The sequence below is a fragment of the Anser cygnoides genome, chromosome 4, assembly GCF_040182565.1.
Source record: "Anser cygnoides isolate HZ-2024a breed goose chromosome 4, Taihu_goose_T2T_genome, whole genome shotgun sequence".
In the NCBI taxonomy this organism is placed as follows: domain Eukaryota; kingdom Metazoa; phylum Chordata; class Aves; order Anseriformes; family Anatidae; genus Anser; species Anser cygnoides.
In genome coordinates, this window is record NC_089876.1 from 35,519,204 (window position 1) to 35,807,561 (window position 288,358).

The 288,358-nt window shown below is 39.5% G+C and overlaps 1 protein-coding gene and 3 long non-coding RNA genes across 7 annotated transcripts; 3 read left to right on the top strand and 1 right to left on the bottom strand.

Annotated features, from left to right (window-relative positions):
* Positions 1-25,417: 25,417 nt before the first annotated feature.
* On the top strand, positions 25,418-168,389 carry FAT4 (FAT atypical cadherin 4). Its single transcript, XM_048078120.2, has 17 exons — positions 25,418-31,077; positions 98,358-98,489; positions 101,272-101,533; positions 104,137-104,487; positions 108,781-109,703; positions 110,462-110,636; positions 127,368-127,548; positions 131,180-131,430; positions 134,311-138,660; positions 147,138-147,242; positions 148,430-148,737; positions 152,072-152,157; positions 153,547-153,726; positions 154,609-154,733; positions 155,861-156,078; positions 160,539-160,800; positions 164,943-168,389. The coding sequence occupies exons 1-17, from the start codon at positions 25,795-25,797 to the stop codon at positions 166,811-166,813; spliced, it is 15,063 nt and encodes a 5,020-aa protein (XP_047934077.2). The 5' UTR covers positions 25,418-25,794; the 3' UTR covers positions 166,814-168,389.
* LOC125184554 (uncharacterized) lies at positions 125,416-127,417 on the bottom strand. 2 transcript variants are annotated; one of them, XR_010831086.1, is made up of 3 exons: positions 127,225-127,417; positions 125,651-125,779; positions 125,416-125,543 (listed from the first exon to the last, which is right to left on the bottom strand). It is a non-coding gene; the product is annotated as an uncharacterized lncRNA (long non-coding RNA). The 2 variants fall into 2 exon arrangements; XR_007168725.2 differs by having other exon boundaries at positions 127,309-127,389.
* A 22,271-nt stretch (positions 168,390-190,660) lies between the features above and the next one.
* Positions 190,661-215,118, top strand: LOC106042463 (uncharacterized). 3 transcript variants are annotated; one of them, XR_010831087.1, is made up of 7 exons: positions 190,661-191,155; positions 193,552-193,590; positions 194,149-194,269; positions 194,450-194,521; positions 204,091-204,277; positions 213,249-213,479; positions 214,523-215,118. It is a non-coding gene; the product is annotated as an uncharacterized lncRNA (long non-coding RNA). The 3 variants fall into 3 exon arrangements; XR_001211138.3 differs by lacking the exons at positions 213,249-213,479; positions 214,523-215,118 and adding an exon at positions 207,064-209,460 and having other exon boundaries at positions 190,676-191,155; XR_001211141.3 differs by lacking the exons at positions 194,149-194,269; positions 213,249-213,479; positions 214,523-215,118 and adding an exon at positions 207,064-209,460 and having other exon boundaries at positions 190,681-191,155.
* A 14,949-nt stretch (positions 215,119-230,067) lies between these two features.
* On the top strand, positions 230,068-258,194 carry LOC106042416 (uncharacterized). Its single transcript, XR_001211090.3, has 3 exons — positions 230,068-230,472; positions 232,412-232,477; positions 257,531-258,194. It is a non-coding gene; the product is annotated as an uncharacterized lncRNA (long non-coding RNA).
* Positions 258,195-288,358: the final 30,164 nt, after the last annotated feature.

Here is a 288,358-nt window from a genome sequence, read left to right on the forward strand (position 1 = left end):
CATCTAAAAACAAAGAAGAGAAGTAAACTAGAAAGAAGCTGTCCAATGGCTTCCCAGACTTCATTTTTTAAATCAGCTCCTTGCAACTGGGTGACAAATAATTTATTGTCTGACTGGATTATGCAGATGTTGAAAATACCGTGAGTTTTTTTTTTTTTTTGGTTCCACGGAGTCCTGAGAGGCTGCTTGGGCTCGCCTCCACAGTACTGGGATTTGGCCAGCCTGGCTTTCTTGGCCTCTTTGATGTTCATATGCTCTGCTGGGCTTCCTGGGATTTGCTCCTTCCTGATTAGAACAACTAAGTACTTTCCCAAGCCCATCAATTCCTGGCAGTACTCTGCGCCGTGAGTCACAGGAGGCTAATTGAATCAGTGGTGTTCAATTCCCTCCATCCCAGGAGCTACCCCCAGCCCCGGCAGCCAGCACTGACATCAGGGAATTGCGGCTGAGAGCTGCTGATGGACCGGATATGTAAAGGGGGGGAAAAAAAACAACAACAAAAAAGGATGTTGTGTAAGGAGTGAAACAGTGACAGGTAGGGGACATATGAGCAAAAGTTTACTGCAGAGGATGGAATAACACACATTCATAGAGATGTTCTTTGGGATGTTTTTTTCAGGCTAAGGCAGATTTCCCACCTCCCTGTTCATACTTCTAGATATTCTTTGCTAGCTATGCCTGAGCTTGCTGTATCTCCTGCACCTTGTCCTGTCTCTCCTTGATTCGAACTAGACAGAAGGTTCCACTAGACGTGCCTCTCAGCAGTGACCCCTAGCTAACACTCCCAAGAGAGAGGAGCTCTGGCACTGTGCTGGCCACTTTTCCCAGCTCCTGTGGTAGCTGTTACACATCTCAAAGGAAAATAGAAAGCTCCCTGGCCTGGAAACTAAACTGTGCTGAGTCCTCGAGACAGGGATCAGACCACATGTCTCCACCTGCCAGGCAGTGCAGCAACCACAAGGGCAGGAGGTCGTGTTCCTGCTTGCAGGCTCCCCTTTCAGAAGGGAAGTACATCTTGCAACACCTTTGATTGCAGTTTCTGAAGTTTACGGAGGAGCCAAAACATACAAATGTTATAAAACAACAAGAGGAGCTGAACCGTAAGGTTTAGCGTGAGGTTTGCATGGGAGTCGTGTGTCTGGAAAGCAAACAACTTCTGAAGTGTTTTGCAGGGGCGTAAACTTTTAGCACATCTCCTCTTTCTTCTAGAAGGCCTGATTGCAGTGTGCAGGTAGTGGCACAGTTTCTTTGTACCAAAAAGTGCAGAGGAGGAAAAATATGCCAGCTGCGACTGTACGAAGAAAAGCCCTATTGATTTACTTGCAAACACAGCTGTCACTTGCCGGCTGTAGCCAGTAAAGCCAAGCAACAGGACGCGGTACTAAAACACTGCAGGGCGCTTGCACTTTTCTGTGCTTGCAAAGCACTTCACCCTGCTACAGGCCCATAGGGATAAAACAGGACTGTAGGAAAAAGCACACCCCTGTGCCCTCCCCTTATCCATCCACGCTTGCTGGAGATGCAGGGACTCCATCTGCTGCATGAGAAGGGGGCACCCCACTACAGGCACAGCATGGAGAACTGGGTGGTATGGTGGGATCTGACATGGAAAGAAGTGGAAAAAAAGCACCACTAAGTGCAGGCTGTGCTTTAGCAAGCTCCTGCTGATGAGGGATGAGGCTCAGGCTCCCAAAGGTGTGGGAAACGATGGGTGTCCCCACCTGGCTGCACTTTGGGTGTGATGTAGGTAATCCAGCTCGCACACCCCAGCTCAGCGACGGCCCAGCAGAAAGCTCATGGAATAGCTGAATGAATATTGTGTTAAACTGCTGCTATGCTGCCTTCTTGTATTTAACTTGGGATGGCATACTTGATTTTTATGTGTAATTCTGGGGGTTCCCAAGCCCACTGACTCAGCTTGGGATGTGGAGTAACACGTACCAACGATAAAAGGGAATGTTTCCTGAGTGCTAGTTTTCAGTTCTGTACAAAACAAACACTTCTTTCTTTACTATTTCTCTCAACTCCATTTCTGAAGTTTATTTAGATCTCCCTCCTTTTTTGCTCCAGTTTCAGTCTGTTGGCCACGTTCCTCGCCAAGCCAGCCTAATGCCCACATGAGCCCCATTAAGCTGCATGCTTCTGTGTAGGCAGAAGTACATGTTTTTCTGGGCTGAGTTTTGTTTGCCAAATCTGGGCCTGTTTTCACAGATAATGACCTCATTTTTTTGTCTCTTTCCCATTCTGTGTCCTTTTCCTCCACTCGTGGTCTTTTCAAAATGTAATGTGACCCTCATAGATCATTTTTAACAGCCTTATAAACCTAGTATAGTATGGTTGTATGTAAATTCATGCATTTAGAGGCAGTAAGAATAAAAAAATCTTTCAGTTTTCTCTCAGGAACTGAGGATACCTCTGTGTCATTCAGAGTCAAGGCGTTTTTATTTATTTATTTTCTATCTGAAGCTATTAGTTTCAGCAGTGATATATTTAGGGTAAAAAATAGAAATGTCTTCTTTTCAAGATGTCATCATTCATGCCTGCATTTTTTGAAAGGCAAGATTCTGACATTCTCTCACTTTTCATTTGGAAGTGTATTTGTATGCGGTGTTATAAAACACATGAAATCAAAATATAAAAAAGATTGATGAAATTAAACTTTGTTATCATTTTATTTCACAAAGTACATGGAAGTTCTAGTCTGTTCTTCTCACTAGTAATGAAAAATATTCTGGAGAAATGCAGAAAGTATACTTTCAGAGTAGTGTTCACCATACTCATATTTGCAGCCTTGTGTCTGCATGCTAGATAGAGAATTGTTGCCAATGAGGTCTTGGTAAACTGCCCTTGGCCATTGAATCAGCACACAGCTTTGCAGCAGTAGCCAGCAAGGGTTTACATTTGGAAATGAATTTTGTAAGAAGGGCGTTAGTTTAGTTAAGGGCCCCCTCAGAAGGATGGGGAAGGGTCCCCTGCTGCTGGCAGCACTACAGTGCTGTGCAATGGGGACGTTCAGGTCTAAGTGCCACAAAGCACCCACGGTGCACATGGGGCTATGAGGTTTCAGTTGGTTATGTTATACTCCTGTCTATTGATACTCGCTGATAACATCTGGGATTTCTGAGCACTACAGGGACTTTTGTAAATGAAGTCGCCTCAACAATGTTTGTCCTAGACTGAGTGCGCTGGGGCAGACAACTGATAAGGGACCTACAAGCTTGACATCAATATACAGTCGCTCCGCCATAACAATACAACAGCTACCTCAGCCTCTAGGTTACAACTTCTCAGAAATAAGGAATGCTCATTAATGTGGAAGATAATTGGAAGTGGTTTCCTAGAAAGGAAAGCTACCGCAGGCAGCTGCAATGTAGAGGGCGGGCGTTTACAATGGTGGCTTTGTTTAGAAGCCAGTGACGTCTGCAAACAAAAATCTATTTAACTCCAAGAGAAAAACATTACAAATGCCTTGTCCTTCTGCTCCAAACTGAGTTGACAGAGATTCAGCAACTGTACCTTCCTCTGTACATAAAACAGGTTTATGTTTCTAAAGACATTAATGTGAATAACATGGGTTTCTTTCTACATATTTTCTCCTCCTCCAATAGATGTGTGCTAAAATATCTTGGCAAATATCAGACGTCAGTCACGGCCAGGGCAGTAGAAATATTTTTCAGCAATGGCTGTGTTGCAGAATGCCATGGTATCTTTTCACTTTAAAATAATTCTATTTAGGATTAAATGGAAATGTTTATTTGAAATCTCATTTTCATCATATGTCTCTCCGATCCTTAAAATTTTTTAGGCACAAAATGAAGGCATTTATTTAAAGAACATCTACCCAGCACTGAATAAGAACTGACTGACATATAGACAAGTATATGTAATATACAGACACAGATAGGTAATCCTTACTCAAGAGCTCTTCATTTTAAATCTAAAAACAGTCTGAAAAACCTGCAAGCTAAACAAAAATACCTCAGAGATATCAGTTTTATTAATAATTATTCTTTCCAATGCAACAGCGGAGATCACAGCCATGTTCTTTGGGCCATATCCTGCACTTGCTGAATAGCTAACGTAATTCTTCCTGTGGACTTTCACACCACTGACTTTTTCAATGACATAACTTAGGTAATATGTCACCTGTGAGCACACACAGCAAGGCAGCCCCTTCACCACAAATTTCGTTTCCTCCATTGTTCTTGCTGATTTAGTAGGGCAATCTTCTTCCCTTATTTCTCACTTCTTGCCTATGAAGTTTCCATCAACGTCAGAAATTGCCTGTGATATTTGTATGAATGCTACATGAAATTCCATGCTGAGAAATATCAAGGGAAACAAAATCTCTTCACATGCAGATGAGCCCAATTGTTATTAGAGCTAGAGTTATAACATCAGTATATCTAACTGTACAATATATAGTTAGTATATATTATACATATATATGTATATATATATATACATATACACATATATACAGGGTGCACATTTATGTATGTCTGCTTCATGTTCTTTTAGTTAAGGTGAAGCTGAATTTTCTTATCAAATGAAAAAAAAATAAAAAATATGAGTTTTAAATAGATCCAATGATATTCATAATAGTTCTGTTTTTCCCCTTTTTCTCTCTCCTTCCCTTTCTCTCACTCTCAAGAGTTCCCTTCCCTTCTCCCTCCCTCTCTCTGTAACTCACATGTATATTATGAATGAAAATGAAAGGACAGAAGTAAAAGAAAACTGCTGAATATTTCAAATTGCAAAGTGAAGACAAGTTAGTGCTATTGTGGAACCAACATAATTTTTAGTTTTAAAATTATGTTTTTTTTTTAGGTAAACCCATGTTTCCCTGTCATCAAGAAATGATATAGAGAAGAAAATTTTTTGATAGCCAGTGTTTGCGTGTCAGTAATTCCGGTATGCTTAACACTTGATGACCAGAGAGGTAGAATTAAGGTGTATGTTTTTTTGTTTTTATGCAAGAGCTATAAATAAGTGCAAATAGGAAAAGAAAATATATTATATTATATGTTTTGTCCCTGAGGATTTTTCAATGACTGTTCTGAAATGAGAAACAAAACAAACGAACAAACAAATAAATAAAGACAGAAAATGAAAGAAAAAAGAAAACACAACAGGGAATTATTTTATTCCATCCTTTACTTTTAATGTAATCCTTGTGACACAGAATAAATTATTTAAAGAAGAAGTTTGTATCTGAGATGGCACTTTTCAGTTCTTGGTTGGAGAGTTGTGCTGTCTGTGCTGAACAGGGGCGACGTTTTCCTCTGCAGTTGTTGGAGCATGTGCCATGTCACTTCCTTACAAAGCCAGCCTGAACAGTGAAATTTAATTCGGGGATGGCTAGATCTTTCCAGATGCCTTGGGAAAAAAAAATAAAAATGTATTCTTTCAGCTTCCTTTCTGTTAATTATGGAATTTATGGACTGCTGTAGACAATTAAACTCCCCTTTATGAAATAAAAAGCAAACAGAGGGAAAAGTAGGTACTCTCCCCCACTGATTGCCCAGATGAATCCATTGGAAAGGTCACTGTGTGGTGCCATCTCAGGTGGCAGGCTGGGGAAGGATAGCTTGCACAGGCTCTTACCAGCTGAGTGGTGGGTACGGGGCTTCCCCCAGCTGCTGAGCCTCACCTATCTGCCACCTCGAGCAAGACATTTCACTGTGAGACTACCCCATAGAACACAAGAAAAAATTGAGCTGTAAAAACAATGACATGAAAGTGACTCTTTCCACCGTTTTCAGTCCCTTGGTAAGTATTGCAATGCCAATGGGAGTCAAAAGCTCAAGAAGCTGCGCAAACTCATAGCTGATAATGTAGAAGTTAAAATGTAAGACTGATTGATTCCTCAGTCTTCTTTCAACTCTCCCATGAAAACTTTAGATTTTATCTTATTTTTTCCTTCTCTGCGGCTGTTGATGGGTACAAAAAGGAATGATTATTGTGATGGCAAGGCTGCACTGGGAAATCCTGACATCATGAGTTTCTCAGCAAATCTGGATATTAAAGCACCTCCTATCCCTGCTGTTTCATACTCTTTTACCCTGATAGCTGAGATGGTCATCTCCCCTGCCAGATTTACAACATACACCTCATCTGACCATACATTATTGAAGAGCTCACTGGATAAACACAAGCTACTGCAGTACAATAGACATTACAGAGCTGAAAGTGTTGTGACAGCAGCCAACTCCTTTCATTTCAATTTCTGCCCCCTGTCTGGATCCAAAGGAAACTGTAAATTTTGATAGGGTTAATCTAGTGTCCAGGAGTGTAACCATGCAGTATTTCCCATCTTTGTTGATGGCTTTTACCCATCCTCACTGGTCATAAATAAATCTAATCTTGACCATACAATATTCTTGCACTTTTAAATGAGAACAGATAATTTCTTAAATCACTTTTAGTCACAAGAAAGGAGGTGAGGACATGCAGCCCAGTAACTTGTATGGTATCTGTGGCAGAAGGAGATGATAGGAGGAGTTCTTTAGATAGCCCACTCTTCAGCTTCAAAGTTTGACTCGTTAGACTTGGTGACTGAACGTAATCACTGCATTTTGTTTGGCTTTTGGACAAACGTCAACAAGGCTTTGGAACTGGAGAAATCAAGGTATCTGAGTGCCCGTAACAGAAAGAATCTGCAATATCAGAATCTCTTAAGGAAAACACACATTAGATACAGCAGGCTCTCCTACAAGAACCATGAGAAGAAATAAGAGAATAAATCCAAATAAGCTTGTACCAGTGTCTGTCTGCAGGACTGATAAAAATGGCTGAATTTTATTATTATCTATCACTAACTCATCATGGACAGTGCGGGAAAACATTGCAGGAGAAACATAGATGAAGGTGTTAGTTGAAACGAACAACTTAAGAGTGAGGGCAACTAACAAGAGCTTGATCTCATCCAAAGATAAATATTTCATTCAATCCCCCTACTCAGGAGGCAGAGCAGTACACATTGCTTTCTGTACTCGAGGTTGCATCTCTCTTCTCTGTATGACCTATGAGCTAAAGTACAGCAAATTTTGTCTAGTATTTGCTTCAGAGTAAAGCATGATGCTTTTTTTTTTTTTTTTTATGACCTGTCATACAAATTTAATATGGAGTGGTCTACTGGTTTACAAATACACTTTGGTAATTACAAGAACCTATTGGACACACGCACAAGGTGAAATCCTGGGATTTTTTTCCATTAATTTAAATACAGACAAGATTGCCCTTGATTTGGAAGAAAGAACATAAACCTTTTATCTTCTTAGTCATTTCTCTACCTTTTGAAACCTTTCCTCTAACTTGTAGAATTTCACATATGAATAAATACAAAATTTTATGGTAAGCCCTTGGCTTGTTTAATCATATACACATCTTTTAATTTTCAATAACTAGACTTATGGAAGTGCTTGGAAATTGATGAATTTGCCTAAGTTCAGTGCTGCTTCAAATTATCTTCACTTAAGAAAGGGTGGTATAGATGTTTCATGTTTAAATCCATGTTTAAATCATATCTGGTATTCTGTTACATTAAAAAATGTGATACTATTGTTCCTCTCTACTCACAGTACAGACTGATTTCATGTTATCCTTACAGCCTTTATTACCAAATATAATTTGTTTTTCAGATTCTGAAGCCAGATGCTATTATCTTGAAAAGCGTTTGATGTACATAAGTGTAACAGCCAATTCTATAAAACACTTCATGGGTTCCTGTGTTCCAGGGCAGCATTGACAAGATTTTGCTAATTAAGAAAATTAGTTTTGCCCAAGGAGGGAGAAAAGGTCATCAATATTAATAATAGCATGATCTTCCTCTCATAATCTGAATCATACTTTTCATAATAAGAATCATAAAATGATATTCTTTGGAAGACAGAAAAAAAAAATTCAGTTTTGCCAGGCATCCACTGAGCAAAGATAGATTGGTATACTGCAGGCTATACTGAGCAAAGTATTTGTTGTCTATGCTGTGCATATGGCAGCACAAGCTTTCAAATATAATTTTAGGCTACAAGAGGAATGATCAGGAAACTCTGCTCTAAAATACCTGTTAACGTGTAGCTAGAAGTGAGCATAACAGGGCTTTTCATTTCTGCGATGCAGCATTTCCAAGAATATTAGAATTCGAGATGAAATTTGGCTCAACAGGATTAACTCTAAATGAAAATGAAGGGAAGACGCCAATGTCCAATTAGCAGACCTGCAGAGGAGATAGCTGCATAAAAGAATAAAAATGCGGCTGTTCCACTGGCACCAAAGCTGTCTGCAAGACATACTGGCAGGGTGCTGCAGGTCTGACGTGCACAAAGCAGTGTCCACGGGGTGTTCGACAATCACTGGCTTCATTTTTTCTAAAAAAACAAACAAACAAACAGGGTTTTTACATGGTACTAGCAGGGCTCTAAGGAAATACACCTGCTTAGAAAAAAAATACAGGAATCAAAATGTAGCGAGGGCACCAAACACTGTCTTTAAAATATAATAGGAAAGGAATGAGTAGCACGGTTGGTTGATAAACAAGAGGAACCCCAGTAGAAGCAATTCTTACAGTGTTTGCTTACTTTGAAATATATAGCAACCCCTTTGATAACTGAATCAGGATCAATTTTATTACCTTGAGACTTCTTTGCCTGGAAACAAAAGAAGGCCAGAGTGGTACCTGGACCTGCAGCTGCCTCCGCTGGGGACCAGCCACAAACACAAGCCACCGTGATGGAACCACTGCTGCCTGCTTCGGTGGCAGAGGGGGCAGCCACCAGCACAAGCCAACCTGCAGCAACCACCACGCAGCAAAACACTGTTTGGCTTTGCAGCATATCCCGTATATGTCACAAATTTATTTTACAAGGAAGCAAAGCACGCAGGTTAAATCTGCACTTCCTAGGGAAAAAAAAAAAAAAGAAAGAAAACAAAAAAGAATCAAAGCATTATAATCCAAAGATAACAGGAGGATCTTAAACAAGAATTGTAAACTATTGTTCCAGTAATCAGTTACAAATTTTTGTTTTTTTCTTTTACATTTAGTCATCACTTCATATATATTATGTTTCTTCCAGAACGTTGCATTTAATGGTGGTGAGAAAGCTGGTGTGCATGGATTGTGCTTGCTGCAGGATTTAATTGTGCCTTATGGGGATTCCCTTCTGCCAGTGATTAGTCGGATATTGATCCATGTAACTAGAGGACCTTTTTATTTTGTACTTATTTATTTATTTATTTATAATTGATCTATAAACAGATATTTGAAAGAAAAGACACTAGGAAAGGAACACTTTCATCTTTCCAAATTCAGCTATTAGAAAGCCTGCTAACAATCTGTAGATACCTTGGACCATGTCTTTTACTCACGGGCAAAACAGAATATTATTTCAGGGAATGAACTGGAGCCAGAGTCATAATTTCCCTTGCAGCTAAGGTACTTGCACAGCACATGGTGCAGAAATCAGCAGCTGGTGGGGACTGGCCGTCGGAGCAGAGGAGACAGCCCTCAGCTGTGGGACAGAAACTGCTCTCAGCTGTATTCACATAGCAAATCCACCTGCGCGATATTTGGACACATCATTTAAATGTCAGGTGATACAGGGCTTTTGGGTGCAAGTCAAACACAGCTTTTCTGTGTGAGCAGGGGATATGGAGAACCTCCATTTATGTGGTGGCCAGGGAACGTGCTGAGGTGCCATGGTGGCCACCAGGTTTTTCCAACCACCGCCTGAAATCACACCACTCATTGAGCTCACTAAAACAAAGAGCTTCATCAGTTGTTTCTTTTTTCACAATACATCCCATTATTTTTGTGGGGTACAACAGGTGCAGGGGAGATTATTCAGCCTAGGGCAGAAAGGCCTAATCATAGGGCTGCAGTTTAGACGGCACAACCTTGATTATCCAAATGTCATGGGGACAGTGAATATGTTTGCATAATTAAGGCCTTGGCTAATGGTAGTGCTTCTAAATGTAATTAATAGCTTTCTGGGGATATGATTATTTAGAAAAACAGGGAGATTGTGGTAAGTGAAGTTCAGAAAACAGTGGTACAACTCACAAGATCTAACATGGAATTAGTGGGGGATTATGTGAAATAACAATTAATGAAGAAATATGAAGTTATCATTCATTTTTGAGGGTGTTACTCAGGTGTATTAGAAGAAGACTTGCAGCCACATTATGTCTTAAATTTAACAGAAACTATAAATAGAAAATCATGTTGACAAAACTGAAAAAAAAAAGTAAATGCCGTATTAGCTTTATGAAGGCAGCTGCCAAATGTATTTCATCATTTAATAATATCTTTCTTCCTTTTTTATTTGTGTGGAAGCCATTCTCATTTTGTTCAAGGCTCCTTCCCATGAGCATAGCAGAAGTAGGATACTTTCTTCCTAACAGTATAACTTGCATTTTTAAAATGAGATACAGGCACATGGTCATGACTCTAATGAGAATTTATTGCCTTTTTTTTTTTTTTTTTAATGTCAGGCAGACTTAAGAGTGACTATGCAAGACACATCCGCACCAGATCCAAGTGGGTCCCAGCCCTGTTCCCTTTCTCCTCTGGCAAGTGGGAGGGTGCGGACAGCCCCACCATGACGGCCAGGCTGGGGGCAGCATCCCCCCTGCACTGCTCTGCAGGGGAATGCAGAAAGATGGCTTTGTGTCCAGCATGGATTGGAAATAGAGTCCAGCTTTTCAGATGCCTGGATCTGGGCAGACAGCTCAAAGGAACTCACATAGATGCTCCAAGAAAATACTAAGGGTATTAGTTTTTGCAAAATCTTTAACTTTTTTTCCCCCCTTTCTTAGAAAATAACAGAGAGCTACTGTACCCTGCTGAGACCAACATCTGTGCAGACAATTAGACCCTTTTAGACCCTGAGCAAGGGAAACTCAGAGGAACTGGCCCTTTTCTACTACATCCTCTGAAGGATTCCAGATAAATAAAAGATTTTGCAAATAGCCGGGCACATACATAATTACAAAGAGGTCCTGCTGATTTGTTTTTAAATAAATTTGGTTAACAATGAAGATTTATTTTCTGAAAAATACTTACTGATATTGGCACTTGGGTCTGAAATGCAGCCCTGACATCTTTGTTGTGTACCTCCTTTGGAAGGGAGCCAGATCTAAGGTGACAGAATAAGCAGTTGAACAAATCCTTGAGTTTTGATCTCCACGTTTCACAGGAAATAATTTCTCGAAACTTGCTTCACAATGATATGACACCACAAGCTCAGGATTCTGTTATCTCCTCAAAATGTCTTTCATTTTCTTTAACCTCTTCAATCATTTAGCTAGGGTAGGGCAAATGGCACAGAATATTTCTGCAATTTAAATTTATACCTGAGATTATAGTATGAAGGGGTCTCCAAACAAGGACAGGTGCCAGTGTGTTGTGGATAATTTAAAGGTAAATTCAGTCCTTGCTCTGAAGGGCTTAAAGCCTAAATAAGCAAGGTAAGTGAGGAAACTCAAATGAAGAGCTCTGCAAAAGGAAGAGGACTGAAAAAGACACAGTCACAGATACCATTTTAATGTCACTTTCTGAGGGAAAATGCTTCTGTTGAAATTATTCTGACCCAGGGCTGTGTATTAACAGTGTTAATCACTGTACTTTTCCCAGTGCACAAACCATTCTGTAGAAACACAAGCTCATACGTTTAACAAGCTACATTAAGTTCTGGGAAATCACCACCAGCAATTTCAGGTTCCTAAGAGAACAGACAGGTTAGCTGGGGTTCTCCCTCCTTGCGTCCACCTGCCAGCCTGCACCCCTGGACATGGCACAGGAGGGAACTCCACCGCCTCTGGGGACAAATAGCAGGTGGGTGCTTTTCACACAGTGATTTTGGGAGTGTTTTGGTTCACCCTGATAGATGGAGGTAGCGATAAAAGTACACCATGGGAAATATGCACTCCTTCAACTTGGGATGAAAGCATGTGATGGATGGAGCTCCTATCACAGAAAGGATGCCTGAAAAATTCTGAACCCTTGGAATATCTACAGTGTAAGAGGAAAATGTCACCTCTTATGACATATCTTTTTTTTTATTTAAAAAAAGTAAATCCCTGTACTCATGGCACTATATCAGGAAACAAGTGTTCTGCTGTTTCTAATTTGTCAAAACCAGTGCAATTCTCTGTACACAAGCCCATCGGGGAAGTTATATATAAAGTAAATTTGAAGGTAGAAGATAAGGTTATTAATGTTTGGGTATGCCCACCATGCAGGACAGAGTATGCTCTGTAGTATGGTTGTGCTCAATGCCTGCAAACATGACCTGGGCAGGTGGGAGCACCCACAAAGAGAGCAAAAGCCTGGTTAGGAAGAAGATTGTGCTTATAAACAAGGAGACCAACCTTCCTTCCTGAAACTGGGATTCTGCTTCCTATTTAAACATAAACCCCGAATCCAACCTGATGCACAATGGTATCATGATATAAACAGTGTTGTTTTCAGGAGGCACCAAAACTGCAGTGACGGAAATATATATTTTAGTGTGAAAATATAAGCTTCTCTAACATTTAGTGCGTATCTAACTATTGGTTTCAAAATATGGCTGAGATTATAAAGGAAAACGACTTACATGTTTTCAGAAAAAAATAATAGTTTAATTAAGTTTGCACACCAGGTTAGCTTCATAATAACATTTGAAGAACATATAATTATAAGCGTTTTTCTAATAAATGATCATGAAATGAAAGAACACCCCTGCCGAATCAGAAACAGTCAAACTTTGATACCCAGAGTGCCTCCCCATGGTTAAGCATGTGCTGTTCATGCTCTGGGAGAAGACTCCACTGACTGCAACCCTCTGCTTTTGGGTACACTCTGTATGAAATAAATGGCCTGCACACAGGCTTCTGCTGGCTTTTGCCAGTGCTCAGCAGGACATGGAGACAGCCTTCGTCTTCTCTGTCTGACCTGAGTGCAGTGAGCTCTGTGTCACAGTTCCTACGGGTTCCTGAAGCTGGTGTATTCAGGAAGCATAATGGGGAGCAAAGGAAAAAATAAGAATAACAGAAACAGCAAGTTACACTATAAGTGGGAATTTTCATTCTCATTACCTCAAAATTAAATTGAAGCAGCCAACTGTAAAACAGGGGATGGATCAAATGTAATGGAAAGTGTCTCTTCCATATGGATAATGAGTCCTTGAGAAATAGAAACAGCTTAGCCTCAAATACAACTTGCAAACAAAAAATTAACAAAAAAAAAAACAACAAAAAAAACCACTTTACTAATATAAGTGATCCTGTAAAATTGCAAATGATTCAAGACAGCATTTCTTCTGGAATAATGCAAAGAATGTATACTGCAGTATGTAAGCAAAATATTTCCTAAGGGTAATCGAAGGCGAAATATCAGTAATTACCACTACAAGAGCATTTCAAATGAAGAGGGGCAAAAGAATTACTTGCTGTGCTCACTCTCCCTCTTCTGGTTTTCTGTTTCTGTTGCTACTTCATTCTTTGGCAGAAACCACCCAACCTCAGCTTCTGTGTTTTGGTTGCTCCAATGGGAGAAACCTCAGCTCACACTTCAAGAAATAGGAAATGTTCAAAAAACACAATTAACACACAGAAGTGATGTGAGCCCACATCGAAACACTGCAGTTTCACTGTCACTGATTGCCAAAGGCAATGCTGACTAGCCTGGGGAAAAAAAAAATAAAAATAAAGACATGCATATATGTATCAGCCCACGTATTGTTTGGTTGTGCTTGATGGTAGCGGGGATGAGCGGTGAGTCCCAGCTCCCTTGGTCACTAGCTGGGTGCTGGGGCCACTGCCCTGGATTCAGTTCTGAAATCCTTGGAGGATTTCAAGACTCAGCTAGTGGCTTTTCCTCGGTGTTAATGACTTAGTCTGAATGCTTGTCACTGGAAGCAAAATTGCTGGATCCAGCAACACTCACAGGGGGGCAAATTAGCCACATCCACCTGAATTTTGCATTCAGTATCAGTCAAGAATTTATTTCCTGTTTTAAAAATTACATGACAATAGAGTGTGACAATAGAGCTGATCTAGTATCAACACTATTGACTGCTATGCTGGAGAAGCCTTTATTTCGCAGGAAATTCAAATCTAACTGTGGGAAGCAGAAGCTGCTTCAGTAGATGATGATCTACCCTATACTTAGCAGACAACACACTGACAATCAATACTTTTTAGCTGATGTGGCTCTTCCAGCAGTACGGCAATATTTGTGAAAATAGGGGACTTGTTATGTCTGACATTTCTTTACTTCTTTATGATGTTTCAATGGCAAAGATTATATTAAAACCCAATGTTTTGAAGGAAAGCCTTGTTTGCAACAAATACTGCTCTTGAACCTAGTGACCAGCTAGCCATGCTTCTGAGTGACTAACCATAAAATGGGGCAAAATATACCTTTATGAATTAATTTGAGAGCAAGGATGCACCCCCAGACTGCTATTATTCCTGTAGCTCAAGTAGTATCACAGATGTACTGGGCCAAAGCAAAGTCAGGGTGCTCCTTCCATCTACACCACTGCATAATCATGGTACTAATTTGGCCCAGTATCTTTGTGAGACCAAATGGATTGCTTTAAAGCTTTGTTGGATGTATTCAGCTCCTGTAAACTTTCAAAACAATGCAGATAGGAAACTTTCTTTTTCATCCTAGCAAAGAGATCCCAGAAAAAAAAAATGAGCAGGAGAAAACAAATCCGAAAATAATATTCATGGAAAAAAATGTGAAACAAGTAGATGAAGGTTGTACATAAATAAAGTTTTAGTGTAAAAAAAAAAAAATGGTATCAGTGCCTCTATATTATTGGGCTTAATTTCTAATGTTTTAGACCTACCATAACTCATGTAATCTATTTTTATCTTACATTCATGTAAAAAAAAAAAAAGATATACATTTCCAAACCACAAAAGATGTTAGCAATTTTATAGAATTTGGGAGGAAAAAAGAAGTATTTTATAATCAGTTTTGTAGTTACCAACAACGTCTAGATATTTTTTCTCTAAGAAGTACTATCTGCAGATTTTACATATGACTGTTTGCTAAAGCTTTCTCTCTTCCTGTAGTTCACTAACCTCACTATGAAATACATTTCTGCTTCATAGTCTATTTTATAACATTGTGCATCCAAATGGTGTGGCATAAAGCTCTTGTGAGGCTTAGTTAATCAGGTCAAAGTCAACTAAGTAAAAATATCCTAAGTGTATTGGACAGGCTTTACATGCCCCAGATACTACTCACTATGAAGGAGGGGTAAGCAGTTTCTAATGTATATATATATATTTGCATAACTGTGTCTCTACACCCAAATAGATGTGACTTATTGAAAAGTAACTTTTCTGTTTGAGGTCTTAAAGTTAAGGCAAGAGTAGCCTATCTGCATTAAGTAATGGTAAGTAACTTCAATTCCATTAAGTTCACGTTATATTGTGTGTACTGAAGTGCTCATATGCATTTGCAGACATGTATATGAACATCTTGAACACATTTCAGGACAAAGTTCTTGTTTCACCCAACATCGAATTAACCCATCACCTTGGTGTCGTCAAATTCTGCTTGTGCTGCAGAGAGCAGTCCTGTATGGTGAGGTTAGAGCAATGCTTTGCTGTTTCTTTCTCTGCAGACACCTGTTCTCTGGAGCTGCCTGCAGCCCTGCAGGGAGGCGAGGGACCTGGTGTACCAAGGGATGTGTGGCCACTGCGCTCTTGGCAGCATCACTGGTGCTTGCCTCCCTGGTCTGCATCACTGCCCTGTCCACGGGGAGCAAAGCTCACAGGGTGCACCCACGCAGCTGCTTCTCAAGTGATAAGTAACCATTCCTCATTCATTGTCAACTTATGTAAGTTCCCAACACCCACTTTCAATCTCCATTTAGCACTTAGTTTGTTGTATTTTACCTTAGTGTAATACACATGTACTTTAGGATGAGATTAAGCAGTGATATAAAGTAGCTGTGCCTTATCCTAACATTCATAATACGTTAGAATATTAATATTACTGTGTTTGGTTTTTTTTGCTAAAAATAAAATTCCACCTTAATCAATAAAATATGAAATGAATGAATTACGATAGACCACAACATATTTCACCTTCTGTACAGCCTGAAGGCTCCAGTTTTACCTTTTAGGAAAGAAAAGAAAAGAAAAGAAAAGAAAAGAAAAGAAAAGAAAAGAAAAGAAAAGAAAAGAAAAGAAAAGAAAAGAAAAGAAAAGAAAAGAAAAGAAAAGAAAAGAAAAGAAAAGAAAAGAAAAGAAAAGAAAAGAAAAGAAAAGAAAAGAAAAGAAAAGAAAAGAAAAGAAAAGAAAAGAAAAGAAAAGAAAAGAAAAGAAAAGAAAAGAAAAGAAAAGAAAAGAAAAAAAAAAAAACATTCATAGTAAATCTCCATGTCATTCTAGAAGCAAAGACATAAATATCTTGTTCCATGTTATTTTGAGCCTGGTTTAATTCTGAGATCTTTATTTTTTATTGAGTGTGAAATAGAATCATTTGCTTTAAGGAGATGTAAGGTAAAGCCTATGCAACACTTACATCTCATACAACTCAGTACAGAGCCTGCATGCTGTTTTGCACCCTTGAACACATCACAGGTTTTTTAAGGTGTTTAAAATAATAATGATGAAGGATGTCTGCTTTTTTTTTTTTTTTCCCTATAGACTGTATGCATTTTTGAATGTTATGCCGATTCTCTTTCTTACATAAATTTACCCCCTGCTGTTTCTTCAAAGATTATTACCTATTAGCAACTTGGGTTGGGCAGATAACAACAAAGTATTCCAATGATGAGTCTAAGAATTTAATTAGCATGGACTGAGCCTTGTACAGCTGTTATCAGTCACTGTATCGATAGCTTAATAGAAGCTCATTTATTCAGGTTTATAAGCAGCTGCAAGAGAAGCCCTGAAGAGAGGGCTCAGAGGCTCAGACTGCTCTAGGACTTCAGTGCCTGACTGGGAGATTGCAGGGTGGTGGGAACTGGGAGCTGCTTTTTGGACACTGCTATCAGCTCTGCAGATCAGCAATACAATGGCCAGTGGAGATAGCTCTTGAAAATGTATAAATTACAGTAACGTATGTGAAAAACCTTTATTTTTTTACTGCTCCTCTCCCCCCCCCTTTTTTTCTTTATTCTCTAATTACATCCATACTGAAAGAGCTGCCGTTCGTTATACACCCAATTTATAACATTTTTTTTCTTCTTCTGAACTCCAAGTCAATTTTAGATGAATGGATTTGTTGTTTCAAACACTGCATTTGAAACATGGGTATATTACTCCTCTTCCTTGAACAAATGGCTTCATGAGAAGAGTCAGTAAAGCACCACATGTCATCAGGAAGACTATCAGTAAAGCTGCTGGACTCCAAAGGACAGATTTAACTTTCAGATTTGTTGATTTGCACAGCTGTTGTACTGGATGATAGGCTGTATTTCTGATTTAAAGGCAGCTTTTTCTTATGAAGACAGAGTAAAAGCCCAGCAGCTTCACAGTAATTGATACACTAAACCGTATTACAGATTACAGGTTTGCTGGATTCAAGACAAATAGTTGGTTTTCTCAATGTCTGACTGTCAGTAGTTCCTAAACAGATCGGACAAGAGAACCGTATCCAAACAGTGTGGTATACAGATGTCTGAAGGAGTAACAAGATGCTCTCATTCTCTTTCTTTAAAATAGATAACAAGGCTAAACAAGCAATGAAAAGTTCTCCAAAAGTTCAAACAAATTATGAAAAAAAAAGTTGAAATTGAGCTTCTGGGATATTATCAAAATTAATTATTAATTATTTAATTAGTTAGCAATAGTATCTGTTCATGGCATAGGCAACAGTAACTCGGAGAAGATTATGCTACTTCACAGCTGAACTATACCATCTGGTGGGTACCCAGGAAATTACAGTTTCAGTATCAAAATCATTAGTAAATTTTTCAGTCTAAAATTGATGAGAGCATTGCCATTTCTTATAAGCAGCATACTATGAATAGAACACTACTAAAGCTTTTCTGTAATTTGTGCTTTCCATTTGTGACGTTCTGAGACCCAATGATGCATCCACATCCCACATATTCCAGTATCTTCCCGTTCTCTTTCAAACTTCTAACTTGATCTGTGGAAGTTTTACAGTGAAAACAGAAAAAGAGATTGATACAAACCTTCAGCTGCTATTTAGGCTTTTAAAATGGTGTGTCAAGGAAATCAGAACAATAAAACTTAAAAGAAAGGAAAACAACAAAAACAAAAACAGTAAAGAAACATTAGTAATACCCTGGATAATTCCTTTCTGTCTCCTGGCCAAATCAGATGTCCTTAGGAAGTGCCAGTGTCCTGTCTGGGAAGCAGAGGATTTCTATTCGTTTGGGGCTTTTCTATGGTTTTTATTTTGCTTTGTGTTTTGTTTTCCTGGTCAGAAGGTACAATTGATGGGAATGTGGCTTTGAGAGGAATAGTGTTGAATTCTGCATCTGAATTGTAAGAATCTCTTTAAAAACCTTTAAAAATGGGGCAGCTGCTGACTTCAGTAAGATTTCACCAACAACCAGGCCATGAGCTATTAAAAAAGAAGACATAATTTTGAAACAACAGTGCCACAGCCACCATATACAGTTAAGAACACTGCTGAGCACTCTGGCTGTTAAAAGAAAAAGAAAACATACTGTTGCAGACAGATGTTGTGAAATAAATCTACTGGGTTCAAACCAGTATATTCCTAGGCTATAAAACATGGCTGGAAAAACATTTTAATGTTTTTTTCCAAACACTGTCGGTCTATTAAGTGCTAAATATCAAAAAGGCCAATTCACCTCTCATTAGTGTGACTGGGAAGGCAACCGAGAATTGAATCAGACTCAAAAGAGCTGATCCTGCCGTCCCTACCAAAGATGACATGATCCTCAGAAACACATTACGAACTATGCCAGCCTAAAATTTTCAGTGTCAGAGCAAGGAGAACTTGAGTTTTGTGGAGACTAAACGGGGGCATCAATAACAAGGCTCCATGATGAATTATCTATTTCCCTTTATTTATTTATTTATTATTTTTTTTTAAGGACATACTGCTTACAGTGTCAAGTGAGCCATTGCAAACTCCCCTACAGCCTTGGTAGGACACAAGTGCCATTCTTCCCTTTTTTGTAAGGCAGAGAAGACAGCAGTGGCTGGGTAAGGGGATGAAGGAAAAGCAGACTTCCGTCAGCTGTTTTTGTAACCAGTGAAAAGCGCGTGTGCATGTCAAGAATAATAACCTTGCCCACGACTGAAGATAGGGTTTCCCATATTTCCTACATTGCGTCAGTTTCCAGAAAGATTTTCTGCATTGAGGTCATAGCTTTAAGCCCCATGAAAGTGTTTACAAAAGGGTCTGAGTGGAGCTGATTGTGCCAATCTAAGTCCCCAGGAGCCAAGGGTTTTCTAGGCATAATAGTAATCACATATACTCACATCCATGGATTTTAATTAATTCTTTCAACCGACAATGAGTGGACCTCAGGAGATCCATGAATGCCATCTGAAAGTCCTTATGAAAGGCAAGGGAAGAGAAACAACCCTCTTGTCAGGAGGTTTAAATTATCTACAATGACACCTCTGCCTCACTTGCTCGTGTCTACGGGCTGGCTTGTGCTAATTCTACCTAGATTGTTGTCCACATTTGATCATTTGTGTGCAGACCTTTGACTCCTCCTGTTTTTTGGCAAAATGGTAATAATGAGAAGGTTGTAATCAATAGCAGTTGATTTAAATCAATATTGTTCTGCCTCAGTTAGTGATAAACTTCTTCCTGTGGAAAACATTATGTCACAACCAAAAGCAAAGGAGCAAAGATGTTTTCCCCTGTATCTGCCCCTGACTGAAATACAAAAGGGTATTTCAATTTCTCATGCAGTTAGTCAAAGGAAGCAAAAGAAAAAGCTCAGCAAAACTGAAGAAGATTAGATTTACCCATTCATCAACAGATGCTTCACCATCTTAAGAAAAAGGTGTCAAGGTTTCAGATAAAAAGGTAGGAAATCATGAAACTAAACAAGAAGTGGGTGAGAGAATGTGGGAAACCGTCCTTTGCAACTGTGTATTAAAATAATAACAACAACAGCAACAAAAATCCCTACACAGTTAATAGAACCCAGCTTTGCCATCAAGTTCTGTAGTGGGAAATTCACAATTTTATTATAAGACCTAGAATTTCCTGTCACCATGCTGGTCTTGGGCCTGAAATAACACTGTGAGGGGGAGAAACAGATTCCAAAATGTGCCTGTGATAAAACTGTCTGAAAACTGATCTCTTGGGCTCCTTTGAGGATGCTCCCAATTCTCAAGCAACCTGGTTGTCATAGCACCTCCCATAAAGCTCTGCCAGAACATCGAAATATCACCTCTGAGGGAGGGGTTTTATGGGATAATAAAACCAGCTGTCTTGGGCTGTCATTAAGACGTGGAACATAGGCTTCAACAACAACAACAACAAATTATCAAATGTTGGTTTATGTGAGTAATGGCAAGGCTGGTCCTGTGGTAAAAGCTTCTGGAAAAACACACTCTGGAACACTGATGAAGAAAACATTTGTTTGCTTCAAACACAGAAAAAAAAGAGAGACACACAACAAAAACAATATTTACAGTACAAGTCAAGAACTGTAAGCTTGGCTTCTGCAGAATGCTTGACAAAGCATACGAAACTCTAGTGAGTTACAACTGGAAATCTACCCTTCACTGCCTGAAAACTTTCCCTCCCACAACATGACAAAATGAAAATTAAATTAATTCTTGCAGGGAGTGGTCATTGTTATGGAAAGCCTGCAGACTTCTTCACTGGCCAGGCCAAATTGCCAGCATGATGCAAGGATGGTGCTCGGTGGCCATGTGTGGTGGTGCCAGGGCAAGGTGCCACCACCACCACCACTGCGTCAGGTGAACGGTGGCTGAGGCTGTGCTCCCTTGGTCCATCCCCAGCATAAACAGAGCTTAGGCAATCGATCTCAAATGTGGACCGGCAAATGCAGCTTGAATCTTAACCCCCACATCCAGTGCTAGTTTAGAAGCCTATACCATATTTCAAGGTCATAAAATTAAGCTTATTGAATTCCTACATAGCACTAAGCCTGTAGGACAGCATGGCTTGGAGAAATGACTGATACCTACTGAGAAAAAAAAATAAAAATCTTTTTGCTAACTGCTTTCAATGGTCTGAAAGATAGTGTCCATTCCTGGCAGCTGCTGTACACTCAATATATATATAAATTGTCTCTTTTCCTGGCATCTTATGACTAGGAACACAAATGTCAGTAAAGCTGCGGTAAAAAAAAAAAAAAAGTGAAAAAAATATTAGAATAATTCTTGGCATGCAGGACCTGGACTGCTCATTTTAAAGAAGTCCTTGAACATATCTGTAAAATACTAAGAGACAGTTAAAGAGTTAATAATGTACATTCAGACAGGCTGGAAAGGACAAGCTGGTTAGTCTGTTGTCTGTCATAGTCATGGAAGGCTCTTGTGCTGGGCAAGGGCAGAATCTGAGCAATGAATGCCAAGCTGCTTTGTGACACATTTTGAAATAGACTTTATCTAAGGAAAAAACAAACAAACAAAATCACATAAAAATTTAGTGTGATACTAGTTTTGTGAGTAGTGATACTAGCGTTCTTTACAGCATTTAACTCAATCCCATATGACTCCTGATAAAATAGCTCTGCTCAGAGAGCAGACTGTGTTCAATAGGCTGACTTAAGTAGACTGATAGGATAGGAGAAAAAAAAAAGAAAAAAAGAAAGAGGTATCCTTGTTCTACTAGGGTGTTTGTGGCAGCTCTGTCAGGAACCATCTAGTCTTGGTCAAATGCTATTCTAGATCTTTATGAATGGTCTGCGAGAAAATGGAATTAATTTTGACAAAAATGTCAGAAAAATATGTGGTATAGCCAAATGGTAAGTCAGTTATGTCAGTTATTCCGATGAATCTGGAATGTTTTTTTGACTGAGATATAGCCTACATCATATGGAAATATAAAAGGAGTGGTAGCGTCCCCACATGAGCTGCTTTATCGGTTATGCTTACTGACTGGGGAGCTGAACTCAGAGCAGCATGCGTTTCAGTGTGGTGCAACTCTGTACGTATAGGGACAGGGAGCGTCGATCACGCCGGCAGGACAGCCGTGGGTGCATCGCTGGGACACACTACGGCTGGAGAAGATATCGGCCTCACTTCCTGACTACAAAGGTCCCCGGTGCAGGGCTGATGATAAGAAAATGGATTCAGTTGCTGTATGTAGGAGTACAGGAATACCCTCCCGGAGCCGTGAGGTGAAATTTCCTTTATATATCATACTAGTGAAACTAGTGAAACTAGAAACTGCTTCCTGGGAAGACCCAGGCCGTCCTCTGAACAGCTTCCAGCTCTGCCACCCACCCTCGCAGGAATGCCATTAGGCAGGCACGAAGATCGAGTCCTTCCGAAAAGATCTCTGACACCTCCTGTCATAAATGAAGCCGCGGCATGCAGAGGATGGAAATGTGGGGGGATTCCAGCTGCCTGCAAGGAATAGGGGAAATGCCCAGTGCTGAGTCCCCTGTTACTGAGGAGTACAGTGCATCAAACAGGCAGACCTTTTGTGGTCTTGCCTTCAGCATGGCAAGTGCAAAACACAGAGACAGATCCACCAGATCGGCTGAGTTCATAGCTTGTTTCTACTCTGCCTGCACGATAAAATTGTCTTTATTGTAATATCTGATCATAAGCCTGAGGCCTCTTAGGACTGTGTGTGATAAGAGGTGCAGATCCAATTTGCATTTAGCTTACACAGGAAGGAAACATGCTTTATTTTCTTAATTTGATTTTATTTTTTCTTTTCCGTATAATGTGTTGCTCCAAAATATGAGTGCTTTTTATTTCATTCATCAGCTTCTGTGCTTTCGGTGCCTCCTTGCACAATGTTTCAGCAGTATCACCGGCCACTTTCAGGAGCACAGTGTTGGCAACACATGAAACATGACAGCCAGATGTGCTGATCTGTTGACACTGGACTCTGTGAGGGCACTATTAAGGTTTTGCAGGGGAGTGTGAGCAGGATGGTGTGGGGATTAGATTGCTTTTCTGTATCTGGAGGTGAAACCCTGATGAAGTGTTGGGCTGTGTTATCAACAGGATTGTAGGCAACATGAAAAGTGCAAAATGACCTTTTCTTCACTTTATTTCTGTATTTACAAGGTTATGAGTGGTGAAACACTTCCTAGTATAGCCTTAACGGGTCTAAAATTATTTTTTTTTAATCTAAAAGGGGTCAATGCTTGCACTGGGCTTCAGGGAAGGTTTTTTTTATTATTATTATTTTTTGCTGAGATTTAAGACCCTTTTTTGTTTTCCTCTCTCCAACTTTATTCAAGTTAAGCAAAAAACTTTCTTGAAGTGCTCAGAACTGCAGAGTTGGTTGAAGTAGCTCAGGTAGAACAGAAGATGGTCGTGATTTCCACGAGCTTCAGTTACTTAGCACCTTTCGTATGCCAACAAAATCATAGGTTTGTTTTAGTTTCAGACTCAATAACAGGGACAAAAGCTACCAGGGGCAATAAATGATTTCTCTCCTGCTATATTGCTTCCTACCTTGGCGAGTTCCTCATAGCCACTCTTTCTCAAGGCAAGCTGGGGGGTCCTCAGTGCTGTCGGGACTGTTGTCATCCGAGCTGCTCGGCATGACCTGCATTCAGGGGAGGTGCTGGCTGTGATCCTGCGGCTGGCAAACGAGCTTTTCTCACCGGCTTTTCCCTTCTGTCACAGGCTGTCTTTTCTACCGATGGCATGTAGAAGTAACAGCGTGTGTGTAACATTCACATCCGAGTCTTCGTATAAACAAATTGTTCATTTTTCAGGAGGCAAAATTAGGGGTAGTGACAGAGGAGAGAACTGAGCCAAAGGAATTTATTGCGCTGGTCCATTAACTCCTTTAAAACACATCCTGCTGACAGTACCAGTGGCAGCACAGAAAGTTTTGTTTTGTTTTATATCTAGCATAGCTGCTCCGGTTTCAACAGTTCTTTTTTTTTTTTCCTATCCCTTAAAATAACTTTTTGCTAAAACTAAAAAAAAAAGTAAATAATAATAGTAATTGCCCTTAAACCATTTCAAATCTTTGGATACATAAACTATTCCTAAAAATCTAATACAGCTGTTGTAAGAACTTTATCAACATTTTCTGCCTGAAGTTGTTTTGGTAATTAAAACTCAGCTGCAGAATTTAATCCAATTTTTCTGTAAGCATTTTGATTGCAAAAACACTTTCTGAATCCTGTGAAATTTAGATGTGCTGAAATGCTTTAAGAATTTTTTTTTTTAATGGTTGTGGGTGGCTTGTATCTAGAGATACATCAAGGATAGTTTTACATCCACAGGCACAAAAGGCTTAAGCAAATTCCGTTTCTGAAACAACGTGCTGATATTTAAAGTCATCATGTGAGATCGGCAACATAACTGCAACTATTAAATTGCATGGCCTGTAATACTGCGTGGATATTGTTTAGTTTAATATCGTGCATAATTACAGCATCTTGCATTTATTGTTTGTGCTTATGCGATGAAAGAGGCACCTTCCATTACTGCAGCACCTAGCATTGACGGGCATTATTTGCAAGAGTGTGGAATAGCATAGACCTGGTGCTTTGAACTAGCTCCCCGTATATTCTCTTCCCTTCTCCTTTCCTTTCCCCTTGCTTCGGGCAGGGGCGGCCGGCGGGCAGCAGAGGGCGCTCGGGGAACGCGGTTGTGCGGGGCCCCCGCGCTGCCCCCCCGCTCCGCCGCGACGGGACGGGACCGGGCTGGGACGGGGAAGGAGGGAAAGGGAAGGGAAGGGAAGGGAAGGGAAGGGAAGGGAAGGGAAGGGAAGGGAAGGGAAGGGAAGGGAAGGGAAGGGAAGGGAAGGGAAGGGAAGGGAAGGGAAGGGAAGGGAAGGGAAGGGAAGGGAAGGGAAGGGAAGGGAAGGGAAGGGAAGGGAAGGGAAGGGAAGGGAAGGGAAGGGAAGGGAAGGGAAGGGAAGGGAAGGGAAGGGAAGGGAAGGGAAGGGAAGGGAAGGGAAGGGAAGGGAAATAATAATAATAAAAACAATAATATCAAGAAAAAATAACAATAAAAAATAAAATAAAGTAAAATAAAATAAGATAAAACCAAACAAAATAAAACCAAACAAAGCAAAACAAAGTTAAGTGACCCCCGAGCAGCCCCGGAGCGCTTCCGGCCGCCCCGCCACCCGTGTCCCGGGGTCCCCCCGTTCCCCATCCCGTCGGGTCACCCCGGTCCGTGCCGTGCCCCCCCCCGCCGGTGCCCGCCTGCCCCAGGTGCCGTGCGGTGGGCGGGCGGCGGGCGGGCGGCGGGCGGGGATGGAGGCGTTGCTCGGCGCCTGGCGGCCAATGGGCGGCCGGGGGGGAGCGGTCCCGGGCGTCAAGAGGGAAGGGGTCCATGAACGCGCCGCAAAGTTGGGGCCGGGCGGCGGCAGCGGGAGGCGCGGCCGCGGGTTGCGGAGCCGGCGGGGGGCGGCGGCGGGGGCTCGGCAGCGTCTCCCGGGCCGCCGCTGGGCGCCCGGGCCGGGCATGGAGGAGGCGGCGGCGGCGGCGGGGCGGCCGCTGCTGAGGAGCTTCGGCGGCCGCTGCTGAGCGGCGATGCGGAGCGCAGCCCCCGGCCGGCCCCCGGCCCCCGAGCGGCGGCGGCGGGCGCAGGAGGAGCGGCGCGGCCCCTGAGCGCGGCGCCGGGCGGGCAGGGCGAGCGGAGCCTCGCGGGGAGGGAGCGAGGGAAGGGGCCCCGAGCGGCGCCCCCCCGGTCGCTATGGGCCGCCCCGCCGCCGGCCGCGGGGCCCCGCCGCTGCTGCTGCCGCTGCTGCTGCCGCTGCTGCCGCTGGGCGCCGCCGCCGAGCCCCGGCAGGTCTTCCAGGTGCTGGAGGAGCAGCCGGCGGGCACCTGGGTGGGCACTATCGCCACCCGGCCCGGCTTCACCTACCGGCTGAGCGAGCGCCATGCCCTCTTCGCCATCAACGCCACGTCGGGCGCCCTGCACACCCGCGCCACCATCGACCGCGAGAGCCTGGCCAGCGCCGTGGTGGACCTGGTGGTGCTCTCCAGCCAGCCCACCTACCCCAGCGAGGTGCGCGTGCTGGTGCTCGACCTCAACGACAACGCGCCCGTCTTCCCCGACCCCTCCATCGTGGTGACGTTCAAGGAGGACACGGGCAGCGGGCGGCAGCTCATCCTTGACACGGCCACCGATGCCGACAGCGGCACCAACGGCGTGGACCACAGCTCCTACCGCATCGTGGCCGGCAACGAGGAGGGACGGTTCCGGCTCAACGTCACCCTCAACCCCAGCGGTGAAGGAGCTTTCTTGCACCTGGTTTCCAGGGGTGGGCTGGACCGCGAGGCCACCCCCACCTACCAGCTGCTGGTGCAGGTGGAGGACAAGGGCGAGCCCCGGCGCCGCGGGTACCTGCAGGTCAACGTCACCGTCCAGGACATCAATGACAACCCACCCATCTTCAGCCAGACCCTTTACCAGGCACGTGTTCCTGAGGATGCACCAGTGGGGGCCAGCGTTCTCCAGGTGGCAGCAACTGATGCTGATGAAGGCACCAACGCTGACATCCGCTACCGCCTGGAAGGAGGTGATGGCGGTGGTGGTGGTGGGGAGGGGGCTGGCAGCCTCCCGTTCGAAGTGGACCCTGAGAGCGGGGTAATCCGCATCCGGGAGCGCCTGGATTACGAGACGCGCCAGCAGTACTCACTGACGGTGCAGGCCACGGACCGGGGGGTGCCCGCGCTGAGCGGCCGTGCCGAGGCCCTCATCCGCCTGCTGGACGTTAATGACAACGAGCCCCGGGTGAAGTTCCGCTACTTCCCGGCCACCTCCCGCTTTGCTTCCGTGGATGAGAACGCAGCCCCCGGCACTGTGGTGGCCCTGTTGACGGTGAGCGACGCTGACTCTCCTGCCGCCAATGGGAACATCTCTGTGTCTATCCTGGCGGGCAACGAGCAGCGGCACTTTGAGGTGCACAGCAGCAAGGTACCCAACCTCAGCCTTATCAAGGTAGCAGCCGCGCTGGACCGGGAGCGCATCCCTGCCTATAACCTGACGGTGGCGGTGGCTGATAACTACGGGGCCCCGCCGCCACCCCCGGGGTCCCCCACTTCTTCCCTTTCCTCCGATGGGGTGGTGGCAGCTCCTGTGAGCCGCTCGTCGGTGGCGAGCCTGGTGATCTTTGTGAATGACATTAATGACCACCCCCCCGTCTTCGGGCAGTCGGTGTACAGGGTGAACATCAGTGAGGAGGTGCCGCTGGGCAGCTACGTGCGGGGCCTGAGCGCCACAGACCGCGACTCAGGCCTCAACGCCAACCTCAAGTACAGCATCGTCTCGGGCAACGAGCTCGGCTGGTTCCGCATCAGCGAGCACAGCGGGCTGGTCACCACAGCCGGCCCCGAGGGTGGCACCGCTGGGCACGCTGCAGGTGTGTCCCCCTCCGTTGGGCTGGACCGAGAGACTGCTTCTGAGGTGGTGCTCAACATCAGCGCGCGTGACCAGGGGGTGCAGCCCAAGTTCTCCTACGCGCAGCTGGTGGTGACCATCCTGGATGTCAATGACAACAAGCCTCGCTTCAGCCAGCCTGAGGGCTACCAGGTGTCCCTGGCTGAAAACTCCCCGTCAGGAACTGAGCTGCTGGTCCTGAGCGCCACAGACGGGGACCTGGGGGACAACGGGACTGTCCGCTTCTCCCTGCAGGAAGCTGAGCCAGCAGTGGCAGCGGTTGGCCCGCCCCTGGTGTCCCCTCGCAGGATCTTTCGCTTGGACCCGGTGTCAGGCAAGCTCAGCACCATCTCACAGCTGGACAGGGAGGAGCAGGCTCACTTTTCCCTGCAGGTCCTGGCTACTGATTTGGGTTCTCCTCCCCTTTCTTCAGTAGCTCGGGTTAACGTGAGCCTCCTGGATGTGAATGACAACAGCCCTGTGTTTTATCCTGTCCAGTATTTTGCCCATATCCAGGAAAATGAGCCAGCTGGAACCTATGTAACCACAGTGTCTGCCACTGACCCTGATCTGGGACCCAACGGGACTGTCAAGTACAGTATCTCAGCTGGAGATACTTCCAGGTTTCAGGTCCATGGCCAGACAGGGGTCATCACAACTAAAATAGCTCTTGACAGGGAGGAGAAAACTGCGTACCAGTTGCAGATTGTGGCCACTGATGGTGGTCATCTGCAGTCACAGAACCAGGCCATTGTCACCATCACTGTGTTGGACACTCAGGACAATCCACCTGTTTTCAGCCAGGGCATGTACAGTTTTGTTGTATTTGAAAATGTTGCCCTGGGTTACCACGTAGGTACTGTTTTTGCTTCCACCATGGACCTCAACACCAATATCAGTTACCTTATTACAACAGGTGACCAAAGGGGCATGTTCACCATCAACAGAGTGACGGGGCAGATCACCACAGCCAGTATTATTGATAGAGAAGAGCAAGCGTTTTACCAGCTGAAAGTGGTGGCTAGTGGCGGGGCGATTACTGGAGACACCGTGGTTAATATAACAGTCAAAGATTTAAATGACAATTCTCCGCACTTCATTCACGCGGTGGAAAGTGTAAACGTGGTTGAAAACTGGAAAGCTGGGCATACCATATTCCAGGCTAAAGCTCTTGATCCCGATGAAGGTGTTAATGGCATGGTTCTTTACAGCCTTAAGCAAAACCCAAAGGGCTTGTTTTCAATCAATGAACAAACAGGTGCCATAAGCTTAATAGGACCACTGGACATAAATGCTGGGTCTTACCAGGTTGAAATCCTGGCCTCGGATATGGGAGTGCCACAGCTGTCCTCCAACTTTATCCTGACTGTCTCTGTCCATGATGTGAATGATAACCCTCCTGTGTTTGACCAGCTTTCCTATGAAATTACTATTCTGGAGTCAGAGCCTGTGAATTCCCGGTTTTTCAAGGTGCAGGCTTCTGACAAAGACTCAGGAGTGAATGGTGAGATAGCTTATAGTATAATTGAAGGAAATACGGGGGATGCCTTTGGCATTTTCCCAGATGGACAGCTGTACATAAAGAGTGAACTGGACCGTGAGCTTCAGGAAAGATACGTGTTACTGGTTGTTGCCTCTGATAGGGCGGTAGAACCGCTCAATGCTACTGTGAATGTTACGGTAATTCTGGAGGATGTAAATGATAACAGGCCATTGTTCAACAGTACCAACTATGTGTTTTACTTTGAAGAGGAGCAGAGAGGTGGTTCATATGTGGGTAAAATAAATGCTGTAGACAAAGACTTTGGGCCAAATGGTGAAGTCAGGTATTCATTTGAGCATATGCAACCAGATTTTGAGCTGAACACAGTAACTGGAGAAATAAGAAGCACTCACCAGTTTGACAGGGAAGCTCTTATGAGACAGCGGGGAGCTGCGGTATTTAGTCTTACAGTAATAGCAACAGATCAGGGGTTGCCAAAGCCTCTAAAGGATCAGGCAACTGTACAAATCTACATGAAAGATATCAATGATAATGCCCCCAAATTTTTGAAAGATCTCTACCAAGCTACTATATCAGAACTGGCAGCAAATCTAACACAGGTTCTGAGGGTTTCTGCCTCAGATGTTGATGAAGGGAATAATGGATTGATTCACTATTCTGTAATCAAGGGAAATGAAGAAAAACAGTTTGCAATAGATAGTAGCACAGGCCAGGTGACCTTAGTAGGCAAGCTAGATCATGAAGCTACTGCATCGTATTCTCTCATCATCCAAGCAGTAGACTCTGGAGCAGTTTCCCTAAGTTCAACTTGCACGTTGAGCATTGATGTATTGGATGAGAATGACAACAGTCCTTCCTTCCCTAAATCAACTTTGTTAGTGGATGTCTTGGAAAACATGAGAGTTGGTGAACTTGTTTCCTCTGTCACTGCCACTGACTCTGATTCTGGTGACAATGCTGACCTCCATTATAGCATTACAGGGACAAACAATCACGGGACCTTTAGTATCAGTCCCAACACTGGTAGTATTTTTCTTGCAAAGAAATTGGACTTTGAGACGCAGTCATTGTATAAGCTAAATATAACAGCAAAAGACCACGGAAGGCCACCACGGTCATCTACGATGTCAGTGGTAATACATGTTAGGGATTTTAACGACAACCCTCCTAATTTTCCTCCAGGGGACATTTTTAAATCTATTATTGAGAACATTCCTATTGGTAGCTCTGTCATTTCTGTGACTGCTCATGACCCAGATGCGGATATTAATGGGCAGTTGACATATGCAATCATTCAACAGATGCCAAGAGGTAATCATTTTCGTATAGATGAAGTCAGAGGGACGATATTTACCAATGCTGAAATAGATCGGGAGTTTGCTAATCTCTTTGAATTAACAGTCAAAGCCACTGATCAGGCTGTTCCTGTGGAGTCCAGACGATTTGCCTTGAAGAACGTGACCATTTTAGTGACGGATCAAAATGACAATGTTCCTGTGTTCATATCTCAAAACGCTCTTGCGGCCGACCCTTCGGTTGTGATCGGTTCAATCCTAACGACAATTATTGCTGCAGATCCTGATGAGGGCGCCAATGGAGAGGTGGAATATGAAATAATCAATGGAGATACCGAAACCTTCATCGTGGATCGCTATAGCGGAGACCTAAGAGTAGCATCAGCTTTGGTGCCCTCTCAGCTCATATACAATCTCATAGTTTCTGCCACGGATCTTGGCCCCGAAAGGAGGAAATCTACCACTGAAATGACTATAATTCTGCAAGGGGTTGATGGGCCTATTTTCACACAGCCGAAATACATAACTATCTTAAAAGAAGGCGAGCCTATTGGGACAAACGTGATATCTATAGAAGCGGCTAGTCCGCGGGGTTCTGAAGCTCAGGTGGAATATTACATCGTGTCCGTCCGGTGTGAAGATAAGAGCCTGGGGCGCCTCTTCACCATCGGGCGCCATACAGGTGTCATCCAGACTGCTGCCATTTTGGACAGGGAGCAAGGAGCACGTCTCTACTTGGTGGATGTTTATGCCATTGAAAAATCGTCTGTTTTGCCCCGCACGCAGCGAGCAGAGGTATAGCTTCTATTCAGTAATTATTTACGTGTTTCCTTTCTAAATAAGCTGTTTAATGTATTTCGTTTTAAATGAGTATTTTATGAATATTAGTACACAGCAGAACACCTGAATGCTAAGTCTGCTGATTCATTAAGTAGAAAGAACCTTTCAGCCTGTATACTTCAAACTTTATTGTTTGTTTTTTTTTTCCTCGAAGCTGCTTCTCTAGGAATTTCAGAGAGGATTGGCCACAGTGCTCAAGTTTGGCTACTATAGGCACAGCAATGGCCAAATACATTTTGGGTACTGAATGCTTTGGGTCCTGAAAGCTTTAATTGCAGGCATATTGTGAGTTTTGCACGCCTTCTCATTTTAGCAATCATTAATTATTCTAAGTCTTTCTATTCCTATGTGAGTTACAACCGAAATACTGACATGATTACAGTAATGAAAGATGTTGAGGATTGGCCAGGAGGGGATTGCTCTCTGAACAGTTCATTTAGTGTCTTCAGCCTGGATGTGCTTATTCTCCCCCTGCCTTGTGGTTTTCCTGGTGAAGCCCCTCAGACAGATCTCCACATGCATCTCTAATCTACCGTTACTTCTTTACCTGCACAGATGAGCATGAAAATGCTCTTGTTTCTCTTCTCTGGTGTGACAGACTGAAAAGTGTAACAGTTTAGCAGGCACCTTTCCTTATCAGAAAGCAATTTGCTTTGGCCTTGACTGGAGGGTCTTTAGATGTGCTCTATATCACTAGCTTGAGCAGCAAACGGGTTTGAGACATCAGCAGTGAAGTACAAGTATTTTAATTGCCACGGAGTATGGCAGTTGGGTCACAGAGCTGAAATTTTACACCATTCTTGCCGTCTTGCACATGAAGACTGGGAGGCCTGTTGTGAAAGGGAGCCTTGTGTTTGGTTTAGCTTGCACCACATTATGGAGATGCCTTCTGTGCTTTGTTATGAGTCATTTAACTTGCACTCGCTGGAAGTTTGGGTCTGGCACCACTGAGTGTGTCAGCCAGCGGGGGATGCTGGAAATACGGTGGTTCAACCATTTCCCCCGCCAACTAAGCCCATTACCTCAGTATTGCATAGCCTCGTGTGTCCCAGGTGTTACCCCCATCTATATTTCCACTTCAGAATTATGTCTTTGTCTTGAGCCACCAAGGTGTTTTTTTCTCTTTGATTTTAGCAGATGGGATATTTCTAATTTTTGCTTGACATCTGTAGCTTTTTATCTTAATTGTCACTTTGTTGTTGTTTTTACTGCACTATAGGTATGGTCTGTATAGGTGCGTAACCTGATTTTCCTGTCCTGACAGTGATTGATGCTCTGTAAAGCACTGTTGTCAGACAGGGAATCTGAGCAGAACTCATTTCTCAGTGTGTATGAGCGAGTTTATCTCAGCAGCATGTGTGCTGTTTGCTGTTGATTATTGTTTTGAAGTGTATCTGAACATGACCTGTGTGACTGCTGCTGCTGGTTTATATAGTATGTTGTTTTTGTGGGAAGATTCCTGTCACACCGGTGCCTGCATCCCTGCTAGCAATTTGTAAAAGATAAAAGCAAAAATCGATAAAAATTGAGTTATTAGTAAGTTATATTTTGTCTTGATGGACGGTTATTTTAAGGGTTAAGCCTTTGTCAGTGAGCATTTGGATCACGATCCTGCAGCTTGGAGTCTGCCCACATGACTAAAGAGTTTCTTGACTGAAGGGGGACTCACAGGAGACCCTATGGTTGCAATAGGCTCACACATTGTAAAAGTATTTAATATGAATATTTGGTGAGCAGCGAAAAGAACAACTATTGAAACTTTAAACAAATTTTACATTGTTGAATACAAACCACTCCTGAAATCAAAAACAAATGTTTTATTCTGTAAAGAATATTGAAAGCAATGGTTGGGAGCTAGGATTTCATATTATTACTTACATGTTTATAGCTTCTTAAATGCGTCTTTTCCCAAACATAATTAGCGTACAGTGCTTCTTTAGAAATATATTATAAATTATAATCAGCTATCAACCTTAAAAAGCATAACCATATGCAGTATTTCTCTTGACTGATTTTATTTCTCTGCAGTGGCTTTTGCTGTCCTGCACTTGAACAAGCACTACTACAGTAAAATTCCTTGCATAAGCTGCCTATCAGTGGGTGCTGAATAAACAACGCAGCTTTTTTCCATGTTGCTTATGGATGTTAATTTTTTTGCTCACTGGAACAGTGGTTTGATGAAATGGGTGTGCTCGATACAGTCTTAGAGTTTAGTGCCAGTCTTTTATAAGAAACAGCTGATACCCAAGTACATGACCAGTATCTTTTACCTTTAAAAACCCACCTTAAAATGCACTCATGCTATAGTCTTTATGGATCAGTTCTATAATCCAGAAGCTTTAATGTTTTCCTTCAGTTCTGATTTTTATGGTGATGGCTCACAGAACACAGATGAGGGATAATGAACGTGCATGAACCTGTAGAAGTTATAAAGCCACAAAACCTAAGTGTTCTTTCACACATAATGTCTTCAACTTTTTTGACATTTACATGACAAAATGAGGACTGACCAATTTTGGATTCCCCTGTGAGAAGCAGGTTATAAAGCATTTTTCTACACATATAGACAAAGCATAATAGGTCTGGCTGGTATCACAATACCTGACAGTCTTTAAGCAGATAGCTGTTATGAGAAAAACCTTGAGTGCTGTGGATTATCTTCCTTCTCTTACAGCATGTTGTTTTGCTGCTGGATCTGGTTAAGAAGGAGGGAAGGAGCAGCAATAGGTTATGCTCAACAACTTCCCATTCTTCCTGCCTGTGGCACCTTTTGCCCCAATGCCAGACATCATTCTGATTAGAGTGTGGCATCTGAGTGAACCAGAGAGCACTTGGAGCTGCTCAGTGTTGACCGTCCCTGTTGAGATCTGGGAAGAAAGCAGCAGCAGCAAGTTGTTATTCAGTCTTTTTTCTAACTTCGGCTTTAGGAATGGTTTTGGGTGGCAGACACCTGGTGTGAAATAGAAATTTTTGCAGCTTCAAAGCAGTGACTAGGTATCGTCTAAGAAGAGCAGGCTTGCATGAAACTGCTTATTTTATAAGTGAATCCTTGTCCTTGGGAAATGGTATGGTTTTTTTTTTTTTAGGTTCTATCATTAAACTCTTTCTTTTTTTGTAGTATCAACTATATTGAAATTATCTACCCAGTGCTCCAGCTGAAAAAGTCTCTCCCACCTTTCACATCCATCCCCGGGGCTTTCCCTATAGGATCTCACTATAGAGCCATTCATTGCATAGCTATCCGGTTTGTACTCTACCCCTTTCTGAAGAGAGGGTTCAAGGTAAGAGCTATGCATTGGCTGAATCCCCTTCTGAACACAAAGCAGCTGAAAGTGTAGACTTGCATTCTTTTCAGTAAACCAGTTAAAAAAAATCTAAGAACTGTTTATCTCAGTTTCTTTTCTGAGGTGACAGGACATACGACAATGGTGTCAAACTGTACAAGGGGAGGTTTAGATTGGATATTGAGAAGAATTTTTTCACGGGGGGTTGGTCAGGCATTGGAACGGGCTGCCCAGGGAGGTGGTGGAGTCACCATCTCTGAAGGTATTTAAGAGCCATGTGGACGTGGCGCTTAGGAACGTGGTTTAGTGGTGGACTTGGTTGTGCTAGCTGATGGCTGGACTTGATGATCTTAAGGGTCTTTTTCAACCTGTATGATTCTATGATTTGCGGTTTGTGGATTTTTTAGCACTTAGGTTTCATATTTGTGTATAATTCTGTGCTCGTTATTGCCATATGGAGAGAGAAGTGTGAGTTTTTTGGAAAATGCAGGTCATGAGGTAACATTTATGTTCAAAGTACTAAATAGTTTGAGATTTTCAAGGAAAACAAATGCTCATTCCATTGTATTTTACAGCCAATTTGTGTAATTTTGGATAGTTGTTAAATTTGAAAGCTGCTTTATTATTTTGACTTAGCCTATTTCTGTGTAATCTACAGTGACAAGCCAGATTATTTGACATTGTGTGAAAGTGTTCTGTGATCAATCTTATTTTTTGCCCCACCTGTATTAGTTATTAAGTGTTACATTGCTCTTCTCTAAGAGAAAAATAACGTAGGTGTCCTGAAGGGAGCCCTTCTGTTTGCTATTTTATGTCTTATAACATACTCATGCTGGAAAAACAAAGAAACAAAAAAAACCAATTGCTTAGCTCCTTTCTCCTGGCTTTCCAACATAAAATCTCTTTTAACCTCTTCCAGCGGTGATGAGGGTTTCACCATCATGATCCTATATATGTTACAGAGTGACTAATGCGTATGGGTATCACTGGAAAAGCACGTGATTATATTCAGTCTTGCCTTCCAAAGCAGTTGTGTGGTGTATGTTAGGAACCTATGGACAATACTGTTATCTGTGCCATGTTACTCAGGATTAAGCAGAATTAAACAGAATCTTAGTTTGCATGGTTAACCCTTAAGTGGGCAGTTTCCTTGAGAGGAGCAATGAGCTGGCTAGGGACCAGTGGTGCTAACGTGTCTGTCATGTGTTACAAGTGAGAGGGTAACAGTTGGGGTGTTGGACTAGTTCAGTCCGTTTATCAGGCAAGATATGGGGATTTCAGACAAGGCAGACTGCTGGCATGGTAAAGGTCTGGAAACTAATGGAGGCAGGCAGAATGCGTAGCCATCTCCCCCTGGAAAGAAAATCATAGCACATTTTACCATGACTCTGAACTGCAGCTACAGCCATAAAACCCTAGCTGCGTAGTGTAATTAGTTTGTGCAGCTTTTGACTCGGCCCAGACTAGGTGCTGTGGCTTAGCTAGCTCTGGGTCACTGCAGCACCACGTGGGTCCTTGCTCGAGTGAGATGGACGGCTTCAAAAGCGTCTCCTCTGTTTCATGCATCTTGTGCAGAGCACCAGAAACCCAGTGGAAAGGAAAGTGATGCTAAGCAGGAATGGCAGGATACATTGGAGAAGATGCAGGCAGAGCCATAGGAACTTTCTTGTCTCCATCCTGCTTGGACTGGGGGCTGCTTCAGAGATGTGTAGGAACTGCCAGGGTTGCATGTGGCCTAGGCCTAATCTCTCTTCCAGGCAGGGAAAAGTGTGAATTGGTAGGGCAAGCAAAACATTGAAGGTGTTACTTCTATAACCGAGCTGGCCAAGGATGGAGGGCTTTAAATTTAGAGAATTTGAACCATTTTACGTAAGTCTTATCTGGCATGTCTCTGTAGTTACCAGTGCAAATGGGAACAATGGAGTACTCCTTGTATTCATACTATTTATAAGTCATTTTATTCTTTAATGATACGTGGCACGTTAATTGTAGCTTGACAAAGGAAACTACTTATGAAACATTTGAGTAAACAATGAAAATCTGCCTTCTTGTCCAAGTTCCAACCCCCCCCCCCCTTTTTTTTTCCCTAGTGCTGGTATTACTGATGCTGAGAAATCTGTAACTAAAGGTATTGCTGTCACTTGCAGTGATCTTAAAAAAGGGATCTATAAGTTCTCCTTGAACTAGTGTGAGATGGATGTGACTTATGTTGAAAACTGTTCCAAACCAATTAGTGGGTTTCAGTTCAAAGCTTTTAATCTTCTCTCATTTCTTTAATGATTCTGCCTTTCTACATTTTCTTAATATCTAGAGTTTCTAATTTCTTTGCTATTTTTGCAGCTTTGGGGCGTTTTTGCATGTGAGGTCACTTCATAATTTTTATGTTAAAAATCACTAGACTTTAAAAACAACATTCTTTATTATGGAAAATATTTTTCATGTGTCTCTAATGCAAACATTAGAAATAATGGCTCACAACCAGTGTGAAACGTTCGTGTGCTTATTTTTGCTAAGTGTTAAATTCTTCATACAAATCTCTGAATGATTCTTAGGTTCTAGTGATGGTAATTAGCAAGTCCTTTTCCATGTAAAATGATACCCCCCCAGCCTGATGGAGTGCAGGTTTCTTTCTATATGCTAGTGTTACGTGAAACGATCGGTGGCTGTTCATTTTGGAGAACTTCAGAATGTAGGCACCTCAGCATGCATGCCCTCTTGGTGTCTCCAGCTCTCATCCCCAGCTTTGCTGCAGTAAGAGTACGTTGTTGTTGGCTCCTTAGATCTTTGTTACTGTCTCTGCCTGTTTCCTGAGTCCATCTTGAACTTTGAAGCAGCAGCAAGTGCCGCACCTCATCAGAGGATGGTTTTTACCCTTTTGACTGGTGGAAAGAGGCTTCAGACGTTTTTGTGGTCTCTTTTTTTAAGGTCGGGGCTGAATGTTGTTAAAACACCACTCCAAGGGCTATTCTTTCCCTCCCCATAACAAAGTGCCTGTTTTGTGTATATCAAAGCAACCCTGGAGCATGACATAGTTATACTAGTATAGTTTGTTTTAGCTGTGTCTAGACTAGGGAGTAGCATTACTGTTAACTCCGTTTGGTTTGTTACCCATGTAATTATGTCTGTGCAAAACCTGTGTGTGGACAAGCCCTAATACTCTAGGGTTCTAATTAGAAACAAAATTTACTGCGAAGAAAATTGAAGTAAAACAAAGACTTTTCTTAACATTTAGTCAGGAAAAGTGATGCCAGATCAGTATGGTACATCGTATGATTTGTTTCAGTAAATTTATAGCCTTACTTCACTTTGCCAAGAATAATACTAGATATGTTGGGAAACTGTGTCTTTGTTTTACTATGATGTTTCTCTCTATTCTAATAAATCTTGTATTTAATTAGATCACTTAGTCTAGACTGTCACCCAGGTTTGTTTTTGTAGTGATCTATTTTTGTTTACCTCCTCAGAGCAATAGCATACCAAAAGGACAGTAGAACAGATGGAAACTGATAGCTCTGATTATACTGTAAAAATACATATAGTTACATTAGTTAATGCAAAGGAATTTCAAAGAGTCTGTTATGAAGTGGTAATTTATGTGCCAACAGCTATGCAAAAAGTATTGAGAACAAGCATTTGCCTTAGTATTTCATATTCTGCAATCTTCATGTGTGTACACACTGTTAGTAGGCTATTTATTGTTTGTATTGACATAACGATCTTGAATTGGTATACCATGGTTCTACTGTGTCTACTGCAGACATCCAGCTCTACAAACAGGTTACTGTGCTTGTGTTATCTGTTGCAAACATTCAGCAGTCTATCTCCTTGTCTATCTCCTTGTGGGTGGTGTGTTTAGCATCCTTTTATAAAGATAAAACCTGAAAGGATTTTTCTCACGGATCTGTATTGAGTAAACAAATGAGAATAATTTGAGATGTGCCATATGACCAGTAAGTGAAGTATCATCAGCATTAACACAAAACTAACATCCTTGACTTCAGATATCCACATTTTCCAGTCTCTTAGCTAACTATACTCCCCTATAAATATGCATGTACATGCATGTGTCAAAATAATTCTCTCATCAGCTGCTCAGTTGGAGGTGCTTAGAAAACAACTAAACTGGCTCAAGCAACACTGTAGTCTTCTCTGTATCATCCACCTGTACTGTTTTCAGACCTCTGTCAAGCAAGAGTCAAGCCCCAAGTTGCCATCACAAATACAGAAGTGTCTAATAGGCAAGGGGAACATGGCAGTGCAACTTGGTTATATTCCAGTTTCTCATCTTTGTATTACTAACCTTCTGAATTTCCTAAAAATCGAGGACACATTTTTCAGTCATAGTACCTCTGGTACAAGATACACAACGAAGGTTCAGACCAACGTTGTCGTATGTTGTCTTTGGTGAGGCATGTGTAGGCCTGCGTTGCAGTGCAGTACGTTCCCAGAAGCCTGAACTCAGATAGTTTTTGATAAATAGAAGGCATGAGAGAGAACAGTGAAGCTCCTGCTTCAAGGGTTGATGTTGGTAGGTGTCTTTCTGGGCCTTTGGGGCCTACTGCTCCAGCATGGCCGGAGGTCAAGTGCTCCTTGTGTGGAAGCTGTACTAGAGTGCACAGCCTGCTGGGTCCTGTATCTTCTTGCTGCTCTACCGTTTTTCTGAAAAGCTTCTATGCAGTTTAATACTGCACATCTGTAATCTTTCTCTTTCACTGCTATGTTATATTTAACTTTTGAGGATTAAGGATGCCATCTACTTCTTGCTTGATTCTATTTAGCATTGAGGAAACCGATAAGCTGAAAACTTTGTCTTACAAGTGACTTTTCACTCATTTCCAGATTCTTAGGTGGATATCTATGCTTTATGGGACAGCTTATTAGTACAGAGAGTAACAATCGCCCTCACTAATGGGAAGGAAGAGTGGTTCGTTCCTGACCCTACTTTGGGAGAGCAGAGCAGGACCAGAGCTGGGCATGGCAGTACTCTGGCACACCTCCTGCCCTCGGGAGCTGGGTCAGGAATCATGCCAAGGGTCTTCTGCCAGGTGTCGGGGGGGAAGCTGCTCCAAACTGGTGCACAGCTCTGCTTTGATACGTCTGCTCATGTGCTTTTAATGTCTACTGTGAAGCAAGGAATGAACAAAGGATAATTCTCGTTTAGTGAGTTGTGCTAATGAGTGGTAATTTTAGTTTTAAAATCATTTCAGGCTTTTCCCTTAAGGATTCATTTGCAGGTATATTGATTTTTAAAGCCTTTGAAGCATTTTCAAGATGTGTTTTTGTCTAAAATATGCACAGGTAAAATATTAATTTACAATGTTGAATAATTTACAATTTTAAGCAAACATATCTACTCATCTTTGGGTTTTTAACTGAACAGTATACAAGTTTGGGTTTTGGTAGTTACAACATTTCTTGAAATATAATTCAGGAGAAAGCTGTTAATTCAAAGAATGCAAACATGATGTTTCACCTACCCAAATCTGTAGTCTCCTTTTTAACCTGTACACAGAGTTGATAACCTGGTTATGCCAAATTAATTTATATAGCATCCAGATCTACATAGTGCTAAACTTAACTCAGCTATAGCAATTGGTTATCAAAACAATAATTTGATGTGTAGCATCCAATAGCACGTGGAGAAAGAAAATACCAAGTTCATATCATAGGACATAAGAAAAAAAAAAGTTTACTACTTGGAATTTCAAGCTAGAGGTGTAGGTTTGCAACAAGCACTGTATATGGGGAAATATGTGATTATGTTTCCCTTACAACGTACCAGGAGATAAATTGTTCCTTGGAGAACTAGAGAGAAAACTGAGGTGAAGGCTTTTCATGTCAACTCCCTTTTGGATCGTTTTTGATAAATTAAGAGAATTCTGCTGAAATAGTTTGGAGGAATAAATAAAATGCCTGAACGATGGCACATGTCTGCAGTGTATGCGCTTAAAGCTTGTATTTTCCATAGGGGTTTTCTTGTATCATATTACACTCTGGGATTCCTGGGGCTTTTCCCCATTCCGCATTCTTTATTCTTTTCAATACAACAAATCTTTTTAATCCATCAAAATGTCACACTGTCTGAAATATGGAGACATGTTGCAATTACAAGGCTGTTTAGAAACAGAAGACAAACTCAGTAGTTTACTGCACTCCTATTCTTCAGAGACCTGCATTTTTGTTTGTGCATTTATTTAAATGACTTTTTTTGTGAGCATGTTTCTATTCCCTTTGAAAGGTGCTAAATAAAGTTTTTATGTCTGTCTGGTTTGAGAAAAGAATTTGAGCCTTTATGATTTCAGTGAACAAATTAATGAAAATCCAGATTTTAACCCCAGCAGGGTCATGTCAGATTGTCTGGAAACTAATTTATGGTAGCGATGATCTTAAAAGAAGTAGAGGTTTTCTTTCCATGTTTTTTTTTTTTTTTTTCCTCTCTAACAACCCTCTTAACTCACATACTTCTAGCTTTCCAGGAGTCAGCTTTTATTTAATTTTTACATATACATTTCTTCACACCAAATAAGTCCTATGATCAGCGCCGTAAGTTGCAGTTTTTTATCATCTACTTCTCTACGTTGTGTTATTGAGTGGGGTTGCAGTTACTCAGAATATGGCTAAATGATCGTGTTCAGATCGTACTTAATTAAACGTAAGCAACGGTGCCTTCTCATTTCAAGTCCTGCAATCGACAGATTTAGACGGCTGCTTGAGCTGTGCACTGGTGGAAAGAGGAGGAAGTGGGAGTGAACATTTTCTTTGCAGGGCAGGATGATATTGGGTAGGAGAAAGCTGCACACATGCCTGCCAAAATACTTGGATCAGACTAAAGGAACACAGATGGCTGAGGCTGATAAAGGTGTCTCTTATTGTTTTTTCTGCTCAGTACTGTTTTGAGTTTGTGTGAGAGAAAGAGGTAAGAGGGGAGGAAGAAGACTACATGAATATGTTTATTTTAATACATTTTACAGCATAGAGAAGAAGTTGCATAAATTCAATAATCCTGTATGTCTGTGCTCAGTAGGATGCCGTATGCTGGAGCTAAGCCTTCCTTTTAGGTTTCGGTAACAAATGAACAATAACGAGCCCTTAGGGATTTGCGCTGCAGTTCTACCAAGTCCTGCTGTCTGACCTTTGGTTCTTATCTCCTCATAGGAAAATTACAATGCAGTGCTGGAAGCAGCTCCTAAGAACTGAACTGAATGCGTTGGCCGCCCTGGCCTGCTCGTAACCAGCCCGAATGCTAGTGCTCCTCTTGTGTGGACCCTCCATGTTGCTCAGACCACTCATTATCACAATCATTTATTGTATGCAATCTGTATGTTTGTATGCGTATGTGTGAGTGTATAAATAATATCTTGCCTGCAAGAAGGTAATGCATAAGTCTGCCTGCAGTTTGGCACAGGAGGAAGACGATCTACTGCAGCACAGGGATGCGTAGAGGAGCTTGTAAGGGAAGAGTGAGCCGCACACACTGCTCATCTGAGCAAAGTTCAGGTTTTTTAACATTTCTGCTTTTTATTGTTGTAGAAATCAATCAGCCGCCATTATCTAGGTAGTACTTTGTTTGAACTTTAAAGTTGCTTGCAGAAATGAGTCATTTTCACCAGACATAGTGGTTGTTCCAAGTCATCGGATCCGTTACACCCTTAAGCAACAACATCCATCAGTGCAGAGCTGAGGAGGAGGGACTAGAAACAAGGCCTTTTTTTTCCCTCCGTATATTTAAAGCAGTCTTGAACAAGCATCTTCAGTAAGAGGCCTTAAGAAAATTCTTGTTTCGTAAGTGTAATGTTTTCCTGCTCATGACAGCTGGAAAGCCACAGGATGTTCCTACTGGTGAGCATGAAAGTAAGACTTCATGCTAGAGCAACTTAATTTCATTTTGAATGTCTTTATCAGTTGCTATCAATAAATTGACATTGCAGTTTTTTTCAGAGGAAAAGGCCAAACTTGTCCAAACCATCTTTGTTTTTGTCTGTTGTCTTCAAAATGCTCTCTCTACTTCTTTGATCACCCCCTATACCTGTATTTTTAAAACAATGAAATACATTTTTTGGTGGTGTAACACCGTCCAAAACTGCTGGAGGGAGACAGTGTTTCATTCTAAGATTTGCTGCTATAAAATGAATGAGCTTTTATGATTCCTTGAGGTCTCACATGTGCAAACAGTCTCTTCTATAAATACAGGATAATATTATGAATATTAATTATGGCTACTACTATACAAATAGAAAAATAAATGCAGCCCAGATACATTCTTCCTGGGAGGAAAAAAAAAAGGCCATATGTTGTGAGCATTAAAAGGCTGCTTTTTTTCCATGAAAATGTATTATTGTTCTTACAGCTTTGGCTCTCTGAAGGACTTATGAGCATAGGAATCTGGAATTTATAAAAGGAATCCTTAAAAAAAAAAAAGTGAACTGGCTTTTCTTTCATTTCGTTATGTTAATTTTCCATCACTATAATTATATTTTTATTTAATTAAATTCCTCTTCATTTACATTGGTACAACCAAGGAGAAAATGAGGCGCTGAGTAAATCTGAAAGACCTATTTGTGTAATTTAAAATATATTTTGAAAGTGACACAGGATAAACACCAAACAACTAGGAAAATCTTGCCTTTGCCAAAGAAATAAGGGAAACAAGACATTCTGCAATCTGTAATTAGTCACTTTACGTGGATGTAACGTAGTAAAGAGGAGTATAAGACAATGCTATTAACACATTGCTCCCGTGAAAAGAACTACCAATCAGTTATAGTATGAAGAAGGTTACAGGACAACTGAGTGGAGCACAGTTCTGTAGAAACTGTCAAGAACACAAACTCTAGAAATTTTTAGATATTTAGACATTTTTAAATTTAGATTGACATTTTTAGACACGTGTCTTGGTCATTGTTCATATAATTTTAAAAATAAAATTGAGCTTTATCTAGTATTAGAGTGCTTTCTGTTGTGGCGTAGTTTTTAAAAAGACAAAAAATACCTTCCCTGACCTAAGTTCGAATTTTGGTATGGGATATCTACATAGGCTGGTAAAAAGAATGGAAAGTCTAAAGTAGTTTGGTAGGGGACTGTTGGCAGCCTAAAAATTGTATTACCAACACACGTATCAGATCTATTCCAGCCAGGGTTAAAGGGAGAAAAAATAGCTTTCTTATGAAAGGGGAAAGATTCAGATTTTAAAAATGTAGTTATTGAGAAACTTTATGCATGTACACACTCAAGACCCAACTATAAAATCCTGTTCTCTTCACTCCTCTTGAAGACTAGGACTACTAGTGTAGGGCTAGCAGCTTGACCTTCTGGTAGTGCCAAGACATAGGCTATCTCCTAATTTACAGAACAGTATTTCCTATGTTAAATAAAATGGGCTGCTTACTAAAATGGGAATTCCTTGAGTAATGATCATCTGTTCGCTGCAGAGAATGTCTTCACTAAAGAAACCTTGAATTGAGCTGTTTTCCTCTTTTACTGCAATTGGGACCAGCAGTCCTTTTGGTTCAGGAGATGGTGGGCTTTGGGGTCACCTGCAAGCTCTTGCACCCTGTAAGTTTTCTCTCTCAGTCTTTGCTTACCAGGGGAACCATAACATCGTGGTTTAGGTATCTCATTGTTTGGCTCCCCAGTTGCATCTAGGATTTGTAATAATATCACTAATAAGCCATTTGTTGAGGCTTCCAGTATCTCCTCAGCAAAGTGAGAGGCAATGAAGAGAGTGAATGCACCCACCTATCATGACTGGGAGACTCCTTCCAAAGTGTCCATCCTGTGTGGCCGGGACCTGCATGCCTTGCTTGAACTAGGCCACTGCATTCAAGGTGGCTAAATTTGGGTAGCGAGTCCTGTCGCAGGTGCAGGTTTCTGTTCACATGGGGAACAGCAACCAGCAAATACTTATAGCATGTTTGAGAAGAGGTTGGTGGTAGCAGTTCTTCCTTCTTCCACACCTCCTGTGGCCCTCATGTTCAACTGCAAATGGAAATGTGTGAAATGGGCAGTGTGTTCAATTGCTCAAAAATGTTTAATAAAGTTTACATGGCAATCTTGTCTTTAGAAGAAGCTCAGTTCATTAATAGTTTGTGGTGGTGGTGTGTTTTGTTTTTTTTTAATTTTCAGCCAAGAAAGTTGTATTGGAAAGAAAGAACTGCATTAGTAGGCTGAAAGATACTATCTTTCTCCACTATTCCAAAGCATATTTTAATATGATTATACAGTGTAGCTTTGTACTTCTCCATTAAAAAAAAAAAAGTCTAGGGTTTAGAATAAAGGGCTCTGAAACAGGGAAACATTGCCTTAAGATTTCCTCCGTGACACCAACAGATGATTAATTGGGACAGTCAGTGTGGCTTTCTCTTAAAAAGAAAAAGCTTAATGATTAACTAAGTTCTTTTTCTGTCCCTCCCACTGAGCATATAAAATGCTTATAAAAGAATGTAGAAATGAGGCACTTAGTTGTTTTTGTTGTGCACAATAGAAACACAGCTGAATATTTCATAATATATTTTATATAACCAGAAACATGAATTTCCATGTGATAGTTGTCAAGTTCTGAATATAATAATGTATGCTCCGAGTCACTGAATATTTTCTGGAGAGAACAAAGCTGACCTTCTCCCTGGGGTCTAGATAAAGTAACACCAATATTGAACAATTTATGCACTGTAGTCTCTACGTGTGTTGCAAAATTGCGATTGAAAATGGCAATTTGGTAAATTATTACCAATCCGAAACCCAATGACATTGCTCTGGCTTGATGTTTCTAAATACCTAGTGAAAGGTAATGAGACTTGAAATGTGCCTGCTGTGAACGTGTAAATTTTTTCTTTGGTGTCATCTGGGGAAAAAAGGCATTTGTTCTACAAACAAGGGGATCGTAATGCAAATGGCAATGACTGTCATCTTCCACTTGAAATTCCAGGTGGTTGGCGACTGCCAGACATGATGGTAGCATGCCGAAACATAGAATTAAGCATCTCTTGAATGATGTCTACATAATATTCAGCGTTCTTTTACTTGCATCAAATTCAACTCGCTTGTAATTACATTTTCAAACAAATGTATTAGATCTGTGCATGTCCTTTTGCAAAATATATTATTTATATTTGTTATTTTGAAATATTTCCTTTCTTATTTGACTCTCTGAACTGGCATTTGGCATTATTTTAGGGATACATTAGAATAGTGAGAGGGCAGCTGAGATTCTGTCATGTTTTTGGAAATAGTTTGCTTTTACGTTGTACAAATCTTCTTCCAAATTACATATGAATAGCTCCTTCATGTAACAGGGCTGTTAGAATAGAGGTGCACTCAGGAGGCAATGGGACAGTGAGAGGTACAAAGGATCTTGTACAAATTGGATTCAGCCTAAAGTATGTAATAGATGTGAAGCTTTTTCAGATGCCGTGTTACATAGGGCACCGCAGTTTTATCTCCTGTTCAGTGAAATCAGTTGCATTTCTTTGTTCTTAATCTTTGTCAAGACCCCAGACTTACTGGGAAGTAGTCTGCTCTTCTGGGGAGGAATTTTCTTTGTATTAGCTGAAAGCACTTCGTAAATGGTAGTTTTTATTTGTTCTTTTCCTAGTCACGTGGAGAATAATTGTAGTATTGAGCTATATGATTCACCACAATCATTAAAATACAAAAGTTTATGTAATGTTTTGGTAATCTAACATGTTATGTATAGATCGAAGGGAAAATTACAGCAGGGTAGTTTCAATGTAGTTACTTTAATTTATATATTTTTTAAGTTACATCCTTCATAAAACTACCTTATAAACGTGGCATTGTGGATTTACATTAGAGATGTCTGTCAGTAGCTTGCAGCTAAATATCCTTACTTTATGAGCCCCCTAAAAGTCATTTTCCCTCTAATAGTCAATCAGTGGTTGTTTCATAGGTGCTAGCTTTCACACACCTAAGCATCTGAAATTCAGTTTTACCTTTATGGATGCTGGATTTAGGCCTCTTATGGCATGTGAATTGTGCCGTCAGAAAAATTTACAACTTCCAGTCCAAGCCTAATATATATACTTTTGAGGGAGTGCTGTTTGCGTTACAGGCTGGTAAGTTTTGCCTGGCTCCGCTTGCTGTCTAAAAGATGGGTGGGATTGTGGCACACTGGTGCGATGGTCGGCTGGTCTCATCTCAACGATTTAATTTCTTTTGAGGGACATAAATTCTGGTCCAGGCTCGTTTGTTTTTATCACGACGGTGGCATTCTTTTCTGAAAGTGGCCTTCACTGCATTTTTAAGGGTCCTTTGAAAAGAGCCTGCATGTTGCTCTCCAGAGAGGCAGTTTGAGGAGGTATCTGGTGGGGGCTGCGTGGTCACTACCCTGGCTCACCTCCTGCCCCCAGCTGCTCAGTGCTGCCTTTGCTCTCTGCCTTGGCACCAACAGCTGTTCTCAGCACGCTGTAAAGAGACTTAGGAAACTGATCCAGCTGAAAAATAGCCCCAGAATAATTATTTTTCAGCCAGGTCAATTTTCCTAACCCATTTTACAGCCTAGTGATGCAAGAGCCGGTGCTGGCTGACAGTAAGGGGCAGTGAGGGACTGGGGATGAAAGGCTAGCAATAGAGCAGAGGGATTAGCAGTGGCTTAAGCCAGGATAGTTTCCAAAAATATTATCATATAGGCTATTTTTTCCCCTCACAGAATATTTTGATACTGCTGAAAGTTTCATGTCTAAGTCCTGACATCCAGGCATTTAATAGGTTTGGAGCATTTGGGGTTCTGGAGCATCTCCTGGGACTTGGTTCCTATATCTTGTGTGCCTCTGCTGGATGGGATAGGGTGCGTTGAATAGACTTGAGATAACTGGAGCCTTAGAAGAGAACATCATTTTCTCCAGAATCTTCTCTGTTCTAAGTCTTCAGTTCATTTTCTTTTTTGTTGTTTTCTATAAAATCCTATTTTCTGTCCTTATATATATATATGTATATATTTAATTGAGGCTTATCTTTTTTTCTGGCTTTAGCAAATAGACAAGTTTTTAAAAATAAAGCAGAACATAGTTAGCTTTTGGATTTGATTGCTATTATTTTGAAGCTGAAAATGCTGTAGAAGTCAGGTTTTAACGATGGCTTACAACAAGTCTGCCAAAGAAAATAACAAAGCTATCTAAGGATTTAGTTAGTAGTACAACTGTTTCCTCATCTCAAATGCAGGCAGTCCTGGGTGAATAATGGCATACAGGAATGAGTGGAATGAAGGAATGCAGCTGGATGCTGCAGCCCCAGGAGAAGTCACAGAATCGTGGAATCAATCATCTAGGTTGGAAAAGAGTTCCAAGATCTTCTAGCCCAGCCTTTAAGTCGAGGTCATCCAAAGCCAGGGCTTCAGTGGTCAATGAGGAGAAGCATGTAACAAATTGCAAAATGATCTTCCCTAGGCACAGAGGGTTCCTGGTTATTGAGCCTCTGGCAGGGGAAGATGAGTGCACGTGTCCCTCTTTCAGAGTACAGAACCTTTGCAGTATCAGGCAGGAGAGCTGCAGAGAGGTGGTCATGGCATGGTGTTAGAAAATGTGTTGATGTATTGCGCACATCACCTTCCCAAGGGGAATAGGTGAAGTTTAGCCCCTTCTCCAAATAACCATCATTGCAGCCTCTATTTTTTTTTTGCCACCTTCTTTGCCCTGCTCCAAGTCGTGTAGTCCAAATCTCCAAAGCATAATCTTTGGAGGTAAGGCAGGCAGGCACTGGACTCGCTGCATGTGTGTGCAATGATGCTGTGGTGTGATGGAGGCTTGTCCCACGGACTCCCATGTTGCCTGCCTCACTCTTTTGGTCTTGTGAACTTTTTACTTGAGCGCTTGCCCAAAGTGAACTCATTGTAAGGTAATTCCTACTGTAGGAATCCAGGCTTTGTCTCAAGAGGATCACTGAAAAATACGAAGACAAACCTTCAGTTTAGAAGAAAGATGCATTTTTTTCTTGCTATTGTACTCTAGTTTTCTGTCATTTTCTGCACCCACGGGTGCTTTCCTCTTCTGTTAATTTCCAAATGTAAATTTCATACATATGTTTACATATATATATGTGTGTGTGTTTATTTTAGTGTGTAGTCATTTGTATTTATTGTTTTTATTTAACACGTCTTCCTGCTCTGTTACTGGCAGCAGTATTTGATTTATGTCTGTGATTAATTCTTATCCCTTTTAAATCCACAGAGCTTTTTTAAAAGAAGAAAGAAATCTTAACAATAATAGTAGCATTCAAGCTCCTTTATCTTCATTTTGTTCCAGTGCAGTGGTGGATATTCCAAATTCTCCATGGTAATAGAGAAGTATTTCAGAAGCAAATATCTTGCCAGATCTTTGCATTTTCATTACAATTATTGCTAAGGAGAAAGAGTACTTTATCAGCCATAGGCTTTGTAGCACTAGAACATAGATGTTTAAAGCTGATGCAAATTAGTGTTCTCTTTTCATTGTGAGTATACTGCTGAAGTAGTGCAATTTTTTTAAGAACCAAAGATCTTTTCTTAGAAAGACTTCACTGGCATCTCTTTGGTACGCAAGCAGTGCAATGCATCCCTGCGGTTTCTTACAGGCCGAACAGAAAGATCTCCCTTACTCTGCCTATTTTGTTACTTGCGGATTATGTGCATTAGCTGTTATCCCATTATATGGTACATTCATAACTGCTCTGTTCAAGTTCTGAAATAACCAGGTTGGGACAGCGTATAGTCCTGCTAACGTGAAAAGAGTACAGTCAGGAAAAAAAAAGCGTGTTTGGCTACTGGGAGGACAAATAATGAACCAAAGATTTCTCTTTAAATTTGTTCAACATTTTTCTTGTTTTCTGTCTGGGAGATGTCTGCCTGACTTCTGTCCTTAGGCAGACATCTCCCCTCTTTCATTTTGCCTGTCATATCTGACCTAACCCAACCAGGGAATAATTTTTGCTCCTGAAAGCTCTGCCTGATCTTACAGTAGTTTTTCTGTGCTGCAAATGTGATGAAAACAAGGGTTAGAAACGGTGGAGTTTCTCTAAGGTTATCAAAGAAGCAGATCCAGCTCTGTTTTGTGAAAAGAAGTCATTTCCTAGAGTGAGCCCAAGGAGCCTGGCTACAGCGGTGAGTGGGTTGAAGCCTTGCAATACCGGTGCAGAGCTCTGCTGGGGCTGCTCGGAGGGTGGGTGGTGAGCACGGTCAAGTTGCAATAACAGCTACACTTCTTTTCCTACAATATGTTGTATTTTTATTTTGTTTCATTTTCCTAAATTAATCCCACTGTTGAGGTTCTACTTAGGACTGAATTTAGAATTAGCATTATAGCGTTAAACAGTTTTAGTATCTAGTTTTTCTACGTGGACAATTTATGGGACAAAAATACTACCTTTTCAAAAGAAATATTTAAATGTAAGCCTTCCTAGATCAAAATAGTTCATACTGAGTAAAGGTTAATAATGAATGCAGTACTGTCCTTGTCTGGACTAATTACTGAATGTTTCAAATTAAGGATATTCATCAAGTCAAACCAGGAAGAAAGTGATCTAATAAAAAAATCGTGTTCAAAGGGCTTTCATCTCCATTGAGATTACATACACGAGTCAGTTTGAAAAAACTCACCTTTGTTCACTGACATTTAAGAAATTAAGTAGCTTGGAGCTACTCATTATGTTGCAGTTACTTAAGACTTGCTTAATTAGTGGCGGATACATCTCTAATACATCAGATTAATTCTGGAGAAGTTACATATGATAGCTGTTTTGATATTCGAGACCTAGTTAATTGCATAGCTAAATGGTTATTAACAGAAAGTTTAAAAAATGGAGTCATACTTCACATAGTAAAACCATATAATTTCCCTATATAATACGGTATAATATTTTGTTAAAAATTTGTCCACCTACCAAATTTTACCTGCAAGGCATTGGAGGTTTGTGAGAATTGTGTAGAATACTGATCCAGTCACTCAGTTAAGGGATGACAAGTGTAATAAAGCAAGGCGAAGTGCATGGAATTGTTTGTGTTTGGATTAATTCCTTATGTGCAACATTTTATTAGACTTCTTTCTTCACCATGGTTTGGTGTGCATTCCTAGCAACATAAGAACATGCATGTGTGGCAAGAAGAAAATATTAAACCGTACTGTGTAATTGTAAGGGTTGAACCTAGATCAGAACATTGCAGCTGGGTCTGTTGTGTCCCTGTATCAGCTAAACATACGCCATAATACATAAGTAAAGGGAAAGGAATTATTTCTTTGCTTGTGGGCTTCATGCATTTATGAATTTTCATACTGATGGATTTTTGAGACATTCTTTTTTTGTAGATATGTTGAAAATTTCAACCCTAATAGTAATGTCAACTGCTGAATGTCTTAGGCATAGCAGCATGCAGTACTATTATGTAGATGATAGGCAAGGTACGGAAGTAATGCTCTTAGAAGGTCATTTGACTTTTGGGGGTTGTTCACTTTGTTAGCCCAAACACTAAAACCTTGTGTTCTTGGGTTCTGATTAGTGACACTTTAATAAAGTCATTTGAAGTTCTGTAGACTGAATTTTCCACCTTTTCTAATGTTTCTATGGTCACAGGGAAGCGACCTGTATTCAATCTTTTAAATGCAAATCTTTGAAAAGTTACTGTGCAATTTTGTATACCGGACTTCTTCATGGGTTACAAAAAGTGCCTTTTTAAAACAGCTACAGCAATGTCTTTTCTCTTTCTTTTCTGTTTTCCTCCTCTCTTTCTTTCTTCTGATGTGACAGCAATTGACTAAACTTGGGTCTTTTAGGGTAACAAAGGATTGAGAAAAATCTTAAAGGTTTTTATTGCTGCACTTTTTTGGCTGGGCCAGGACAGACAAAGGCCTTTCCACTTGATTAGATAATAAGGCTAACGTAGGCTTTGAGTGAAAAATATCTTTGCATTCTCCTCTTCTCTTTCTTCCAACCCCCCCAAAAAAAAGAGAAGGGGGAAAAAAGAAAAAAAGAGAACTATGCCTAATCAGCCACAATTAAATCTTTCATGGCGGACTCACTTTGGAGGAATTAATGCATTTTGTATTGCCTAACAACTCGAGTGAACATTTACAACACGTGAGAACTGAGGGGAAGAAAAATTATGGTCGTCTCTTTGGTTCACAAGAACCAGGGAAGGCAGGTCATTGACTTGATTTTCATGGGAAGATTGACTCTGGAGCGCTCGCAGATTCAGAAGCGGAGCGAGCTGGTATTGACAGCTGCAGCTTGGGGAGGGGATCATTGATTGTGCCATGGCTTGTTGGGGAAAAACAAGGGAAGATGTAAAACAAAGCGCAGAAAGGGAACAGTGGTTGCAGTGTCCCAGGGCTGATGAGCAGCTTCTTGTCAGTGCTGGCTAAGAGTTGCTCTTTGACTCGAGAAGCTGGGGTAGAGAAATATTAGTATTAACTAAAGAGGCTGTCCTTAAGTGAGGAAGAGCTTGCTCTTAATTAAGCTGAAGAAGTTGTACCATGTTCCTCCACTGTATACAATGAGAGACTGCATGGGATGCTCCTTCAGTCCTGTTGTCTTCATTGCTGAAGAATAGCTCATGCAAAAGACACTGGAAATCCAGGTAGTATCCCAAGATAGCCTGTAATACATATTAAGAAAAGAGTAATATCTGAAGCGGTTTTTAATTATTATTTTAAAGATTGCTTTTCTGGCACCTGTTTTGTGACTAGACTGTGTTTAAAATTTATCTGGACACTGAGGTGTGCTCACATAGATTGGTCCAGTTATTTCAGGTCATCATTTGTCTCCTTTTACCCAATTAATCTCTTGCTTTCTCATCTCTCCCTCTACCTCTTAATCCGTCATTTCCCACTCTCACGGAGTGCCAGCGGCTCTACCTCCAGCCAAGTTTCCTTCTAACGCAGAGGGTTTTCCAACTTCCTCCCCAGGAAGGTTTTGGTCCCTTTTGAGTGTTACATGCAGGATACACAATTGTTATTCAAAGTAAATATTTTTTTTTCTGATAGGAGGCCCACTCTTACAGTGAAGGTGCACTTAGGACAAAATATATCACAGCCTAATCTCACGAACTAGTAAAATAGCTTAAACCAAACAAATATGCAGATTGTATGTGATTTTGCAGGTAGAGGAAACATGGCAAGAGCCAAATCAAACAAGTCTTACACTTAAGAGCTGCCTGGGAGGCTTTTGCTATTTTTCAGGCGTTTACCTTGGTGCTTCAGCCCAAGGGAGCCAGTTAGTACTGAGCCCAGGCTGCCATCTGGGCTCCGCAAGATGGATGCCCCTTGTAGCAGCCAAACTGACCCCTTGCCCTGCCCAGGGTCCCAGGCCTGCTCGTGGAGCCCAGTCCAGAAGGTTTCACCACTGTGTGTGGAAAAATCACCTCCCAAAAGTTCAAAACCAAAATACTGATGAAATTGTGAGAGAATGGGGTCTACTTGTTTTTGGGCTTCTGGAGTGCAGGGTGGCCAGAAACACAGAGGTGGTGGCTGACATTTTCCTTCCCATCTCAGGCCAGAGGGAAGGGGACCAGGTAGCTAGGTCAATGCTATCAACTTTTGTCTGACTTGTAAGTGAATAACTGGATTTTTATATATTTCTCTGTATTCATCAGACCCTTTCTCTGTGTGCCTTGCGGGATCACCATGCTGTCAGTGGCTGCAACTTCATAGGTGACAGCAGTTAAGGACACCTTAGCCAAATTTTCATGACTTCTTTTGAATCCCACATAGAGGGCTTATGTATATGCATCGAGATATGAAAACATATGGAATTTATTTGTTAATTAAGGTGTATATATGATGTTTCCATAAACTGTGACTTTGTTTAAGAAGTTATTCCATCTGGAATGTGCTGCCTCATTTTTCTCTCACTGCCACACTTACTGCTGTTTCATTATTTTATCTGTTTTTCCATGAATTACTAGCTGGTCTTGTACAACTATTTTTTTATTTAAAAAAAAAAAAAAACTTTTCTAAAATTCAGTAACTGAATTTTCCTTTTAAAAAAGCTGGAAGTACTGTTTACACATGTAACTAAAACAATTTACATAGTTACTCTGGTTTGAGCTGTTCTTTGCAATGGAATATATCAATTATCCAAAGTAAAGTCCTCAGTTTCTGATGCTGACTGAAAGCAAACCAACCCACGCTCCCCCGCCTCCAAAAAACCCTGGGGTTAGTGCTGCACAAAGATCACCATAGGAAGTGGCTGGGTTTTTTTACCACTGGCTTTTATCTGAATCCCTGCTTTGCTTGAGCTTTAGAAGTCAAATGAGCAGAAGAAATGCAGCAGATAATTTGAGATGTGTGTGGGAAGAATGGAAGCTGAAAGATGGGCTTTCTTAAGGCTTCACTCAGTTCCTGCCTTCCCAAAGAGAAAGCAGGGAGATTATTCTTCCTGGCTGTATTCCTACAGCAAAATAATTGCCTTGAGGATGCCTGTGTGGAAAGATACTTATTTCAGATTATCTTTGTGTTAAGTGGTTGGGGGGAAAGCAGAGGTAGGCAATTGGTTTGGATAAGTTAAAGTGCTTTATTTTTTAACCACGAATGGCTGTCCTCAGTTTAGACCTGCCATGCCTTAATCCGTTTGTCCTGCAAAGCACTTCCAACTGTAATTGGTCTGATCTGGGGTCTTACACCTTGCCTGGGAGATGATCCGTTTTTAGCTGATTTGTGGGCCAGCAACTGGCACATCCCAGCAAACCCGTGCTGTCAGGTCACTGCTGCCTGCAGCACTTCTGTAGCTGCTTTTTTCCTGCCTGGAAAAGCTTTGTGCCCCTCTAAACCAGGGGAAAGAATGGACTGCAAAAGGAACATCAGGTCGTGAGAAGGTGGTGTGTGAGGGTTCAGGGAGAGCTACATATTATTGCTATGCGTTCAAGCAAAAAAATCTGCTTTCATTGAATTCAGAGCTGATGTATTAACATGTCAACTCATGGTGCAGTATGTTGCAGATGAACAAATGTGGTGTAGCAATATTGCATTAAAATACAGCAATATCTGTATAGAACTAAAGGCACAATAAAAGGAAAAAAATCATTCTTGCTAAGTGACAGGTGCCTGCAGAAATACCATTTTAATTCCAAAGCTGCTCTATAGCTGCTACTTAGTGCATTTCTTGTATTATAGCATATTCATTTCTGTACAAATACAAAAAAAGCAAGCACAAAAGCATTTTCATTACCAACCCCTAGGCTTCAGACTTTACTGGTGGCCTTTCCGCACCCCAAACTTTCTATTTAGAAAGGCTGAGAATTTCATATCTCAATCCCTTTCTAACCTCTTGCCCACTGACAGGGTGCAATCTCTGATTTATCACTTCCATTGTTTGCGTTAATCTAGCCCTGAGTAGATCTATTGTCTGTCTTCAGCTTTTCTTAATGATAGTTTTCCCAAGTTGTTTGGCACTTCAAGCAGTTGCATGATTGGATATTGCAGACGATGTAACTTGATGTGGTCCTAACTTTAGTGTCTCGTTGCCATTAGTCGGACTAGGAATTCATCATCTTGAAGAGGAGGCTGATTCACTAAGCAGTTTCTTATTTTTTTTGTGTGCATTAGTTAGAATAATGGCACATTTATACTTGCAATGTGGGATAGACAATTTAGATGGTGTAGTTCTTGTAAGTTAGCTTTTATTTAAAATGCATGTAACTGATTAAGTGGCTTGGCAGCCAGTCAGAGTGATTACTTAAGTACTACAACTTCACAGCAATTTTAAAATGGAAAAACAGCCAGTAATTTAGTGATATCATTGAGAAACATAACATTCTTTCAAAACAAGCAAAGACTTTGTTCACAAGGGATAGACGTCACCCCTTCTTTTGGCCACTGCTGTTTCATACATTCCTATATGCTGCTTTGTTCCATGTTAAGCAAAAATGAATGTCAAGTGTTTCCTTTAATCTAGTGCAAACTTTACTTTTGCTAAAGCCATATAAAACGTTAGAGTTCATCCACCCTAAAACTGCAAACTCGTGTTTTGTGCTTTGTTAGTTGGATTAAGTGGTTGCTGTTATCTCTTCAAGAAGAAAAAACAAGCTCTCTGGGTATTTTAATATGGAAGAGCTCGTTTACATTTGCTTTGTCTTGGTCATCAGGAAGCTAACTGGCAACTTTGGCTTGCCAGTGTTGATATTTCTCTCTACCTGTCAAAAACAGTGCAGACCGTCATCCAGGAAGCCCTACCATTCAGGTAGAGCAGACTGTAGACAAGATAAGCAGTAACATGGGAAGATACAGGCACAGAGAAGTGAGTCTTCCGAGTCTCGCTCCTCTGCTGTCACTTAGATTTTGTTGTTTTGTATTTAGGCTAATTTTTTACTAAAGACACAGTGCAGACCTATGGCACAGTGTAGTCCAGTATTAGTTGGAGAATTCCTGTTCTAGGTTAAAAAAAAAAATCACCTTGCAGTTAGGCTGTACTCTTCCGGTTGCTTACTGTTCATTTTCAAGACTAAAATGAGTCACTGTCAGGCTTGCACATAATTCTATGTTTGGTCCTGATGCAGTAACTGCAGAGTTTGCCTGTAAGCTGCACACAAATCTATATCATAGGGAATTTGTTTTCTTGAAAATGGATAAGGGGAAGCTAACAAACTATGGGTTGTCCTAGTTTTCTTCACAGAAAAGCTGAGCAAGTCATGTAACTCATCTCTTAGATGCTACTATCTGGAGGCATGCATCAGCATGCAACAGTCTAAAGATTTGCGTGCTTTAAATAAGTGTATGAGCTTACTTTAAAGTGTATACAACTTTTAAAAACAAAACAAAAAAAAACAAGCATAGCTGCTGGTGTGGCAGTGGCTGTGCCACCAGCATTTGTAGTGGTTGGCCTGGTCTTTACCCTCGCCAGGTAGGCTGGGCTAGTCCATAACGGCAGGCTATAGCTTTCCTTAGGAATTAAATTAGGTTTTAGATTTTGCACAACATGATTTTTGGGTCTTGTTATTCCTGCAAAGGTAAACTTGTATAAAATTGGCAGAGGCATGCAGGTATCAGTTGGGCTGCTTTTGTAAAGAGCTGCCTGGATCCCAGCTGCATCCTGTGATTGACACTGCTGCATCCGGATGGCAGCAGTCGTGCTGTTTTCGACATGCTGGGTTTTCTGTCCCCAGCAGGTCCCTGTGTGCTCTCCTTGGCGGGCACTGAGCGGTGAGCTGATTAAAAGCCTCCTTGCTGCTGTGTCTGGCTTTGGGCGATTGCAAAGCTTTGCTGAATGCCGCTCAGTGTGGTTTTGGTCTGTGTGATTTGGTGTGTGCTGCCTTAAATTCTTGTGTCGAGGGCATTGAGAAGACACTTCTATTTCTCCCCATAAACGAAAGTGTTCCTGAGAGCATGCAAAAAAAAATAATAATGATTGTTTGATAGGAAGCATTTATGATGTAGAAATTACAGCTTTGAGCATTTAATGCTTGTAAAGAACAGATTGTTGTAATGAAAATTTCTTAATAGTATATGCTGTTGAGCTGCTCACAGAAAAGTCCTCAAATCAAATCAGGAAAAAAACACCGAAATCATGTAGCTAGAAGACAATTTAGGCAACAATCAGTTTCTTGAGCCCAGTTCTTCCAGCGAATGGTTTGCCTGCGGTCAGGGATATCCTCAGACAACATCCTGAGACCTGAAGCTCCAAGGAAGCTGGCTTCCACAGTATGGTAGAAGTATTGTATCTGCAGTATTGTGTATCACAGTATTGTATCTGCAGACTGCACTGCTGATTTTATCTGTGATTAACAGAGCTGCAAGGTAATTTGTCCAGAAGGAAATCTACCATATGACTGAGACAGAAATAGGGGGAAAAAGCTAGTTTAAAGAATGACTTTTTATCCTCCAGCTCACAGGCCGAAAGTACTAACAGACTAATTGACTAAACATGGAAGAAAAAGTTTTTTTATAGTCACATTGCAGCAAAAAAAAAAAAAACATATGATCATACAATATTTTTATTGTTCAAAAAACAAAACAAAACAAAAACAACAAAAAAACAACCACTTGCAATACTGAGCAGCATTGCAGCACTACTGTCATTCTTCTTCCCATCAGTAAAATGAAATGCTGAGACCGTTCCCCCATCTAATGTTATTCCTCACATGGTGACATTCAAAAACCCATTGACAAGCTGCAAATGATGTGTGAAGCAAACTCCAGGATTAAGTTTTATAACCTTCCCCAGGGGGAAAGAATTTGGAGACAGGAATGAACTCAGGATAGTAAAACAAAAGGGCACAAGTGAGATGGATCAGGAGAACTCATATTCATATTTACCTAAATGAGAAATACCAGCCAGTCTTAGTTTATGTGGTGTCCTGGGGGTTTTACACACAGGTATGTAGGACATTATTTTATAGCTCCTTCTCACAGGTTTTACTGCTCTCACTAATGAGAAACTACATCTCTCTCTCTCTCTCCAGCTTTGCAGCTGGGATTTGAAGGTGCGATAAATAAAATATAAACGGTAGAAGACCGAGGGCTTATGTCCTGTGGATATGTTTGCATCTTGGGTTTCGAAAGGCATATACCTTCCTCCTGGGGGGGCTGTCATTTACTACCGAGTTTGTTGTCGGATGGGTGTGAATATGCTTTGGGGGCCTTTAGACACAGTTAAATTGCACATGTTAATGAAGTGGTGGGGCTAGGGACCTCCTTCCCTGCAGTAATCAAAGAAACACTTAGTCCCCTTGAATATCTGTAAGATTATTTCCTTTCATCTGCTAGCATTAGCTTCTTTTGAAGTCATTTAGGCTGTGACTCAGCAGAGAGAATACTTGGTTTTTAAGTTCGAAGCACACCCTCTGGGGTTAAAGTGAAGTTCAGCCGTGCCTACAAAGCACACCGAGCACGTTAAGTCCTATTGGGGGGATGATGGTTTGATGAGAGACAGCTTTCCTACGCCAGTCTGCGTGCAGGCGTCGCTGAGCAAGGCTTGATGCTTGGGTTTGTTTCCAGGAAGTGTACTTAAAAAAAATGAAAAATCATGATGTCTTCATAACGGTTGCCAAAAATGCAGAGACCTCCTGTGTAAAGCTGAGCTTTGTCAGCAGGACAATACCACGGGACGAGTTCCTGTTGCCAAATTAAGATCTGTGTCAGGAATGAGAGGTCGGGACCTGACGTCGTTACTCTGTCTGATGCTGCGTTTTCACCAGTAGGATAAGTTACTGTCCTCTTCATAGTTCGCAGTGGAGTGGCAGTGCTGTCCCTTCTAGATTTCTGAGCCATGTGTCATGTTTTGTGTGTGGTCATTTTTAAGTTAATTAGCGCTTTTTTCTCTTTGGATTGCTGCAGCTTTTATGCATCTGCTCCCTTCAGTACAGGTCATTTTTTAAGGAGGGACCAAAGTTTGGAAAGACCAGAAACGTGTGCTTTCAGGAATTCGAGACAGAAAATATTCAGCAAGGTTCTTCATTAGATACCCTTTGGAAATATGCTAAGTCAAGAAAAAGTACAAGGAAGTAAGTTCAGCATGAGGAAAAAGTTTTAGTAATAGCTAAACAGCCTTGTGTGTATACGAATGAAATCACGTCGTTTTTAATCACAAAGCATGACTCCTTGCTTGCTTTTCCAGCCCTTCTCTCAGTTCGGGTCCCAAGCATTCCTTCTGCCCGGGGTGCAGGAGGAGGCAACAAACGCTTGTCAGAAACTAGCCAACCGAATTATGGAAAAATAAGCATTGTCTTCTGCTGTTCCCCCGAGTACAGCAGAGTTCCTTACAACCCTAACAAAGCAAGGACTTAGTGTGGTCCCTGCAGACCCCAACCCACACGGCCCCTTCGGGGAAGTGTAGGGCTGAGCGTGGCTGTGACCATCAGAGGCTCTGTGGTGGAAAGGCTCGGGGTGACATTTTACAGTCGTTTACTTAGCTAGATTTGTGTAAACAACTTTACTTGCTGCATTTCAGAGAAAGGAGCTTGTATCCGAGTATCTGCTCTCATGAGTGTTATTTCCTGAAAAGAAACTGAGTTATTGCTGAGCCTGATGGGTTTTTCCTCCTAAAAGAAAGGAGGCAAAACGTACATGTGCAGTCTTTGGACAGCTTATTGTATTTGAAAATGTGGTTTTGATTTCTTTCGTTCTTTTTTTTTTTTTAATGTTTCGCTATGCTTTGTGAGCAGTACATTCATCACGGCTGGTTTTATTTTTTTTTTTTTAATTAAAATACCCCTAGTGATTGTGGGTGATCCAGCATCTGCCCTTCTTGGCCCTTGATGCTGTGTGGGCACAAGCCCAGGTGTGGCACAGCTGTCCCCCGTCCCCAGCTGTCAGGGGTGTTCCCAGTGACCTGACACCTGGCAAGTGTCTCCAGGTTGTAACCTGAAGGTGGAAGGTTGTGCCCCCCCAGCCCCAGCAGCCAGCAGCGTCCTGTCCTCTGGCAGGGATGTTTCAGCGGGGAAAGAGTGGTGACAACAGGTGACATTTTACAGATCTAAAGTAAAACAGCAGGAGAGAAATTACCCTGCAGTGGGATACCCCTAGCAGGAAAATAGCTAAAGACTGTGTTTTTCTTTAGCAGTGCTTAGCACTCTGCAGCAAGTGGGGTCCTACAGCCCAGATATTTTTCCTGTGGTCAGTATCAGACCCTGAACATGATATTTTGGTTGCTTGACGAAGATCACAGATAAGAAGTCTTGTTCCTATTGAGTAATGCCTTTGTGTCAAAGGAGGTCTTCCCAGAATAAGATGCTGCTTGGTGCAAATAACACAATTTTCTTCTAGATGAGGCAAATTCATCCACGAATTAACCAGGAATGGTATACTGGTGTTGGTGAGCAACATGGACCTTCATATGGTAAATAGTGCCTTTCAGGGTGGCTGGAACTTCATTAACTCAGCTGCTCATTAATTGCATTTAATTCCTGTTATTGTTCACGTTTTTGTTTTTACGTATTGCTGTGTTGGAATGCAGTGTGTCATCCTGTGGCTTTGACCTGTAATACTCATTAAGTGCTTCCCTATGATTGCCTAAATCCTACAGGCAGATTCCTTAGGCTGTTCCGCTCAGGTCTCGCTATTGTTGCACCTGTTGCTATTGTCTAAGCCAGAAGATGAAGATGGTGAAAGCAGATGGAAATCACAGCCTTCCAGAGACGTTGCAGCGACCCGCTGTGAGAGTCCCTCAGGCTTGAACGAGGAGCTTGTGCTTGTGTGTTTGGCCTTCTTGTGGTCAAACAGGCTTTGTTTTTCTTTGCTGGGTATTGTGGTCCTGTCTGATAGGTAGCCACTAGAAATAGGAGCAGGGAAGTGGAGACTTTTGTGCACATTTCCTTTGGAGGTCATCTCAGATGGTTTTCAGATGATCACAGAAGCGGAGCGTGCCAAAAAGTTGAATCACTGCTACTGTGTCATAGTGGAGACTTGACTTTTCCAGAACACTTTTGTGTCGCAAGTAATGCCCACAGCTTGGGTGCTGAGCTCTGAAATGTCTCATCGGTGATCCTGCGGTGCTTTGATGAGGAAAAAGTCTTTTAGAATTGCAGGGATCGGCTGGCTGTCTCTTAGAAAAATAAATTCCGAGTGGCCTTTGTTAACCACTAAATTACAGGTTATTGTGGCATAAAATAGAAGTGCATTTAGACTGCACATTTTTGTTCTGAAATCGGCAGGAGGAGGAAATGCTGATATGGGTGTATACATAGGAGGAAGATTTATCAAAGAAGCATACGTTCACACACCCACTTTTTTTAAAGCTATGGTCAGTAAATGATAGGCTTCCTTCCCTTGTTTTTGAATGTCAAGTAGATTTCTAACGAAATTATTTATATACACATCCCTTTTAAAAATATAAAGCACCACCAGGTCAGTGCGAGGCCTCAGTGTCCAGTTTGAAGTGGGTGATGAGGGAACTTCAGACTCAACCTCCAGGCTTTCCTGCCAGCACAGTTTCTCGACGGGATGGGAAGGAGCAGAATATGAATTAAACATTTCATTATTGATAGCTTGTGCGTCTTGCTGCTTATTTTAATGTGTGTTGAGTCCTACAAACACTCTTTCCAAATACAAATTATGCAGATAGCTTAGAGTTACTTTTTTTTTTTTTAATACAAACAAATACAGAAAAAGGGAAATTGCATAACCTGCAGTCCTAAAACTCTGGATAGTGAGTAAACTATTTTCCCCAGACCAAGCAAAACTATACACATAAAGAGTTCACACTTCATTGCTAGACCTACTAGACACACGCTATTTATAATTTTGAACTTGCCAAGACAGTCAGGATGTAGGTTTCAAAGCAAATAAATGTGTATATATGCTTGCATAGCCTTCCTTCTTCAGGGACATTCTTCCTGTTTCCTTTTCAGTGTTTCTCCTAAAATTAGTTTCTTTCTTGCAGTAAACACAATCGGGTACTTCTAAATATTATATAGGGGGGAAATGTTACTGGTTTCAGTCGTCTTGCTGTGGGTCTGAGTGATGCTGGTAGCAATTAATTAATACCACTTGTTTTACTTGGTGCTGTTTAAGCTGTAGAAACCAAGGGCGTGCTTAACCATAAATGACCAAACCATCTCCTGAAGGGCTTTGTTTATAGCTGCATTGGATGATCCGTAATTCCAAAGAAATGTTTCTTTCTTTAGACTTTGTTACTGATTCTTACAATTTAATGGACAACCATAATTAGTTTTATTGTTCCCGTTAGTCTAAAGATTTTAAACAACTCTTCCCCTCCCATCTGCCCCACTGCTTGCTGGGCTCCCCATCACTGCCCCAGCGGGACCGTGCCTGTGGACGGCTGAGGAGCATCAGCAGCACGAGGAGGATAAGCAGTGGGTGTTTGCGTGTGCAGGTCCCTCGTGCATCCTCCCACTGGCTCTGCCTTGTCCCAGGAAGGGGACACTCACACCCTGGTGCTCGCCCTCCTCCCCTGTCCGCCCTCCCGTGGGGCCAGAAGTACTTTGGGGTCTCCAGCTGCTGAGGCTTCCACTTGGAGCTGCTTAAAATTCAGTTGAAATCCTTCATGTTTGCATACTTCATTACACTTTTTAAAAACGTACTCCTTGTAATAGAAGGGAAAAAAAATGTTGAAACAAAGTAATTGGAAGGAAACCCAGTGATCTTTAGGTTTGAGCACGCTATAGTTTGCTATACTGCAGCAGGAGCAGCAGAGGGAGCACAAGTTAACGCATGATTTCTTTACCAAGAGCTCTGCTGTCATCACTGATGACATTTTGCTTAATGGTTAAAAATGAGAAACAAAAAAGACCCAATCTAGTGAGTTTTCCAGAGGAAAGGAGAATAACGTCCCCGGCATTAAAGCTGCAGGGGCAGCAAAGGCAGGCTTACCCTTATGTCAGGCGGTGATGTGGGTTGCAGGAGGGCAGCATGGTTTTGTGCCAGGCTGTGGCCAGTGGCAGATTCACGCTCTGTGGTTTCGGAGCGCCGTGGTGCCTGCCCTCCTGCCTCTCGGTATTTTCCTGCTGGACCTGAAGCAGCAAATTAGTAATTGTAGGTATTGAAAAGGAAAATGATGACGGCAAGCAACTGGCCAAGTTCATCTTTGGTGGGTGAGATCAGAGCCACGAGCTGCTGAAACACGAAGCAGCCTGGCCTGGCCTCCAGATAACATTTAAAGCACAGCCTCATCTGCAATCACATACAAAAATATTTTTTCCTTGGAGTTTGCTCTGGCCTTTCAGCCCTGGGAAACGTGGGCTCCCTTCATCCGCACAGCCCTTGCCACCCATTGCGGCATGCACGTGGGGCAGGCTGCTGTGACCAGTGTCACTGCGTGGCATTTGTCATCATCTCTGCCCTTAGGCCAGCAATTTCACTGCCTGTTTTCCATATGAGCAGAACTTCGGACAGAGCTGAATCTCCAACTTTCTGTCCCTAAAGCAAAGTCCCCAGTAAGGTCAAAGAGGAGAGATTCCGCCCCTGGAGTTTTAAGAAAATGCAGGCTCTAGGTTTTCCCTTCAAATTAGAGGTTGCCAATAGCAAATCTTTGTTGAATTATTAAGCAGAAGTAAAGGCTGTTGAAACATGCAGACTGATGGCTGGAGACCCAGAGCTATAACTTTAAAAAGCACTGGGGGCAGCAACCATTTTTGGTCTCAGAGAATAGAAAAAATAGACATTTCTTTGTGCGGAAAAAATAAACCGCTCGTTTCACTAATTCACCCTTTCCACCTTGCTGTTTTATGCAATGGTCAACTTTGTTTCTGAGGGCACTGCTGACTGTGTGTAACGGAGATAGGCACAGGCTGCTAAGAAATAAAAGGTTATCTGGGCAGGTCAGGCGGCGAATTCATTGTTTTCCAGGAACACTTTTTAAACATTGAATTGTGTAATGCTCAGAGCTGTGGCACAGAAGTTCGATGCACAGATGGTAGCCTTTATTATTCACCACCTATAAAATTAATTACCAACTCCATAGATTTTTAATGTAATTTACTTGATAGCTGCTTTGAAACAACTTCTGGAAGCAGCTATTTATTCTCCTTGGTGTTGCGGCTCGTGTTTCTGAGAAGCTTCCCCAGTGTATCTTATTCAGAGTTTTCCCTTGAATTTTTCCAAGCATCAGCTGGACTCCGAGCATGTACCCATGCTTCCCAAACCTCTGCAGGGTCGGAGTGTCAGAGCTCTGGTCTCCTGCTCCCATGGCCTCTGAGAGGAGATTAGTCGATGAAGCTTGAAGCTTGAGGCTTCAACACCAAAGAGACCACTGTGATGCCTAGCCTGATCCCTGGCATTTACAGGGTTCTTCTACAGATGCTTATTCAAATATATCTCCCAAAGATATCTAATCTTTTCTATAATGCTGTAACTCCAGCATAAATAGAAATACTTTGCCGATTTTTACTCCTTTCAGTGTTTTTCTTTTTTTTTTTTTAATGTAGAGTCTCATAGGAAATTGTCGAAAGGTGAGATGCAGTTACTGACTCATGAAGAATCTGATGATAAAAAAAGGCTAGTGTCTAATGATGTGAGGCCTTTGACGCCAAGTATCTGATACAAAACGTGGTTGCCTATTGTAGTGTGTCTTTAAAATAACTCTTCTTTGTCAGAAGCAGGAAAACAGAGATCAGAAGCCACAAACAAGGATCAGCATGGCCACCCCAGTTACTAACGGCAGATGAAAAGCTGGCTTTATGCAGTGCTGGTACTTTCACATTTTAAGAGCATTAAATGGTTATAGTTTTAAGGAAAACCTCTAGATGCTAATTCTGGAGAGGTAGATTTTTTCCTTATAATGATGTTGGCTATATTTCTGCCATGGATATGAATATAATTTATCACATGCTTTGGTTAAGCTTCAGCCAGCTGTTTTTTATTGAAGAGCTGATCTTGTTTCACTAGCAGGAGAGCTCAGAGGTGATATAAGTAGCACCCAAAGTGCAACCAAATATAAAGTCTAGTGTCATTTGTATATGTCCAGCTCTGGCTGTTATCACTTCTAACTTTTCCTGTTTGTTTAAAATAAAAGTTGGATATTGATCTGTGGCATTTTTGTGTGAGAGCTGTGAAAGTAGTTCTCTTCATGTATGCCTCTGTCTTACCAATATCCTGTGTGGGGAGAGAAAAATGTACATTCGTAATGGAAAACTAAAATCATTGTAATTTGTGAATAAGTGTGGGTTTTTTTTCTGAGGTAGGCAGTAAAAAAAAAAAAAGGGATATGAGCATATCTGTCTGTGCAGATGTACAAAAATTCAGAGCTTTGGGGCTGGATTTGCACAGATGTCTGTGCAATTGAAAGCTCTGTCTACAAATTATGAGGCAAACACAATCACGTTTGTCACACTTCATTGCTTTTTGTCCTCCCCACCATGAGGAGCCAGGTTTGCCCTCCAGACCTCTGATTAATGGTCAGTGTGAGCAACGTCCACCTTGTGCTGCTCCACTCATGCTAAATTTGGGTAGGTTTGTGTCTTTGTCAAGTTCCTGTCAGAAAGTGGGTAGTTAGCTATTGCAAGAAATAAGAAATGAACAGTCACACACCTAGCAGATCCATTCTTCTTAGACCCAGAGAGTGTCTTGCTTTCTCCTAATCCAGTATTGAGTTGGCAAACTGTCTGTGAAGGTACTGATCCCGTTTCCAAAATCATTTTCCTGGGTCTTGAGACTCAGGACAAGACAGGCGTAGGCCTACTTGGTTAGTCAAAACAGTGCTTGCAACAGCACGTTATTATTATCTGGGGTAAAAGAAAAAAAAAAAAAGTGGTGTAAGGAGCTGGCATCTTGCTTCATCTCTGAAAGACGTAGGAGGAGGTAGTTCTCTGCACAACTGATGGAGCTACACAACAGAGCTCCCCCCAAAAAAGCACCGTGCATCTAACAGTTGACATGGGTTCAAGGGGAGATTGGACAATATATAGAAACCACATCCTGCTCGAGAAGTGCTTGGACTGAAGCTGCCTGAAAGCTGAAGAGGTGTGAAGGCAATTATTCTTATATGTAAGCCCGTGCTTTTTTTATTTTCTTGGTTTTAGACTTGCTTTTTCAGCCCCAAATTATGGAGTAAAAAAAATCCAACCAACCAACCAAAAAAAACCCAAAACAACAAAAACAGCAATTAAATGCTTTTTACTAAAGAAATGTTTTATACATGCTTTTCATAAATCATATATTTCAAAAATAGTATCTGTATGGAATTGAATCTGGGCTCTTGCTTACAGCACTGTTGGAGGCCTGAGCTGGCGAACCTTTGGCCTGACCCAGTATGATTACTCTCTGATTATTCTCCAGGCTGAAGAGCTTTTGATCGTTGCAGCTATTTAAAATAAGAGCCACATCAGTGCTTCTCAAATATGATGTTCAGATTTGCTGGGCTGTTTGCGTTGTAACAGAAATGACTTTCACACGTGTTAGTGGAGAGGAGACCATTTCTGTGCTCATCACCTAAATGATGAAGAAGGGAAGACAGAAGGAAGATGTGCCAGCCCTTGGAAACACGGGTGGTTCCTGCAGCTCCATCGCTTTATTGGACAACAAAATAAGTGGCTATCGGCTTACCACACCAGGGGAGGGATCACTTACTCACTAGGACAGCTTTTTAATAGCAAAGTTAGTACTGCCTTGTAAGGGCATGTCCAGGGAGTTCTGTAAAATGTTTTTTAGTATGCATTTCTTAGAGTGGTTACAGAAGTGTCTGTCTGGAATACCACAGGTACAGTTGATCCTCTCTTTGGGCATGGGGATGAACTAGCTAGTTGTTTTCCAGATTTTTCCAGCCTTATTTTTTTGCATTTATAACATGGGACAGAAGAACTTGGCACTGTTTTTAGAACTGCTAATCCTAGCATGGTTGGATAACTCAGATGTACCAAAATTTTAGGCCAAGCCAAAATACAGTGAAATTAATAAGTAACAATTCAAACAGCAGTGCCCCAAAATAGGACAAATGTATTCTGAAGTGGCAAATGCATTAAGGAGCTTATATTGCTCTCAGTGGTAGGAAGGTTTTATACAGCTTCTTACCTTTTCTATCTATTAATCCTGTAAAGTTTTCCGGTATGTTTAAGGGGGAGCAGTTGGAAGATTTTTTTTTTCCCCTTTCCTTTTCTTGACTGGATTTGACAAGAAACAATCCCTCGCTTTCAACCATTTGTCTTTCTCCAGCAAAAACTCACCCAAGATGTTCTGGTGGTCTCCCAAGAAGCGTGACTTCTCAGCAGAGCAGGGCATTGCATTGTTCTGGTAAGAACAAGGGCTGCCAGAAACAATACTGTGCTGAGTTTTCAGATTCATTTCTTATCCACAGTTGCCTTCTTGTTGTGCATCCCATTTTCAACTAAGAGGATGTGTTTCACAGTGTCAGGAAGGGCAGTGTTTTTCCGGCGCCTCTGTTCTGAATCTTTTTTTTTGTCAGAATTTTTGTTAATGATGAAAGCTTCGCACAAATAAATATTTCGGTGTTCATTTGCAATTCTTCAGCTGCTGCTGAGTGTCAATGAAAAAAGGGGTTGTGATTTGTGGTGCTCTGTGGGGCTATAGCCAAAGGGCACCATTTCAGAAAAGTGGGCAGAAGCCAGCTAGCTGGCTGCCTTTCTCAGGTCATCTCCTTCAATGTAAATACACACCCAGGGCTGCTAAAATATTGATGTACTGGAGTAACTCTAGGAAGGAGGGCACGTCATCTGAAGAGGTCAAAGTGAGGATAAATAAATGACAGACACCCAGAAGCAGTAGCCGTTAAGTAAAGGTTGAGAGAACCACAGACTTCCTTCAGCTAACACGAAGTTGCTTGTAAAATCTGTAGAGTCCGGGGTGGGAGATCTCTGTTCTTTTGGTGTCAGGGTTTGGTCAGCATTACTTGGCATTATACAAATGCATAGATTAACATTTTTACTGTGTAGTCTTAATACTTGCTACTCAAGCATATGAGTTTTTGGAATATGTACAGGTATATGTACATATACTAGGTAAAAACATTAAATAGGTTTAAACACCTCAAAAAATCACTGAGAATAGGTTTTAATTTTTTTTTATTTGTATTTTAATATTTGTTTCTTTGATTAGAAGTGGAAAAAGCTATATTCCTTCATAGGCTTTGTCATCTAAAATAGTTTTAATAGTTTTGTTCTTTTGTAATATGGAAGGTTTGTATTTTTTTTGACTGCTTTGTCATGGATGTAACTCCTTAGGATTTCAAGCTTACTGATTTTTATTTTTTTTAATGTCCTTTACAGGTGGCATGCCAAAATAGATAAATACTATTATCTGAACTTTACAGATGATAATCTGTCTACCAGGGACAGATTTCATGAGAAAAGTGATGGGGGTAATCAGAATGAAGGACAGACTTACAGAAATGGGAGAGATTTGTTACTAAGAGCCCCATAAAAATATTTCCTTCTGTAAACACAGCTGCTGTATGAAATGTTATTTTAAAATATATTGTGAACGTCATATAAACGTCTAATTGACAGCTGAGATATTGCAGAATGTAATCTGTGTGTGTAGGTCAGGAAAAGAAAGTGATAATTCAGGGACAAGTGTTTTTGACACAAGTCACAAATCCAAATTTTATGGATGCTTTTTGCTCACAAATTTAGATAATACGTGCCTTTTCTTATGGGACTTAAATCTTCCTGCCCTGTAACAGCAGTTTCAGCTTCATCAAAAGCCTGTTTCAAGGCTGCTGTTTGATGGCCAGGCCTGGCACAGAAGCCTTCAGTTGGCCATGTGTAGATGGCAGCATTTACCTACCGGACTTTCTTCTTAAATTACTTCAGGCAACAGGGATGATTAGTTTCTCAGTGCTGAAATAAATCACGTCTCAAAAAAACAATAGGGGTAAAAATAATTTTGTCCAAACCCTGCTCGTTTTTCATAAGTCAGCAGAATGACTAAAATAAATAGGGTAGATGAGGGGGGTGAAGGAACATGTAAACGCTTTTGAAGGCCTCTTTCTGTGTTGGCCAGAAAGACAACAATCCTGCCCTGTGGGGATGGTATTTTATCTACAGGGTAAGAGCTGAAAGTGGTGGCTGCCTTTGAGGGTTTGGTTATTTGGGCTAGAAAAGGGCACTGTTGAGTGTTCGTGGGCCCTGATAAGAAGCTTTGCCCTGGGACCTCTCCTCTCAGCCATCCTGTCCAGCCTGGTGGCTTGCCTTTCCCAGAACCACTGCTGGTTTATATCTCAGCTATGCCTCTGTTGTTGTTCACAGAAAGGGAAAAAAAGAATAATAATAATATGGGTGCTCTCCAAGATGTTTTCATGTATTTGAGGTTGGAGTTTTTTTTATTAAATGGCTTATTTCTCAAAAGCTTTGAACTTTAACATGAATAACAAATGTGAATAATATAGGAATTCTTACAGATCTGTCTGTAGGATTTTTCTTATTTATTTAAAAGCATTTTAAGTAATTGTGTACAGAAGGATTAGGAGGGAAAAAAAAATCTTTCCACAAAGTCCAGTTTCTGGACAAATAAGATACAGTTTTGAAAAGTAAACAACATATGGCACAGAATTAGAAGAGCTGGAAAGCACCATACAATGCAACCCTCTTCATTTAGCAGCACTGGGAAAACGTTTAAAGGAAAGCTTTTAAATTGTGATGCTATTTGCTCTTGAGCTATTTTTTTTCCCCTTGACTTTGTAATGTGGTTATAATTTGTTAAAGTACTGCTGTTATTACTCCCATCACCTTATGCTAAACAAAATGCAGGCAGCTCACAAGCAGATTGGGTGGTGCTGAGCAGACAGAGGCAACTGGCTGGTACGTGTAGGGTGCTGTGGGAAGTGCCCTGTGTTGGTTGTAGGGACACCTGGTGACTCGGGTAGGCTGTAGGGTCAGCCTTAGCTGAAATGATGAAACCTGTTTGGTGTGTGCTAGCTAAAATCACAATTCAGCATTGTACTTTTTTTTCTGCAAACTGAGATTAAGAACACACAATACAGGCTGCCTCTGCTCCACAGAGTTTGCAGTATAAATAAGATCATCAGAGTGTACTGGGGAAAGCAAAAAGGAAATACCTACGATTGGGGGAAAAAAATCTTTAAATTATTATTGTTGACTCATATTTCTGGCTATTCTATTAAATATGAAATGAGATGAGAACAAAAACAATACCTGGAAACCCCACAGTGTCCAAAAGTAGGAGGAATCTTACTGTACAGGGCTCTACTATTATAAGATTTTATAAGAGTCCATGACTTTGCAAGTTCTGTTGCCATAAGGATTGGCAGTGAAGCACAGTAAAGTAATAAAAGGGCAAGGCGTGGAGCCAAATACTTCTGTTTGTAATTGTGGTGGTGATGTGCAGAGCAGCAGGAAGAGCAAATCAAATGCAGATGTTTTTTTGTATGAAGTCTTGACTTTTATTGGTGATAGTGCTCAAGGTAGTGTTGACACTGAAACAGCGCTAAATAAAGACTCGTGTTTATAGCATTTAGAAGGGATGTAGACGAAGATCCTGCCCATCACGGGTAGTGCCATGCAGCAGTGCAGAGCTTCATTTCCATTCAAAATCCCTCAGTTTTCTCACTCCGGTCGCCACCAGGATGGTCTTATCAACCGTTTGTAACAACCCTTCAACTAAACTGTTCCCTGAGCTGTTAGGGTGTCGCAGGAGAAAGGCCTGGGAGGAGCCGTGAGGGGGAGCATGCATGTTTTCCAGCACGGAGGCAGGCCCTGGTGTACCTTTGTTGTTCCTGGCAGAGGTTTGTCCTGCGACGTTCGGTCTTCCCAGCCTCTCCCTCCCAGCACTGCAGCATTTCCTCCAGTTTCTAACCAAAATTCCTTTTATTACTATTTAAGTCCTCTGTTTTTCAGACTTGCAGAACAGTTTATTCTTTCTCTTCATGCTCTGAGGCTATTTCCATATCATTTCCCCCAATCTTCTTTTTCTTTTTCTAGACTAAATCTCAGTTCTTTCAGTTCCATGCGGTTTGTGGGTCATATTTAATGACTATATTCATTGGTGCTCCCCTTTTCTGAGCTCTTTCCTTTGGATCCACACCACTATTGAATCTCAGATCCACATCACTATTGAACCGAGCTTGGATCAGAGTGTTCTAGCTAAGATGAGTCTCTGACTAGCAGAGTGGAAGGACCATTTCCCATGCCACATGCCCAGCATTCCTGTTTTTGTGTCTTGGTATGTTGTTTGCCTTTTCTACAGCTGAGGCACGTTATTGGCTTATGTTCGGATGTGAAAAAAGAAGTGACATCTGTGGCTTTTCCTCAGTATGGATGGTCTGTTGTTCCAGCACTGCAGGAAATGAGGTCTGACACAGTTGGCTTTCTGCTCTTTATCTCCATGTCTTTTAGGTGGCTACCAACCCTTTCTTTGGTTGATTAGCTGTCATCTCTCCTTTTGCTTTCCTCTAGAAAAAAAAGTCGTCTTTGTAAAATGTTACGCCAGTGGCTTGGGCAGGTAATCCTTCCTTCTTCCTCCCCCAGTTCTTCTCCAGGAGTGCTCAGTCATGACATGGAAACAATGCCGAAATAACTGCTCTCAGGAAGGGACCTCCTGTGTCGGAGTCCTGTGTTGAAAGGTCACCTGTAAATTATATTGACTGGGCAGAGCTTTCACGTGGCTTTGCCCACAATATCGTCTGCTGTATTGGTCCTGCTAGCTCATGAAGGATGTTAAAGCATGTGAAGAAGAGCAATGAAAATTACGAAAAGATTGCAGGTAGAGAACAAGGCCAGTGAAGAAAGCCTAAGGGAGCTAGTTAATTTTTTAATGGTTAGAAGGCAGATGCGCTAGTATTTAATCAGCCTTTTTCCATACAGAGACAGACATACCTATTAATGGCATTGAAATAAATAAAAGTGGTGAGGCTAGGAAGGGGCAGTGCCTTGATTCAATAGAAGGAAATAGGCAGGTAGATTTTTGGAAGAATGTACCATCTGTGACACCACCAGTGCCTGTAGCATCTAGGAGAGCAGAGGTTGAATCATGGATGAGTTTGGAAGCGATGGTTTGGGTGATCACTTCTTTTCTCTTCCCTGAGGAAGCAGTAGGCCCTGCAGATCCCACATTCCAGTGTGGAAGTACGTGGATGCTCAGCTGAGGAAAGCAGTATTAGACTGACCCACAGTCACGTTAACCCGTTTATCAACTGTGCTGCCGCATTTTGAGCAAGGTACAAATAACAGAAGAGCTCTCACGGCATTTTTGAAAAAAAAAAAAAAAGGGTTAGGTTAGCAAGTAGCAGTTACCCCTGCTTCAGTAGGATGAGGACACAGATGGTACGAATTGCACGTCTACCAAAATATTTGAACCTCCTCCACTTGGTTCACGTGTTCTTGGCAAAGCCAAGACTTAAACTGAGATAAAAGCTCTCATTTGCCAGCCCTGAAATAAATCTCAGTAGTGGGCACCCAGAGGGGAGCAGCAACTCTCGCAGGATACTGCTCTGTGTGAAGCTGGCAACAGGGAATAAACATGCGGTCTCTCTTAAATACTGAACGTATTTTACCCTCTTTGACATGATCTTGCTGAGAGTTTTTGTTAGGCTTTGAGGACTTTCTGTAGCTTTCAGCTTTGAGGTATATCAATTTTCACTACTCCCACTGAAATGACTCAGGTGTCCATCCCTCCTACTGACATCCCCTGCAGCTAGTCAACGTTCGCCCTGAACCAAGTGTCAATTTTACACCCTCTGAAACCTTCTTCCCTAAAATGCTGGAGAGGGTTAATGCTAGCAGCTCTGTTAGGTTTAAAGTCTGTGGCTTTTCTTTTCCTGAGCATAACATTTTTGTTTTGAGCAGACTTCTTGCTAAAGTATGTTTAACTGAACATTTTTATTAAGGTCTTCATTTGTAAAACAGCATTACTAGCCAATGAATATTTCTTATGAAGCTCTCCAATGAAGATTTTCTTTTGATAGTAAGTTCCTGGATGATGGCCCTGCTGGTTGCACACAAATCTTTTTGTCTTTGAAAACATAAAGCCCAGTTTTACTACCCAAATCTTTTTTTTTTTTTGAGCTGCACTTTTATCTAGTGGATTGGTAGCTTAGCCCATGCATTGGATTCATACCCACCACATGAACTTAATAATGATTGTTTTTTTTTTCACTTGACTTGAGCAAGTTGTGAGATCCCTATCTTCAAGGTTGTTGCTGAGCAGGTATGTACAAGTGCATGCACAGGTTTAACTGCAGATACCATGATCAGAGTTACAGGTGTAATTTGTTCTTGGTTTCAATACACACATTGATAAATTGTTGGCAATTGTTTTTTCCTTTTATTATTATTTTTTAAGTGTACGTTTGCAAATGCAAGCATTTTCCAACAGTGTCTGCTGTGACAGTGGGTCTCTCTGAAGCACTTTCCTGAATCAACTGGATTTTAAGGCTGTATTTGCTGGCCAATGCAGTAACAACATATTTTTCTCTTGTGCATCAGCCCTGTAAAAGTTATTTAGGTTACTGGAGCATTTGGCACTTGGCAAGCATTATCTGGCAGTATGTCAAAAGATACACACAAATTTTGTTGCTGTGGAGTGTGAGTTGTTCGTATAAGAAGGTTTTTTGCCGACAGGAAAAAATACATCGACTGAAATTCTTAGTCACCTTTTTGGAATCATATTTTAGAGAAACAAGATTGTATCGTAGCTATTGTACAGAGTTACACAATTCAAATGGGCCTGTAGTAACAGTAAAATAAATCTTTTCAGTTGGCCTTATTTTGTTAGATGGTTGCTGTTTTCTGTTTTGTAGCAGATGACTAACGTAATGGCCACTTTCTGGCCTAGCTATTGGAGGCAAGAGCATTTAACACCAGAAGGAATTTTGGTATAATTTAATTATGATTTCAATACCAGGAAATAAGCTCAAGTTTGGAAAAAATATTAAAGTGCTGCTCTGTTTCTCTGTTGCCTGTTAATATTATTTGTGAAAATGATTATCAAATTTGCGGTGTTAACAGAGTTGCTCTTAATAAGATGCACACATAAATGTACCAACAAAGCAGAGGATCTGAGTTGACTTTGTACATAAATTAGCAAATTTGATAAGCTAGTATGGATACAGGATGTGTGGTACAGAAAGCTTAATTATGCAGTACCAGTGAGGTCAATGACGGTACAGTATAAAAAATAGGGCAGAATTTGATATGATTTCTCTGATGATTTCATTAGTTCCGAAATGTATTTGTAATGTTGTAGCTGTATCTTGTACTGAGTTAAATAGCTTTAAGTACTGGAAATTGTGTTTTCCAGTATACCTTCTGAATCTACAAATTACTAATTTATTGAAATAACACTATATGCTAAGCACAAGAACAAAAAGTTGAAAGTTCATCCAACTCTTAGTGAAATCCGGTAGATATGTGTAATTTTGAAGCTAATTCCATATTCTTACAGATTTTTTTCATGCAAAGTAAGTTACAATAACATGCTTCATAAGTGGTATTTTACCAGGGACTAATATGAAAAAAGAAAAAAAAAATCCTGTTTTCTAACACTGACAGGAAAAAAAAAGTCTTTACATTTTTCAGACTAGTTTAGATAACTTTCTATCAGTAGAAAAATGATTTAGAATTCCTGTCTGCATCTTCTTTGTGTGTTACAAGTACATGTCCATCTGCCTGAAAAAGAAGACATGAGGAGGTGTTGGGGCAGCAGCTATGGATTTACCAGAGATGCTAAAGGGGCTTTCAAGCCCCAGCTGTGTAGATCCCGTGCTCTGCACATGGGTATATCTGCCTGCCACCGCAAAATGCTGCCCAAATGGTTGTTTGAGCAGTTGGACCTACAGTGAGCTGGACCCCAAGAGAGGGGACTCTAGTCGTGGTCCCCTGTCCTGTGCGTGGCTGCCCACCACTGAAGTTGCCTGCTGTCCTTGTGCTGCTGGGCCCGGCGAGAAGTCATGTCCCGTTGGAAGGCTTGTTCCACTCTGTGAGGTTTTGTTTGGTCTGAAGGACGTTTTTTTTCCCCCTTTTTTTTTTTTCCCCTGTTCCCTTGTTTTACTCTTTGTAGTGGTTAAGGGCCAAGATGGGAAAAACTTTAAAACTAACGTAGGGTGTAATTATCATAGGTCTCAATTGTGGCTTTGCCACGGCTCTACATGAAAGGTAGTGCTCTCTGAAGTCTGCAGATCGTGGGGTAAATAAGTTTACTTTGCTGTGGGTCAGACCTACTCTGCAGGGCCAAGGAAGGGGTCATTTTCTTGCAGCTGGGCCTTTTTGGCCTGGATGGGGTCAGGAAGATGAAAGCAGCTTTGTGGCTATGCCACCTGCATGAGATGGCAGCTTGGAGCCACCCTCCCATCCGAGGGCAATGTCAGTATCCAGCACGGAGAAATACAAGGATTCCCTATGCTTTTGTGGCCCTGTGCAGCAGCATAGCAGAGCAGGCTCAGAAACATAATGTTTTCTGCCATACATTAAGCAGAGTGCTCACAGAGGTGTTGTGGCATCACTTCAATACAATACATACAGAAAAGCTGGTTGGAAACCACCTTCCTTGCTGTGATTTGAAATTCTTGCACAAAATCAGCAAGATTAATGTCACCAGTGGTTACCAAGAAGGGCAAGAATGAAAATGTCAGCTAAAAGTAACTGGACAGAATGAATACTGAAAAAATAGTAAAGCTCCTACTTCTTACCCATCTTTAACAATTTTAGATGGGAATAAAAGTTAATTTCATTGGGTATTCAACTCCCCAAAATAAGTAAGGACAGAAAGTCATTGTTCTGAATTCATAAAACCTATTGTGATTACTATGAATTTACTTCATAATGCTTAACAAAGCACGTACTCCTGATATTACACAAATTACTGAAGTGGGTGGGTGGACACTATGTGAATTGCTTAAAGCATAAGCTATTAAACAAAAGCATATTCCAAGTATTTATTGGTTTAAATTCATCTCAAGAAAGCAAACAGTTTACAAAACTTTTTCTTGTTTGCCTCTCTATAATGTCAGCTTCCATGTAGCTCTAATAGTTTAGGTTGCAATGTGCTCTCTTGTCTGCAAATGCGGCTATTTTGGTGATGATTAGGTAGCGAGATAGATTTGCTCCTAATCTTTTCCACATTTATCCAGCAGTAATTCGACAGACTTTGAGACTTATTATGACTGTTCGTAAGCCAGATTTACTTCTTGTTTAGTTTCATTTATATATTGTTTGCGCAAAATATGGTTCTTCGGGTATTTTTTTTTCAGTCTCACCCAAGGCATCCAAGATTCAGCAGTTTCTCATTAACTCAGTAGATGCACGTTTTCCTTTTTTTCTACAAATTTTCCCTGAAATGGAGAGAGCAGAAGAGGCCACATTTAGCTATACTTTTCAGTGTTTATTACCTCATTTAACTAATTATGACCAGATGTTTTTCTGCATGACTTGTTTCTAGGTCCTGCATGTATCCTTCTTTCAAAGTTAGCTACAGTAGCTAAATTTTTTTCTCTAATAAATAACCCAAGTGCACGTATGCCAATTACAGGGGTATTAAGCAGCTTTTAATCTGCAAAAACCTTTTGCCATAGCCCTTCCCAGGAAGTCGTCTTCATAAATTGGAGGAGAAAGCTAAAGTTTCCTTCCCCAAGAGAAAACAAACAAACAAAAGTAGCACGGAGTATTTCTCTGTGCAGATGGAAAAATCTTGACTAAACATGCAGCTTTTCCCGTGGAGTTTGGCTTTTAACTGTCCAGATTCCAGTCCTGAATCTTTACGGTACCATGGGCTCTAGAAAGGCAGCTGTTAAATTTGGGAAGTGTAGCGCTGGCTCAATTTGGAGAGGCTGGCTACATTGACTACAGGCTGCAAGAAGCTGGTGTATCTTGTTAATTGACTTGTGTTCATGTTGTGCATGAGGAGATGGCTGTCATAGGAGATGGGAGAGGTGGTAGTGTGAAAAAGAAGGATAATTAATAGTCCAGATTTAATTCCTAGGGAATTTGAACTCTCGCTGGATGAAGCAGAAGCTGCCTTACATCGTGGCTCTAAGTGTGAAGTAGATACGTGTTCATACGTGTCGTAGGTGGCTGGTTCTTCTCAATTCAATTCACTTTGCCATTTTCAGTATATAAAATAGGCTGGAAAATTCACGACACTGAACATTTGTGTGATTAAAATTGGATTGTCACCCCAATGTATCAGCGAGTGGCATCTCATTTTGAGCGGTGGAGGAAGCTGGCAGAACAGTAACTTGTCATGAAAACCTCCTGTGGAAACCACATTTCTCAGCCTGGCTGTCAGTAGGAAATGCCAGAGAAGAGTACCAAACTCTTTCAGCAGAGAGTTTAAGCAAGTTTAAATATGGTATGAGTGGGGATATTTTTCTGGTTCTGAAATTTCTTGATCATCAACATAGGAGATTAGAGTAACACAACTTCTGAGCCAAGCCTTCATTTCTTACAAACATATTGTGAAAAGTGCAGCTGCCTACATGAGCGTTGTTATCTGAGGGTGCTTGCCAACTCCTCAGTAGACTAAAGATGCAGGAGGTCAGAGGGTTACATTCTTGTGACCCAAATGGTGGAAAATTGTTCATGTACTGTCTGCCTGCTGCCTGCTCTGTGAGCTGGAGCAGCCTCCATGTCAGCTGGCTTTTCCTGGCAGCTGGAAAGGCCAAGAGGCAAGGCGACATCCACGTGCAGTCGGCTCGGGTAAATCTGCAGTGTATGGTAGTGGATATCTTGTGTTTGCTCAGAGGTGCGCAGCTGAAGCGACCCCCAGAGGAACAAATGGCTTTCTTAAAGCCGCCTCCTGGAAATGGAGGCCTCGGGCCTGACTGACAGAAAGGGCCCTAAGAGGACTGAGCTTCGTAGGGAACAAGACTGCACCACTTAGCTGTAATTTCTCAAGTTAGCACATTCTTTCCTTACTGTGAGAACTTTTTCCATGGATTCATTGTTTTGAAATGAATACCCGTGACTGTTTGCTAGCAAACAGAAGGGTATGGCTGGATGAAGTTGCCCAGCGTCTCTGCCCAGCTTTTGAATGTGAGCACGAGGTTGTGTTGCCTATTTGCGGGCTGGGCCCCAATTGGGATGTTCATTGCTCTTCTGTGCATACTTCTGTGCAAAGCAGTTAACAAGTTTGGAGTTCTGCTGTGGCCTAAAGGATGTCATTTAGCAAAGATCATTGAAATGGTGGTAGACTGCATTGTTAAATGAAGTCCTCGCTGTTGCATTAGAAAAAGCAAGACTGTGAAATACAAATACCATAGCTAGGAGAAGGGAAGGTATTCTCTATAGCATGTATTGACATGAGGCAGGCAGTTGGTTCTGGCAGGGTAGACAGGAGAGCTGCAGTGATTCTTCTTGCCCTTCTCATTAGCTTTGACAGATTTGAGGGGTTTGGATTTATGCACAAACAGGTTTCAGTTAACCCTTTTAACTGTCCTGTGTTGTAGGCTCGCTTTAATTAATTCAGCAGCATTTAGCAAGTACATGAGTCTGCACAACATGAGAAAAGAAAGGCATTCACTTTGCTGGAGTCTCTCTGGGTTTGTTTTGGGGTAACTGAAAACATGAATCCAGTCATCAGTTAGCATTGCTACAAACATTTTCTCTTCATTTCTTTTTACTGTTATTCCTTTGGCCTGAATTACTTTATGCATAATCTGTAACTTTCTCCCTGACACACGCTATGAATACTGGCTGCGTTTTGCAGATGGGCATAATGTATGACACTGGGGAGTTACCAAGCCTAGTTGGAGAGCATTCATGAAATACTGGACTTCCAGAAGCAAGAAAGCTGTTGTTTGCCATTTGGTGATGCCTATGTAAGAGAGATGTTTGAAAAAAAAAAAAAAAAAAAGAATAAATGCAGAGGTAATAGACATCACAAAGATGTTCTGAATATATCAGCAATCCATTAAGTAATCACTTTAAGAAATGTCTTCTTATTTTGAGAAAAAAAAATCAGCAAATGGCACACAGCAAGGCATGTCATTGATTCATGCAACATAAAGGCTATTTTTCCTTAGAGTGAATCACAGCTCACCTTGATAGCCAGAGGATGGGGTTAGTCTGATTAGGAATCTTGTGAGATGTGGCTTGGGACAGGGGAAAGAAATACGATGGAAATGTTTTGTTCCTCATAAAACTTAATTTTAGATACCTTTTCATTGAATTTGAGCACAGAGTACTTTATTATGTAGTGGGAAATGTGTTTGTGTGTTGTTTTGGTAAGTCATCTCACCATCAAACACTGATGCCTTTGAAAAGGCATTTGGATAATATGCTGAAACCTCTGAGAATAAGCAGCTAGAAGCCACAAAGCAAGATAATGTATCTGAAGTTGAGAAATGTGCATTATGTTTAATATTTTTAAGCCTAGATGGCAACACAAATGCATTTTTGATGTTAAAAGCACCACCCTCAGCAGATACATGAAAACAACTTTTAAGTATTTGCTTCTGTTGCAGAAAATAATTTCCTGGCTATTTTTAATTTCTCCATCATTAAGTCTCATTCTAATGAGTTTCTAGTCAATTGCACATTAAGCCTATCCCAAAGCTAATGATGAGAGGGATCAAGATCAGACTACATATGGCAAATTTACCACATGTATTCCAGTTTCAAAGCCTTCCATTTCTTGCCTGCTTAACAGTCAGCTAGCATTTACTGCATGCTAGCAAATGTAATAGATGTTCATATTTCTACAGTACTTCAGGAAGAGAGCAGCATTTCTTAGCTCCATTATCTGTAGCTATTGAAAAATCCCCAGGGCAAGTTATTTTAAGTCAAATTGACCTGGAAGATAAAGACATTAACAGTTATGAATATAACTATAATATAGTGGGGATGAGGCACAGTTTTTCCCCAGCTGGGCATATACTTAACTTTTGCCACACTATATTTGCAGAGATATTTACAATTTTGGATTTTCATCGTGCCCATTAGGTTTGAGCAAATTACTGTACCTCTCCTAAGGACTGCAACTGACCCTATCGTATCTCAAGTAGAAATACTGGTGACTCAGTCAAATTTAGGAATGTTCACGATATCTGAGATAAGCAGCAGACAAAATTATGCTAAAAGGTTGTCCAGGATGTGGTGAGTTCACAAACATGATGATTTTTGTCAGAACTCTCCTGGAGTATCTAAGATAAGATGCAGTTTGATTATTAAAAGCCAAACTGAAATAAAATTCTGCTGTCTGATTTTGCTTGTTTTTCTACTATTTTAAGACAACATCTAAAGTTGCTCAGAAGTCTGTGATAAGCAACAAAAATGAGACTTTTCCAGTATTAGCAGATTGTGAAATAGTTGCTGGATACACTTTTTCTTCTGAATTTATTATTCAATAACTTGAAATAAAAATCAAATGCATTTTAATTCAATATCATATAACTTGTCTTTTAGGCTTTGAATTTATTTGATTTTTTTTTTGAAGAAAGCAAATCCAGCACTGACTGTATAAGTTAAAATTTCAAATTACATCTTGCTACACAGGACTAATCCTTCTACTGATTTCAAGGCTTTTATTATTTTTGATATCTATAATTCAGGATTTATGGGTTTAAATGTCAGTTAGATATCCAAGAATAAATGAAAGGCAACAGATGCTCTGCTTTTTCCTTTGCTTATTGAAGAGTTTATTTCATTCAAATGCTTCAGGCCTTAATTCATCTGTTTTTGATAGCTAGGCTTGCAACACAGGTCATGTTATACACCAGTGGTTGTAATGCACTTAATGCTGAATTCAGAAGGAATTTTCAAAAACATTAATTATCTTCTCCACTTTGTTTTTCTTCCATAATGCAGTTGCAATGGGTAGAACTAGTGGTATCTGTTTTTAATGATAGCTATAAAATAGAATGATTCAGATCCGTTATGAGTAGGGGTATACTGGTTTAAGCCAACTGTTATTCGCTTGGTGGTAGGATTTGTTAAGATGCTGGATGTTGTTCAGGAAAGTACAAATAGCTTTGCTAGTGGATTAACTGAGCCAGTTCTCAGTGAGTTCTTGCCTTGACTTATTAACATTGACTTCAAATGACATTTGACCACATAAGAACCGAACAAATAATGGAGAAGCTCTGCAAAACGTTTAGTCTATTAGAGGTTGTGCATGCCTGTATGATACATATTTGTTTAATAAATGGCACATAAGTTTAATATACAGATATTACATATACAAGTAGAATAATATTTTTCCCTATGAATAGAAAATCATGACAAAATGCTGTCTGTTCAGTTTTATGTATACTTGAGGAGTGGAAGACCTATAAGCTTATTTCACTGTGATGGTCATCAGTGTAGCAATAGGCAATGAATAAACTTTGAGCATGTGGCAGTACATTTCCATGGTAGTTTTACAGATCTAGTTATTGAGTGCTTATTAAAGAATAATGATTATTTTCTCATCTTTCTGCTGATGGCAAACCTTTTTTTTTTTTAAATTTGTGGCATGTCTTTTTTTCAGTGGTTTACCTTAAGAATCCAAAATAGGGATACAGTTCAGCTCACCATCCTTTGAAGTATTTTCTGTATTACTATTTTCAGGGCTGCAACTGATTTGACACATCCATTCTGTTAAGCATTAAAGTCCTGAGAAAAATCATGCTTTTTCTTCATTTGATTTAGGATCTTAAACTATCAATCAGAATAGAACTGACCTTCAGTCATAAATACAATAACTACACTACAGGAGGTGCTACTACTGTCAGAACGCAGTCAGCTATATCAGTTCTGGTTAGAGTGCAGTAAAAATGGAGTAAGAAAAGAAAAATGAAATATTATACTTAGAGTGGCATTGCATCTTTAGCTCTTTCCGGAGCCTTATCAGGAGCTGCTTTAGCCAGTTAACTTCATCCTCGTTGGGCTGTTTCCATCCCCTGCTATGGTCTTCTATTTTCATTCATCTTCAATAGCAATGTTTGCACTGACACTAATGGCCACAACATCTGGCCTTTGAGTTACACTAATTAATTCCTGTGCCCATGTCTGGAATGAAGCATGGTGTATAATTTTATTTCACAATAAAAAAAAAAATCCTGGAGACTTCTAATCAGTCATTGTTGCATTTTTCTCCCTATGTGAATGCAGATTGTTATGTGGAGGGCTAATGGAGCTGGCTTGTGTTAGCAATGGTGAAATGGGATTTGGCCTGCGAAATTCTTCATAAGAGCTTGTTATAGGAGTTAAGAAGAAAGTACATTTCATACACATAGTGATTTCTTTTTCCCAAACAGGAGACTGAGAAGTTTGCAATAAATTTTGTACTCCAGGAAGAGTGCATCCTGAGCCAGCCCCGCTCCCTGGGTGCCCCTCACCAGGGCAGTGCCACCTGCATGGTGAGGAGCATCCTGCAGCCATGCCCACCTTGTTACCCACTGCCCTGGTGGCAACTGCAAAGGAGCTTCTGCTTCTCTGAGCTGTAACTCAGTCACGGGCACCACAGGAGGAATGGCTGCATTACACACATGCTTTTGGGGCAGCTTAGAACAGGACAGACTTCTTGCGAGAGGCTTCCTTCCTCTGTTTGTGGTCAGTGTCCATACAGCTTTTGGATAATGTCACATTCTGACTGTGAAAATGAAGAATGATTAGGGCTTAGGCCAGCAGCCAGATCTGCCATAAACTGCATAATACTGATCATATCACCTTATTTCTCTGTTCCTAATGTTTTCTTCCTGCAAGACAAATACTACAATAATAATCTTACTGTTACAGATGCCTTTAATCATGTTTGAGAAATCTGCTGAAAGTCTGTGGTAGATGGCTATTGATAAACTCAAAAATTGATGTTAACCATTTATGAATGCTAATATTGTTTTTCAAGCAGTATGTTCCTAATTATATATTTATATTTTTAGCTATAGAATATTTTAAAACAGAGTATCCCCGTCTCTACCTCCCATGTATTTGCTTGTAGGAAGAGAAATAAATCCCTATAAAACACACTAGGATGTCTTTGAGGCATGATGCTTTCCCAGTTTCCCTCTCAGCAAATGTTCATTATGAAGTTACACTGGTAATTATGCTGTTGTCACCATTAACTGTGTAAGCTAGCCGAGGCTTTGAGTCACTGCCATCGTTTAATTATTCAGAACTCTTTGCTTGCCTTGTTTTCTTTCTCTCCACTGATTGATGACTTTCTCAGAAATTTTTAAGGGTTATTACATTTGTAGCTGGAAAGTGATTTTCACATAAAAGTTTAGCTCTGGCATTCTTCTACATTATGCTGAGAAAAAATAAGCAATGTCATACAAATTAAGCTGGGCTGAGACTTGGGATTTTTGGTGATGGGGAAAGAATGCAAAAAGGGGGAGTAATGCAGCGTTATTTGTTAGACCTCTTCACGATGCCCAGGTTCATTGTAATTTTCCTACTAAGAGTCAATGTATGACTTTCTTTGGTTTCATTTATTAATTTTGGTCACATTCTCTCTGTTCTCCTACCCTTTAATATAAGGCAGTCATTTAACTGTAAGTCATTCCATTTTTTGTTCTCAAAATACTTTTTTTTCTTATTGTTTGTAAAACTATTGAAATGCTCCAATTGTAGAAGTACAATGAATGATCATTCTCTAATCTGTTCCACATGGATAGTGGGCAAGTTTGTACATCCAGAGCGCAGAACTTCTTTATTCAGTTAGAAACCACCAAGACTGATGCTGTTGCAGTTTAACCTACAAGTTCACTTAGAAAAAACTAAAATGAATGCATTTTTAAAAACTTATAGTATACCACAGCATAAACAGCTTATTAAAGACATGACATTTATTGTCAGTAATGGCAAAACAAAACAAAGGATAAACACAAATAAATTGAGCTTAGGTTAAATCTTTCACAGAATTATATTTTTTTAGTCATGTATTCATAAGGGTGCTTAAATATACCATATACCATAGTTATACTTGAACATCCATTCTGACTTTTTTTTCTGAATATATTGGAGGATCTGTTGTGTCCTAAGAAGGGAATTGCTGTTTCTCAGTACCACTAAAATTCTTCCCATACATTGTGTTAAAAACCTGGAGGCTTGTAGTAATGACCAGTGGTGGGGAACTTTCGGAGGATCAAAGATTTGGCACAGTCAAGATAACAATTGAAAAACCAGAGTGCTATAATGCAAGGAATAGTTGAGTTGCTGTAGTTGGGACATCCGACTGGAACCTGAGCAAGAAAAGCCTCTTTGGTTTGACTTGTGCTGCAAATACCATGAGAACAGTTCTTTTGTGGTATTTCTGCTTCCTGCCACACTAAAATTAAGATATGCAGAAATACCAGTATATTTCTTTATTTATGTTTTTCTCCTTTAAAGCATACTAAGATTATCAAACTTCAAAGTTAGTTTTGACTTGATTGAAGGGAGGCTTTGATTTGGTCATTCTTTGTCTGGAGTAGCCTGACTAGCCCTCCTAGCAGCTGTGTTTGATGCATAATTGTTAAGTGCTGATGATATTTCTGACTCAGTAATCAGGGCTTGCTTAGAACTGTGCCACAATAAAAGCACGTTCTTGTAACATCCTTTGGGAGCAAGTGGTTGTGCAGCATCCCCAGGTTACTCATGGAGTGTCCCACAGGAGGGCTGCAGGGCAGCACGTAACTTCAACCTGTCATCTCCACACGCAACCTGTCATCTCCACCCAAACAGCACAGAATTGTGCTACGCTGAAGCTAGAAAACAGAAATACATGTCAATCAACCCTTTGAGAGGGGAATTAACCACAAAAACTGTTGAATAAGTTCATTCTATTCTTGTGTTGTATATACATATGCCTACAGTTTCTCTTTCTGTAAGTTGTCACCTTTGAAAGTGTTGAAGTCAATAAGAGGTGCAAACTTATTGGTACTGGGAGAGAAAGCTGTAATATAGCACTTGAATATTGGTATAGGATGTGGACTATTAAACATTCCCAATATTGACTCTGGAGGCCACAGAGTGTAACTTCATAGGTTAAAGTAGTTTCTACCTATAAGGAAAGATGTAGCAGACCTACAGAAACCAATAAAAGTCAAATCTCTGAATTTATGCTTGCACAAAACACTTCGTATTCTTTATTGAGGTGACTGTAAGAATCACACACAAACACACTTTTCCAGCTATTTCTGTGAATGCCTGTTTTCTTTTGCTTTATTTTTCTTCAGCGTGTAAGCTTATATATGTGTATTTCCAGGGATACTGAAACTGGTTCTTAATGATTGGTTTTCTAATTTTTTCCATATCAAATCTGAACTCAAAAGTGAGTAAGAAAATTCAAAAGATCAGAATAGGAAATAAAATTCGTAATTGACCTGAAAAAAAAAATATAGTGAGTTTCAGCCACCTTCTGCATTGTCGGGACAAAAATCTGTCATTAAGCTGTTTTGAACAATTCTGGAGATCAGAATGTGCAATTACATAAACTTGAATCTTCACAGTTTGCTAAAGATCCAAAACAGTTGTCTTTATTCAGCTTCAGGAAGGCTCTTATCACAAAACCTCATCACTAAAACCAGCAAATTCTTAAGGAGAGATAATGTAGATGAGTTGAATGTTATTGTGCAGAAAAACAAAGCTGAGGCATACAGGACTTTGCTTTTTTTTTCTTTTATTTGTTGTCCCAGTACATCTAATATGTGCTGCAGTGGTTTGCTGTTAGCAAGGACTTAGAAATAGAGGTCATGATTGACCAAGAAGATAACTGGGACAAGATTTGCATGAAGATACAGCTGTTTAAACAAATATACTGATATATGGGAGAAAAGTGAATAAGGAGGGCTGATGTGTCCAAAAGATTGAAGTTCCTGGCTGTTTCATTCAATTCTGATGAGGTCAGCCAGGGAAAACAGCCTAACTGTATGCTTTTAAGGTGCAGATTTGGAAACAAAGATTTGGAAACAAGGACATACTGCTGCAAAGATAGTTTCCCCAAATCTGCAGCCCCAGGGGTTAGCCTTTTTCATCATTTGCAAGCCCTTGATGAGCCCGGCAGACCTCCAGGGGGCAAGGGGCAAGATGAGCAAGGGGCAAGGAATGGCAGTGGAGTCCAAGGGCTTACCTTCATGAGCACTTATCCTGTGGATTTGCATTTTGATGTCCTTTTCCCAAGATGACAGTGTTCACGGACCTGTTGTTTCGTATGGGAGGAGAAGGGGACCTTTCCAACCAGTGCTCAGCTGCCTGACCGCATGGTGGAGTGATGCTCACGTTGTTTGTGGTGACTCGGGACACGGCCCTGTTGCACCACACTGAAAGCAGCCAGGGGACCCTGGTTGAGTGCATGTGTTCCCATTTTGGAAGAGTCGAACAGCTCTGGTTTACTTGCTGTCATAGCTGTTGTAAAGCTCCCCATCACAGATGGTTGGAGACGGTTGTCTTGGTCCCACAAATAAAAAACACATGTTTCTAAACTTCTCCTAATCTGATTAGGCTGATGCCTTGTCTCTCTCCTTGGCAAATTTCCTTGAGACTAGGGATGAAGCTGGATGAATCTAAGATGAATCTGTTTTAGCCTTCCCAGGACGAGAGTTTGCCCCCAAAATGTTCCAGAGAACAAATAGTACCATAAATGTAAGCGAAATAACTGTCTGCTTTTTTCCTTTTTAATAATGCCCAAGTTTTAATTGAGTTTAAGTCAGAAGTGTCCCTTAAGAGTCCGATTCACATGGACAGGTGATCTGAGATTAAGGATGCATTTGTATGTGATGTATGTTTGTTTGAGAAGACCAGCAGTGGCTGTTGCAGCCCTGCAGAAGAGAGGAAAGGCAGGGACATACCGACTTGCAGGGTCAAGCAAGGAGGTGCAGTTTTCTCGTCCCATCCAAACAGCATTCTTTGGGATCCTTTGAACACCTGGGAACTTGCCCTGCTGGCACAGTCGTCCCTTGATGGTCAGCTGGATCTGCTGAGGGCAGCCACAGGGAGAAGGTTCATCTGCGGCCACATAACGAGGCCTTCCCGGCCACAAGCGGCCCATGGCCGTGGCGAGGGAACGTCCCAGGCACAGTGGGAGCAGATGCTGAGCTGCTTCAGAAAACTGCAGTCTGCAAACAAGGAGTGAGGTGAGGAGAGCATTTCCCTGAAACTCGTAGAGTGTATCTACGTGGAGAACGTGAAAGTATTTGGAGTCTCTAGCCCTGCAGTTGCTTATTAGCAGCCTCTTGATGTTGTGGTTGAAAAGCTTTTAGGCCTTTCTGAAAAACGGCCCTGTTCTTCTGAATGTGAAGCCACCAAGTAGCACTTCAGACTTGCATTTTATTTACCAAAATCTATTTAGACTTCTGTAGTGTTTCTTCTCTGAAAAGTGTCACTATTAAACTCTGGTAACTCTGCATGACATCAGTCAGCATTCAGTCCTATAGCTTTAATTCCTTTGCACTCTCAAAAAAAAAATATCCCACCATCAAACTGTGGTTTCTTAAGTGACTACAGCAATGCTTTTTCTACCATTGCCCTTGGTAGGGAGCTTTTCTTCTACTGTTTCGGCAACCTTCAGTGATGGGGTGGATTTATCCTATTGTCCTAATGATTGAATGTGTCTCATTATTATCAAATGTCACACCTGTAAGTTTAATTAGGTAATTTGTTTAATTTAGAGGTGTGACATTCCCATCCTTGAATTGCTAATGCTTGCTTTTTCTATCTTTATGTTGTTGGTTTTTTTTTTTTTTTTTTTTTTTTTTTTTTTTCTGGCATGGACTGAAATGTTCTTACCAATTCAATCCATTTATTATTAAATGGCAGTAGACCTCATTTAATTAAATGCAAAGTTATAAACTAAATGGTTCCCAAATGTATAATGTTTTGAGAATTTAAGAAAAAAAAAAAAAAGCTCACTAGAAAGTGTTTGCCAAGTGTTTGTATTGGTTTGGCAGGTATTTGGAATGGGTTTTGTAACCAGAGGCAGTGCTAGATGCAAAAGAATTAATGTCTTTACGAGAAAATCACCAGTTTTACCTGGGGAAATGACATGGGACCACATATGTGTGTGCGTCCCAGCACCGGTGGGTAGACAGTGAAAGGATGGGTGCAGGAGCTTCTCCCCTGCCTCTATGCTCGGAGGGATGGAGTGGCTCTGCCCTCACTGCCCTCCTCCCCATGCACCGTGCCCCAGAGCAGTCGCACCTCTCAACATACTTTGTAGCCAACTGCTCTTTCTTACACACTGAGCAGTCCCTGAGGTGAAAACCCCTGTGATGCTCCCCAGGGCTGGGCCTTCCCATGGTGAGCAGATTGCAAGCTGTGCCCTGTGCACGCCAGGACTCTCAGTTCAACAGATATATATGGTGTCTACATATACATACATACATACACTCGTGCTTATGGTCCTCAGTGCCAGCCCAGCTATCTGTTGTCCCAGCATCTTGCCATTTCTGGGCAGACCCAGGGGTCCTAGTGTATTTGCTAATCCTATTGAAATGTTCAAAAAAATGTTTTTTGAACAATCAATTTTTTTTTTTTTTAAACTATAGGAATATTAACTGAGTTACACATGTTACTCATTTAGCAGTACTGACAAAATAACCTGTATTTCATTATGGCCTTGGTGGTGAAGGGGGAAAAAAACATGGCTGCTTGTGGCATTCCTTATCGTTTTTATTCCTTGTACCACTTTGATGTTTATCTCTCATTTATTGTGAAGTTGGATTATTTCGATTTTCCATGTATACAATTATGTGTGTTTTGATGCGTGTTTTAAAATCAGCGTGCTGTTGCTTTCTGAAATTAGCCAAGGTTTGAGTATTGCATTCTTTAGCCTAGTCTTAATTCCCTCTGCTACATGCAAGACTGTGCCTCTTTTTGGAGAGCAGTAAATTATGCAGCACTTAAACAATTACTTAAACAATATTGATTTCAGGGGGAGCGGGAACGGCAACACAGCTTGCTTTGCCTTTAGCAAAACATTTTTTCTGTTCCAGCTTTTCAGACAGCAGAGTCAGCCCCCAAAGCCCTGCTCTTCAGTGTGACCCCCCTGCACTCGGCGAGGCATTTTGGGGAGGGGAGCGGAGGCACTCGTGTCCTGTCCTCGCTCGTGGCTGTTCCCGTGGGTCTGTCGTGGCCCACTGACTGCTGAGGATGTCATGTGGCACAAGGTTGATGGGAGTAGTAGCTTTTGCTTGAGGAATAACATCAGTCATGGTTGCGTGCATACAGCACGCCCAAGCAATAAATAATTGAATCATAGCCTTAACTGTTTGCTTTACTTGCCCTTTCCAAAGTAAAGCTGCAGTGATGCTTAGATTTGAGTATATAACTTTCTTTCCCTGTGCCTTGGGCTGCTTAACACATCATGACAAATCTTTGCCTGGACTGACCTGGCAGGGTATCCAAACACGAGTGGCTTGGTTGAGGTTGAGGCAGCAAGTTTGGGCAGCACAGAATGCATCTTTGTTTGCAGTTTCTGAGTAGGAAGCCAGTGTTGTCGCTGAGCGACTGGGACGAGTGCCTGGATCCAGTGTTTATTTCATTAACTGGAGTATCAGAATACCATTTGTCTCGTCCTCAGTGATTTATGGTATGCACGCTAGGATTAAGTGCTACAAATAATAGTTTCTGAAGTTAATTTCTGTATACTGCCTTAGTGTTTATTCATCTGTTTCCGTGAACTTGTGGAGGGATACAATTTATCAGCCACATATGTTTACTCATGGGCTAATAACACAGTTTCCCATGTCTCTGGTTTTAATGAATGCCCTGACCAGGTACCGGCAGACCCCTAGCATGAACAGATAAATTACAGAATGGTCAGGGTGGAAGGGACCTTGAAGGTCACCCAGTTCCAACTCCCCTGCCATGGGCAGGGACACCTCCCACCAGACCAGGTTGCCCAGGGCCCCATGCAGCCTGGCTTTGAACACCTCCAGGGATGGGGCATCCACAGCTTCTCTGGGCAACCTGTGCCTCTGCCTCACCACCCTCTGAGTGAAGAACTTCCTCCTAACATCTAATCTAACTCTCCCCTCGTTAAGTTTAAAACCATTCCCCCTTGTACTATCATTATCTACCTGAGTAAAAAGTCGCTCTCCATCTTTTTTGTAAGCCCCCTCTAGGTACTGGAAGGCCACAATGAGGTCACCCCGGAGCCTTCACTTCTCCAGGCTGAACATCCCCAGCTTTCTCAGCCTGTCTTCATAGGAGAGGTGCCCTCTGATCATCCTTGTGGCCTCCTCTAGACCCACTCCAACAGCTCCACGTCCTCCTTGTGCTGTGAGCCCCAGAGCTGTGTGCAGGACTCCAAGTGGGGCCTCACGAGGGCAGAGCAGAGGGGGACGGTCACCTCCCTTGCCCTGCTGGCCTCACCTCTGTTGATGCAGTCCAGGATGTGGCTGGCTTTCTGGGCTGCAGTCATACTGCATGTCTGCTAAAGGCAGTATTTGCAGCTCTCTCACAAGAATGAGCCACTTCTTTTCAGCGGTGGTACCATCTGGGCTTTGTAGATGTAACCACAGCAGGTAACGCGCTTCCAGACAATGCCTTATTGTCTGCATAGGCAGCCACATGCTGGAGTCGGAGACCTTGCATACCTACTTAGAATCAAGATTAAATTACCAACCTTTTTGGCATTTTTATGTAAAATGTTCTTTATTATGGTCTTCTCATAGCTAAAGTATGAGTCACTTGCAAGCCGTAATAGATTTTGGCTATGCAGCATGATGAAGTGTTCTGGATGCAGTGAAACATTTAATCAAGACTCCAGGCAGAGCAACTCCCAGTGGTCACCTTAAAAAAAAAAAAAAAAAAAAAAAAGAGAGAGAGAAGAAACGAATTATGGCACCTTTTCTTTGCAGCATTAAGGTTAGTGTTTGTTAGGGACATCACAAGAAGGTGACTTTTTTAGCTTTAAATAATAATGTAAGCAGATTTATGCCTAATTTTTCCAACAGTGTCAGTTAAATCATTGGGTTTGTGAAAGCACTCTGATCTCCCAGTGTTTTTCAGAAGATATTGACGCTTTATAAAAATGAGTTAGTTGTAAACCTTCAAATTGCCTTACTAAACTGTACTTTACAGTATGATTTCACCTCCAGGAAAGTTATGCAATGTTAATATACTGGAATTGCAGCCCATGGATTAAAATTACCTGGGAAATTACAGCATTGCTTATAAATCCTATTCATCATGTTTATGTGCACATTTATTTAAAGGAGAATATGAAATGTTGATAAAATGTGTTGAGACCTATGTTTCCAAATGATTCCAAGGCTGATAATCAATAGTAACTCCTAATTTTGTGAGGGAGGAGAAAATCCTGATAGAGATGGGCTCAAAATGTTGTCTTTTGCTGGGTCCATGTTTGATTTCCACACTCTGCATTGGGGTGATTGGAATGGGTGATCGCATACCCTGTGACTGCTTTCACATCCTCTCTTTCCTTAAGGTACTCTTTGAAAATGGACCTTTGGGCTTTGACATCTAAATTAAGTCTTGTGCCTTGGTATCCTTCTGAGGAGATCCCAAGTATATGGCTTGACACATCCATTTATTGCATGAGTCACCATCACCTAAAATCAGGGACTTTGCCTGAAATTTACTAGGAGGAGTTTAGATTACATTCAGTACACCAATTTTTTTTTTTTTCAGAGATGCTACCCCAAGACTGAAAAATCAAGTGGTTGCTGCTGCCGCCCCCTGGACGTTTTAACTTGTCTTTTTTCCAGCACTGCCTGTTTAGTTTGATTTTTTTTTCTTTTAATTTATTTCCAGCCACAATCTTCCCACCGTTAATAGTGGGATTCTTAACAACTTTGTATTTCTATATAACAGGTTTGCTGGCCTGCAGTACAATAGCCTAATGTGATTTTTATTGTACTAGCATGTACTGGGATTGTTTGCCTCCTGGAAAATGGAATATTCAGATGCTTCATTCATCCTCTGTCTAAGCAAAAGCTATCATCTTGTCCCAGGGCATTTCTTTAGAAGTAGGCTTTCCATCCTGTTGTGGAAATTGTAAATATACAGGGTCTGTGGTTCAGGTTTCCCACCTTCCTGAGCTTTGGTATCGGTGGTTATTCAAGTAAATTTAAAATATGTTTATTTTTGTCCCCCAGGCTTACTGTTTCCCAGTATTTTCCCTCTCTGCAGGCTCTAGCGTGGCTCCTGCAGAGGTGAGTTATGTGCCACCTCTCTGTGATTCCTATCTGGATGTAACATCTGTATTAGTAAGAGCTCCACTCATCCACCGTCACCTTTAATTAGAGCAAGCTGGGATACTGGTTCACTACAGCCAATGGGTTTTTATTATTCTTAGAGCCATTTTTTTCCTTTTTTTTTAGAGATTACCTAGGAACATTGGGTTGTGGGCTTTTTAGAAATTTTTTTAGAAAATTACTCTTTCTCCTTTTCTCTCTGGAAACCCATTTTTGCTTGCTAGTACTCTGATTCTTAATCCGTTCCTTTGCCTTCACAGTTTGGAGGAAGCAAATGCACTGCTCCTGCAAACACTTAGTACAGCCTTAACTTCACTGATGTGACTAGCCAATAAGATTACTCATGTCAATAAAAAAAATAATGAATGTACACATACATGTGTTGTTCAGGATTAGTGAACCATTGCTTGCTGGATGAACAACAGGGCTAAAGTCATGGAGACAGGAGAAAAATAACTAGTGTTGGCCATGTTCTTGTGTTAGCTGCATGTATGTGATAAATTAATAGTTGAATTTATCTTTTTTATTATTTAGAAGAATATTATTTAGAATATTTGACAGGAGATTGGGAACAGAATCCTTTCACTTTTGTTCTGCTAAAATTATTTATGATAATGCACTACCACAGTCTCCAGCAAAGAAGAACAAGCTCCTTATGTTTTTTAATATGAAGGATCATATAATGGCTTAAGCATAAACACAAGCCTTCAGGCAGTGTGTGCCAATACTGCCGTTAGATTAGATGGTATCTCTCGAGAGATGCAGTGTATATCAGGGCAGCAAGCAAAGGAAAGAATGACTCAATATATAAATTGAAAGAAAAGCTGTTGCCTTTCCACTCTGTTTGATCTTTAATCAAATAGCTGTAACATTTGAAGGAGTATTGGACGTGTGAGACATCTGGGACTTCCTTTCTTCTTAGATCATCTTCTAGAGAGATCTCTGATGAAGCGTGGAACACAGACAGGGTGGCTGCAAGCAGGAACGACTGCACGTGGTTTTGGGCTACCAGTGAAACTTGCTGCTGCCACATGAGCTAATTCAAGTTTTCTGTGGCATCTTTTTTCCCTCATTTTTGTTGATTAGATGGAAGAACTTTAGAAAAAAAAATATTCTGTCTATAAACCCTACTCACCTTGAAATAAAAGGAAAACAAATGTTAATACATGCAATAAAACAGAGGGATAGATTCTGGCCAAATGAGTCCATTGGTTTATAGAAGGCGTTACAACCAGATAGAATTTGGCACGTTGCCTTCCAGTGCAATGTTTTATTTTACATACCTTTGTAGCTCATAAACCCAGCAAGTTTGGTCACTAGAATAATTTCTTGTTCCAAAATAAAACTCTAATATTAAGCTTTTTATGTTGAGTATGGAATTTGTCTAGCCTGTTCAGTAGTAATTCTCTGGGGTACTAGTATTTTTGAAGTGGATTGGGTCTTTTGGTCTAAGAAATTAAACTTGGTCTTCTAGTAACTGTTTCTTAATTCAACACATTATTTTGAGTGTCAGAATAGACTATTCAAATGCAAACTCTATTTATAGCACCCAGACAGTCATTTTGGTTAACAAAAAAATATTTTTTGTTGTTTTCCATCATAACTGAGTTTCTTCTTGGGCCCAGTATTATTTCTCGATCTGTGCACAAAGCGTGAAGACTACACTGCATTATCACTCTTTGTAGTCTCATTCACATAGACTCTTCATAAACACCCTCAATTAATTCAAAGAGTGTGTTACCTACTTTATTCAAAGTAAAGACCACCTTTGAAACAACAAAATCAATGAGTTTCCTACTACTTCCTTGTGTTCAAGTTCATGCCTTAAATGCTTAAATACAGTGTGTTTTATGAATTGAGGTCCTTGTTTGATTCTTTACATGTATTAACACCTGAGGTTTGTCTGAATGGAGAAAACAACTCTTACTATTCTTATATCTAAGTTTAAATAAGTAAATTTATTAAAATCTATTTGAGGTGAATGCTGCCTGATCTCGTACTGACAAAAACTTACTGCTGCACACTCCCACAAGGCACAATTTGTTCTGCATTTGTTTATTTAGAAAAAAAAAACACAAAAGCACCAATTTGAGCAGCAAATAAGAATCCGAACAAGATTAAGGTAATTAATACTTCCTCTGCTTTGAAAATGAGACAGCAGGCTGCAGCAATCAGGATGTCACAGATGAGGATGGGTTGGCCATCTGTAATAGTGGCAGGGGCACTGTACTGTTGCAAGGACTTACTGCTTCTGCTAATCTCTGTGGTTTATTTTATGTCTGTGTTTTTGCATTTTAGATTAAAACACAAACAAAACCCAAAGGTAGTTTGCATAGAATTTGATATATAAAATTATTATGTTTATTTTACAATGCACCTTTGCAATAGTTTGCAAATAAGCAACCTATTTATTTTACTAAATAAACCGAGGGAAAGCTGTAATTTTCAGGCTTTTCTCTAGATGCATTAAATGTGTGAGGGGAAGCATTACACTAGAATTTATAGAAAAGCAGAGTAATTTTCTGGAGATTTACACACATATATGTGGATAGAACAAAGCTTGTCTGATTTTTCCACTTCCCCCCGAACAAATAAAGCAAGGCAATATTTTGAATCCGTTCATCAGTTTTCCATCACATTCATGAACAATTTAGAAGTCACTGCGACTAAATAGTCACAGTGATCCCATGGCTTCAGCAGAAATTAAAGGCTGTTTAGAAGAGCAAAACCTGCATCAACAGGAGAAGCCATTTAGAGAGCTGAAAGGTCCAAGCAAACAGGCTTCACTCCTTTTGCTGCTGCTGTATTTTATTATATTTGAGTCCTTATTTTATCTGAGACAGTAAGAAACTTTGGTTCCTATACTAAATGTACTGTAGGTATAAATGGAAATGAAGGATTTGTCAGAAGGATGGGAAGTTGCAAGAGTTGTTTGGTCAGAGACTGTCCAGAGTACACTACTTTGAGAAGTCCAAGGGCTGCTCTCAGGTGACTGTTTGGTGCCTGGCTTGCGTCCTCAGAGGCATTGATTTATGGGTGTGAGGTCATGCAGAAACATTCCCTGTGTTGGATAGATTTGGAGGAGGAGAGAAGGAGGGGGGTGCTGATCACTTTCCATGTAGCCTGGGCACGTCACTTCCTACAGTCTTTCACAGCGTGTTTCCTTCCTGTTTCAGGGGCCAAGAGCTGGACAAATCCCTTGAGCTCCCTGTCTTTCTTCCTGTGGCATATTTCAGTGTTTGAGGCCTTTGGTCTTCTGAAGTGGATATTTATTCTTGCACTTGGCTGTTCTCACTGGAGGGTGTTCTGCCGTGGGTGCAAGATGAGAGCACAGCATGCATTCTGTAGACCTTTCTGAACATGACGCCTGCAGTACAGATGGTACAGATGACCTTCTTGTCTTGCCTTGATTAAGTCTGACGTAGATTAATAACTGCACACGGTTATTAATTGGTAGCATATGATATTAATCAAAAAATGTATTTCAAGAGTCAGAGTGATGCACGCTAGTATCTTTATGCAAATGTAATGTGGGACTAGAAAGATAGAGGCATTTGGCTACAGAGAGATGGCTTGGGTGTTTGTTTAAAGCTTTTTGGATTTTTTAATTCTTCCCTGGCAAACATGTGGTAAGATGTACTGAAACCTTCCAGTGTCCTCTGGCACTGAAAGACTTTGTGGTCATGGTTGTCCTATGTGCTTCTACCAGGGGTCTGAATTTTTGAAATAATTTTAAAGTGAAATTAATATCTGATCTCCTGAGTGGAAGACTGCCCTTTAATCTTGCACCCTTAAATTAGGCTTTAGACCTAAACTTTCTTAAATAAGGCCTTGGGCCTACAATGCAGCAATTCACTCTTTTATCTTGTGGAGACTGTGAAGATTTTTCTCAAGTCTTTCTAAGAAACCTATTATTTACATGAAATTTCTGTAAATGGTCACATCCTAGGATTTTATTCTTTAGTTTTGCCAGTGCCACGTGTAAACTGAAGTGATAAGCCATGGAAGAAGTAAAAAAGAAGTTTTACACAGGGTTGGTGATGAGACCTAGCCAACAGTGAATTATGAAGCAATATGTATTATCAAAGCCCTGTGAATAAGCAGCAATCGTGGTGTAAGCCCTCTTAAAAATAGTGGTCTCTGTCTAAAAATTTATCTCCTTATATGAGAATTTTTTGTTTCTGACATTTAAAGCATGTCTTTAATATAAAATAGTGTCTTTGTTTACTTGCCAGGTGATTTTCCGGGATAAAACTACTTCTATAAAATCAATCATTTTTACTTTTTACTTACAGTCCTCCAGAATCTGACTTTATAATTAATTCATTTATCTCACAAACCATACCTAGCCATCTGTATCCTTGGATTCTTATTATTTCACATTATGCAAGCTGTAGGCAATGCAGAGCTCCTAACCCCAAACCCCAGCAGTTCTCATACATTTTTTGTATGTTTTTTACAAAGAGCAATCTCTCATTGTGAAATTGGGTTCCGGTGGTGATATATCACCAGTAGCTGTAACATTGTAGTTGTGCATGACATACAGTGGTATTAATAAATAAATTGCAGAGCTGTGCAGCTGCTTTAGCTTGAAACTGTACCTGGTGGAATGCAATACTTTCACCAAGGAGTGTGGTTTGCTGTGCCAGTTCAGGGGGAGGACCTCCTTGGCAGGTGACAAAATCCTTCATCTGTCACTTCTGCTGTGTTTCTCCCCTTTCAGTGATTAATCGTCACCCTGGTGCAGCAGTCACTATGAAAACCATCAGTACTCTCTGAAAATTTGTGTCTGGTTATTCGATTGTTTGAATCATTGTTCGTGATGCTCTGGTTAGCACTTCTTGTACTTCTGTTGTCACAGGTGTGAATTTCACAATAAAACGTCTGGGTTAATTTTTCTCAGTCTATGAAGCACAGTACCATTTGTGAATGATGAAAAGAATTATATATGGTGTAAATAAATAATGGCCTCCTATAAAAGGCCATTTAAGGCATGTAGGCCTGTTGTTTTGTCTGCACTTTCAGCAGATTTCTCTAATATTCATTTAATATATCCTCTTTTTTTTTAAGATGTGTCAGTTCTCTTTAATGCTGTGGCAGGCTGTATGCCTAAACCTTCTTTAGAAACTGCCTCAGAGAAGCAAGGTGAGATCCCTGGCTTGGGAAGCCCTCAGAGGATCGATGGCTTTGGGCTGCAGCCACTGGGATCTCGGGGAGAGATGCTGCCAGCAAGCCTGGCTGACTCGGTTGTTCTGCAGACAACCGAGCCTCTGTCACTAACACTTATTTTTGGGATCGTCCCGGTGATTGTCAGCATGGTTTGGCAATTACTGGTCTGCTTGAAAACAGAATGGGGAAAACAACTATGGCAGATGACTAGAAGTAGTAAAAATCATACACTCCATATCACCAGGGGTATCTGCATTGATCATATCCAGAGCAGGCCTGTATGTTTTCAACCAAGTACAAGGAAAACCTTGTGGTTTGGACAATGGCATGGCAACTACATGCAAGTACAAAATAATATTTGGCCTGTCAACCTAGGTATCTTCTTTAAGTCATCCTTGTCTTTGCCACCCTTCCTGTGCCATGGCCCTGTCTGCCTTTCTTTATTCCTTGATGAACAATTGGGAGACAAATTGGCTTCCTTCAGCTACTCAATTTTCTCTTTAGAGGTTCTTCAGAGTTTGGTGGCCCTTTAATATTTTGAGTCCAATACTAGCCCCTCCCCCCCCCCCCAAAAAAAAAAAAGCCAAATATTCCAATAAAATATTTGGAATATTGCATGTCATACCCAGCAATCAAGGAAAATCAAGCTCTACAGCTTTTTGAATTGCCATCAGCAGAGCTATGAGAATCCAACAATCCTGCTTATGAAAAAACTATGAATAAATAACACAATCTTTCAGAAAGCATTGTTACTACTTGGGAAGGCATACACATACAGCGTATGAAAACAGTATGTTTAGGTGTACATAAGAGAGTGGATGCTAGTGGCTGCTCCTAAAGTAACATTTGTGTTTGCAATTAGAGGAGAGGTTTGAGAGAGGGAAAAACATATATATATATATATTTTAATATAAAGTACAAGGGTGTTTTTTCCTCCCTCAGAACTGAGAGATGCCAGTACATAAACATTTCAGAGAGAATTTTACACCACCTCATCTTTATGTCAAGCAGCATTTAATGGTTGAATGATCCCCTGCCCCGGGACTTGGCAGCTATCCTCCAGGGGCCGACTTTGGGGATTACAATGACAGTCTATCAGTGGATCTTTTCCAATACAAACTAGGCTAGGACCATTTAAAATCAGTCGCTATCAACAAGTCAAATTATCTTTATTTATGTTAGAGGCTTTCCTATGAGTATTTTCTAACAATGTGGAATTTTAATATCCAGAGGGGCTGTTCCTGTTGTCAGTGTTATTTGGGAATGTTCTAATTCATGTGATTAGGCACAATTTACCTGATTTCTTTCAAAATTATGTGATTTGTAACATTCAGGTCTAATCAACATCTAACTTGCAGTGCTCACACAACTTTTTCTGATTCTTCCTCTTTATAGGTGGAAATAACGCTTCAGGATATCAATGACAACCCACCAGTTTTCCCCACAGATATGCTTGATCTGACTGTAGAGGAGAATATAGGAGATGGTTCTAAGATAATGCAGCTGACAGCCATGGATGCTGATGAGGTAGGAGCATGGTTTCGTATCTGAAGAACTGTACTAAAAATGCAATTCTGGAAATGCATTTCTTTGAGGACACTGCAACTAAGGAGCTGTTAAGAAACCAGCAAAAACCTGCTGAGCTACTGATACTAAATAGCCAGTCAGCTTAGTGTGGGATATTTTAGTTTCTTGTATGTGTCAGGCGGGTATATCCAAATATAATTTAATGTATTCATTACTTTTGGAAAGTAAGTTATGAGAAAGTTAATCATATTGTTTCTTTCACTTGAACTGATTTTCTTTACACTGGGGAAAGACCTAAAAAGTCAGTATGAGCATGCAAAGAAGCTTGTGTTGTCATTAAAATATAGTGTTACACTTAACAGCAACAAGTAATTCTTGCATTCAAATAATAACGTAATTCAACCCCCTCAGGAGAATTTTATTTCTTTTTTTTTTTTTTGTGTGTTAGCTTGGTTATTCCTTCTGTGATTGTTAATTGATGTACTGAATCTTGCTTCTGCGTAGGGATGCACTAAACCACACCTGGGAATGGTATGAATGATAAGAATTCTTCTTTCCTTTGTTTTCTGGGAGCAGTCTGATGTACAGACAGAAAGCAGGATTTTGGAAAGGTGCACAACCATAACAAAAGTTGTAACAGTATATATCTTAAGGTTAGGAAGAAGTAAATCTTAAATGGCCAATTTCTGCTGAGATACAGCAAACTGATATCTAAGATATTAGCAATGTATTATGCTCAAGCCTCTTTTGTGACCATTCCTGCTGTGTTATGCATTTCTGTCTTCTTTTTTCACATGTGCAACCCATATATGTAGCTCAGTAAATTGTGGGTGCCTGAGCATGCTGCCTTTACTACATGCACAGCTGCTTTCAGAATCAAAGGTTTAACTTTAAAAGGGTGACAGAATGCTTAAAAATTATGGTTGAATGGTGTACACAAATCCCTCATAACTATTTTTCAATGATAGTATTAAGGCAGCAAATTTCAGCCCCTTGTCGGTTATAATAAAGTCTTTGTAGAGATCTGAGAGAAGATGTAAAGACAGATTCTAGCTGATAGATGTTACTAAAGGCTTTAACAATTACAACAGCTTCTAGTGCTTTGCAAATTCGTTTCAGACAGTTGTTGATGGGAAGTTTCTATACAGCTTTGTAATAGGTTTCACAAATCTTTTATTTTGCTTTGCTTCTCACCTAATTGATGTAAAGTTACTAATTTGATTAGGCCAGCATCACATGTAGCTGCTGTTTTAGCTGTGCTCTGTTAGGAGAAGGCTGCCTAGTAAAACAAATGGTGGAGAAACTTGGTCACTTCTGAAATCTTAAATTATTATCAGCTGTTTTTGTTAAGCCACACAATAACAGGAAAACGTATTACATACCCCAGGTACACCTGAGCACACAGAGTCTGTGTACACTGAAGCTCTGCGTGCAGCTGTTGGAGGCTGGGCACCTGGAGGAGGGTGTTTTCTTTTGAAATTTCATTTTATCAGTTAGCTCAATCCGGCTCTTTGAAACAAAACTCCAGAGAAAAGGTTTGGCACAAGGTGCTATCATAAGGCCAGATAACTAATGCTTTTCTCTCAACTCACAGGTACAAGTGAGTATTTATCTCCGTTAATTTGCTTTTTTTAGGCAAGCACGTTTGAAAGAGCTGTAATTTCTTTTTCCCTGATCTCTTTGATTGGGGTGATATGTGGTGCTCAAACAGAAGGCATGGGGGAAACGGCCAGCTGCAGCATTCGTTGCTCACCAAAACACACTGCTGGGCATCACCAGCACGTGGAGCATAAGTGTGCCATTCTGGAGGCTGCCAAACTTTCAGTGCCCATTTGTGATGGGGCAGGGCTAAGGCAAAACACATTGTGTCACTATTTGAGTTAGAGTTGTTTTTTTTTCCCCAAAGTTTTAATTTCAACCCTTAAGGAAAAAGAAAAAAAATATTTTTCTGTGTAAAATTACTTTTCCTTCATTTTCTTTTTAACCAAAATGCTCAAAGTGCACATGTATCCCTTTTTTTTCCCCCTTTATTTTGTTTATTTTTTTTTTCCACACGGTCAAATGAGATATTTTGTTCAACCCCCAAAGCAAATGTTTTTGACTTCCAGGGACTGGCAGCACTACCCGAGAGATCAGAACTGTGATTTCAGTGACACATGACTTGTCACTTCGGGGCTGCTTATTCATGGGGATGAATGCATTTCCTTGAATAAATTGACCTTTTGGGGGCTGCTGTATGACACCTGTGCAGTCGTTGCTCCCATGAGTTTCTCCTGACCAGGAGCTGCTGGAGCTGGTGCTTGGCTCCCTCTTTGCATGCCTCCCTGTCTTCCTCCTTCCACCCCACCTCCTGTGACAGAGGGAGGGCAGAGCTGTGCCCACGGGCAGCAGGCTCATTTAATTTCACCTTCCAATTTAAAAGAAGAATAAACGTTAATCACTGGTAGAGGGAAGGTGTTGCATTGCCTGGTGATGCTGGCTTGAGATTAAAACAGGTATTAGGGCTTTGTGGTCTTGGTTGGATGCAACCCTTTTATGAACAGTGGAGCAAAAACTATCTGAACAATCTCGTCATTTCATGTCTCATAAATAAAAACTGTGTGTGTAGGCATCGGTATTGGGGGACTGACGCTGAGACTGGGCAGGAAGGCTGTTTATTAAAGGAAACCGTTCTGAAAATTTTCGCCAAGTGCAGTTACTGGAACGGTTCTTGCCTTACTGAAAGTTACGATGTGGTTTTCCTGGCAAATAACTTGATTTGACCACTTCTGTTTTTGCTTAGGGAGCCAATGCCCTTGTCACATACACTATTATCAGCGGTGCGGATGATAGCTTCCACATTGACCCTGAGTCAGGAGACCTGATAGCCACCAAGCGCCTGGACCGAGAGCGCCGCTCCAAGTACTCCTTGCTGGTTCGTGCTGATGATGGCCTGCAGTCCTCAGACATGAGAATAAACATCACTGTCAGTGACGTTAATGACCATATCCCCAAGTTCTCCAAACCAGTGTATTCCTTCGACATCCCGGAAGATACCACGCCAGGTAAATAGGAAATGACCCTAAAACTGACTGAAATTTTCTTTTTGTCAATCCAGAGGGATTTGAGGAGGAGAGAGAAAACCTCTTTCACTTGTCCAGAAGGCAGCAGTGGTCAAAGGCATCTCTCAGGTGGGATGGAGAGACAGGGGGAATCACATCATGCTGAAAGTCTGCTTGCTAGCAAATCAGTATCACTGGTGCAGTACAATAGGGTAACATTTCTTTTTGGGAAAGAGAAAAATAGTTGCCACTCAAAAAACAAAACAAAAACACAAAAACAAACCTTAGTTCCTAGATGCAGAATAGGAATTATGCCTGTATCAGAATGGAAACCTCTGAGTGCTACTATTAAAACAAACAAACAGAAATAAATAAATAAATAAAAACAGGAAAGTAATAGAAGGAAAAACTTACAGAATGGAAACACTATACTCTTATGGAAAAGATGCAGCGGTGATGCTAGTCATCTTCAGTGAATATGACTTATAGTACTTAATGCATTGAGGGTAGGATCACAAAATTGGTTACCATTGAGCTGCTGATAATTTATACATTGATTTCTTAATAGTATTTCAGACACACACTCAGTTACTAACCCTAACATCATATTTTCATAATATCATCTTTGACTTCTAGTTTTGACAACTTTTTGTACAAAATTTAACCTTTAGGTAATTAATTCTTAGATTCCTTGAATTAATTGCAAACCTTTTGAGTTGCTCTTTTCCTCTTTTAAAACTTGTTTCATTTGTAATAGTGGTTTGATGTTTACAAGTTAGGTTTTAAGCTAGAAACTATTTAGACCAACTAACCAAACAACAACAAAAACTTTTCAAAATTGTGCTATATATTGTGGCTCAAGATGAGAAATTAATATTTCTCTCAATAAATGGTTTCCAGTATTTTATACAAAGTGATTGCATAAAAGCAGTATCTGCTTTATTAGTAACTGAAGCATCTTAGAAACTTTTTCTAAAACATAAACAAACAAAGGAGATGTAAATGACATAGTGATAGCTTTGAAGCTTTTATTAGGGCTTAGACTCATGAGCGTGGGAGGCTCAGCTTGGGACAACGGAGATTACCCCCATGCCTTCAGCTTCTGCGCTCTGTCCCACAGTGACAGTTCCAAAATTCAGTGGTGTTTTGTGTTAAAGCAGTATACTGCAGTCAGCTGTGCTTCAGGAATTTGGAAGTAATGGAGACAAGACATCTGTGTACCATTGGGCAGTTCGGTTGCTGATCCCCAGCTATGCTATTCTCTCTTGCCATTCCTAGTCCTGAGGCTCAGTTTGTTTTAGCAGGAATAACCCTGTAAATGGTGAGCATAGTCCCCTCCCTGCTGAGACAAGGCTTCTCTCCTTAATTGCGTATGGGGTATGGATTTGTGCCTTATACCAGGCTCAGTGGTGGCAGATGCAGAAGGAAGAAACAGGCCAGCTTTGTATTAGAAGTGATGCAGAAGGAAGAAACAGTGTGAGATTTCCCCTCTGAGGGTCTGCTTTCTGTCCCAGAGGGTATGCACACTGAGTATCCCCCTTCCCCTTGCAGCCCAGCAGCTGTGGTTGCAAGTTGCACCTTCCCAGGGCTTCGGAGAAGCTCCTTGCTGCATTACCCTACCCCTGCATGCTGCACAGAGGTCAGCACCGCTCTGATCCTTCTTTGCTGCAGGCTCGCGGGAGGGTGATCCGATCCAGCTTTGGAACAGCCCTTTTTGCCAATTAGCATGCAATCAGAAAAGTATTAGGTAATCAAATGTATGGAAAAGATACCAGAATATTCAGCTGGATTAAACAGAGTTGTAGCACTATTCTTCATCCTGATGATAAGCAATTTTTGTTGTCACATTGCTCGAAAATAATTAACTGTGCTAGAGCAAATGTAATTCATCTGGTTCCAGGAAAAATAAGTTAAATGATTAACTTTCTTGGAAATGAGCTGATCTTAATTATAATTAGTATTCAATATACTAAAAACTGACACTGAATTTCCAAACTTTATTAAGATAGGTCAGTCATGTGAATGCAGCTATGCAGAAACGAAAACAATGGCACAAATTCATAAGGAGTTGAATTTCAAAAAACATTGAAGAATGAACCCCTATAAGGTTTCTGGCTTTCTAACCGCGGTTACCCTGCTAAGGCACTTTTTTTCAAAAAGTAGAGATGGGATTTTTAGTGTGAGTACTGACATTTCAGTTTCTGCATTTAATAAGAAGTATATAGAAGGTTTCAGAACTTGTATTTTTCTGTGGAGAGAAAAAGGTCCTTTGAATAGCAGAAAGAAAATACAGAAAAGGAGAACAGCTATTTTTGCCCCAGCTGGTATCTGGAAATGCTCCTATTTAAAGATGAAACCAAATATTGCTGACCATTTCTTGGTGTATTTTTTTCAGTTGCCATTGAAAATAAACATCATACTGAATATTGTTCCTCTCAGCTTTGAAAAAGTTGTCAAAAAATTTAGGCATACAATTCTGAGGCTTGAATGTTTACCAGCCAACACCTTTTGTTCTACAGAGATGCTTGTTAATGAGCACCGTCTGACCACATCGGTGATGTGCCTTTTGTGAGTGACTTGTTTTGCACTCTTCTTATGCTGTGCAGGTTCATTAGTGGCAGCCATCCTAGCCACAGATGATGACTCTGGTATAAATGGAGAAATCACCTACACCGTGAGCGAAGATGATGAAGAGGGTACATTCTTCCTGAACCCCGTTACTGGAGTCTTCAACCTGACCCGCGCATTGGACTACGAAGCACAGCAGTATTATATTCTGACCGTCCGTGCAGAAGATGGAGGAGGCCAATCTACTACCATCAGAGTGTACTTCAACATATTGGACATAAATGATAACCCACCAGTATTCAGCATGGCTTCATACAGCACGTCTTTGATGGAGAACCTGTCTCCAGGATCCGCTATTCTCAACTTCAGCGTCACAGATGCAGATGATGGTAGGCTTTTCCTTATATTCTGATGATAAATGCATATTTCACATTAACAGTGTATTAGAAGATCATGTGGAAAGGGCAAATTAGGGCTATCCTTAGGATGCCATTGTGTGCTTACAATTACTGCATGCTGTGTAAGTAGAGGTAATTTTTCTCGTATTCACATTAGGTTTAGGAGGGTGGCTTCATATTGCTGTTGTGGCAATGAATTGCAGAGGAGCTGCATTTTATCTAGAGCTAGTTTCAAGAGTTAAGCACCAGCAGACAAATCATGGTGTTCAGGTTGCACATTTAAATTAGACCTAAACATACTTTCAGGTTTGTTTTTTCTTTAATTTTATGATATATTCTCAGGAAGGTTCTGCTATAAGATATTTAATCTGCAATTATTACAGCATGTATCCTGAACTGTACCGTAACTTCTAAGTATATCATTAAGAGGATTGTGATCTACAGGGTATGGATAGCAGAGTTAAAAAAACTGACTAAAAGAGATCATGGGAAATTTTCTCTTTAAAATGAGCTTTAATCTTGGGATTATTTATGACATCTAGAAGGTGTTAATGTGTTGGAGTGCTAAAGATATGATCTTTATAGCTTGCTTAAGCATTTTGCCATATAATTTATGTCCAAACAAGAATAATTGCAGAATATGGTCATAAAATACATAAAAATGATTCCGTAGCATACTGCACATTAAGTGTCCACAGACATTACTCAGGGTGACTTAATACAAAATTATTTATAGCACTCACACTGACTTTACAGGTGAGGGATATTTTGTGACAAATTAAGCAAAATTCTCTCAACTGGAGGCTCAGGAAAGCCCATAATGTGTTACACTGAAATGTGGGCTTCAAGCACAAAGCACCTATGTGCTTCAAGGAACCCCAGGTCATGCATGTATAACAACAGAGCTCATCAAGATTGTTCAGTGAAACATTTTTTTCCCTCAGGAAATGCTTTGTTCAAACTCATTTTTGTGGGAACATTCAAGTGCTGATGGATAGTGCTTTCAGTGATAAAGGATTGTACAACTATTTTTGAGATCAAACTGAGAAAGTGAGAGAGAAAAGTTTCCATAAGATAAGCCAACAAGCTAGAAATTAGACCTTCATGATATTGGTTGTTCTTGTATGGATCTCTTCTTCACCACTCTTGTCAAAGATTTATTTTTATGTAAGCTAACTATATATTGAAGGAGGAATTTGTGCTTGCATCTACATATCCAGGGAAGTGATTGCTCCTTCAGGCATGTAGAGAAATGGGTTTGTGTCTCATCTATCCCCTCTTATAGTTTGTCTTTTCCTGTCCAAATAATTTTGGTTTCATCACAATATAAAGTGGGTAGAAAATGAAGAAGGAAAAAAACCTGCAAACCTAACAACCAAACAAGGGGGAAAAAAAAGTTTTAAAAAATTAGGATTATGATGCTTGGCTTCAAACATTTTTGACAGTTAATTTCACTTAGCCATTATGGGTCTGTTTTCCTTTTTTCTTGCACCTCATACATTAATTTCCATCTGCATGCAATGTATGTGATCTGTCATAGCACTGACGTATCATTTTACATTCATCATGCACTCAATTAGGAAGGAAGCAAATGAGCATTTGAGGAGCAATGCCATGAAAAGTAAGATATCTATCTTGCTTCTTATATTGTCTGTCACACTGACTTTTCTAACAGGCTGGATTTAAAATTTAATAGAGCAGAAATTTCATTCCAAGAACATGCCAGGCTGAGTTCCCCAACAGATCTGCAACTTCAGCAAATATGGTCATCTATTTATATTTTTGTTTGAAGCCCCAAACCTTTTATCCTGTGTTTTCTTGAATTTATCTGGAGTACAGAAATAACTAGTACTATACTGCACTGCATGTGATTCAGACAATGCGCACAAATATAATTTAATTGATTGCTTACGTTACATGATCCCCAAATTTGAAATAGCTCTGAAAAGACATTGTTTTCTAATGAGGTATACTTGTTGCTTTAGGATAAACACTGATAAAGAACAAATTCACTGTGATTGTGAAACAGCTCCCACTGTCATTTTCTTGTTTGATGCACCCCTGGGATTTATGTCAGCTTGAACCATACAAATCCATAGTAAACATCAGCTCATCTACAGAACAATAAATGACTCAGTTTCCTTAAATACATTCATTTTGATATTCATATATATATATACATATATATATTTACATATCTAATTAACAGAAAAATAAATGCTTTTTCTTGGGACAAAGTAAACATATGTCAATTTGTTAAAATTTTCCTGATGGCAAAAGCCTGCCAAATTTCCCTGTTAGACTAGGAAGTTAGACTCTATAGCATACCTATAGACTGTAGGTATTTTTATTTATGGAAAAGAAAAAAAAGAGTAGGATTTTTTTTTTTGTCTCAGTAAATAAAGAAAAATAGAAGCGAGATCTTTAAAAGACCATCATGGAAACCGGTGGCTTCATATCTGAGCTGTTACTCAGAGTTTTACTGTATTAACACTGGAATGAAATAAGCCCAAACCTAAGCAAAGAGGATGCCCCTACATTCACCATAAGAAAAACCCAGCCCCTAACCTGGAGAGAGAGGGTGGATGAGGTACATAATTCCAGATTTGTGTGCTGTTTGAAACAGAATAGTTCATTAAGTGGCAGTCCCAGCTCCAGTGATATTTAGGAAAATCTCCTTCTGCTTCAGGAGAACCACAATTTAATCTATATAAACATTACCAATGTTAAGACCTATGAGAATACAGGACAAGGAATGAGAAGTTACATGGAGGTGAGATAAAGAACAAGTAGTAAATTTAATTGTATTTAAAAATAATAAAAAAAAATTTTCTTCTGTAAGATCTAATTCCTACCCATTTCCAAAGTCAATCGCCAAAATCTTGAATTGCCAGAAAGTACTTTACTGAAATCAAAGACTTCTACCTGTATAATTAATCATTTTAAAGTACAGCCGAACAAAAAATAGAATAGTACTACATTTTCACAGTAATTCACTTGGTCAAAGTAACATAGAAACACTAATATCTGGTGTACAAATGTATTTTTTTTTAAATTGCGTTAAAATATTTTGTCTTTCATGTTTGGTTCTATTTACTTTTTAATTAAGTTTCTACAAGAGAAGAAGAGAAAGAGAAAGAGTAGCCACTGGGGAAAAGGCAAGTAGGACTAGAGTTCCCAAGTCTGAGCTTAATAAACATCATTGATTAATAAATCGAATACAGGGATAATTTTGATACCAAAACAGTTCAGCTGGAGGGAAAAGAGCTCCTGAGTAAAAATGACTAAATGCACAATGAAGTAATCAGCTGCTTAATCAGGCGGCTTGGTTTCTTTGCGTGAAAATGTGAGTTTGAGGGGTAAATGAGTAGTGAACACTTTGTTAATCCGCTAGTCATAAATCACATTCTTCATGACCCAAAACAAGAAGAAAAAATCAAAAATAATTAAAATATTAATAATATGAATGTATACTATATTTAAAAGTGTGTATATATGTAATATTTTATTTTTTTTTGCTGTATGGCGTATTTAGGGACATTTTGTAGCCTTGTCAAGACTCACAATGCATTTCCCTCACCAAAATTATAAATCACTCCCTGACCATAATTGCTAGTTATGTTTCAGTCATAAGATGAAGGCTGTTCATCTCGTATTTTTGAACACTATTCCATGTATGGTAAGCATACCTCTCCACTGTATTCACTCTTGGCCTGCTCCATCTAGGCATGGCAGTTTCTGTTTTTTTTGTTTGTTTTTAATTGGGTGGAAGAATTCATAAAATAATTAAATCAATGATAACTTTGTAGCCTAGAAATGGGAAGAAAGGAGCAAAAAAGCTGTTCTGTAAGAAGCAGAACTTTTGAGGTTTGGTTTCTGAAAGAAAACGCTTTAAATCTTTTGTCCGTAACCATCATAGATGGAACAAATTACACGTGTTCTCACTGTGAGGCTCCTGCTGAAAGAAGAGACAAGCTCTGATGGCCGTTCCCTCAGTGGGCACTAGTAGGGCACTAATTAGTGCCCTAATTAGTTCCCTCTAATTAGCAACATCCTTCCCTGTCTCTCTTCAACTCATGTCAGAATTTAATTATTTCAAAGGCTTCTGTTCCACCATGAAACTCGCCTGAAATTAGCTGATGGATTCAAAAATGATGATGGGGAAGCTGAACAGGCAGCATGATCATATAATCCTCATTTTGATAGGAAATGAGGCTAGAAACATTTATATCTAGGTCAGTGAGATTAAGTCATGCTCTTTTCTTTTTTCTCCTGCCCGACCAGGCCCCAACTCGCAGCTGTCCTTCAGCATCACCTCTGGGGACAGTGCAGGACACTTTGGCATCGACAGCAGCGGGGTGCTGAGCATCCAACAGCCTTTGGATCGGGAAAGCCAATCTTTCTACAGCCTCGTTGTGCAAGTCCACGACATGGCCCCTCTCCCGGCCTCCAGGTACACAAGCACAGCCCAAGTTTCAATCATTCTGCTGGACGTGAACGACAGCCCTCCCAGCTTTATCTCTCCGAAGCTGACCTACATCCCAGAGAACACGCCGATAGATACGGTTGTGTTCAAAGCACAGGCAACTGACCCCGACAGCGGTCCGAACAGCTACATCGAGTACAGTCTGCTTAGGCCTCTGGGAAACAAATTCAGCATCGGCACTATCGATGGGGAAGTCAGGCTAACCGGGGAGCTCGACAGAGAAGCTGTGTCCAACTACACGTTGACCGTGGTGGCTACCGACAAGGGTCAGCCATCTCTTTCTTCATCTACAGATGTGGTAGTTATAGTCCTCGACATTAATGATAATAACCCCCTTTTTGCACAAAAGCTTTATAAAGTAGAGGTGGGAGAAAATACATTAACGGGGACAGATTTAATCCAGGTACTTGCTACCGATGGAGATGAGGGTACAAACGGGCAAGTCCGCTATGCCATCGTGAGTGGAGATACCAATAATGAGTTTCGCATCGACTCTGTGACGGGGGTGATAACAGTTGCTAAGCCTTTGGACAGAGAGAAGAAGCCCTCCTATACATTGACAGTTCAGTCCTCCGATCGTGGAAGCAGCCCAAGGACTGACACCACGGCAGTCAATATTATTCTGAAGGATGTCAATGATTATGTTCCCACATTTGAGCTTTCTCCATACTCCGTGAATGTCCCTGAGAATTTAGAGATGCTTCCCAAGGTCATTCTTCAGGTGAGTACGTTCAGCAAATAAATATGTATTTGCTACAACTATTAGTGTGCCTGTATGTTCTTAATATGTAGTGTCTTTCCTCCACAATTAAAAAAAAAAAAAAGACAAAATTGAAAAGTTCTCTTTTGGCTGTAATCTAATATGCATTGGTTGTTGTTTTGTTTTCCTATTTGTTTTTTTTAGTTGTTTTTTACCAAAATTTTATATTAGGCTTTGAAGGGTCTTTTTTTTTGTCATTGTTTTCACCTGACCTATCTTCCTACGCACACTGGGACTTTAAGAGTTTGGTCTATTCTCTCAGGTCAGTCTCAACTTCGATGCAACAAATCTCTCAATCTGATCATTGCCTACGTAGGATGAGGCTCTGATCCAAATGTTGAAAGAGCACTAAATGGATTCAGGCGGCAGGACGTGCAGTGCTTTCTTTGATACTCAGCTCAGCTTATACCAAGTCATCTGCAGTTTTCACTACATCCCAATGCAGTCTTTACTATGTTTATGCTTGAGAAAAATAAGTAATTAACTATTTAAAAATTTTCAAAATTTTCAAACAATGCTTTTGAGTCCATCACCACTGTGTTAAGTCTTTGTACAATTACAGATAGTTTATAATAGCCCTTAAGGCACTGGGTTTAATTCAATCCATTAATTTGGATTAATGTCATAGAGAATATTTTTTCCTTCCCAATAAAATTGTGCAGACCGTGCACTTACCAGATACTGATATTTCTCCCCATATCTTTGTGTTGCTTTTGTAGGTTGTAGCAAGGGACGATGATCAAGGCCTAAACAGCAAGCTTACATATGTTCTCGTGGGTGGAAATGAAGAAGGAGCCTTTATTCTTTCAGCCAGTGGAGAGCTCCGCTTGGTGCAGAGCCTGGACCGAGAGACAAAGGAGCAGTATGTTTTACTCATCACCGCTGCTGATTCAGGTAAAATGCACAACCTCTTCTGGTTAAATCTTGTATCACTTGAAAACATTGTATTCTGGGTGTAAAAGAAATACTTTTATGATGGTCTGAAATTGTGCTGCATGGAGATTTGTACCCAAGTTTCAGTTTAGATCTCTGGGGTGAAATCTGGGCTCACGTGATGTCAAAGGGAGTTCAGTTTCTGGAAATCAGGATTTTATCCTTATGTCTAGTTGTGCGATATTAGGACTCACTACAGCTTTAGGCGGGTTGGTTTATTTTCCCCCATAGTAGTAAGTGATCCTACCTGGGTCATGACAGCCTCATGAACAGCAATGAAAAACTGTATAATGTTGTCATTGGAAATGTGCAGACAGGTCAAATCAATGGCCAGAAAGCAGCTATGGACTACTCAATTAATCTTACTGAAATGTTACCCCTGAAAAGTAATGACAATTTATATTTCAGCATTTTAATTTTCTGCTTTGCTCAGCATCCAGTCTTACATTTGCTCCAAAATCCCGAATGTATTCTAAGTTCCCTCAGTTTAAAACACAGACATGAATTCTTGTTATGAAGATTAATCACATTTTTACTTTAGGTGTCTGAGCATAAAATTTGGTTGCAGATTTGGGTATGAATATTAGTAACAAAGACATTCTTCATCATATTCTGGACTGATCTCCAGTCCCCCAGAGTCTGATGGGATGTAATTTATTGCAGAATTTGTTCTTACTTTCTAATAATAAAAATAGAAGCAATCCCAACTTGTTGACAAGTTGATGCAATTTTGTTTTCTGCCATATTGTGTGCAGGATCTTATGTCAGTGACAATATCCATGGCTTATATTTTCCTATTGCAGCAGTGCTCAGGTATTTCACAGTCTGGGCACAGCTGAAGTTGTGAAACAGTTTTAGGACTTGACGTATCATTTGTCTTGTACTTTGGCTAGATATACTATATTGCATTGTATTTTTTTACACTGGCTTTCCACGGTAAAGTATAGCTGCAAAGTGTTCACATGTGACTTGGATGTGCTTGGGCTTGAATATCCTTATGCTCCTTCAGAAGCTGAGGCTGGATATAAGAGAAAGCAGATCCTTGAAGCCTGTTTACTGTCCCAATCCAAGTTAGCAGGACTGGGCATCAATTAGGACCCTATAGAACATAGCCCTACACAAAAAATACACGATGTCTGAACTGGTAAGGGATGTGTCAAGTGGAAAACAATTATTACTCTTCCCAGAAAAAGGAGCAAGAAATCTGTTTCACCCTATGTCTAGCACCATGTATAAGCCAAAAGTTTGACAATAGCATAATCTTTTCCTAAACTCTGGTTCCTAAAAAATATGAAATCCCCCCCAAAATTAACCCAACCATAGCAAAGGAAAATATTTATTTGTGTTGGGAGACTTCTGACTTTCAACTAGTCCAGAGGAAATTTTAGTTCATGAAGTGTGCATGGGGCCTTTGCCTTAAGTAGCTGACAAGAATAGCAGCATATTTCATTAGTTCCTATGTTTAAAAACACAGATATTGTGCTGATTAAGCATAATTTGAAGATTTTTTATATAAAATAATAGCTATGTTATCATAGCAGCATATTTCATTAGTTCCTATGTTTAAAAACACAGATATTATGCTGATCAAGCATAATTTGAAGATTTTTTATATAAAATAATAGCTATGTTATCATAACGCTAAATCACAAGATATTACTCCCTCTTGTCAATATTAAAAGATGCTAGCAAAAGTGTTCAAAAACAGATGCTAAATAGTAACTTAAAGTGAAGTTTAACTGTTCTAGAGTATTTGTTTTATTTAGTTAAATGTTTTAATTAATTTAATTAATAAATTAAAAAGTAAATATGAGATAGAGTATGCTATCTAGAGTAACAAAAGTTTACAACCTGACTAATGCATAGGCATATGATTTGCTATAGTTTTTACCAACCTTGTGGATAGAGTTAGGCGGTATCTTTTGATCAGACTGTAGACTTACCCTAAATTCATACTGTCAAAGAATGCATTTAAAACTGTTAGTTATGATTTATCTAAACTAAAGTACCATGGGAAAATCTCCTGGTCCTGCAGAAGTCAATGCCAAAAATTCCCTTGATTTCATGGAAGCAGGTTGTGGACCACAGTCATAACAGGTACTCTGAGTACTCTAAATATATTACATGCTGAGGAAATCCTATGGGATCCCTGTTATGTTTAAATTAGTCCTACTGAGTTCATCAGTCTAGGTGGTAAAGAACACTCTGGCATATAATTTGTTTGAGGCCTCTTAAGGAGTGATGGTTGTCACAAAAAGGTGGAACAAATGGACCAAGCTACAGACTCTGAGATTTCTGTCTAGCTGTGTCTCGAATTTTATATTACTATATATTACATTATCATATGTCGAATGTACACGCACTATCGTAGACATTTGGCAGCCGAGTTAGAAAAATATTTTGGAGGAGGAAGCCTCTTTTAAAACAAATTGTAGCTTATCAGAAGAAGAATTTATTACTTTAAAATATACAAAATGTTTTAAAAGCTACCAGTATGGGTGTGTGACGGATATCCAGGTGCTAACATACTGACCTTTGCTAGTTGGTGCATTCATTAAATAAGGTAGTTCTGGCTGTACTACCAAAATGATGGCAGTGACACTATCTTAAAATGTGTAAGAAAAGTGTTTCAAATATTACATTCTTGAGCAGCTGATAAACATTTATAGAAGAGATTCTCACAGGCATGTCCAGTTCTTTGCCTCATGTAATTATTTCTTTCTAGTATCTTAGCTTGAATTTGTTAGATAATGCTTCTGTTCCTAGACAGCAGGATCTTACATAGAGTAAATTCAGTGAGAAACACACATACAGAACTGTGCTCCTCAGGAGGAAAGCAGTGCCTGCCAAAATGTTGAAGAAAGCAGGCGTGTCTGAATTCATCCACATCCGTATTATCTCCAAAAATAAATCAAGGGAAAGGTATTCTACTTTGCACTTTGAGTATGGCTTTTATTAGCTGTAATAAACAGTCTTTCGGGTTGCCTTTAGCAGCCCAAGCAGCAGGCTTGCCCATATATGGTGCATCTTATTTATTTTATTTTTTTTTTTTCCAGATAAAAATCATGGTAGACGTCCAGATGCAGTTAGCTCTGGAAACGTCTGGGTAGTACATCAAGGGCAAAATTCTGCGTCCAGCCCATTTCCCATTCTTTTTAGGATCTACATCTCAATTTTTATATGCTGCACTGACTAATTTAAAACATTCAAGGATGATACCTTACTCCTATAGAAGTCTATGCCAACTCTTCCCTTTGTTTCAAAGAATCAGACACAATACATGCTTAGAAGCACCTTTAGACATAAGGACTGAGGGATTCTCAACTTTTTGGATGTCTTCCTGATCTCCCTAAACATAATCAAGGATTTCTTACTTATGTTTATTATCAGTTCATCAGTTTGTGACTGTGGTTCTTATAGTTCTTTTATAATATTTATTAAGAATTTGATGGAAAAATTAATTATTTTTATCTAGAGGTGTCAGTCTAATATACTGAAAACAATCCATGGCCTCTCTACAAGGCGTAGACACTTTGCTCATGCACATTGCTTCACCCTGTACCTTATGTGTTTTGTAACACATATTGGCAGGACGTACCCTGAGTCTATTTGTAGCAGATGAAGGATTACGACATGGCAAAGCATCAGCCCTCATATGTGAAGCATGAGCTAGCTAGCTAGCAGGGCTGCGTGGGATCGGGTGCCCGTGCTAGCTGGGGAGCCTCTAGGCTTCAAAATGCCGTGCAGGCATGCTCTCCCGGAGCCTGGATTTAGGTTCGGGACGTGTGAGAAGAGTTCATGAGTTACTGAGTATTAAGAGTTGAGCCGAGCTGCTCGTAAGAGTGCTGGGCAGGTGAGACGGGCACTGCTGGCAGGACAACTTGCACCAGCAATGGGAATTGGACACTTGTCGGAAAAATGCTTTCCCGAGGATTATTCTCAGACCAGAAGTGAGTGTCATGATCTGTGTATCGTCCTGGCTCTGGTCCAGCTATTCCTTGACCTTACCTGCTATCCTCCACCTAATCCTCAAGGTAGATCTTGGGTCTACAGAGTTTTCCCTCTCCTCTGGGGGAGGGCAAAGACTGATAAAGCATTTTCTGGTGCTTAGATGAGTGTGGCAGATGACACAGTGAGTTGTGGCCACGCAGTCTGCTTCGTGCCCAGTTTCCATGACACAGCCTGCACAAAGGTTCATGATTTCAGCCTCTTCCCTCACTTTTGCATTTCCACCTTACTTCTTGGTCTCAGGAGACTTCTGTTCTAAGCAGTAAGGTTTTACAAAGAGGCACAAAGCATCTTCCGAAGCTGTACACCTGTGGCTTTGTTTGAGATATAAAACATAATTCAACCCCAAAGTTCACCCATCCCAATTTAGAGCCCCTCTTGCAGCACAAGCTGTAGACCAGAGTGTGTGAATTATAAATACAGTGACAAGCAAAATGATGGACTGTGGAATAACACGATAGTGTTTAAATTGCACATGCTCCCCCAAAATATCTGCTAACATAAACGCCAAGAAACCTACGTGCAGCTATTTGAATGTGTCTTTACAGGACTGTTTCTACCACATAAATCATTTGTTTTGCTTAGCTCTACCCTTCTTCGTGGCAAAATGGTTGAGAAGAGAGACTTTCTAAATTATTTTTTTCACCCCATCTGGTGGGGACCCAGCAATGGGTAAACATTCAGTCCTGGCAGCGTGACAAGGACTGGTGCAGCCGCTTTTATCATCTGGGGCTTTAACTCTTTGAGCCATTTTCTGGAGAAAATGTTAGCATTCCAGCAGTCCTCCTCCTTTTATTTATTGGTCACAGGGAGGTAGAGTAGCACATCTGGAAACCTGCTAGCTGCCCAGGACTACTGTTTAAATAAACTGCAACCACCATATCTGTTTTGGTTGGACATAACGGCATGTTGCCACAATAAAACCAAAATCACAATGTGATGTTTCTAATTAGCTGTGTTGCTGTACATTTTTTAATTATTTTGTTAAATAACCTATTTACTGATTTAGATGAATACTTCTGAAAGAAATGAATCAGTGGACTGATAAATATATTTAGTTAGCTGATCGTCGTATACCTCCCTGGCCTGTGGAAAAAAAACAACCATATGTTTTTTCTTTACAAAATGTTGGCCCTCAACTTATGCATTCTTTCCTTCAAGAATGCAGGAGGGCAACCAAACATAGAGGTTATATCCTTCTCAGGAATTCTCATTTGACATATGCTTTTGGTTCACTTCAATCTTAAAATCAAATTAAATCTGACAATGCAGTTGTATTGTTCTTCTCACTCTTTCGTTTGACACGTTTTGAAGTATTTCCTGGTTTGGGGTGACAAGTAAAGGACTGTATTTTCGTATTAGAAAAACTTCAGCCTCTTTATTTTCCAGTAATAGTAGGAAAGAGTCTCAAGGGTTAACATTTCGCGAGATTTATATGACTGGGCTTAAGGACATTTATACTCATCCTGTTTTCTTAGCATACACTGTGTTTCTACTTAACAGGCAGTGTGAAAAGATGTTGCCTTAAAAGAATGAGTTGTATTTTTAAAACAAATTAAACTATTTTTAAATCTTGGTGCTCTCAAAACAAACAAACAACTCAAAAATCTCCTTTAGAAGTGGCTTGTTTTCCATGTTTTATATGTTATGTCTAAATATGCACATCACTTCGGCCATTGGTGAACTAAATGAAGCTGACGTGTGCTTACCTTGGTGCTTAGCAGTTTACATAATGAATGCTCTCTTCTCTGCTCTGTTTTATGCCACAGCTGTTCCACAATGAATGTTGGTTTCTATCCCAGCCCCATTTATTTCCATACTGTTAGGGAAGCTCTTCCTCATGCCAATACTATCTACTTTGAGCCTAGTTTTGCTATTTTACTAGTTGTATTATTTTTACTATTGTGCTACTGGTACTAAAGCTATTGTTTTAGTAGTTTAGCATGTCTTTTTATTTATTTATTTCTGAAGCACACTGGAGGAGAACTGGCAGCAGCCTCATCAGGGAGTTTTCAGCATTTATTTTGTGTTACCATCATCTAAAATCAGAAGAGAGGGAAATAGCAGCTTTTTTTTAATTGTGGAAGGCTAATAGCAGGATCCTACCCTTTCTGAGGGCCTAGAAACTCTTGGCAGTGTTTTAATTTTTCTCTAGAAGGCAACAGGCTCAGAAAAATGTTTAGGCAGCAGGAGTAAGGCGAAGTCAGTTGGATGTCCCCCAGGGAGTAATTGTCAAGGAAGAGAGTGTATTCATGTCTATATGATGTGACATATTTACTCCCCTGAGGAGATGAGACTTTAGCCCATCCCTTCAGAGGACTGCCCTACAAGATGTGTAATCCAGCCCCAGAATACCATTTGAGGGATTTGGTCTTTTATTTGGAGTTAAACCTTCTTTATTAGATCACTTTTTTCAAAATAGTTCAGCGAGAGTCTCTGGGCTAAATCCAAGTGTATGTATTCCCTGGGGTGGGGTGCGGGAGAGGTGTGTGTTCAGATTGGCAAAGGGCTCAAGCTGGTCAACACAAACTAAAATACCTATGAAAAGAAGGAAAGTTACTTTTTCACTTAGGTTAAAATCACAGGCAGAACTTCAGCTTTGAGACCAACGTCAGCTGATGGCAGATTTTATCTGGACAAGGCAAGCAGAGTTAGAAATGCATGTTAAAATGTTTATCCTCTTTAGTTCAGGCATACTTCTGCTACTTTTAGAAAAGTACTCAGTTTAAGTACATGCCTCTCCATTCAAACATTTCTTGTGTTGAGACTGTGGAGAACCCAGCAAGTCATTGGCAAGTTTAGTTCAAATGAGATAATCTGTTTTTAGCTGAAGGTTGCTGGATGAACTGGTTTCCATTTCATTGTCTTCTGATTTTGATTGGGTTAGAGTTAAAATTCTTCTTTTGGTTCATCAAAAATAGTGGTGAGAATTCCCGTACCTATTAATGAACATAATTTGATACCACGTAGAAAGAATGAATAATGAGTGTGGATGACGTTATTGCTTGCTCTGTGAGGTTATTGCATTATAAATGAAGGAAAGAGGAATATTCTGTACTTCAGTGTTGTTTGTCATTATACAGGATTTCTTACCACAAAAAATATTTATAAAATATTTGTATATTTATTTGTAAAAGTAACAGAGGAAAAAAAAAAATGGCTACAAATAACAGCTTTGCCAGGCATGTGTGTGCCATGAAATGTTGAAGCTGGTTTCTGATTCTTTTTAAAGCGTTCATTTAATAAAAGCAATTAGCATCATCTTTAACTCAGTATTACAAATTTATCTGATTAATAACAGAAAATATTTAAAATTTTAATGATAAAAGTGTTGAACTATGGGATCGACTGTACTATGTACTGTATTGTGTGGAAGACATAGTTCAAAGAACTCTTACCACTCAGTTTTTCAAATAGCTTATCTACTTAGTAGGGATGTTTCTTCTCCTTTATTTCCATCCATGCTTTTGTTTAGACAGCTCGCACTGCTGTGAAATACTTTTCTTGCTTTCATTGAAACACCATTATTTTCTCAAGTTGTACAGTTGTGTTTTGTGTTAGTTTCTTGAATGTCAGCCCATGTTCGCAAAAGATTCATTGACACCTACTGTAATATGTAGCAAATACAAATAGGATTCAAGCGTGAAATGTTTATTCGTAGGCCAAATAAGATTAATAGACACTTTTTTTTTTTACAGTTCCTTATTTGCTTTCTGTTCTTTCCTTTGTTTTTCCCTTTCTCACTTTCTGCTGCTGTTGTCTGTCATGAATTTATTTCATCTACCTTTGTGCTTCTACTGTGACCATGTTCCCAGTTCACATCTAGTTCCACTGGCAATGGTTTCCTTCTGCCACTGGTCAAACAGAAAGTACCACCATGCTTTATGGATTTTGGATTGCCAGCTTGATCAGCAGTCAATCCTGCTCAAATCAGCGTGAAGTACATTAAACAACCCAGATATTGTCCTGATCCTCAGTATCATCTCATGTGTAGGATCTTAAGATCTATTTCTCTCAGCCCCACCATCACTGCAGTACAGTTTTATTATATATATATTGGACAGTCATGTATACAATATGTCTGCTGATTACCAGTAAATGGTTGTGGATGTATAGAAGGGCAGTGATGAAAAAGTGAGAATTGAACTTCAGAAATATGCCATTTTAATTTTCTTTGTGTTTTGCGCAGTACAACAAAAATACTGTGCATTATTGATCCAAATGAATGAGAACAGGACTGTCAGACATTTAAGCTGCGTTCCGTGTTTTCCTGGCTATTTTTTCTTTACTATTATTATTTCTTAAAATGTTGTTGCTAGTTAGAGGGGGAAAAAAGTAGGTATATCTGTTTGAAAAAAAAAAAAAGTTTCATTTATATAAACTGGAAAATGAGCAAGAATATAATGCTTAATTTGTAGGATTTAGCAGTCAATAAAAAACTTCAAGGAAAAAAGAACTGTTAGTTCAGAAATTCTGAGGCTGTTACACTCCTCTCATCTATTCATTCATCCATCTCGCTATGATTAGCTTGGAACTCTTAAATGAAAGTTAGTGTAAAATGTTTGCCCTTCTGCTTACATCACTGTTATATGAAATCCTACTGCAAATGTGCTCAGTTTGCTGAATGTAATTTGTTTTTCAAAACAGTAAGATAACAAAAGTAGTCATTATGGCATGGAAGGAAAAAATTTCAGCCTTTGATAAATAGTAAGACTTTTCCAGTCATAATTATCTTAAACCGTTTTCTAAATAAAATATAACACCTTACAAATTGAAAGTTTGCTAACTGATTCTTCAGCAACAAATCTACAATTTCAGGAAGCCTTAATTACAAGGATAAAATCAGTAAAACATTCACATATGGCCTGAACACTTATCCTGCTGGTTAATCTTTGCTATTTATAAAGGGTGTTTTTAAAGCATAATTCAAAATCATGCATTACAGGAATTTTGCTGTGGGATATTCAGGAGTCACAAGCAGTCAAAAATTGACTTAGTCAGCAGTCCCTGCAGGAGCCAGCTTCTCTGTTTTTTCTGTTTACAGCAATAACTTATAATAAGGACAAGTAATTTGGCGGTTTTAAGAAAATACTTTTTTTAAATCTCGGTGCCTTTAAGTTGTTCTTTAAATCTAGCTACAGTCACCAGAGGCCCTGGTGGTGTGTACCGTCATGCCTCCCCTTGGAGAACTGCGTGCACCGTGGAAACATGGAGATGCACCCTAAAAGCAGTCTTTTACCAGTTTTTGTTACAAGCATCGTATTAAGTTGTGAGAAATTGGCCTTTTTCTTGTGAAACTTACTTGGAAGAAGGCAATTTTTTGCTCTGGAATTAAATGCAGTTCTTGCAAAGAAACCTGTGGTAGCTTCATGGATCTTTTCTAGGCACCATCCCCAGTGAGTGACCTGTAACTTAGACATTAACAGATTTCAAGTGTTTGTCGAGGGTTGTACAGCACATGAGATAAATGGTTGTGGCTTTTGTGAAAGGAAAACAAAACCTGACAGCCACGAGTTGCTGACATCTGCTTATATCAGAAGTCCTGCATCCATCTGCATTCTGCAGCCAGAATCTTTCAGCCTTTCCTTCATCAATTTTAAAGTTTGCTAAACAAAAGTAGCAATGGGGGAAAAATGCTAAACTAGAGGAATATAACAGCTACTGTTTTTCAGCTGAATAAATGATAAATTTATAATAATGTGGATGAGTATAGAAAGAGGTTGTTACATGGAACAGCTTGAAGTTGGGGTATACTGTACTTTTGGTTTATTGTGTAGGTTTTATTTTCAGTCTTTATTTCCTTTCTCCTGGGTCTGCTTCTGTAATAGCATTTTTCCTCTCTTGGTAAACAGTTGAATGTAACTTGTTCTGATGAGCAGGTCAGAGGATAAAAGAAGGGACAGGGGAAGGTGTGTATATACTGAGGAACTTAAAACTGTGTGCACGCAAGTCCCACTCTTTTGATAGTATAATCAGCTATTGAGTAGCTGAATAGCATATTGCAGTTCAGTGTTGCCCCTTTTGTGAAACTGCAAAGGTTAGAGAATCCATAGAGTGCAGTCATTCAAATAGGAAATTATCAAAATGTAAAAATTGTGTAGATAAAGGCGGTTGAGGGAGCCTGTAATGCATCACTATTTGGGACAGGGATTTCTTTTGCAGAGAGGTAAAGATGTTGTCAAAACATTCATGAGGATGTGTGTGCACATGCATATATCTAAGTGGGGCTGGACTTGTAATTGCCTGAAAAAGCCTGTGCTCTGTCTTGTGAAGATTATATATACATATATATATATATATATATATAATATATATATTTGATGACTTAATGGATGTATTCACAACTTTAGGTCTGTTTGTTCGCAGCTTCTTTAGTCTAGGAGGATGAAGGAAGATGTTGAGGTTTCTAACATCAGATGCAGTAAAAGAAAGTCTCTTTTTCTCATCAGGTGATGCTAGCAGACATGCAGAGCTGTCCCAGGGACTCCCTTGTTCTCATGAAGTGAAAGTTCAGTTAAATCAGCTTTGGGAAGCTTGAGGTGTAAGTGCTGCTGCTTTGTACCAACTTATCTGTCTTAAAATTCAGATCTGACATTTTCAGAAATTTGTGAAATCTGGGCACATGTGTGGTTTCATTTGCCATTCACCTGTTGAAATGACTGAAAGTAGGGCTAGCTTCTAAGCTTCTTATTACACATGTTTATTAACTACTTATTTCAGCTTTTACTTTTTAAGATTTAATAGGAAAGCATGTATGAAAAACAACTAAGAGGAAAGCAAAGTACAGTCTGTATATCCAGCCAGGGTGAATATTTGTGGTGCAGTCTTGTAAAACTAACTACTTATTTTGCTCATTTGCGTATGCACTCTCTTTTGTGTTCCAGGTAAATTAATTTAAGCTTATCCATGTTTCAAACCAAGCTCTTTGTGTACTGAAAATCAACTAGTTGCATTTTAACTTACTTTATCTGCATGTTTATTTTAAAATTCTTTGCTTGTGTGAGGCTCAGCACACTCTATCTGCATTTAAATGCATTTAGAAAGATTGGCTGCTTTATTATGAGACAGGCCTTGTTTACTTGAGTGAAAAAGTTAGTGCTTTGTAATAACACATACAGCTTCTAGCCCTGGGACTCATTCATTGAGTGTTTGACTGCAGAAGTGAAATCCGCTTTGTTGCAAAGCAACACGTTTCAGTGAGGCAAAAATTCCACTTCTGTTAAATCGCTTTCCAATTTTCAGGATAATGATGTGTTTAATTTACCACAAAACATGGTAAACTGCCTGCAGTATGAGTTTGGATTAGTTGTTTAGATTCATTTTATTTAATTTTAATCTTTTTTTTTAAAAAAAAGTAAAATGTATCTCTAGTTTTTTACTAAGTTTATTGTTAGTTTTCTAGCACTTAATTTTGATATTTTAATGCTGGCAAAAACTTCGACTTCCTGGTTTCTGAAAGGAATGATAGTTTTACTATCTGCTGTGCTAACTATGGCACAGACAAAACCCAGGATCCATTAAAACTTCAAACAATTTGTGGATAATGTTATGAGCACAGTCTCCTATTTCTAATTTTTGCTGTAGGCCATACAGTACCTACCCCACTGTCGAGAGGATTTCCAAGCACATCATCTTTTCCTGAAATTTCTTGGAGCAAATAACTTCTAGTTATTCTCCAACTTCTCTTTAGGGCCAGTTCTAACTTTTATACTGACACATTTGCAGCATCATCCTCTTTTTGTGGCCAACAGCCAGAAACGAGGACTAGTGGATGGGGCGGAAGATGTGCTTGGCGATCCCTTCCAGTCCTGCCTCGCTGAAGCAGGCACAAGTGGAGGGTAAGAGAGAAGAGAGCTCCTGCCCCTCTGCTGCTCCCTGCCCACCCCATGGTCCCCTGCTGTCATTTTGTCACATCACCTCCTCAAACATTCCCTACAGAGAGGGAAGCTGCGGCCCACAGCTGGACGAGCCCGAGATGGCCTCTCATAACCTCGTCCTGCAGCTTGTCCTCCACCACGGGCCTCCAAGGAGCAGGCTCCCAAGGTCTGCTCCTTCTCTCCGTCCCCAGACACATGTTTACTTTGCAGATGTAAGCAAAAAGCTTAAATTTTTGGAAGAACATCCGTGGGAAGCAATTTTCTTCCTGAACTCAGCGTTGCTATTTTGACACTATCCCAGGTTAATCTTTATTTCAACAATGACGTGTGGACATTTGCGGGGCTCTCTGCTTAATGTATATGTACGGCTGTCACCTAGAAAATAAACTGTTCAGTTCATAAAAACAGACCACAGCACACAGATATTGGAAAATCAAAATAATATTAATGATATATTAATGTCATCTTTTAAGTTTTAGAGATCTGATGGTCACTGAACAGTCAATCTGATCTCTCCCATTTATTTCCCTGAGTTAACTTACGTTCTCTGGCTATTAATCATTTAATGTCTGTTTCATTCCTGCGTCTGTCTAGAAAATGCTTTCTCAACATGAATGTTTTAAGCCTTTGTGAGAGACTGTGTTTTGGAATCTGAAGGAACTAGTAATATAGCTCTAGGGAAATGCTCTAAATAAGAGGTGGGTGTCTGACAAATAATTACTACTACTGCTGAAAAATAGTCCAAAATACTATGAAAAATCGGTAAAAATTTTCATGCAAGCTCACTGAAAGAAAAGAGTACATTTGTGGCACTCCAAGCTGTCTGTAGGGGTATGCAAAGTCTTGTGTGACTGTGTACAACAATTTTACGTAGATTGTAAACATGCCTGATCTATCAAAATGGGGGCATCCTGAGTGTTTGGCTAATAGAGCAGAATTTACACAAAATTTACTACACTTATTTATGCAAAATGTTAAACACAGTTGGAAAAAAAAAAAGAAAAGGATGATGCTCTAACATAATTGGAATAACTGATTGAGGAAGATTTGCTATCGAAGCAAAACTAAGAAATCTGGGAACTCAGCCCGACCATGGAAAGTACTTCTTTCACCACAAATATGACATCTACATTTTATGAAACCTACTTATTACCAGGGGCCAAATTCTGTGGTCTTTATGCAAGCAGAACTTTCACTGGAAGTTCACTGAGGACGGTAGAGTTTGGCCCCAAGCTATTTCTTTTCCATAGAAAATTACTTCATTTGTAATTTCCTCTTCTTATATTTCTCAGTAACTGCAGAAATGTGAGCTGGTCGTTTAATTTCAAGTGAATGCAAGCTTTAAGAACTCTGTGAAATTGCAACTTTATCTTTCAGTGTAATAGAATAAAGGAGTAAATTTGTGGACGTGATGTTTTACTTAGAGGGGAAAAAAGGCATACTTGGAGAACTACATAGGCAGGAAACCAACGTAGATGTGTGAGTTTTTCCATCTAAGTAAAATGAGAATGATTTTAGGTTTTGAACTGAAGAACGGTGACTTAGGATGTTGCAAACAGCTGAATTAATATTGGACTTCTGGGATACTTCTGCGAGCCACAAGCTAGCACCGAATGAGATCTGGGTTACTTATACTACCCTAGCTAATTTTATTAGTATGGTGCTCAACCTTGGCTGGTATATTCACTTCTCTAAGGCTAATGCAAATATGTCCATCCTGTGCTATGCCTTGTAGATGCATCCAATGGGGAAGTAATGGCCATCAAGTGCCTTATGAAGAGCCAACTGCCCTTCAGATTCATGCAAGTGCTCTGCTTTTGACAAGTGTGTTGCATTGGTAAGGAATATATAGACAGGTAACACTTGTGGAGTGAGGCCATAAGTGAACAAAAAGAGTACAGGGCTAAAAAAAAAAAAAATCTGTCCTTTTTCTTCCTCTGCATTGCATTATCGCCTGCTCTCAATGGTCCACGTAAAACAACAGAACAGTGAAGTAACCAAATAGAAACTTTGAAGATTATTGGATATGTCTAAACTTAAAAGTATGATGAAGAGTGAAATACCAGGCCTGATGGTTGTCTGCAGCTAAGTTTCCATGGCTTTCAGCAGGACTGGGATCTGACCCTTGGAGCACCTGCTTGGTGTACCCTACAAATTCATGTTGCTCACAGAGGATAGTGGACTGAGGCTGGCTGGAGGCAAATGGCGAATCAAAAGCTACTATTATCAGTGTAACTCTGAGCAGGAAAATATCCATAGCCCATAAGCAAATACTACATCTGGCATCTCTTTCCATTACGGGATCAAGGACTTAATAGCCATGCAGGAGGAAAAAACAACCCATCGCAGCGTGTTGCTTGTTTTGTGTGTCCCTGCAGTACTGTGCCAGCAGACATAGGCATCCTCTTCCCTTTCCCCACGCTGATGGGAAGTCTTGTGAATGCAGCTAGCATGGCACCGAGCCCCAGGCCCTTTCAGCCTGCAGAGCACCCCACCAGTATGCGCCTGAGCTCATCCCACCTCTCTAGCGTTGGGTTACGTCTCACGGCACCTTCTGGAGAAGCTGCCACTGTGGTTCATTTTGTGAAGAAACTTCACAGATTGAATTTTCCAGTGTTGGCTTTTTGAGTCAGCAATTACATCTAAAACAATGAGTTTTGGGGCTTAGCTGCAAGTTAGCTTTCTTTTCCAGGCTGCATTGCATTACTGATGCTCTTTGAATGGGACTTTCCTAATATTAATCTCTGAATTATGCATAATTCATTTTATCACCTGTGAAACTTAACAACTTTCGGCTTTTCATTTCATTAGCTGTGAGATGGATGTCGATTAAATGTGTTTGGAAGGCCAGAGCTTGATGACACACGCAGCGAATACCACTGAGGACTCCGTTTCGTTTAATGCAGTAATAATAAACACTCCATGGGCAATATTTCAGCAATCGGGAACGCTTTTGCAGCCCTTTCTATCTATAAGTGTTTGGCTAAATGACAAAATAGAGAAAAAAGAAAAAAAAAGTAAAAAAAAATGAGTCAGTGCCTTAATGTAACCTTCGTGGCTGAAAGTATATTAATTGGCAGAATGAATTACCTCAGAACAGAGCAGAGAAAGGGCTCCATTGTGCGTGGCCATGGCGTGAAACCTATCCTCTCTGGCTCTCATGTTCTTTCCTCAGCATTGTGGTCCAGCCTGTCCCATCAGCTGGCTTCGAAGTGAGCCCTGCAAGATTTATAGCATGTCTCCACTGGACACTCATTCGTTCGGTCTGTTTGCGCATTATGCTGAGTTACTTCAAAGTATTTTGCGATGGGAAACCTCCTTCCCCTGCAGAAGCTGCTCCCAGCTCCTCCCTGAGATGGTGTGATGCTCCTTCAGCCTGCAGGGGTTAAAACTGGGAAAAACAGGTCATCAGTTGCTCTTTCCGACAAAAGCTCAATGTCTGGAGCCTTTGCCAGGACCGCGTGAGACTCGAGTGCAGAGATGCTGAGGCCCAGCAGTAACCTTGTGCAGCAGCGACCTGATCATCTGCTGGGACGGAGGGATTAGGGCGGTCACACAGGGACTGCCTGTGTTTTATCAAGTGACAGCTCAGTGTAATAAACTTGCCTTTCAGCAAGAACTCAAACCGATCTCCGGGGTGCTGGCCCAAAGCATTTCATTAGCATTGCTTTTTCCCCAGTCCAGCCAATAGTGAATTATTGTATGTCTTTGAGATTGAGGGGGAAAGGAATCCAATCTTGGGTAAACCAGGCATGGTCATCATCTGTCTTTTGAGTAAAAGTGCTGTATGATGGGAGTTTTGAGCTCTTCTCTCTCTCTTATTCCCCCCCACCTCCACACACACACTTTTGCTAGGTATTCAAAGAATAACAGGATCCCATTTTTTCAGGGACCCTCAGTGAAGAATTTGGTTAGCAGAAGGTGTCTTGCTGATTGTTGGCTCAAAACAAGAGCAATAAACTATCAAACATAGCATGAACTTGTAAAATTATTCGGTGTTTTTTTTTTTCTTTTTTTTTTTTTTCCAATTTTGACAAAGGAAAAGTTTAAAGGAAATAAATACTGAGAGACTGCACGTGAATATGCATGCCATTTCTCACTTGTTTGTGCTCTCCAGAGTTAAGTATCAGGATAAGAAGGAAAGCTGGAGGTTAAATTAGTCCAATTTCCTGTAAGCCAGCAATATCCCATCAGGGCGAGCAGTGTGCTGCAGCGTTCCTTGCTGCTAGAGATGCTTGCTTCTACGGGGAAATCAAGGCTGTGTGAGTCTGGAGACAACGCAGCCTTCTCACCCGTTCAGGGAAGGTTTCCCTAGGTCAGGGTGTGACCGGCAGTGGAAGTGCTGTGCGGAAAGCTGGGGTTTGCCACTGTTTCCACTCTATTTGTTCTGTGGATAAGTAAATTGAAGGCTGGAGTCTTCACGGCTGTCAGTGTGCCACCTTTGAATGACTTCTCAAAGGCAACCACATGTTCAAATTGGTCCTAATTGTTACAGGAAGGCTTCTGAGTGGTTCCAAGACCATCTTTTTCCGCTGAGCTTGTATTACAAAATGTTGCTGGAATTAGATGAAACGAGTTTAAAAAAAAAGTTTTTTTTTTTTTGTTTTTTCTTTTTCTTTCGCAGCTTGTACTTAATGTCAAGATGACTTTGAAACAAATCTGACCCTGTCCTGTATGTTGAATTGGCTTTCTCGCTTTGTGAGCTGTGACATGTTCAATCATTAGGCTTTAAATCGGGGATGGCAGACCTCAGATTAACACTGCGGTATTTGTAACCTCTGGCATTCTCTATCCCACTTTCCCGCAGGATCTCCTGCCCTCACTGGCACTGGAACCATCGCTGTCACAGTGGATGATGTCAACGACAACGTGCCCACATTCGCCTTTAATGTGTATTCTGCCATTGTTCCTGAGGATGCACCTACAGGGACAGATATTTTGCTAGTAAACTCCTCGGACGCTGATGCTTCTACAAATGCCGTTATTAGGTAGGTCATTTAGCACCACTGAGTGCAGTCCTGCCTCGTACCTCGCCTGAAGATTTTTTTTTCATAGTGTCCATCATCAACAAGACATAAAGCTTTAAGGCACAAAAGGACGGTGTGCAGCTCAATTCTCTCAGCAAATCTGACTTTTTTTTTATTTTTTTTAAGTAAGCTTTTAGAAATGTATTAAGGTAAAGGAAAGTTGCAGTACTGTTTTTTAATTTTTTATTACATTAAAAGCAAATGGGAGTCTAACTCACACCTAAGCGTTATTGTTGATGGGCTAAATTTCTTGCTAAGTATAGACAAAAAAACAACAACTCAAATATAATAAATGGATTAAGAAATTAAGCTGGCAGTCTTTACATATACGTTCTCTGACTAAAGAAACGTGGCATAGGCAGTGAATATTTTGTGTTATTGACTACCATCAGGTTTTTTAGCCTTTTTAAAGGCTTTAGCATTATATTTAGCATAACATTTAGAACTGAGGACTTGTAATTAAGGACATGGTTAATTTTCTTTTAAAGTCATCGTGTTCCCTACGTAAATCTACAGTCAATTAATGTCTTGACTTTAAAGCCCAATTTACAGATTTATACAAGGCCAGAAGTGAGATGTATCCTAGTTGGGAAAACAATAAAAAGTTAAAATTTGACATTTTTACCTTTAAATTCCAACTGGTTTGCACAGCTCAGTTGATGCAACCCTGTGTCTTAACTGGCCACTGGGCTGAACACTGGCCATTGCTAGTTCACAGGCAAGAGTAATGAAGATGCTAAGTGGCAGTGACAAGGTAAAGATTATCCACTGAGGACAGATTTATTGGTAATGGAATACAAGTCAGATTCTAATTAGTTATTAAATCACAAGAACATGTAGGTTATCTCTTCAAAATTAACTTTTATTAATGTAAACACCCATGTCTGTTTCCAAACTTAAAAAAAAAAAAAAAAAACAGAATATAAAAGCAGCTTATTTGCAATTTCTATTTATTCTTCAAAGTGTGTAAGAATATCATTGTGCTCTTAAGAAAAAAAAAAGGAAATAAAGCAGAATTATGTTATAATGAAGCAAGTGTATAGAAAATACTGTAATATTTTCTTTCAAATAGCTACAAGCCATAAATAGGAACTTTATGTCGTGGCATCTTTAAATATTTGAAAAGTGTCCAAAATTTCCATTTATTAAATTGTGAAACAATGAAGCTTTTAATCCATTTCACTCTCACTCAGAGAAACTATTTCTGGAAAGCTTCTTTAAAAAAATGAATTCCATACAAATCATGAAAGATTATAATGATTGCATCCCATAACCAAAAATTATCAGGCTGCTCTAAGATTTCTTTACTATGTTTGAATTGCTTTGATATTTCTGCTATTAGTCTTTATCACTCACTCAATACCTCATAGTAGAATAGTTGATTAAAATATTTTTTTTCGTAAGAAGCTGTTTTAAGATTGTTTTGAGGTTTTGTTTTGCACTTTTTAGACTCAGAAACATACTTTGTTTTTCTTTCACAGAATTTGTCCAGGTTTAGCATTTAGAATAATGCAAATCTTAAAATATGACTGGTATTAAAGAACTAACAAAAGCTAGAGGAACCAGAATACATAAGCCCTCCTTGTCAGAGGTGCTGAGCACTCAGAAATTCCTTCTCAGTCTTGTTAGACCCCATTCCAAAATAAAATCTTTGATTTCCATAGATGGTATGTAAAATTCCATGTTAAGATTTTCATATAAAGTCAAAAAATGAACTTCATTATGCAAAAAGTAGCTAATCTTCTGCAAAACTGTAACATATCAATATGTGCCAACTCTTTTTCCTCTTGTTTCTGGTGATAACCTGTGAAGTCATTACAGGGAGCTGATGAGGTTGTTGATGGTAATGAATGCTTGAATAGTATTGTTGAAGGCAGTATAGATAAGAAGGGTTAGCACAGTCAAAAGGCCAGATTTTAAGCACTTCAGTCACTTTCCTTTTATATTAGTTGTCACAATTACAAAGTTTCATGTGTTTATCTTTTGGCTTCATTTGGAATTTTTTTTTTCGTAAATACAGACACTTGCATTGTCCACTTGGTTTGCATGAAGTTGTACTCAGCTATAACTCAGAATATCCCATGGCAAATATAATTTCTTTTTAAATGTCTCTCACAGTGCCTTTCTAACAGTAATGCCTGAGCCATTCTTTGTACGTGGAAGTACACGAGAGAGAGACTGGCTCACACAAAGTTAAAACACTGCAAATCACAGATGAAATGTGTCTGTGCTGCCGGCATTTACAGAGATTTAAGTGGTGCTTTAAGCTTTGTGCACATTCCTTCCACCCTAGATGCACTTTTCTTTGGCTGGAGAATAATTACATATGGCCATCATATTGAATCATAATTAAGCAATTAAAATATGCTCCTGGCATTCTGTAGAGATTAATGACTGAGCATGAGAGGTTGCCACAGCCTATTACACAGGCTGGCTATCAATCCTCTAGGAAAAGCTTCTGGCCTGTGTTATTATTTCTGTCATAGCCTGTTTTGGTTTTGAAAAGTTGAAGATGTGAATGTTACTCTCTTTCATAACAGTAGTTTTCTTCGGAATCTTTTGTATAATTGTGTACTTCAGAAAAGTTGCTACTGTGCCATAACAGGCTTCTCTGAAGAAGCAATGCTAATCACAATTGTGAGTTGATTTTGTAAGGGCTGTAATATGGGATATGAGAATTGTTCATTTTAGCCAGCTTTTGTTTCCTGTGTTTTGTAGAAAGCCCATTATCTGAATTAACAGAAATCTAATGTTAACCAGTTACCTTTAAAAAGACAACCTAGTGCTCCAGGTGTCTTTGAGATTCGTTCTGTACTAACAGAAGATGGGTAAGCATTCAAAAAGCAAGGACAAATTCGCTGTGCTAACAAGCCTGAAGTACAGTACAATGAGGTACAGTAAGCACATAATCAGTTCTTACCACATTTTTGCACACTCACACAAAGGCATGTGCACATTAATACACACCAATCAATCATTAAATTCTTCTCATAATTAGTTGCTATTAGCATAGTTCTGCAGTTACTGCTTTACTCTGATTTATTATGAATTGCTGTGAATTATAATTGAAATCTTGAATAGCAAAACTTAGCTCAGTATCAGGAAACTATAAATTATAAACCCTCATATTATTTTGTAAAAGTCATCCTTTTATTTCGGAAAGTAGTATTATTTCTAATTGTATTCTGCAGTTTCAGTTAAGAACATGTCAGTCCTTTGGAGTAACACTTAATGCATTAGCCCAAGGAAATCAGTACTAGAGGCTGCCTCTAGCAGGCCACTTGCAATTTTGAGAGAATGCCCAGCTGTGTCTCCAAATGTACAAAGGCTCAGTCTGCTCCTCATTTATTAGAAATCTATCAGTGTTAAGCAAGTACATTTGGAAATCCCCAGAAATGCCATTTCTGAGAGGTCTCAAAATATGGAAGAGAAAAAAAGTGAAGACAGATGGATAGGCAGAAGAACATCTTTATGTCAATATCCATCAGCATGGTGGTCTGAACAGTATAAAAAATTGTTATTATCCTAAGGCAGCAGGCTGCCTTATGAAATAGTAATTGAATTTTTCTTTCTAATTTTTTCTTTCAAACAGCTATAGGCTTACTGGTGGCAATTCACAATTCACAATCAACCCATCAACAGGACAGATCATCACCAGCGCTCTACTCGATCGAGAGACGAAAGAGAACTACACTTTGGTGGTGGTGGCGAGCGACGGGGGCTACCCCAGGCCTCTCTCCAGTTCCACCAGTGTGCTCGTTGCTGTTGCCGACGTGAATGACAATCCTCCAAAATTTCAACACCATCCCTATGTCACCCATGTCCCATCGCCTACCACTTCAGGTAACCTGATAGATGGCAGTGCTTAGGATACTTCAGATTACATAGATGTCTTACTAAATGCAAAAATATGCCACAAGAAACGTTTCTGAGATATTCCTCTGCAGCTGTTTTCTAGGTTTTGTTATCTTTGTGTTGCATAGGAATGAATACAAGGCAGAATATATGACCTGCATTTTAGCAATTTTTTTAGTTTGTTCCTTCCATCCAATCCCATTTATACTCGGTGGTTGTGTAAAGAGGACATAGTATAAATGAGCACCCAGCTTTCAATCTAATAGGCAAACAGGTGATCAAATTTAATTGTTTTGTCAGGGTTAGGAAGGCAGTCGCCTCATTTTCCTCTTAAAGTCTCCTTCTGCATGTAGATATTTTTTGGCAGCCTTGACTAATTATTAAAGAGGATTTTGTCAACATCTTCTGAAAAGGCTTCCATATCTTCTATCTCGGATGTTAATTATGTTGCCTTTCATTGAGCCAAGTGGTGAAGTAATGTAAAAGTAAAGCCAAGCAGCAAACCTCCTTTTGTTGAACTTGCACCTAAGCTACAGTTACTTCACTCAATGCAGACATTAATTTCTGTTTATGTTTAAACAAGCCTGATAAATAATTAGAAATGGGTAAGTCTAAAATACTAATATTTTCTATTTACAGAATTGGCATTACAAGGAGAAAGAGGAGAACATACGCATTTGCAGGGAGATAGGGAGAATATACTGAATGATTCTAATACTAAGATTTTTCCAAGATTTAAAATAGACTGATATTGAAACTTCTGCTATCCCAAAACAGTAAAAGATTTATAAAGATGATTGTGGTATTACCACAGATTCACCAAACTGCAGTTGTAGTGGTTGATTGTTGAAGCCAGCAGCACTGTCCATTTTCACATGCATTTGCATACATCCATATGTGATTCCTACAGAGAGAAGTCCAAGACAAATGGTTTACAAAACAAATTTTCCTTTAAAAGAAAAAAAAAAGGCTTATTTCTGTGTCTTGGGGTTGTCTTTCTAAATTTTAAACAATTGCAAATACTTCTCCTTTTTATGGAAGAATGAATTTGTTTTTATTTCTTCCCTGTTTCCAGAACAGCATAATGAAAGAATATTATTATTGTATTGGTGAGTCTTTGTGTATCCGGACTATGGCACAGTGCCTTTGTATGGTTCTTTCTGGGTTGTTTCCTTAAATGTGATTATGAGGAGCATACATATGTTTAACTGATGTATTCAGGCAATACTGGTTTTGGACGCTTTTTGTATGAGACCCCTTATATCTAAAAGTGCATAGAAAGCCTAAGCCACTTTAACTGTTTTTAACTTAGCAAAAAGCTTGAGATACAGACACCCTTTGTTTACATTTGATAGCTTACTTTCATTAAAAGGAAATGTTAATATCTTTTGAAATTATTTTGAAAGGCTGTTGATAATGATTTTACTACCAGACATGGCATCCATTACAAAAAAACACTTTATTGCAATGTAGCTTTAAAAAAAATAAAAGAATAAAACCACACCACCAAACCCTCAAAACTTGTACAAGATTTTTGCTTTTATTCCAATCAGAATATGTAGCGTATCATTTGAAAGAAAACAAAGCTTAATTTCTGTCAACATTTTTTAATCAAGACTAAAAAGAGAAACTAATAATAGTAATTAATAATACAATTTTTTTAACTGAAGCAAAAATCTAATATTTCCTATCTCATTTCTCACAAGAATTTGAATACTCTATTTGTCTAAATATTTCTCCCTGTGGAGTATGTATCATTGCACATGACAGCTAGTGACATCAAGTATAGTTTTAAGGAGACACTGTCAAAGTAATTCCTGTGTGTAACTGATTTTGCCTTAAGAGGTTGAAAATAACATTGTTTTTTTTATACATAATTGGTATTTTGTAAATTTAAGTACTAGTAAAATATCGATAGAGTGTTCTGCAAATTGGCTGGACAGTATCAAATTCAAAAGATCTGCCGTGTATTAAATCTATAAACTCCAGTGAAAAAGAAAACCCTGTATTCTCCTTGCAAATAGAAATGCTAATAGAGTACTTGTACAGTGAAGCTTATTGGGAAATATAAATGTGAAAGACCTGAAACATAATATATTCATGTTATTGCAACAGGTTTTTTTTTACTATTATTATTTCTATGTGACTTAGCACCCTCATTCCTGTGTGACTCAGCACTTCTATCTCAGATGATCAGCATGCTTTTAAAAATGAGGTCTCATTAGTTATTGTCCTCTCAATACTCTTAAAAATCAGAAGTATGAGGCTATTGGAGACAGAGGAGGAATATCGGAGAAATAGGAAGAAAAGGTTGCAAGGGAAGGTGAGACATTAGGGTAAATAAATATCCACTGGTGCTGCCCGTTCACTTACAAACCTTAATAGTTGTTGAATTACAGAAAGTTTTTTGTTGTTGATCTGTTTTGTTTTTTACATGGATAAATAAATGATGAGTAACTCAAAAAAATCAAAATCCCATTCAGTCTCACTCGATTTATGTCTTTTGCAATGTAAATGTTCCAGAAATGGGATGCTAGACTTCCAAAAAATTGTAGGTCCAGTTGCCAGTGCAGATGTATGCACAGACACTGACATCCATACTGACATTTCCCTGAATGCAGTGACCTAGTTTTCAGACCCACATTTTATGGCCACATGCATGTTTTGTGGGCTCACAAACTCAGCTTGTTGAACTTCAGATTTTGTGAAACAGTTTGTTTTCAGAGCAGTTTAAGAAAGAGCATGCTTCTCAGGGAAGAATATCAGAAGGGTTACCCTCACAAGTTTTTCCAAGTGAAAAGCTGGTATCTCATTTTCCACAATCATGCATTTATTCATGAACTGACTTGCCTCTGTTCTCCATTTCAGGTTCATTTGTGTTTGCAGTGACTGTCACCGATGCTGATGCTGGCTCCAATGCTGAGCTCCATTATTCCCTTGTGGGGAAAAACTCTGAGAAATTCAACATTGATCCAGAGAGAGGGGCAATCCTAACTTCTAACGCACTGGCAGGAGAGTCTGAAGTGACCATTTCTGTCCATGTGCGGGATGGCGGCCGGTATCCCAAGACAGACTCAACAACTGTCACTGTGAGATTTGTGAACAGAGAAGAATTTCCTCGAGTCCACGCTGAACAGGAGACTTTCACGTTTCCTGAAAACCAAGCAATCGGTACGCTTGTCACCACTGTTTCTGGGTCTTCAGCCAGAGGAGGCTCCTTGTCCTACTACATCGCCAGTGGTAACCTGGGCAACACCTTCCTGGTCGATCAGGTTACAGGACAGCTTTCTGTCGGTCAGGCTTTGGATTTTGAAGCCATACAGAAATACGTGGTTTGGATTGAGGCCAGAGATACAGGCTTTCCTCCCTTTTCCTCGTATAAGAAATTGGAAGTAACAGTGGTAGATGTCAATGATAACGCACCGGAGTTTGAGCAAGATCCCTTCATTGCTGAAGTAGTGGAGAACCTGTCCCCACGGAAGATACTGACGGTGGCTGCTGTCGACAGGGACAGTGGTGTTAATGGACAGTTAAATTATGAAATAATCGAGGGCAATACAGAAAATAGTTTCAGTATCAATCGAGCCACTGGTGAGATCAGAAGTGTCAGGCCCTTGGACAGGGAGAAATTGTCTCAATACACACTAACCATAAAGGCTTCAGATAAAGGCACCCCCCTCCAGAGCACGACAGTCAAAGTTATCGTTAATATTTTGGATGAAAATGATAATGCCCCGAGGTTTTCCCAGATATTCAGTGCTTCTGTGCCTGAAAATGCACCCCTGGGTTTTACTGTAACCCGAGTCACAACTTCAGATGAAGACATTGGTGTGAATGCTATCAGCAGGTACTCCATAAGCGATACAAGTCTCCCATTTATCATAAATCCAAGCACCGGGGATATTACAGTCAGCAGACCACTAAACAGGGAGGACACAGATCGCTACAGAATCAGAGTCTCTGCACATGACTCTGGCTGGACAGTGAGCACGGATGTCACCATATTTGTCACAGACGTCAATGACAATGCCCCACGGTTTACAAAGCCATCCTATTACTTGGAGTGTCCCGAGCTTCCTGGGATTGGGTTGAAGGTCACCCAGGTTTCAGCCACTGATCCCGATGAAGGATCTAACGGTCAAGTCTTCTACTTCATAAAATCCCAGTCCGAGTTCTTCCGGATCAATGCAACCACAGGGGAAATTTTCAACAAGCAATATTTTAGGTACCAAAACTCGAGCGGTTCAAGCAATGTCAACATTAATAGGCACAGTTTCATAGTTACTTCTTCAGACCGGGGCAGTCCTCCGCTGCTGAGTGAGACAACTGTCACGATTAACATAGTAGACAGTAATGACAATGCACCACTGTTCCTCGCTCCTAAATATTTTACACCTGTTACTAAGAACGTGAGAGTTGGCACAAATTTAATTAAAGTTACTGCAGTGGATGACAAAGACTTCGGTTTGAATTCTGAAGTGGAATACTTTGTTTCTGATGAAAGCAAAACTAATAAATTCAGACTGGACAGGAATACAGGCTGGATTTCAGTGTCATCTTCACTAATGGCTGATTTGAACAAAAATTTTCTACTTAAAGTAAAAGCAAAGGATAAAGGTAATCCTCCACTCTCATCTGAGGTAGCTGTTGAAATAGTTGTAACAGAGGAAAACTACCATACACCTGAGTTTTCTCAGAGCCGCATGAGTGTCACTATCCCGGAGAGTCACTCTGTTGGAACAGTGGTCAGGACGGTTTCAGCCAGGGACAGAGATGCTGCCATGAATGGGTTAATCAGATATAACATTTCGTCTGGAAATGAGGCTGGCACCTTTGCTATTAACACAACTACTGGTACACTGACACTAGCCAAACCACTCGATTTTGAGTTACACCAAAAGCATGAGCTAGTTGTTACTGCCACAGATGGAGGATGGGTGTCCAGAACAGGCTACTGCAGTGTCACCATTAATGTCATTGATGTGAATGATAATTCTCCAGCATTCAGCCCTGAGGACTACTTTCCCAACGTATTAGAAAATGCCCCAAGTGGGACAACTGTTATTCGTTTAAATGCCACTGATGCTGATTCTGGACCTAATGCTGTGATTGCATATGCTATTCAGTCCTCAGATAGTGACCTCTTTGTCATCGACCCCAATACAGGGACAATCACCACCCAGGGGTTTTTAGATTATGAAACAAAGCAAAGTTACCATTTAACAGTAAAGGCTTTTAATGTTCCAGATGAAGAGAGGTGCAGCTTTGCTAGTGTCAACATCCAGTTAGAAGGGACGAATGAGTATGTACCCCGTTTTGTGTCCAAGCTTTATTATTTTGAAGTTTCTGAGGCAGCCCCCAAAGGTACCATTGTAGGTGAAGTTTTTGCAAGTGATCGTGATATGGGAACTGATGGAGAAGTCCATTACCTTATCTTTGGCAACAGCAGAAAGAAAGGCTTCCAGATAGATGAGAAAAGTGGCCAGATCTATGTTTCAGGACCTCTTGACAGAGAAAAAGAAGAACGAATCTCTTTGAAAGTTCTTGCAAAAAATTTTGGAAGCATTCGTGGTGCGGATATAGATGAAGTAACAGTCAATATTACTGTACTGGATGCCAATGATCCCCCTGTTTTCACTTTAGCAACCTACAACATACAAATCAGCGAGGGTGTTCCTCCAGGAACCCATGTCACATTTGTAAGTGCCTTTGATTCAGATTCTGTCCCTAGCTGGAGCAGGTTTTCCTATTTCATTGGGTCTGGCAACGACAACAGTGCCTTTTCCATCAACCCTCAAACAGGACAGGTCACTGTCACTGCAGAACTGGATCGAGAAACGCTGCCTGTGTACAATCTTTCCGTGCTGGCCATTGATTCAGGAACTCCGTCTGCTACAGGCAGCGCCTCTTTATTGGTAACTTTGGAAGATATCAATGATAACGGCCCCACCTTGTCCACCAGTCAAGGAGAAGTCATGGAGAATAATCGTGCAGGAACTCTCGTGATGACGCTTCAATCATCAGATCCCGATCTCCCTCCAAACCAAGGTCCTTTCACGTACTACCTGCTCAGCACTGGCCCTGCAACCAGTTACTTCAGCCTTAGCACCACCGGTGTTCTGACCACAACGAGGGAGATTGACAGGGAGCAAATCAGCGATTTCTACCTGTCGGTGATTACGAGAGACTCTGGGGTTCCTCAGATGTCTTCCACGGGAACTGTGCAGATAAAGGTAATAGACCAAAACGACAACCCGTCTCAGCCCAGAACGGTAGAAATCTTTGTTCACTATTATGGCAACCTCTTCCCAGGTGGAATTTTGGGCAACGTAAAGCCGCAGGATCCGGATGTGTTAGACAGCTTCCACTGCTCCCTCACCTCAGGAGTCACCAGCCTCTTCAGTATTCCCGGGGGCACCTGTGAGCTGCACTCACAGGCAAGGTCCACGGATGGAGTGTTTGACCTGGCCGTCCTCAGCAACGACGGGTTGCATGGCGCTGTCACGAGCAGCGTCCGGATTTTCTTTGCGGGCTTCAGTAACGCCACCATTGACAACAGCATCCTCCTCCGCTTGAGCATCCACACCGTGAGGGATTTCCTGACGAACCACTATCTGCACTTCCTGCGAATCGCCAGCTCGCAGCTGACGGGGCTGGGCACAGCTGTGCAGCTCTATGGACTGTATGAGGAGAGCAACCAGACTTTCCTCATGGCAGCCGTCAAACGCAGCGGCAACCAGTACGTGAATCCCAGCGGTGTGGCCACCTTCTTCGAGAGCATCAAAGACATCCTCTTCCGCCAGAGCGGGGTGCGGGTCGAGTCCGTGGATCATGACTCGTGCCTGCAGAACCCATGCCAGAATGGAGGGAGCTGCGCGAGGAGGCTGGCTGTGAGCCCAGCTCTGAGGACCCACGAGAGTGTCCCTGTCATCATCGTAGCCAACGAGCCCCTCCGGTCCTTCGTGTGCAGGTGCATGCCAGGATATGAGGGGAGCCTGTGTGAGACTGACATCGACGAGTGCCTCCCGTCCCCCTGCCACAACGATGGGACTTGCCACAATTTGGTGGGGGGCTTCTCGTGCAGTTGCCCAGAGGGTTTCACCGGCATGGCCTGTGAGAGGGATGTCAACGAGTGCCTTTCCAACCCGTGCAAAAACGGTGCTGCCTGCCAGAACTTCCCCGGAAGCTTCAACTGCGTTTGCAAAACTGGATATACAGGTACGCTTTCACTTCTCTTCATCTCATAGTGAAGAAGAATTAGAAAAAGGGCAGAAACATTCCTTTTTAGCCCATGATAAATTCCAGCTGCAATTGTCTGAATACGTGCATTTCCAATAGGTGAAGAGGTCATGTAGAAGAAAGTATTTGTAGTTATGAAAACTGAGAAGACGAGGTGCCTGCAGTATTATTTCTTCACTGAAAGGGGTTGTGAAGTATTGGAACAGGCTGCCCAGAGAAGAAGTTGAGTCACCATCCCTAGAGGTCTTCAAAAAATGTGTAGATGTAAAGCTTAGTGACATGGTTTAATGATGGAGTAGGCAGTGCTAGGTTAAAGGTTGGACCAGATGATCTTAGAGGCCTTTTCCAATCTAAATGATTCTATGATTATTTCATTTTAGCTCTGTCCTCCAGCAAATCTCACTTACCTGATTTGTATTAGAGCAGAAGGATTTTTCAAGAGCTATTTTAATTTATTAAATATGTAGAAATCATTTCCAATGCTTAAGTATGACTTTTCTGTTCTTGTTATTGTTATGCATACTGTAGTAGTGTTTTGAGTCTGTTAAGAGTGTTCCAAGCAAGAAAATCAGCATCTGCCCCAAATTGCTTACAGTTGTACAGGACAGAAAACAGATGAAGGATATGGGAAGGAAAACAAAACTCAAGCAAAATGATCAAACATATATATATATATAACAGAAATGGCTTCAGCATTCCTACCTCTTCTGAGTATTTTTTCTCTAATATTTGTTACATATTATTCCTAGAAAAGTAGACTCGGCTTTCACGGTAACAAGGCTCTAATGTATAGTGTCATGTGGAAACTACGTGTATTTCATTTGCAGTCATCAAAGGGCACATTTATTAATTAAATTATATTAAATTAAATTTCTGGCTCCTCATGTAAGGGTTCTGGATGCTTTCAGTTATTTTAAGATAAGTATCAACAGATTGAGATTGCAAATTCTCTTAAACCACTACAGTCACTGTAACATATATAGTGTTAGGGGTTGGATGAAAATACAGAGAAGTCCTTTTCTAGCAGAAGAAAACTACTTGGTTGTCATGACTAGTTATACCATCAGAACTTTGGCCTGCTGAATTTGCCTGCTTGAAATTATTCTAGCATGACTGCCTTCCAGCCTTAGTCTTCATTTATTGCTCAGGGTGAGATTTGGGAAAACAGCCCTACGCCAAGTAGCCTGTAAACTTAAGTTCATATACATAATTGTTTTTTTTTTTCTGGCATAATCTTTGTCTGCTTGGGTCTTCCTCCATCTGTGGTTCCTGTGTGTATTAGAAAGTTGTGCAATACTTTAGCTATTAGCTATTAGCTAAAGTATTGTGCTATGTGAGGCACATTCAAGAAAAAAAAAAACATTAAAAAACTCAAATGTGTTTACTACGGTATGTGAATCATATGTACTTTCTCTAGAAAAATCATCACTTTATAAGCTGATACAGTCTGTCATATATTCTGGTGGTATTCCCCTCACCAGCCTTCAGGTGTCTGAGCCACGTTAGTAGGTGGCTATGGCTGTGGGAGAGGCACATAGATTTCCCGCTATAGTTGGTGGAGATCTCTCTTCTGTCAACAGATCTTCAAGAGAAATTCAGATCACCCTCAAAAAGATTTGATCAGGGGATGAACTCCCAGTCTGTAATTATAATTTCTGAATGACAGTTTCTCAAACCAAAAAGAGACAGTGACTTTGCAATTGGATCTTGGTGCAAGGTTGCATCTAGCCTGTCTTACTACTGCAGTGAAGCACCCCAGTTGCAAAATGGGTGTACTACTGCAAGGCTTCAGCCTTTTTGTGCATAATCTTTGGATAAAATGTACGTTGTAGCATGGTCTTTCTATCATCTGTTCATTGTGTGCATGGAAAACAGACACAAATAAAAAACACAATTTACAATTAAACTTTATTTAGGTACAGGGTCATCTCATTCAGCCATTCCTATCGTGCTTAGAGCACCCTCAGCAAATAGCAGCAAAAGAAATTAAAACATTTTTGTGTGAGTACGTTCTTTAAGAAAGGTCTGAACAATTTTGATTGTTGCTTATGGCCAATTTTTAGAGACATAATAAAGAGCCTAACTAGAGAAGATACAATAAAGCTTCCATTACCTCTTCTAAGGTGTATTTCTGTATCTCAGATGCCCTGGGGCAGTCCAGGTTACAACAGCTGTGCTCATTAGAGTGTGGATATTTGGGCTTGCCACTATTGCCCCCAAAACTTGTCTGTAACCAGTGGAGCAATCAGGGGATTGGCTTTTTTTGTTTTTGTTTTGTTTTGTTTTTTTCTTAAGCCAGATTAGTACAGGAGATATCATCTACTTCATTGCAAAGAAGATTAATCTATTTCAAACAAAGGCATGACTATGTCATTTAAGGCACAACTACAGCAGTTGATACGTGTTCGATGTGAAAGGTCTCGTGATACAGAGGATGCTGATGTGATCTTTTGTGTGAACCTTACAAATGTACTACTGAGCCTCAGGCCAGGAGCAATTGTTAATTGTCAAGCAGTTCTAATTAAGTTACTGATCCAGGAGTTTATTTTATGTTGTATTAGTACATCCAATTATTTTGCCAGGAGCATGGCAAAATAATTCTAGGGCGCCTATCCCTTGTAACTCTTTAGGTCATTAAGACCAGAGGTTAAATGGACATATGTTTGATATTGCAACTAAGCAAAACACTTCATTAACTCTAGCAGCATACTGTAATATATGCCTCTAGCCTACAATTTGAAGCATTAAAGAAATGTCCAGGTCATTTTGTCTGGTATTAAAGCTTAATGTTCACCCCTTATGTCAGCTAAAAATAAAGCTCTACATGTGACAAACACTTGAAGAAAAAAAAAAAAAAGATGTTTTAACTAAGAAAATATGGTGAGAGACTCTTACAATTTGAAGTGTTTGATTTCTTTCATGGTATGAATTAAATCTGGCATCTGATATGAGCTTCCTTAAACTACTTGTCAACACAAATAATTTTGAAATAGAGTACGACTGAGGCAGCTGTTTATATTTGGGAGTCAGATCTTTTTAAAATCGGTTGGTCATTGCAGAATCAAGAATTATTTAAGTGTCTTGGGATTAATTGGTCAAGACAGAAAACAAATGGCGCCAAAGTGTGTAATTAAAAACCAAAATATCTTTGGAGTTGAATATCAGTAGAGCTTATCTAATAAGATCACAATTAATATTCAGTATATTTAGACATCTTATGTCTGCAGAAATGTATTTGATATGCTGCAAATTTAATATTCAATGGGTTCTGCAAATATCAGAATACAGATTGAGAATGTTTGTCAGAGAGAATATGTCATTATTATACTACCAACAGAGAAATTTCACAGCTGTTTGGGATTTTAATCATGATTCATATATGATTAAAGATAGCCATAGTGAATGTAATAATAAAGCTAGGAACTGTTTCTTTATGAATATAATCCCTGAGTGCCTCAACAAAAAAAGAGACAGCCAAAATAGCAGATTTTTAATTCAGTATATCACATACATAATTTTGCTGCTTCTCTTGGAATGAAAATAGTCTCATAATTGAATTTGCATGTTCTGTAAAAAACAAAACAAAGCATGGTATTGCATACAATTAGAAATTAGTATTTTCTGAGATATACTTTGTTCACTGTAAATTTGAGTACATGAGCTATAGACCCTTATAACGGCTTACCTGAAAATTGAGAGTTTCTTTACTTGATTTATTATGTTTTGTCAGCTGCATTTCACTTCATCACACTGCAAAGGTAATTTAGTTCATTTCACTGAATAGGATTATGAAGACCGATTACCTCAGAGCAACATCATTAGGGTTTGAACAATCTGTTATAATTACATCTCTTAATGATGATCAGGTGCTTTTTTTTAAATAATCACTTTCTAGAAGGAATATACTTTGTGATTTACAGTAGTTGTCTGCCCTTCCTTTGAACACTTCATTTCCTGTTTTCCAGGACTCATTAAGATGAAGGAATTTAGGTTTGTCAAATTGTTTCAAATGCAAGATTAAAATACCAGAACCATTTTAAAAGATGGACATAGAGAACCACAAAAAGTAAAACTCTCAAATCAGCTGAAATGTAATTCGAGAGCATTCAGTTGGTATCTGTTCCTCTTACATTTTTCAATTAAAAAAAAAAAAAAACTGCTCTCAGGAAGTTTGATTTTTGTATAAGCTTGTGCATGTGATATCATCAGTTTGAGGTGATGGATGATAAATGATAGTCCGTTATCAGTTATCCTGTGTTATCCTAAAATTTGTGTTCTTCAAGAAAGGCCTTTGTGACACAAAGATGAATACCCTGGATCTTTCAATACTTTGTTTGAGAAGAAATCTCCAAACTCATCTAACCACATCACTTACCTGAACTGGAGTTCCAGAGACGGCTCAGGTTTGGAGTCTCTGGTTCACAAAACATTGTCTGAGACGTTTCCTTCCCCTCATTGGATTTAATAACCTGAAATACTAATAAAGCTTATATGATTAGCCTTTTTCTTTATGCTGTCCTAATGAAACGATTCCCCAGTTGAGAAGTGCATAATAATCCAACTCTGTGAAAATACTTCTAGAAAATTAATTCACATAAGCCATGAAAACTTGTAAACCTCATAATTTTTCAAAGCACGTTGCTTTAGTGAGACAAAGGTCTATCAGAACAGTACTCTTAAATTCATGTTGTAAACCTTAAATCAGCAGACTGCTGTGGAAAATGACCTGCATAATCCAAAACTGCACTAGTTGTATGAGATTTTAACAAAAATCATTGGCTTCATCTTTTTGCAAAGTAGTAAAACTTCAAGTTTGGGTTCAAGTGAAGATGCTTTTGTGCATACTGCCAGTTTCTTATCCTCTTCAATACAGTACGGTTTCTTGAATGATTTACTTTATCTGTGGGGGAGAAACTTCAAACTAACTAGTGTTTCTGTCAATTCTCAAGAAAAACATAATTCTCTGAAAGTCATTTTTATTTGTTTGTTTCCCTCTCCAGAAAAAAATCATATCTAAATAGAAGCATAATACCTTAGGTAGAACAGGAAAAGCAATAGATGCACAAGCTAGTTTTTCCCCCCAAACCTTTACCTTTATTACACACCTTATTGTGTTTGTAACTCATGAAATAGGCAACCAGGTCAAACTTGAATAAATATACTTTTCAAATCAACTGTTCACAGTTGTGTTCAATGGAGTTCTAGGATGTTAAACGGGAATATCTTGTACTAAGATACTGGAAAGCCAACATAGCATGCTGTAAGGGAGATAACTGAAAGTGGTAGGACATGTTCCCACCTTAGGTGGCTGTACGAGCTAGAAGAACAAGGTGTTAAAAGAAAAAAGTAGAAATTTAGTAGACGTCTGCAGGACCAAGTACAATTTAACTAGTATCACAGCAACTTTCCTGGAGGAATCCCAACAGTGAATACATGCCAAACAAGCGAAAAACCCTGCTGGGTAAAGCCCTGAGTAACCTGATCTAACTTGGAAGGTTGCCTTGCTTTAAATGGGGGTTGGACATTGTGACCTCTGGGGTCCCTCCAGCCTAAACCTTTCCATATTTCTGGAGCTTTTGTCCTTGTTCAGACGTCCAGAAAGATCCACTTCTACCAATCAAGTCTGGGCAAATATAACAGTGGGAAAAATGTAGGAGGAACATAGTTTAAATTAAAACGGAAGAGTAAGAAGGTGCAATTTGAACACTGGTGGACCATCCAAAAACCAGAAATTGATAGAAACTCTCAGTCTCAGCAGACTAACCAATGCAGGCTGCCAATAATAGCTTGACATATGGGGACCTTTACTTAAAGGAAGCACCAGAGTTTCTGTCTCAGAGGAGTCTGAGGAGGAACTGACTGAAGATCTGAAGGTAGAAGGAAGTTTGAATGAATTGATAAAGTTCAGGATTTTGAAGAGAAGAGAAAATGAAGCCTTCTAGCAGCAGCTCTCTTTAGAAGAAGCTGACAGTTGGTCGATAAGGTTAACCTGGAGAGGGATGCACATAGGAAAAGTAATTCAGGAGAGTTGGGATTTTGAAAGAAAAAGTATAACTGAAAATTATCTTAAGTCCATATTAAAAAATATAGCTGTCTAAAGAGCTTTGGGTGGTCATATCAGGATCTTTTTGGATGAGAATGAGTTACATACTGAATAGAAATAAGTTGCTGTTCTTCTGGTACATATGTGGCATTATATCGTACTGTTTACCTACTAACTTACTTATCAGTTTCTAGTTTAAAACTCCCATAATCTATTTACCATGTTTTTCTAATAATCTTGCTTTATCAGACATTTAGTTTAAATCCTCGTATGGTACAGCCATAGTGGTATCTGGCTGAAGGATTCTTGCTTCCTGGAATAAGCATGTTTAACATGCATTTAAAGACAAAAAGTGAGCTTCAGAGACATCTTTTGCTGGATCACTATTCCAAATATAAATAGATACATTTTTTCCCAGGTCTTTAGCACTTCAGTGAATGGCAGAGAATAGCCAAAATTTCTTCTTCATTTTAAATAAATATTAGTTTTAATAGCTCTGATGAATTGTTTAATCAGAGTATTTGTCTTCTCCTGTGTCAAAACAATTGGAATAAATGCAAACACACTTTTATTAGTTTTATGAATTATTCAAACAGTTGTTTAATATGAAAAAGATGTTGTTATTCACTGGTTAAAATATGTGCAGATAAAATAAACATCCATGCTCTGTTGCTGACTCAGCAAATATGCTAGCTTTAAGAGAGCTGTTACAAAGAAGAGGACTTAGGGCAAATTGTAAAAGACTGAGTAAGCCCTATTAGCTATCTTAGATTTTTTTTCTGAAAACTAAGAAACGTCATTGAGCTAATTTAAGCATCTCAGTCTCATTCTTGCTAGATGTTCTCTTCGCTAAGTCAAAGATCAATGTTATGTGTCATGCATTTTAAATAAAGAAAATATCAAAATCTAACATAAAAAATTAGCTCATCCTTCAGTCATGCCCATTAGACAATAAAATACAAATAAATACCCCCAGAGCATAATTAGATACAGACACTGGAAATGTTTCCTGGATTTATGGTGAATCTACGAGTTACATGTTAACCACAGGAATTCTCCAATGCTCCGTTTCCGTCCTGTTTGCAGTCACACAGGGAGGGCTCCTGCTCACACGAAAGAACAGTCTCTAAACTTCTTTAGCTTAAACAGAAAAGTGCAGAAAAAGGATGTTTTCTAATTAGGAGATAAGGCTAAAAACGCCAGCAGAGTTAATATAGCACAGTCCTATTTTTATTCAGTTTTAGAGACCAGCAATCTTCTAAAGCCTGAGGACTGCATAATACTGTGCATTGCTGTCATGTGCCATGTAAGAATTATAAAATATATGTGACACAAAAGGACAGACAGCCTCTATGCAAGTTCATGTGGTACTTCTAACTTAAACATACTTTATGCTTGTATGGTGCAAGGAATAAAATAATTAATTATCTATGCAAGAAGAAGCATACAGAAGTCTTACCCTTTGTAAAGTGGGCCTAAATGAAGTTCAAGGAGAGATTTAAAAAAGCACGTCTGCTTTTACAAATTTTTTGCAGAGAAATATGAATGAAAAACATGACGACACTTTCAAGTTTTTGCTGAATAGGTGGTGAAGGCTGGCAGTGCAGGCAGAAAGCAAGGCAGGTACCAAGGGTGGCATATAGTGGAAGTGCTGCCAAACTGGTAAAAGCTGAGCAATGAAAAACTGAGAAGTGAAGACAAAACACTTTTGTAGTTAATGTTTCCAGACAAAGAAAATCTTAGTTTTGTACAAAGAATCCCCTTGTCAGTATTCAGCATCTGTTAAAATCTTCACTTCTTCTCTTGGTTCCCTTCCTTGTTGAAATGAATTATGTGATTTCAGTATATTCTCTAGTGAATAATATCTACCACATGTGACAATGCCTGCTTAGAAAAGGCACGTGTATCCAGGGTAACATGTTTTAGCTCCAGAGGACTGTGGTCCCTCTAAGTCAGGAAGGAGGTTGTAATTGATGAGGAAAAAGAAATATCATATAATGTACAATAGCAGCCTGTGTTTGCCCTGCTGTGTTCATACAGGTTCCAGCAAGGGCTGTCCTTACCCTCGATCCCCTTCACGCTGAGTACATTGCATTCAATAGGGGGAAAAAAAAACACAGCACTTTTTGTTTTAGTACAGCATCTCTTTTCATTTCATGATCTCTCTTGTATGGACACCAGTTAATAAAAAGCAATACACTACCTATATGAGATAATTATAGTGAAACACTTGAAAATTTATCTGGGTTGGTCAGTATGCCCATGACATGGCTGGGACAATGTCTGTGTTTCCATTTCTCCATCCCTCCCTAAACCCCAAATGATCCCTCCTTTCGTTATTCTAATACAACCCTTGCTTTGCTATTGACCTGATTATTCTGACCTGGAAATTACTTTTGTTCCTTGATCACAGGGAAAACGTGTGACTCCACTGTCAATTACTGTGAATGCAACCCCTGTTTCAATGGTGGGTCCTGCCAGAGCAGTGTGGAGGGGTACTACTGCCATTGCCCCTTCGGTGAGTATGCTTTTCTTTATCTTCCCTTCCCCTATTAATAATTCTCAAGCATGCTATTTATGTTTACCTATATGAAACTGATGGATATATGTATATGGATCCCTGTCCTGTTTACATTAAGAGAACTTGACTCAGTCAGAACAGCTTTATTAGTCCACATAAGTACTTGCCCTTTCACTTTATTGCATGTTAATAAAGTTTTGAGTTCCAAAACCAGCACACAATTCCGAGAACTGGAGAAGCATGTAGTACTGCCAAAATAGTTCAATAATTATTAGAATTTAATTATCCCAGATTTGTTTTGTGGAATGAACCCAATAAAGACATAAAACAACATCGATATTTTAAGGTATCTTGATGTAATTGCAGCAAGATTGGTTCTGAATACAAATTCACCCAGAATTGTCATTGTTCGTATAGAAAAGCATACATGTCATAAATAGCTTTGAATATGGTTTTCTACTAACACGTAGAATAAATTCTTCATTCTGCTTTCCACGTTTTACATTTTTTGGAGTTTATTCATTTCCTATATTTATAGTCATAGTCCATTGTAAATACAACTAATATTCATAAATTGTTTTCCCATTGTCACTGCAGTAAAAATAAAAGTCAAAGGAAATTGTGACAGAGAGATCTGAAAAGAAATATATAAATATTAAGATCAACAAAGATACTGAGAAGGCATAACATTTTTATCACATGTGTTTATATCATAAGTATCAGAAATGGATGGCTTAAGTTAGAATTGCTGATTGAGAAATAGTTCATATAACATCTACACAGAGAAAAATCAGTGCAAGTTGAAAATTTGTTTCTGTATTTGGGTTAACAAATGCCTGATGATAATTAATAACTCTTTTTGATATAGTTATCAAACTTTTTTTCCCCTACTTTCTTAAGAAACCGTAGAGGCTCAGTGTAGTGAATCTTGTTTTTCAATACACTTAGTTGTCATTTGTAAGTTAATTATTAAGTTTAAACAAGTAAACTTCAACACCTACCTATGGGTAATAAGACTCTTCTGTTTAGGTAGCATATTTTTAATCATACATTAGAGGCTTTTTAAAGAGCCCGTGTATTATAATCCTGTCTAGAGCACATTAATACTTCGTTTCTGGGAGTATACTTAGAAGGAAAAAAAAAAACCAACTACCTGCTACCAGATTTTATTTTTTATTTTACAGGTGTTTTTGGGAATCATTGTGAGCTGAATAGTTATGGATTTGAAGAGCTGTCATATATGGAGTTTCCCAGTATGGATCCAAACAATAATTACATCTATATAAAGTTTTCCACTATAAAAAGTAATGCCTTAATGTTATATAACTATGATAACCAAACTGGAGAGCGGGCAGAATTTCTGGCTCTGGAAATAACAGAAGGAAGGATGAGATTCTCCTACAATCTTGGCAGCGGCACATACAAGCTTACCACAGCTAAGAAGGTGTCTGATGGACAATTTCACACAGTTATTGCCCGGAGGGCTGGAATGGTAAGAAATGCTAAAATGGGTATTTAAGACAGGTTCAGCCAAGTCACTTTGGCTTCCACATGAACTCAGAGGAACATAAAATTAGTAACGTTGCATTTACTAGCAGAACCCCCAACTTTGGGGAAAAAATAAAAATCCCTCATTCCTGTCCTACTCCAACTGACTCAAATGCCTATAATGGTTTGTTTAGTATCATGATCATAAAAAATAATTAAAAAAACATGTGCAATGCCCTGCATTCTAAATGTGAAAAACGAGAACCAGGAATAATTAATGAAGTAAATTACTGCACATGAGGCTAATTAACTGATGCAGATTACGGGAATGATATTAGGGAAAGCTAATTAACTATAGTAACTACAAAACCCTTCAAAATTACCTTAACATTTGGTTAGTAGAAACAGGCGAACATAAAATTCCATCTCTGACCTCCTTAAGCTAGTTCAGAAATTTTGCAAATCTCATCAGACTAAAAACCTTTTTTTTTTTTCTTTCTTTAAACCCTGTAAAATAATGCAAAGATTTTAAAGTTGTTACATTGTGAGAGTTTTTCTGAGAGAAAATAAGGGAGTTACTTCACTCCAGTCCTCCCAGAGGGAATGAATTTTGCCCAAAACTATACAGGGACAATCGATTGCCGTATGTCTGGTACCTTGACCCTTCGCCTGCCTTTGTATTTTTCCATTAAATATTTTCTATTCTTCTTTTCTCATTTTTTAATATTTCCAAAGCAGAACATAAACCAAATGCTCCTTGAGTTCAAGCCAAGCTTTTTGACTCCACAGTGTTTGAGTTAGAAATGAAACAAAATATATTTGCCATCCATAATCAGTAGCTCTTGCCCAACAGCTCCCTTTTCAAGCAGATATGGCCAACATATATGGAATCTCATATTCTTCCCATCTTTGAAATTAAAGTCACATAAGAATAATATATGGTTGGGGCTCATGTTTTGTTTTATATGTCAAGCCAGAATTATATATCCAAATAAGATGAAAGATAATTGTGATGTTGAGTTATGATGTTGTTTTAATGTACCTTAATATCAGATACTTAATAATTTGCCTCTCAGCTTCCAAATGGTTATACTCAAAGATGCACTTAAATCTTGAAAGGCACCAGATTCACATTTTAGCAACTACATTAATGTGGTATATCTATCAATATGATTGACATGGCTAAGCATAGAAGCCCACCTTAAAAATTGCAACAAATAAATGAAATACACTTAAGAAAAAAAAATCAAACAGAAAAAATATTTTACTTGTGGATATGCCAGAGGGCTAGACTACAGAAGAGAGAACATGAAAAAGACTATTTAAAGAAAATTTCAGTTATGAATGTTTCAGACTGAAAGCAAGCATTTAATACAACCTATACTTCTGTGTGAGTTTTAAGTTTCAACCATCCCATTAATGTCAGCTGTTTACAAACACAGTATGCAAGTAGAATCACCTTTGTCTTAGATATTTCTGCTGCAGGAAAAATGTCTCCCAGGTGTCCAAAACAGTATAAAATAGCCCCCCCATCAGGGTTCCAGATCTGTCATTTCCTACAGCACAGTGGGATTTTATCGGAAACTGGTAAAATCATTAAGTTGTCAGTCCTGAGATATTGCAGAGTGACAGGATAGAAAGCCTCATAATGCAGCAAGGTAACCGTAGAGTAATGCTTAAGTAACAAGCAGGAACATTTGACTAACATTAGAAAATAAATTGTATGAACTCTGGTCCAAGTAAAATATATTCTCAAATATCTAGCTCTTCAGCTGGGGTTGCAGCTTGGCTTTCACAGTGCATAGCGATGTAAGTTAGGGAGATTACACTGATTGAGCTAAGAACAAAAAACTCATTTCATTTTTTGTTGTTGAAGCTCTGAAGGAAAATATGTATGCGTATGATGGCATACAGACCAGTCAGTTTATTATTCTTCATATGAATTGTTTCATTTATACAGGGCAAATAATCTGCTTTGGAACTGCAGACTGACATTTCTCAGAAGCAGTTTGCTTATTATGTATGGAAAGAAATTCAAGATAAGCTTTCATTAAAAAAAGCAAATTGAACAATTTAGGCATACTGCAGAACATGATTTAGGGCTGAGAGCTATGAATGCATTTGGTCAATACAGTGTGTCAGCTTGCGGTATGTATTTGGAAATAGCATGGAGAATCTGTTGGGATTCCAGCAAGACATTGTTCGTGAACTTCACTGCAGGCAGGAGAAAAAGGCATTGCACAATAATGGCATACTGATAGCTATTGCCGTTTGCTCAGCTCCTGTAGAGTAACCTAAACCAAAATAGAAACCCAGGCATTTTAAAAAGTAATGTTTGATTTAAATTTGCCATAAAACTGTACCACACATCTAGTGGAAATGTGAGAAGCTGATATGTACAACTTGGAGATTATGTTTATTTTTTCTGAAAAAATCGATTTAGGGAATAACTAACCTTCAGGGTTTTTTTTGCAGTGCATCTGTTATTAATAAATCACCATGAGGAAAATTCTTTGCTAAATAAGGAATAAAATAAAAACTCCTTTTTAAATTAACAGGCGTTACTTCATGATTTTAGTGAAAGCTTTGGTTAGGCTCTTAGTACAGAAATTACAATTAAAAGTGCTGTGATTGGCTTGAGTGTAAATGACTGGTAAAAAAAAAAAAAAACGCCATTCTCTTGGGATTGACAGCTTTGAGACAATAATAAGTTAAAGAGGAAGACTGCTCTCAGTAGCAATGATGTCCAGCACTTTTTTGAATGTCAGCTTGGTCCCGCTCACCAAGCGGTATTTGCATGTTTCACTGTTATCAGTGAGGTCCAGTTGGGTAATTATTTTAACCAGTGATCCTAGTATTTGTACTCGCAGCTCTTGTAAGGCACATTTTCGTTAAGTTCAGGATCAATATGTATAGTATCATGGTCAAGGCCCTGATAGAATGCCCTTTGTGTTTGCAGGGAGCAGCTCTCTGTTAAGATCAGAAGTAGGGTGCTGTATGAGCCAAAATAACTGCAGCTTCAAGGAGTAAAACAAGCAAATGAGAAGAAATACAAAACTAAAATTTTGTGTTTAACTCTCTCTGTATGACCTAGTCACTTAACTCCTTCTCCGCTAGTATCCACATCTTAGTATTCCCTGTGGTGATGCAGAATGGAGTTGGTCAGTGTTTCTGAAGCACCTTGTGATCGTGAGTGACATGGTAATATACAAGTGCTGTTGTGCTCAAGTGCTCATTCTAGCCAAGTTCTTGATATAATATATTTAATCATAAATATTGAATGTGATTGGGAACTACACCCTTACAATAAACAACATATTTGTGTGTGGCTTTTGCAGGCAGCATCACTGACAGTGGATTCCTGCTCTGAGGATCAGGAGCCAGGCTATTGCACTGTTAGCAATGTGGCTGTTTCCACTGACTGGTAAATAATTCTTCATTTTGTGGGGTTTAGTTCTGTAAAATGAAAAATCACACTCTAAAATCAGAAGTTTGGAATAATATACATGCCCTTAGCTTAGTCTCTGGGAAGGGATAGATGCCTAAGCTTCACACCTTCAGGAGGTGTGCAAAGGTCTGAAATGCCTCCCATCATTGTAGAAGCAATTTATATTTTCTATGCGTCCTGCTGGTTGCCAACTCAGCCACATTCCCATGTGCATGGGATTTATTCATCACAAGGAGTTTAATCAAAAATTCTCAATTCTCTACTCCATCTCTGTCCCCAGGCTGTGGGCACACATAAAAAGCCCACATAAGAAGCTGTGGGTAGTCCAAGCTGTGATATAAATGGGGGTAAGACATTTTGCCTAATGGTATGAGATTTCACATAAGAATCCAGACAAAGTTAACAAATCAGAATATCAGGCATGTGTAATTACTGATAACTTGTAAATCTTAATTAGAGAGTAAAACATAAATTTATTCATTATAATGAAATTGCTTTTAAATATACATTACTGCTCTTAGATAGTTTGAAATTCTACAATATTTAGTGCTACAAATATTTAACAAAACCTACTCCACTTTTACTTTTGGAACCCTACCTACCTTGCCAGAACAGTCTTAGACTCAAAATGCTATTACTGTAGTAGCATGTATATTTCACTCTGGTGTTGTTCATTTTGGGTCTTCTTTTTTAAAAATATACCTATAATTTCTCATGAAGGTGTAAGAAATATCATTACCTGATTACTGTTTTCTTTAAAAATATATATATATATATTGCTTTGACAATTTTTTTTAGTACTTTCCAGATTTCTTTTTTTACAACTTTCATTTCTTAAACATCAGCCAGTACAGAAAGCAAACTTTTTGTTGTTGTTGTTATTTACCGTAACTAACTCAAAAGCTCCTTTTTCAGAAGCACTTCACTTCTTTAGATCCTCTTTACAGGTAGCAAAAACTTTAATCCCAACCATTGTTGCTAATTTCTTACAGTAGTCACAGTCATATTTCCTGACACAGGTGGCTTCCCCACTAGCAAAAGAGTTATATATTTGTAAAATAATGAATCCATCTTCCAGCTGTTTAAATATCATCTATAATTTAAACCATAATTGAGTGAAAATCATTATTCATTTTGTTTTCAAGCACACTGCTTAGTAAAGTGAATAGAAATTTTGACATTCGATAACTGAGTGTGAGTTTAAATGTCATAGAGACATCTCTCTGTCTCCCCTTCTAAAGATAAAATGCAAATTTTGGAAGTGGGACTTTAGCCACGAACCTTAGCTAATAGTTACAGCTCCTTTGTTGTCATTGTTGTCTTATGTCTGGTATTGCCAAACTTTTATTTTTGCCTCTTTTGTAGGACTCTTGATGTACAACCAAATCGAGTTACCGTTGGTGGCATCAGGTCAGTTGAGCCCATCCTTCAAAGGAGAGGACAGGTGGAAAGCCATGATTTTGTGGGCTGTATAATGGAGTTTGCAGTCAACGGACGTCCCCTGGAGCCCAGCCAGGCTTTGGCAGCTCAAGGAATCTTAGATCAGTACGTCTGCTATATATGGTATCAAATAGACAGCATTTACGATATAGGAAGCCAGCATGAAAGTCAGGCCCTATTCCATTCAAACACCGTTAGATATTTCTTGTGAAAAAATGGCTGTAGAATTTATTATAAAATGTGAAAAATTTATGAAGAAACTGAATTTGGATGAAAAATTCACAAAAGATTATGGAAATTTCAAAAAAGCAACATAATTACATTTCTGTTGCTGATTATTATTAATGTTGCTTTGCAGGCTGAAATCAAGTATCCCTGTTATTGGATTTCTTTATAAATTCCACCTGGGTTTGACAGTACTCATATAGTTCACTGAACCTCTACTCCCTCTTATTTCTTTTTAATTCACAATGTCTGTTCTATCACTTTGCCTCTCAAGTATCACTGAATTTCCCTCATATCCTCTGAGTGGTCTTTCAGAAATGATCAACTATTTGATTCTATTGTTTTTCCGTCTCACTGTTCAAAGCCACAGTTGTAGCAATAATGTCAGTCTTATATCCAAATTCACTGGCTCACCCTTCCTCTTTTGACCCCCAAGTTTGCACTGTTCTTTGTGATATGAAGTCTCCGGAAGTCTGCAGTGTAAAAAGGCACCTAAAAGAGTTTATTCATCTCTTGCATAATGGAAGATAGGAATTTTACTGTCTCTAAATTCCTTTCTCTTTCATAAGGCTGTTATAACTTGATGCTGAAAGTTGGGATCTGTTTAGAAACATCAGCTGTCCAAGGAGAAAAGCCTCTCAGTTTTTGCACCTCTGGGGGAAAGAAAGGGAATATCATTCAAACACATGACCCTTTCCAGCACACTTGCTCTGCTTGTTTGTATGCACGTACTTCAGTATCTTCTTCTCTGATTTGTTTCAGATGTCCCCGGTTAGAAGGTGCTTGTACAACTAGCCCCTGCCAACATGGTGGCACTTGCATTGATCACTGGTCATGGCAGCAGTGCCACTGCAAAGATGGACTGACGGGAAAGCACTGTGAAAAATGTATGGAGAGGGTTTCACTCTTTCTTTTTAATCTACACCTAACTATATGGTTGAACTGATTGCTGTTAAGAGTTTCTGTTCAGGGGCACAGGGTAATGAATTTTATGAAATCATGAAAACAAGTAACATGCCTGCCTCTTAAATAATTATGAAGGAAAATTCTACAACGAACTATTGTCCTTTCATGAGTTAAAAATAGCATCAAGTTGCATATATTATGTTTCCATGTCTGTACATGTCTGTATATCACATTTCAGGTAACTTGCACTCATTTAAAACTACTGCTTCCAATAGGGTGTAATCACTAACCAAAATAAAGCTATCCCGTAGGGAGGGATTTTTGTTTTGTGGGGAGGTAAGAGCGTAAGGGAGAAGTCTTCCCTTTGCATAAACACTATGTGCTTATGGCTTCTCTGAACTGTAGGCCTTTTTATCAAATGACTGTCAGATTATGTGCATGAAAGTATGGCAAATGTAAGTAAATGCAATGGGATTATTAACTTCAGTATGGATAGCTCTGTAAATCAGTACAGGATTGTCTAGGAGAGCAAAGTGATTTATTTCCGTATAGTTGTAATATAATGGCTGGGCTTTGTTTTCTTACATGTCCCATTATTGTTTAGCTGATTTATGTGCTTTTATTGTGCCAGTTTACAGAAGAATTTTACCATAATTTTAACAGCATTTGGTAGTCAATGCTCTGCCATTTTTTATTTGTTTTATGCCACCACAAATAGAAAGTCATTATCTCTGCCCTGAAGAGCTTAGAGTTCAATATATCATGAAACCCTGCTTGCAGTAATGGAAATAGTAACATCCCTGGGAAGGAATTACAGTTCCAAGAGCCAAATTTTTTTCCCTACTCCCTCACTTGTTCCCTAGTGAGTTTTAATTTACTATTGACTGATACCAGCAGTAAATTACTAGCACACTCCCACTCTCAAACACACATTCTGGTTCAAGCCAAAGAACAGAGGGGGTGAAATTGCCATTCACTCCTGCTCTCCCCACTGACCTGCTCTGAACTTGATCTCCTCCCTGAAGAAAATGGTTGTTATCAGGAAGATGATCACTGTACTATAGCTGCAATGAGCTGCATACTCAGTGTTTCCCTGTCCTTGTCCCAGATATTACTGCTGACACTGCCTTATCGCTGGAAGGCAAAGGACGACTTGACTACCACATGAGCCCAAACAAGAAACGTGAATACATGATGAGACACAGTGCTAGAGGTGCCAGCCCACGACCCCTGAATGTGGACCGCTTGGAAGTGAAATTCAGGACAAGAAGCGAGAATGGGATTTTAGTTCACATCCAGGAAAGCAGCAACTTCACTACCGTGAAGGTAAGATTACAGCTAATGCTGAGTTTGATTTGATTGGACTGCCTCATGCATAGTGATCAAAATCACATTTTTCCATTACTCTTGCTGTTTCCTTTCTAAAATACTAGGTCTTTAACTAAAGCTAGGCACTGCTCCAGTATCATTAATCTTCTCAACAATTCCCTTGCTATTTGCCAAGGTATCAGAAGATCTTGATGGCTTTGTATCTAATCAGTTTTGTCCAGACTCCAAATAGTGACTTTTAAGGCAGCAGGAATGCTACATATTGCCATATTTGTTATCATCATTAAGTTACACTCTACAGATCAAATCATTTCATTATTGGCCTTTTATCTTCTGATTTTTCAGACCTCAAACCCGGACCCTCCTTAAGCTAGCAAACAATTGCCAAAAAGTTTTCATGAATTCCTACTAATGTGGCTCATGCATATCAAACTAGGAAGTAAGGGATAACTTGAATTCATGAGGTTACCCACAGAGCAATGCCAATATCAAATTATTTTGAGATACGTAGCTGAATTAATGCTTCAAATGCCACACAGTTTTCTTTCCCAAGAGTTTATTGCTGCAGAAGTTACCTTTCTCAAGAGAAAGAGATGGTTCAGTTCCTGGCTATGACTCAGTCCATTTACTCATAACTCTAAATGAGTACAGCAGTGATGTTGGCAAGCCCCTTTATTGGGTTGGTGTAAGCTCCAAGTTTCCTTGACTGCTGTAATGCTTTCCAAGTTTTTTTTCCCTGACTTTTAAAGAAACTCATGCAGAAATTCACACTTTCTAAGCTTCAGTCCCGTTGATATTGTCCACCTGCCCAAATCCTGTGCTGATCAGAGGTACAGAGCTTTTCCGTCACACCGTCTGCTTTTAAGAAGCAAGTCTCCCGTAGTTCATTGGCATATGCTTTTACCATGTCATTTGATAGGAAGTTTCTGCCACAGTCATATTAGCTGATAATATCTAATTATTTTGTGTTCTGGAGTTAAAAATAAAGAACACAAATACTACCTTTTTCTCTGTCGTAGACTTTGCCATGTCAGCTCTCAAGCTTTAATTAAAAACAAAACAAAACAAAAAACAAGAGAAAAAGAGAGTTGCCTTTCCTGGCTGAAAGCACTATTGGTGTGTTCATGCAAACACTCTTATTATTGTTAATACTGGTGTAGTTATACAAGCAAGTGGAGAGTGTCAAGTCCTAGCTCCAGCTGCACAAAGGCAAAGAGCAGAGGTTCGCCTAGTAACAGATGCAGTCCTTTAAGGAAGGAGAGGTAACTTCAGTGTACCGCCTGTTGCCAAAAAGTCCCCAGATGATGCTAGTTAATAAAACAGAAGGTCTGTTTCACTGTAGTTAGTACAGCACAGCTCCTGCACCACTGCTCACACTCAGGGTTTCCCGTGGTGGTGGCTCAGGATGTCAGCGAAGCCAGCCCATACGTAGGTCTCCCTAGCATCTCAATATACTCCCAGTGCAGAAGATGAGTTTTAGGAACTTCTGTTTATAACTCTTTTGTCCAGCTTCAAAATAGACAGTTTCTTAACCTGATTTTGGGGTATTTTAATATGCTTGTTATCCAAAGTTTAAGCGTTCAGAGAATACCTGCATGTGGTTTTAATATAAAATTGAGCTAGAGAAAAGCTATACACTCTGTGACTACCTCCATGCCTTCACATTTTTCATCTGCAGTCAGCTGAGTTTGGTACAGCTGGGATTGGGATAAAATTAGAGAAATGGTAATAAATTAGACCCACTGAGATTGCAAGCAACTGATTCATTAAATGATGGATGTAACCTCCCTCTAAAAAAACCTCAACCTGGAGAAAAGGGGTCTTATTTATGATATAAAGAGCTCCTTAATCTAGGAAAAATGAAAAAAACTAGCAGATTAAATTAAGCAATAGTCAAATTCAGATGGAAAGTGCCCCTCAAAAAAGCACAAAAAGGAAAAAGGCAGGGGTTTCTTTATTAGTAAAGCTCTTTGTCACAGCATATTTTCTAACAAATAATGCATGCTACAACTAATTCAATTGGAAATAAGGGCAAAAATACAGCTGGTTAAAAGTGAAATTACCTGGCTGAAAATCGCATCTAAAATCAGATTGGATTCACATAATGTACCTCTAAGATCTATGAATTGTATGAATAGAGAATGTGGATTACACATTGCCTATATATGCTAACATATGCACATATTGAGTTGCAGAAATAAATCAGAACATAGCTCATTTCAACAATATCTTATCCAGTGGGCTATAAATCCGTAAAGGGTAGTGCTCAGATTTAAGACAAATAAGAAGCAATTTGCTCAGTAAAGGAGATTCAGAATATTAGTAAAGTTGAATCATTCTTATAGTTAGAAATACGTTCTCTTTAGTGGCTCTTCTTTTCATTATAGCCTACTTACCAGTTGCTCACCATTTATTTAAAACCTAGAAATGAGTGTTATTCAATATTGTCAGCATCAGCATTTGTTTCAAATTTAGAAATACTTTGTACTTCAAGGAACCAAGAAGAACATTCATTATTTTTTCCTTGTCAAAGAAGACATGGACCAGTCTTGTCTCTGGAAATTTTATTTTGTAAAAACCACTGCTATAATATTTATGAGCATTAGTCGCATGCAGTTTGAAAGAAACAGAAATAGCACTTTAAAGTCATAAATCAGTATGGAAATTATCAGTTGGTGGCAGGTAAATAGTAATACAATTCTTCTCTAATATGGAATTAGAAGATATTAGTCTGTGCTTCGTCCTTCCGTAAGCTTAGAGGATATTGTCTGATATGGTATTTTCCTTTTTGTTTATATGAAGACCAAAACACAAGACAGTACTTTTGTGGAGTGAAAAAGACAAAATAAAACTAACAAGCCAATTAACTGTTGCAAACATAAATGTATGTATATATTCTTCCCAGTTAGTCTTTTTATAAATACTTATGATTATGGCAAATGGTATTTAAAATATAATGATCGTCTGTGTGACTGCATTTCCAAATACAGGGTTTTCTTTGGGCTGTGTGATAATTTAGATGTCTGCCACCTCTGTTTGCTAATACCAAAAAGCATCTTGTCTTTGAGAGGGAATTTTATCACTGAGTTCCCAAATAGTCCATCTTCAAATAAACCAAATTATGGCAGGTATAAGCACAGTGCGTGCATATATTAACCATTGCTTTTCTTGATCCAAACGGAATACGTGCTAGATACATTTGGCCCGGACATGAGCGTGGTCTTACATCCATCTTAAAGCTGATCTGTATGAGCAAAGGTTGCATCACTAAAGAACTAAATCCAGAGCATTTAACAGTTTCTGGAAGCTGGAAGAGCATTCTTGTAGTTGGTGTGTCACCTCACAGTTCTTCCCAGGTGAACATTATTTTTCCTGGAACAAAGCGTGCAAGGCTTATAGAGCTTTCAACAAACCACTGTCTCTGACCTCTCCTGGACAATGCATGTGCACGTTCTGCACGCTCTTGTTGCAGATCACAGCGAGGAACACAGAAGGGCAAGGAGTTGTTTTATTTAACGCTTATGAGCAATGTGCAGAGTAACAGAGATGAGTATGGAAGAAAATCTGCAACAAATTTCAGAACCATCTTATGAACTTGCATAAAGCTTACAAGCTTGTACAGCCCTTAGGAGGTCAGCTGACATGCCCAACTCTTAGACGGTATTTGAGAAACTTGTGTCCTTTATCTTAAATCTCATTTTGGGATCGTTTAATACTGAGCTGATAAGAGGTTTAAAATCCTGCCACACAAGTGTGGAATTTATTGCAAAGAAAAAGCAAAAAAAAAAAAAAAGAAAATCATGGATATAATAATGTGTTTTTTTTTCTAATAGCTCGCAAGTTTAAAATCAGTTTGCCTGAGAAAGCACCATTTGAAAATGCACACAAAATAATATACTTTACAACTCTTTAGAAATATTTTTAAAATACAAATATTTTTCTGCAAAATGCAAGTTAGCAGCAAACAGTTAGGAAATTGGAATCTTGCTCAAATCCTGATATACATATTGTGTCATAATGAAAACTAGATGCAAGCTTTTGGGACAAGGACAGCATCTGTTCATTCTGCAGAGCATTTTCTCCACTTGCATTGATGGAGAAGGAAGAGTTTGTCTTTTATTGGTTAAAATGTTCTGTCATGCGCACGCCCTACAGCTGGGTTCTCAATAGGTTCTCCTCTTACGAGAGTAGCTGAAGAATGAGTGGATGGCAATTCTAAGTTTTCTACAGATGCAGTAATGAAATTAATTGCAGCCAAATTTTTAGTGCTAAATAACTAATGCATTTTTAATATAAAACGGTTGTTTGGGGAAAAATACACCCAAGCTTCTTACTAGAACCAAAGCCATGTGTAACTGTACTGAGTAGGCATTACGTTGCTTATGTGTATATAGGAGCAGAAAGTAGTCTGTAACTATCTTTTAAAATGATGCATTTTGCTTTTTTTTTCTGACCAGATAAAAAGTGGGAAGGTGCATTACGTATCTGATGCTGGAATTGCTGGGAAGGTGGAGAGAAATATCCCAGAAGTGTACACTGCGGATGGCCAGTGGCATTCTGTACTCATTGAGAAGAATGGCTCTATCACTATCCTGTCGGTCGACAAGACTCATAGCCGAGACATTCTCCATACCACGCAAGATTTTGGTGGACTAAATGTTCTTACAATTTCTTTGGGAGGAATCCCACCAAGCCAACCTTTCAAGAGCACAGTTGCAGGTATTATTTTTTGAATTCTTTTTTAAATATACTGCACATGAGCACATATGAGCAGACAAAGGGTGTCTTGTTTGCTTAAAGGTTGCAGAAAGTACTGTAATTCTTTATCAGTAACTAATATACTTCCACACTTTGCCAGGAAAATTGCAATTTGAATGAGTAAGGATTGCAAATTTTTGTTCCTTTAATATACACTGCAGCCTTGTTATTTTGAAAAGACAGCATTCCATCTGCAGATCTTGTTGGAGGCAGGGTTAGGGTTTGCTTGCTTGTCTGCAAATGAGTTGTAATGATTTTGTTATGTTAATGGAGAAGAAAGGACCTATTCTCTACCTGGGTCAGAATCTGGAAAATCAAGGCAAACCTACTGAGGCAAAAATTCTAAATGAGAACTTTGTCTCTGTAGGGGTTTGGTAAATACTGCAGGATTTAGCCTGTTATTAATATGATTAAAATATTTTCTGAAACTCCAACTTCCTCCTCCTTTATCCTGCTGTCAGATGAAGAATAGGATTTATTTCTGAGCAACAGAAACCAAGGACAATAAAGAACCACCCTCTGACCAGCATCTAGCTGTAAAATCAGTAAATCAGTCTCCCTTAAGAGTTAAAACAACTGTCTTAGACCCTGGCAAAAGATGTAGATAACATATATTTGATATTATTCCCCCAGTAATAAGTAAAGATGGAAGTGATTTTAGCTGGAAACTGTGAGATATTCCAGACAATGCAGGCATAGGTTTCACAAAGTTTTTTATATTAAAAGATTGTCCTGACTATAAGAAATGCGACCAGATAAAGTAACTTTGAAAGCTGCAAATTCACACGTCACATTTGTGTATTGTGAGCTGGTTTGAAATGGGGTATGAAATCATATGAATGCTATGCTTACCTTTACCCTTTTTACATGTATGTTTTATGAGCAGTGTATGCATGGAAAAGCCAAAGAGGCTTTTAAGAAAGCTGGAACAAAGAAAATTGAGGACACTAAGTTCTCACTGTCTAATGCAGCAGCAGACAAGTTATGATTGTCTGCCTTCCACTATGATAGTATAATCCAAAATCTCATATTCATATGATGTTTTTTTTAATACTGGATTACAATGTGTACGACATACCAAGGATTTACAAGGGGGAGACATAAAACTCTGCATGAACTCAGATGGTCAAAAATATCTGAAGCACTGTTAAAGGCAGACAAAAACATACATGGGTGATGATTCCCGGGCTGTGAAGCTGGGATATCCAATGTTTTCAAACCTGGGTAGACCTGACAAAATCCCAGTTGCTGTGTGTCACGTCACTGCTGAAAGGGACCACCAAGCATGAGGCAAGCTAATCCTCCATTTTGCTTGGTCTTCAAAGTGAACTTAAATCCTCAATTTCCTCTTTATTTGGGAATGTGAAAACAGGAGAAAATGAAAATATAAGTAATGCTGAAAGAAAATACAGCTCTTTCAAAATGGAAATAATACAGAAATAACATGCTTGCTTACAAAAAAGTCCTTGGACTTTCATGTCCCTTTACACTATATGACTTGCATCTCTGAGCAAAACTTATTTTACGTTGATACCCACTCATATTTCATTTCTGACATAAGAAAGCGTTCAAATTTTAAAACAACATCCTTTGGAGCTTATAAATCTATAACAGCACCTCATACAACTCGAGTATATTTGCTTTTTCAAGACAGTCAATATTCATAACTTTTAACTCTGCATTAGCTATTTTTATGGAGATTTCCACAACTATTCATGAACTTACTATTCATAGTGGCTATTCTCTCATTCACAAAGTACATTTGCAGAAATTAAACTTCCTCTGACACTAATGATGCATGGAATATTTGCTCCTTTTTATTGTTTCACTCAAATGCAGTGCTTCAGAACTGAGTAGCGGCACTTTCCTGCTCCTTGTAGATTATTTCTGAAGCATAATAGCTGATAAATTTGGTCTTAAATATTACTTTTCTGTAAACCTGGCACTGTGAATAGTATCCCAAGGACCATCCCTCAGCAGTTAAGGAGAAAGAAACGTGTTTCTTACAGCAATCGCACATGTTATACCTGGGAGTATAATTTGCAGTCAAATCTGTGCATACCATTTTGTCACAGCTCTGAGCAGAGGTCAGTGTTAGGTTGTACTATTCTAAAACCCTTGCAGAAAGGATTAACTCTTAGGAACACAGAGAATTATTAGGCTGGCAAAAGACTTCACACACAACTGCACAAAGGCCAGGGATAATCCATCTCTGTGGGCTATTGCGGCGCTGAAACTCTGCGTCACCTCTGGCAGGGTAGCACTACAACTAAGCTATGGGAAGTTTGGGAAAAGCTCCCTTTTGATTCAGAGGCATACAAGTATTGCCATGAGCAGCGCCCTTCCTTAGCACTGTAAGACAGGAGGCTTAGCTGAAACACAACAGGCAACTTCAGCTCTGAAAGGGTAAATTGGAAAGAACACAAGGGAAATCATAGCTAATGTTTTTTGTTAGCACAGCCAAGCCAGCTGTGAACAGGTTTCTCTACATGTGGATGATAAGAAGTTATAGAAATATGGGAAAATTAGAAAAGGAAAACATTCACATATATTGAATGAAGTCATTAGAGGAAATATTTGTTCAAATTCATTTGAAATATATTAAATACTATTAGAATAGATATTTCCCTATAGTAACCATTTGAATTCTTGGCTTATTTGCTGAATTAAGTGGAGCCATTCATTTAGCTCGAATGAAATGGGTCTATGAATTGAAAATTAATTGAGTTACTTTAATGATATATTTTTAGAAAATATAGCGTTTCTGCAAAATCCAAAGATCTTATTGCTTAGTATTTTGGCAAAATGGTTACTTAATGTTTTAGCAAGATAATTTTGCTCTAAGGGGAAACTACTTTGTAATAAAGATCTGAGAATGTTCTTCAGACTTCCTTTGATGAGCCTATCTGTAAGAAAGGCAAGCTACAGGCACCAAAGTAGCTATTTGCATTGCAAAGCTCAAATCTAATCTGCTCAGCAAGTGACAAAGTTGAGTTTATGCATGGGCAACTTGTTTTTACCCAAAACACATTTTTTCATTTAATTTCTTATTATGTTTTTCCTTCATTTGAACTATACTACCAGTTTCCAAACTTGAGGTACATATTTACTAATCAGGCAGTAGTTCCTTCTCCTGTGCAGCTTAACTAATTTTTAAAAGCCAGAGCAACATTTTGAATTGTATGTAGGTTTCTGCTAACATTTGCCTGTTCTTTCAAAGCAGTGGAATTGCAAAACGTTTTGCAGGGCTTCTAGAAAACGTGATTTGTTTATTTCAGTTTCTTAACTGCAGATTCGAATACATTTTGTTTATTCACATAAGAATACTTCTGTTGCTTTGAAATCTTAGTATTGAAGTTAAAAGCCTTGACCTCTTTGAATTCTGATTTGGCAGACTTACAATAAGTAAAAGTGTTTTTTGTAAGGTATAAAAGTTACATCAGAAGCTCCGGGTATGAGCAGCCTTTACTTAACCTTCTCTTGCTTAGAAGCAGATTTCAGCTCCTGTCTAATATGTACCCCCCAAAACTGTCAAAAGTTTATGAACAAAATAACCATTACAACTAAGAGGAAACGTTTAAAGAAAGCAAGAAAACATTTCGTACACCATACTCTAAATGATTCAACACAGATTGTTAGATAGTGAAACATCTGAACAATCCGTCCTTCAGGTGAAACAAGTGGAGTTACTCAAAATTACACCAATGTCATTAATATCACAGATATTTCTACATTAATTACAATGGAAGATAAAAATGTGGGGAAGCAACCATAAGCTTAGTACACCCAAGATGTGTTTGTGAAAATAAGGAGACTTTATGTAGTAACTAACAGCACAATTTGCACCACATTCTGTTTAATACAGCATCACAAAAGAAGGCTGCCATCTCCATTGTGGCCTTGAGTTTTGCAATTTGTTGCTTGTGTGTTTGTTTTACCTTTCATTCCAAGGGGGTAAAATACATACTGCAGAGCTTCTAATCTGCTGATCAATAGCAGGCTTTCCCTTTAGCATGGCATCAATGCTCAGAGTTTCTTCTGCATCTTCTGACAGTGCATGCTTAGTCTCCAGATCCCAAAGTGACTACTGCTTTCTTTCCTAGGCTTCGATGGCTGCATTTCCTACATCAAGTATGGCGAGGAGAGCCTCCCCTTCGCCGGCAAGCACAGCCTCGCCACCCTCTCCAAAACAGACCCCTCGGTTAAGATCGGCTGCCGCGGCCCCAACGTCTGTGCCAGCAGTCCCTGCTGGGGCGAGCTGATGTGCATCAACCAGTGGTACGCCTACCAGTGCGTCCCACCGGGTGCCTGCACCTCCAACCCCTGCCAAAATGGAGGCAGCTGCGAGCCTGGGCCGCACGCTGGCTTCACCTGCAGCTGCCCCGAGGCGTATGCAGGGCAGAGGTGTGAGACGGTGGTAGCGTGCCTGGGGGTCTCCTGCAGCCCTGGCCATGTCTGCAGAGCGGGGCTCAGTGGTGGCCACGTGTGCCTGCCATCCCCTCACCCTGCTGAGCTGTCCCTGCCGCTCTGGGCTGTGCCCGCCATCGTGGGCAGCTGTGCGACGGTGCTGGCACTGCTGGTCCTCAGCCTCATCCTCTGCAACCAGTGCCGAGGGAAGAAGTCAAAAGCCCCGAAGGAGGAGAAGAAAACAAAGGAGAAGAAGAAAAAAGGGAGCGAGAACGTGGCGTTTGATGACCCTGACAACATCCCACCCTACGGCGATGACATGACGGTCAGGAAGCAGCCCGAAGGGAACCCAAAACCCGATATCATTGAAAGGGAAAACCCCTATCTCATCTACGATGAGACCGACATCCCTCACGCCACAGAGACCATCCCCAGCGCCCCTCTGGCCTCCCCCGAGCCCGAAATAGAGCACTACGACATCGACAATGCCAGCAGCATTGCCCCCTCGGACGCGGACATCATCCAGCACTACAAGCAGTTTCGGAGCCACACGCCCAAGTTCTCCATCCAGAGGCACAGCCCGCTGGGCTTCGCCCGGCAGTCCCCCATGCCCCTGGGAGCCAGCAGCCTGACGTACCAGCCGTCCTATGGGCAGGGCTTGAGGACGACACCTTTAAGCCACTCAGCCTGCCCTACTCCCAACCCCCTGTCTCGGCACAGCCCCGCACCCTTCTCCAAGTCATCGACTTTCTACAGGCACAGCCCAGCCAGGGAGCTGCACCTCGCCATAAGGGAAGGGAGCCCGCTGGAGATGCACAACGACGTCTGCCAGCCCGGCATTTTCAACTACGCCACTCGGCTGGGGAGAAGAAGTAAGAGTCCACAGACCATGGCGAGCCACGGCTCCCGACCGGGCAGCCGCCTGAAGCAGCCCATCGGGCAGATCCCTCTGGAGTCTGCTCCTCCGGTGGGGCTGTCCATCGAAGAGGTGGAGAGACTGAACACCCCTCGTCCCAGAAACCCCAGCATCTGCAGTGCCGACCACGGCCGGTCCTCTTCTGAGGAGGACTGCAGAAGGCCCCTGTCCCGGACGAGGAACCCGGCAGACGGCATTCCCGCACCTGAATCCTCCTCCGACAGTGACTCCCACGAGTCCTTCACGTGCTCCGAGATGGAGTACGACAGGGATAAGCCCATAGCCTACACCTCCAGGATGCCCAAATTATCCCAGGTCAACGAGTCCGACGCGGATGATGAGGACAACTATGGTGCAAGGCTGAAGCCCCGGCGGTACCCCGGCCGCCGAGGGGAGGGAGGGCCTGTGGGGGCACAGGCGGCCGGCGCCGGGGAGAGCTCCTTGCCCGTGAAGCTGGGGCAGCAGGCGGGAAGCTTCAACTGGGACAACCTCTTGAACTGGGGCCCGGGCTTCGGGCATTATGTGGATGTTTTCAAGGATTTGGCATCACTTCCTGAAAAAACAGCAGCAGCAGCAGCAGCGAGTGAAGACAGCAAAGGTGGTACAACGAAGGCTGTTTCCAAGGAGGGGGAAGCAGAACAGTACGTATAGGCTTTGTCTCCGGGTATTGCCACAGGGCAAGGCCATGGAACAATCAGACCATTGTATGGTTGTAGGAAAGGAAAGGTCAGCATTCGCACCCCAGGCCAGTTTGGTTGGAGGAGACTTTGAAAATAATAACCATTATGCTGCTGAAAGAGACTTAAAACATTTTTAATTTAATTATGCTTGGATGAATTTATTTCTCCTGCATGCATATTTGGAAACAAGATATTTGGCATGCAGCTTTTTAAAAGGGTTTCCTATTTACCGTTGTTTGGTTTGTGATTCTTAAATTAATAATGCTTTGTTCTGAAAATGAACTAAATTTTTTTTTGAATTGTGAAGGATGTGCATATTGTCTCCAGCTACTAATGTGTTTTATAATGCAAAAGTATTGAGGATTTAATTTTCCTTAAGAAGTGCATGGAAGAAGGATGATGAATGAAGGAATTACAGTAGCAAGGTGTCTCAGAAAACGTAGTTACCGTATCCTGCAGTTGCTCACATGTAAAGATTATGGAAGAAATCAGCTTGAGTAATTGCTGGCAACAGTGCTGTAAGTCTTATTCCATACAAGAGGTGCTAGAAGCAGCTCAAGCTGGTCAGCACTTTAGGAGATATTGTTCTTTTCAGCTTGTTAATTTGTTTGTTTGGGGGCTTTTCTGTCTTCTTTTGGGGATTTTGTTTTTTATTTTTTTTAATTGACAAAGTTGTGTGAGAGCTTCTGAATCTCTGTAAAATATTTGGGGATGCTCAACCCTGTTCCTTGCCTGCCCCCCCTCAGTGCTTCCAGTGGGAGGGCAGTGCTCAGCATATGTCAGCACAGCACAGCCAGGTTGCCTGGCTCACAGCATCATGATCAAGGGGAACGAGGAAAGAAACTCCATTTCCACATCTCTTGGCCTCTCATTGTAGCTGTGCAGCTGCTGCAGCCTGTGCTTCTCCCCAGATCCCATTGTCCCATCCGTACTCTGGAAAGGTAGTAGTAACACTCACCTACCTCACAGGGGTGTTGTGAGGACTAATTAGTTAACTCATCTGAAGTGCTTAGACATTATAAAGCACTATAATAAGTATTATCATAATTATTATTAAAGCACTGCCTAGCCTTTGTGACCTTTGGAGTGGCATTTTCTGCATTATATGATTTTCTATGATGAAAACTTTGAAGAATTATTTATTGTATAGAAAATTACTGCACTCTAGCATTTTGGAGCGGATATGAGGGAAAACTACTTGTAGACTCATTAATGTAGCTTACTGTTTGACCCAAATTCCCTAAGGTTTTAGGATAAGTAGTACTTCACAAAGTCCTTACATCTTCATGCAGATCTGATGAACCTATTGTACTGTGTAAAAACTTCAAATTTTTTTTTTTTTTTACCTAAGCTGTGTTTTTTATATCGATATTTTCCTATGCTGAATAGTTTTCTTACTTTCAGGGAAGGTAAGAAAAATACCTTTTTTACATTTGTTACTTATGTAACATCCATATTTTTCACATTTTGATAAAATTGTAACATACTGTATGCTTTCTACTTGTAAATGCCAATAATAGAATTAAAATATTTATTTAAAATCTTTAGTGTGTGTTATTAGAAACCTTTCATGTGTCTATTTCTCATTCCTTGATCTTCACTTTTATTAACTTTTTTTACAGAAACTGGACTTTAAGAAGCAAGTTGGTGGTGTAAAATATACGTTCAGTGTTCAGTCACAGTGAAGGCAGCACAAGGATCACTGTGGAAATTAAATTAGTCCCTCTGCAGAGGGGCAGCACCAGCCCAGCATGCTTCTTAAGGTACTGCCAAGTATCATAGGGTTCTTCCTCACAAAGGGACAAATTTTGCCAAGGGTGAGAGAAGCATTCAGTGTATCTGTCTTTTACATCATGAATGACCTTGATTGGTTCAAAAAGTAGCAGGTTTCACCTTTCTCAGGGAGATGGAGAAGAGTTAGTATTGCAGCATTGTGACATTGTCAAAATGTACAAAGTCTGCTTTCAGAGCTCTAATAACATAACAAAACTGCCTTTCAGTCTGTACAGGATTATTAATAGGAACCAGTTTTGTATTTGTTAATCAAGACTTCTATCTCTATTCAAACCTGAATCTTTCCAGTGGATAGTTATGAGTGTGAGAACAAGGCTCTTCTGTCACAAAGCAGCAGTTGGACGATAAATAACTGCATTCCTGTATATTTATAAAAAAGTAAATCAAACTTAGGCAACTTGTTGGAGAATGCAAACAGTGAGAAAGTTAAGACTACAATACAAGCAAGAGGTGAGTTCTGAAGTTACCATTTTTATTGATGGTATTTTGTTAAAAGAATTTAGAAGAACAGTAATAAGTTTTCTTATCTGTTACTTGTTTGTTTTAGAGTTTTTTGGTCAGGTTGTCTTGGAACCAGCAAAGAGGAATTGGTACTCTCTTTAGGTAAAAATGCTACCAACTATGTCTTGCCCCACGACAGTGAAAAGATAATGGGGCAAAGTAGCACACATTTGTATATAAGTAGTTTCTTCTGAAATAACTGAGATCCACAAATGATTTCTGAGTTTGAGAAGCTGCTGTAATTAAACATCTGTTAAAAAGCTGTATGTTTAGTTCAAATATTATCCTTTAATACAAACTATACCACATCCAAGCATTGACTTTAGTAACACATGAAAACTTTAACAAATGAAATCTTTTAAATATAACACCAAACATATTGAGAGCTACATTATGCCACTTAAACATTCTGAGATGATCAAAAAATTTTATTAAGGGAAAATAATGCACAAAATTTGTCATACCTTTAATACAGTTTTCAGTTTATTGAGTTGCAGTGCATTCTAAATGTTAACAGAGAAAATTATAGGTTTTGCTGATTTCCTTGTTTCTCTGCTTCTGAAAAGCACAGAGATGTTTTTGATACTTAAATATATCCATTTCTGTCTCGATTCCTTCATTAAAAGAACGAGAAAAAGGCTCCAAGTAAATCATGTGAAACAGTCATTCAAAACTATTCAAGTTGTGAGGAGCAAGCTGCATAATTCCCCTTCTTTATCATCCGAACTGCATGGTCCTCTTGCAAAGTCTGGGACGTTATAAATCACATATCAGGAAAGGAAAACAGTCTGCACTGCTCACTTCAGTGCCCAGGAGCTTTCCAATATATCTTATGTCAGCAATGTGACTTTAATTGACTAGTCTTTCTGCAGTCAAGCAAGATTTTACTGTGGTTAAAGTTGTACTGTTACTTGACTGTTTGCAGGACATGGTTGATGGTTTCTGCCATCAGCTGCATAGGACAAGATCGATTAATGGATGTTGTACATACATTACTCCAGGTATAACATCTACACATTTGCAAGATCAAAAAATTCGTATTAAAGCACATTTTAAAAAATATTTTAAATTTAAAATGCTGAAGTAATTTACACATTAAAAAAAAAAGATTCTACAATGAGTACTGAAATATTTTTGAATATTTGAAAAATAGAATGGCTGCACTGTAAAATTAGTGTATAATATAACTCTTACACGTAAAGACTCCTTATACCTCCCTGTTTCTTATTTTAATCACTCTTCTAATGACTGAGTTAAATGTCAAGGAGATCATTCCTGTACTCTCTTCAGCCCTGTGTCTTTTTGAATAAAGTCCTTTCCATGTCTCCCTATAAAGCTCTGAGCTTGTGTCCAGTTTCAGTGATGGAGCATGCCATGCAGCCAGCCTTTTGGGAAGCCAGGGCAGGACAGGGTACCCCTGTTGCACAGAACTGTGAGCCCCCCCCCCCCCCGTGCATAGGGGACTAGGACTGGCTCCCATCACTACTCTGCATGAACTGACATGGGCTCAGGCATAGAGATTTGCTCTATTTTCTGCCTATAACCTCAGGGAGAAGTAGGATTAATGTCTCTGTTCCCACCGCCTATTGCCTGGCCACTAGGAGCTTACAAAGACAAACTCTGGTTTCTTTCCTGTGGGATGAGGAAGGGAGCTGTGCCACTGTCCAGCTTCTTCTAGAGGGCTAGAGTTAATCTGTCATTGTCATCTCAGATGAGGATGTTTTCTCATAGTGATTAATCAGATAAAGATAGATGGGAGTATGCCAGATTTACTTGGCATTCACTTGTATAGCTACAAAAGTGAAAACACAACAGTCTTGAACAACTGTAATTTCTGGTTGGCTCCTAAATTATTAAAAGATGTGAAATCTAGATTTGTCTGATTCAAAACCTTCAAATATTTTTCATCAGTTATACAACTTGAAACATACATGAAAAAAAACACAACAGGCAAAATACATTAACAAGTAACAAAGTCCCACATCCTTCTAGTGAAAACATCCCATGTCAACAAGCTGACTATGAATATGACTGCAGACTTCAGCCAACAACTCAAAAAGTATTGGTTAGCAGTGTGAAATCCAGCTGGGGATGTATTATTCCAGCCTGGAAATAAGAAGGCTTGGGGTAGGGAGGAGTTGGAGATCTCACAGATGCCTTCAATAAAGGAAGATGGATCCAGACGCTCCTCAGAGGTGTACAGCAAAAGGACTAGAGCCACAAATGGCAGAAAGGTAAATTCCTGTTGAATGATAATGAAAACTATTCTGGCACTGGAAGTAGTTAGGTGCTGCAAGAGGTTGCCCAGTGGTGTTGTGGCATTCCTGTCACTGGACGTACTCAAAACTTGTTTGGACAACATGCTGATGAACCTCATCCAACATCAAGGCTAGCCCTGTTTTGGACCGTGTGACCTCTAGAAGTTTCTTCCAGCCTATGCCATCCTGTGATTCCAGGTAAGTCCAGCACCCTCCAGTTCCCCTTCTGGTTGTTATAGAAAGAAACAGGAGAGACATGCTGTGCTGGGGCACCAGCCCTTCCTTAGCACCGAAGCATTTGAAGATCTGTCCATCAGAGGCACCAATGAGGAATACAAAGGGCACCTTAAGATGATCCCAGCTCTAATGCTCTTCCTCAGATAGGGGGAACAGTATTGGCCTCACTGTCCCAAATCTGCAGTTTCTCTTCTGCATTAGGAAAGTAGTGGGCAGACGGCCTTGGATTCTCATTCCTGCCTCTGCTACAAAACCAACAATGATTAGCCAGTTTGATTACTGGCTGTTTTAAGTTAGCCTAGTTTCACTACAGAAATTTACTATATTTCATGTTTCTTCCGTGTAACATTGACCATATTTAATTTTTGCCAGCCAGCTCCTATAGGAGCTGAAATACCCCTGAGACAACAGGATGTATGGTGTGCTTTTACTGTACATACTGATAATCTCCTGTGCCACTTTGGAAGTAATGTCTTTTTTTTTTTTTTTTTTTTTTTTACTGTAGATTATGTTTCTTAAGCATAAAATTCAAATGATATTAGCCTTTGTAGTGTTTTAAAATGTTGCCATGTAAAAGCCATTTTCTTAACTGAAATCCATAAAAGGCTCCTAATTAATCTTTTATGTTAAAATTTGGGAGGGAGAATGAGGAAAAAAAGAGGAATCAGAAAAAAAAAAGTTGCCATATTTTTAGTAGAACTGAGGGAAGAAGTAAGTGAACGGGTTGGTCTCTCTCTGCTTTCTCCTGTAAGTGTTCCCCCTTTTATCATTTTCCTTTTCCATGTCTATATACATATTCAACAATCTTCCCTCTCTTCCCTCTGTTCTTTAAGGTCAGTGCGTTGCTCATCCCAGCATCCTCACTTTGGTTTCCTGTAAGTAGCACTTAATGAGGGTGACTGCCAGCATGTGTTCAGGTTGCCAGTGATCATCACAACCTTTTTCTATTTTTTTCCAAATATTTGGATATTTGCACTCAATTTGCCTTTCCTATACTTTGTATGAACCTCACCTTTCACTAAGTCAAGCTTTACACAGTCTTTTCCCAGCAAACCATTCCAGATGGATTCTTAGTCAGTTTTACAGTCTTCTCTTTTTCCAAGTGACTTCCACGTTTCAGCATCCTGCTGTATGGGGATGGTCAGCAGAGGATAGAGTGTTTCTGCATTGGAGTTTGTGTAATAAAGTACCTTTATCTCTGTAAAAGCCCTTCACAAAGGAAATCTGCTACAGAACCACTCTCCAATTTTATGGCCATGTGCGTTTCATCTAGGAGCATCTTACAAAATAAATAAATAAATAAATCACTGTAATAGTAGCAGGCAAGTTTCTCAACAACTTCTAAACATAGTGGGGAAGAATCTACAAAAGCAATGCCAAAAGGTTTGGCAACCTGCTAAAACAAAACCGCAGGGCATTTCAGTTGATTGCATTCTCCACTGGGGAGAAAATATCAGCAAGCATGTCTACTACTAATGATGAAAATTGCTTGATGTTTAATCGGCTGATGGTGAAACACCCTCAGCAGGGACAGCGTAGAGCCAACCTGCGCGAGGTGTCTGTCAGAGCTGGCCACTTTGCAGGCCTCATCTGGGATCTGCTTGCTTCAGGGAGCACCCAAAGCCCGAGGCTCTTACAAGCACGCTTCATGTTTTTCAAAAGCCTTAGCTCAGGGTAAGATCACGAGTAATGCTATCTTGTGCTTCAGACTCAGGCGAGAGGCTGGTTCCCAGGGGTGACTGAAGTGATTCCACATGAATGACTGATTTCTGTTCCTCTAATTTGCCATTTATTGGCGGGGAGGAAAAAGGCTCTCAATCTGTTGTTCCAAGGAAGTGTTAAGTTTTGTGGGACACAGTTTTCAGAAGTTTCCACCAACTTGGCTGGAGCTCCTTAAGCCTTTTTTCAGCTCAGCACTCATGAAATGCTGTTTATGGCAATACCCTGTACAGTGCCTTATGCAAGTCAAACAGTGGCATGCTCTGCCTCTTTGTGGCTGCTACGGAACACACTGTGACTTCTTGCAGCTCTACATCATCCCCTATCTTACACAATGTTCCTGCTTCTCTGCTTTCGGCACAGGGCAAAACGAGGATCCAGAAGGATGCTGTTTTTCTCTCTCACTCTTACAGTCAGAAAGCACAGCTAGTGATAGACAGAGAGTGAGTAGAAATAGGTCCTCCTTACCATTGGTAAACAAGAATCTTACTGACAATGCATTTAAGTTTAATTTAAATCTTAGAGCATTTTAGGGAGTCATCAAAAGGTGTCAACTAGAAGAAAATCAAGATAAAAGCCCCACATCCCAAAATTTGTTCCAGAGTCAGGACAAATCTCTACAGCGTACCAACTAAAAGCTGAAGTTCTCACAGTCTTTCTAGACTTCTGCCTGTGTCCCAAGGATGACATGCACTATTGCAGATAACTCATTTTGTGTCAACAGTTGTGTTAAAATTGTCAAAAGAAAGGGAGATAGCTCAGGGCTGAATCATAAAGCAGTAGTCACTGGAGATCAGAAACTTCGGTGTGAAAAGATGTGCCAGACTGAAAAGAACAGAGAAAGAGAGATCCAAATAGGATGGAACTTCACTGTGTTCTCCCAAGAACCTCCACCCTCACTGAGCACACTCGTTTCCACGGTCAGCATGCACAAGGCAACAGTTCAGGTGTGTGTGGTCAGCAACTGTTGTGTAGCCCGCAAAATATGTTGACTAAAACTGTCTCTACAAAGACATTTCTACTCATACGTACATAAGCTTGTATGTATACATAGCAACATATGTACACATTCATGAACATGCTTTCCATATGGCAATTAATACCTTGCAAATTCCCTGGCAAGACTCCATGATTGGAAAAGGGATTAGCAACCTCTCTCCATCCCCCCAGTAATAAAATAAAAATAAGCCACTCTTCAGCATAATTGTGTATTCTCTTAAAATACTGGGACTTTTCCTGCAGCCCATCAGAAAAGGCGCAGGGAAAATAAACAGGTCCTTGTCCTCACATTTGTTGGTTTATTTCCCCCGAGTCTTTTAAAAACCAGAGCCTGATTTAGCAATTAGTGTTTGTACTTGCACATCTTGTGCAATTAGCTAAAACAGCAAATTAGGGAATAAGAAATAAACATTAATATAAAAAATAAACATGAATATAGAAGAAAGCATACTGGATGAAAAATAGCCATTTTGGAGTCATTGATAAAATGTACTTTGGTGTTAATGACCAAAAATAATTCCAAATATACATTATAATTCCCTTTAAAATACAGCTCCCTCTGAATAATGCAAATCTTTATTAAAACACTTTGTTAAGACTTGGCAAAGACATCATGTGACAGCTCTCTTTTGTAAGAATTTCTTGTAGATTGTAGAAAGATAACTGAGAAATGGAATGGTTGGTCTCTCTTAAAACTACTGTTGCTAAGCATACAAAAATAAAAGTAAAAAGGAATAATTTTTTACACAGACTATAAAATCAGCTGGTAGAGTTCATTGCAGTCATCAAACCGGGCTGGATATTGCAGAGCCACATAACGTTATGTGGCAGAGAATACCATTTTTATAATTATGTGGAGATAAGGTTGATGACATCCCCCCACTTCGTAGACGGGGGTTTACAAATGGCAAGATGTTTTTAGAAAGAAAGGTACTATGCTGTTTTGGCAGAGGCAGGATACTGAGTTTGAAAAAGAATGGTGAGTTCTGAAACAGAATCACATCCTCAGCATCAGAGCACTTGGATCAGGCTCCTGTCCCAAATGCAGCTGCTTGTTGAGTTATTACCGTGACAACATTCATAATTGCCTGTGAATAATTTATATTCTGCCTCATACTTATTTGCAGTATATAACTGCCTACATGTTTATTTACAAAGGAGAAAATGTTTTCGCAATGGGACATTGACTGGTATTTTGGTCTGCACCCATTATTGTTACCAAGAAAAAGGGCAGGCAAAAGCTTCTCATCTCAGCATTCCTTTCATTCTTGCCCTTGTCCATGCTCTCCTTCAAGAGTTTTTTGGCTGAATAAGTTCCTTGATCACTTAGTCACTTGAAGCACCACAGGTAGAAAACAATTCCTGATGAAACAAGTAAGTCCCAGAGGATGATAGTTACTCCCTGCTTCTCCTGAACGCACATTCCTGGTAACTGCCAGTGATACCTGAAACTTGTCCTCTCAATTTCATTAGGAAATAACTTTTCAGCTAGGGCAAATCATGTGCTATTGTTGTTTGGGGCTTTTCTAATCTTTTATATTTATGTGTTTGATCCATTTTTCTTTTCCAAAGTAGCTTGCAGCTTGAGTCATGTGAAAGAGGTGAGAAATAGTCTCATTACTTCAACATAACTGATTTTTTTTTGATTGAAGTTTTTAATTGGAGGGAGATTTTGGATTACCTTAAATAATATGCGCTTTGACTTTTTGACTCACTTTTCCTACTGTGAGCAGAGATTCTGTTGCTGTTTTCTTGGGGTTTTTTTGTGTTTTTTTTTTTTTAACCCCCTTGATTTATTTTCTCAGTATAATTTTTGTTCATTTGTTCTTAGCATTAAAACCTGTGGCAGTTTTTTGTTAAGCTAATTTTGCGGATAGCAATGCAAGTGAAACCTTTCAATACTGCTCAGCAGATTGTGGTGAAGGGGGCCCTTCTTTTTGGTTGATTTGAGTACACTTAGTGAATGATTGTATCTGACAAGTTTCTGAAGCTTTGTCAAAGTTTCCTTTGCCTTCTGATTTGGGTTGCTTCTGTTTTAATTTTAAGATGTCCCTGGATGTTTGTCACGGGAAATGAACTTGGCTGTTTGCTTTGTTTTAAGTGACATTCAATGCTCTGAAAAAAGAAGTGGAATATGACAAGTTTGCAATTATGTCAATTTTTCTTTTTCCATCCATGAAATCTCTAAACTTGTACATATCTAACTGTTGTGCTGGTGCAGTACACTATGTCCTAGATTTTTAATAGTATTTGTCTGCAGCCAGCTTAGGAGTCTAGGCTTGGGATTTTTTTAATGCTTATAAATGAACTTTATGACTTCTGTATAGCACAAAGAGTACTTACCCTGGCAAATGTCAGTGACAAGAGAAGAGCTGTGGTATACATAGCAATTAAGAGAACATCTTCCATATTGTCTCATCAGTGTTTCCCTGCCCTCTGTCAGTAGACACTGTCACTTTTCTGAAAAACAAAGCTGCGGAGTCTTTAATATCTGAAAAACAAAGCTAATCAGGAAAACTGTAGAGTTCCTGTACAACATGCAACAGGTTGCAAAGCTAACACCTGCCCTTAAGAAATGTTTCTAATGAGACCACATAGTGCAGGTTCCTGGGTGTAGCTGCTTCCTCCCGTGCTTTGCTCTGAAGGCTTGGTAAAACGGGCACCTCTCCGCTGAAAGCAGGGGCACCCTGTGAGGTATAGCAGCTGGTGGGTGGATAAGGACAATAGCACAAGTGCCTCTCCTCCTGAGATACCAGCTCCACAAAATGTTAACTCAAATGTGAAAAGTTCCCATATTAGCAATTATCCTGGCGCAGTTCAGACACACTGAGTGTTTCTCCACTAATTAACTAGCCCCATTATCCACATAAGACTGTTGGACACAGCTATTAGGCAGAGCATTGGTGTGTCAGCTGCTACCCATTGCCTTGTAGACACGGACTCACGCGGTCTCAGTGGCTACAGGCTGCTGTATTTCAGAATCAACACAGCATGGGCTCAGTTGTACTTCTGAAGCAGCGAGTCAGAAAAGATGCAATCTGGCAACAGGTGAGCTCACAAGCAAGCAGAGAAGCAGCACGTCAGGGGAAATCTGGGCCTTTCGAACCCACGTGCTGACACACGTGGTAATTGCTGGGTTGGACAAGATGCTCCAGCCTCTTAAAAAGGCAGCTGACTTGGCAAAGGCACAGCACCCACATCTGCAAAGGCTCGTTTACCTTCCCCCCTGCTGCCAAATGTTTAGTGTGTTAATTACGCTCTCTGTTGCTATAAAGGTGTGGTGGAGCTTGTGTAGCAGCTTTTTCAAAACAGAACTCACCAAAATGTACCAAACGTCGTGTTTCTGCAGACCTGTGCTTCATGTAAGATATCTCTGTTCAAGTGCTTATTTTATTTTGTTTTAAAAGTTGATGCTAATGCCTGAGCTGATTTATATCCACTACATGTCTGGTCCTGGTCTCAGTGGGAAGATGGCAATAAGAAATATCCCTGACAAGGCAAGCTGAAAGATTCCCAAGGTTACAAAGGAAAATGAATTCCCAAGTTACACACATCAGTGGTCCACAAATGTTATCATTTTTCACTGAGTGGCAAGGAGGTTATAAAGATGAAGGACTTATTTTGAGTCTAAGTTACATGTATGCTATGCTACACGCCTGTTGACTATGTGGCATGACAGTAACCCTGAGCCTCAGCTCTGGGCCTGATGTCTGGCATGTGATATTTGATGTCTGGTAATGCTCCCATTGCTTCACAACATCCACTGCAGTGGCTCTTTCTTTGCACAAGTATAAGGAAGAGATTAATCCTCCCCACCCCCTTACTCTGTATTTTATACACCTACAGCTGCAGGACATCTGCTGAGACAGAAGATTCTACATAAATAAGATGTTAATGTAAAAAATGTTATTTACATTACCTAAAATGAGAGCTGCTAGGGAAATGTCTAAGAGACTGTGTATCTTCCCTGTGACGGCTGGATGGAGGTTCCTAAACAAAAAGCAGCAGGCAACCTAGTATTTTCAAGGGGTCCTTTACATTTGTTGTAAACTCTAAGAGTTCTGTGGAAAGAAAATCTTTTCAGGTTCTTTTCCACAGTCCTTTCTGGTCTTAATTGCTCTACTGTGCTTTCCTTGCTTCTTGCTCTGGTGAGATCTTTCCTCTGCTTACTGAGGCTTAACAAATTTGTTGGGAAGGTTACACACAACTTCCAGATGACGTTGCATGGCAGACCAAACACACATGGAAGAGAGAAATACTTGTCCATCTTGGAAAGGCACAAGGGCTCAGCTTCTACCCTGAGCATTTTCTTTTGCTTGTCTTGCTTCTAGACCCAGTGTGATGTGGCCATATTCAACCAAACTGGATTTTCTTTAGTCTTTTTAGTTGACCCCAGGTAGAGTCTTGTGATCATGATGTACATTCAAGGACTTGGGCTATACAGCCCAACAGGCACAAACTGGAACAGAGGAGGTTCCCCTTCACCATCAGGAGGCACTTCTTTACTGTGCAGGTGGTGAAGCTCTGGCACTGGTTGCCCATAGAGGTTGTGGAGTCTCCCTCCTTGGAGATCTTCACAACCCGCCTGGACATGGTCTTGGGCAGCTTGCTCTGTGTGACCCATGGGAGTCAGACCAGATGACTTCCAGAGGTCCCTTCCAACCTCAGCCAAACCCATTTTCAGAAGACACAGATAACATGACAACCATCACAACAAGGTTATGCAACCCCCATGGCCAGCAAAAGGATCTCAGCCAATTTCCTGGCTACCAGATCACTAAAAGCAAAACTTATGTGTGTTCACAGCCAGCACCAAGAGTCAAGGGCATGAAACAGTGAGCAGTTCTGTGCTGTCACAGCAGCAGCTTCAGCAAGAACACCATCTTCTTCTCCGTGTTGCAGGAAAACACATCAAAGTGACCTAAACACTCATGGTCCCTCTTTCTTGATTATAATGATCTCATATCTAGACACGGGTGACATGCAAGGGGCTGCCTATTGATAATAATCACTTTCGTTAGTGAGAAAGCAGTCTCAAAGTTTGCCAGACGTTAACACTGTTACAGCAAAGGCAGCTAGCAGGGGAAAACATGCCGTGTCAGCAGTGTAACACGAACAAATCAAACCCTCAAATTATTTGTGGTTGGATGTTTGCTCCATGACTCTTTTGTCACTCAGCCGCCCTTCTCTTCATCATGTGTTTGGTTTTTTTTTCCCCTTCTAACTACTTTGACACATTTTCCTCTCTATACATCACTGGAGATTGCTGTCCTGGGAGCTGCTGTGGTAGGATGATGCGTTCTTTCCTCTTTCTTCCTGATTTCTGACACATGTAGCAACCTAGAGTGTTTCTAAGAATCAGTGATTGCCCTCTTCTCCCTGACATCCCTTTGGCTGGGGATGCAAGCTAGCCCTCCATACCTACTTGCTCACCACAGAATTAAAGAAAATAAGAAAATAAGTACATGCAAGCCTCCTCCTGGTGGGGTAAGATGTGAGGGTCTGGTGAGGGTGTTTTCTTTCTTGTACAAAGTCTGATCATTTCTGAAGTATGTCAGTCCCAAATGTTTAGACCATTAAACTTCCATGACGTATTCAAGGTGTTTCAGCACTTTCCTTTTTTTTTTTTTTTTTTTTTTTTTTTTGCAGAGCCCAGCCATCAGTTATCTAGAGCTTCTGTGGTGCTTTGGAGCCAGCTTGGTGAAGAGAGGCAGGTTTGTTCTCCTGAGAGCCACAGCAGACCAGGGACTTTTCTGCTGGATATAACCTTGGTGACTGGAACAGAGCAAGAAGAAAAACAGAGGGGAAGGGGTGCTTCTTCAGGGTAAGGCAGGCAAACTGCCTGACTCAGACAGTCACAGAGATGCACACCCATACACACCTACACAGCCCTCCAAGGGATCATATTCATAGAAATTAGAAGTGCATGCACAAGACACTGTCATATACACAAGTTTAGGATCTTAGAGGTGCTCCTGAGGATAATAAGCATGTCCACAAAGATTCACAGGCTGAAATGGAAACACAGCATGTTATTATTGGTTTAGTAGCAGAATGCAGCTTTAAGCATTGAAACTCTCTTTTTTTAATTTTTTTTATTTTTTTAAAGTCGTGGACAAAAATGCTGCATTAGCCTTCACAAATACATCCAGTGAGTTAGATTTTCCCTGGGCCAGAGGGATTTTAGGTCAAGAAAATCAAGAACAAAGAGAGAAACCTACATAGTCTATGTTTTACACCCAAATGCTCTGGTCACCCACTAACCAAAAATGCTGAAAAAGCTAAGTAAATGAATTCGTCTGATGCAGAACCGCATGAAAGGCTGTCTTAAGGAGCTCCCCACTGCAGACTTGCCACTCTCTGTTTTTTTCCCCTAAGGACACCAGCTGTGGTTTATTCTCTCCTCTCCTTTCCCCACTTAAAAAATGCTACATTTGAGCTCAAATCTCTGTTCCCAGAGCAAAGGGGATCATTAGTTACCGACACTTAAAAACGATTAGATCTTCTTCATCTGAACTTCATCTCAGTAATATATTGGGAGGATGTACCACTGTTTTCCAGAGCAAATCTCATCTAAAGAACTAAGGCTATAAGAGTCCTACAGGGACACTTTTCTGCTTTCTTCTTAATACCATATAATCATGCAACTGTTCTCCAAATTCCAGATATAGGCAGTGATACGTGGGCAGCATTTAGGCCCACTTCCTAGCTCCACAGTCTGCAAAGAACAGAGGTAATTGATCTGCACTTTGTTGTTCAGTCTTTCCTGGCTTTGGATGACTTTTTCCACTTGTTCATACTGTGTTTGTTTTAGTGGTTTATGTGATCTGTATATGGCTGATCAATTATAGCTAGAAGCTGTAAATCTGTGGGAAAAACCTCCAGAGAAAATGCAGCACTTAGCACAGTGCTGATGGAGGCACACCCAAACGGAGTTTTAACCCTCTCTTCTCCGCAGAAAATCCCCCGCGGTGCTCAGCATTGCTTGACTAGGCAATGACTGTTCCCCACTCCTCCCCTTACTAATTAAGGGCAGATTTATTGGGCTTCATTGATGCTAAGAGGGGTTAGAGCTGCATGGATGTATGTGAATTTTGAGGGAGAATGGTCGTTTCTGAAGGACTGATACCACATGCATTAACTTTGCTGCTTGTGTCAAGGCACAAGGAAGGGAAGGCACAAGGCTTTGGGAAGAACACTCTGATGTGCTGTGGGAATAGTGCAGGTCATAATAAGAACCATTCAGCGACTCATACCACTGAGTACAGTGGCTTCTCTGGTGTCCATGTTCAGTGCTGTTAACCACAAAATATAGTGTTTGTATTGTCCACTCTCTGAGATTTTTAGCTGAGAGAGCTGTTATGTTCAGCTAGTGAAATCTATCCCTGGTTTGAAGGGATAGCTCTTCAGACAGCAGATAGAGACCATCAAAAAAAGCAGTTGCTCAGGTTTGAATGTTCTTGTTGAAGCCAGTCTCAGGTCTCCAGTCTACCCACGTGGTGCCTCCCTCAGAGTTCCTGAATACAAGAGGTAGTGATGACTATCTTTCAGCCTGTCAGAGCAGCCCCACTTTACCCTGTGCTCTTCTCTCATGGCCCCTAAATAGCATTACATAAAGCAGGGCCATTTGGTGTCCTGCAAGTCATATATTTTCTTGAACAAACTTCTTTCTACAGCAAAAGTAAGCCAGAATCTAGTGATTCCAAAATACGGAGTTATCAGAACACAATTAATTTTATTTTGGTTTCATAAGAAAGGGGAAACAGTAGAGTGTTGTCAAAGTGGCTCATTGCTATAACTGCTGTTGGAAGGTCCTGCTGGCATTTATACTTTGAATGAGTTCATTGAAATAAAGATAGACTTCTTATGGATTAACTGGGAGCAAAAACTTTATCTTAGAATAGCAAAAAATAGCAACAGTATTCTTGCTATCTGCACATTGTCTTTACAAGAAAGGTTATCTTTGTGTTGCTGGGTGGTTCCTTCATTGGAGGAGAAGGGTTGTTTTTAATACTCAATGATAAAAAGACCTTGAAAAAATAAATAAGCTTGCTGGGATTGGAGGGAGGAAGAGGGGCCTGCCCTCAGTAAAGCATTTTGTTTCTAAAACTTTACTCTTTCAACAACCCAGCTCTGGAGTCATGACTGTGTATGTTTATTATTGTATTATCATTGTATATATTGCCAGTCTGACCAGTAAAACTTTACCAGCATCATTCCAGAAAATGCTAGTGAGAGAAAACAGTAAGGAACCGTCCAAAACAGCACTTGCTGAAGCTATTTCCATCTGTCAAGGAACTAGCAAGCTGCAGTGAGTTTGCTCATATGGTCCTTTTCTTTCCCTTTTTCCCCTTTTGTTCTGTGATTTTCTCTTCTTCTGCCACTTATTTTCTACCCAGTATACTGTGGCGTATACTGGCATCACACCAAGCCACAGAATATTTGGTTGCATTTTTCAGTGGAGGGGAGAGCTAAAACCTCGTCCCAAATTCACCATCAGACTCGATAAGGGTCTGAGATGGTGGCAGGGATGGGAACAGAAACTCGAGAGCAATTGCTTTCAAATTCCCAGCACTAAATTGCAGTCAGGCCACCTCTGAGAATGCATAAAATAGCTGCCCTGATTTAATCACTTACAGTAGCTTCAGCACAGTTTCTGTATGGCCTGTCAGCCTGAAAGACACAGGCAAAACACCCGTTTGGTTCTGGACTGATGCTGCACTACTCAGCAGGAAGTCTTTCCTTTGCCTCCCTACCAGTCCTTCCTCGCAGCTTTCTAGGCCAGCAGGCCTTTTCTTTTTGCATCCTTTGCTTTCCTTCTTGATGAATTACAAACAGATCCTGGGCTGTTCAGAGCACAGACCCAGTGAAGGCAACTTGAATGTCTACAGCTTGAATCTTGAAATGCAAGCAAGGATAAAAACATCTTGCCTTGAATGTTTCCACCTGTTTTCCAAGAACAGGACCGGAGCTTTCCCCATGAATGTGCCCAGCCCACATGGCACTTGTTGCTGGCTGTCCCTGGCAGAGCAGCTGCTGGAGTGGCCAGGCTGGGCTGGGCCACTGGGAGTGGGCCTGTGTGGGTGCTCTGGGTGATGTAGAGGGGGAGACAAGCACCAGCTGGCTTGGGTGCTCCACCCCAGGCTGCTGCCTCGTAAGGAAAACTATGCCTTTACAGAAGGCAGTAATTGGCAGAGAATAGGGATGAGGGAGAGCTCAGACCGAGTTTTAAATTAGTGGAACTCCATTGGCTTAGCTGGAGTTATTTCTGATTTGCACAGAGATAACCAATATCAGAATCAGATGCCAGACGTGTGAAAACCCCTTGTGTTTACAGCCACATGGCGGTCCCGCAGAAACGGGCCTGGTGGCACTTCGTGGTGCTGGGCTGTGGCATCCCGCAAGCCCTGCTGGCATCCTGGGTATCGCCCTGAGGCTCACCATGCCTTCTTCTCAGAGGTAAGGAGAAGCCATTAGCAGAATTACTCTCTGCTTTGAGAAGCGGCCCCTCTGCAAGGAAAAGTGCTTATTCAGTCAAACACAGCTCGCTGATAAATAGTTTACAATGGTGCTGAAGGCCGAAGTTGCCATGATTGTTTATACTGTGCTATAGCATAGCTGCTACAGACAGACTGCACTGCCGGACCTTCAAGCCTTATTTCTCAAAATGAAATGTTCACTCAGCAGCTGAGCTTGTCTGGGGAATTAATAACATTTAAAGTGACAGAGGCTTAGCGTCTCCCTACGACTTTTCTTTCAGTGCCCTTGACACCGCAGAGATTCATTGGCTTCTTTCAGTCAGTGCCAGTTAACTACAGCCTAGCGTTACTGAGGTTTGCTGTTCCTCGACTTTTTGTACAGTGCTTCAGTCACACTGATTGCATTTTAATCGGATAGGAAACCAGCCGAGCCTGGAAGAGGCTGAGGGGCTGAAAGTAAAGCAAGCCAGCATCTCACAGCAAGCCAGGCACATGGAGCGCGCTCCCAAATGTATGGGCTCTCTCCTGACAGACCGATTTTCTGAGCATGAGCTGTGCTCAGATGCACATCTGTGCTTCCGCGGCACTGGGTGGCTCAGGCTGCTCTACCTCAGCCATGCACCAAGGTAACCGAGAGCAGGATCCAATCTGCAAATTGAACTTAACAGCAAAACCAAAATAAAACCATAGTGGAGTCATTGACTTCATTCAAAATGCTTTAGTGTGTTGTGAGTAAAATTTTGGCCGTTCTGCTTCTGTGACGATTCAATATTGTCAGAAGAAATAAACCTTTTTGAAGGAAATTAGAAGTGATACATTTTTAAAAAAGTTATTTTTTTTTTATTCTGAAGATCGGTTTGTTTGTTTTTAATAGGTAAACATGTTATAAAGAAATATGTGTATTTACATATCTGTATGTACATTCTCTACTGCCCTAGGCTTGCTTCTCAAACATTTGTAGTGATTTAAGGATCTAGCATTATTGAAATACAGCAAGAAAAATTGTTCTAGGGCCTTTCCCAAAAGAAAAGGGTCTTAAAATTAGCAGAAATTCTTCATGAACATGTAGTCCAAAACTTACCTTTTAAGGAAGTTTGTGATGATTCAGATAAGACTGGAAAGAATATCCCAGCTTTCAGGCATCCATTTCTATAAACAAACGTAACACCAAAACTTGTGATAAATTACTCAAGGGTTTACCAAACTGCACTGCAATACATTTGGATGCCGTCCTGGTGTTTTCTCACTTTGGACCTGATAAAGGAGGCGGGGGGAAATTAGGATGTGCTGCACTGATATCATGGTCTGAGCCATAGTTACCCATTTTAGTGTACACTGTTATGTTTCAACAGCAGAGCCTAACCACAGGGCTGTGATTCACCTGGGAAAACAGGGTTTGTTTGCAGTGATGTTTTGGGTAGTCTTAAAGCTGCCTTTCCCCAGCCTCAGCTGCATGAGCTCACGGACAGCCTGCCCCAGCATTTGCGTTACAGCTGGTCACCGTATGCGTCCTGACCCTCCAGCGGATCCCGAATTTGACTTAGTCCTGCTTCTCCTTCTAAGCTTGTCTGTGTCAATCAAAATTAGAGATGTGAAACATAGTATAATGACATTATAGCATTAGAAGAATAAAAAAAGGCAGGAAATTGGAGCTAGGGTTTGGTCTAATTTTTCCTGGCAGAGGGGCTCTTTGGGGGGGTAACAGATGGACTGGGACAACAGCTCCGTATGTCTGCAATATTGCCGTAGTTCCAGGCTTGGGCAAAAAAAAGCTCAAACTTAAACTTTTCAATTTAGTATGCTGATGAACATGAGGTTGATGATGACCTTAAAATCAATTTTTTTTTTTTTAGCTTAACTTCAGTTCAGACTTAGTGGTCTTACTTTCTGATTTGAGAGGGAGGAAGGGTTATGACTGTGTATGGAGGCAGTGAAACCTTCCAAGAGGGCCACTCTTGCAAGGTGTGCCTATGTATTAAGCCTTAGTATTGCAGGGCCATCCCTGCATGTTGGACATGTAAAGTGCCCAACATGTCTCCGACTCCAGCTCTGAAGGCAAAATACTCAGTAATGTCTGTATCTGGCTGCTGGATGCAAATGGTCATATTCTGCTAGAATATTCTGCAAAGAAAAGAAACAGTCCCAAGACTTCAGGGGCTCTTCAAAGGCTATGCCAGCACATTGACTGCTACTGTTGTTTTGTTCTTCACAGAAGGAGCTTTAAAGTAACCAGGCAGAGGAGAAAAGAGCAGAAGAGACAAAAACCTGTCAATAGTTCAAATGCTTCTAGCTGTTATGCAATGTGTATGGTGCCAACTGCCTCTCTTGCTCCCAAGCCAGCTCATTACTTCTGAAGTTTTGCATGGATCAGTGTAAAAAAGAATTTTCTATAAGAAACAAGCCTAACAAAAGTAATTCTTTATGGTTTAGCACTTAATTACAGTTCAACATTTCACTTCCAAACAGAAAAAAAAAAAAGTAAATAAAATTACTGTAACATGTTGGGGAAAACAGAAGTGCATCTTACATCAAATTTAGTAAGAGTCACTCAAATATATACGTAGATCTGGGAACATATTTTTCTGGCAATTTATCGTCAATTTGTCAATCACTGACTGAAGGTCTCTGTGTTTGTGATCTTCAAATGGGCTGAGATCACACTGAAGTTTAATTACCGGTGAGTAGACTCAGATTGAGCGTGCCCTCCTGTCCTAGAAGACAAGGCAATACAGGCAGAAAAATATCTGTTGCCCTCATGAGGGATATTTTATAACTACCTAATTGGTAATGTAAAAATATATGAATAAAATTTTGACATTCGATGCCAGAGTCCAGAAACTGAGTTGCTGCTGGATATTTTGGGCACCTGGCAATTAGGAAAAGTATGTGGCAAATTCTTCCCTGCTGTGAATCTAGCAATTCTACTGATTTCAGAAAAGCTAGGTTGGCTTATGCTACATGTGTGTGTAAGTATATGGGACCTCGTCAAGCTATCAGATGGGCTATCAGAAGGCTGATATCCTCCTACTCTTTTTCAAGCATGTCCAGCTCCATTTTAGAAACAGTTGGGTTTTTACCACTGTTGTTGCTTTACAGTGAGCAAATTTAATGTGAAAATTGCTGGAAGACATTAAATACAGACTTCCACACTACCACTCTGACAGGCATCTCGGTAACAGCACAGCCACACTCTGTTGTGGCTTAAATGGTATTTGTCCTTTTTTGTACTCTGATCTCATTCTAGTTTCTCCGTGATGCTCAAATAACATTGGTCTAATTAAAATCAGGCAAATATTTCGTGTCATGTGTAATAGGTAATATAAAGTACGTATGCAATGATTTAACTAAACATCTAAGCTTTGGATAAAGAAAAGTTTTCATCTGGCATTAACTTCCCAGTAGACAGAGACCAATGACTCCTGCCAGTCCTGTCGGAGCTGCATGGGTAGTTCTGGCCTTTTGATAGTAATTATTCAAGAACAGAAAACTCAATTTTTGCTTGTTTGTGTTTTTTTTTTTGTTGTTTGTTTGTTTTCTTTTTTCTCTCTCTTTTTTTTTCTTTTCTTTTCTTGTGTGTAGCTTTGGTTTGCATGGGAAAATTGTCGTAAGAGATAACAGAGGAAGATAGAACAACAGTGATTTTTTGTGATACTTCTCCAAGAGGGTCCCAATCTAATCTCTGTTTGGTTATGGTAGTTGGATTAGTATGAAACATTGGCAAATGGGGTCTCCAGCCTTACAAAAACAAACACAAATATTTAACCTGGCAAAGGATATTTCAGTAAAAATCCTCTAACAATCTAAGAGAATGTAGGTCTTTAAATACATTTAAACTGATAAAATACTCATGTGCCAGGTTTCAGCTACTACTCAAGACCAGCAAAGATATCTGTTCAGAAACAGAGATGTGTTTCAGTCCTGTATGTAGGCTAAGAAAGAACCCACCTAAATTTCTACTTCTTCTATTCCCTCTTCTGAATTTGAGACGTGTAAATTTAATACAGGCAATTTTATATCTATTTTTCTGCACTCAGTATATCCAGATTTTAAACTTCTATAATGAGAGGAGATGGCTAAGGCAGGCAGGGGCCATCCACTGGAGGAGCAAGTAAAGGGAGAGCTATTTCACTGCTGAAAGAATTGTGCTAATACTTCTATTACCTGCAAAATGTATGACTTTGCAGCATAATATTATAAATTCCTTCTCCTTTTTTCCCCTATGTGTGTCTCAATGGTGTTTTTCCTATTCTGTTTCTAAATAACTTTTTGCTGCTATTTCAGTTTTTCTTGGATAGTTAAACAGAATCATCCACAAAACACAATAGCAGCACTTTAAAAACTTAAAACAGAAAAAATATATGCATGCACACACACATGCATGTATCTGTATGTTATAATAAATATGTAAAACACGTTCTCAGAAGTTATTACCAATATACAGAATCTAACAGACATTGATTTAGACATTTATGTAAAATCATATCTGTATTATGCAGGAAGAAGAAAAAAAAAAAAGGAAGACAAAAAAAAAAAGGAAGAGAAGAAGGATTAAAATGAGAGAGAGAAAAAAAAATCCTCATTCCTTGTGGCATAAGCCAACCATTAATTCACAGTGCTTTCCCTGGGGACCTTTTTTCTTTTTTTCTCTTTGTATTCTCTTTTGAGACCTTTCCTATTGGCTCTTATCTGAAAGAAAAGATAAAGTGGTTAGCTACTCTGAATCAGTATGGGAATTTCTATGCTTATATTTGAGATTTTCCTCCCACTCTCCAGCCTGCTGATTTGGATAAAGGTGGAAGAGCCGACACCAGGATTCAGTGCTAGCACAATTTCCCACAGAGTCCTGTCACATTCAGTGTAACGTCTTAAGGAACTGTTTTGTTTGTTTGTTTTAACATTGGGAATTGAAAAACACTATTTTAATATTAGAAGTCTTTCCCTAGATTGCTGTGGGAGTTCTTTAAAAAAAAAAAAAAAAGGCAGCTAAACTATTAAAAAACTCCCATCCGTGAATAAAATTTTCTATATCAGAAGAATCTGCATAGAGAGTATTTGGCAACCCCAAGGAGAATTCATTTTGATTTTCTTCAATTGCATCTCTTCTTCTCCCCTAGAATTGTGGTCTGAACATGGGCTCTGTTCTCAGGCTTCTCACTTTCCTGCTTTGCTGTCTGGAGAGGGATGAGAGTCAGGCAGTGCAGTACCTTCACTTGCTTCAACAAGCTCTCTGACATCTCTGACAGAGCCCATGCTCACCACAACCAGGGCATGCAGTCAGGAGTACACACAGCTTGGTCCCTGCAATTTTGGGTGCTTCTTCACCTTCGACAGCTGTGAGTACAGCTGGTGGCACATCCTGAAGCAGACCCCTCAGGACAATACTGACTTTCATGGTCTCCTCTTCTTGAGGCAGGACGTCAGCTGTAGTGGTACCAGGGATGTTTTGCAAGCTTCTCCCTCATTCTTAGCTACTTGTTCCCTCATATATATTATTAGCACATGTACTGCTCTTTTGGGGGCTGTGGAAGAACAAGATCACAGAAGTGAGGTGAGATCAAAACAACCTACCTTTTCAGACCGCATAGTTTTTAGCTTGAATCATCCACATCCCCCAGGCACTTGTACCAGCACAGCGAAGGGGACAGCTGGGTGGAAACAAGTGGTGGGGACTTTGCTGTGAACTGCATGAACCCTACAGTTGCCTCAGGCTAAATGCATACCAAAACAGCAGAGAAATATAGTTATCAAGAGCCCAGTTCTGTAAAGACAAACATCTCTATTTATTAAAAACTATGGACTTTTAACCCACCTTGAAAAGAGTTTAATTTGACTTTCAGGGACTGTAAATTGCGTGGTTTTATATTTAACCAACATTCCAGTCCTTAATTCCCAACACACATGAAATTCTGTTCACAAGCAAGACCAGTCACATTAGTCATAAGAAGCTGCCTTTTTCTTATGACCCATCAGGAACTACATTTTCAGCATACCTCTCCCCAGCTCCTCAGCCTGTATCCCGCACCCATCCACCCCCACTAGGCTGGAGCTGCTGCTTTGTGCATGGCCCAATTGCACCTTCACTGAATGGGAGCGAGAAGCTGAGGGGCCATGCAACTCTGACGAGAGTGTTTTCCAAGGAGGAAGGGATCAGTGAATCTCCAAGGCCTGCTCCAATGAATTTGGAGTACCTTAAAAAAATAGTCACTGGAGTAAGGGATTGAAACCTAGATCTGCCCTCCAGGCATATACTCTGACACCTGCTTCATAGAGCTGCACCCGTTTCCTTGGATTGACTAAAGAACGCCATATGAAGGGGAAGAGCCCTTTTCGATCTCAAATTCCAATGGCTCAGCAACAAAGCACCGTTGTGAGATAAACTTTTGGTGCTAAGCTCAGAGGGCTTTGGAAAGAGCATTGCAACACGTTGCTTGTTGTGGCTGGTGACACAGATGTTCAGCTGACTCCTGAAGATCTGTCATCGATCACGCTGGTGTTTCCAGCGGTGAGGGAGCAGATCAGAAGAGTTTTGTGGGGACTTACAGTCCCAAGATACCAAAATCAGGGATTCGAGGAAAGAAGAAGGATAAATTTAACTAGGTGTTTTATATGTTAGATGTGAGCTTCTCAGTTAATGGTAAAAAAGAGAAGGTGGGCACAGCTAACTTATTTTTCTGAAAGGAAAAATACCCCCATTGGCTTTATTCACCCCTCTAAAAGCCAGCTCAAGCCCATGAATTGTAACAGGCTGGAAGTATCTTTGCACACTGATGAATAAAGGATTTAGAGTCCTGGATGGATTTTAGGATGCAGAAAGGTTGGTATGTGTCGCGGCCAAATTTAAAACAGGTCTGTGCACTTAGGTGTAGACAGGCATGAATTCTTCTGCTGCCACTTCCAGCTCTCTGGACTCCTGCCATCTCCTGCCCAGACGGGGTGCAAATGTGTCCGTGCTGGGGATGCCTGGATTAGTGTCAGGGAAGGGGAGTTGTTGTCCCAGGCTCTGCACTCATGGCTGGCTCTGAAATGGGAACTGGCCACGTCAAGCCAGTCTACACCTTGGGCAGAGCAAGGATTCACACATTGGGTGTGCATGGCTTATCTAAGCAAGCCATGGATCCAACTCCATTACACGCAGGTTATGACAAGGAGAGGGTTAAAAGAGAAACCCTCCCCAGGGAGGAAAAGAGGGAAGCCACCTGTAGCCCATCCCTACTGATGGTTCTTTTGAGCAGCCTGAGAAAGCTGCGCCTGCAGGATTACAGAGCAGAGCCAGGAGGAGCTTGGAAGAGGGAGCGTTTGTGCTTTTGTAAGGAATCGTGAAATGAAGTGGGTTTTGTTTGTTTGTTTTTCTTATTTTCTTATTGTCTCTTTTACTTTTTTCCATGTTGGGAATTTTCTTGAATTTCATCATTTTTACTTCTCTTTATCTCCTTAGAGATTTTTTTTTTTTCTTGTAACAGATTAATAGAAAAGAGGATTTTTACCTTTGTAATTTGGACAAGGAGATATTTGAAAGAGGAGTACAACTCTGTAGTCTTGTATGGTGCTTGACTTAAGCTGAGCATGTCTGTAATCTCAGTTATTAAGGTTAGTGTGTCTTTAGGCAGTCCAAACAAAAGAACTGATAAGGCACTGCACTTCAATAAATCCCTAGGATAGTAGTTTACAAGCATACATTTTGCTCCATGTTCCTTTCTGACAGCTGTAAATAACTGGGTAGATAACAGATAACCTGCTTTTTCTTTACATTTGACTAAGCTCCTAAAAATCACACATGTTATGTCTGGCTCTATGCATTGCAGTTCTTTTTTTTTTTTTTTTTATTATCTTTACACTCAATCTAACAACTAACTTGGATTAGAATGAAACGTTTAAATTATCTGGAAATGTAGCTGTTATTCAGAGATGTAGATGGGGATGTACCTGGCTACATTTCCCTCGCATTTCTGCCAATCAATGAATGAATTAGATACATCAGAGGCTTGCTTGAAAGTCAGTCCCTTGAAGCACGTCTGAGGAGGGAGAGATGTGCAAGGTTTTCTTTTATTAGACACAGCCTGTACTGCTCCTCAAATGTAAAGTACTGTTAAGGGCTGCTATAGTTATAGTCACCACAGCTGTTTTTCCCCAGTTGGGAGAGAGCTAAATTACCCAAATGCTGTTTGGGTAGGCAAAGTATTAAAAAGGTGAGAAAATGTTTGGCTGTGTTTCACATGGCAAATACTGTTGCCAGTCTAAGACAGAGGACTTCTAAAGGAAGGAAGCTGAACACTTACTAATACTGATTAGGTTTCTAAAAGGATTTAAGAAATCTGTTTATACATGGGCTCGTAGCGATACTTTTTTTTTTTTTTGATGTCTGTGGGGAAAAAACAAAGTTTCTTATTTTGATTATTTGGTTATCAAGGTTTGAAAGGTAAACAGACAAGGCACCACACTGCTTCATTCTGCCAGTCAGAAGATTCACAAATAAAGCAGAAAGCCACATAGTAAAGAAACAACAGGAGCAGCCTGACTTTGAATGAGATCAAAAGTTTATTTGTGGCTCTCCGTTTAGGCAGGAGACTTTGGATGTGCTTGGGCAATGTTTCTGCTGGGCAGAGCAAGGCAGCAGAAAGCCGCTCTGCAGTGCCTGCTGCATAGCTATCTGTCTGGCTGCCTGCCTCCCACTTCCACCAGCCTGCTGGGTTTTAAAAACAGAGGTGCTGGAGCGCTGCAGAGCTGAAATGGCCAAGGGGCATGTGGCTTGCAGAAATAACACACCCATTATAAAAACAGGTATAAAAATCCTAGGGTTTGTATTTATAAAGAATATGGGCTAAAGCATGTATTTTACCCAGAAGAGCAAGAGCAGAAATGTGGAGGGTTGCAGGAGGGGAGGCTTGCCTTAGTGTCAGGTTTTTGGTGAGCTCAGAGCATGGCATCGCTTTCTGTCCTAAGTTGAGAGTTGGACAAGCCTCCCAGCACTGCAGGGCACAGGTCTGTGCAGGGGTGACAAGGGGACAAGCACAGTGTGGGTTAGAGAAAACCCTGGAAGTTCAGGGAGGAATGAGAATTCATGGGTGGGTTAGACTACAGGAGAGCCTGATGGTGAGATTTTAAAATAGAGTTGTCTATTTTGTAGACAACTGTGATTTTGTGTTTACAGGTGCTGGAGGCAATTAGACAGCTCTGGTTTTCTCAGAAGGTGGAGTTTCAAGAAGCTGGATGTTTCAATACTCAAAATATCCAAACAATGTGAAATCCTAGCCAATATTGGTGCGATGAGTCACAAATCAATATAAACTGAGGAAGTCCAGGAAAGAGCTTAAGAGCAACATGTACCAGCTCCTTGAAAGCAAATGTCTGTTGTCCCACACAGGCCGCAGAAGGCTCGGCCTTTGATTGCAATTAAACTGAAGACACTCTTCCTACAAACCTCAGATTGTGATTGCTGCTGTGATATGCAAAGGGAAATGTTTTTCCCATATGACTGTGGTCAGAAGCTGATTGTTATTCTGTGAAGCAGAATCTCCCTTTTTTTTTTTTTTCTTTGTCTTGCTTCAGGATCTCTTAATGTCTGTTTGTATTACATCAGTTATCTTTCTCAACTGTAGCACTAAAGCCTGGATGGAAATGCAAGTCATTGACTTGCAAGACCCTTCTACAATGTAAAACATACTCTGTCTATGCTTATCTGTAATATCTCCTTTGTTACATGGTCATGCAATTTGGTCTTTCAGGTAGCATCCTGTTCAGCAGCTCTCCTTTATGAATTTGAGGTAAGCAATAACATGATGAGAACATAATAAATCATCAGCTATGGGAAATGCAGTGTTTGGTAAATAACAGACATAACAATTACACTTTTTTTCGGGGGGGGTGGGGGTTGGGGAAGGTGATAGAAGGAAGCTTAGGGCCAGAATACTTTTTAAAATACTGGTTCCATGTCTATTGAGCTCTTAATTAAATCCTGATTCCTTCTAGCCTTATGCATATGTTTAAGTGTCATTGAAGCCAAAGGACTTTTAGAAGACTGTTCAGCATGTGACTGCTAGCATTGCTCAAATTGCTGCTAGAGTTGCTCAAGTTAAACGTGTTAGTAAAGATCTGAAGAATTACATATTTAAATACTTCTGTTGTTCTGTAGGTTTCTTTAGTGTCACGATGAAATGTCTATTCTGTGGGGTATGTGAAACACTACTGAACATACCTTATTCAAATTGACATCTCCCATCTCTGGTAGCGTGTAGATAGGGGAGGGAGTAAATGAAAAATCATAGAATGGCTTGTGTTGGAAGGGACCTTAACGATCATCTAACTCCAACCCCCTTCCATAGGCAGGGATACCACCCGCTAAATCAGGTTGGCCAAGGCCCCATCCAGCCTGGCCTTGAACACCTCCAGGGATGGGGCAACCACGGCTTCTCTGGGCAGCCTGTGCCAGCGCCTCACCACCCTGTGAGTGAAGAATTTCCTCCTAATGTCTAGTCTAAATCTATCTTCGTTTAGTTTAAGGCCATTCCCCCTAGTCCTATCATTCTCTACCCAAGTAAAGAGTCCTTCTCCATCTTTTTTATGCGACCCCTTTAAGTATTGAAAGGTCACAATGAGAACATTTCTCTACTTTTATTTTTACAGGAACATACTGAGCACCTAAAGAATCCAAGGCTAGCTTGTATAGGCTAAACAACAAACAAATGGGAGCTGGAGGTACCACATCATTGATACTTTAGATGTCTGCATTAATAATTGTAAAATTGATAAAACTTCGAAACTAGTAACTGGTTTACATATAGTAATGATACTTTAAGTTTATAATAACTATAAAGTTTAGCTTAGCTTATTTTGCTTCCTTCGTTTACTGTTTTTGCATCCATTATTTAGCCTGTTTGCTGGAAATGATTTGTGTGTTTTTAAATCTGATACACGTGTTTTTAATGTGTTGGGAAGATAAAATACTATCTTTTGTCAGTCACATTGTGCCCCGCTAGACCTTCTGTTCACAAACAGAGAAGGACTGGAGATGCGGTGGTCGGGAGCTGTCTTGGGCAGAGTGACCACAAAATGGTAGAGTTCTCTATTCTTGGCAAAGTCAGGAAGGGGACCAGTAAAACCGCTGTATTGGGCTTCCAGAGGGCTGACTTTGAGCTGTTCAGGACACTGGTTGGCAGAGTCCCTTGGGAGGTGGTTCTGAAGGGCAGAGGAGTCCAGGAAGGCTGGGCACTCTTCAAGAAGGAAATCTTAATGGCTCAGGAGCGGTTTGTCCCCACATGTCCAAAAACGAGCTGGCGTGGAAGACCAGTCTGGCTGAACAGAGAGTTGTGGCTCGAGCTTAGGAGAAAAAAGAGGGTTTATAATCTTTGGAGAAGAGGGTGGGCCACTCAGGAGGACTATAAGGATGTTGCGAGGCTGTACAGGGACAAAATTATAAAGGCCAAAGCTCATCTGGAGCTCTATCTGGCTACTGCCGTTAAAGATAACAAAAAACATTTTTACAAATACATCAACACAAAAAAGGAGGACTAAGGAGAATCTCCATCCTTTACTGGATGCAGGGGGAAACTTAGTTACAAAAGATGAGGAAAAGGCTGAGGTGCTTAATGCCTTCTTTGCCTCAGTCTTTAGCAGCAAAACCAGTTGTTCTCTGGATACCCAGTACCCTGAGCTGGTGGAAGAGGATGGGGAGCAGGATGTGGCCCTCACTATCCATGAGGAAATGGTTGGCGACCTGCTACAGCACTTGGATGTACGCAAGTCGATGGGGCCGGATGGGATCCACCCGAGGGTACTGAGCGAACTGGCGGAGGAGCTGGCCAAGCCGCTATCCATCATTTATCAGCAGTCCTGGCTATCAGGGGAGGTCCCAGTTGACTGGCGGCTAGCAAACGTGACGCCCATCTACAAGAAGGGCCGGAGGGTAGACCCAGGGAACCGTAGGCCTGTTAGTTTGACCTCAGTGCCAGGGAAGCTCATGGAGCAGATTATCTTGAGTGTCATCATGCGGCACTTGCAGGGCAACCAGGCAATCAGGCCCAGTCAGTATGAGTTTATGAATGGCAGGTCCTGCTTGACGAACCTGATCTCCTTCTATGACAAAGTGACACGCTTAGTGGATGAGGGAAAGGCTGTGGATGTGGTCTACCTTGACTTCAGTAAGGCTTTTGATACTGTTTCCCACAACATTCTCCTCAAGAAACTGGCTGCTCGTGGCTTGGACTGGCATACGCTTCGTTGGGTTAAAAACTGGCTGGATAGCCGGGCCCAAAGAGTTGTGGTGAATGGAGTCAAATCCAGTTGGAGGCTGGTCACTAGTGGAGTCCTCCAGGGCTCAGTACTGGGGCCAGTCCTTTTCAATATCTTTATTGATGATCTGGATGAGGGGATTGAGTACACCCTCAGTAAGTTTGCAGATGACACCAAGCTAAGTGCGTGTGTCGATCTGCTCGAGGGTAGGAAGGCTCTGCAGGAGGATCTGGATAGGCTGAACCGAAGGGCTGAGGCCAGCTATTTGAAGTTCAACAAGGCCGAGTGCTGGGTCCTGCACCTGGGGCGCAACAACCCCAAGCAGAGCTACAGGCTGGGAGATGAGTGGCTGGAAAGATGCCTGGCAGAGAAGGACCTGGGAGTACTGGTTGATAGTTGGCTGAATATGAGCCAGCAGTGTGCTCAGGTGGCCAAGAAGGCCAACAGCATCCTGGCTTGTATGGTGTGGCCAGCAGGTCTAGGGAAGTGATTGTCCCCCTGTACTTGGCTCTGATGAGGCCGCACCTCGAGTACTGTGTTCAGTTTTGGGCCCCTCAGTGCAAGAAGGACATGGAGGTGCTCGAGTGAGTCCAGAGGAGGGCAACGAAGCTGGTGAGGGGCCTGGAGAACAAGTCTCATGAGGAGCAGCTGAGGGAGCTGGGATTGTTCAGCCTGGAGAAGAGGAGGCTCAGGGGAGACCTCATCACTCTCTATAGGTACCTTAAAGGAGGCTGTAGCGAGGTGGGGGTTGGTCTGTTCTCCCACGTGCCTGGTGACAGGACGAGGTGGAATGGGCTAAAGTTGCGCCAGGGGAGGTTTAGGTTGGATATTAGGAAGAACTTCTTTACTGAAAGGGTTGTTAGACATTGGAATGGACTGCCCAGGGAAGTGGCTGAGTCACCATCCCTGGAGGTCTTTAAGAGACATTTAGATGTTGAACTTAGTGATATGGTTTAGTGGAGGACTTGTTAGTGTTAGGTCAGAGGTTAGACTAGGTGATCTTGGAGGTCTCTTCCAACCTAGACAATTCTGTGATTAGAGGCTGTGGCCAAATCACATACAACCTTGCAGAGAAAAAATGAGTTCCCTGTTATCCTAGGGATATGGAATCCTCTTGTTGTTATTACTTTACGCCTTGATATTTTTGGTTTCAGCTACTGTACAAACATCTACCTTTTCTTCCTCTCAATCTCCTCCTGGAGGAATCATGACTGTTGGAACTTTTCACTTTTCTGAAGCCTTTGATGGACTTTAGAGAGAATGCAGGCAAAGAAAGACCTGAGGATGAAGCAAAGATCATTATGTGAATGAAGAAACAGTATTGTCTTCTAAACCAGAGAGAGCACTCTGAATGCAATACCATTTTTTCTGAATTGTATCTGGTATTTTACTAAGGATATTTGCATGCTATGTGCTCTTGCTCAAACACTATTGCAGGTACTTCAGATGTTCATGCAACAAATGTGCAACTAAATCATGACTAATTTGAAGGAAATATGCTTGACTGACTCAAAGTGCAAAAACATCTTTTACTGGTTCCCATGCAAGCAAGAATGTCATGTTTTTTGACTCTGAATCTGCATGTGTTTTTGTATTTGTTTGCTTATTTGGGTCAAATGCTCCTATGCATCAACATGAAACTACAACACTAAGGGCTCAGGATCAGCTGTATACAGGGAAAATACCCTGGATTTGGGCCTCATCAGAACTCATTGGCATGTTAGTTGAGCTTAGGCAATTCCATTTATCTCATCCAGCTGCCTTCAATACTGCCTGCTTTTTCTCTTTCTGATAGCATTTCTTCAGGCCATGGATATTCTTGCTGTCAATACGAGCTGGTTAGCATCGCTAAGGACTCTGAAATATAAATAACATTCATGTCTGTGCTGAAGCCTTGTAGACTTCACTGGATACCTGTAAAATTGCAAAGTTTATCTGCATTTCTGCATTGCTCTAATAACGAGCTAGTAGCTTCTTACGTCATGAAAGAATGTATTCACTGTGATTTTTAAATTTAAAATATTTTACCAGGCAAGTCTTTCAAGACTGATTTTTCTTTCTTTCCTTCTTTTTTTTTTTTCTCTTTTCCTAAATAGTGTTTTGGGAAAACAATGTTTTATAACCTTGGTACATAATTTCCTAAACAGTATATTCATAGGACAAATGCCAATAAGCCAGAATGTTACATAAACAAGAATGCTATAAATTGTGTGGACTATTTACATAAAAACTTCAGTTTGAGAATGCATACAATAACTCATTTTAAAGTATTTTACAGCATATTCAGTAGGAAAGAGAAAGGTAACAAAGAAAAACTCCTTTTATAACTCAAAAATTTAGTAAGCAAGGTTTATTGGATGGTCAGTCAAATTCTGTGTAGTCTTGAACCCTAAAGTTACTACAGCTGTAGTGATTTGATAGAGAGATTGTTCATGTATCATAAGCTAGTAACACTAATTGACAAGTTGTTCTTGTCACTATAAACAGATGTTTATGGGTTAAACTCCAGTGACTAGAGGAAGTAATTTTGTAGCATATCAGGTATTTCTTGATTAATATTAGTGGAGTTATATACATACATTAGAAGGGAAGAAAAAAATTTTTTTTGACTAAGCTCAGCTCTCTGCTACTAATGTTTCTAAAGTTTGACAGAGTTGGACAGCAATGAACTCAGATCCGAAGACTGTCTCCCTTGCTCTCATGAGTTATGCAGCTACATAGAAATGTTTTATGAACCTTTTTATCTACAAAAATGCTTCCCATTTCTAGCTACCAATGCCTTTCTTTCAGTTTGCATATTCCTGAGAAGTTAACTAAAGAGGTCTGGTGTAAGGATTTCAGCTGTGTGACTTAACACTGCTGCTCCTCAAAACTTTGGTGTAAATCTGAAGAGCAAGGCTGCTTATAGAACAAATTAATTATGTGCCTGCCTGCCTGTGTAACTAGAAAGTGTAAGTAACACATCAGGAAGCTGGCAGAGCTGTGTAGCATCTTATTTTATCTCTGTCTTGTTCTTTCCAGAGTCAGAGCTCCAACAGTTTATCATCTGTTTTCTTTCACCTGACATAACAGGTTTAAGCCCATTACAATAAAACAAGTACAGCTGTGATCTAGTCAAACCTACGATGTTGGGAGGAGAGAGAAACAGTTTTTATTACAGCACTTTCATTTATGATGAAATCTTCAAAACTTGTGATATCTAATGGTTTGTGACAGTCATTTTTCTTCAGCAGTGTGGCCACATCAACCCAAGAAAATGAGAGTCTAAATGATACAGCTGGCCACGCTGCTTGAATGTTCTTGAAGGGAGGGAAATGCCATCTTATTTCCCTGTTCTATATTATAGTTTTTATTCCCTCTATCTTTGCTTAACCTGAATAAACTTTAAAAACTGCAAAAGCAATATTCTACCATTTCTAAGCAATTCTAGTGTTAATGAAGTGGTTTGAAGTTTGACTATATAACTTGGAAAGAAAATATACTCCAGAGGGCAATATCTCAATTCATTTTTTTTGCATGTAAATTATGCTGCAATGCTTGTGAATAGCACTTCAAACAAATAGGGGTTGAAAGAATTATGATATTCAGAAACATGTTTTTGCCTAGCTCTTTAAAAAGAGAGTTTTGTATTCTTTTTCTCCTGTCAAGTTTATCAGAAAGAAGTACACAAATATACTAGCACATACATAAAGCTAACATTTATACAGGTGAATCTACATCTGTTTTGTGCAACAGGAGGGATTTTTTTTATTGTATGTAAATATGTACGTAATGAGAGTGAAATTAACAAATTGTTTTGAACATGTGACTGACTAAAAACTGTTGTTTATATGTTTGCACAGATCTATTTTGATTCTGGGAGTGTTTAGGTTTATGTCAAGCTCTCTGGAGAACTCCTGAGAGCTGATTCCTGCTGAAGACATGTATAGCAAGGAAAAGGCAAACAAACTCCAGAGAGACACTTTTTCTAATGTTAGACAGAACTGATGGTCTAGTGATCCTTCATCACATTTTTCTTCTAAAATGAATCCTAGTTTTGGCCACTCTTTAGTGGCGTGCCATCTTGATTTAATGTACAAAATGCTTGATCTCCTGGATATGACCATAAACCTTAGTTTAAGGTTTTAAATTTTATCTCAGTAATAAGCACCTACATTTCATTACAAGTAAATGGGACTGCCTGACTATAAATCACTGCAATTATTTTTGCTTCCTCAGTAGATGAGTAGACTTCAGCTTCTCCACAATGCTCAAGTGCAGGGATAAGACCAGAGAGAAAACTGTTGACTTGAGTCTCAGATATAAATACAAAGCCATGCTCTTAAGGACAAACTTTAGTCAGTGTTAATCCAAATTTAAATTTAAGTCTGGCTTTGGCCAGCACTTCAATGTGGTTTTAAGTATAGCAGTCATAAATAAAATTCCAGAGGAACAAATCACTTTGAATGACATCTCTCCTAGTTTATTCCCTGAAGTTCATTGTCCCAGCTCTGATGAAATATGACCTCTTCTCACAGGCTGATATGTTTCTTTTAAAGTGGTAAGCATACATAGGCACAGCTGTACTTAATTAGATTCCCATTGGCACACCTTGCTGTGCAATGTCTGAACCTTGGCTGGGGTGAAACTTTCCAGTATTGGCAGCCTCAATGGAGGATGTCCTCACAGAGGAGGACATCTATGCTTGATTTACCATATTTCTGCATTTGCTTTTCTTCTGGGCTACATGTTCTTTGTCCAAGATTTCTCAGTGTTTTACAGCTGTGTCAGTTAGTCTAATAAAAAGACATTGCATCTCCTTATTAACGATTCCTCTACTACGCCCTTCAACTGTTACAGCTGCAGCAACATGACTGCTGTTAAAATGTTTGTATTCATATCTCTTATTGTTACCAGTTTTTCCATGAAAGGAACTAGATCTTACTCTAAGTATCTTTTTCTTCAGGAAAATAGTAATTCTGTGGATACACAGTACCTTCATTTTTATTTTATGTAGATTTAATTTTTTTTTACCCTTTTAGGGAAGATTAATGAATTTCTTACTAATTTATCTAAGCAAAAGCAACTCTTCTTTTTGAAGAGTTTTTTTTTTGTCTGTTTCTTCCTTGATGAGTACTAGTTGATATTGAAATGGCCCTCATAAAACCCTAGCAAAAAACTATTATGTTTTTATAATGCTCACAGAATGCTTGTGCTAAGCAGGCAAAGACAGATAAATCTTTGCTCTGCTACTCAGTAGCTACATTAAGAAAGCCAACTGAAGGTGCCAGGTTTTTGGCAGCAGCTTCTCTAGATACTGAGACTTTTAGTTTATCATCTTCAGAGTGAAGGTTTTGTTAAACTCCAGAACACCTGATGCTAGTACTTTATCCTCATTACATCCATGTAACTAATAATATTTTAGCTCCTCCTTCTCTCGTAGTTTTCATTTCTAGAGCTCTCTCTCCTTTTAAGGTAACAACTTTTTTTTTGTCCTATTTGCATTTTTTATTTAAAGACTCAATAAATCAGATCTGATTCATGTTGAAACACCTAAAGGGAACAATAGAAGTACTTGCATATATTCTTCTTTCTCCTCCTCCGTGAGATCTATATACTCACATTTAGCAAATTCCATTTCTTAATATTGCTGTTAGTTCAAGTGAACTTGATTGGAATATTCAAGCAATTAAACTTACACAGTGCTTATATGTTTGGAGGCTTCAGATTCCAAAGTAAAACCTCACCTTAAGTAAATAACTTCAAAGACAAAGATCTTCCATGGGCATTGGTCATGTGCTTCTCACAGATAGTGCTTCTCACTGTTTTCAAATGGATTTGTTTGTCTTGACCACATTCTCCTTTTTTTTTTTTTCTCCAGAAGTGCACGTACATGAGCAAAGGGTGCATGATGTTAAGAACAAAAAAAAAAAACCAAAAAGAAAAAACGAAATTCCTGTCTAGTTGTAACTCAATACCATCCCAAGATTCTTAATATTTATAGAATGATCTGTATTTATGGAGCACTTCACCAATTAAACAACTCCAAATATAATATATTGAGTTAAACAACAATATTAAAAAGATAACTTTTGCATGTGCTTTTATTGCTATGCTTAGGCACTCCAGCATGACGCTCAACAAATTGACTTATTCTTTCAGCTTCCTCTCCCTGTTTTGTTTTTTTTTTTTTAATCTTACTAATAGTATCCATCTATTTCAAAAAGAAATTTTATCCCTTCCTATTAATTACTTAATAATATAGTTATGAAATCAAAGCAATGGGTGGTCTACTGAATTAAAATCAGAATTCCAGGTAAAAGAAATGAGAGTCAGAAATTCTTTAAAACAAATGAGAAGCTCTACAAATTTAAAACTTACAAGAGGGTTTACTATAATATTTTTTAAAGGTAGCAGATATTCTCTCTGCTCCAGATATCCTAAAAGAATCTGAAGTAACAACTTTGCCATTGAAAGGCAGAGCTCATGTTTACAAAATGTGGTCTGGTGAGTGCAGGGGTTACTAACAGAGCTTCAGATGGTGGTACATTTTGGGGCATGTGGAGCAATTTAATCTCTGCTTATGTCAGCAAACCTGCTACCTACCTCCTCTGGTTGGCTGAACTCTGAGTTTTGTCCGCCTTGATGTCATGGTGGGGCTGTTCAGCATGCTGAAATGACTTTCTGCTCCTACAGTGATATGAAAAACTTGAGGCGGGATCCAAGCACAAGAGGTGATACATATTGACTATATGTCACCACTATGGCAACCAAACATTTGGTAATATGAATGTTCAATGTATTTTCATATATATCAGAGATTTGCTTGAATTCTCGTACATAACACCAAAGATACCATAAACAGACTTTCTTAGTTTGGCTATGATTTCAGATTTATACTTTCATGTATTTACTGTTAAAGAATATAGCTCTTCTACTAAAAAGACTTCTATCACACTTTGGGATTGTCAGCAAAGAGCAAGTTAGGTGGCATTTCTTACTTGCGCAAAAAGAGAAACAGCAGTAAGTTGCAAGATTGTACTTTCTTATCACACTTTGCAGTGAGGAAAGAATAGATCAGTATGTTAGGTTATTATTTAGCTGTGGTGTGACTGATGATTGACTGCTGTTGCTTCTTGTAAGGCTGTGAAGGTTTCCAAGTCTGCACAAATAACGCCAGAACAAAACCAAGTCAGCTGGCTGGAGGGAAAGGTATTACAAACAATTTTGAATGATTAAATGGCTTAATAAAAAAAGAGTTAAATACAATTATTATTTGTCTTTTTTGCTTTCAAGACCGTGCTAACAGAGCCTCTCAGCCTCTGTCATACTAACTGTAGTCACAAAGTAGCCATACACAAAAGGGATCTTATTTCAACCAGGCTGGACTATAATTCAATAAAAAAAAGAGACAAGCTTTGAATTTTTGGTATTCCATGCAAGCCTCCTATAATATGTATTTTTCAGTGGCTTGCTCTCACCTCACCTCAGGGTTTCTCCTTTTAATTTCCTCCCTCCCCCTTTCTGGTCTCGTTATCAAGACTAGTTGTATAGATACTATATTCCTACCTGCACTATTGGGACCTGTAGAAAAACAGCTAAATATATAGCATAAGTATCATGTTTAAACATACCCTGTGATTTAACATAACATTTTATTTTCTTCTCATACTTGATCAGGTTTTAGTTTTAATGTAGACACCTGACTTATTTATGTATTAATAACGTTACTGCATTTTGGTGAGAAATGCACTGTGACTGGTGCAATCTTGTCTACTGCTCAGTCTGACTGCTGTTTGTGATCCTTTCCAACAAACTCATCTTCCTTTTCTCTGAGAGACTGTGCCTTCCTACCCACCCAACATGACCAGTGACAGATGTACAGTGGTTTGAGCACACGAGGGTCACAGCAATGGGAATCTGGACACCTCATCACTGCTTCAGTTCACAGCTGGTAGTTACAGATGCTCAATGTAATCTCCTGGTGTGATAATCAGTGTTATCATTGGTGATGGCATTCAGCAAGACATTGCTTTTTTTCCTCTTACTCCTGCCAGCTCAAAGAAGGAAGGAGGCATCCAGGAGAAGACACAATGAAGTATGCCTAGAGAGACAGACAAGAAATTGCGATAGAAGAACCAGATATTTCCACTCCTACTTGCTGCTTCCTAGCTATCCTCCAACACCACATCTTGCAAGGAGGGTGCTGCTCCGTGTGAACTGAGGCTGTGTCTACACTAACTGGTAAGGCTGCGCCTGTTTCCTCAGACACATAAGCAGGGGACATACGTGGGTAGTGATCTAATTTTGTGTGGCATTGGTTCACTGCAAAGGATTGTGTCAGATCAGTTTGGACATATTCCTGGGTTCCCTACAGCCTTAGAGACAGTTTCATTCCAACAGATCCCCAGGTGCCCTGGCTTTCAGCCTTGCCCTTCAGTCAGATGAAGTGCTGGTTTAAATGCCCATATTGTTCAGACAGCATGTTACTTTCTCCTCTACCCCTGTTCCTCATGTGGGTTGCTTCACTCATTTGGTATGGGTGCTGAATGTAATGACCTGTTGAAGGTCTTAGACTATTAATCTTGGGATGGCTAAGTGAGCAGCACTTGGCTGATAATTTATTTAACTGGTCTGCCAGCCACCCAAAATTGTCCTCTGGTGCAATTAATTTGTTGAAAAGAAGACATCTCTTTATGATTTTTAAAGTGCCTTGGGTACCACATGGGTCTTGAGCAAGCTTCTGAACATGGCGTCACAGAAGATGTATATGACTAGCAAAATTAACAGTGATCAGCTGCAACATTTTTGAATCTCTTTAATCAGAATCATTGGAAAAAGATGCAACAAATTCACTGTGGAGGGGTGCATTTATATACATTATCGCAAGTATTTTAGCAGAGAAAACTCTAAGCTCAGACTGTTACGAACAACCTAATTCAGCAGGGCATGTGATATTCATGAGGAACAGATAAAAGAAAAGATTTAATAGTTTCAGTCTTTGGCAGTATATTTTGTTCCAGTAACCGCACAGAATTTAAGCTGTTTGTGTTGAATTTGAACAAAGCTAAACAGAAGAAAAGAGAGATCATGCTGACTTTCACAGCCAGGCAGAGGAATCCTCTTTGGAAACTTACAAAAGGATGAAATATTCCCTTCCCCAGAATGCTTTCTTTAGGATGAGTAAGCTCCCATTTGTGGGGTTCCTCTGAGGTTGTTCAGAACAAGAAGGTGTCTTTCTTCTTGATCAGTTGAGTGATTGCCAGGTACTGAATGCCAGATACTTAAAGCAAACAAACTTATTAGTATTATTAACAGAGTTATTTAGAATAAATAGTGTAATCTCAGACATGATTCCAACTGTAAACATGCAAACAGGTTTTGTGGTTCCTCCTTGAACCTGAGTTTCCTACATGTTGTTTTATAGGCATTTTTCTATGATCTTTTGTGCAAGTATTAGATGAATTCCCAAAGGATTTTTTTTTTTTTGGATGCATCTTTTGTCAGGTTTTTAATCAGATTGAGTCTAAGTTATCTGCTTAGCAGAAAGAATAATAATTTGTGAAGGTATCGACACCACTACACTATAACCTGGAGGGTGTATTAGGGTTTGTAGATGCACCAGATTGTAGAGGATGAAAATGTGAGAGAAGTACTCTGAAAAATCAGAAGAAAAATAATAGCTGAGCAATAAGCTTTTGCTGTCTTGAGACACCTTTACTTTGATAGCTGGATGTGGCCAACCACACAGGAAAGAACAGTCTGAGCAGCTCTTTTTCTTGCTTGCTTTGTCTGACTTCTCTGGCTCTGCTGTATGTGTAACAAAATTAACATTTTGTGCGGAAAGGAACGGAGGAGAGGTTTTACAGTAAACCTGTGATTAGCCTACCATGAAAACAGGGGATAAAGCAGGTTCATTCTTGGTCTTTCCTATGCTTCCTATTGGCAACATAGCTATTCTTCCTTGTCAGAGCAGAAAGTCATGAGCCAAGGCAAAGACTCAGGTGAAGGATTTCTAGCAAAGAAAAATGAATTAGTGAACAAATACAATATTCAGTCAAATGTTGGTAAAGAAACATTTTGAGAGCTTGCTAAACTTCTTCTCAGCTCCCAGGCACTTGAAATTAATAACGTTTTAGTATTGGCTGGAAACTGGGGAACTTTTATAAAGATGAAGTAACTAAGAAATGAGGGAAAAGCTCGCATCAGAGCATAATGGCATTATAATTTGCACAAGAACATTAGTCAGAGAGGAAATTATTACTAAATGCTACAAAAGAGTCCTATAACAAAGGAATCTTATGGGAGGAAATGTTCAGAGTTTTTTATGGTCTGTTCTCTATTTCAGTGCCTGATGTAACAACTAGCTCTAATGTGCACAGTCAAGGTCATTCAGTAAAAATGGAGCCAGCAGCCATTTGTTCCAACAGTCCTCTATTTCTTCTCAGGTCTTACTGAATTCCTAAAAGATTTTCTTCCCATTGTTTAACAGAGGCTGTGTGAGGTCTAGGAGTTGTCTCCTATTCTTCTTCTTTTTTTTTTTTTTTTTAATTGCCGCCTTTATAAATTCTTATTCTCTGTTTTCGTTACCCCTACACACTTCAATTTCTCCCACAGACTCTATGTGTGAATTCTCTATGGCCCAAATGGATAAAAGCTGCAGATGTGCATGCAAATTTTTGTCTTTTTTTCCACTATTTTATGCACCTTCAAAATTTAATTGCCTCTGTTGGAATTTCTCTAGTGTGCTCCAAAACCAGAGTAAGTTTCTCTAACTTAACCTTTCTCAAGCCAAAAAAGCTGGCTAGAAGATATGATGTATTTTGCCTCCTATTTGTTTCTCCACACCTGTGAGGTCTTACAGTATTTTTGTGAGATGTAATATTTGGAGCATAGTTTCAGACAATTCAGCATTATCGTCTTGGTGAGACACACTGAACCTTAAGACTGCATTGCCTGTTTTCACCAAGTAAAACATGAGTCCTTGAATTTCATATTCACGAATTTTATAAAAACTTCCTCTCACTTAGGCTTGTCATTGCTGCTTACTGGAGGCATCTGAACACACCATTATGTCATCTTGAAAACCTGCCAAAGATCCTAAGTGCAGACCAGCAGTTGCAAATTTAGCCTGGAGTAGGGCTCTTCCTTTGGTGGGACAAAAGGAGCCAGAAGAGGCTTGAGCACCAAAGCCAGTCCTCTCCTCAGGAAGCTGGAAACATGGCTCTTTGCTCCGCACCCGGAGAGGTGACAGCAGTGAGCCACTATCTGAGGCTACTGGGAACCACACAGGAAAGGGTGAGGAAGTCAGTCAGTCTGAATTTATGCTATCAAAAAGAAGCAATACTTCTGAGCAGTTCAAGATATTTAGACCAAATGAATTAGTCCAAATTCTTTCAAAGAATGTATTACACTGGAGTAACTCTGTTCACTCAGCAAGTATGCATCTTCATTACTAGTTGCAATGATTATAATTTGCCATTGTTTTCCTGATTATTTCCTAATTATAATATAGCTCTGTCAGAGCTAAATTCAAAAATGGTATTTTCAACATGGAGTTTGGAGTCCTGGTTAGAAAAATAATTAAAACTTTTCAGACTTAGCCAGATCAGCCCAATCTTTAATCCAGAATTTAAAAATAGATAACCCTCTGTTTCATTTTCACTTTACCCTGGAAATGACCATGTAACTAAGGTATCTTCCAAGCTGCTGACATCCTAAACACCTACACATGGAAAATAGGTAGTTTATAAAAGTCTTTTTCCCATCTCTAAAATTAACTACACCTGTTCTTATTCAGGGAAGTGAGTGCCATTAAATCATGAAATTGCTTATGATAAAACCAAAGAAAGTGTGAGTGAAAACATAAACACAATGAAGACTTGGTGGTGCCAAAATTAAACTTGTATTACACCAGCTGATAACTAGCTGGAAGTCAGAAATATAATACATTAAAATAAACAGTTTGAGATTAATCTTTAGCTATCTGGCAGAGCATGAATTAAAGCAAATTTCAAACAATGTCAACATCAGTTTAATTTTCTTTCCCTTACACCCTCTTTCATTCCCCAGCTTTATATACATGTTTTTAGTTGAATTGCAAACTAGGGATGGACTTTCAGCTGGTAGCCAGTGGACCCATGTTCACGTGGCCTGGGTTGTCCAGACATCGGGAAGCACAGTATTTTAACAGGAAATTCCCCAAGCCATCTGGAAAAGGAGTGGGATTTTCTGTCATTTGCCAGCCGTACTGCTTTCTGAATAGGTCACTGTGAGACTTTGGAGTTGTTTGGGTTTGCTATTTATCTCAGTTTTTAGGAAAAAAAAAAAAAAGTCATTTGCTGTTTGAAATTCAGGTTTGTCTCAAAGCTCTCACTCCTGTTTATCACCTATGAGAAAGCTTTTTGGTTTTGTTGCAGAGAGCTGCATGCCAAACAAAATTGAGTAGTGTTTGGATTTAATATTAGAGCAAGGGCAGATAATACAGAAAATAAAAAGCACTCCCCTGTTGTGCAAGATATACTTATATGGCTCTGTTCACTTGAAAATCTGTTCTCGTTGATCTTAGTCTGACTCTCGGCAGGGTTTCCTTGGTCAAGGAGGCTAAAATTGATTCAAGACCCAAAGCTCTTCAGCTCAGTGTTGACAAAACCTAGAATCCAATGTTCCTGTGTCAACACGCTCTGACTTTCTTGGATCTTCAAACCACATTTTGCTGTATGACCAAAAATGGAAGGTGGATCGCAATGAGAAACACATGGCTGAGAATGGAATTTCAAACTGGGGAGAAGAAAGGAGGAGGAGGAGGAGGACAGAGATTGAGAGGAAAAGAGCAGAGGAAAGTAGAAAATAAAAAGAGAAATTAAATTTAGGCCCCTCTATTAAGGAGAAGAAAAACAAAGTACTAAGCTCTTCTGGTGACCTTCCATGGGAACCTGATAGAGCTTTGTTTTTATGACTTCTCCGTATTGCATTTATTTCCTTTTACTGTTATTTCTATAATGTGTTAGGCTTTAGATTTAGGGATAAACTGGAAAGCTACAAATTTTGATTTACCCACTTTCCAAGGTATTCCAAAAGGGTGTGTGATATGTTTGAAAACAGGAGCAGTATAAAGGCAACAGCAGATTTTTAAATGAAGAAGTTTGGCTATGAATCTGTAGTTCAAGGCTATTCAGAGAAATGTCTGAAACAAAAAACTCATCCAATTAGTTCATAATTAAAGCTAACTGAAGGACAACAACAGCTCTGCTATGTGGCAACTTGTGAGGTCCAGAAATTTGGTTTTGCTCAAATATGGCCTTTTCTACTGGGAATTTAAAAATTTCCACTTTTCATTCTGACATGGAAAAAAGTTTAGGGCTTTTTTGTTTGTTTTTGTAACATACCAATGTATTTTTTTGGGGAAGGGGAACAGATTTTCAGTGAACTGTACTTCGTAAGGCTCAGTTGCAAGAAAGGGCAGTGCATGGGCAGGATCACATCCAGCACCTCCTGATACGTGCAAAGTGCTCCCTTGCACCTAAAGACAGAGTTGGCCCTTTCTGGTGGCAGCTGTGGGATTCCTCGGATGGGTGCCATCAAGCCCACTGTCTCTTTGTGAAGCTCCAAGGCATGGCTGAGGAGTCCTGCTGAGTGGCCATGAGATTCTGGATGTGACCAAACATATGTCAGATTGGTGAAGGTGAAAATGTGTGTGCTGCAAGCCACCAGCCCCATAAGGACATTAGGATCTACCGATCACCCCAAGGAGCTAGGAAACCAGCCAGGTGTTGAAATGACTGTGGCTGGAGACAAAGTGGGGTATTGCAGGGAATAGAGTGATGCCCTTTCTAGACACCCAAACAATATCTGCTGTTTATACATAGCTGAGAAAGATCTCATTGTATCTTTTATAGCTGCTGTTATTTTGTGTTAGGTAATCTTATTTTTATCAGGGCCACAGAAACCAGGACATTCTTGGCTGGATTGAGGCATTATGTCTCTTGCTTTAGCTTTCCAGACTGCATCATACAAAGACAAAGGGCAAATATTCACAAATAAGAGAGGCACAGGATTCACACAAAATTCCCTGTTATTAAAAATGACAGTACAGTGAAGATGTTACAATTATGCTGCTTCAGATCTAATAACGCTTGAGAACCCTAATCACGTTCCTTATTTTGGCAAAGTTCCCTGTGGATATCATGGGAACAGTGTCTCAGAGGTAAGATTTCTAATGCAGTAGATCCTGTTGGACTGTGCTTCTAAATATACCATACACCAACCCTGCCATTATCTAAATCAATAACAAAGTTCCCATTGATTTCACTGAGTGGTGATAAATGGGCTGATTATAAGTGATTCTTGGTATATCAGCTAGATTTTAGAAGTAGAAGAGAAAATCTGTTTACTACTGACAGATGCTTCTTCACATGATTTTGACAATCTAAAGAGATTTGTATAAATGTAAAGAGCGTGGTTAAACACTAATGTAAGTGTTGATTGGTGAAAAAAGTTCTAATAGGGAACTGGAATATATCTTTAATGAGTTGTCATTGCTAGATTCAATAAACTCAATAAACTCAATTCAGATTTTGATTTACAACATTAACTTGATACAGAACTGGTCACAGTTATATGAATGCTAACCGTCCTATGCAATTGTATGTCTTGCAGCATTCCACATTTGTTCGCTTTCAAAAACAACAACAAAACTCATCTGTTTTGGACAATCTATTAAATACTGTAAAGTACAGACTGCTTTAAAAATAGCATAAGCTAAACACTGATAGTTTTTAATAAACCAGATTTAAACACTGAGTGAGTTTAATAAAGCAGATACTTAAGACAAACATAATGAAAGGTGAAGGTCTGTTTTCTTTTTATTCCATTTCTTAACCTCTACTCTTCAATCCTCTGTTTGGTTTGGGGTTTAAAATAAATTATTCTCTTAAATGAAGTAATAAGAGAACTAGAGTGAGGAGCCGACCTGTGCAAAGAAATTTATTGCAAAGAAACTAACAGGCAGCGAGAAAAAAAAGTTCCTATATTAACTACAAAACAGTAAGTGCTAAGACTTTAATAACTTTATTGCAATGAAAATGTTTTTCATAGAGTCAAAACAGATTAGTTGCAAAAAAATATATATAATATTTAGTTCTTCCACTTGGAGCCAAATGGTGAAAATTTCAGTTAATCTAAATAGATTTATGGCTCTCTTCATAGTCTGCTCCCTCTGATGATTTGGCACCTTTCTGCTGTAACCAAACACCTTGAGACAGCACTCAGACTAGAGAGAAAGTGATCGCATGTGCCCTGCTGCCTTCTCACAGTCTCATGTCTCTCATCTGTAGCTTCTGATCATCATGGGTCAGTGCGCATGATGCTCTGGCACATCTCTGAGTGTTGGTGTGGAGGAGACATGGGTAAACTGATGCCTCTGCTGTTGCATCCCTCATTGTGGGACTGTGCTTATGTGCTGCCCAGTACCAGCCCCTTGGGAAAGCAGGTCTGGGTGAGGTGTATCAGCAATCAGCAAAACTAGTGGAGGTCCTCTGCAGTGCCATCAAGGACCGTGTCTGCTTAGCAGGACACAATACCTCTCTTAAAAGAGAGCTCCTTAATTGCCTTCTTCCCAGCTTCTACAATTTGGGCAGATGTTTGACTTCAGATTTTATGAAGCTTTGCACCCCCCCCCCCCCCAGCCCCGTTTGCATTAGTAATTTTTGGAGCTGCTCCTGAATTTTTGCCAGCACTACCAGGCCTCAGTAAATGCGGAGAATTTTCCCCAAAGCTTCTGTCCATATTGAAAACAGCCTTGCACTCTGAATATTTCAAGCAGAATTGTTTCTGGCAAAAATGCAGTTTCAACATGAAATGAAATAGAAAGGAATAATTTTCAGCTATCATTTTACTGATTCCTGAAAAAAAATACTAAGAGAGACATACACATTAAATCTAGGTTAAACTTACTTGTATGGGAACAATAGTGAAAAGGGTTTATTCACCATATAACAATATTAAAGTATTGTGTAAAGAAGCTCTTTAGAGAAAGGGTATTGTATAGTTATAAAGTCTGTAAACAATTTTATCTTGACAAGTGTTATATGAAGGAAAAGGATAGTTTTGTTTTGTGTACTTGTATATGGATAAGCTCCCACTTACGTTATTTATGATCTTTATGAATTTTTATCAGGAGTGACCTCTTTTTATCACATACTTTGCAAGTTATAATTTGCAACTATTGGATTATAGCACATTAGTACAGTTACAGCACACTTTTAACTGTTTTATTTATTTCTCCAATTTACTTTATATCTAAAGGTGGAACTGAAGATGAAAATGAACTAATGATGACAGTCAACTTAGGGACACTGGCATTAACAGAAAGAGTTAATTACTCTTCTCAGGTGACTCTGAGAAGCGACTGGAAAAGAAGATGGAAAGATGTGTTTTTTCACTTTATGGAAAGGAAATTTTACAATTTGAGTTTCTTTTTCAATTTTAAGATTGTTTTGTTGTTAAAACAGTGGATGTAAGAAACAGAGTAACTCTGCTGAAAAATATGTTAGTGAGGTTAACTAACCGAGTTACCCAACACAGTTTTATATTTAATATGTTATTTTTAGACTCTCTTCAGCTTTCTCATATTTAGTCTATTGTCCGGATAAAGCATCCTGTTGAAAACAAATCAACAAATTCCATATGTTCTATATGACATACTCTAAATAATGTCTCCTTTACATGAGTTTAAAAGTTACAGATATATGTAAAAAAAAAAAAAAAAAAAAAAAAAAAGAAAAGGATTTTTACATCTTTGTCAGTAAGGCAGTCCATATGGCATGAGGGTCTCAGCTGATTTTCTGTTCCTGTAAGTAGGTGTATAACTCCTCTCTTAGATATCTTATTTGGGGTTCAGTGCCTGAGAAAGGCTTAATTCAGTGCCTGAGAAAAAAAGCTTAATCAAGCTTTCAAAACATATAGGCAAAAAAATTGAAAAGTATTCACTTTTATGGTGGTATCAGTACTCTATCTGATCAAAATTTGCATTCTTTCTTCTGCGTGTGGAAAACCATTTGCTATGCTCCTATTTTTAACAATGTGCTCCAAATATCTCTGTATTTTGAGTGGGAACGTGTTTTCTGAGAGACAGCATTATAGTTCCTGACGCATTTCACCTGTTCGCTGTGTTATTCTGAATTCAAGAAAATAATTTACAATTGCTGTTTTCAAGAAACAGAAAAAGAACCTCACTTCAAGAAAGATAAACACACCTGTCAAACTTACGCAAGTAGGACAAGGGATGGCTTTCTTCTTGACACACAAGGCGAAGCACAGATGGACTGCTCCCAGAAAATATAGCCCTGATCAGAGCTGTGAACAAGAAATCAGTGTTCCTTCTCTTTAACACTGTGCTCAGAAGAAAAAGAAAAACTTTAATGTTTTTCCAGCCAAGTTTTGATAGGTAACTCTGGGAAATTCTGGTTTCAAGGCAGCAGTGGTTTGGGGAGTTTTGATTTTTTTTTTTTTTTTTAATAGTTCACTGTGACAAAAATCTTAATGCATTAGGGGGTGGCCCTTTCTGGAGAGGGAAAATTTTTGGAACTGTGAAGATGCAAAAGCCCTGTATAGTGTCACTGCATTGATTCAGACATCACTTCTGACCAGTCTAACTGTGATAACATGCAGAGATGAATTTCAAGTGACTGTTTATACAAGATAATATTGTAGGACATCAGAAGGACATGACACCCTCTTCAGCCATGCATGGTTCCCAGCCTTCCTGTGAGAGCTCGTGTGTCACTTTATGTAAGCCTTGCTGTCTGCTAGGTGGAGCAGTTATTTCTCCCACTGCAGCTGCCACCCCTGAATTGGGCATGGGGCTCATTAAATAACCCCACTCCTCATCCCAAAGTGGTTAACCATTGAGAACAGTCAGGGCAGGACCTCAGGGCTCAGTTGGAGGGGATGCAGCATGCAAAACGGGGTGTTCGTTCTTCCTCTGGATATTTAAATATTCCCAGCTGGAACAGGCAAGATATAAATGTCTGCTGTGTCTTCACATTATGGGAATGGGGGAATGCAATGGAAGCCTTGGGCAGATGAATTATGATTGAGCTCATATATCTAGTGCAGAACATGTATTTTGCCCTAATGCTTGTCACATAATTTAATCATTTATTTTTCTGGATTGTTTTTATTTAAATGACTTTTATTTAAGTTTATTCTATCTGGAAGTAGCACAGAAACATTTTCATATTGATTCCCCTGTGGTGACGTATATAACAAATTTTGCACATCATAAATTGTATATCAGTTCAATGAGGGATCCTGACCATTCAGTTTTTGAAGAAGAGGCATTTAGGCTAATGTGATTTAAGTATTATGAATTTATTTCTTGAGGTGTTTTTACATAATATGGTGAAGACAGAGAAGTAATTTTCCTACTAGTTGTACGAGAAATGTGCAGTTTATGATAAAACTTTTTTTTTTTTTGCCCTTTTACAGAAACATTTTTACAAAATTACTTTTTAATGCCTTTGTAAAGAACTTGGAAAGCACGGAAATTGATGTTACAAATTCAAACTACTCATAACACTTAACAAATGCATTACACCTCTTGAAGAACTGCTCTGAGTTGCCTGAAGAGCTCCTGGGAAAGAAACAAAGCACCTATTTGCTCCAGCTGTACTTTTCCTTGGTGGTGACGCATGGACGTTTTACTCTCACAGATGGACCGTGGCTGGGGAGGTGGTCGAGTATGCAGCTGTGCTGACTTAATGCTGAGCTGTGAGGGTCACACTTTGCAGTTTCCTCCTTGCTGCCAGAGGGACTCATCACCTGGCATACCTCTTGGAGAGAACAGAGGCATCCCAAGGCAGGCTGTCTGTGCACGGATGCTCACCCAGGACTGAGAGCTCCAGTGCCACATTGGCACTATGCCGGGCTCAGGTCGAGCAGCCTGCAATCACAGCTGTACCACTTCCACCTAACACTTGAGTTTGCAGGGTTGTTCTTGTGCTGCACACGTACCTTTTGGTAACCCCGTACGTTTCACTCACCAACATCAGTACCTGCGGCTGTCTGCCTCCTTTAGTTTTTCTCTCTGCCTGTCTCCTCCTTCAACTCCATGTTTTCTTTTCTTTTTCTCTTTTTTCTCTTTCTTAGAAAGCTAAGTTTGTGGTGGGCATAATGGAATGAGTTAAAAGGTGCCAAATCAAATTAGTTCACAAATCTGGAAGGAAGCCAGTCAGGAAATAGCAATTGCTTTTATAAGAGAGCATGAGAGAGAGGGAGACGGGGAGGATCTGTCTGCCTGTGTGCATGTGCAAATGGAAACTGTGCCCCAAAACAAAATTAAATGATTATAAATGCTTTGGATCAAAGCTACATATTTGTGAGTGATTTCTAATACTTCTCCCTGGAAAAATCACTTATTTGTTCATAGGAACAGCCAGATGTACAGCACTTATTGGGAAGAGGATTAATTTCTGCACTGGTATTTTGTATATTTAAAAGTTGTGTTGCTATGCTGATCCATGAATGAGCTACCATCTATACCAGTTAACTTGATGTAAAAGTGTATAATAGAAATAAGGTCAATGTATGCAACCTAGTAACTACATAGTAATGGTCTACGTTACTTTAGCTCTCCTCTGAGTTTAGTAATGCAACAGCCATGAGGAAATCTTTCCAGCTACAGCTTGCCTTTACTTTACAAGTTGATCCCATTTCATTTGCTCATGTGACTTCCAGCAAAGTTAAATCTGTGGAGGCTTCCTCTCACTTCATTTTGTCCTGAGCTTAAAATAGTCAAAAACCTTTTATACGTCTTGCAACAGAAGACAGCCATGGTGGCTTTCAACCAATTACATCATGATTATGTGGTAATCTGTGTTTTCTCTGTGTTCAGAAATATTTTATTTTTTTTTGCCACATTTTTTTTTGCCTGTTATGGTAGATTTATGAAAGAAAAAGGGGCACACTTTCTGCTTTGTAATCTGGATATTTTATTATATTAGGGGATTCCCAAAGTTCTCCTAATATATTTTGTGTTGGACTATTGTGGGAAACTGTACAAAGTGGAATACATTTCTTACTTTCTCATGATTACTAATCTCTGAAGAAAAGTCTGGAGTAGCCTCCACCAGTTTATTCTCAGTGCAACACTAAACATCTATATGAGATTATAACTTTTTGGTAAATTTACTGTATTCCTTTAATTCACCATTATCAATGGCATACAATGCATTGGAATATGTTGTTTGAAATATTTAAATTGTGGTTATTAGGCGTGTTTTGAATCATTTGCATATATGTGCTTCTACTGGAGGTCTTCAGAGTTCTTTACAAACACTGACATACATTTTTATTCCACATTTATAAAGTATGTATTGTATAATATGTTACATCATATTTATTAGATGTATTATACATCTTATATTAGTACACAGTAAAAAAATAAAGCTAGAAACCAGGAGGAACTAAGTAAATGACTTGACAAATCCAGAGAATAACTGTGTGGCCAAGTTAACAACAAAAATCAGGAACTGTGATTCTTGGACTGTTATTCAAAGCAATGAGCAGCTTTCAATTCTATATTAACCTTTTAAAAAGGTTTGTTATTTTGGAGAGGGAATACATAAAAAATTTTAGGAAGTCATTTTCAGTTTCCCAAATCTGAAGTACTTTTAATTGGAAGAACCATATGACAATGGAATCTTTTGAGACTCAGTAAAGATAAAGTAAGTGAATAGATGGGATGAGACAGCATGCCTTTCAAAAGGGGATAGATAGTAGCCCAAACAGGAGGTATCTTGCTGCTCTCCCCTTCCCGTGGTCTTCAGCTTTTAGACTCCTAATGACATTGTACACTGACCATAAAGAAAAGAGAAGGTCACTTTCTTCACGTGAAACTGGAAATGTTTGCTAAGACTGAGATGAGAGGGAACTCAGCCTTTTCTCATCTTTGTTCATACTGTAATGGATTAAGTGACAATTGTCAAGTATATTTGCAGATTATCTCATACCTAAGAGTAGGGATGGGTGAAGGTCACTCAGCTTAGTTCAGATAAAAATCTGAAGTCTCAGAAGCTGAATTCTAGACTGACTGAGCAGTAAAATGCAAACTGTTGAGAAGACAGTTTGCTCTGAAAATAAAGATGGCCCTAAACAAAATTCTGGCAATTCACTGGGTGGATGAGCAGTTGCTCCACTAAAAGAAGTAAGTGCATATTTCAAAAGAGAAATCGCTGCAATATTCAGGAGAGGACCTGAGACTGCTGGGTTCATCTTAAGTCTTGGCTTTCTACTCATGCTTCTCATCACCTTCCTTCTCAGTCACTTTTATTTTTCCTGTGAAGATCACTAATAGAACTAAATGCTTAATAATTTTTTAAAGCCTAACTAAAGCCTCTGGCCTAGCACTCACAATGGCTGTGGCTAAAATCCTTTCATGAATGACTCCAGAGCTCGGAGCATCCCGTACTTAAAGAGGAAAAAGTTATAAAATAGACTGTGTAGCAATATCAAATAAGACAACTTTCAAGTGTTGCGGAACCAAGACTCTCTTAATCTACTTGGTTTTGAAACATCATTTACCTCTTTCACACAGCTGGATGTCCAAATTCTGGGCACTTTGAGGAGTTTTGCTGTAACAGCCCTTTTCCTCACTGACATCAAATGCGCTACTTCAATCACTGTATGGAAAGTGATAAAAGTAATTCATCTGTCTTACATGGTGTACAAAAGGAGCTTGTTTGTCCACAACAAAGTAATATTTTTGAACAGTATTTTGTGTTTCAAGGTACCTTTTCTCCACCATACTGTTGCTTCTATTTAGATGCACTCATCCAAAGCGGCTAGCTGTTTTCCATCCTACACCAGCAGCCTCTGAAGTGTTTCTAAAACAACCAAGTCATGTATTTGAGCATCTTGCTTCAGGTGGATCCTATGTTAAATCAGTCCTCTGAAGATGTCCAACTGGTGAATAAAAATCACGTAAACATATGATGTGTTAAGCATAGTGAATTTCTTATGGTGAAAGAGGCTCCTGAGTTTCTGAGACTGGGAGACAGATTGCATTTCTTTCAAATGAATACTTTAGTTCCTTACTTAAATAGACAATCTTGGGAAAACCTCATATTCTGAGTTTAATTTCAATTAATTATTCATGTGATTATTTTTCTTTCCTAGGTACCACCTTTCTCTATTCCATATTCTGACGATAATTAATATATTTAACATGCGTGTACTCTTGGACCAAGGAAAACACACTCAACAGATAACTTATTTTTTGTATGGCAATCAAATTTCAATAAATATAAAGAATTAATCCATTATACATTTATGCAAGCACAGAAATGCATTTAAGAAAATTCAGCTTCCTTTATGTTTCACACTCTTTAAACTCCAACTTGGCTTTAGTGACTTTTTTTCCCAACTTAAAACCTTGTTTGCCAAGATTGAAACTGAGTGAACTTTTATTGCACAGTTATAAACCATGGGGGAGGGGGGATTATATAATGGAAAAAAGTTGAAATAGCCTTAACTCTAAAAGTGCAAATAGCATACATCACCCATTAGACAAAAAAAGGTCGTCACCAACATTTTCAGTGACACGCCCCTATAATGCTTCAAAATATACCCAGGGTGCATTTCACAGGTGGACTCAGTGAACATATTTAGGGAGTAATGACCAATAGAGAGGGGATTTCCTTACTGCTAATGACTACCTGGGGTGAAAAGTATGGTGAAACTACCAAGCCTGAGCTTCACAAGTCATTAACTGACAGGAAATGCCAAACCTGAAGGTCATCATTACAAACACAAGCTGCGAAAATCCAAAGAAATAAATAAAACTAGTTAATATTTTTAGGTATTGAAAATGTAACTGTGGAAATGTCTTTGCCTCTGATATGTTTATGGGGGAGGCCTTCTCCTTGTTGGTTGCGGATGGCTCAGCCATGGGAGTCAAGTGAAAAGCAAGTGTGATACTGACTGCTCACTTCCCGTGGAATTCATAGCATGGGGAAAGCCTGATGGGTGAGACTGTGACTTTGTTCACGGTCATCATGAGAGAAGATATATATCAGGTGAAGATATTAGACACAGGAAAACGTTTGCAATGTTTATTAGGCTCAATTTTAATTATGAACAGAATAAATAAATAAATAAATAAAAAGTTAAAATACATAGTCCAAAGGTCAGCTTCCAGTCTTGAATTCAAGCTCAAGTCTTATTGGTCAGTACCCTGTTAACGCTTTTCTGCAAGTGAAAATATTCTACTTATTGCCCCTCTGAGCAAGTTTGCCAGGTGGGTGCAGGCAGAATGAGGACATTTTGGAGAAGAGAAACATTGGGATCCTGATGACATTCGGAGCTTTGATTCTGGTATGGGTGTGTTGATGCTCCTAGCTGTACAAGAGGAGAAGAGGGCAAAAATGCCAAGGGAGATGTCAGCTTTACAATGACCAGCCAGGAAAATCTGGAAGATTTTTGATCTCTGGTAACAATGGTTTGAATAAGTTTTTTTTTTTTTTTTTTTTTTTTGACCCTGAGAAAAGCCAATACTTTCTCTGGTTGTACCTTTGCATACAGGGATGGAGGTCTCAGTGATATCTATCTCAGCAGATTCAGTATAAATTGTAGAGTTGAATCTTCTGCTGTTTCTGTGACTTAGATTGGAATACTATCTAGCAGCAATATGAAGTACAGTGCAGTCATTGATTCTGGTGAGAGATCACGCTGAAGTGTAGGAAAGAACCAACTAAAAAGATACAAAAGGAAAAAAATGTTCTGTATCAGTACAGGATAGTACTAGACCCTTGGGTCTTGCTACTGTCAAGATATTCTCAGACGTCAAAGTCTCTCTAACAAAATTTACAGTAAGCTTTCTTGGTTCTCTCTTATGATTAAGTTTTATGAGGGTACTGTTCATGAAAGAAAACATATAGTTTTGAGAAAAAGAACCAGGTTTCTCCTATCGTAGGAAACTATTTTCCTTTGGTGGAAGATGACTATTGCCATTTACAAATGCATAGTAATGAAGGGGAACAAATAACATTCATTATAATTCTCTTGAACCAACAATCAGAGTCTGTTTAAAAGTCAAGTGTCTAGCAGTACATGAATTAACTTGACAGAATTAGGAAAGTACTATGGAAACTGGAAAATGTAGTACATAAAGCTAACTCTGTTTTCTCAATTCATACTCCAATGCATTTGTATAATTTCTATACATAAATGAAGCATTGTGTAATCTGTGTAAATCATTTATAAGTACTGGGAGCTGTAGTATTTAGAGCATGAAGTGTATGGAGCCAGAGAAAAAACTTGGAAGAAACACTAACGTTAATGTGACAACTGAGGAGTTATCACATATCTTAACTGTCTGTAAAATAAAAAAAAGTTAGCTGTTACAAAAGAGATGTTACAACACTTCCTTTTTTAAGAAATTTTGAAGGTAATATTAATTTATTTGTGATTGTGTAGTTTTATGCATAAATCTGTGCACTAATTCAAGAGCAAACAGCTTTTGATGCTTTTATTTTTTTATTTTTATTTTTTTTCTATTATCACTTCATAAATAGGATAGCAAAGTACTCTAATCTCAGGCAGCTTCACATAGCTTTTGTTAGCATTTGATCTCTAATTAAGTAAAAATACATTTGTAATAGTCCTTTGCTTTGAATATTTTTTTTAATGAATTTCTTCAGGTTTCATATACTTTGTGTTTTAAATGCACTTTTCCTAATGCTTTTTGTGTTCTTAAAGACAGTGATCAGGACAATAGGAACCTTAGGTTTTGTTCTTTAAATGAAGTCATCCTTAAGGGTCCTCAGCTCCTGAGTGTGTTCAGAAAGCAACTATCCAAAGTCCTCAACCTTTGAATGGGGGAAACCTTTCCCGTTGGGGGAAAAAAATCCTCTTGGCAAAGTCTCTTAGGTTACAATGCTCAAACCCTTTTCCTTGTTCAATATAAATCTTCTAATTTGAAATAATGGAGTCTTTACCTGCCTGCTATGGTCCAGTAAATATGAATAACTATTATTTGTAATGAAACTGATTTTTTTGACAGGGCATTCAAACACTACGAAATTAAAATAAACATACAAAAAAACTAAACTAAAAACTATGTAGATACAACAACCTCACATAAGAAAAGAATGGATCCTCAGTAAGTTTTGGTATGAGAATACCCAGAAGCATAAAAATATATTGATATTCAGTAAATCAAATCAGTTTTGCATGTTGCAGAAAGATTGACATTTAAAGAATTTGAAATAGTCACTTCATAACGTTCACTAATCAACTATCCGGTTTGAGGGCTTTCAGATGGTCCTCCTTAAAATCACATTTCCTTCTTCTCCTTGGATAACTGTAGTCTGCTCTTCATAGACTGCAATTCTTCTTGTTTGACATCCACAATATGAGCAGTGGTCCAGATATCTAATACAAAACAACAGAATAACAGTTTGTATGGGTAAGTAAAGAGGGACACCTGAGCTGAATTACCTTTAAGTGAGCTAACTTGTGAATTTTTCTCTGGCAATGTTATGGTGCTTTAGTCTCTAGCATGGCTCATCAAAGGCTTACCTGTTGGGTTTCAAGAATATACTGATTCAAAAACCTTGTCTTCTTGGTTATATTCATAGTTCATGCAAAGACCAACCACTTTCTCCAGCTTTTGGCAAAGTATGAAGTACCGCTATTCATTTCCAGGCCAGGGATATTTGAAACTCACTTTCTAACAGCCTAATAAAAAATTTTCTCTTGAAAAATTTGGAATATTGTTTCAATTTGTAAGTCATATTTATGTATTAATAATGACTCCAAAATCATAATTTCAGTGCATGTCATGACTGTAAAGGCTGCCTGACTGTAATGAAAACTCGTGTTAGATTTTTCTAGGGTATAGATATGAATACGGATCTCTTACTTGTTCTTTTTTAAGAGTATAAGGAACAAGGAAACTAATTCCACTGACTGATTTAGAGCTATGTTTTCTATAGCAGACAGCTGCTGAGAAAGCAACAATCCACCCATTCACTAACCAGAAATCAGATTAATCAAGAAATTGTATTCCAACACCACCACCCCCCCCCCCCCCCCCCGATATAAGGCTACATAATCTCCAACTGAAAATGATAGGTAGGTCAAAAATACTTTTTCTAGTTAAGGGGATTGCCATAGGACAAAGCGGTCCTACAGCAAGTAGGAGAACATTTCAAAGGCAAAATTCTTGTTAGAGTCTTGGCAAATAAAACATGAGCAGCCTCTGCCAAGCATCCTATGTCCAAAGGTGCCTAGCATCTTACACAGAATGAAATCTAGTGAAACTTTGAATACCTCAGTGAGCTAAAGAGGCCATAAAAAAGTAGTGTTTATAACATGTGCTTTGTGCCAGAGACCAAAATGAATCCACTTGTTCTCCCCCAGTGCAAAGGATAAAGAGGGAATTCATGGCAGTGAAATAAAAGAAATTACTTCACGCTTTCAAATTTTTTTTTAATTATTTAAAAATTTTTATATTACATCAATTAATTACATTATGGTAACATTACATTATGGTGATGTTTATCTGTGTTACATTTCAGTGGCAGTTCTCGCTCCTTATGATTTAAATCCGAAGTGAACGTTTAGGCCTTTTCAAAAAAAAAGACAGAATATAATGTTTCCGTTTAAAAAAAAAAAAAAAAAGGATGTAAATGTCATGAAAACAGCTTTTACAGACTCTGCAGTCACCTGTGTATGATTCCATAAGTGGACCAAAGGACTCTGTGTGACAGTCTGGCGAGGGTCCTGGACCACCCTTCCACCCTTGTCCTTCCTCAGCTGGCACTGCAGCCTGTGCCAAAATGAGTGGGCAAGCCTGCTAGGAGTTCTGCAGTGCTGAGGTAGCCTGTTCTCCAGGGAATTCCCTTTTTCCTTTAACCATATTTTTACCTTTTTAATGTTATCTATTTATTTTGTATTTTATGTCTTTATTTTATATTTCTTATGTTTATTTTCTTTTTATGTATATTTACATGTATATAATATTTTCTTTTATCTATTTCTATCATGTAATCAGTAACACAAAAAAACTCAGAAACACAAATGTTATTCTCCAACAGGAATATATTCATAGCAATATAGCTTGTATAGAATCATAGAATCATTAAGGTTCTTCTCCTCCTCTTCTCCAGCCTAAACAACCCCAGTTCCCTCAGCCGCTCCCCATAGGACTTGTGTTCCAGGCCCTTCACCAGCTTCAAAGGCCTTCTCTGGGCACGCTCCAGGGCCTCGACGTCCTTCTTGTACTGCAGGGCCCAGAACTGCACACAGCACTTGCTCAGTGCTTTACCAGCCCGGAGAATTAAACTACACCTGATATTCAAGCAGACAGAGTGAAAACAGCGCAAAATTTGTGAGCAAATAAAACAAAAAAATCTGCCTTGGTTGGGCAGCGGCAGGGAAGCCACAGACCTGGGGCAGGCCCAAGGTATATGTGTACACATTATGGCATCTAACTTCCCTATTTAGCTGTTGTTCACAGTGTCAGTAACATGCTGACTACATCTTGAACATCAGCCTCCTGAGAAGTTTCTTAATCTGTGCACAAAGATCTCTTTGTAATGAAAAAAAAATAAAAAGCTTGTTTAAGATCATGAAAAGCAGCATGCTTACACAGAGGAAGAGGTTGCTAATACTGTCAAGGAATTATTATTATGAGAGCATAAATTTGAAAACTTAGAACGTCTATTTGATTTACTGGGTAAGACTAAGATGTTCACAGTGGTTTTAAAGCTTTCTGTGGGAGGGTCTGGTGTCTATGTATAAGACTGATTCAAGCAAATCACCTTTACTGCTGTTAACTCCTGTAGGTCCAGAAGGTAGCAAGAAGCTGGGCTGATCACTGCTCTGGGTCTGCTCAGGACAATGGTCACTCTGTCTCCTCAGACTCTGGGCTGGAGCTCTGCAAATCAAATCTGGACTTCATAATCTGTGCGCAAAGATCTCTCTGTAATGAAAAAAAAATCTTGTCCGAAGCAGCGCTGACTGTCATTGCAGCCAGAGAGGTTGGTAAATTCCCCAGGTGAGGTCTGGTGAACTATGCTGGCATGATCCTCGAAGGTCCTGGTGCTGGTGGCTTGCCCTGGCCCTGCTTCACATGTGCTTTAAAGGCTGGAGGCTTGAAATCAAAACCAGCTACTGCTTAAAATCAAAATGCAAGGCTGTGGTTGTGCTGTGTGAGGAAAACAGGACCAGAACGCTTCCACTAGGTCGCAACAACTAGAAGTTTTTGCAACAAGGATCTCTGACAGAAGGGCACGGGGGACCCTTGTGCCTATGAAATTACCTCCAGGTGAATCTTGAATTAGTTGGCAAAATCTCTCAGGTAGATTTCCTCTGCTTAGGGTTGATTTGCTTTGATGGAAGTATGTCATGAAACACATTGTATAAGCCATGCTCTAGTGGGAAATATGAATATATACTGTCTTACAATGCATTTATGGTATTTTGAAGTAAAGTTTTAAGGACATGTTAAATGGCCTTACCAACCGTGTCCAGTCTCTCCATTCCTTTCTCCTCCTGTTAATGCAAGCTAAAGATCTGAAACCCTGGGCTTGCTACCTCCTTCAGGGGGGTTAATTGTCCCACTGCAAGGGAAGTAAAAAAATGAAAATAAAAATATTTTGTTGTTGGTTTTTTGCACTTTGTATTTCTTAAATTGCAGCATTGGCTTTATGTTGCTGTTATGAAAGCTCTTTCCTCACTGAAAAAATATATATTCTGTCTTTACCAGTTTAGTTTTGTTCATAGCTACAAGCTTCTCCCTAATTTTTCTCTTCCATTCATCCCTTGTGCTCAAGCAATAGCTTTAGGAAAAAAGCTCCATTACTTTTGTTGTTGTCCTTTTAGTTAAAAACTCCTGCTAGATGAGTGTCACCACTAAGCTGCTCACCAATGCCTACTGTGTCAGGAAGTCAGGGCAAGCACTGAGCAGCCTTGTCCTTTTGAGACCCGAAGAGCATTTGCTGACATAAAACACATCATTGCCACTTGGTGTGTCACTCCCCGTGCTAAAGAGCCCTGCTGTGAGGGGCTGTGCTCCGGATTTGATCTGAGAAGCCACCAGTGCCACAGAGATGACAGTTTGCACAGGGCATGTGAATCGCTAGCGGACAAAACTCTGGTGGTCTGAGCCTGTTTAAAGCCTTAGGTCAGAGTTTCCATCTATAAACAGTCTCTTGCATGTTTATGTTTTTCTACAGTTTGATTTATTGGAGGTGAAAAACACTGTACACTAACTTTTTAAAGCTAACTGATTAATTGTTGTTGATAGAAGAATATGCTCATCAGCTATAACTCAGATGATCAACATGTAACACCATATTATTAAGTTCATCTGCATGATGTACTTTTTAGTTAGATGTCAGAAAAGTGGCCGTCAATTATGTCACCTTTTGAAAAAAAAATCAATTTCATAATTGTAATGTTGTTGTTTTAAAATATATGTCTCCAGAACAGATGAAATAGCTCTACTACATTTCTGTCTGGATGAAATCTTAGAACTCTATTACACTCACTGGGTGTGTTCATTCGCAGATTTTCAGTATGAAGAGAACTTTATTTGGGGAGTGGGTAGTCATTCCCGGGTCATCGCTTTAAACACACAGGCATCCTATGTGTCTAGAATAAGACATTTAAACTTTGGACTGTTATTACAGTTCCAGTAAAACAATGCTGAACTTCTCCTTGTAAAGTACAATAAAAGTTTCAAGTTCGTTTTAAAGTTAAATATATCAATATATAGCAAGCTGGTTTTATTACATGTACACCTACAGTGTACCTCCATGTATAAGGCAGTTCATGGGCTACAGCAGGAGCTGTGGAACAAGCTGTGTGACTCAGTCACAGCTGAGTGCTTTATTTCCAAAACAGGGGTGGTTCCACACCTGCTGGTCAGACACAGAAGGTTTCTGGGGGCCTGCCTTGTGCCCACACTTACCTGCCCAAGGACTAGATAACCAGTTATCTGTGTGGTGTTGACATCCAGCATGACTTTGTTTTCCACTTTCCTCAAATGCAGAACTTCCTTAGTAGCTAACTTGAATGTGGGGCAGACAGCATCATTGTTGCTGTTCACTCCTACACAGTTCAAGCTAAACTCCAAGTAAATAAATATAATGAAGTGATAATGTGGGGATGAATAAGATTTCTTTGGGAGTATCTAGCAACCAACTGTTTGGTAGTAAAAATAAAATCACCAAGAAATATTGTTTCAAAATCTAAAATTATGATGATTATTATTTAAGTTGTTAATCTCCTACTTTGGAAAAAAATACTCTAAACATTTTTTTAAATCCATTTGTGGGCAGAAGTGTGTGTTATTTATTTTATGATGTGTGATCTGATCACAGGTACAAACAGTTTATGGCACTGCAGTCATACATAGGAACCGTCCAACATCAAAAAGCAAACAACCTCTCTGACTTTTACTGTTACATTATTTGGAAGAAATTTAGTTCCTGGACCTGAAGTAGCAAGCAGGCATGAAATGTGATATTGTTAAATGGTGAATTTCAAACCTTTCGCAGGGGGAATCCAAGAGAAAAATGACCTCTGAGCAGCCAGAAATCACTGGCTGCCAACTGCTGACATCTGTACTTCTGGTGATGCTCTGAAATTCCTTGCATATGAGGTTGAGCAAACAGAGTAAATTAATAAAACAAACATAATAACTTTGCATTTCAGCCCAGTTTCTTCATATTAAAAATGGTGAGCAGAGAGGTTTAGCATGGCAACTGTTTCTGAAGAGAACACGTTTTTGATCTTACTCAGACCCAGGTTCAGCCTTGCATTTGTATCAGTCAGTGCCTCCAGAATCAAGATTTTATGCCATGGCAAGGAAGCATTCCCTAGCTGACTTGATCTTGCATTCTTTTAGTGTAAGATTTTTTTCAGTCGTGAGATATCTTTTACTAGCGACCCAGAGGTTCGGGGCCCAAATCAAAACTTTCAGCACAATAAGCTCTGCACCAAGTGTTAAAGCTCAATTTCTTTTTGTTCATGACTTTCATACTGAAGCTCAAATAGCTACAGGGACATCCAGTATATAACCATCATTTTCCACTTTCTGCTACAAAGTTTTTATCTTTCTGTGTTTGTTTTTATGGTAGGATAGTTTCTGGTTTGAATTTTATCTAGCATAAAAACTGCCTAAAAGAGCAGACCTAGATACTATTCTATCATCCCTTTCAGATTTTGGCTGAAACTGAAACATGGAGGAAAACCAATTGTCCTCCTTTTTCCTGTTCTAAAAGATAAGTGTGACATGAAGCACATGCCTCTCTTAAACACTCTCGCATGTGCCTAGCATTTTCGGTCAATAAACCCAAGACTGGAACAAGGTTGAGGCAAGCATTATGGATTAAGGATTTGTCAAGAGGGCCAAATTCCAAGCAGAGGTTTCTTTGTTCCTCCAGAAGGGTTTATTCATACATCTTACTCCTCTTTTTATGTCTGCTTTTCCATGTTTAGTTGCTAGATAATAACAGAATGCAGCCATGTTTCTGCTTTATACCTTCCCCATGCACTTCATCCTTTGCAACACAAACGTTAAAAGGATGTAGATACAGATGTTCACATTGTGTCTCCTTTGGTACACGGGAGGACACCATCACTTCTGTGTTTCCAGGCCTCCCAGTGCCCCAGAACTTGCAGCTTCTTTGAGTCTTTTACATTTGTGTTGATCTCAATGGGAATCTGAGGTTTTAAACACTTGAGAGGACCTAGAAGCAATTCCTGCCAGCAGAGGTGCTCCTGATGGCACTGCTTTTAGCCAGTCCTCAGTTTGGGCCCAATGCCCATGGTTGGTGTGACACCGCATGTTATCTCATTGTGGGCTGAGAGAGAAAGCAGCATGGGTGCTAACCAAATCACAAAACATAAGGAGACAACAAAGGGGTGGTATTGAGTGCAGCCAGATGAGAAGCAATTAAAAAAAAAAAAAAAAAGACTTTCACATTGTTGTTCTAGTCTGCTGCTACTTCACCCCTTGAGAGAAAGCGCACTTATACTAAAAAAAGCCCTTTTGTACTCCGGGTAGTCCCTCACATTTATACATTTCTATTGTTTTGCTCTGCTTCAGTGAAAACCTCTGTCTTCAAGGAGAGGCTGAATACGAGTTTGCATTTGTTGTGGCCTCTTGGAAAGCAGCCATCTTCTATTTGAAGTGAATTGTGTTATCCAAGCAGAATCTGTCCAGTTAGCATTTGCTGGTTTTCCTTTGTTACCTGCCTAGGGATACTGGGAACATGCACACCAGACATTCATATGTCTACCTTCATCAATTAACAGTTGATCCAAGTCTTTCCAGAAAAGACACAGAAATTAGCCCATGATTTCAGCTAAATAAAGCAAACTGTCTTTCTATCATACAAATGAATTTTCTTAGGTGGCTTTTAAATCATATCCACTTTCTGCTGCTCCATTTCCAAGTGCCCCATTCTCTTTTTCCTCTGCTAGTTTGATTTTTTTCCTCTGAAGAGAGAGTGCACAAGCTCTGCTCAAGGAGCAGAGAGCTCTGGGGCAAGGGTGCTGGGAATGCTCATATGAAGAAAGGTTCGGCTTTGCCTTCCAGTGCCTCCACTCCTGGGGATTTTCTGTTACTAAATAATGCTCTTAATGAGATTTAAGACTCTCATAAAAAATAATTAAATTAACTCTGTCGAAAGACTGTTTTTATTTCTGACAGCAAGATGGGAGATTAATGATCAATTGATTGCCTGTCCCCTTCTCTCACCCCTTTAAAAATGTTATAAATATAGATTTAAAAGGATCTGAGAAAGGCGAGAAATGAAAATTATGGAAAGACAGTGGCCTCGTTATATGTCTGAAGCACAGCCTGTGGCTCACCATAGAAAAACCTGAGTGGCCAGCATTGACAGAGCTGCTTTCCTTGTGCACTTCCTCATGGTTTTGTTTAGCTCTTCTCCCATATTTTTGCCTTTCCTCAGCCTTGACATCTATATCATTTTACTTGTCCACTAGTGACATTGTGGTCAAAAAATTCCTCGTTGATTTCAGTCTCATGAGGTGGTTGAGGATTAGTGTGCTGGAGGCACAGACTTGCACAGCCTTGTCCATGCAGAGGGGTTGGAGTAAATAACTGTGCAAACCAGTCCTAGAGGGATCAAAACCAAGAACCAGCCTATGAAAGCAAGAAATCTCCTCACACAAAGGCAAGGAAAATGAAATAGAGTGCTCTGAAAGAATTCAAGTGCCTTGAGGCTTGGATGACAGCTTAACACCCAGACAATGTTATGGAGCATTGCCATATTCTAGCTGAATCCTAGCTACAGAGAAGACGTGTGCCCCCATGTGATGCTGTGACCAGTGTGCTGACCTCACTGTCCAAGGAGAAACAGTTTGGTAGGAGAAATAACAGAATAGACCTGTACATATATATGCCATTAATGCTGGGTGCTGACAACAGTTTCATTTTATATCAACAGGATCAAACAGTGAAGTTTAAGTTGCAGTTGGGATATCCCGGAGAGCAAATTAAGCCTGCATATTTTGCACAGGTCATAAAAATTGTCATAGGACAAGGTATTTTAAAAACTGTTATGGGTAGTTGACCTGGAGATGAGACTCTGTGCCCATCCATTGCTCCAACTTGACTCTTTCTTATTCAGGGTACTGAGCAGCTCTTTCCTCCACTGCACTGTTCTGCTGTGAGCAAAGTAGGACAAAGTAGGTTCCTTCCAGTATGGGATGTTCTATGATTCTACGTCTGGAAGCTCAAGTTCTGATTTTGCCTTTCAAGTAATTGATAACAGTATTCCTTAAATTATCCTGCCTGAATGAGTGTACAAATATATACCTACATATACAGTGTGTCTACCGTATTAGACTTCAAGTGAAATATAACAATGTTCATTACTTTCTTTTAAAATATCTCCCAAGAAGAGGTGGAAGCAGTACCCTACTCATATGTTTTACCATATGGTGAAAGGTTCTCTCCTCCTATATTGTAGCCATAAAGTTCAGTGTAGGAAGTTGTACTTTAAAGAGACTCTTGCAGGTAATGAGCAGCTGGAAGGAGGTTCATCTTAGAGTGTGCTCAGTAGGTGGAATTCAGATACCAAAGGAAATATTTCTTCTGTGGTTATTGAATGCTATATGGGACCAGAAGTAAATGACCCAAGAAAAATAACCTGTTGTGGAATACTGAGGCAATAGAAAGCCCTACCAAAGCAGGAGGATTAGATAAAAGGATTCAGCTGTGCTTCACTTTTTAATAGCATCTACAGCTAATAATTATATGAAAACAAATTCCTGATGATAGTGTTGTCTGTAACACCTGGATTAGATCAATGCATTTCCTGTTCCACACAGAGGGCATAAAAGGAGCAAAGTGACCTCAGAAGAGGGACTGAAGTTCAGAATGGAGATTCTCTGAATTGGTACTGTATCGATGTCTAGGCAAAATTTGTATGCTTTCTTATTGACTTGCTTCTTTAATAGAAGACAGGTTATTATTTTAACTCCCGCAAATAAGATTGTCTCCATATGCCTATTGGAATATTAATAAGAAGAAAATATGGTCCCTGTGCTGCAGCTTCTTATGGGGAATTCTGGTCTGTAAATTCTAAAACAGGTAGTCAGGATTGTGGGTGTGATCCACATACGTGTGAGAGTTCTCAGAAAAGGAAGAGCACCAGAGATAACGGGGACTACTGCCTTAAAGTGTAAAGCAAAAGCTGTGTTTTTTACTCTGTTGTATTACTTAGCAGAGCAGGTTTGCATTATCAGTAGCCCTATTGTAGCTGAAGGCATCATTTCTTTCTTTTGTATTTTATGATGCACGTGTCCTCTGAGATATAGAATTTAAATCTCCTTCATATCCTCAATGTTTCGTATTGAAAACTGGGCACTTGCCCACGCTGCAGTTCTAGCATGCTATATTGAGGTAGCACCTTTTAGATCATCTGGTTTTAAAGATCAGTCAGAGTCAAGTTACTTACAGAGTATGCATATGCTTACAATATATAGGGAGCCTGCATGCTTAAGTGAAAGCTGTGAATCCTTATGCAGTGGCCAAAAAGCTGTAAGTTAGTACTGTGACAGCAGTGACAGACAAAATTACTCTGTGTACCTAAATCCTAACTTTGTGACATCTGCACTCCCTGCTTAGATAGGAGCTTTTCCCCTCCATGGGGAGAACACGACAAATTGTATGGCTTTATCTGGTAAGAAACATTAAAGAATAGGGGTCTTATTTTGCCTTAAAATAATAATTAAAAAATATATGATTTGGCCCTGAGATTTCTTGTATGTTTACTTTGGCCATAATGTAAAGAAAGCAAATGAAATTCTTTTCTGAGAGTAAATACTGTTACTTCTGCTGAGAAGAAAGGAAGTTGCATACACTCCAAGAAGCTTTCTCAAAGCTAATTATCTCAGCAATAGCTACAGTCTTAATGGACAGGTCTTGCTTCTGGTCAGTTAGGAGAAACCTTCAATAACACTGCTCTTTGAAGAGTCTTCTGCGTAATTTTATTATCAGAGCTAGGATTGCTGCTGATTATTTAGCTGCTTTTTGAAGAGTTCCCCTCTCTCCAATGCCATTTCCTAGGGCTAGGGAATTGCTTCATGAAGTGAACATATCAGTTTTGACACTAGTTTAATAAATGACTACAGATGCTACAGGTGCTTTTGCTGGCTGTTCTCTAAAGGTGTCTCCTGCAAAAATAATCCTGGTCTGATTCTGACTTTGCTTGCACCAATCACCTAGTAGCAAAGGTCCATCAAAACCAGTCAATTCATTTTTGACCAATGTAGTCCAGAATGAAGACAGTAGTTTATATCTCGCTTCTAATATTTCTGATAGGAATAGTGTGTTCTTGAATAAAACATTAAATGACTGATTGTTGGAGTTACCGACTAAAATGTCTGGGTATGTTCATTCTTTTAAACAACTTACAAATTCAGTGTTCAAAAACTAAAGGTAAATTTCATTTAGCCTAGTTAATACCTTAAGAATTTCTCTGTAAGCAAAGGCAGCAACAAGACAGCTACCATGGTATATTTAATAGTCTGTGTTATTGCTGACATTTTCGAATAGTTACTTACAAGAAAGTTCATGTACCCTTCCTGCTAATATCTGGTTTGCCCCAAGGTATTGGCTGTCAGTTATGAACATATGCGGTCCGATTTTTAATCGTGGGCATGCCAGAATGCAATGTTTGCCTGGGCACACAGTTCTGCCTATAACCAGTCCTTTGCATGTATCTGTTACTCAGTGAAATGGCAGTAATGGCAAAGACACAGAAATAACTTCACGCACACACTTCTGAAAACCATACCAGCGCTCTGAATAATGAACGTTTGTATTTATTCCAGGTTTTTTGTATCCTGCCTAGCACTGGCTGAGGGAGCAGAAGGACTGTGTTGCACCGCACATCCAATGTAAGTAAGTCTTGAGTATAAGACCTAGGGATAAGGCATGTCATTTTGCTCTCTAGCAGTCTATTGAGCTTAAAATAAACACAGAGAAATAAATCATGTATAAATCATTTGGGAATATCTAAATATTAAGATTATAGCTCCTTCAAGTCTTGTTTTGTTTTTTTATTCTCCTTCTATATTCTGAAATACATACTTAAACCACATACATATCTAATTAATCTAGGCTAGTGAAGGCAAACTTCTGGCTGGCACACCAGCATTATCACATCTCCCTACTCGCTGGCTGCCCTTCCTCCTCCTCCTCCCTGCATCCTGGCCCTGCAGCTGGGAAGGCTGATCTGTCCTTGGGTGTCTGGGGAAGGGGAGTTTCTTGATATGAAACGCACTGGCATGAAATTACTGATAGGATCTTCTGGTCACATAGGTAAAGCACAATCAGAGGAAGCTGTCTTAGGTGGAACCCTTGTAGAGGTATGCAGGACCTGGCCTGACCACCCCGAGTTCTGCTGTGTCTTCAGGATTTAAATGCTAGTCTCACAGCAGTGGGAGAGAGCAGGATAGCCAAGAGGTCCAACAAGCACCTCCTCCTCCCTTCAGTCCAGGGCAGTTCTTGCCAGGTCATGGAGGAGGGCTTTTGTTTGGCTGTGAGGGCACATCAGCAACAAAGCAGGGGATGTCATAACTTCATAAACTGAGGAAAACGAGCATACTCAAGATCCAGGCATCTTAAGTCAGTGTCTCATAATAACAAGAGCATATACTTTAAGAATATACTTTAGTTTAAGACTTCCCAGAACAGTCTCCTTTCAAAGAGGGTATTTCTACAGATAATGTAGATGTGTCATAGTATTTTTTGTTCATCTATAGCTAGAAAGAGGGTGTATTAAATTACTCAGTAGCAGCTAGGATAGACGGTTCCATTTTGTCTTTATTAAATTACATACCAAAGTTTAAACCATTTCAGCAAAACAGTGAATCAAAGTTCAGAGCTGTTGCAAACTCCACTGATTTCAGCTGAGTTATATCACTTTCACCAGGGTTGAATCATTTGTGAAAGCAAACGCTTCAAGGCTATTATTGTGGTAAAAGGAATGGAATCCTACATTATTTAATATATGATATTGTATCTGTTTTTTCTACTTTAAGTCCTGTTCTTTACAGAAGTCTTTAGTTTAATTGGATTCAAAGAAGAATTTGCCCACATTTAAGTTATCAAAACTTTAAGCAGAGCAGATAGGAGTAAAGCCAATTATTTATACTTTATTTTTAGTGGACCAAAATGATGAGAATATAAAAGGCAAAAAGATTAACCCAAACTGTCTAACGTTTTAAGGTCTCAAAAAAACAAAAAACAAAAACAAGATTAAGATATTGAAAAACATCCAAGTAATAAATCTGCAGAACCAAAATACACAATTTTAATATTACAAAGAAACACAAGAGCTGATGGGCACAGATGCTAAGCTAAGCTGAAACAACTTTAGCAGCCTTTTGTGTTTGTGGACTTTTAAAAATAAAGGGGTCAGATGTAATAAGCTGATGATGCAGTTTATTTCTCTGATGCCAAACCCAGTGAGGTGCTGGGGGAGGGTAAAAGAGGTGGGAAGAAAAATGCTCCCAGCCTCCTGCCCTGTTGCTGCAAGCAATATGCAAAGTCTGTGCTTTTCCCCTCTAGGATAAAGCAAACACTTGCTGTGTGATGTAAGTCTGTTTAACCAGAGTGTCCTGACTGAAGTTATAGAGTACCTAGGTGCAATGGGCTGCTGGTGAGACCGTGACCATCATCCCTGCCCTAGGAGAGGGACCAAGCTTCAGGTCCACCCAGAGCGGGGCAGGTCCAGGGCAGAGCCCCACCTGTGGGAGACTATATGAGAGTGTGCGCCTCAGTGAGATTTATCTACTGCTTCTGCTTTCAGATATAAATATAGTCACAAACATAAGCACTGGTCAGACACCTGAACTTTACCAATATCTTTTTTTCAGCAGGTATGTTCTTGGGTTTTGTTTAAAATCATAGCTGCTAGCTTTTTTTGTGTGTGTGTGTGGAGGGAGGGTAACTTTTTATTTTATTCCTCTATAGCCCTGAAAATGTAATTGAAAAATGAAATGAGATGATGAAATGAGATTATTCTAATTCTGAAAACCAATAAAGCTCTCCCTGCATGTTGAATATGGTATTCTTTTGCAAATCCAGTAGAGATAATTTAGTCTGCACTCAGCAGGGAAAATAAATTCAGCTTTGCTCTGAAATTTCTGGTTGCATCCAGGACTGACAAAGTAATGCTCTATAAGTCAGCAATTTTGACATGGTAATAAATGGCAGATAGGTATAGTTTGAAGGATAGTGCTTACTTCCAAGGCACCACCTTTGCAGTCACTTTTCAGAGTAGAATGATATCTTCCATATTTTCTTTATTATCAGGCTGGGAGGTGGTGGATCTTGTGTTTGCTTTCCATCAAGCAACATTTCATGTAACAAAAACAAAGGAATCAGACACCCCACCCCACCCTTTCTCTTCCTTGTAGCCTTTCTTTGTACTTCCTGCTGCCACCAGGAACCTGGTCATGTAGTCAAAGGAGCTGTGTCCTTCATCCTACGGTTGCAACTAACATTTGAAAAAATATGTTTCTCTACCATTCTTCCTACCTGCCACTCCCGTTCCTTCCTTTGTCATGTTCCCATTTATTTGGAGAAGTAACTAGATCGAAGAGCTTAGAAATGAGGGACCTATTCAGACCCAAGTGATGCATCACTGAACATGGCATCACATTTTCCTATAAATTTATATTTAGCCTCTGTACTTGAATATCCCACTTAAGTTATATGGGTAACACAAACTGACAAAGGTGTTAACTGATTGATTGGCGCAGTGGAGCAACTTCTATTTCATCCACGTCCTCCACCAGCTCTACATTTTCCATGCGGCTGGGCTGCCAATTCTCACACCTAACGGGTCAGCCCATTATTTTCTCTTGCTTGAGCAAAATTCCATCGGCATTTCCAAACTGATGCTTGTACCCAGGCATTTCCTAGCTCATTGGGCAAGGGACTGGAAGGTGAAGGAGATCCCACATGGCACAGTCTCACTTACCAATTATTCTTGGAGGTGCTTCTTGCAGCCTTTCCAAGCAGTCCCAGAGCTCCTTGACTGTCATAGCCTTCTGACTGTTCTATTTCATAACTATTTTAGTTCCTATGGTTCTTTTTAATTATAGCAAAAGTGATGTCAAAGAAGCATGGATTCCCTTCTCTAATATGTCTTCAGCCTTATCGGGATCTCCTTCATGGGTTATTTCCAGACACTGCTGCCAGCAGAGTGTTTTGAATAATGTTTTCCTTGTCAAAAGTATTCAGTGCAAATCCTGGAGGCATTTGGCATTGACTGCACATGAGGTGGCTTAACACTAACAGATGAAAATCTAAATCCAATACTGTGCTGGAGCTAATGGCTCCAAAGAAAGATGAGGATATTCTGTCTGCTCCAGTTTGTTTTTTTGCAGTGCTAAGTGGTACAATCTGGTATAGGTATGGTGCTTCCATGGGTATAGCATATGGTCATAGATTATTAAGTTAAAATCTCAGGGATTTGTGTTTGTGAAATGAATATTCCATCCCAGCAGCCCAGCCATTTTGGAGGCACACCTGTGTATCCAATCACACCTTATGCTGCAGCAACATCAGGGAGAGCATATTTCAGGGTTGCTGCCACACCATCCAACAGTTCTTGCTCATTGACTTGGGGAGAAGAAACGGGGCTGGTTAGTCAAAGGAAGGATGCAATGGGCTGGGGGATTGTAATTTTCTCTGCCTCAGTCTGCCAGAGAAGTATATTAACTCTAGGGTGCAAAAATGTGAGTTTGGCAAAGCCTGGAAAAGACAGAGGCTGATACATGACTAGTCTAGGCCATAGTCCTAAATGTTTTTTCAAGTATCAATGGAATTAGGGGGTAAAAATGTACTTCCAGTTGTTTAATAGTATCTGAGAAGCTCAGGGCATGAATTCTATTTTGTTAATCCCCAATATTAGTCATTTTTCCTGTGCACTGAGCAGCAACTTCTACCAACCCGGCACATGTTTTTTTTCCAAGCATAAACTACAGAGACTATAACATATTGATTTATACATGCAAAAATCATTTTTTAAACTGGATTACCCAGATGTAAATTCAATCATCTGTTTAGCCAGGTGTGAGAATCTATCAGCTGTATATGCAGGTGTCAATGCTTGAAAAATGATCCAGTTTACTCCTCCGTAAAGAGTCCTGCATCACCTAAGTCTGTCTTAAGCTGAGTTTTGAGGATTTAAGTGGAATTTGAATGGGGCTTTCTGTGCTGACGGGCCTTAGCACAGGGCAAACACTTCACAAAGTGTATGCACAGATGGGCAAATTTGGCGGCCCATAAGTGAGGCTGGGCTGGCAGCCCAAATCGATAATCTTGCCCCAGATGTGTCTCCTCCTAAAATGTGTCTAGCTCTTGTCAGGCTCATTAGAGAGGGGTGGTTTTGGCTAGTTTGCCTTTTTTGAGTGAAAACATAGCATTTCTCAGTGTATTATCAACATTCCTAAACTGAAATATTTAATAACCTATGCTATCTAATACCTGACTTGGCTTTGCATTAGAAACAATTGCTTGCAAACTGTTTATCTATTGAGTGAGAATGATTAAAAGAAAATAAAAAGTTCTTCATATACTGTTTTTGGGCAACAAAATGACCTTGCTGCTATTTTAAATATTTCAGTGTAATTTATATTAGCTATAATACCATCAATAAGGCTGCTTGAAAATTAAGTGTCATTCTTGGCTTGAGACATTGGGTGTGTTGTGGGACTGAATGCCATGTGCCAGAAAAAAAATTAAAACCAAAACCATGGTCAAGTAGCTAAATTTATGGAGAGAGCAAGCAACGTGGGCCTGAACAACACAGCAACTTTGGACAATCAGCCATGCCTACATCTGGGGAAACATTAAAGTTCCCATCAACCCCAACAGCTGCAAAGCTATGGTGGGGAGAACAGTGGCAAGATGATAAAGCCATAGCTGATGCTGAAGGTGTCATCAGCCCGCCTGGCTGGCAATGCAAGTGGTGGAAAGCTCTGGGGAGTGGATGGGAACTTGCTGGCGTTTATGTCCCCATGTGCTGAAATATGGCGATCACCTCCCCTCTAAGAGGAGGCTGTCTACCTAATTCTTTCACCTGTTTCCTCACCAAAAGTCTCTACCCAAGTAGCCCTTGCCTCTACTTCTTCCAGTGCAAGTCAGATTTTGTTGAATGTGGAGGACATTATGTACACCATGCCAGACAAGGCCCCTCTAAGGCAATGTTTCCTTATCTCTGCTAGAAATCCCTCCCCTGTTTCATCCCAGGAGAACATTTTGCCTTTTTCACAGCTGCCTCACACTGATGGTTTCACGATCCTCCTGCGCTCCACTAAGACGATGTGAATATTGTGGGATTTGGCAGTGCTTCCCAGCTCCTGGGTCCAAGAGCAGGTCCTGGACACATCCCAGCCCTGCGCTGGGATAGGATCTGGATGTGTACTTGAGACCTTTTCCTCCTACCTGTCCATACCATACTTTCCATGGAACTAAACGCAGAAATGCTGGCCAAAACGCAGCTTCAGCACAGTACATTTTGGCCTGTCTAGATAATCAGTGAACAGGATCTTGGAAAACACTGCAGCTTATATCAGTTGTTTAGACACAGCCATATATACTATGTCCTTTTTATTATTTATATTTATCTCTGGTGTCTATAACAGATTCCATTCTTTTCAGCTGATCCTATTTGACATCTCCTTTTTTCTCTCATGACACCTGCATGACATAATAAGATTCTGTCACTGCTTTTTTTCTACAAAACAGCAAAATCCTATCTTTACCCTCCATTTAATCTATGTATCTCCTACTTTGTTTGTGACTTTCTCTTCTCTGAGGTTTCCTGAAGAACCATCTGCTAAAATTATTTTTTGTACTTCCATGTAACCTGGTTACTCTACATTTTGAACAAACCCATGTCAATTTCTTCACACGCTATCAAATTTCATCAACTTCTGTTGCTTTAATATGCAATCTAGACTGACATTGTATAGCTGACTGCCGCCTTTGTACAGTAACCTCTTCGTAATCCTCTGCAGACGACACTGCTTAAAAGGTTTTCTAAATCCAGTCCATTTAGTGATTTCCCTCTACTTTTAGATCATCTACAGAAAATCCTACTTCTTTTGCAGTATCTTCAAAAATTGAAGCAATGAGGATGCTAGGAAGTGTGGTGCACTGCTAAAAATGTTCATGTTCTTAATGAGCAAATTGACCTGCTCCTAGAGCTGATCCCTTTACCCACTTGCAGTGCCAAGTCTAAAATTAGGACATAAATCCTTTGAGGGAGAGATGTATTGCATCATATTTGGAAGTGAGATACAATTGGTTTCCAATGTATCATCCTAACAAGCATAGCTAATCACTTATAAAAGTCTATTGCTGATGACAGTTGTTTTCTTACAGACTTATCCCATGAAGGTATAATTCTGCCTTTTTTTTTTAAACAATCTCAGAAACAATCTTTTTGTAGCTCTGCAGTTGTCTCTATTTTTGCAAAATCGGTGAACCCCTAACCTTTTAGCATGCACAAAAGGCTCACGACACTGAGATTTATGGTGCAAGCCAATAAAAAAAAAATTATCTCTGGCGGTATGCAAAATATTCAGGGGGTTAGGAAAATAATAGTTTCAATCTATATGTGGCAAACAGGTTTTAATAAGTTAAAATTCCCGCCAAGAAAGCTTTAATTAAAATGTAGTAATGCATTTTACCTACAGAAACAGTCTAGAAAACATTTTTCCCTTGTGTTCACCTTTTTGCTATCATAAATACTTGTGAAACATTACAAAAGAATTTTCAGGGTGCTTCAGACATGTGGAAGTAAGATACCATGTAAAATCTCACACAAAGCTCTGGATTCACAGCATCACCAACCCACTCAGACCCTCAAGAGTAATATAAGAGCTGAGCTGTGCTGCCATGACATCACAGATTTATTTATTTTTTTTTAAACTTCAACTCCTCAAAACATTTTGCTTCTCTGAAATTTTCTCTAGTGTGAGTGAAGGGTGGATTTCCAGTTCTCTGCATAAAGGTCTTGTACCAAAACTCCCATTAAAGTCAATGGGAGTCCTGTGGCTAACCTGTCCGTATAATGCACTTGAAGTCTGGGGCTAAATGTCTGACTGCTACATTATACATGTAGGACTTTTAAGAGCATTTTTTAAAACAAAGCTAAAATATTTTGCCAGGAACATAAGAACTTCAGCACACTACTCTTTTTCTTTCTCTCTTTCAATGATCCCGCCTGGATCAAGCAGGCAACACTAGAGGAGTCTCAAGCTCACACTGCTGGAAGGACTTAATTGCCCTAGGGGACAGAAAACAGAATCCAGCTACAAAGTTTTGGTCTCCATCCCAGATACTTAGTCTATTAAATGAGTCAGGAGGTTACGGCTGAAAAGAAATAAGCCCCTCAGCAGAAGTGCATTTTGCAATCTGCTCTGTTTGGAAAGGTGCTGACGCAGAGTCAGGCTGCCAGCACTGGGAGATGTACTGATCACTGTTGTACCAGATGGGTAGGGGCAGGGGGGACAGGAGAGGGGAAACGGGCATTTGCAGGCTCATTGAAGAGGGCAAAAGTCGTGCTTTTCTGCACCTTTTAGATAGTTGCTTCTCCCCCCAAATGTTAACATACGGTTTCAGCAGGACGTGACTGGAGACCGTAACACTTTCCCGATGACACAGGCTATTGAGTTTCTTTGTGACGTGGCTAAGGAGAGTGGGAGGTCTTGTAGCTGGGAGCAGAGGTCTAGGAGCCACTCAGTCACTTTGTCACTTAGGGCAAGTTACTTGACCTTTCTGTGTGCACTTGAGCCGTGTCAGATAAAGTGGCTCAACACCACAATTTCATGGAATACCAGAAACCTAATCTGAAATAAGTTTCCCTTAGTTTACTGAACAGGTCATCTGTATAATCTTGAGATTTCACCCATATTAACTGAGCTAAAAAGCTGAAAAAATCATCAGTCCACTTTCTGAAGTTGGAACTACCTCTAAATTCTAGTAGACACAACACTACATGTTTAAAAGACACAAACAACATTATTTGTACAATACAAACAAGGACATAGAGTAGCTAACTGAACCGTAACTCAGCATGTGTAATTGCATGCTCTTAATAATTAAAATTTGGTTACTCGTAATCATGCAAATCTAAAATTAGATGATTCTGAAAAAAAGGGTCTTTATAGATTTCTCAGTCTAAGTAGTTTGTGACTGGAAAAAGTACATAATTAGGTTGCCATCTCCTTCTAGTTCATTCTGTTATTAGACTATTAAACTATCTGTGTCAGCAGATAGTTTAGCTATTGTGAAAGAAAGCATTGGAGCATTTGAATAATTCACAGACGTAAAAATATTGCAGTTCTTGTTTTTCTTTGCTTGCTTAGGTAGTTAAGAAAATCATAAATCTTCAAATATCATTCTTGCTTGAAGTGCTTTCCCTCTGCTCTTACTGAAAGGGTGGATATGTATGCTCTGGAGCTAATTCCACGGATGTTTTTGTGAAAAAGGAATGGATACTAGCTTGGCCTTTTCTTTTCATTTTTTTTTTTTAAACACTAAGTGTTAATGGGGGGGGGGGAGGAGGGGAGGGGGTGAAAAAATAAATATTTCAAAAGAGAAAAGGAAAAATTGTGCAGTATTTGGGCTTGGGAAGTAAAGTTCAATTCCTGGGCTCTTTATTAGATACACAGCCCATTTTTAAAGTAATTTTCTCCCATTATTCACAGTGAATGTGTGCCTGGTGCTCACTGTGAGGAGTACAATCAAATGGTTGTGTTGATTAATGTACTTGCTGCAACCAGCTCCCTAAAAATCAAAACCTCTTATTCTCAAGTATAAAGAGCATACTATTTCAGTGGTTGAAACTGGTTCCATATGAATATGCTTATGTACCAGACTTACATGGTTAAGGTCAATTTTAAACCTGCAGTCCTTCTCCATTGGGGCTGCAATTGGAGTAGAGGAGATAATACAAAAATTTCTGTGCTGCTACAGTGCAAATAAAAGTGCTATGTGTATGTTCTTAAAAATAAATAAATAAAATAAAATATCATAAAAGAAAAGCTTTTTCTTCACTTTTAATTTAAGCAACAAATGTCTTGGAGAAGGTGTTTCTTCCCCCTCCCCAAGTATTTACTTAAGGTCTTGTTTGCTTACATCTGTATAGCCTCCTCTGTATGTTTCGTACCTGTAAATGTACTGTGTAGAAAATACTGAACAGTAGTCATGTGTTGCAATTGTAAAATGCAGACCTGGCTTAACCTGTTTGATCACATAATGTGTTTTCCTGACTCTTACAAAAGCTTTTGCAGCTCTGCTCCTCCTGATGTCTTCTGCCCATAGCTTGGTGGCTTCAGTTAGCAAAAAACAAAAGTTAGTAACAGAGCCATCTTGTCAGCAGTGTGAGTTAAAGAACATGAGATGCTCGTGCATCTTTGCTCTGCACATATGGCATTTTCCACGAGTTCTACTAGTCAGCTATTACTGTGCAACTGAAGAACAGAGGTACTGTATACTTTACAGTTACATAAAGCACTGCTTGTTTTATTTTCTAGTAATGGTCCCCATGCTTCTTTCATGGGTTCAAACTCTTCGTTAAGATTGGAAAATTGTGTAGGTTATGTTTTCAAATTGCCTGAAGGCTCACAAAGAATAAGTACCTGGGGTATTTCTGCTCAAAGCACGTAGGTCACTAGAGGAGGTGTGTGTTGGGGAGTCAATGGTTTTCATACCTAAATATTTGTTCCTTAGGCCAAGAAAAGATCATAAGATCAGCTAGCACAGACTTGTAAAACACACCATTATGCATCTGTTGAACACTGTATGTCAAGACCAAAGACTTCAGTTAGTCTATATATTAATACTCAAAAGCATAAAACATGACTTTGCAAGCAAAGACACAACTGTGGGATAACTGGTGGAATGGAGCATGGCATGGCTGGATGGATCCACTGGAGGGTTTCTTCCCATCCTCATGCTGTAGTGAAAATTTAAAGCCAGAAATGTCTCTACACCTCTTACTGGTGGGAGGGTGGGGGGGGGGGGGGGGTGGAATCTGTTCTCAGATAGTAAATATCTGAGAGTAAATATCTAAATTCACTAGTAAATGTTCAGGATACTGAGAGGATTTCTGTCTTACTATATCCCTGTCCCCTGGGCTCAACACCTTTTCTCCTGCTGTAGACAGTATCTGATGTTGGGGGGAAGAAGAACAAAGCATTTATTCCTCAAGCAAAAATAATTCTGCTTGACCTCAGCAGATAGCTGTCAGGAACAGGATTCAGTTACAGCTGTTCTGCAAATATGTAGCCATTCGATGTGAAAGTGTGTTGTAAGCAGTGCTGTTTTTCAGAATGAAAGTGAGCAAAGGTGATAAATTGAAGGATCTCATCCCAGTCTTAGCATATACACAGGCAGAAGAAACTCTCCTGTAAACTGATCAAAGCATATTATAGGAAGTTATCTGATCTTACAACAAATCTCCTCAGTAATTCTAATGTTTAACCTTCACAGCTTTGAAGGTGTCAATCTCAAGACTGCACTAGTCTAACTTTAGCTTGAAGTCAGTCTATGGTGTTAATAAGGAAGTCTTAACAGCCTTTGCCACCAAACCTCTTGTTCGTGCATATCACATTGTTAAGGCTTTTCTTGCATCATCTCAGAAAACAATGTTCTAATTCTGAAATCTTTGAATTCTCACTGGTCCTAGCTACATCTTCCTGATGTGCTAACACCAAACCTGAACATAGTTTTTATGCAAGATAACCTATCATTGATATTCTCATTAATATATTTATTAAATGCATTTAAGGAAAAGAAGTTGCAATTGATGCAGCTTTGTACCAGAAGCTCATGTGTTCATGTGTTCAGAAGCTCACGGGATTATCTGTAACATCCCGTAAATCCTCTTCTGAGTCATAGCTTCTCAAGACAGTCCGCCATTCTGTGTAAGTACAATCTGTCTCCGTGTTTCCCAAGTGTATTACATTGCATTTAGTTGATTCAGTGGGATGCGTTTTTAATACATGATCATATTACCCAGTGAGTTAAACTGTTCCAAGTGGTAATCTGTACTCCTCTCTTGCTGCCCCACTAATCTTTGTATCTGTTGCAAGTTTACCGGCAATCACTTCAGTACACTGTTCATCTCATTTTATAAAATTCCTGAATAACAGAGATCAAGGATTAGGCCCTGACAGGTCACTAAAAGAAATTTCTTTTTATTGAATCTGTTGTGGTACCTTCTTATGGTTATGTCTCACTACCATTGGCATTCAAGGTGAATTAAGAACTCAGGTTTCTGCAGAAAGTCTATGGGCAAAACACCTGGGTGAAACAGCTGTGATTCTTCCACTTAGGAGCATAAGATTAATGAGAGAGAAAGAAGAGTATATTCGTCTATATCCATATTCCTGCACCTTGTTTGGATGAAAGTCCTTTTGCCTGTTGATGTCTCAAAACTGAATCAAAGGTAGGAAACCTGGATGTGCTAAGAGCATCAGTCATTTTCTCTTTTCTACATGTACAGAGAGGAATCATCCTTTAGGCTTCTAGTTTGCCATCAGCTTAAGCAGCTCTTTCTAACTGCCATGCAGCGGTGCAGCTGGCTGTACAGATATGCTTCCCCACCTCTTAAAGTGGATGACTATCAGGATAATTTAATTTTCTACCTTGCATACTCAATGAAGTGTTTTCAAGTGTACAAACTGTCTCAAACATGAATATAGTTAATCAGCTCCCACAGGCCAAGTCTGGAGTTCTGCTGTACAGGTATTTTTCAGTTGTCCTAAAAATCTGTGAAGAGTTTACTTTCTGTAGCCTTCTGTAATAGAAAGAATGAGAGGAATTTTAATTTATTTTAATCCTTTCCTTACTATGTTAATGGAATATAAAATATTGAAAAAAAGGAATCTGCTTTCCAGAAAACAAAATAAGATTTCTAGGAATGGATAAAAGTGAAGAGTTAAACACTTGGTAGCCCATCAATTGTGCAGTTGTAATCAGGTCACTGTGATAATATGCACCAGGATCTGACTATCCACAGAGTTCAGTGCAGTGCCAAAGCATCACACACCTCTGTGCTTCAGTGCTAGCATTCTTTGCTCACCGTGGCCTAGGGAAAATTAAAATTAATTTTATACCAAACTATCACACACCTCCTTCGTGCTTCAGTGCTAGCATCCTTTTCTCACCATGGCTGAGGGAAAATTAAAGTGACTTTTATACCAATTACTTCAGCCTTTGTTGCTGTAGTTCCCACAGGGGTGCTTCCCTGTCTTCCTTTTGGTGCCTGGCACCACGCATGTCAGGAGGCAGTCTCAGCAGTGTCCCAGCTGGGCTCTTGGGCACTATGTTGACTGATGAAGCTCCAACCACCATCTGCTCTGATACCCTGACCCCAATACTTCCCCATGGGAATCACAGCCCAGGACTAACAGCACAACCAGAGCCTGGGGGACTAGGGGGCATCAGGGCAGCAAGGGAAAGCAGAAACAGCATTCCTACTAGCAGTGTTAAATTTAACACTTGGAAGATTCAGTGCTGTTAGCTGACAGAAAATAGATGCTGGAAAATACTTCTGCAGCCAGAGTGTCTAAGTGCATGTTGGTCTCCAAGCTAGTGATGACTGTAGCTAGGCGAGGGAAACTTTTGGGACTGGAACCATTTTTAGGTTACTGTAAAAGTGTCTAGCTTACCAAGCTTTCTAATGATTTAATACATCTTTACTATTAAAACTGTAACTTGTGTGAAGAGTATAAGGTTATTTTTGGTGTAGTGGGCTTACTTTCTGTTCCATGAATGTTTTAAATAACAACTCAAGAAACAGCTTTCTTCAACACTCCTTAGAAATGGAACTAGAACTTATCAGCAATTCCAAGTCACCAGGAAAAATATGGCTAATTGTCTGTTTCATGTGTTTCCTGGAAAGCATGCAAACCTCACACATTAGTTGAAGTTAACTCCTTATAAACTTAACATATGCAGTAAAATTTGTTGGACACAATATCTTAACAGTGAGGAAATGTGCAGGGAAAAAAAAAGTTAAAAATAGTTTGATATACAAGCAGAGATGATAACTAACTGTTTTCAGGTGACCTTTGTCAAGCCAGATACTGCACAAAAGTCCTCCTTGCACCCCAAGCCAGTGCCTCAGTCAGCCAGGTAAAACCAAGTGCCTGAGTGCACACCACTCCCAGAAAGACGTTTGCTTTCATTTGTCTCTGTGTGGTAGTTATAGAGGCTGCAATAACAAAAGGATTACATGGATGTGTGATTGGATATTGCAAAGAGTCTTTGCAACCAGGCAGAAGGAGGTACTTAATTTGTTTAAAAACAAAAGCTCATATTCTGAGGAAATCTACAGCACAATCTGTGTGAAGCCCTAATTCCCCAGTTCCATCTGTGCTTCCACCAGCATAGAGAATTACTGACCCTAGCAATGTCCCAGATGGTAGATAAGGATGCAGAAATGAATTGCTTATTTTATTAACTGTAGCTACCTGGGGGAAGGGTGTGTGTGCACGCGCCTGCTATACCCACTGTTTTAGACTGAAGAAAGAAAATACACTATGATGATTAAATCCAGTGACACTATCTTTCACAAGAAAGCTTGCTATTTAAAAATAATGTCAGAAGGGTGCTTCTAATATCTTCTTCTCTTTTGATGTGACTGGCTTGGAGAAACATGTGTGTAAAGCTGAAGGACTGAGTCCTGCGTCATAAATGGCGGAAGATGAACTGATAAATGTTGCAACCAGGAGGGGGAAAAAAGCTATTTCTGTTTAGCTTTAGATTTTTATCTGGGAGTTGAGGATTTCCATGAAGTTTCATTCTCAGAGCCTTAATTAAATGCCTAGTCTTTCCATATAATTATTGGAGAGATAAAGTCATCTGCATATGGATTATGAGTCTTCTAAGGAGGACTTTTTGATTGACTGGGAATGTCAGTTCCTGGTAAGGGTTCACATGAGATATGAAAAGGTAGAGTGTGAATATGCTGCAAGTTCTTTCAAGGTCTTCAGCTTCAGAAAAAAAAAAAAAGGTAGAAATCATGTACAATCTGAGATAAAAAGTTTCATTTGCTACAACAAACACAAAGGTTATTTCACCTACAAAATTATATGGAATGGCATATCTGCAACTGTATGTAATGTATGTGTGCAATGTATGTAACACTATCTGTTACATCCCAAAACTAATCTTTTCACATATGATCCTGGTTTGCTAGGCTTTTAACTATTTTATTTTCCAGTAATCAAAAAACTATATGAATCACTGATGTGAATTTCACAGTTTTGCCATTGACAAGAGATACAAAGCTGTTTCATCAGGCTAAAAATGATTTGCTATTTACTGACAACGTGTTTGGAAAATAATATAAAGCAAATGTTTTCTTCTAGTTTTTTCAAATTGTTTCAGTGGTGAAAGGGAAAACAATTCATATGATGTGGGTCAGAATCTGCAAGTTTCATTAAAGAAAGTGAGTTTTGAGCGAGAAGACAACGTGGACACACCGTGTCTTACAAAGTCAATAAATATAAAAACCAGAAGAAAAGAAAAATGTGAGAGGGGAAGGCTATGAGATAAAATCTGCCGTAAAACTGTACTTGCCATTTGATAGCCTCTGAAGTGAAACCATGGTATTTTCATAATATAGTTTAAAATCACCCATTCTGCTTAGTTTACAGCCCACATCAACACATAAAAAGGCACTTACAAAAACTACTAGGATTGGATAGGGGAGTACTTTTTTACCCATCAGACAAAAATAAAACATAATAGAAATGTTAACAATAAAGGCCTAAAAATATTTTTCTTTTTATGAGGGAAAATATCTGTGATGGGACAAAGAATTGCAGTGAGGCTGAAACTTGTTGCTGTGGTTTTTGTAAAAATAGCATATATAATCTTCATCTTACTGTGATTTTTGCCTAGTATCACACTTACTCTAGGACCTTATACTCTGAGGATGAGTGACATCTGGTAAAAAGCAGCACTTTGAATTAAGATTGATTTTGACCAGTCAAAACAAGGCAGATTGGACTGTGTAAATCTCTTTAATGATTACAAGTTCAGCTGATGCAGGATGGATGCCAAATGTTAGTATTGTGTTCAATGAATACTTTAGTGTAGTATTTGCCTGATGGATCCCACAGAAAAGACATATGAAGCAAACAAAACTGATGAACTTTGGCCTCCCTTTACTTTCATGGAAAATGGTTACTTTTTCTGAAAAGGTTTTATCTTAGTTTACTCTCTTAGCAGAAAGTGGATTTTTTTTTTTTATTTTTTTAGCTCAAGCTTTCCTTATTGAAAACAACTGTACAGAATTTAAGCAGAAAGTTAAACTCCCTCGTGCTGTTCCATGCCTCTTTGTCTGCAGTCACAGCTATGTGATCAACAGCATTTTAGTTGGGCTTGACAGCCCCCAGAAGAGCAGACACGATGGAAATCACAGAAGATCTTTCGAGACCCCTTTTGAGAGGGAGCTGTTTGGAAAGTGAGAGACCTTCACAAGTGTTTTTTGTGTAGATTGTTTTCATATATGGAGCATGGAGGAGAAGGAGGCTGTAAGGTCTCCACAGGTGAGGAGATAATGTACATGCAGGCGTCACAGCAGAACATTTTCTAGGATCCTTCGAGACTGGGAAATTCTTCCAGAGCACTGTGCATGCGCAGTGTGCACTACAGAGATATCACTAGACTGGCAGAGATGCAGAGGTACAGGGAAAAAAATATTTCAGCTGAAACAAAAAGTAAATTTAAAATGGCTAGAAGGTGTTTAAAACTTGCTTGCACAAGGATTAATGCAGTGTTCTCTCTTCCATTAGTGACGATAGGAAATGTTTTAAGGCTAATGCCATGAATACCATATGCCAAGAGAAGGTGGCACTCCAAAGGAAGTATTACTGGGAACAGTAGGGTGAAACTGAGCAACAGGAAATGTAGGCTAAGCAGCAGAAAAAAAAATGTTTTAAGTGAACAGTGAATAATCAGTTGAGGAATATGGCAGAAATTCTATCCCTTGAGTCACAAAAGTCATAAAACGATCTCAAATGTGTTTATGGGGACACATCACCATGCTGATATGAAAGTGACTTGATGGTAATTTTCTATCTGTAGTCTTTCTTTGGTTCAGAAAGACCAGTCCAAGTAGACTAAGCTTTAAAATTGCAAACAGTTTAATCATTTTTTTTCTTACTTATTTAACTTTGATTTTAGGCACTGAAGTAGCTGCTGGTATCAAGTGGGCTTTTTGGGGGAGGAGTTTATGCCTAGGCAAAAACATATAGGTTTGTGGCACTCGCATGTAGGTTTGGCTGGTTATCTGGGGTCTGTCACTGCTTACTGAAATGATAAGACTTTTTCAGATGGACCTTTTTCCTTTGTCAGCTGTGAGAGAGTCCCTCTGTGCATCCCCAAAACAAACCATACCATGGGCTGTCCCAGATAATGTGCTTCTCATCGTTTTGGGGATTACCATACAATAACTGTGAAAAGTGACTCTTGTCTTTATCAAGCAATGGGGAGAAAGAGGCAAGGTCCTTCTAATGCAAGGAGTAGATTCCTGTTTAATGAGGTGGCAGAAATGTGAGCAATTCATTTTGAGAGAGACAAAACAAAAATTGAAGGTAGATTTAATTATGAGGATGTGGTTTGTAAATAAGCTTTGAAAGAGAAGAATGCATAATCAAATTATTTACCTATATTGTCATTCTTGATGATTTGGTATTTTGTCTCCTGATCACGACTGAAAATTGAGCTGTCAGCTGTCTCTCTTAAGTATTGTGCCAGGGTGCTAATGATCATATCAGAGCCAAACGCTTTATACATCAGTTTAGGAATGTATTTTCCCGCATGAATTATTTTGTTTGTCTAAAATGATTGATTTCACTAAAAAAATAAGTAGCACAGTTGCTTCCAAAATCTACATGAGTGTAGAATTAGGCATAAAATAGGCTATTCATGGTTCCTTTAGCCAAATATCTTCCTCAGGCATAAGTACAAGAAACATTGCAACAGCATTTATGACATCATAAACAAAGATAATGAACACGTGATTTTGCATTTAGTGGTTTTATTTCTCCCCCACATGGGCAGGTATATAGCTCTTAATAGTTTTTGTTTGTTTGGGGATTTTGCACCCCCTCTTCCCCCACCCTAATTACTAGCTTTATCTAAATTAATATGGTTATTATCATGTACGCCAATGTCCATTTGTGTTAGGAAAACTGTCATGCCATTCTTTTCTTTCTGGATTCATGACTTCTCTATTTAATCACGCATTCTTTATTGTTGAGTGATGCCCAGGAAAGCTTGAACTACAGGAAAAGGTCAGACTAGTTTGTTTTCACTGGTATTTAGTCATTACTGGAATCACCCATTAGGAGTTGTTCAGGAATTGGATTATTGTCTTGGGAGAAAAAGAAGGTTTACAATGATTGTTGGCTTCTCTGAAGCCTTTCTGTACTTCTGCAGTGAATGCCAAGAGATTGCAGCTAGAAGGGAATGTGCAGGGTCCGTAGAATTTGGGAATACTATGAGTGGTACTAACACTGCTCCACAGAAGTTAAACAAAGCAGAGCTGCCTTGCTGAAACCTGAAGTCGTCTAAAGAGGAAAAAGGACAGAGGTTATAATTGCACAACTGAGCTATGCTGATAAAGCTACCTTTCAAAAACAGCCATGAATATTTTTTTTCTCCACCAGTGAAATCTCTGGAAAGCCCTAAATAATTGACTGTTCGGGAGCCAGCAACTGAAATAGAAGTTGGAAATGCTGTTTGCACAGGTGGCTGGCCTACTGGGAGACTAAATGCTTATCCTGTCGCTCATATCAATTATTCTGAGACTCTGTCTGTTTAATGTCTGCCAGTTTTGATAACAACAAAATCCTTTTAGAAAACTGCTGATGCAACATTTATCATGCTATCTTTATGGGACTGATTTTATTTCATTCTACTTTTGCAAATATGTGGTAAGCTACGGTACTGGAGGAGTTATCAGGACATGAAGTAACAAGCCAATTAAACAACTACCCCAAATTCTAAAGTCTAAAAGTATACAAGCCAAGACACCCCACGGTGATCTAGTTTGGTTTATTTTAAAAGTGTGGCATGAGCTTCTGCACAAACACTGAAATTTAACTGTTCATCCTTGCAGTTGTCAAGGGACTTACCTGTCTGCAGGCAGACTTCGCTGCCTGCTCCAGACACTGCAGCATCTCATACCACACACAGAGATTTGCTTGAAATGAAAGCTGCGACTTTAATAGCTCCTCCCTGTGCAAACCAGCAACTGGGACAAACTCTGGGAGATTTCCCCAAATAAGCAGATGCTGAGACCACAGCAGTCCTTAAAAGGAGGCAATGCCTCATCTTTCCACTGAGATACACAAGCAGCAAGTGGAAAGTCCCCCTTGGAGCAGATGAGACTTTTGGTGGCATTGCACATCTGCACTGTGTGGTTCTCTTCAAACCTGTGGGAAATGCATACGCAACTATAAATTGCTAGCTCTCCTATCTAAGGAGGAAAACCAGGGAAGAAGAAGAAGAAGAAAAAAAAAAAACCACCACCATAATGTAATTTGTGACCTCAGTGCCAAGAAATGTGCAGATTTTTGGTTCCGATTCCTGACTGCGAAACCCTTGGGTTGCCAACTCTGTGCAACTCAGAGCAGCAATAGGGAATCAAGCAAATGCCACCCACCAAGTGTTTGGACTCAGCAGCAGCTCTGTTCCTCTTGTTACCTTAGTTAACCTAGACCTCCTCCCTACCCAAACTGTTTGTTTAACCTAAAGAATAATAACTATCCAGTGCCGCCAATTTGTCATGTGGGAGAAGTTATTCAGCCCCTTTCAAGGAGCTCATGGGCCATAGCCTTGGAGAAAGCACGCAAGAAGAGAGAAGTGAGAAGCAGGAAAGCCCCAGCAAAGGAAAAATTGTGGCAGAAGAATGCTATTAAAGTCTATTAACATCTTGAAAGACATTTGAGATACCATTTTAAAGTTTCGCCAGTCTTCTCAGCCTTTCTAGATGTGGTCATTTCACATAAGGCATCACATGCACCAGGGCAAGGGGTGGGGTGTTGATTTGACATTGCTTGCCATGGGATGGAGGCACCTTAGGGCTGCCACTGCAGAGGACATTGCTTGTCAAGGCTCCTCTATACTGCAGCTTGTACTGTTGTTGTTGCAGTGCACTGTTTGCTCTTGCTCCTTACCCTGATCCCAAATGCCTTTTTACTTGGCTACATAGAGTTGGAGTTAATCTGTTTTGTGCTAGAGAAAATGTATGAGCAAAGGGAAGATGTGGAAAGCAGGGCTGAGGAACAGAGAAGCCATAAGTAATGAAAAAAAGACTTAAAATGAGTTTGAGGGTGGGTTCTTTCCTTAAAGAATGCAGTGATATTGGAGCCTTCTGAAGCTGCTGATATTAATTCAGCATATACAGGCTACTAGAAATGCAAAGAATAATCCTTTACTTTTATTAACCCCAAATCATATTATTCAAATAAGTTCAAAGTGGAAAGATCTGGGGACTGTGGCAAGCCAGTTAGTCTACTGGCAGATATTCTTCCCCATTAATGGGAAACTTAGAAAAGATGACATTCTACAAATACATAGCATTTAGGAATTCACAATTATTTCATGCAGTTATTTATTCTTCTTTGTTCAGACTAAATGTTTAGGGAGGATTTGACAGACTTTTATGAGATGGAATACTACCACCATCCTGAAATCCTCAGTCATATATTTATGGCTAAAGAGGGGAACCTAGCCTCTGCTGATGTTAGTTCTGCACACTGCCCAAGTCTTTGCATTCAGACAGAAAGTAAAATGGAGATTAAGTGGTAATGATTTCCCTGTAATATTTTATTTTCAATCCAGCTCCCTTTTCATGAGGACCCATCCTTTACAGGCTGTCATCAGGTTCATGCAAGGTAGGAGTGAGAGCACACCTACCTCAGTGACTAATCTTTGTCTTTTAGACAGGGCTGAGTGTGTAGTCTCCAGGTCAGACAAAGTATATCCTCAAAGGAGAATGATTCGACTTGTGGATTTCCTGTACTTTCCTATTGTCTGGGAGCTAGTGTCAGCACTGTGCCTAGTTATCATCAATCCACAAATTACATCATTAGAAGGCCAAAAAGTCCTCTCTCACAATGTTGTTTGGTTTAAATTTCTGAGGCAAACTTTCTCATTGGTTTGTGATAGTCTGGGCAGCAATGATTTTTTCTTTGTAAATCATATTTAAAAATTCAACCTATAATCAAGTGAAATGAGAATAATGTCCTCCAGTGTTTCTCTATGATAGTGGGTTTTATGCAGTCACCAGTGACTCATTGACAACTGGTCATTTCTAATCATTATAGTCCAATTGCTTTGCAAAAGAAAAGCACATTTAGCAAGTAGGTAAAATGACCAAGAGCTGAAAAAGTAGCACCCATTTTCTTTTCACAGTTTACCCTTCTGATGGGATAATGGAGTATGCTGGCATTACCAATGCCTCTGCGTTTAGTGGAGAAAATAAACCCTGTTATCTCAGACGCTTGAGACAAAGAGACAAAAGGAGAATCTTATTTCCAGTTCTGCTTTGGATACGGATACCTAAGTACAAATTGGAAGAAGCATTATGGCCACAGACAATCTAAGCTGTAAAATAACAATTTGTTGATGTCAAAACTGGATATGTAGAGAAACATTGCCAGTGCCTGTTTTGTGCTTGATGTGTATGATCCTGGATATCTTTCCAGAGAAAGAACAGAGTCCTCTGTGTATATCTTTAAGTTTATAAACATGTATATATACTGAATCATAGAATATCCCAAGTTGGAAGGGACCACAAAGATCATCTAGTCCAACTTTTTCAGTATTTTGTACAAAACACCAAAAAAAAAAACTCTGCATGTGCATGTTATATACAATATGCTAGCCTTCATAACAGATGCATTGTGATAATGGTGTCTGTGACAAATTGCAGGGTCATTTGATAATCTGAGTCCTCCTGGGCTAAAGGGCACTCACTTTTGACCTCTTCACCTACAAAATATTTTTGTACTAGGACCCTTCCTGGGGGACTCAAACCAGTGAGGCTCTGCCTAACAACAGCTGCCTTTGAAAATTAACCAAAATATATCCATTGCCCCCTCTCACACAAGGTCTTCATTTAAGATAAATACATTGTTCTAAACTGGAGTGTACTGCGATAGTTGGCCCTTGGTTTATTACAGGTTTCAGATCCAACAGATCATTGCTTTTAGTGCTAGGAATTTGTTATATCCTGGTCTGGTTCTCGTCCATTTACTTTGAGTCTATCCATGATCTTTCTTGTGATCTCAATAGTTCTAAAACACAACAGAGATCCTAATGACCAGTGTGCAATCTGGAAAGGATGAGACATTTATGTCAGCTGTACATGTTTTTCTATTTCTGAAGACTGTTCACATACTTCACTGGTACAGGAGTTCACAAAATAGGCACAGAGAACAAAAGTCTATAAAACATATTTTGAGCTCTCTAAAGAGTGTCCAAAATATGACCGTTTTAAAATGTGACACATATAGAAGACAGAGCCATCTCATTCAGTATCCAGTTTTACTATTGGTTGTTTAGTTTGACTTACATGGCTTCCTTGTGGATGTCTAGCCTTCAGAGAAATTTCACTGTTTCTGCCAATAAGTCTTTCTAGGCTGCTCTCACAGTGTGTGGTGTAAAGTACCCACTTACAGCAGTATGGTTTTAGGTTATAATCTCTGTAATAGAGTGAAACAGAAGCTTTCACTAGAGAGCCTTTAGAAGACATAAATCAAGCTATTGAAAAATATGGGGTTCAGGTGATGGGCACAGTAAAATTCTAATTTATGTGTAAGTTCCACAGGCTCACAAACTGCAGCGCAAGGAATACAGAATCTTAAATGCTTTTATGTTTTCATCAGTTAGATGCTTATACTCTTCTCCATTACTTCCTATTGGCAGAGTAATGTACCTCCAATGCTGTCATAATTAACAATTTTAATGGCAAGGATGCATGGGTGGAAGCAAATGTATCTCTTGTCATGAAAACTCCAGTGAGCATTATCCTAATTATTTTTAATTCAATTTTATGGGTTTTAGAAGATGCATTTGAATTTTCAGCTCTGAAAGAAGTGTTAAAGTCTTACAAAAACAAGCATTTCTCATGTTTGTTTTTTTTTTTAATAACATTGTGTTCTGATTATTGTTCCTTAAACTTATTCAAAATTTTGGGTTACATATTACACATTTGCTAAATAGTGAACTAGAGAGAGCTGATCCTGTGTAGATTAAAGCATAACACATTTAAGTTCGGCTTTTAAATCTTGGTATCAGACAGCTTTTTCTTGCAATATGTTTTAATGTAAGAGGTGTCAGATTGGAATAGATACCTGGTTTTCCATCCACCTTTTCACATTTTAGTGCTAGGAGGAAAGAATCTTTCCTGTTTCCTCACAAAGCTTGGTGTCAGCTCTTTAAAAGCCTGTCACAAAAAGAGGTTTGGTTTTGTAATTCAGAGAAGTATCTTTTTTAATGAAATTGCCTAACATGCCCTGCAAGGAATCAGCAGTAACAGAAACTAATAAGGAAACATGAGTGAAATTCATTATAATTGTGACTAAAATCAAAGTCCACGCATGCTGCCTCTGAAAATAAATATTATGTGACATTATGTAATATCCTTTATAATTTAGACATTCTTTCTAACCCTTCTTTAGGATTTCATGATATTCCCAGTTGCCACATCCATTCATTTGAAATAAAAATCAGGGAAATGCCCTTGCTTGCTCTATTCTGCTATTGCAATTTAGCTTAAGGACAGGGGCTCACCCACTGTGCAGAAGTTAGAAATATTTCAGAACCATGCCCTCGGTTGCAGCACAGGGAATAATGATATTGCTCTGTAAACCCCAGACCAGAAGCATCTCTGGATGTCAGAAACAGACTTTGGAAGGAATGCATCCTTTAGTGTCACTTGCAGTACAGAAGATTAAATGTTGGGTGGCTTGGATGGGTTGGGAGATCGTTTTCCTGTGATGGAGAGGCTCCACACTTGCTTCTGCTCTCATGCGACTCCTGTAGTTTGGAGTGTCAGAACTTTGTATGAAAGAGGATGGTTTCGTTACAAGAAATAAAGTTACAGAGAAAGGTGATTTTACCTAAATTGTCAAATGCTAAGTTTTTGATTTTTCTTTTTCTTTTTTTAATTATACAAAGAGGTATTTCCTCTTACTCTTATTTCCTCTTGTGTGGTGTGCACATCTACACTATGGTAGATAGGGGCTGTTCTCTAGCTGCGACAAAGCTGCAAAGGCCTCATGGTGTGGAGCAACAAGTCTTTGAAGACCTTTTTCTTTTGTAGTATGCTGGACACTGGCTAACTGACGTTGCTTGTAGTGCCAGAAAAATAACTAAGGACTGATTTTCAAAATGAGATACACAAGGGCAGTTGTGAAATGTTATCTTTTATCCTGGTAGAAACACATAGACAGTGACTAACATTTTTCTTCAGTATCCATTGTGTGCTTGGTTAACCTTGTTTTCACAGACAAGGAAAATATTAAGCAGCTGTCTACTCATTTATTCATCCCCTAATTGCACATGCAGCTGAAGTAGCTGCAGCCCAGATTTCAAAAACTGGGTTCCTAGAGCATTTCTAGAAGCATTTCTATAGAGTAGTTCTGATGTTGATCACATACCTAGCATAAAGACAGAAGTGTGACCATGACACTTGTGCAAACACATTTGGAACGGCTGCTTTTTAATTAGTGACTGTGAGTGCAGCCTGCCAAATTCTGAGGCTTCTCAGTGAAGAGGCAGTTTTATTAAGGTCAGCATCTAGTCGTGTGCACTGCTAAACATTCGCCACTTCTTGATTGCCTACTGAGAGCTTGCAATCCTGCAAGCTTTCTCCATCCACGTCGAGTTGAACAAAAACGTTTTGTCAGGCAACTGCAGAAAATGAAAGCAGTGTAAGGAAGGCACTGTGACAGAATTTCTCATCTCTGCTGTCCTTCCATGAAAGTGGTGCCTTTTAACTTGGCAGGATTTACAGCCAGTCTTCTGTGAAGTTGTGTCAGCTAAAGCCCTTTTGACATTTCAGCAAGCAGAAATGATTTAGTGCTGTTTCCTTGTACATTATTGGAACTTAGAATATCACCCATGCTCTATATAGGGCTTGCTTTCTGATGTAGATAAACCACTGAAAATAGCTGGAAATGCACATAAAAAATAAACCTCTAGTGTCAACCTGGTGATTCTACGTGCACATGTGCTTTTTACAGACTCTGCACTAACTTTCTGGTAGAAATTTTAAGGAAAACATGCTCTACGTCCCCAAATGGCTTATGCTAAAGCAACGTCTTTAGAAAAGAAATTGAGGAAGAAAAGGTGTTTGGTCTTCAACTTTTGTTCTCTAAGAATGTCATAGTCGGTTGAAAAATAAGCAGTGAAATGAAAATACATTGAATTAGATGTTTTCTGGGGCCTTACTTTTTACAGTTCTTTTGACACGTCTTCTAGAGGGACTTTGAGGGATTTGGAAGTTGTCATGGTGATTTGTGGATGCCAAAACATTCAGAAAACCTTAGGGATAAGATCTTAGAATAAATGTTTTTGTTTCTGCACTTTGGTATGGTCAACACAGAATTATTAATGTTTGTGAGGTTCTTGAAGAACAAAGTATGCATTATGGACCATAGTCATGGAGTAGCTTTATTTTTCTCTGTTTCATAGTGTCTGTGAATAACTCATCCAGCTGAAATGATACAGTGAACTAGACTGCTGGGAAACGCAGTGTAGGCAGGCTGTCGATACAAGCAATTAGTGAAGAAAACGATGTAAAATAAATTTTTGCTCTAAACTGAACTAAATTGTACAAGAATTTGCATCTGGAAACATCTGAATGTCTTCATTTATTGCTTGTCTTGCAGGCCTGGAGGAATGAATACCAAACACAATGGGAAAAGTTCTGAAGTTTCTGTAACTAAAAGCTTCCAAGAAGTGCATGGAAACCAAACTTCATAATACTTTCAGTAGGTTTCTAAATGCAATACCTTCAGAGAAAGAAGAGTTGGCAGCATCTAAGAGACCAAATGTGTCTCAGAAGATATTTTGCAAGCATCTAGAATAGTTGGGCAGATAAAGAATTTCAAGGGAATAGAAATGCATCCTCAAAGAAAATTTGCAACAGTAAGGAAAATGTAAAGACTGGCCTGTTAGGTAGAAACAGTTGAGGGCTAAGTTGCTAGAGGAGATGGCTGATGTTTATTTTGCAAAACTAAACAGATTGGAGGAAGACATAAGCAGTTGGAAAGGGGAAAAAAAGAACTATTAAGGGACTGCTCACAAACCACTGGGACCAGAACTCCCAGCCTGGCAGCTTCTAGCTCTAATTTTCAGCTTGCTAGTCTTTTCTTTTTGTAATGTTTCTATTATTGTGATTTATAAACAGAAACCAGCCAGTTCCAAAGTGTTCTGAGCAAAGGTTTCATAATCTTGACGTTTTGTCTTTGGATGTAATTTGTACATAGTGAAGAAATAGTAAAAGAGACTCTTTTTAAAAGTGTGGTATATTTTGAATTTTCTATCCTGTCTTCCTTCACTGTTTGGCCAAGGAAAAGTTCTTTCTCAATCAGTTAATGACACACACACACACACACAAAATCCATAAAACCTAAGGATTCCCATGGAGATGGTATAGCTTATGCGTTTCAGAGCTGAATATGCTACAGCCAGGATACATGATGTTTTATTCTGTCAGTACACACTATCAAATATATGATAGCTCCACTTGTCTTAGAAAAAAATGCAAACTCAACTGGAGCACACTAGACTTAGCATTGATCTAGCACCTGTATGCTAGTGCTGCACTGAGAAAGCCACTTTCATGGTTCTGTGCACAGGAGGACTTTAGCTTACCACCTCCTTGCAGCTTTCCTGGTGCGTGATGCACAAGGCTTTGGTGCCTCTCAGAGAATAAAGTGGAAGGTAGTACAGGAAGTGACAAATAGAGTGGAAAGGGAGAATTAAAGCTGTGTAAGCATGGCATAGTTTTGAAAGACTGAATATTGAGCAGCCACAATGCTCTCTCCAATTTACCAGAAATATATAACAGAAAAAGCAACAAACTATTATAGGTGACACTTTGTCAGAAAGACTCTCTCTTCTCTTGTGACAAACATTTTTGTATCAGCATAATCTATTAAGATGTCTATAATCTGACCACTGGGATCTTAGAATACGATGTTTTCCCTTTTTTCCCCTTCTTGAAGACATTTTTGAGTCTCTCCTCTCCCCTTCTTAACAAATGAGTTCACGAACTTCACCCATAAACAAGATTGCTGCTATCTGAACTTTTGGTTTCCTTTCAAGAGTTTTGTTGAGACATCTGTGGTTGAATCTTCATGAGTCTGGACATATACTATTCCAAATCCTTTTCCCTAGCCCCTAATATGGCAAAGCCATTCCTACTCAGTAATGCTCATAAACATTTGCATAAAGTGAATTGTGTACTTGAATTGGGACCTCCAACATATCCTGTTTGATATACTAGACCTCATAAAAACAAGGAAAGACAGACATAATTTGTGCCCGTCTGGAAATGAAGTGCTTCTCTGTTTCACTAACATAAGGATTCCTCTCTCAAAGGGAGCATAACTTCTGGGCACTGCCTGCTTTTGAAACAGTCATGGCAAAGGAGAAATTCTTTTATAATGCAAGCAAGTAGTAAGTATGAGAAAAATGTATGTATAAAAGATAAATAGCTTCTCAACAGTCCAAAGCATTTTTGTCTCCCTTACTAATCAGCTGACAGGGCTCTTTTCTACTTGGTCTTCCTCTCTACTTATTCTTCCTCTCTCAGAAGCTGCTGAACATTGTAAGGTGTGAAATAAGAGTAATGGCAAATGACTATTCAGTCCTGTATCCTGTCTCCAGCAACGACTTATACTGAGCATAAGGAAGAGCATAAGAATAGAAAGTAAATGGAGTGGTATGTTGATAATATTAAATGTATGTGTATCTCTGCCTCTAAATTCCAAGCTCCATCAAGGCTTGAAGTGTGAAGAGTGAGTGAGATGATTTAAACTTTACCTGATTAATTAACAAGCAGACAAGAAATGCCTATGAAAGGGAAAAGACCTACAGAGTTGTCTCTCTTTTTTTCCCCTCTTTTTATTTTATTTTATTTATTTTTAACAAGCATGGGAACAGGAGCACTTAGGCTAGGTCAATGTACTTTCCATTAAACTCTCATCAGTAGAAGTGTAAGCAGTTCTTAGAGCAAGAACTGCAGTCCTTGATTTTGGTCTCCTCTTGAGCGTGCTTCAAGGCCATGTTAACTCTTTCTTTCTTTTCTGTCCCCATGAAGCTGTCTTTCTTGCAATGAAAAACTGCGTAATAAGAAGGTGAAGAAAACCCCATTTTGGCAGCAGGCAACTTTTCAGTGATAAGGAAAGCATCTGGAAGTGTGGTAGGGGTTGGAAAAACATTAGGCAGAGGATCTTCTATATTATGTGCAGTTGCTACGACTTTTGCATTAAAATGAACCCACCACCATCCAGAATTGTCTTATTCATTGATGAATAGGCTGGATGGTTACAGACTGTGAAGATCTGCCAGAAATACATTTAATATACTGAGCACCTCCCTGCAGTCTAGAGAGTCTAGTGCTAGAAGCTGCCATCAGAGAGTTGTCCTTGCTCATCTGTTCCTTTTCAGCTGGCGTAGAAGGGTGGTTCCCATGCATGCCATGTGAAGTACCACCCTCTCCATCATCTCACTGGTGAGTCACAAGTGCCAAACTCCAGGTTATCCAGCTCTTTCCAGGGAATAGGCACCTAAAGACACAGGAAAGACAAACCTTACGTGATTTAGTTGTGAGTGAATCTCACAAAGTCTGTGCTGCATTAGGGAATTAAACTTGGTTTTCTGGAAATCAGGTTGTACTACTAGGCCATCCTGCCTTTATACACATTTACATAAAGGGTGATCTTAAGTAAATTATTTGGCTGATACCAAAACTAAAAAGAATAATTGTACTTCTTTTACTATCTGTAACAATGAAGCTCTCTTCATTAAGGTTTCATTATTTGATATGCCACAAAGAATCAGTGAGGACAGTAGTGTTTTATGAAGAACTGAATAGTTTAGGTCAGGTTTTTTGAATATTTTTTTAAAGGAGAGAAACAATATTAAGGTAGCCAGCCAGAAAGCCTAAGGGAATCATTCGCATTCAAGGTGTTAGTATTAAAAGGCACAATAGGAAGCAGATGTGCAGAAAAACAAAATAAAACTGCAGGCAGGAAGGAGTACCTCAGGCTATGGCTGTTCCTACTGTACGAGTTAATGAGAACTCGGCAAGGAATTATTAATTTAATTACAGTTCCCAAGCAACATGTTAGCTTATCTTTTATAAATGATGTATTAGAATCATTTGTGACTAAGAAATACAAGCTCTTGCACAGTACAACATGTAGTAAAAAAAAATCCAGCCTGCATTTGGCCCACCAGCTGCTGTATAGCACAGAATATATTATCTCAATATTATTATGGCCTGGCATTCACAACAATTTTGTTTGGTGACCTTATCACCAGATGCAAGAAAAGTGCTTATACAATTTTATGAGGACTTTGCTTGGTAAGGATAGATAATTTTGTTTTGGATATGCCCGTCCAGCTGAAGAAATGTGGTTTGGTAGATCAGCATTTGCTCCTAGGGTGTGCATTGGATGTGTGTTGCAGTGATTCAAAATCCCTCTTCCCAGCTGTCCAGAGAAGAGCAAAATGATGTATGTCAACTTATTTCATGATGCAGGGCCAACTGCAGGGCATGAAACTGGGATGGGGAGCACTGGAGTGACTCCAGGTGCCACAGCTGCCACCAGGTCAACACAGATCCCAGTGCTTGCCCAGAGCACTGTTAGTTCTTGTCCGGGAGCTGTGAGCATGTCTGGCAGTGTTTCAGTGGTCTGCCCTTTGTTTTGTATGGTCAACTGCTAGTGCTGAATTAGGACTACAATAATTAATTTCTCATGTGTCCAAGTACTATAGCAAAAAAAAAAAAAAGTCATAGTCTAAATCAAGATATGCTGAAATTGTCAGACCTCACAAAACACTTTGAGTGAGATTTCAGGTCATTCTCAAATTTATATGAATCAGCAGCTGTTGCTGAAATGGGACTGCATCCTTGACATTTATACTGAAGAATGAAGGTCAAACCCAGGTTTGATAGACAGTTAGTTTAGAAGCCATGTCCATTCTCAGATGAAGAGGAAAGAAAAAAGTTTTTGTTTGGAAGGATATTATAGGTTATTTAATCCAGAGATTTTCCATAGTTCTTGCTACTCTCATTGACCTGATCCAAAAAAGGGGGAAGGTAGAATACTAAAGAAATAAGTCTGGTGCTATAAAATGGTCTCCTGAATGCAAAAGATGCCTTTAGGAACATTAAAGAAGAATTATGTACAGCTCCTGTGTGTCAGGCTCAGGTTTTTCCAAAAATTTTATTGTCCAGCCGGATGTGACAGAAATTAAACTGGGTGCAATTTAATGCCAAGAAACTGATGGTAAAGAGCATCTAGCACTATATATCATTGGGAAATCATTCTGGAGGGGATAAAGATATGCAACAATAGGAAAAAAAAAAAAAAAAAAGAACGTTTCACTATAAAAGGGGCTTTAGAAACATTTTTCTGTTATTTTTTATAAAAAAGTGCATCTTAGTAGAAGATTATGAGCTCTCAGTATGAATTACTATAAAGAAGAAGAAAAAGGGCCACACTAGATAGCTTATGATAGGTGCCATGCAATGTATCACATCAGTAGCGTACTATTGGGCCTGAATCTGGGAAGAGACTTCCCCTGGGTAAAAATATTTATTGGCTTTATTTATTTGTTTTAATTAAAGAAGTTGAATGCTAATGCATGTAGTCACACTTCCTCTTCCCACCCCTCCATGTGTAGACAGACCTTATAGCATGGCTAAGAGATTTCCGTGTCGGGATTATTCTGACATTTGCTCCTCGTGAGCTGGAAAAAAGCCAACTTGGAAAAGCTGGAAGGAAGAAACTTCCTTCCAGGCACTTGGGGTTTTACAGAGACTTCTGTCCTAGTGTTTCACTCTGTTCCCTTGACATAGGAGGGAGGGGGAACAGCTCAGACCCACTTGTCCTATTTGTGACTCGAATTAAAAATCTGTTACTATGAATGATTTCCTGGGTACAATGTGACTCAAACGGGCCCTTGGGTGTTTGTGTCCTGAGCTGGGTGGAGGAGCTGGCTGCTCTTCGGCCCTCCTACACATTCCACAACCTCTGATCATGCAAGATGTTTATATAGAATTCTACACATGCAATCTGGAATCAATTTTGGCACCAACAAACCAGATTTTAGTTTGTCGGCAGCCCTCATACTAATGTGTGTGTATAAATTTAGAAATATAAATGTATACTGGCAAGCTATGAATCTGTATAAGGTGATTGCACAGTCCTCATCAGTTTGGAGTGACAGGTGGAGATGCAGAATTGCTCTCCATGTTCTCTCGCTCTAACTGCAGACTGTGTGCGCATAACTGGACCCGTCTTTTCTGCCTTTTCTAACATTTCTCTGGCTCTTCAGGGTTTGTTGTTACCGCTACAGTACACCAGACTGAGATACTAATGATAGCACGTGGGGCAGTGCCGTACTGTTTTAGAAAAGGGGTGAATGCAGCGGAGAAAAACAGATACTGAAAGTTAACACACAGTTCTGCACTTAATTCATGGCTGACCTGTCTCCCTTGCTCACTTTCAGAGAGATCAGCTTTCATTTTCCCACCATACCCCAGCTTGCTCTGTCTGAATTTACAGAGATGCCCTCTAGAAATCAGACTGCAACTTTTAAGATCACAGGCTTTCTCTGGAGATGTCTGCTGATTGTAATCCTGCCCAGCTCAGAAAAGCTTCAAGCTTTCTGGTAGAGTTTCACCAGTCCCTTATTTGAAAGACATGGGTCAGAAAAGGTCTAGGAATTGTGGTCAGACAGAGCCAACATCCAAATTGCTTGGATTTGCTAAACCAAATTGCTTGCAAGGTCAAAGAGGAATAAAACTTCACAAACTTGTGTTCATGTTTTGTTTGACTATCAGAAATGTTACTTACTCTGTTGTTAGTCTGTATCAGTGTCATTACCGAAATATCTTGATTGTCACTTGGGTCCTTTCAAGCTGAACAAGCCCCAGATATTTTCTCACAACCACATATGTAACACATAGAAAGGTGGTGTAGAGCTGTACTGGATGCTATATTCTATAGTCCACTGTGTCATAATGAAGATAACTATCAGTTTTTGCTAACTACATCAGGATAAAATCTTTTCCTGTTTTTTTTTTCTTTTTCTTTTTTTTTTCTCCATTTCATTTTTAAGTGTTTATTTAGAAGAGGAAGGCTCTTAAATGTTATTTCCAATGCCAAAAGTTAGACTTTGTAATCCATAAATAGATAACTATGGAGCTTAATTTTGTAAGGTTTTGGACAATCAGACAGTAAACCACCCCCTCTGAATAGGTGACTAATTAAGAATGAACGAGGCTTGCTATGTTGTTGTTCATAGCTTAGGCTTACAGATCCCTTCTGCAAACCAAAGTAAACTACAAAGAACATAGTTCACAAGCCCCAGAAGCCAAGCCAGCTGACGTTCTGTGTTGATGTTGTAATATACAGTTCAGCTGGTGGTAATGAGTGGGGTGATATATATTTCTCCCTTTGCTTAAACTGACTAAATGAATTAGGGTTTAAGCTTCAAACTGTATATTTGCTCTAGAATTTCATCTAATTCCACTTGCATCACAGCGCAACATTTAAACATAAAATAAAATAGTAAACTCAATTTTTCCAAGTCTATAGCTTGTTGACATTGAACCTCACACAGTTCTTATACTGTCTGCTTGGGCCGACATGGCGCTATTAGATCAACAATACCAGCTGTTTTTTTAATTCTCTTGGGAGCCAAAATTTAAATAAAGCTAAATATTAGGTCTGTGCTTAGATCTACTCTATAAATATTGTCATTAATTTTGGAGACGTTTGTGCTTTTTTTTTTTTTCATTTAATTTTTGTTGTTGATCTTTGCAATCTTGCATTTGACATTGTTTTTTAAGGTACTCATAAGTGTTTTGTTTATCATACTTTTGTAAAGCAATTTTTCCATCAAGTTTAAATGTTTCTAATAGGCTTCAGGGTTTGTTTGCTTTGCCCCTATAATAACTTTTATTACAGGTCCACATACTTTGTCACAGCATATGTCAGATAGAGCATGGGACTAAGACTCAATAGGATTTGGAACCAGTTGCTCCCCTTCTGGTGTCTTTGTGATGGGTTTTGACTGAAAAATAATCATGTGCCTCTGTGATCTGAAATGTGATGTGCTCTCAAACTGTTAGTGAAGATACCAGAAACTGAATATAGTCTGGTTGTTTTTGTTTTTGTTTGTTTTCTTTCTATGTCTCATTTCTGCTGCTTCATGCCACAGCTGAAGACACTATGGGTATTACAGGCTTTTCCTTGGTGAAACCCAACTACTGTAGTGGTCATCTATTTACCAAATACATATGTGTATCTGAATAACACCAAGCTACTCATGCTTGATCATGGTTGATCATCTGAATCAGGGAGTGCAAGGTGAGCATACAGCTAAACTGACCAGTACTCAATGCCTAGACAACATGTCATGGGAAAATTTGGCTTCTATATACAGCTTTCCTAGCAAAAGAGTAACATAACAGTGTTTAAAACAGAATAAATTAAACTTTTTATAGCCTGCATGGTTAATCTGTGGGACGTATCAAGGTGAGGTATATTATGGTGTCTCACCAAGGTATCACTGACATGAGTTTGAAACAGGAACCCTTGACCAGTCCTGCAGGTGGAATCTAAAATATTAACTTACCCAAAGGCTGGGAAACTTGCTCAAACCCAACATTTGGATCTTACCTTTGGAGTACCATTATAGCATAGCTTCATTTTGGTGTCTGTTTGTGCCTGTATAACATACACCTATTCATAAATGGTTTGCCTTCTCTTTTATCTTCACTTTTCTTCCTCTTGGTTGAATATTGATGTTCTGGTACAGAGCTGACACCAATCTTCACCTTTGTGAAATTGGTCAGATAAACACAGTGTATCTTCTCTCTGTAATAGTTCAGTATGATGACATGTGAGGGAAGAAACAAAGCATGAATATATAAGTGAAATGGTTATTTGATAAAGGTCACTGGGTTTTATGTATGAAGATACAACAGGGTTAATTACCTTTACACCCAGTGGACAAGACATTTTCTTAATGCAGCTGATAAAGTATCTAGTGTTATTTGTCCTTTAACTCAAAGCTCATGTGTTGTATACAGATTTATCACACATGCTTGCTGTATTTTTTTTCTCGGTATTATATCAGGCCATCCAGGTTCCACAGAAACTATAGCAGTGTCTTCCTGCCATTGTACACCAGGAAGTGCCGGCAGATCTCTCATGTCCCCTGGTCTGCAATTTCCCTCCTTCATTTTGGGAATGTGTTATTTTTAAACAGCTAGAGTAACAGGAAAAGAAAGTTGCTCCTCCACAACACAGGAACAATGGCTGTGTTACTGGGCTGGCTGGTGTCGGTATCCCCACCACAGCACCCTGGATGTTGTGGGTCATGTTGGGTGGTACCAACATCTACAGCATGCACCTTCAGTTAGTGACAGGAGAGAGAGACGTGGCCATAACTGCCCAGTCCGTTACCATTTTGTGCTTGGCATTTGCCAGCAGGCTGCCTTTCTATGGGAAAGGAGCATGGTCCACAAAAGAGGAGACATAAGGGACTTGCACACCTCCTTGCCTTACCCCCATATACCTTCACCCACTGTGTTTACAGCTTACAGTAAATACCAATTAAGACACACAAAGAATTTAGTGTTAGACCTACATAATTTTATGCTTACAGCATTCTCTGAAGGCTATTAAATGTAATTTACCCATTTTACTAAAAGTGGAAAATGAAGCCTACCTTTACGAGAGCTCTTCAGGGTGAACACTTGAGGCAGGATGTTTTAAGACCCTTCTTTGTGAATCAGTGTAAAAATCAAAAGCAAAGTTAAATTTTATTCAGTCCTTGCATCCCTTCACGTGGCTTTTTGACCAATGTCTCATACCACAGTGAACTATTATCCCCAAAGCTCAATACTGTCTGTCAGTGCTGTTTCCTGAAAGATTAAGCTATCATTTTGGTGTGGAAGGTTGTAATTTGCAGGACCTCAACAGAGATAACTGGATTTTGTTTGTTTCTGCATAGAATGGGAACATGGGTAAGATTTAACTGCAGAAAATAGCTTAATTTCTGAAGTATTAAGGAGGACAAAAGAAAGCTTGAGAAGAGAGGTGCTAAGTCTGACTCTCTCAGCATGCACACAAGTGCAAATCCACAGTAATTGTACTCATATCAATACTCCATCAAATGCAGAGGCCCACATCCTTAATGAACTTGTGAAACCATGAGGAAAAAAAAAAGTCAAGACATGAAAAGAGTACCAAGAAAGAGATGTAAAGGGTTTTATACGGAAGAAAATAAGTTAAGAAATAAAAACTGTGTGTTTGAGGGTTTGAAGTACCAAATATTTATGCACACAAATATTTATATCAGTTTATATGCACTAATAAAAAGGAAAAATACACTCAATATGCTCCAAATAAGTGAGACTCATCTGGGAATTAGTGAAGTGCTTCACCACATAAAAGAAATACATAACTAACACAGAAAGAACTTGATTTCAAACTTTTACAGCAAATTAGAAAAATAAAGGATCTTCTGTTAATGATTTGACTGGTAGCCAAATAGTTCTTGAATGCATGCTGCAGTTCACAAACTGATTAGAGAAATGGGATTATCAACTTAATTTTTGTTTATATTATAAAAATAGAAGACTGGAAAATATTTTTTTCTTTTACATTTTAATTGTAAAAAAAAAAACATGAATAATGTAACTGGAAGAGATTATGAATATATTTTATTACAGAAAAATACAATTATTTGGTGGCATTAAGCATCAGGCAGCATTTCTTCATGTTCATATGTTTAGATCCTATTTTTTATGAGTGTTCAAAGTATAAAAAGGGATGAAATGGTAAAAAACAAACAAACAAACAAAACAAACAAACAAAAAACTGTTTTTAACCAGATTTCTCCTCAGAGGTATGTGTTAGAAAGGATTTTTCCCAGCTCTCACAGTGGTCCTCCATGCAGAGTGTGGTGAAAGCCCCTCAGCCAGGCATGCTGGGTCTCTATGCAGGAGCTGCATATTCCTGCCTCAGAGAAGTGCTTACAACATTGTGGATGATACAGAAAAACAAATGTTAAATAATTATTTTGTTACTCTGTCAGGCCACTTGGGATGAAGGCATTTCACGTCCTGAACCTTTTGTTTTGCAAATTCTTTCAGTCGCAGACCATTGTGCATTGCATTGGTGGAAAGAGGCCCCAAAGTGCTTTGGCAAAGATTCTTAGAAACACTATTTTCAGATTTTAAAAATCTCATCTAGGAACATCATTGTCTAGCTGAGCTGCCTAGAGCATGTTTTTGAGGCTCCAGTGTTATGCATTCTTGTTTTTGTGATGCTTAGGTTTTGGACAAAGAAGCAGAAAGTATCTGTCTAATGAACAGAATCCAAGATTTAAAGACATCTCAGATTAGACATTGCAATTAAATCCTTAGCCCCCAAAAAATCCATGCTAAGCCTCTGAGCAGTATCAGCAACAACAGGAAAAGTCTTTTCCTCCGTTTGTCTCCAGCACTTTTAACTTGGAAGAAGTTTTTACTGATGAAGCTGAAGCGGGATTTAACACTGTGGGCTAGAGCAAGGAGGGTGTCACGAAGGTAGGCTGATAAATCAGATGATTTATCCCAGCTGAGGATTTGGCTCCTAATGCATTGTTAGTTTAATAGAGACATATTAAAATAATAAAAGGCAGTGAATCAACAGTCTTCACAGAAAACCAAGTAGTTCTGGCTACAGAAAGTTCAATCACCATAAGAAGGGTTGTTATTTTTTTCTTCTTTTATTTTTTATTTTTATTTTTTTCAAACCGTTGGACATCATCTCTGTCTGCTAGGTCTTCTTGAGTTTCCTCTCTCTAATTCTGAGAAAATTACTGCTCTGAAGCTACTTCCATACTGCAGAGCCAGGATCGCACAGCAGCTGTGTTCAGGATATACTGGAGGCAAGACGTGCTGCAGCATTGCAGCAGCTGGTACAGCCGGGGAAGGAACAGCCTGCTCCCAACAGGATGCGCTTCTCTGACTGTTTGCGCAAAAGCCTTGGATTCCTGAAAAGTGTGATGGTCCTCCCCCAAGAAAAAAGTGTCGTTTGACCTTGTAAATGACTCTTCCTGTAGAATTCCTACAAAAGCTGCTTTCTATTGCAGGAGTAATTTGCAAGTTAATGGGGAGAGAATAAGGGTGTCTGTCAGGCTGTAAACACTGGCAGCCTGAGCAAGGAGCATCCTTGGATACCTCAGTGCCACCTTGTCTCTATCTGAAGCTGAAAAGTGCACATGGATCTTTATACCTTTCCCTTAGTATGATTTGTCTTGCCTTAAGAAAAGGAGAAAAAAAAAAAAGAAAAAAAAGTGTGTGTGTGTTCCACGATTTCTTGTGCAAGGTAATACACATACGTTGGTCTCAGGAATGTAAGTTCATAATTAAACTGGGAACTTTGGCATTTGGAACTTGTGGAAATTTACTGTAAATGTATTAGGAAAGTAAGGTTATATGCTCATAATCAGGATTCTGTTAGCAGTGTGTTTTATTAGCTCCACAGTGTTATTTTTTCCTCTTTATTTCCAATTTTCTTGGCTTGTACATAATGATTGAGTTCTGCTTTTGAAACTGAAATAAATAGCTGTGGGTGAAATTAGCCCTACTTTTGTGGGGAAAAAAAAAAAAGGCAAAAATCCTCTGTGTCCCATTTTACTCTGTTATTTTCTGCATTTAATCGGTTTTAATTAAAATATCTTTGATGATTGATAACCTAACTGGCAACTAAGACTGGAGGAAGTAGACAATAAATACATTTGTTGTGGAGAGTCATATGTTCTTAAGACTTTTAGCCAGTAACCATATATTCAGAATTTGTGTTACATCAGGTCTGGTAAATTGATCAAATAATTCTTCCAAACATATTGAACTGAATGAATGTTGCATGAAGAGATGTTTGTTCATGTTAACTAGAGAGAAGTGTTATGTTCACTATCGCTTTAAATCAAATCTATGTGTCTTGACCAAGAGAAAGTAAAATTAATTACGATCTCTATTTAAAATGTCAGAACTATGTGTTTGTGAGTATTTTTATGCATCTATTAAATAGCAAAAATGTAGGAATTCTGCATACTAAACCCAAATAATATAGTGTGCTAGAGTGTTACACATTTAAGAGAGCCTGTGTGGGAATTATTTTTATTCACGTTTCTGAAGTCAACAAAAATACTGTTAATAGTAACAACAGTGCTTTTTCTCACAAAACCTGACTTGCTATCTCCCTGAGATATTTGTGTTGCTTTTTCATCATTTCTTCATGTATTTAAATTTTCAAAGAAAATCAAAACACTGCCTTGTCATGTACAGAGATATTATTCTTGTTACACACATTTTTACAGTACTGTAGTGTTTATAGTTCAGAAGTGTCAATAGATGTGTCTCCTGAAAACAGAAAGATTTGCTATAGCTTTCCTTGCAGTATGCAACTTTGCTTAATGAAAGATATCTCAAATATTAAACAACCTGAAAAAAAAAATCAATATAGTTAAGCATCATCCAATTTTTGTTTGTTTTTATTTATAAATAGAGGATAGATGATATTCAGAATTAACTGTGACTAGTGAAATTAGAACCACTGTTCCTTTGCCTCACCTAAACAAAAATATTTCTGGAGTATGGTGAGACACATCACTAAATTCTCATGACGCTATGTAATTTAAAATAAATAATTATTGACAGAAGAATACTACAAGACGAGCTGTTTAGAAAAACCTGTCCCATGTAACGCAAGACTTGCTCATACATCTTAAACTTCAACTAATGAGAAGTTACTAAAAACTGTTGAAGATCACTGTTTTTCCAACCCAGCCCTAAACCCATGCAGGTCACCAGCAATGGAGAGACCAGCCATCCCCACAGAATCCCTTGACCCACATTATCAAACAGTGCTGCAATTCTTAATAAACCTTCACCTGAACGTCTGCCAGCTCTGTTAGACACCATTTTTAAGTTTTTTTTTTTTTTTTTTGTTTTATTTTATCAGTTCAGCCCAAGGGGTGTACATGCCAGACTGGAACAAAGCAGACTGAAAGGGCTCACAGAGTGAATACTAGGAGAGGTGTGATGGCTGCTGCTGCTCTTCTGAGGACACTAAGTGCATTCAATATGCTGCAGGGCCAGGGGATCAATCCTGGGGTTTATTGTTTTTGCAGTGGTGAGTGAATGTAATAGGGAAATGAGGAGTGGAAAAAAAACACAGAGCAATTAAAGTCATTGGACTGCAAATGTATGAAATATGGCCACAACTGTCCAGCCTCCATCTTTCCCCAAATAAATAAAAATGACTTCCAAGTAAGAGGGTTGGGAGCCAAGAAGTTGTGGAGACAGTAAAAAAAAGAAAGCCTCTCTTCCATCTGGGCACCGGATTTATATCCATAATCTCTGAGGAAACCAAATAAAAGAAGGATGCGTTTTTCATCTCTCTCCCTCTCTGTGAACTGTAATTGTGGTAGAGGTTCCTACCCAGTTTCACGTGGGAACGGAGACCAAGCTCCACCAAAGTGTAAGGAGCCATGTCTTCAGTATTCTCCAGAGATGAGAAAAGATGGAACCAGAAAAACCCCATCAGGTCTCCTTATTTCTGTTGGAATGTGGGAACTGGAGCTTTTAGGTATTGTGAAATCTCAGCTCCTTCTACCCAATGAACTTAGAAAAATTTATTGCAAGAAGAGATGATATTGAGGTTCAGTTTTATTTGTATTCAAAGATCTGGTTTTGAACTTGGCAGAACAATTTTTTTTTGCAGGGTTTGGCTGTTCTTGCAGAACCTAATCCAAAGCCTATTGAAGTCAAGATGAATCTCTCCCTAGACTCCAATGAATTTTGGGTCAGACCCCTACAGTAACATTGATTCTGATGTTTGCAGAGGTTGAGATTTTATTACTGTAATCTACATAAAATATGCCTGGGATTCATTTTAGATATTTCCCTCTTTCTTTCACATACTGTTCAAGACATAATACATTTTTATCTGGGAAAATATTTATTTTTTTGCTATATGAAATTATGAAATAAATCATAATTATTATTACATGAAATTAAGGGGAAATCCACAAAAAGCTGGACTCAAAATTCTGTCCATTTCTCTCTTTTAATTTGCTAATGTCTTTTGATGTTTATTACATGTTTCTATTGTAAGACATGCAGTTTTTAATTCCTTTTCCAGATGAAGATTATCTTGCAGAAAGGGAAAGAAACTGAGACTACAACATACTTTATCCAGGTTGTGGTCCTAATTCTGCATATACTTCTGAATATAGCTTTATTGACATGAACATCAATGCATTTATTACTCAATGCATGCCTAGTTATCACTGAATATAATTTACAGTCTATCAAGCCATTTTGTTGCTGTTTTAGTCTACAATGAATCAGAATATGCCATGGCAAAGTCGGTGAAAGCCTAGTGTCAGCAGAGCACCTATGATCCTCCCTTTTTCTCCAGATCTGTGGTTGACAGCAAGTAGGTGGAGGAGCTTAAGCACATTTTCCAACATAGCACGAGATAAAGTGTATGGAGAAACCCCTCTCCATCAGATCTTCACTCGTTATGAAGGTTAATGAGAGACAGACCTAACTACAGTAAGTCATAAAAGCAAATGTAACTATTTTAGCAAAAGTTAGAAGGCAATACAATCAGTCTTGTAAAAGGAACGGGGTGATCAAGATGCTGACAAAGTCATTAATTTGGATGTGAGCCATAGATAGGGCAGAAGTATGTATGTGATGGTTCTCATTCTCCAGTCTCAGGGTGCTAGCTGAGGCTGGGGCACCTCCTTAGGGAAAGCAGTTCCCTTCTGCAACACTGAGTGATTTCTTCTGCTCCATAGGAATAGCTGGATATAGACACATTTGCTTTCAAGAACCTCTGTGGTGTGAAGCAAGTGAAGAGTTCAGTGATGGCAAGCCAAGCAACAACAGTCCTAACTTATTCCTCTGTGAAGATGATACATGTAATCAGCTTCACAAGCTATTTTGCATATTTTTAAATGTTTTTTATTTTTTTTTTATTTTTTTTTCTTAATACAGCTGAGCAGCACTGTGCAAAGTCCTAGGAAAACTGCAGGTTTTGGGGCTTGAGGGAGGTTATCAGGTCCCCCTTGATTTGAAGCTCCCTGAGTTAGATTTGTTGTTGGATGTAGTCATTTCTTTCATTTCTATCACCCCTCTTTGCTCTCATGTTCAGTATATAAAGAAAGGTTTTAAACATCTGTCCCATTCTTGCTACATAGTACTCAGATGTTTCTTTTCTCTTCTTTATAGTTCTATAAGTTATAAGGTAAACTAAAAGACCAAATAACACTTTACAGTTTGGTTTAATATTCTAAAAACTTACAGCTCAGCTTGAATTTCAAAAATTCTTATTTAGCCTATATCCAAAAAATGGTGTTTTGTCTGATTAGTCTATTTTCTATTTTCCTTATTCTTTTTTTTTTTTTTTGGGGGGGGGTGGGGTGTGGTGTGTCTATTTTATCATTATTCGCATATCTTACAGTTAATTATCAAATTAGAAATTTATGACAAGGTTTACTCCTATTTTCCTGGGATACAAACATTAAACATTTTCTGCATATGGGCTTTAAATATGGCTAAGCCACATTCCAATCCTCATGCCTTCTAACCAGGTGAATCCAGTAAGCAGTGCCTTAACCTTTCAAGGCCTGCAATTTCAAAAATGAAATCATTATTAGGGAATTTGGAGGGGAGTGAGGGGGTGCAAGAGCTGTCTATGTTCTTTGGTGTTGTAGTCTAAAAATCTGTACAACACAAATGTTAGGTGCAACTATTCCATATTTAGTAATTGTTCTCTTCAGAGAACACAGCATGACAAATTGAAGTAGGTGAAATCACCACTTTCTTAATATCACTGGTAACAAATGTGGGGTGATTTTATACCCAGTGCTTAATTCCCAAGGTTGCTTTCAGATGGAAGAGAAACAGAGAATTAGTGTTGTGGAGCTCAAGAAGTGATGGATGGTGCTGCTGTAAATTCAAATCACCCGGTCCATGATTTATTCAGGAATTTTCAAGAGTATGGCAATATATATTTCTAATTTCCACTGAGGATGAATTTGGTGAAAGGAAAGAGAAATTATTTGCTAAGAAATAAGCTGGAATCAGGTGTAGGGTGCCAATATTAACACTCCTAAAGAAGAGTTTTTTCCTGAACCAGACTGCAGTGCCAGCAGGGCTTTCGGCAGCAAGCGGCTGGAGCTGCTGACAGACACCTCCCTTACAGAAGGGTTGTGTGCTTGGTTAAAAGACGGTGATGAGGGCATCCACTGTCAGTCCTGCCAGAGCCCTTACCCTCCCTGGAGCCTCTCCCGGCAGAGGAGGCGGCAATTTCATGGGCAGGCAAAGAAACTGTGTGCATTTCTCTACACTTTTTCCTTCCTCACAGGTTCAGGGAAAAGAAATTATGAATTTCAGCTGCATTAATATGAAAAGTTAGTCACTTTGACAGCAGTCAGATTGGGGGTTGGGGGAGGATTTTCAATTAGCTCAGAGCTCTACATTCAAGCAGGGAAAAAAGGCCTTTTAATTTTTTTTTTTTGAAACTATAGAAAGCATACATAGCTGAATATCAACCATTATTTTCAGCTCTGAATATAATAATCTGAGTGTGAATAGCACTTTTCATCCAAGGAGCTAAAGTGGCTTACAGATATTAACAAATTACCTCCCTTACTGATAGAGACAGGAAGCATTGCTATTGCATTTGGGATTTGGGGAAGATTAGGATACTGAGAAATTAGTTTGTTCAAGATGGTGGAGGGAATCAATGGCAGAGCTGACTAAAAACTGAGAAGACTGTGAGTGCATTGTTGAATCCTTGCTGCTTCTCTGGAAAGTGTTTTCAGAGAAAAGGCTCTCTTTCCTATTCTTTCATAGCTTGTTTTTGATTAAACACAAAAAGACTTTCTCATATGTCAGACTGTAGCAAGGGTCATGTGAGGTATAAGATGACCCTTGCTGGCCAGCAGTTTAGGACATCTTTTTTATGTATGACACAGACTGCGCATTATAGTCATTTATAACTTTGTAAAGTGAGCACAAAATGAGGCAAAGGCACTGTGGCCACAACATTTTCACTTATTATTCAATAAAGTGGAAGACAAGGTCAAGCTCTTTTAGAATTGCGGTCATTTTTTAGAAATAGTTTTTTTTTTTTTTTCTTTTATTGCTGCTGTGAGGTGTACCATTAAAGTCCATCTAAGCACATAGGAATTTCAACTCTGTATCTACCCTAAAATCTGTAAATTTGCTTTAAACTCTCACTCATAAGGAAGGTGGTGAACTTTCTAGGCTGTTGAAGGGTCGTGTTTTGCTTCTGTTCAGACCTGGTCAGTTGAGGTCCATGTGACTGATCTCAGTACACAATAAAGAAAACAGCTAATGCCAAGCCTGGGCATAACCTGCCCTGGTTTTGTTCAAGTTTTGGGAGAAAACTAGAACAAAACTGCAGGGAAGGAACAGTCGGTTGCAATCAGTGTTTAAACTACAGATTATGACTAGTCTCTTTGCCAAAGCCTCAGGTCCACAGCTTGACTTTTCTTTTAAAAAAGACTAAAGAGACAAGGGAAGTGCATTGGTCTAAATTTCTCGTTCATCTATAGTTTCTTATGCTGTCAATGAGCAAATGTCAAATAGCATACATATATGTGTATGTGTGTATGCAGGCACATAAATAAATAAATAAATATATATATATATAAGTACACATGCACGTAGATTTATGTATAAGGATTTTCTGCAGCCTTCGAAGTCCAAACTTTGTGTCTGTTGGCTCTCTCTGCACCAAGATTTAACAAACAATAGGTCTGTGCTTTGCAAGAATGCTGCCTTCATAAAAGTTATGTGTTAAATGAAATTTAGCTCATTACAGTGCAGAGAAGGGTGGTGGCAAGCAGCATTCTCTTGATGGAAAAAAAAATGTTGGGAAAATACGTATTTCCAAACTTTGAGAATCTGTTTACAGACTGCAGGGAATATAAAATAACATGCATTTATTGAAAAGGTCTTGATGGAGTCTGTTTGAAAGCCTAATCCTGAAATAGTCTGTATTTAAGAACCAGAGCACTTTGTGATTTGCTTCCTCAAAATGGGGCCTATCGTATCTCCCAACAGCAACCTATTTTTGCAGAGGGAAAGAAATGTTAAATGCTATGACTACTAGACTGGGAACTTGGTTCAGCTAACATCAGGTTTACGACCTAAAATGGAGGTAAATGGCCAAACCCGATCACCACCCCATTAATCTAAGAATGATCAAGTAACACTGTATTTGGCAAAGCCACAAATAGCCGTGTAATAACTTTGTAATTCTATGGTAATTTCTTACACATGGTTATTGATGCCCCATAAAATACTGTGTTACCAATAATCCCATACTACTTCTCTGCTCTTAAATATAAGGTCACTGACAGACCATGACTGTTTAATGTACTTTCAGTCTCAAACAGAAATCTTATACAATGGTTAAAAAAATGAACCTTAGTGGGTGACCCTCTTTGCTCTTCTTTATTTTTTTTTTTCCTCAGAACTTATCACGTATGCATCAGTGGAACTCTATATAGTTTGTGGGGTATTAGACTTACGGTAGGCTTATCCCTTCCTTTCCATTTTTCACCTACCTACAACCAGTTTTTAACAACTTTGTATTGCTTAGGCCATACGTGCTTTCAGGGGCAAAGACCAAGGACCTGGCTAAAGAGGCAAGTAGTAGAATTCAAACCACCCAAAAAACAACCAAATACTATGGTACAGTGGCATGCCATTTTAAGTCACTGGTGAATTGATAAGAATAATCAGATGCTTCCATTTTAATCTCTTATTGTGAAGACACCAAGAAAGCAGCTGACTATGTACAGACCTCTCAGAACAGGGAAAACAGACACAGAGGCTGGCCTAGAAGATAAACTGGTGCTCTTCTAGGTTTATGTCTCTCAGCCCTGGACCTTATTAGACTTAAAATGATTGTAAATTTCACTATAAGCCTTATTTTTGTATCTGTGTGTAGAAAAACCTGTATTGCTCCATAAGTTACTTTTTCTCTGTTGAATAATGTTTAGGTCTTTTTGTGTGGTGGATTTCAGTTATACTTGATATTTTTTTCCTTCATTCCAGTTAGAAAAGATTAAAAGATGAGATAAATGCTTACTTTAATCCTTGGTTTTAGATACTCTTAAAATTACAAAACATCTGGAACTGAATTTACTCTGCATTTCAGGGCTAAGCCTCTTGTCTTAGTAAACCAAGCAGTGGAAAATATGTATCTGGAGTCAAATTTGATTTTGGCAATTTACATATAACTCTAATAAGGAATATCACGTAAATTCGCAATATGGTCATACAAAGCTCAGTCTTGCACTATTAAAATTGATGTGGAGTTCTGCCATGGACTGCAAGAAGAGCAAGACCATGCAGACAGTCCAAAAATGCTGGAGCCACCACTGGAGCAGGTCTGACCATGTGCTGAGCACCCTAGGGCAACCACCATTGCTCAGCATCAGCTAGGGCTGGACCTCTAACAAATCCACAGTTTGAGGCAAGGAAATGCTTGTGCACTTTGGGGGAAGTTAACATCTCATTTTTTACTTTTGCTTACGTATAGTTTTGAGATTGTTAAAGTTATTTTTCTCTCTGTAATACATCAGGGCTGCTATGTTTTGTAAAGCAGGGCAGCAAAATTTGATTGTAGTTATCATTCCTACACAGAGGAGATGTGTAATTGCGGATTTATAATGCTCCCTAAGCAGCTTTTGTGGACAAGACCAGGTCAGCCTTTTTAGAAAAACAAACAGTAAAAAGAGTGCTACAAGATGGAAGATGAATCCCAAGAACAGCAGCTTTCCACTATGCACAAATTAAAGTGCTTAGTCCTGCGAGCTGGACCCTCATGTAAATAACATTAGCTGCCCCACCATTACAACCCTAAGGAGTGCAGTGCATAGAGGTTCACTTGCAAGGAACTGTTTGCAGGATTGGGCTCCAAGCAACTTCATATTCTCTTTGGCCTGGGTGGAATTAACATATGACTAGACTTCCTTTCACCAACTGTGATTGTCAGGTAAACAGACAGAGGGGAGAATAGAACCATCTGTGCCTGGAAATAACAGAGAAATCCCCTGGCCTATAAACCTACTGGAAACCACATATACTGGGCTGTGCTGGGTGCTAATGAATAAGAGCAATGTCTCAGTCTCTGGCTGGAAACCATGTTCTTCAAAATACACTTCTGAATTTAATTAGTTTTTAGAAGTCTGTTTATGTATTCTGTATACAGCTGTGGAGCACAAGGAATCATGTGGTTTTTGTGACCTTCTGTTGCTCCTTGCAGTGTTTTCTCTCATGTTGCCTTTCATCTATTCCTTTCACCCCATCATGTTATCACGTGCGTTGTTCGCATCCCTTAAAGACGCACTTTGATGCAAACATTATCTGCATGCTTCATAAGATATGTTTGTATTTTCTGTACCAATGAGAGAATCATAAAACTGCTTTCCAGTGTTGCTGACTGAGACATAGCTGGTGTTCTCCATGACGTGGAAATCCCTGTTGACCCTCAGTGCTACTGGCAGCTTTCACTCATTATGCAGACCCTTTTTAAACAGCTTTCCACTTGGGCAGTAGGCGGTAGCTTTTGACTTGGGCTGTTTTATACAGCCAGAATCCTTCAAATTATTCTCCCATTTCAGTATTTTTTCTTCTTCAGACAAGAAATAGATATGGCATTATGCAATTTCTCATCAATAAGTGCTATCTAATTCAAGCTTAATCATGAGTTTCTCTAGTAACACTTGTATGTGAAGGGAAAAAAAATGGAGAAATAAAACCAGAGGACTTATAAATAAATTCAGATGGAAAAGCAGAAATGGCAACCAGTCCATTTAGCCTCCCTCCTTAAGCCCTGTGCCAGGAAGCCCAAGGGAGAGGTTAACTACTCAGGTGAAAGTCTAAGGCTTAGGGCTCAGAAGAGAGTTACTGAGGTCATTCTCCAGAGCAGAGACCAAATACTGAAAGCGTACTTGGTGAGATCATGGCTTAAAAAAAAAAAGAAAAAAGAAAAAAAAGAAGTGACAGAATGGATTGTTAACATTTCTATAGTACTATTTTACTCATAATTCAGTTTCTTCTTTGTAGTACTTATCTGGCATTGAATGTATTTTACTCTGACCCTTTAAGGAAAAAACACCATTATTCTAGCTTAAAAATACGTGCAAGAGGCTTCAGGCAGAACACTATGACCAGGCAAGAAGATCAAGTACCAAATAAAGTTTTATTTCAAGTAATGTTCAGCAGCATTCCAGAAAAAAAAAAAAAAAAAAAAAAAAAGTAATGTTTTAAACCATTATTAGAAAGGATCTGCTAAATCCAGACTCTTTCAAACTTTGACTTCTGCATGCGTGTATTACAAACTCTGAGCAACCTTCTTTTTAGTCAAATATTGACTATCTTGGTAGTGGTGTCCCCATGGTCCTTGTTCTTCATTTCCACTTGGGCTACAAAGCCACTTGTAGTGGGAGTTATTTAATCCTCAGGAATGTCCTAATGTACCATATAAAGCCAAATCTAATTGTGCTCCAAGTTCAAAATGTATTCACAGACTGTCGAGGAAGAGAAGGTGGCACTTCTCTTTAGCTACTGTGCCCAGATTCACCCGCTGGTAATCGGAGCTATGATGGATATTAAGGGTCATTTTCAAAGCCACTGTAATCTGCATTTGTTCTGCAATGTACACCGATAAGGAGCACAAGTAAGCAGGTGTAAATACAGGTCTCTTGCAAACATGGATTTTGCCTCACTTTGTATAAAAGTGTATAAAAGCAATGTTCTTGTGATGTTAAACCATGATTTTTCACTGCAGAATAATGTGATTCCTCTAAATATTTTGATTGTTTTCTATATACTGAGTCAAGTAGAGTATTTCAAACTCACAATTACCTGTAAATTCTATGCACGGTTTTAAAGGACTGGATAAAGAGATTATGTATTTCTCAAGATTATAAATCAAGCTTTTCAACATGCAGACATGTAACATTCAAAATCTACTTTTCATGCTAATTGTGAGGCTTATAGAGTTATCTGTATTTACTAGGTAAATTCACCAAAAGTCCATCCTCAAGTCTGATGATCGGTAGAATCATTTACTGGTATGATTACTGTTGGCAGCAGCATTCATTGTTTTTTGTTTGTTTGTTTGTTTGTTTTTCCTGCAGCTTCCATCCCTCCTCCATGATAATCCCTGATTTTATCATTGAAAACTAACCTTCCCCCAGATAAAATAATAGCTGCTTCTCACCCCTCATAATGTTTATTCTGCATAATGTGCATTCTGTTGGGTGATTAGAAGAAAATTGTAAAATATGCATTTTAAAATTGTTTAATGAGAAGGTAAAATAACTGTAAAAGTGTTGTTTATGTTTATAAGCCACCTTATACTCTTAGGTGTATACTTATACATAAGGATGTAAAAAAGGTTCTTAGCCACAGGGGATTTAAAATTAGCTTCCAGACACTTGCAAGCAGTGAAGTACTAATTTAAAGCCTTTTGATGTGGTGCAATTCACTTCAACTTGTGGAGGCTAGTGCAGAAAGAGAAAGCACCAGCCCCCTTGGATGGGACAGCATTCCAGCACCAACAACGCAGTCATTGTTCTCCTTCCCAGAGAGGCTGGAAGCAGCAGTGACCCTAAAGCAGTCCCTTTGGAAAAGTAAAACTACTTTGCAATAATAATTATTCTTTGAGTTCAAAAGAACTCAAAGCCTTCCACCGAAAGAAATAAAGTGATTGCAAATTCACACAACAGCTGGTTGAAGTTGAATGAAGATGTCAGTTACTCAGATAAGGAAGAAAGAAATGGTCCCTCAATATCCTTTAAAGGAACAACTACGTATAAATGTGTTTGGGTTTTATAAAAATAGATCTACAGTGCTATGATCTGCCCAATTAATGTTTCTCTTTTGTTTGCCACTCCTTTCTTAAATGTTTTCTGTTCCTTGAATAACCACAGATTTCTCTGGATGAATAAACCTTCCCATTACCTTTTAAAAGTGTCTGAAAGCCGGATCTAAAACATTACTCGATCCTCTCTATCGTTCTCAGCCAAATAGTTGCTGTTCACAGACTGGTCAGTGTGTCATGCTTACTTTATCAGCGAGAAGAATAGGCTTCTCTACCATCTTCCCTGAGGAATAGGGTCAATTTATTTACACCGCTATATAATAGACATCCCCTCCTGTAGTTAGAGGGATGGTTCAAGCTACAGTTACTAGGCATAAAACATGGCTGAAAGACTCAGGACACAACTGAAACTTGAAACATAAGAATTATAAGAATAAAATAAGAATTATTATAAGAATTACCTTCTGATCAATGACTACCATGAATGTGAAAAGGGCATTTTTCCACTTAGATTTAAATGTGTCTTGTGTTTGTAACTGCTGTTCAAACCTCTGAGTGTGGCAACATTACTTCACAAATTTCAATGACTCTTCAGTGCCTATGCACTCAGGACAAAGCTCTGCACAGGGAGAGGGGAAAGTAACTTTCCAGGCTGTTTTGACAAAACATTTCAAATACTAACACCATTTCTTTTATCTGGGTGAGCTTTGTCTGTATCACAGAATGAGGTTAATTGCAGGCTACCCCTAAGACCATGCAGTCACTCAAGGATGAGCAATTTTGTATTAGGAAATCTCTGAGTTTAAAGCTCGGGAAAATGTGAATTTTATAAGACATCCAAGAGAAACTGGGTTCTCAGTGCCTTTGTAAGGATGGCTTTTTGTGGAAGAGCACTGCCTTTGTGCAGTTTCAGATATTCCACTTCAGGTAAAGAGGAGGGCTGAGCATCTAATAAGTATAAAAACTGAGTGGAGGACACTGCACAGCCCCAAACTCCTAAATAAGAAATCAGCCTGCAAATCTCCCTCTCTGTTACCAACTAGCAAAAGGGAAATGACCCTAGCATCTAAAGCGATGCAGATATTACTTTACATCTTGTCAAGTCACCATTTTTAATTTGTTCTTCATGCATTTTTTCAGACAAATGATTTTGCCTATGACGTAGAAGTCCCTTTCTAGAAAGAATCTATTTACCTTCTATTGGCTATGTGTGTGTTTTATTGACTCAGACATTTGGATTTAAAAGTATGTTGCTGGTAAATGTTTTAGTTCCTTTTAGACCCTTTTTTCCTTTTTCAACTACTTCGTGTCTTTATATAAAAGAAATTCCCCAAAAGGAACGTATACTGACTATACAGTTTCATGTTGCACTGGTATCTATTTTCCATATGGATACAAAGAAAAGATTAGACATTAAAGCTCAGGACCTTTGGGAGTAGTGATCTCTCTAAGATTTACCAGCCTAACAGTCACCACTGTCCTGGGTCATCCTGAATTGCTCATGTTTTCCTTAGTGCACAAAGTGTTGGTGTTACCACAGAATTACTAATGAATAGATTCTCATCACTTAAAAGGCACAGACGTGGGATGGAGCAGCAGAGCCAGTTCCCCTCTCTGAGCTCATCCCTGTAGCTGTAAAGTATCTGTGTAACACTGAGTTTGTGAGGTTAATAGTAAATGTAATCCTTCAAATGGTTTTATCTTTGCAGCACTACAATATATGGATTTTTATTTATTTATTTATTTTAATTTCAAAATGTGCTATAAATGCTACGTGCTTTCCAATAAACTGATTTTCAGGGCTGGTACCTGTCTTCAGACCTGAGGGTTTTTATCTTTACTGTCATCGTCATCACTCAACAGGCAGTATATTTCTTGGACATTGCTCTTCTCCTCCAAACCAGGAAAATAATTGTTTTTGAATTTAATCTATGCTGTTATTGGTCTTATGGAATATCTGTTCCTGAAAAAAAAAGAGCTGTAGACTAAGGAAAGTGTGAAGGAGAGTCAAAGTTCATACCAAAAAAAAAGATAAGTGCTGTTTCTTCATTTTTCACCTCCTTCTTTTGTACGTTTATCTTTTGTATCCTTTAGTTATTACTTTAAGGATTCTAAATATCAGTACTACATGCTCAAGCCATGCTGGCATAACATGACTTTTAGCTTGGAAATTCCTGAAATGTTTCTGAAATGCTACATGTATTTCAGGCAAATCTTGGATGTGTATGGTCTTCAACCAATGTAAAAAATAAAGTTAGAACGAATGGCAGAGCTGGGTGCATAGAAAATAAATTCATCTGGGAAATGAAGAGAAAGAATTTTTATCAGCTGAAAATATAATTAGAATGACTGAATTAGAATATCAGACTCTACTGAGTGCTGTTATCTTAAGAAAACTAACTTTGACTCAGAGTAAATGGAGGGTGATGGAATAATAATTGTTGATTGGGTTCATGCTACTATTTGTGTATACACAATAGCATTTTTTACTTTTGTGTGCACGGCACATTCCTAAACTGTAATTACTAGACTTTCCAAGTTTCTCTAGCTGCCAAATCCCCCACTGTGACTCTAGCAGTGTTTTGCATTAGCTGTACTGAACAGTAAATATTATAAAGAAAATAACCATCAGTATTTTGCTAATGCATTTTAACCACTAACCCCCTGAAGTTACTTTTGACCAGTTGTATATGGCCCCAGATTTCTAGGCCATTTACAAAAAAAAATCAATTTATCTTTTGGTGTTGTAGTCATTATTCTTATTGTACTAGGCATTTCAAGCTGTGATAGTCTTTTTACCTTCTTTTGCCATATCTGTAATATTTTGTCAACATCTATCCTTTGTGATTTGTTTTGCACACCGAATATTGAAACTGTACTTACAACATTGAAAATTCTAAAATACAATAAAAAAAAAAAAGAAAGAAAAAAATGTTTCTTGATGGATAAAAAAAAGAAAATAGAATTCTGTTGACATAGTTACCACTGAAAGAATACTCTGTATAAAAATTCAGCAAAATGAATGGGCATGAATGCTTGGCAACATCCCAGATTTTAAAATGAAATTTTAACTCAATTTTCTTTAGAAAGAATAGAGAGATAAAGCTAAAAATATTCTTTCTGCTATTAGGAACACTTTACATGCTTTTAGACTTTTTACAATAGTGTTTGAAAAATGATTTTTTTCTTGAAAAAAAGGTATTTTTTTTAAATAAGGAGTACATCTTTATCTCAAGAGACTATCTATTATCAATATATTTAGGAATGAGTTCTAACCATTCAAATAAATTGAGATATCTTGAATCTTTGTCTAGAATTTGAAGTAAAGCTATCTCAACTGCAAATAAAGTTTAAGAATTGCTAAAGAGAAATTAAAGGGTGTGAAATGGAAGATTCCTTCAGAATTCCTAGTAAGAGTTAGATGATCCAGGGAAGGTCAGAAGAATGAAATTGAATGTGAGACCAAACACCGAAGACCTCATTATGATCAGTTACTGTGAAATGATGCTTAATTTTGGCTGAGAAATTCATGGTGAGTGCTGGAGACTGTTAATCTAATCTATATGTATGTGACTGATGTGCTCGGCATTGGTAAAGATTTCCATGGTTTTAAAGTACAGATTAAATTTGCTGATGGAAAGTGACTTTTTCTGCATCCTTTAAATCAGCTCTTTGCAGAGTTCAGGAATGATATACAAAATGAGGTTGGAAAACCATTTTTGGCTTAGGAAGATTAATTTGCTAATTACATCTTGCTGTGGATCAGAGAACTGTTTTAGTAATGCAGTTTTAGTAATGCTTGTGGGTTGGAGAAAAAATCCTGATTGGTAAAGGTATGCTGGGAAAAAAAAAAGTAAAAAAAGAGAAAGAATAGACTTTCTTAATGGGAAGAGAGTTTTCTCTATGCAGCTGGTTTCATCATACTAACTAAATGTCCAGGGAAATATCTACTTGAGCATACATAACACTTTTCTTCCTATAATATGCACTCTACCTTACAAGTAGGCTGCTGAGAAAGCACTTGCTGTGAGAACTTCCAGTTCAGCAAGGAACTTTAGTTCTCATGCTTGAAACAAAGTCAGGTAGAGAGAGGTAATTTGCCAAGAATTACAAAGAAAGATGTTCTTACTCACCTCTGCAGAACTGGATGGGAGTTTTAATTCATCTTTTCAATCTTCTTGCAACAGGATTTGATATGTCTTGGTTTCTAAAACACTTTTTATGGAATGTGGCTTTTGTTTTGTCCCATTAAAAATAAATAAATAAAAATACAACTTTTCCTGGTTGACTGTGGTGTAGGAACATGTGGAAGCCAGATCTTCCACTGCACAGAATGCAGAAAGCAAGAAAAGCTGTTTGTTTGTTAGACTGTATTTGGAACAAATCTCAGTGAGTACATAGAGAGGCAGATCGTGCGTGGAACTGCATACTTATTTTCCTCTACTGTGAATTTATACCTATCTTCTGAAATTACATTTCTTTCCTGCTGTGTTGAAATGACAAAGAAAGAAACTGAGCTTCATCAGCTCAAGTGAGAAGTGGTTCACGTTTTAGCTGGGAATTCACATTCATCAGTTTAATATTCTCTTTCAAGATATACTAAGTTTAGAAGAACTACTTACTTCATATTTATGTAATGCCCTGCTAGTACTATACTGTTTCAACAAATCAAGCCATTTAAGTATTCTATTTGTAGGCTGAGGATGACAGATTCCACTAAAGAATATATAAATAATTAGCATCATCCAAGCACAGAGAATTGCAGCAGTGGCTCTCTCTCCTTGCTCTTTTATGTGAGATCTGTGTTGAACAAGTGTACCATTTAATTTTAATGAAACATTGTGCTGCCTCACATTTACTGGCATGCCAAGTGACTGTAGGCAAAGCGTATGGTAAAAATTCTGTGCTTTGTCAGCTTAAACTCTCTCTTTCCTTTAAAATAATGTTACAACTTTAATTTATTAGCACTTTCCTGTTCTCTAGGAAGACTCCTGTGTATATGAGTGTCAATTTCCAGGCTCAGCTCCTGCTGTCCTTCGAAGCTATGGAGGAGTTTGCTTTATAAGGTGAGCTCAAGCACTGCTGTGAAAGTTCAGGGTCTTTCTTCATCTGCTTGGGGAGCTAACAAAGTGTTCATATAAGTTTTCCCTGCCATTTGTCTCTCAGATCCCCTCATGTTACTTGACATACCACATTTTGGGGAGATTCCCTTCTGAGATTGTTGTCCACTTGTGCCATCTATGGCACCAGTGTTTTCTGTATAAGATTTAAGTTTGACTAATCAGTCTGTCAATAGCTTATCTGGAATGAATGCCAGGATGTCAGTGAGACTTTACATTCCAGTATCTACTGATAACGACATAACGGTTGCAAAGAACATGGCAAGGTTACATTTAAAGACTATAGCAGAGACTGAGTAAAATAAAAAAAAATAAGCTTCTGAAACACATTACAAATATTTGTGGTTTGCAAAGTAGCAAGAAAAAGACAGAACTGCCATTTAAGAAAACATTAATAATGCAACTGGATGACTCTGTGACAGATTAGATGTTTTCATCCTGGAAGAAAACATCACTAGCTGGCCAGAATTAAGTAAAGATGAAGAAATCTTTTCCATATACTCAACTGTTATGCATTGTGTGAAGTTCAAGTGTTAACTCAGATGCAATTTAAGGTGGTTCTGATTTCATGAAAATATCATATGGAGAGGAAAAGAAGAACTTTAACAATTGTGAAGTTAAAATTATGAGAGTTTCTGTAAAACAACACATCAGCTTAATTTCTCATATATATATATATATATGTATTTCAATCCCTACAGCTACACTACAAGTAATTTTTGTTGTGTAAGCAAAAAAAAAAAAAAGCAGGTTTACTTAGCAGAAGGTATAATATTTTAATTGATTGGCTCAAATGAAGAAGTTCATTTGACTTCATAAATTTCCTTCTGATACAGAGGTCATGAGCTTTTCACAACTTGGAATGCTACATCAAAATAATGAATGCAGCAGAATTTCCTTATGGTATTAACCAACAAAGGATGCCTTTTGCCATTATGCTCAGAGAGGCAGCAATTCGTGTGTGTGTGCAAACACCAAAGATGTTGGATTTCTTAACTGGGTGATAACCAGTTCCTGGAGCAGGCATAGTCAAAAACGTCATTCCAGAATACTGGAATACAACCCTTCTGCTTGATTTTCTGGCTTGTGATCCAAACTGGCAATCTCAGATATGTTCGTGTCCTTTTCAGTGGTTCATTTTCCTGTTAAATGTCATGAGGTATATCAATTAATACTTGCACACATATATATATGCAAGTATTTAAATGGAAAATTGGAAGAGATTTACTGTGGATGTTCTTCCTACATACCCAACATAACCGCTGTTATCCCTCTATGTATAAGAAGTATCCTTTATGCTCTATTCCACTTTACATATTTATCTTTTACCAAAAAAAAAAAAAAAAAAGATAGATTAAAATTTGAGTACAATCCTCAAATTAAATGTACTTTTTACCTCTGGGAAGGGCAAAGACATTCCTGCAGTTTCACAGCCATGTCAGTGAATTCACAGAAAGTGGGATTTTTCCACCACTAAGAGGACACTCAGTAAGACTGCATCTACCTTTCTAAATATGCCATCAATGAAAGGTCAGGAAAGTTTTTATAACACATGGTCCTGCTAGGAAAATCTCTGTTTGACTCATCGGCGAGTAATGGTATATAAGCATATGCTTCCCCTGTAGCAGGCTGTGAAGAATTTTTAAAAAACATGCCAGACTTTTATACCTCGTGTTTACTCCATAAGAATATCTTGAGGAGATTTTATGGGGAGGTCTAGGAATCTGTACTCACCTTCTCACAAAATGATGATGATAGGAAGAGCACCCAAGAACATACACAACCCAGCAAGCACTTGAGAGTCATTTATGAGGTCTGAAAAGAAAATACAATGTAACTTTTTCCTTACAGTCAGCACACTCTTAGAAATGGGTCCTGGATATTAAAGTGCATTATGAACCTCTGCATAGTGGAAGCAAGCTGGGGCAAGCACCTCAGAAAAACAGGAGAGCATCTTCAAAGACACTAAGTTATAGCCCATGTATAAGTCAGCAGAACAGCTGACTTTGTGGAAGAACTGTCACATAAAGGACACGTTGTGCCAATTCCTAAGGCAGAGAACATATAATCACGTAGTTAAAGTACTCCTATAATTGAAACAGCAGGTGTTAGACTTTACAGTTACTAGAACTATATCCAGTTTCCTGTCTGTGTAATAGATGAGAGTCAGGATGATCCTCAGTACTGGTACACAGGAACCAAAAGTGGTAACTCCTCTTTGTGGCAAACAAACATAAAGAAACTCTTTCCAGCATCTTCGCTATGCATACACTCTCTTTGTTTGTTCACACTCAAATTAGTAATAAGAGTTCTCATTAATTTAGGAAGAAAAAACCTCAAATGTTTGAAGACAAATAGAGGTTGAAATTTTGAATTTGATTATTAAATGAATAGTCTAGTCAGGAGATCT

What these genes read in the sequence shown, in the direction of transcription:
- FAT4 (XM_048078120.2), top strand. Translation starts at nt 25,795, where the DNA reads ATGGGCCGCCCCGCCGCCGGCCGCGGGGCCCCGCCGCTGCTGCTGCCG. An exon ending in CATCACCGCTGCTGATTCAG is followed by an intron (nt 110,637 to 127,367) that starts GTAAAATGCACA and finishes ACTTTCCCGCAG; the next exon opens with GATCTCCTGCCCTCACTGGC. An exon ending in TTTCAAGAGCACAGTTGCAG is followed by an intron (nt 160,801 to 164,942) that starts GTATTATTTTTT and finishes TTTCTTTCCTAG; the next exon opens with GCTTCGATGGCTGCATTTCC.